This window comes from Salvelinus fontinalis, chromosome 2, assembly GCF_029448725.1.
Source record: "Salvelinus fontinalis isolate EN_2023a chromosome 2, ASM2944872v1, whole genome shotgun sequence".
Taxonomy (NCBI): Eukaryota; Metazoa; Chordata; class Actinopteri; order Salmoniformes; family Salmonidae; genus Salvelinus; species Salvelinus fontinalis.
The window spans coordinates 25,348,092-25,636,449 of NC_074666.1; the positions used below are offsets into that span (position 1 = coordinate 25,348,092).

Consider the following 288,358-nt stretch of genomic DNA (forward strand, 5'->3'; position numbering starts at 1 on the left):
ATTTCCTGAATATAGAAATGACAGTTTTTGTTTTCAACATTCATCACAGGTAACTTAAACTCTATTTTTATTCAAACAGTTGAGAGTATTTGTCACCTAAGCAGACTCTTCAGTATCATTGTCACTTCAGAGCTGTGTGTGTGTATGTATTATATTAAGTTAAAATAAAAGTGTTCATTGTTCATTCAGTATTGTTGCAATTGTCATTATTACAAAAATGTGTGTGTGTGTGTGTATGATATATATATATATATATATATATATATATATATATAGAAAACATATAGAAAACATTTTTTTAAATAAATCGTCCGATTAATTGGTATCGGCTTTTTTGTCCTCAAATAATCGGTATCGGCATCGGCGTTGAAAAATCATAATCGGTCGACCTCTACTCTGAACGGCATCTCACTCATCATTATTCATTCCTGATTTTTCTTAATCATGACATTATCAGGATTAATTCAGGAGTCTTTAGAAACATCTTTTCTACCCAATTAGAAAGAAAATTAATTCAGTCATCATTTTCCATTCAATTCTATTGGGCAAAACATAAGAGTCACAATCTTGATGTATTCCTTGCGTGCAAGAAGTATATGAGACCAAACACTAAACTTCTGACTACGTTGTTACACTATAAGGGAATGTGTCCAAGTACTTACAGTACATGTATGACTTCTTCACATGGGGGACTAGATACATAAAGTGCTTTCATTTCTAAACGGTAAAACAGATATGTATGAAAATAACCTCAAATAAAAGGTGAGATTCTGCCTCACATGAAACCTTTGATCACAAATCCAAAATGCTGGACACGTAAAATTGTATCTTCACTGTCCAAATGCATACGGACTGGAGTGCAGCTAAAATAGTAAATAGTGTAAGCATATGTTGGAAAACTCCTACTATGGAAAAGCAGTATTGATCATAACACAGCCCAGGTGAGGCTGTCCCACCTAAAGGGAAGAGGAAAGGGTTACAGTGATGCACTGTTGTTGATGGCCAGTGAAGTGGTCATCGATTGACCCACCTTATAGAGGTTCCATGATGCATTTCGATTCCCTTGAAGACAACACTAACTGCACGCACACGCTCATACACAGACTCGCACATCACCATGCCTCATAATTTTTGCATCTCCTTTTATCTACATGCAGGGTCCTATCAACCAGCAACAACACAGTGATACCTCTGATAGCCATGTGTGTCTCTTCCTGCAGCTACATTGATCTGAAAATCTGCTATCCCATCTTGTTCATTGACGTGCTTGGATGAGGAGTGGTGAAAGAGCAAGAGAAAGGAAGATAGTAATTACACAGCCATATGTAATTGCATGCATTGAGTGTACAAGAAGGGATGAGGGTGACTGTGGTTAGCAATGCTTCTGCAGGTGTGTTCTCACTATAGAGGACTGTAATTGAGACCATGACTTGTGGTAAACATGCCTTTCTGTTATCCTTCAGGCTCTCCGTCTCAACTCTTGTTACTGAGGTGAAAAACCTTGCACACCCCAGAGATAGCTGGGAACGTACACCATCATTCTCCACCCCCTCCCTCGCCTTAATATCCCTACACTTCCCCCCTAGTCTCTGAAGTCAGCTCCCTCTATCCCATCCCCTGCTCTCTCCTCGCTGCTCTATGACGCTGAGCTGACATAGTCGTGTGCTGAAGCTGTCATTTCTCTCCTCGGAAAACGTTTTTTTTTGTCAGCTGCTGCTTCCAGAGCTGCCTGCCTGTGTGTGAGGATTAGAGCCGTCTCTTTTACTTTTCTCCTCTCCTCTCTCCACGCCTGACATTCCTCCACATGTCTCAACCATTGGCTTCATATCTCAATCTCTCTCTTTCCACTGCTCACTTTACTGCTACACTTTACTCTTACCTCTCTCTTTTCACTCTCTCTCCACCCCCTGTGCTCATGCCTCTGGACTGCTGGGTTTTCCGCTCCTCCACAGTCAGTTGTGTTCATAGTACGAGTGCATGCTGCATGGAGGTTTCCTGTTAGTAAACACCAGTAGAAAGAGCAGGCTTTCACCACCATTACCACCATCAGCACCACTACTATAATCATCAGCATAACAGCACCGGTAACTCCAGCGTTACCCGCAGCTGTTTCAGCCTTCACTGTGTGTGTGTGAGAGAGAGAGAGAGAATAGTGAGGGAGAGGGAGAGGGAGAGATCCATACTGCGCGACTCTGCTCAGCCAGCTTTGTCCTCCAGCTGTCCTGTGCAGCGCTGCTGCTGTGTCTGAGAGGATTCCCTGAGAAAGGACTTCAGTACGCTTCTGGAGCTCTCTAAGGATGTGACTGTGGATACAACAACTCAGTCTGCAAGGAGACACTGTCTCCCCATCGCACGATGGACTTATGACTGAGACAGACCCAAGATTAACAGACAGGTGATAACTAAGGACAGAGAAAAACATACACCTTTTATCAACATCAACTTGGGGATACCATGAATGCGTCTGCAGAGGCACCTAGGAACTGGAACTGATGTGGATGGGACTGAGGGTGTAGTGGACAGAGTGGCGTCGTCCCACTCACATCTCACATGCTGCCCTCCCTGTGATTGATGAGACTGCTGAGTGGAGACCTACCGTCCCACAGTGGAACCAGTGTATGTGTGAGGAGCACGGGTGCCAGACTTAGCCCTGAGATGTCACCCTTGACCAGGTGTGGATGTGGATGTGTGTCTGTGTGTGAAATGGCTCTGCTCCTCTTCCTGCTCCTGGGAGGACCAGGGGTCAGCCTGCAGGGTAGAGCGCCAGGCAGACACAAGAACAAGGGAGGTAAGTCACACAGACTCTGTGGGATTATAGAGTTCATCATGGACTCTTCGATCTGTTTACCTGTGTGTAAGGCATACTGTTTCTGTCGCAGGCAGTGATGTTTTGAGGATTGCTGAACTTTGCTGTGAGTTTGTGGTGGTGGTGAATGTCAGTCAACTGGGCACAGTGGGTATTTTCTCAGTCTCATGGATTAGGATATGATCTCAGGCATTATTGTTCAATATGAATACGACTCAGTGGGCTGTGTGTAGTGGATCACACCTCTCTCACACTAGTGTGTGTTTGTTTTGTGAGATAGTTGGTAAACAGGAGGTCACTGAGAACATTTGGAGAGGTGATGTGGGAAAGCTACGATTTGGTCTATCTTGTCCATGGTTCTGATCATAGTTTGGACTGCTACTTTGAACAAAGTTCAAGGATGGGTATGCATGTGTTTGTGAATGATTTCAGTCTATACTTGAGCTCATTTGATTTCGTAGTGAATACTACAGTGGCTTTGCTTGATCTTCTGTATGGTGCGTACAGTGGACTCCATCTTTTTCAGTTCCTGCTGTGTGTGTGGCCATAGCTTCCATGATGCTGTTAACATATGGAGGACAGGGGTCTGGCCTGGCAGAAAGGACTCAGTGGGTAACAGCCCATGTGCCTGTGCCATACTGTGATAGGGACCATGCAGAACAGATGCATGAATGAGAGGCCACACACCTCCCAGCTAACCCCCAGGGCACTGCCTGGTCTGGAGTCATCTTCCCCAGGGCCACCCCTATCGCCCCCGGTGTGGCCCTGCTGATATAGCTTTGGACTGCCTACTTACTGCTGTGTCCCCATGGGTAGGCTGAGCAAGGGTGGCATTGACCCATCCTACCCAGCACCCCAGCTCACTCACCCTCCCTCGCCCCCTCCCAGTCCCTAATCCTGTTTGTCGGATTAACTCTCCTCTCTTATCTTACCATTGAAGCTTCGGGGGGGGTGGGGGGTGGGGGGGTGGGGGGTGGGGGGGTGGGGGCTTGGACGTGGGGCTTGGATGGCCCCCCGGTGCCGGTGCCGGGCAGCCACGCAGCCCAGCGCAGCGCCTGCCTTCAAAGGACCAGCGGTGGAATTCTAATCCGCTTAACCAGATTTCCTTTCCCCTTCCTCTCTTTCCTCCCTCTCTTCTCCATGTCCCCTTCGTCTTCCGCCTTCTCCTTCTACACTCACCCTGTACTCAACCCTCTTCTGATTGGAGATGAGTGTGTGATCATTATTTAGTTGACATTGTCATCCAGGGTGACTTACAAAGTGTTTGTGTAAACTACAGTGTAGCTAGCATACAGGTAAATATGTTTAGATGTCTCCAGAGAGAACAGCAATTATAATGATTGCCATGAGCACATGGTAATACTCTCTAATGTACTCTCAGATTTTTAAACACTGAGAAAAGATACCCTCCAACTGCCAGGAGAACCAGGCCAAGTTGAGCAGAAGTCGAAACCTCAGAGCTGTGCACTTCACTATAACAGTTCTCCCTTTCTTCCACCTGCTCCTGCTATAGAGAGAGAGGAGTCCTCTCTACCTCAGCTCTCATGGCAGTTTGGGTTGAGGTTCGGTAGAGGCAGAGGAGCAGAGTAAATGAGGAAGAACCAGGGGAGAATGGTAGGAATGTAAAGGAGGCTATTAATGTGGCTCCCCTGCCCTCCCTGCCTGCCATAGAGAATGCTAATGTCAGTCAGGTGGTGTGTGCTGGAGATAGCGCAGCTACGCACCGGAAGAAGCCTGGTTTCAGCTAACAGCATATCTCCTTCTGCTCCTCTTCCCTCCCCAGAGCAAAAATCACTGAGGGGGAACCACAGAGAGGGAGAGGAAGAGAGGGGGAGAGAGAGAGAGAGAGAAAAGGGGGGAGGGGGGGGCAATAAAGGAAGAGTTGGGATGTGGGAACAACAACACTAGATGATGACGATACCTGTAACAACATAAACATGAAATAAGATAGTTTGAATCATAACTTGCTTCTCTACCCAAGAGGTTTGCAAAAATCATTCAAATAAATGGGAGATTTTTGCATGAAACTTGTTGTGTTTGCGAGCGATTTCGGTGTCCTAAGTATCCACATAATGCATAGCTAGCGTATAATGCATAGTTAAGTGTTTGTTTTTGTTTTCTCTGTGCAATCTCTACAGCACTGAGATTTTGATCTGACATAAAAGCAGTTAAAGGGGCAATCAGCAGTTGCTACTTCCATTGATTCATGAAGAATATAACTTATAAATGCCTCATGAGCTTAGTTCAACTGTCTACACAATTAGAATCCAAAATATACACGTTTTACTCCAATGTTTGTCAAAAAGTAAATGTTAACAAACACTATATACTGTAGCCTCAAAACATATTATAGATCTGTCTATGAATTTGAGAGTGGTTACATTTCTCCTGCCCCATCTCTTAGCTTTTTACTGAAACAGGTGTGGGGAGGATGCTTTGTTATTGTTTCTACTGCTGATTGTCGCTTTAAGACCTGGGAATTAATTTCCAGAGAACAAAACAATCAGGGCTATCTCATTCCACATCTATTATTATAGTTTAGAAATGCAAAGCTAACTTGGTTTTATTATATTAAATGTAATGTAAAATATCTGTGGTCTTTGAATAATAATTTTGATTGTGTGGCATGAAATGTGTATTCCATATCCCTGAGCAGGATGTGGTATCAAGGCGGTGGAATCTAACCCTACTGTATCTCTGTCCATATCTTTATCTTCACCACTCTCAGAGCTAGAGACCAGGAGTCTAGCCTGCAAGGCAGCATTACATCCATGCTTGCCAATAGTAGGAGAGGGCCAAACAAAAACTCTCCTGATCTCCAGCTCTGATGTTTTGAAATCATAAGTAATTCTACTAATACAGTACATTTATAGACCTCCTGCCAACATCGGAGATGAAATAGTAGATCATCTCATTTAGTGTTCACCTTGTTGACCTTCCAGATGTGTAGATGTTCTGATTCAGTTCCTTGCTCTGGGCTACAGTAGCATAATGTTGTAACACCACGCCAAGCTCCATCTTTGCTGTACTCCTTTAGGGCCCTCGTGATAGGAGTCGTTGCCATGAGTTACGAGCCAATCTGACCCAGGTGTGTTGACCTGACACTCTCCTCAGGAGAGCCTAATGGCCAGCAGAGTCCAGTTAACATGGTGGGATTGACAAGTTAGCCATTCTGACCTCCTCAACCCCATCCTCTCCATCTACATCTTTCCATCCCTCCTTTTAATTCTTCTCCTCATTGTGCCTCTAATTCTTGCCTTCCATTGGTCTTTGCTTGTTACTTGTCCTTCCTCCCCCTCCTCCCTCTCTCCAACACTTTGTAATGAGGGTGGACAGATCTCAGATCTGTGGAAGTGACAGTTAGAGACTGCTGGGTGTGTACAGTGGACATTACTGCCCACGATCTATGCCTCCATGTCCATCCTGTCCTCGGTGGCCCCCACTGACCTCACTAAACAAATAGTCCCAGTGGCTGGCTAGCTGCTCAGAGGCATGCTCTCTGTGTAATTTTTGTCAAACTGTAGAGGCAGCATGGCTGATGGCCTTTATTGCTCACACTGATGTGACAGTGGCAGGACATAATTCCGACATGACATCAAAACAAAACTGTTTGTGTGTGCATGTATATCCTGTTTTGCGTCCCGTTTTTCTGCCCAAGCTGCTGAAAAAGGGAATCATTTTGAGAAGATATGACACATGCTCCTCAAATTTCATTAATCACTGTAAAGAAATACAACATGACATGCTGACAGGGTGCCAGCACCAACAGGGGCTGCTTCTGTTGAAGGCTGTAGTTTTGCCCATCTGGCATTGTCCATGTTCTAGAGTAGAGTGAATCTCTAGCTCGTATCTATTTTCCCTTGTGTCACCCATTTCCGCTCATTCCTGTTGCGCACATCTGCCGTTATTCATATCACTCTATTCATTATCAATTATTGATTCTATGATTAGTCAACAAACGGATATCCTACCCAACCAGTTATGACTTGAATGACACATAGTAAACCGTCATGGTCAACCCAATTGAAGAGGTTGCCATAACTTTAACACCAGACATATTTTACTTCAGCATCTGAGGGTAAATAACGAAGATGAAGGTGTCTATTTGTTCCATGCAGGGTTGCATTGTGGCCAAAGTCAGGGTGACCTTGACCATCCTAATGGAGGACCTCTCAATGAGGGACTAACGCTCACAGGTCCGCTACATGTTGTCAGGTTACATTTGTCTGCGACTCTCCTCAACTACAACCTTATCATGTTGCATCGCCCTGTTTATTGTCTGCTTCATCATACTCAGATCTGCCGTGCACACAGGCTGCTATCTCTGAATGTGTAATGGCTGGGGCTGGTTTTCTCTTCAGAACTTATGCACGGAATGTCAATGAGCCCCGGACCGCTCCTAGGATGGCCCCAGTAGTATCTATCCCATGCTCTTCTATCCAACTGTGAAAGGAAAGCAGGCTCCAGGTCAGCCAATCAGGTCTCTACACACTCTTCCCTAGTAACACACTGAGGGTTTAGGGGTTAACCACTGGAATTTATTTACACTTGTATGTTGATACACAGCATAGGGGGGGAATTACTCACTCGGGTTTGGCTTGACACAGTCTGAAGCTCTGCCTTGAGGAGATGATTCACCTACGAGCCACTGATGTGATGATACGATAGATAACTTCACCTTCACTGATATGATTAGGATGTTTTTATTTGGCCACATTGAAGCACCCCAGAATCACTCAGCAGATTATGCTAAATCATTCAACAAACATTTGGGTAGAGCGCTCCCAGCCTTAGAGCCTGTGACAGTGTATTACCAAATCCAAAACAAAGAGCATTTTTCATGTTGTGAGGATGGAACAAACACTGTATCGTAATCAGCTCATTCAAAATTAAGCATTACTGAGCTGAACCATTCGTCAAGCGAAATGAGCTTCACAGGGTGCCTTAGAAAACATTCAGCGGAGATACAAAAGAATTAAGCTAATTCTGAATTTGCAAGCATAAGCTTTTCTGTTTCTCTTATCTTTTGAAGTGTACATTGTCTGCCATTCTGACTTCGACATGCCAATGCAGGGAGAATGTGAAGGGAAGCCGGAGAGACAGTGTGACTCGGTGTGTGCACCATTTGTTTTTCTATTAACTTATATATTTATATGTTCTGTTAAAACAGTGAACAGCAAACTCCATAGCTAACATACAGTCATATTTGTAGGCCAAAGAATCTTGAGGGTAAGACTGACTACCGTAGAATAAAACGTGTCGGAAGTGTCAGACGTTTTTGTGCCTTATTTGGCTAAAAACATCAAAACTATTCACTGTGGAAACAAAATCCATTTGTTCCTGCCTAACACATTTTAATGGTTAATGAATAAGTATTTTTATTCCAAAATGAGCCATGGACAAAAATATATTTGCTTGTTACTTTGAAAATGTATTTGGATTAAATTTATATCATCATAATTAGTCACATCATTGTCATATTTTGCTTCAACATCAATGTTGCCATGCCGTTATCAATCTGAGACAAAGTTACTCAAAGTGTACTAGTTCATGACCCTTGTGTTGCTCTTGAGAAGCTAGCTAGTCAAATGTTTGAGAATCATTTTCATCTTCTCATACACTAGCTTTTTATTTTCTCCTTGTGTGTCATCTGACTACCTGTCATCATACAGTATTAACATTACAGTATTGCTCCTGGGTGGGTGATCGGCCTAAGGCACTGCATCTCCGTGCAATAGGCTTCACTACATTCACTGGTTCGAATCCAGGCTCTATCACTTCCGGCTGTGATTGGGAGTCCCATAGGATGGCGCACAATTGGCCCAGCGTAGTCCAGAGTATGCCTTCATTGTAAATAAGAATTTGATCTTAACTGACTTGCCTAGGTAAATAGGGGTTAAATTGAAAATAATAATAATATCCATATTCATGATCAATAAATCAAATCAGCCGGTGTCACAAAGTGCTATACAGAAACCCAGCCTTAAACACCAAACAGCAAACAATGCAGATGTAAAAGCAGGGTGCCTAGGAAAAACTCCCTAGAAAGGCAGGAACCTAGGAAGAAACCTAGAGGGGAACCAGGCTCTGAGGGGTGGCCAGTTCTCTTCTGGCTGTGCTGGGTGGAGAATTTAACCGTACGTGGCCAAGATGTTCAAACGTTCATAGATGACCAGCATGGTCAAATAATAATAGTCACAGTGGTTGCAGAGGGTGCACTAGGTCAGCACCTCGGGAGTAAAAGTCAGTTGGCTATTCATAGCTAAGCATTCAGAGTTCGAGACAGCAGGCACGGTAGAGAGAGAGAGTTGAAAACAGCAGGTCCGGGACAAGGTAGCACATCTGGTGAACAGGTCAGGGTTCCATAGCCGCAGGCAGAACAGTTGAAACTGGAGCAGCAGCACGACTAGGTGGACTGGGGACAGCAAGGAGTAACCAGGCAAGGTAGTCTTGAGGCATGGTCCCACGGCTCAGGTCCTCCGGGAGGAGATTGAGAGAGAGATAATCAGAGGGAGCATACTTCACACAGGACACAGGATAAGACAGGAGAATTACACCAGATATAACAGACTGACCCTAGCCCCTGACTCAAACTATTGCAGCATTGCTACTGGAGGCTGAGACAGGAGGAGTCGGGAGACACTGTGGCCCTGTGCGATTATACCCCCGGACAGAGCCAACCAGGCAGGATATGATAATGTGAATAGAATGGTATCTGCTCATCCTCTCCCTGCTATGTACAATGTTGTGGTCTAGCGGTCTGGTGGTCTCCTGTTTGAAATGCTAAGCAGTGTGTTGTGATCCCATATCAGCCTGTCACCATCATGGAGACTAGAGGCAGCCCACTGGCAAAGGTTGTCACTTCCTTTTCCAACTAAATTAGTTAATTAGGTATACACTGTCCAGCTAGTAGAGAGAGTTCACCAGTAATCTGAACCCTGTCTTGAATATCGGCAACGTCCTCCTAATTATCACTACCATTGTACAGTACTCAAGACAAACAGCAGACTCCATAAAGCAGAGCAGAGGGATCTGGTTGCCTGGCAGGCTCTCTGCTCAGCACAGGGGTAATCTCAATGCATGCTGTTGCATTCATCATAAAATATTCATCTTCAAATACAATTACCTATTTAACGTTACACAGTCTTCGCTGAGGCAAGCAACTGTATTAGACTGCTCATTTTCTCTCTTCACCCTGTCTACTCAAGGTGAGTCGTGGATTGGATAAAAGGGTCACATGTTGTTCCCCCTTACCCAACCATTCCCCACTCACATACAGTGCATTACATTTACATTTACATTTAAGTCATTTAGCAGACGCTCTTATCCAGAGCGACTTACAAATTGGTGCATTTGCCTTATGACATCCAGTGGAACAGCCACTTTACAACAGTGCATCTAAATCTAAAAGGGGTGAAATAATTCAGACCCCTTGACTTTTTCCACAGTTTGTTACATTACAGCCTAATTCGGAAAAAAAGGTTTCCCTAATCAATCTACACACAATACCCCAAAATGACAAATTAAAAATTGATTTTTAGGTATTTTTGCCAATATAAAAAAAAAGGAATGATCACATTATTGGGTATTACGCTACAAGCTTGGAACACCTATATTTGAGTAGTTCCTCCCATTCTTCTCTAAAGATCCTCTCAAGCTCTGTCAGGTTGGATGGGGAGCAACGCTGCACAGTTATTTTAAGGGCTCTCCAGATATGTTAGATCGGGTTCAAGTGCGGGCTCTGGCTGGGCTACTCAAGGACATTGAGCAACTCCTGCATTGTCTTGGCTGTGTGATTAGGGTCTTTGTCCTGTTGGAAGGTGAACCGTCGCCCCAGTCTGAGGTCCTGAGAGCTCTGGAGTAGGTTTACATCATGGTTCTCTCTGTACTTTGCACCGTACATCTTTCCCTTGATCCTAACTAGTCTCCCAGTCCCTGCAGCTAAAAATCATATCCACAGCATGATGCTGCCACCACCATGCTTCACCGTAGGGATGGTGGTTCCTCCAGATGTTACGCTTGGCATTCAGGCCAAAGAGTTAAATCTTGGTTTCCTCAGAACAGAGAATCTTGTTTCTCATGGTCTGAGAATCATTAGGTGCCTTTTGGCAAACTCCAAGGGGGCTGTCATGTGGCTTTTTGTGAGGAGTGGCTTCCGTCTGGCCACTCGACCATAAAGGCCTGATTGGTGGAGTGCTGCAGAGATGATTGTCCTTCTGGAAGGTTCTCCCATCTCTACAAAGGAACTCCGGAGCTCTGTCAGAGTGATTATCGGGTTCTTGGTCACCTCCCTGACTAAGGCCCTTCTCCCTCGATTGCTCAGTTGGCCAGCTCTAGGAAGAGTCTTGGTGGTTTCAAACTTCTTCCATTTAAGAATGATGGAGGCCACTGTGTTCTTGGGGACCTTCAATGATGCAGAATTTTTGTGTTCCCTTCCCCAGATCTGTGCCTCAACACAAGCCTGTCTCGGCGCACTACGGACAATACCTTTGACCTCATGGCTTGGTTTTTGCTCTGACATGCACTGTCAACTGTGTGACCTAATATAGACAGGCATGTGCCTTTCCAAATCATGTCAAATCAATTGCATATACCACAGGTGGACTCCGATCATGTTATAGAAACATCTCAATGATGATCAATGGAAACAGGATGCACCTGAGCTCAATTTCGAGTCTCATAGGATAGGGTCTTCTAATTGACTAAAATGTAAAATATCCACAACCTAGAGTTACGTAGACTATAATGTACTGCACTGTACTGAACTTTACTCTACTGTACTGCACTCTACTGTGCTATACTTTGATGTCCAAAACTGTGAAACATAGACATCTATGATTGGTCTATTTGGTCTTATTTGGGGGCAGAGCCTATACATAATATTTTTTGCTTTGTCATTATGGGATATTGCGTGTAGTTTGATGAGGAAAATGTTATCAATTTTAGAATATGGCTGTAACGTAACAAAATGTGGAAAAACCCACAGGGTCTGAATACTTTCCGACTGCAAAAATTCTGCATGCACATTTTATGTATTTTAACCTTTATTTAACTAGGCAAGTCAATTAGGAACAAATTCTTATTTACAATGATGGCCTACCCCAGCCAAACCCTCCCCTAACCTGGACAACACTGGGCCAGTTGTGCGTCTCCCTATGGGACTCCCAATCAAGGCCAGTTGTGATACAGCCCGGGATCAAACCCAAGTCTGTAGTGACACCTCTAGCACTGCGATGCAGTGCCTTAGAACGCTGCGCCATTCAGGATCCAAACATTCGCATCACCATGAATACACTGTGAAGGATGATGAATAGTTGAGAACTTTGTGTGCGTGCAAGCATGCTCATGTGTGTGAACATCCAGCTAATCACATAATATACAGTCAGAAAGTGAATGCGCTTCACCTGAAATACATTCATGATATGCAACAGCCTGTTGCATCCTTTCCACTCTCGAATGGAGGAGCCATAATCTTTGATTTGTAGTCCATTTTCTCCCAGGCTAGTCAGGCCAGAGATAAAGCCTGGAAGAGAGGCAAACAAAATCAAAGTAGAGCTCAGTAGAGTGCATTACAGTAGACTAGAGTTCAGTACAGTGCAGTACATTATAGTCTACGCAACTCTAGGTTTGATCTACTTTGTACAGTTTAGTAATTTAGCAGACCTTCTTATCCAGAGCCACTTCAAGTTAGTGCATTCATCTTAATTAACATAGCTAGGTGGGACAATCACATCATTCATCTTAACATAGCTGGGTGGGACAATCACATCATTCATCTTAACATAGCTGGGTGGGACAATCACATCATTCATCTTAACATAGCTGGGTTGGACAATCACATCATTCATCTTAACATAGCTAGGTGGGACAACCACATCATTCATCTTAACATAGGTAGGTGGGACAACCACATCATTCATCTTAACATAGCTGGGTGGGACAATCACATCATTCATCTTAACATAGCTGGGTGGGACAATCACATCATTCATCTTAACATAGCTAGGTGGGACAACCACATCATTCATCTTAACATAGCTAGGTGGGACAACCACATATCACAGGCATAGTAAGTACACTTTTCCTCAAAAAGGTAAGAGGGCCAAGGTGGGTTGAGGTGCAGGGTTTGAACATAGCTTGAAGGTATGGAAGAGCAGTTCCTCTTGCTGCTCCTTAGGCAAATACCATGGTCTTGTAGTGAATGTGAGCTTCGGCTGGAAGCCAGTGAAGTGTGCTGAGGAGCGAGATGACATGAGAGAACTTGGGAAGGTTGAAAACCATGCCGGCTGTAGCGAATCACTGCTTTGACATTTGCATAGAAAGAAATGGTGTTGTCCATGGTCACGCCAAGGTTCTTTGCATTCTGGGGGGGCGACACTGTGGAGTTGTCAACCATGATTGAGAGGTCTTTGGGCTGGCAGGCCTTCCCCGGGAGGAAGAGCAGCTCTGTCTTGTCGAGGTTGAGTTTGAGGTGGTGGGCCGACATCCAAGCTGAGATATCTGCCAGGTACGCAGAGATGCATGTTGCCACCTGGGTGTCAGAAGGGTGTAAGAAGAAAAGTAATTGAGTGTCATCCGCATAGCAATGAAACTTTAGGAGAGACCATGTGAGGATATGATGGAGCCGAGTGACTTGGTCTGTAGGGAGAAGATGATGAGGGCCTAGAACCAAGGCCTGTAGTGAGAGTACATGATGCAGACACAGATCCTCTCCACATCACCTGGTAGGCGCAGCCTGCTAGGTAGGATGCAATCCAAGAGTGTGCAGAGCCTGAGACGCCCAGCACTGAGAGGGTGGGGAGCAGGATCCGATGGTTCACGTTGTCAAAGGCAGGGAATAGATCTAGGAGGCTGAGAACAGAGGAGAGAGTCACTTTTGGCAGTGCGGAAGCCTCTGTGACACAGAGAAGAGCAGTCTCGGTTGAGTGACCCATCTTGAAGCCTGATTGGTTAGGGTCAAGACGATCGTTCTGAAAGAGATAATCAGAGATGGCGCACTAATGTGTTTTGGAAAGAAAAGAAAGGGATACAGGTCTAACGTTTTTGACGTCAGATGAGTTGAGTGTTGGTTTCTTGAGGAGGGGAGTGACTCGGGTAATTTGAAGTCAGAGGGGACGCAGCCAGTGGTCAGAGATGATTGATGAGAGAAGTGAAGAAGTGAGGAATAGGAGAAGGTCTCCATACATGGTCTGGGCATGGGGTCGAGGAGGGCATAGGGTCGAGTGGGCAGGTTGTCGGGCGGCCAGACCTTACTAGTTTGACATTATGGTGAAAGAAAGTGGCTTTAGCATCCTATACAGAGGAATATAAAATAGAGAGGAGGGAGTGAACGGATCATAGGTCTTCCGGAAGTTTAGTTGTCCCACATTTTTGCTCAGCTGCCCACAGCCCTGTAAGCTCGCAATGAGCCACTTAGCCACGGAGCAGGAGGGGAGGGCCGAGCAAGCCGAGAGGAAAGGGGACAGTGCGAGTCCTAGGATGTGGAAAGGGAGGAGAGTAGCGTTGAAGAGGCAGAGACAAGAGGGAGAAGGATTTAGCAGAAGGGAGAGATGATAGGACAGAAGAGGAGAGAGACTAGGGTTGGAGGAAAGGGGAAAAAAAAGGGGGGGGGGGGGGTGCTGATCAGAGACCTGGGGTCTCACTTATAAAACTGTGCAGAGGATTCATGTCAAAAGGTGGCGTAGGGACGAAACAGAAAGTGCATACGCACAAAAATATTCTGATTTCTAACAGTGCGCACGCACGTCCCACGCCAGTTTCCCTTTATAAATCACAATCAACTCGAAATTTGGTGCATGTGAGCGAGTGTCACTTTTAACGCACATAGTTCCCTATAGGTAGTCAGTGAATCGCCCTTAAATAATATTAACCTGTCTAGGATGAGGGTGCCGCTAGCGGCACTCCCCCCCCACCCCCACTGAAAAACCAGTGCCGCGAAATTCAATTTTTTTTTTTTTTTTTTAAATATTTAACTTTCACACATTAAAGTCCAATACAGCTAATGAAAGACACAGATCTTGTGAATCTAGCCAACATGTCCGATTTTTAAAATGTTTTACAGGGAAGACACAATATGTAAAGATGTACATCTATTACCTAAAAACACATTAGCATAATCCACCATCTTTTATTTGTCCACCAACACCAGTAGCTATCACAAATTTGGCTAAACTAAGATATTTATAGCCCCTAACCAAGAAAAAAACTCATCAGATGACAGTCTGATAACATATTTATGGTATGGGATAGGTTTTGTTAGAAAAAAGTGCATATTTCAGGTAGATGGCATAGGTTACAATTGCACCCACCGTCACAAATGGACTAGAAAAACTACATAGAGCAACGTGTTTACCTACTTACTAATCATCAAACATTTCGTAAAAATACACAGCATACACTAATCGAAAGACACAGATCCTGTGAATACAGAAAATATTTCAGATTTTCTAAGTGTCTTACAGCGAAAACACAATAAATCGTTATATTAGCATAGCACATAGCACATAGCAGCCCAGCATTGATTCTAGCCAAAGTGAGCGATAACGTCAACATCGCCAAAATATATAAATTTTTTCACTAACCTTCTCAGAATTCTTCAGATGACACTCCTGTAACATCATATTACACAATCCATATAGAGTTTGATCGAAAATGTTTATATTTAGCCACCAAAATCATGGTTAGACAATGTGAAATGTAGCCCAGCTGGTGAGAAAACGTCCGTGCGCCATATTAGACAGTGATCTACTCGTATACATAAATACTCATAAACGTGACTAAAAAATATAGGGTGGACAGGGATTGATAGACAATTTAATTCTTAATACAATCGCGGAATTACATTTTTTAAATTATCCTTACTTTTCAATACAGTTTGCGCCAAGCGAAGCTACGTCAAAAAACATGGCGTCCTAAGCCACTAACATTTTTCGACAGAAACACGATTTATCATAATAAAAATGTCCTACTTTGAGCTGTTCTTCCATCAGTATCTTGGGCAAAGGATCCTTTCTTGGGTCTAATCGTCTTTTGGTGGAAAGCTGTCCTCTTGCCATGTGGAAATGCCAACTGCGTTCGGGATGAACTGGAAGCGTGCCCAGCAATTCACAGCGTTTCAGAAATAAATGTCCCAAAATCGCACTAAACGGATATAAATTGCTATAAAACGCTTTAAATTAACTACCTTATGATGTTTTTAACTCCTATAACGAGTCTTAACATGACCGGAGAAAGATTACTCCCAACACTAATGCTTGGAACAGGTGCGGGTCGGTGTCCTCCAGGCGCATGACGCAGCTCCAAAAGAGTGACTAGCTACAGGGTTTTTTAATTTATAGTGCCTGTGAACGCGCAATCGACCCCATTCAAATCGTCATCACGTAAAGGCATCCAGGGGAAGACGTAAGCAGTGTCCGTATACTCATAGGAATATCATTGGCTTTAAAACTGACTCCAGAACAGTGGCCAAAATTTCTGAAATCTGACTCCATGTCAGGGAAATTGCTGTAGAATGGGTTCTGTTCCACTTAGAGACAAATGTTCAACTCCTATAGAAACTATAGACTGTTTTCTATCCAATAATAATAATAATATGCATATTGTACGATCAAGAATTTTGTAGGAAGCCGTTTCAAAAATTACATGATTAGCATAAATAGTGACAACAGCGCCCCCAGCCTCAACAGGTTAATGTGTGAAAGTTAAATATTTAAAAATATATATATTTTGAATTTCGCGCCCTGCACTTGAGCTGGCTGTTGTCATATTGTGGCTGGCCTCGGGCTTGCAGCCCAAAGAAGTTAACCTGTCTAGGATCAGCGTGGCGCTAGCGGCACACCCCCCCCCCCCACTGAAAAACCAGTGCCGCGAAATTCAAAAAAAATATTTTTTTAAAATATTTAACTTTCACACATTAAAGTCCAATACAGCTAATGAAAGACACAGATCTTGTGAATCCAGTCAACATGTCCGATTTTTAAAATGTTTTACAGGGAAGACACAATATGTAAAGATGTACATCTATTACCTAAAAACACATTAGCATAATCCACCATCTTTTATTTGTCCACCAACACCAGTAGCCATCACCAATTCGGCTAAACTAAGATATTTATAGCCCCTAACCAACAAAAAAACTCATTAGATGACAGTCTGATAACATATTTATGGTATGGGATAGGTTTTGTTAGAAAAAAGTGCATATTTCAGGTAGATGGCATAGGTTACAATTGCACCCACCGTCACAAATGGAATAGAAAAACTACTTAGAGCAACGTGTTTACCTACTTACTAATCATCAAACATTTCGTAAAAATACACAGCATACACGAATCGAAAGACACAGATCCTGTGAATACAGACAATATTTCAGATTTTCTAAGTGTCTTACAGCGAAAACACAATAAATCGTTATATTAGCATAGCACATAGCACATAGCAGCCCAGCATTGATTCTAGCCAAAGTGAGCGATAAAAGTCAACATCGCCAAAAGATATTAATTTTTTCACTAACCTTCTCAGAATTCTTCAGATGACACTCCTGTAACATCACATTACAACATGCATATACAGTTTGATCGAAAATGTTTATATTTAGCCACCAAAATCATGGTTAGACAATGTGAAATGTAGACAAGCTGGTCAGAAAATGTCCTTGCGCCACTTAGACAGTGATCTACTCTTATACATAAATACTCATAAACGTGACTAAAAAATATAGGGTGGACAGGGATTGATAGACAATTTAATTCTTAATACAATTGCGGAATTACATTTTTTAATTTATCCTTACTTTTCAATACAGTTTGCGCCAAGCGAAGCTACGTCAAAAAACATGGCGTCCTAAGCCACTAAAATGTTTCGACAGAAACACGATTTATCATAATAAAAATGTCCTACCTTGAGCTGTTCTTCCATCAGTATCTTGGGCAAAGGATCCTTTCTTGGGAGGAATCGTCTTTTGGTGGAAAGCTGTCCTCTTGCCATGTGGAAATGCCAACTGCGTTCGGGATGAACTGAAAGCGTGCCCACCTATTCACAGCGTTAAAGAAATAAATGTCCCAAAATCGCACTAAACGGATATAAATTGCTATAAAACGCTTTAAATTAACTACCTTATGATGTTTTTAACTCCTATAACGAGTGAAAAGATGACCGGAGAAATATAACAGGCTAAACTAACGCTTGGAACAGGAGAGGGTCGGTGTCCTCCACGCGCGTGACGCACCAAGAAAAGACTTGCTAGCTACAGGGTTTTTTGATTTATAGGGCCTGTGAACGCGCAATCGACCCCATTGGAATCATCATCACGTAAAGGCATCCAGGGGAAGACGTAAGAAGTGTCCGTACAGTCATAGCAATATCAGTGCCCTTTTAACTGACTTCAGAACAGTGGCCAACATTTCTGAAATCTGAATCCATGTCAGGGAAATTGCTGTAGAATGGGCTCTGTTCCACTTAGAGACAAAATTTCAACTCCTATAGAAACTATAGACTGTTTTCTATCCAATAATAATAATAATATGCATATTGTACGATCAGGGATTTTGTGGGAAGCCGTTTCAAAAATTACCCAATTAGCATAAATAGTCTAAACAGCGCCCCCATCCCCAACAGGTTAAAGTAGATGGCCCTAGCTAGCAAAAAGACAGTACTAGACAACAGATGAAGACAAAAATTATACTAATCACTCCTGGAGATATCAGGATTCCTCTACAGCAGTGGTTCCCAAACGTTCTATAGTCCAATAACCCTTCAAACATTGAACCTCCAGCTGTGTACCCCCTCTAGCACCAGGGTCAATGCACTCTCAAATGTTGTTTTCTGCCATCATTGTAAGCCTGCCAAACACACACTATACAATACATTTTTTAAACATAAGAATGAGTGTGAGTTCTTGTCACAACCCAGCTCGTGGGAAGTGACTAAGAGCTCTTAAAGGACCAAAACACAAATAATAATATAATAATAATCAATCATTTTGCTCTTTATTTAGCCATCTTACATATAAAAATGTATTTATTAATCGAAAATTGGGAATAACTCACCACAGGTTAAAACTTCTTAGGGCTGTAATCCCGTTAACGGGATCGATATGACAACAGCCACTGAAAGTGCAGGACGCCAAATTCAAACAACAGAAATCTCATAATTAAAATTCCTCAAGCATACAAGTATTTCACACCATTTTAAAGATACACTTCTTGTTAATCCCACCACAGTTTTCGATTTCAAAAAGGCTTTACAGCGAAAGCACCACAAAAGATTATGTTAGGTCACCACAAAATCACAGAAACACACAATTTTTCCAGCCAAAGACAGGAGTCACGAAAAGCAGAAATATAGATAAAATGAATCACTAACCTTTGCTGATCTTCATCAGATGACACTAATAGCACTTCATGTTACAAAATACATATATGTTTTGTTCGATGAAGTTCATATTTATATCCAAAAACCTCAGTTTACATTGGCGCCATGTTCAGAAATGCCTCCAAAATATCCGGAGAAATTGCCGAGAGCCACATCAAATAACAAAAATACTCATCATAAACTTTGATGAAAGATACTTGTTTTACATAGAATTAAAGATACACTTGTTCTTAACTTCTCTGATCTACGGATACCGAATACGGTTTCACTTTCCTAAATAACCGCTGAATTGCAGGGAGCCAAATTCAAAAAATATTCCTACAAATATTTATAATCATGCAATCACAAGTGAAATATACCAAAACACAGCTTAGGTTGTTGTTAAAAGCTTATTTGAAAATATATATAGAAAATATATATTTAAGAATTTATCAACTCTACAAGCAACACTAGACTCTATTATTATGGTGGGAGATTTTAATACGGTCTTAAATACCTCTATGGATCGGAAAGGAAATCACACTACAAACTATTACCCTCAGGCACTTAAGGAAATCATGAATGTCATGGATATATTGGAATTAGTGGATATATGGAGACTTAAATACCCTGACCTAGTGAGATATACATGGTGGAGGCTTAATCAAGCTAGTGGTCTTGACTACTTTCTTATGCCATTTTCTCTGGCACCAAAAGTTTAAAAAGTGTTGATAGGGGACAGAATGCGGTCGGATCATCACATAATTGGCATATATTTTACTCTTACAAAATTTCCACGCGGGAAAGCCTACTAGATGATAAATTGTTTAGAACTAGGACAGAAGAATTTATAACTGACTTTTTCAGACATAACATAGACATAACATAACAGCAGATTTTGTATTGTATGGGACACTTTTAAGTGTGCCTTTAGAGGCCATGCAATACAGTACTTACTGTATCTATAAAACAAAAGCAATTTAGATCAACAGAGTCCATATTAATCTAACGAGTCACCCTCCCGGATCCGGGATCATCCTATCAAAAAAGCTGACTAGCATAGCCTAGCCTAACGCGACAGGGATATCATATAATATAATTTCATGAAATCACAAGTCCAATACAGCAAATGAAAGATAAACATCGTGTGAATCCAGCCATCATTTCCGATTTTTTTAAATGTTTTACAGCGAAAACACAATATATATTTATATTAGCTCACCACAATAGCCAAACACACAACGCCATGTTTTCACCATGTTTTCACCGCCAACATAGCTTTCACAAAACCTACAAATAGAGATAAAATTTATCACTAACCTTTGAACAACTTCATCAGATGACAGTCTTATAACATCATGTTATACAATACATTTATGTTTTGTTCGAAAATGTGCATATTTAGAGCTACAAATCCTGTTTTTACATTGTGAATACGTAGCCATGATGCACCAAATTGTTCGGAGAAATTTTGGACAGTCACGTAATCTAACCAAAAAACTCATCATAAACTTTACAAAAAAATACATGTTGTACAGCAAATGAAAGATACACTGGTTAATGCAACCGCTGTGTTAGATTTTAAAAAATAACTTTATTACAACGTACAGCATGCAATATTGTGAGACAGCACCCAACAATTATCCGCCTTGTTGGAGCCAACATAAACCACAAAAATACGAAATAACATCATAAATATTTTCTTACTTTTGATGATCTTCAATCAGAATGTAGTGCAAGGAGTCCTAGTTCCAGAATAAATTGTTGTTTTGTTTTAAATATCAATTTCTTCTGTCGAATTAGCAACTTTGGCTAGCCATGTGGAGCGCACATGTCCAAGAAATGTTAGCGCATGGAACGAAAAATTCCAAAAGTCCCAATAAATGTTGAATAAACTGGTCAAACTCGGTTGAAAATCCAACTTTATGATGTTTTTCTCATATGTATCCAATAAAATCCGAGCCGGAGCATTTCGTCGTGTATACCTAACGCATTTCAGAAGACAATGTGAGGTTCCCTGGTGCGCAGTTGAATACTGCCAAAAGAGCGGACCTGTCACTCCAAAAGCTCTCATTCGGTCTCACATCAAGCTAGACACCCCATTCAACATCCTACTGCCTGTTGACATCCAGTGGAAGGCGTATGAAGTGCATACAGATCCATAAATATAAGCCAGTTGAATAGGCAGGCCCTGACACAGAGCCCCATTTTCAGAATTTTCAATTCCTGTTTGGAAGTTTGCTGCCAAATGAGTTCTGTTTTACTCACAGATATAAGTCAAACAGTTTTAGAAACTTCAGAGGGTTTTCTATCCAATAGTAATAATAATATGCATATTGTATGATCTAGCACAGAGTACGAGGCCGTTTAATTTGGGCACGTTTTTTCCCCAAAGTGAAAATAGCGCCCCCTATTAAGAAGAAGTTTTAATAAAGGAAATTGAAGGACTAACAGTACAGTTAGATAGCAATAAAAACGGTACCATAGAGGCACAGAATAAGTTAGAGGAAAAACAAAAATAAATGGAGGAACTTATTCAAGAAAGATCCAGTGTAATATATTATAAAAATAAAGCGAACTGGATGGAATATGGGGAACAATGCAGCAAATTATTTTTCAATCTTCAATATAGAAATGCTACCAAAAAAAACGTATTAAAACTTGTTACAAATGATGGAGTCACGCATGATTCACCAAATTATATTTTGAAAGAGGAAGTAAAGTACTTTAAGAATATGTTTTCATTTCAGGCTCCTCCATCTCCACTAACAAACTAATTGTATGGATTTGTTCCTAATAATAATGTAAAATTAACATCTGTACAGAAAGACCCATGTGAATGCCAAATTACAGAGGTGGAACTGCTTGATGCAATTGGGGCCTTTAAGGATGGGAAAACTCCAGGGCTGGATGGCATACCAGTGGAAGTATACAAAACCTTTTTTGATATACTCAAAGGACCATTATTAGCTTGTTTTAACCCCTCCTATATAAATGGTAGATTATCAGACACGCAGGAAGAAGGTCTGATATCATTATTACTGAAACAGGACCCAAGTGGTATATATAAAGATCCAGTCCATTAAAAAAATTGGAGACCTCTTACACTTCAGTGTTGTGATGCAAAAATCCTAGCATAATGCTTGGCGCATAGAATTAAAAATGTATTGTCAGATATTATTTATCATAATCAGACAGGTTTTTCACATGGACGATACATTGGAGATAATATAAGACAAGTACTGGAAACAATAGAATACTATGAAATATCGGGGACACCAGGCCTGGTTTTCATAGCTGATTTTGAAAAGGCTTTTGATAAAGTACGACTGGAGTTTATATATAAATGCCTAGAATATTTCAATTTTGGGGAATCTCTTGGGTTGAAATTATGTATAGTAATCCTAGGTGTAAAATACTAAATAATGGCTACATATCAGAAAGTTTTAAACTATCTAGAGGAGTAAAACAACGTTGTCCACTATCGGCATATCTATTTATTAATGCCATCGAAATGTTAGCCGTTAAGATTAGATCAAACAATAATATTAAGGGATTAGAAATCCGTGGCTTAAAAACTAAGGTGTCATTGTACGCTGATGATTCATGTTTTCTTTTAAAACCACAATGAGAGTCTCTCCACGGCCTCATAGAGGATCTAGATACTTTTGCTATCCTCTCTGGATTAAAACCAAATTATGATAAATGTACCATATTACATATTGGAACACTAAAAAATTCACATTTTACATTACCATGTAGTTTACCAATTAAATGTGATGTGGACATACTCGGTATACAAATCCCAAAAGAAAGAAATGGTTTCACCCCAATAAATGTTTATAGAAAGTTAGCAAAATAGATAAAATCTTGCTACCATGGAAAGGAAAATACCTGTCTATTTGTGGAAAAATCACCCTGATTAACTCTTTAGTCATATCACAGTTTAACTATTTGCTTATGGTTTTGCCTACACCTAGTGACCTCCTTTTTAAATTATACGAACAAAAAAAATTCAATTTTATTTGGAACGGCAAGCCAGATAAAATTAAAAGGGCCTATTTATATAACGAATATAAATTCGGGGGGCAGAAATGATTAAATATTAAAGCATTAGACCTCTCACTAAAGGAATCAGTCATACAAAAGTTATACTTATATCCAAACTTGTTCTCTAGTAAATTGGTACGAATGCCTCATCCTATGTCCAAGAATGGCCTTTTTCCCTTTATTCAGATTACACCTGTTCACTTTCGTTTGTTTGAAAAGGAAATAATCTCCAAAATATATGTATTTTTTAAACAAGCCTTAGAAAGTTGGTTGCAATTTCAGTTTAATCCACCTGAAAGGACGGAACAAATAGTACAACAAATATTGTGGTTAAATTCAAACATACTAATTGATAAAAAAAACTGTATTTATCAAAGAAATGTTTAAAAAAGGTATAATTTTAATGAATGATATCATAAATAGGCCTGGTGGAGTTATGTCACACATGCATCTAACACAGACATATGGAAATGTCTGCTCTACCCAAAATTACAACCAGATAATTGCAGCATTACCACAAAAATGGAAAAGGCAAGTCGAAGGCGAAAAAAGTAAGGAACTTGTATGTTGGCCCTGTATTAAAGAACATAAATAGTTAAAGAAACGTGTGATAAATAAAAACATATACCAATTTCATTTAAGGACCAAAGAACTGACAGCTGTGCCATATGAATTGCAAAATAGTTGGGACGAGATTTTCGATGTACCCATTCCATGGCACATGGTTTATGAATTGATACGCAAAACAATGCCGGATTCATAGCTTCTAATTTTTCAAGTTAAATTACTATACAAAATTCTTGCAACTAATAAAATGTTATATATATGGGGGATACAATCTTCCCAGCTCTGCAGATAATGCTGTGAGAAGGCAGTCATTAGATAATTTATTTTGGTATTGTCCATATGTAGCTCGTTTTTGGTCACAGGTCCAGGAATGGCTGAAGAATTGCAACATTTCCCTAGAACTAACGCTACAGATAGCAATGGGTGATTTGAAAAGCCATAGTCAATCAATCAATAATATAATAATTATTTTAGCAAAAATATTTATTTTTAATTTACAATCTGTAGAAGCTATGAGAATAGGAAGGTTCAATTCTTGTGTGAAGCATCACAGCACAGTTGAAAAATATATGGCAAAGAGAAATCTGAAATGGATGATGTTGAGAGATAGATGGAAGGGGTTGAATGGAGCTGAAGGGTGGGACTAATAGCAAGATAAACAATGTAAAACATACGGGATCTGTAAAATATATATATGTTTGGAACTTTTGTGAAATAGCACAGTTACAAATAGAAATCAAACTGGATGGACATCAGAAATAGAGGAAGGACTAAGAACAAACAAGAGAGAACTATTGTAAAGTAGACTGTGTCTGTAAAATGTGTATAAGATGTATAACTTGACGGTAAAAGCAGAAGTGTTTATTAGTTTACTCAAATTGGGGGATCGGTGGTAGGGTTTGCGGGGAATAATATTAAAGGTATATTCTTTAAAAAAGTATGTCTATATAGGTATGTGTATGTATATATGTCTATATGTATGCATGCGTGTATGGATATATATTTACCCAAAAAATATAGGGTATTGGAAATGGTGCAGACAATTACATTGATGGAAGCAACATTCTTTCCACAATATTAAGCTGAATCACCCCTTAAAAAATACAAAATAAAATAAAACTGTCGGGGTCAAAACATATTGATGCAGTAGTAGCTTAGATGGGGAGAAATCTGTCAATAATAAAGTGATGCTCTGCCTTCTTACCAACACTATCAACAAGGCAGGTCCTACAGGCCCTAGTTTTGTCGCACCTTGACTACTGTTCAGTCGTGTGGTCAGGTGCCACACAAAAGGACTTAGGAAAATTGCAATTGGCTCAGAACAGGGCAGCTTGGCTGGCCCTTGGATGTACACAGAGAGCTAATATTAATAATATGCATGTCAATCTCTCCTGGCTGAAGGTGGAGGTGATTAAAATATAACCAATTGACCAAAGGTGAAACAGAGGAGCATTGATATGATATTAGTATCCTTCAGGTACAGTCCTGTCTATGTGGGGCCAGCATCTCACACCCCTTCGAAGATCTACTGTACAACAGAGCGACACACTGTTGGGTTCAACCTGGATTTGAGAGTGCATGTGATGAACATGAGACCTTTTGACTATGAGATCATCCACACCAGAGACATGTCTGTTCACTGCCATCATCCTTCATCACGAACGATTGAGAAGGAAAATATACCTTCGGAGAGAAAAACAAATCATTAACCGATAACTTAACATTTTACATTAACACTTTATGATTTGGGAATCAACAGTTGACATTTTTTATTACTGCAAAATTAAGAGAGACAGATAAATATTGTACAAATATAAATAAAGAAAAAACACACTCACTGGGGAGATGGTGTTGGATGGGGATGGATCGGTGAGGAGGGGTGTGTGACACATTCATTTAAAAAGGGGGGCATAACAAGTGGGAGGTGGGAGTCAAGGAAAGTTAAGTTTTAATAATATAAAAAAGGAATTTGAGAGAAGGATGACTTGAGAAAAAAAATGAAACAAAAAGAGGGGGAGTCTGAGTAATGTGCAGGAATTTGGTGAGTTGAGGGGGGATTCTCAGAGGCCACTCTAAGAAGCTTCATGCAGAATGTGCAGAATTCAGCTTTATATCAGGGAAAGATTAAGAAGCCAATAAGTCACTGAATATGTTGGTGATAAAGTAAAAACTTACTCTGCAGGGCGGGTGGAGCTGACTCACACTTCCCACTCAATCCCTGAGTTCTACCAAACACACACGCATGCATGCACAAGTGCGAGCACACAGACGCACAGCATAGATTAAAGAAGAAAAAAAAGCGACCACAACAAACAAATGTATGTGTGACACAAATGTACCACCACCAGCGGCCACTCAGTTCTTCCCAGTTACAGCCGGAGAATGTCTCTATATCTCCACCCCAGGCCAGGCTCAGCACACCAGCCAGTCACAGCCGGAGAACGTCTCTATATCTCCACCCCAGGCCAGGCTCAGCACACCAGCCAGTCACAGCCGGAGAACGTCTCTCTAACTCCACCCCAGGCCAGGCTCAGCACACCAGCCAGTCACAGCCGGAGAACGTCTCTCTATCTCCACCCCAGGCCAGGCTCAGCACACCAGCCAGTCACAGCCGGAGAACGTCTCTCTAACTCCACCCCAGGCCAGGCTCAGCACACCAGCCAGTCACAGCCGGAGAACGTCTCTCTAACTCCACCCCAGGCCAGGCTCAGCACACCAGCCAGTCACAGCCGGAGAACGTCTCTCTATCTCCACCCCAGGCCAGGCTCAGCACACCAGCCAGTCACAGCCGGAGAACGTCTCTCTAACTCCACCCCAGGCCAGGCTCAGCACACCAGCCAGTCACAGCCGGAGAACGTCTCTCTAACTCCACCCCAGGCCAGGCTCAGCACACCAGCCAGTCACAGCCGGAGAATGTCTCTCTATCTCCACCCCAGGCCAGGCTCAGCACACCAGCTAGTTAACAGCCTTTTTTCACATGGCCAATAATGTATTGTTAAGAAATGTAGCACAATTTTGCAGAGGGTAGCTGGGTTGGGATTTTAATCCTCTACCCTGTACTAGAGTACATCCTGAGAGGGGACCCATTAATATCCTTACACTGGAGGAAATATGATTATTCCTTCACAGTAAAACAGTTTGCAAAACGTGGCATTTCGTCCTGCTTGTTTTGGAGTATGTGGGTCAGCCTATGAAAATGTGTTTAATGAGATCGTTATTGAAGAAAGCCAATAGCTTATTAGTGTGAAGATGATAGTTCGGTCAAAAAAATACATATTTGAATCAGTAATGGCCAGAGCACGCAGGATCCCTTACCGGCGAACAATGAATTGAAAACTCGAATGAGTCATAATTCTACAAGCCTCTCGTTCACATGTCTTTCATAATAAGGGGCTTATTGGAGCTGTCATTTATTATTGAGACTTGTAAACACATGCTTTAAACAATGTACAATTGTTGATTGCTAGGCATACAAATAAGCAGTGGTGTACTTTGAAGTACTACTTAAATAGTTTTTTGGGGGTATCTCTACTTTACTTTAATATTTATATTTTTGACAACTTTTACTTTTACTTCACTACATTCCTAAAGAAAATAATTTATGTTTTACTCCATACATATTCCTTATGCCCAAAAGTACTAGCAGGACAGGAAAATGGTCCAATTTATGCACTTATCAAGAGAACAACCCTGGCATCTCTACGGCCTCTGATTTGAAGGACTCACTAAACACAAATGCTTTGTTTGTAATTGATGTAATTGAGTGTTGGAGTATGCCCCTGGCTATCTGTAAAAAAATATATATTTTTAAATGGTGCCATCTGGTTTTCTTAATATAAGGAATTTGAAATGATTTATAGTTTTTCTTTTACTTTTGATACTTAAGCATATTTTAGAATTACATTTACTTTTGATATTTAAGTATATTTAAAATCAAATACTTTTAGACTTTTTCTCAAGTATTATTTTACTGGATGACTTTCAGTTTTACTTGAGTTATTTTCTATTAAGCTATCTTTACTTTTACTCAAGTATGATATTTGGGTACTTTTTCCACCACTGCAAATAAGATTATTTGTTGATACATTTTAACCAAGTCTAGCTGTGTATGTTGTGGCCCAACCGGACTAAATTGTGAATGACTCTTGGCGGAATGCATTGCTAAACTGCCGTGAGGGTGATAAGCACAGTGTCGTTCGCGAACTGCAGCCCCTAAAAAATGTGTTCTCGAATTCGAGTTTGTTGAAAAGAGGCTGTGTATATATGTTTTGGTTCTACAAAGCTGTATCCATCACAACATTCAATAATTAGTTCATTCATTCACATTCATTCTTGCACCATACAATCAAACAAATCAAACATGTATGTATCTATTTCCCTGTCTGCATATGAAAGATAGTTGGTGGTCGGGGCAAGTCTCTGGTGCTGCTAAACCAGAGGAGCGTGTATTAATCCTGCTGGACTCATTTTGGCCACCCTCTTGCAGGTCAAATGAATGACTAAAATGAAACAAGTCGCTCGGAAAAACGAATCATGGCTCTCGACTCAGTCAAAAAATCTGCACATCACTGGTAGATAGTGTCCTTGACTGTAGGCAACACATATTTCCATGTCCTTAAACTTGTTTGAAAAACCGTAACCATTTGTATTATTTTAATGAATCTTACTTTTGATTCCAAAAATGTTAAATAGCCTATTTTGCAGGAAGTAGAAGAGGAACCGACAAACTGAAATATAGAGGTTAGCGTGTGGTCTCTCCCTTTTTATGAGGAATCATGCCATGCTGCAGGATATGACATACAAACAAATGTTCTCTCCCTCTCATCAGAGCCCGATTACATGCCCCAGGATATAACATATGAAGTAGAGCACTTCGCTCGCAATTAAATGTCATGAGCAATAACTCTGTGGAGAGTGAGTGACCGATGGAATGCCTTCACAGCATAATCACTGTCTGACGCTCGTACCCTCCAATGTCACTCCTCCTCTCCATCTCTCCAGACAGTCCAGTCTTACCATGTCTCTCTCTCTCTTCCTCTCCAAACAGTCCAGTCTTACAATATGTCTCTCTTCCTCTTTATCTCTCCAGACAGTCCAGTCTTACTATCTGTCTCTCTTCCTCTCTATCTCTCCAGACAGTCCAGTCTTACTATCTGTCTCTCTTCCTCTCTCTCTCTCCAGACAGTCCAGTCTTACTATCTGTCTCTCTTCCTCTCTATCTCTCCAGACAGTCCAGTCTTACTATCTGTCTCTCTTCCTCTCTCTCTCTCCAGACAGTCCAGTCTTACTATCTGTCTCTCTTCCTCTCTATCTCTCCAGACAGTCCAGTCTTACTATCTGTCTCTCTTCCTCTCTATCTCTTCAGACAGTCCAGTCTTACTATCTGTCTCTCTTCCTCTCTATCTCTCCAGACAGTCCAGTCTTACTATCTGTCTCTCTTCCTCTCTCTCTCTCCAGACAGTCCAGTCTTACTATCTGTCTCTCTTCCTCTCTCTCTCTCCAGACAGTCCAGTCTTACTATCTGTCTCTCTTCCTCTCTATCTCTCCAGACAGTCCAGTCTTACTATCTGTCTCTCTTCCTCTCTATCTCTCCAGACAGTCCAGTCTTACTATCTGTCTCTCTTCCTTTCTATCTCTCCAGACAGTCCAGTCGTACTATCTGTCTCTCTTCCTCTCTATCTCTCCAGACAGTCCAGTCTTACTATCTGTCTCTCTTCCTCTCTATCTCTCCAGACAGTCCAGTCTTACTATCTGTCTCTCTTCCTCTCTATCTCTCCAGACAGTCCAGTCTTACTATCTGTCTCTCTTCCTCTCTATCTCTCCAGACAGTCCAGTCTTACTATCTGTCTCTCTTCCTGTCTCTCTCTCCAGACAGTACAGTCTTACTATCTGTCTCTCTTCCTCTCTATCTCTCCAGACAGTCCAGTCTTACTAGCTGTCTCTCTATCTCTCTATCTCTCCAGACAGTCCAGTCTTACTATCTGTCTCTCTATCTCTCTATCTCTCCAGACAGTCCAGTCTTACTATCTTTCTCTCTTCCTCTCTATCTCTCCAGACAGTCCAGTCTTACTATCTGTCTCTCTATCTCTCTATCTCTCCAGACAGTCCAGTCTTACTATCTGTCTCTCTATCTCTCCAGACAGTCCAGTCTTACTATCTGTCTCTCTATCTCTCTATCTCTCCAGACAGTCCAGTCTTACTATCTGTCTCTCTATCTCTCTATCTCTCCAGACAGTCCAGTCTTACTATCTGTCTCTCTATCTCTCTATCTCTCCAGACAGTCCAGTCTTACTATATGTCTCTCTTCCTGTCTATCTCTCCAGACAGTCCAGTCTTACTATCTGTCTCTCTTCCTCTCTATCTCTCCAGACAGTACAGTCTTACTATCTGTCTCTCTATCTCTCTATCTCTCCAGACAGTCCAGTCTTACTATCTGTCTCTCTATCTCTCTATCTCTCCAGACAGTCCAGTCTTACTATCTGTCTCTCTATCTCTCTATCTCTCCAGACAGTCCAGTCTTACTATCTGTCTCTCTATCTCTCTATCTCTCCAGACAGTCCAGTCTTACTATCTGTCTCTCTATCTCTCTATCTCTCCAGACAGTCCAGTCTTACTATCTGTCTCTCTATCTCTCTATCTCTCCAGACAGTCCAGTCTTACTATCTGTCTCTCTATCTCTCTATCTCTCCAGACAGTCCAGTCTTACTATCTGTCTCTCTATCTCTCTATCTCTCCAGACAGTCCAGTCTTACTATCTGTCTCTCTATCTCTCTATCTCTCCAGACAGTCCAGTCTTACTATCTGTCTCTCTATCTCTCTGACAGTCCAGTCTTACTATCTGTCTCTCTATCTCTCTATCTCTCCAGACAGTTCAGTCTTACTATCTGTCTCTCTATCTCTCTATCTCTCCAGACAGTCCAGTCTTACTATCTGTCTCTCTATCTCTCTATCTCTCCAGACAGTACAGTCTTACTATCTGTCTCTCTATCTCTCTATCTCTCCAGACAGTCCAGTCTTACTATCTGTCTCTCTTCCTGTCTATCTCTCCAGACAGTCCAGTCTTACTATCTGTCTCTCTTCCTCTCTATCTCTCCAGACAGTACAGTCTTACTATCTGTCTCTCTATCTCTCTATCTCTCCAGACAGTCCAGTCTTACTATCTGTCTCTCTTCCTCTCTATCTCTCCAGACAGTCCAGTCTTACTATCTGTCTCTCTTCCTCTCTATCTCTCCAGACAGTACAGTCTTACTATCTGTCTCTCTATCTCTCTATCTCTCCAGACAGTCCAGTCTTACTATCTGTCTCTCTATCTCTCTATCTCTCCAGACAGTCCAGTCTTACTATCTGTCTCTCTATCTCTCTATCTCTCCAGACAGTCCAGTCTTACTATCTGTCTCTCTATCTCTCTATCTCTCCAGACAGTCCAGTCTTACTATCTGTCTCTCTATCTCTCTATCTCTCCAGACAGTCCAGTCTTACTATCTGTCTCTCTATCTCTCTATCTCTCCAGACAGTCCAGTCTTACTATCTGTCTCTCTATCTCTCTATCTCTCCAGACAGTCCAGTCTTACTATCTGTCTCTCTATCTCTCTATCTCTCCAGACAGTCCAGTCTTACTATCTGTCTCTCTATCTCTCTATCTCTCCAGACAGTCCAGTCTTACTATCTGTCTCTCTATCTCTCCAGACAGTCCAGTCTTACTATCTGTCTCTCTATCTCTCTATCTCTCCAGACAGTCCAGTCTTACTATCTGTCTCTCTATCTCTCCAGACAGTCCAGTCTTACTATCTGTCTCTCTATCTCTCCAGACAGTCCAGTCTCACTATCTGTCTCTCTATCTCTCTATCTCTCCAGACAGTCCAGTCTTACTATCTGTCTCTCTATCTCTCCAGATGGTCTTAATACTTTTATCCTTTCTGCAAGCAGAAGGCAACTCCCAGAAAACAATATTTGCCCTCCCCAGACATCCTCAAGTCTCTCTTTCACTTTCTCGTTAACACTTCTATTCATATCATGGCTACAAATATTTCCCCACTCCTCACCAAATGTTGTTTAGTTGCTCCATCATCCCATGTTCAGCAGTAATGATCCATAAAGAAAACCTTGGTTGAGAAGTGGAGAGACAGTGCTGATTCACTGTATGTGTTTGGATGCACTGGTTTGAGAGGGACATTCCAATAATACTAGTGCATCATTGTCTTTATGAGGTCCAGACCAAAAGCACTAATTGGAAAGTTAAGGATCAGTTTCAGTGATCTAATGCTCTCTATGAAACTTCATGTCTTGTGAACCAGTACATGGTTGTACTGTACTGAGCCAGTGGGCCCTGTCCTGCTCACTGGGGTGTAGAGGGATACTGTTGTCACAGCCTGTATTACTTAATGCTGTAACAAAAACATGGTATTTTCCCTAAGCATTGACATTTCATCACAGTGTACACCTCCCTAAGCTAACTTCGGTATTAAAACATATTTTAATTAATAATAACATCTTGTTATGAAAATTATAAACTCCTAGTAGTTATTATATATTAACAAACAAGTGCTGATTTATTTAGCTGTATCTTAAGGCGAAATGTTGAAATGAAAGGCCACAGTGCATAACCAACTGTACTGCATTCATTTGATGTATTATAGACTCTGCATCTTTCGCCACAAGCCATGCTCTCACTGCTCTTTGTATACCCCATTATACTAAATTTCACATTTTCCAATTCGTTTTTGGAGATCAGATTAAGTTTAATCAGTAACGTATTGCTTATTATTGTATTCCACTGTACCAGGGTATTTGAAATGCCCCCCAAACTGTATTTGACGTGTGTGTGTACATACCTAAACACAGTATTATAGTATGTGAACAGTATTTATATTACGTTGGCTTATCAATAGCATCTCTCTTGTAACTGTTTATTGTCTCAGTGCTTACCCATTTGCACATCTCTAACCATTGCAAAGTGAAACATTCTAGTCTTGTTTTATCTTTGTGCCTGAGTAGCTTAGGACTATAGACTGATAAATGGCAGTACAGATGTTCTGCTCAGCATTGGCAAAGCCTTATGTGCAGAACTGACTTTGATGTGAATTATTTTATTTTGATTTTGCTGAATGGAATATTTTTGAGTTTACATTTCTTTGGATTCCTTTTTTAGAGCACATACCAGAGCTTTGATCCATAAACTGATGATTTGAAGGATCAAACAGAATATGCCACTGCAATGTGTCACATTAAAGATTCATCAGCCTCATGAACTGAGGTTCTCTAGACCTCATGTTGAAAGACTATGCCATTTAATATATATATTCCCTCTTCTCATTGAGTTCAATTTATACTGAGTCTGTTTTACCTAGCTGATATGAAATAGCATCTTTTTGGAAGAGACAAGGGACACATGAGGCTGCTTAAGAATGCATGCATGCACGCACCACACTGTCACGCCCTGGCCTTAGTATTATTGGTTTTCTTTATTATTTTAGTTAGGTCAGGGTGTGACATGGGGAATGTTTTTGTTTTGTTGGTTTTGGGTGTTGTTTATGGTAAAGGGGTTGTGTATAGTATATGGGTTTGTGTGGAGTACAGGTTTCTAGTATTGTCTATGTATGTTTAGTTGTCTAGGAGAGTCTATGGTTACCTGAATGAGTTCCCAATTAGAGACAGCTGATTTCGGTTGTCTCTGATTGGGAGCCTTATTTAGGGTAGCCATAGGCTCTCATTGGTTGTGGGTAATTGTCTATGTAGAACGTTTGTAGCCTGTCTGTCTATGCACAACGTTTGTAGCTTCACGGTAGTTTTGTTAAAGTGTTTCGTGTCGTGTTCATCTTCGTGTTAAAATAAAAGAAGATGGCATATTTTCCAACTGCTGCATTTTGGTCCGTTAATCCGCCACACGATCGTGACAGAATTACCCACCCTAGGACCAAGCGGCATGACCAGCGGCAACAGGAGCAATACAAGGATTTATGGACATGGGAGGAAATTTTAGACCGGGAGGTACCAGGAGAATATAACCGCCCCAAAGCTGAGCTGGAGGCAGCGAAAGCAGAGAGGCGGCGATATGAGGAGCTAGCTCGGAGGCAGGAAAAGGAACCTACAAAGGATCTGGGTTACACTACGTGGGAGGAGATCGACAGGTGGGCGATCAACCCAGGGAGAGTGCCGGAGCCCGCCTGGGATTCTCTGGCGCAGTGCGAGGAGGGATACCGGCGAATGGAGGCAGCACGACGAAGCGGTAGGAAGCCTGTGGGAAAACCCAAAAAATTTCTTTGGGGGGGGCTTAAAGGGAGAGTGGCGAAGTCAGGTAGGAAACCTGCGCCTACTCCCTGTAATTACCGTGGAGAGCGAGAGTACGGGCAGACACCGTGTTACGCAGTAGAGCGCACGGTGTCTCCTGTACGTGTGCATAGCCCGGTGCGGGTTATTCCACCTCCCCGCACTGGCAGGGCTAGATTGAGTATTGAGCCGGATGTCATGAAGCCGGCCCTACATATCTGGCCACCAGTGCGTCTCCTCGGGCCGGTTTACATGGCACCAGCCTTACGCATGGTGTCCCCGGTTCGCCTACATAGCCCGGTGCGGGTTATTCCACCTCCCCGCACTGGTCGGGCAACGGGGAGCATTCAACCAGGTAAGGTTGGTCAGGCTCAATGCTCAAGGGGGCCAATACGCCTGCACGGTCCGGTATTTCTGGCGCCACCTCCCCGCCCCAGTTCAGTGCCACCAGTGCCTACACCACGTAACAGGCTTCCAGTGTGTCTCCAGAGCCCTGTTCCTCCTCCACGCACTCGTCCTATGGTGCGTGTCTCCAGCCCGGTATCACCAATTCCGGCACCACGCACTAAGCCTTTTGTGCGTCTCCAGAGTCCTGTGCATCCTGTTGCTGCTCCCCGCATTAGCCCTGAGATGCGTGTCCCCAGTCCGGTACCACCAGTTCCGGCCCCACGCACTAGGCCTAATGTGCGTCCCCAGGGTCCAGTATGCCCTGTTCCTGCTCCCCGCACTAGCCCTGAGATGCGTGTCCCCAGCCCGGTGCCACCAGTCCCGGCACCACGCACCAGGCCTACAGTGCGCCTCAGCCGGCAGGAGTCTGCCGTCTGCACAGCGATGACTGAACTGCTCGTCTCCCCAGCGCCATCTGAGCCATCCGTCTCCCCAGCGCCATCTGAGCCATCCGTCTCCCCAGCGCCATCTGAGCCATCCGTCTGCAATGAGCCTGCAAAGCCGCCCGTCTGCCATGAGCCTGCAAAGCCGCCCGTCTGCCATGAGCCCACTGAGCCGTCCGCCAGACAGGAGCCGCTAGAGCCGCCAGCCAGACAGGAGCCGCTAGAGCCGTCCGTCAGACAGGATCTGCCAGAGCCGCCAACCAGACAGGATCTGCCAGAGCCGCCAACCAGACAGGATCTGCCAGATCAGTCAGCCAGCCATGAGCAGCCAGATCCGTCAGCTAGCCATGAGCAGCCAGATCCGTCAGCTAGCCATGAGCAGCCAGATCCGTCAGCCAGCCATGAGCAGCCAGATCCGTCAGCTAGCCATGAGCAGCCAGATCCGTCAGCTAGCCATGAGCAGCCAGATCCGTCAGCTAGCCATGAGCAGCCAGATCCGTCAGCTAGCCATGAGCAGCCAGATCCGTCAGCTAGCCATGAGCAGCCAGATCCGTCAGCCAGCCATGGGCCATCCCTCAGTCCGGAGCTGCAGTCCCTCAGTCCGGAGCTGCAGTCCCTCAGTCCGGAGCTGCCATTCTTCAGTCCGGAGCTGCCCCTTATCCTGGTGCTGCCCCTTACCCTGGTGCTGCCCCTTACCCTGGTGCTGCCCCTTACCCTGGTACTGCCCCTGACCCTGGTACTGTCCCTGACCCTAGTACTGCCCCTGACCCTGGTACTGCCTCTTACCCTGGTACTGCCCCTTAGTCCGGAACTGCCCCTGAATGCAATGGGGTTAAGGTGGAGGGGGGTCGTTTGGAGGAAGCCTAGGAGGTGTTTAGGTACTGTGGTGACGTGGGGACCGCGACCAGAGCCGGAGCCGCCACCGTGGATGGAAGCCCACCCAGACCCTCCCCTAGACTGTGTATGGTGCGCCCGGAGTTCGCGCCTCAAGGGGGGGGTTATGTCACGCCCTGGCCTTAGTATTATTGGTTTTCTTTATTATTTTAGTTAGGTCAGGGTGTGACATGGGGAATGTTTTTGTTTTGTTGGTTTTGGGTGTTGTTTATGGTAAAGGGGTTGTGTATAGTATATGGGTTTGTGTGGAGTACAGGTTTCTAGTATTGTCTATGTATGTTTAGTTGTCTAGGAGAGTCTATGGTTACCTGAATGAGTTCCCAATTAGAGACAGCTGATTTCGGTTGTCTCTGATTGGGAGCCTTATTTAGGGTAGCCATAGGCTCTCATTGGTTGTGGGTAATTGTCTATGTAGAACGTTTGTAGCCTGTCTGTCTATGCACAACGTTTGTAGCTTCACGGTAGTTTTGTTAAAGTGTTTCGTGTCGTGTTCATCTTCGTGTTAAAATAAAAGAAGATGGCATATTTTCCAACTGCTGCATTTTGGTCCGTTAATCCGCCACACGATCGTGACACACACACACAAACATAGACACAGAAGTGCCATAACACAAGTCTGTTCAATGAGTGAAAGGGAGACAATGATCTTATGAGAAACAGCTGTTCACCATTTTACACCCCACTCTCTTCCTTGCATCATGTACCGCTACATTGAACAAATAGTTGCATCGTGGTCAGACTCTGCTCAATTTGGTACAGCAGGCCATCTGGCTCTTGTAGCTGTTAAACTGAAAACATGTTCTATGTGCCTCACTACTCTGTGCCTGTTTCCTCAGTGAAATGTGCTGTCTGTTCAGGGCCTTTTAAAGTGGCAGTGGGGCGGCTGCCATCATTGATGCAGTGGTGACAGTTTGACAGAGTCATCGGGGGAGTGGAACACCCCCATATGTAATTAGTGCGGCCTTCCAGATACGTGACTGTTAAACGAGGAGAGCAGCCACCTCACCCACACACCTTAACTACAGCACAGTGCAAACAGGGCTCACAGAGAGATCACTCCCAGAAAACTGTTGATGGAGAGAAGGAGGAAGAGGAAGAAGCAGAGAGAGGGAGAAAGAGAGGGCAAGAACATCACAGTTGTAAACTGTGAGTTGTGTGTGGGTCCTGTGTTCATACACTATTTATGACCTGAATACCAATGAAGACAACCTCCCTTATCTAATGCTATTTACTAAATTGATACAGATACGTATATCTCCCAACCAGAAACCATGGATTACAGGCAACATCCGCGTTGAGTTAAAGGCTAGAGCTGGAGCAGGAGCTGGAGACTAGAGCTGGAGCAGGAGCAGGGCTGGAGCAGGAGCAGGGCTGGAGCAGGAGACTAATCTGGATGCTTTTAAGAAATCCCACTATGCCCTCAGACAAACCATCAAACAAGCAACGCGTCAATACATATTAAGACTGAATCCTACTACACCGGCTCTGACGCTTGTCGGATGTTACAGGGCTTGAAAACTATTACGGACTACAAAGGGAAACCCAGACGCGAGCTGCCCAGTGACGCTAGCCTACCAGACGAGCTAAATTACTTTTATGCTCGCTTCAAGGCAAGCAACACTGAAGCATGCACGAGAGCAACAGCTGCTCTGGATGACTGTGTGATAATGCTCTCGGTAACCAATGTGAACAAAAACTTTAAACAGGTCAACATTCACAAAGCCGCTGGGCCAGACGGATTACCAGGAAGTGTACTCAAAGCATTTGCGGACCAACTGTCTAGTGTCTTCACTGACATTTTCAACCTCTCCCTGACCAAGTCTGTAAATATCTACATGTTTCATTCCAGACCACCATAGTCCCTGTGCCCAAGGAAGCGAAGGTAAGCTGCCCCGTAGCACTCACATCGGTAGCCATGAAGTGCTTTCAAAGGCTGGTCATGGCGCACATCAACAGCATCCTCCCGGACACCCTAGATCCTCTCCAATTCGCAAACTTACCCAACAGATCCACAAATGACGCAATCTAAATCGCACTCCACACTGCCCTTTCCCACCTGGACAAAAGGAACACCTTTGTGAGAATGCTGCTCATTGACTACAGCTCAGCATTCAACAACATAGTGTCCACAAAGCTCATCACTAAGCTAAGGACTCTGGAACCACCTCCTTCTGCAACTGGATCCTGGACCTCCTGACGGGCCGCCCCCAGGTGGTAAGACAACACGTCTGCCACGCTGATCCATAACACTTGGGCCCCTCAGGGGTGTATACTTAGTCCCTTCCTGTACTTCCTGTTCACCCATGACTGCGTGGCCAAACACGACTCCAACACCATCATTAAGTTTACTGACAACACAACAGTGGTAGGAAGTCAGAGAACTGGCAGTGTGGTGTCAGGACAACAGCCTCTCCCTCAATGTGAGCAAGACAAAGGAGCTGATTGTGGACTACAGGAAAAGGCGGGCCGAACAGGCCCCCATAAACATCGACGGGGTTGTAGTGGAGCGGGTCGAGAGTTTCAAGTTCCTTGGTGTCCACATCAACAACGAATTATCAGGGTCTAAACATACCAAGACAGTCATAAAGACGGCACAACGAAACCTTTTCCCCCTCAGGAGACTGAAAAAATTTGCATGGGTCCCCAGATCTTCAAAAGGTTTTACAGCTGCACCATCGAGAGCATCCTGACCGGTTGCATCATCGCCTGGTATGGCAACTGCTCGGCATCTGACCATAAGGCGCAACAGAGGGTAGTGCGTACGGCCCAGTACATCACTGGAGCCAAGCTTCTTGCCATCCAGGACTTGCCATCTAGGACCCCCCCCCCTTCACCCCTACCTACATGTACAAATTACCTCAACTAACTTGTACCCCCGCACACTGACTCAGTACCGGTACCCTCTGTATATGGCCTCGTTATTGTTATTCTTATTGTGTTGATTTTTATTATTATCTTTTGCTTTAGTCTATTTGTTAAATATTTTCTTAACTCTTCTTGAACTGCACTGTTGTTTAAGGGCTTGTAAATAAGCATTTCACAGTTAGGTCTACGCTTGTTGTATTCGGCGCATGTGACAAATAAAGTTAACTTTTGATTTGATTTTGACGGCCTACTGTATATTATCTGTAAAATCCACAAACAGAAGCAATTAATCTCCAAAAAACAATAAGACAACAAGTCTTCAAACAATTCTCCCTTTTCTTCACTCCATATCAGTGTCCTCCTTCCATCCCTCTCTCCAAACATCTCAGTCAAACTTACTCTTGGATGTAAGAAGACATGTGTCATGGGAATAAGAGATGAAGAAATGCAGGCTTTGATGTGTGTTTTCACTGCTTCCCTGCCAGTGTCTTCCTCTCCCTGACTCCCCAGCGGTCCTCCTCTGGCGTCTAGCCCCACTGAGGATCAGCTTACAAATTGGAATCAGGACAAACAACACGAAGCCTTACACTCACAATGTGTAAGCGGCATTATCATGCAAATATATTCAAATGCAGCCAGCGAACCTAAAACTATAAGTAGATGAGCTGTGGTTGATCATCATTATGCAAGATAATATTTATTTGAATTCCGGTGTGTTCACTGTGGCGAGAGATGCAGAAAAGTAAGTCTGTCCCTAAACAACAAACAGTGGACGGCAGGAAAGCTATCCTCTTGTCTATTAAACACTCACTGTGCATGGGCCAAATCTGATATCACTCATCTGAATTACTCTATAGAGAGAGAGTGTGGGGGAAAGTGGATATGGGAAACAGAGAGAGAGATGAACAGAGAGGAAGAGATAGAGGAGTGAGGGTGAGAATGATAGAGGGAGAGCTAGAAAGGTAGTGGTGAGAATGCTACCTATCTGGCTGGATTGATAGAGATAGGGAAGAAGTGGCGGTGGAGGCAGGGGATTGGAGGGCCTAGCTCATCAGTGGGACTGTGATGGTGATTTAGGATGGCAGAGGGGGAGATAAAGCTAGGTGAATAATTAATAGGAGATGTAACATTGATCTAACTGGATGTGAGGGAAGAGGTTCAATCAGGGGCTTCATCATGTCTAGAGAGGATAAATGGCATTCCTCACTGCACTCCCCGTTGTGTGTGTGTGTTTGTGTGAGTGTGTGTGAGTGTGTGTGTGTGTGTGTGTGTGTGTGTGTGTGTGTGTGTGTGTGTGTGTGTGTGTGTGTGTGTGTGTGTGTGTGTGTGTGTGTGTGTGTGTGTGTGTGTGTGTGTGTGTGTGTGTGTGTGTGTGTGTGCATGTTTGTGGTACATGAACCATGGCCCTGAGCACCCGATCGATGGCTTCTTGTCGGGTCATTAGAGACTTTTCAACCAGTGCCGGTGAGAGCCTGCTGACTAACGACTCTTCACAGAGACTAACTCCACCACAGAGGATTACCTCTCCCTGTTGTACAGACACTGTCTTATATTTTCTCTGTAATCATTTCCAACAAGCTCAATAATGCATGGTCTCACTTCTATGATTTTCCAAATAGAGAGAATGTATGTGAGAGAGAGAGAAAGAGAATGAGAGGAAAGCTTTTACTTCTCTAGCACAGTGGTGACCCTTTCGAATGAAAGACAGATACACATAATGAATCAATCCGCAGTTTTAGTGTGGCCAATCACAATTACTCCAATGCAAGCAATTAACAGATTCAGAATACTCTGTGTACAGTACATTTTTAGAAAATGGTTTTACTGGTGTATCTGCTGATCTTCCTTTACAAATGGAAAACAATAATCTGTTCAATGCCTGTATTCAGCCCTTCATTTGTGAATGTGAATGTCTGTCCTTTTGATATACAGTATGTGTGAAAGACTGAAAGATCCTCTTTCACGTGTGACTGGCCATATTGGCTCTTTAGGATTAACATACTACCCAGATGTATAGATTGATAAGTATATCATGCATTTCAAGATCAAGAGAGTTTTTGAGACACGAGTGATGGGTGATCAACAGAGGGCACACTACATAAGAGGTCATGTGTATTAGATATCCAACAGAACCATTTTTCAGATCAAGACTACTATAAGTTGCTCTGGATAAGAATCTGCTAAATGAAAATAACAATAAGTGACATTGGTGTGGATGTTTTAATTAAAAGTTGTATTATTTAATCACAGTTTTGAGATACGGGCAATAAGTACAGGCTGGCATTGATTTAGGTGAAGAAGTGGGTTGTGTGTGGTCTCTGGGTGCTGGTGCAGGAATTGACTGATTATCTATTCATTATGGATGTCCCTCAGGTAAAGCATGTGTGTGAGAGTCACGGCTGAATTTACTTTGTTGACAGCAAAACACAATACAGTAGTCCTCAAAAGAATCATATCAAACATTATTGGACACTGCAGGCCATGTGTTGCTGTTTGCCCCATCTCCTCCACTTCCTTCCCTCAAGACTCTCTCGTCACTCTTATCCTCACCTCTGCTGTCACACACATTCTGACACAGGCACACTCACATTAGCTCACAGTACGTTTCTCAGTGTGTCTCTCTCTCTCACCCAAGGGGTCTAGGATTCGCTCTTCAATTTGTTACGCGTTTAGGAGGAATTATAGGATTTTCTGCAAACGGACGTGGAAGAGGATGGCAGAAAATATAAGCATTAACTTGGAAAATAAACTGTATATTTTCCTCACACTGCAGTCTCAGCACTACTGTGCTTGTGTTTTTCCATTACATTCTCCAGTCTGTCTCCACAATTTTAGGTTACTTAGCATGTAAGCAGCAGTGTTTCCATGAAGACACACTTTCATGAGTTAAAGACGGTGAAAGTGGTTCCTACAATTAATATGTTTGTATTGTTTGGCCTTATTGGCCTTTTTATACCAAACTACACCTCAGGTTTACCAGTGTTCACATCCCTGTGTGTCTTAAACGGTTCTGAGACATTTATTCCTCACAGAGCTCACTGTAGAAGACAAGGTCTGTCATGCTCAACATAATCTGCTACAATCCAACAGCTCACCCTACACAAATATTTTGCTCAGCAGCCAGTTATAATCCCTGTTGAGATGCATGTGAAATGTTTTATTTGACATAATTACAGGACCTATTTACTAAGCAGATAATACAAGGAGCGAGAGAGGTGGATGGGGTGTGTGGAGGGAAGAGGCTAATAAGGCGTGTTCAAAGAGAGGCCAGGGTTCTTTGACACCTCTCACAGATCACATCTTTAGCTTTCAGGCTAAGTGCTGTAGACACGGCCTGCTTTGCATATTGATCATTAGCCAGCCTGAGCTAGGAATAAGGCAGACAGAGATGAGGCTGACATGTGAGCTGGATGGGTAGTTATTTCAGTAAACAAACACAGGCAGTATACTAAGTCTATGTTTTCAAATGTCAAGTCATACTCCCACGCAATGATGGCCACATACACTGAGTTCAATTTTAGGGTTGGGGTGTCACTGAAAGTAGTGTTTTTCATCTTTCCTCTGCTCAGGGAAGTGAACACGTTGGGCAGACACGGAGCACAGAACATAGAGCACAGTTTGCTGTTATCATTGTTTGTATCTGTCTGGAAGATCAGGTTCTGTACAGATAGTGCAGGTCCTAAGGCAGACATACTGTACGCACAGTCCCCATAGTTCAGAGCAGAGCATACTCACCAACAACAATGAATAGTAGTGACACACACTCAAGTCAGCATCTCCCTATTTCTTAGAGATATATATTTTGGTTGACATAAAAACATGTATGAAACGATGGAACAAGGTTATGCAGCAGGAGTGGGAGATCAGCACCTTGGACAGCTCCAGGCAGGACTGCTGAATTCACTGCCTATTAGGCAACGTAACACAAATATCAACGCAACCATCAAAAACATCACAAATGTGGATAATTACATTAGGCAGTGTCAAAGCACATCAAACAAACTGTATTTCAATCCCTTTATCTCCCCCCTTCAGTCAAGTCCTTCTCTGTAGCTGTCATTCTAGGTAATCGTAGAGAAGTTTTCACAGGGTATGTCAGCAGTCTAGAGCATGGAGTCCACACCCCGGGGCCCTTTGCATATTAAGGTTCATTTAAACTGATTAGGATAAGAAGTGGGGGTGTTTAGGACGTTCTGCAGTGAAGGGTGTGTTTAGCGTGCGTTGTTTTAATGTCAGGAGGCACAGGTCACGTGACGCCGATCTTTTGATAGCATTTACAGTACATATCCTGTAGGTCATAATGACTGATTGGAGAGTCCAATTGACAGTGGCTCCTAGTGGCTCCTACCAAGGCCTCCCTGGTGGAAGCAGGTCCATGCAGGTGACCCCTGAGCCTTATACTATGTACCTGGCTTGAGGAGTTAGTGAGGTAACTTTGGTCAACTCTGAGTCAAACTCACAATAACCAATACCACAAAAGTAACTCACCTTTTAGCTATGTAAATTTATATGGCAAGAAATTCTTCAGAACTAACATGCTCCTGGGCAGGTTAACTCGGGGCGAACTATTTATACTGAATGAAGTGTCTGAGCCGCGAGTTGAGGACCAATGAAATAAGATTTCCAACCTCTTGCAAAGATTGCATCATCATGCCCTTCATCCCCTTATTAATCAAATGTTTTTGTGCGTGTTATAAAACAATACTTTTTAAATACCTATCACATTACACATTTAGTAATGAAAGAATGCATTTGAAACTTCACGCACAGTAAAACTTTTGTACTACTTAATAACATTTTAACTATTGAACTGGGGAAAAGGTGCTTGTGCATTTATAAAGCAGACCAAAGATGGCATTAACGATAAGTAATAAAGAAGCCGCTTCTAAAAGCCTATTTCACACCATAGCCTGCTGAATTTGCAAGATAACTTTTCTTTCATTTTGATTTTTGCACAAATGAAAATGTGACACTGACTCTCCCATGAATTGATGTTTCAGCATTGTCTCAATTAAGAGTTTGGCGTTCGACTGGTCATATGCGACATGCATGCGCAGTTACAAGCCTGCGTGCGTTCAAACAGTGGTGTAAAGTACTTAAGTAAAAATACTTTAAATTACTACTTAATTCCATTTTGGGGGGTTTCTGTACATTACTTTACTATTTTTGACAACTTTTACTTTTACTCCACTACAATCCTAAAGAAAATTATATACTTTTTTACTCCAAACATTTTCCCTGACACCCAAAAGTACCCATTGCATTTTGACAGGAAAATGGTCCAATTCACACACTTATCAAGAGAACATCCCTGGTGATCCCTCCTGCTGCTGATCTGGCAGACTCACTAAACACAAACACTTTGTTTGTAAATTATGTCTGAGTGTTTCCCTTTTACTTGAGTCCTTTTCTATGAAGGTATCTGTACTTTTACTCAAGTATGACAATTGAGTACTTTTTCCACCGCTGCGATTAGAGGCACCTGAAGGCGGACGAGCAAAATCCACTGTCGTAGTATGGATGAAACCGGAGCTGGAATGTGAAGCTAACTAAAGCTAGCTAGCTTTAGAAAACGCTGAGTAGATCTAGCTTGCATCATAGTATACCCCTCAGGTGGCCCCGTAATGGCTGATCAGGTGGATAGTGTGAGAGTGTGTGCAGTCGATTTGGAGACCCTAATCTATTTCTGTAGTCAAGTGGAGGAGGAAATATGACAGATGCTCTTTTGCTTGGTGAGAATGGAAGTAGGTGACCTCGTACATATCACGTACCCTGGTACGGTTTGTGAGAGACAGAAATCTTGCTTGTTTGTAGGTGACCAAATACTTATTTTCCACCATAATTTGCAAATAAAATCATTAAAAATCCTACAATGTGATTTTCTGGAGAAAAAAATTCTCATTTTGTCTGTCATAGTTGAAGTGTACCTATGATGAAAATTACAGGCCTCTCTCATCTTTTAAAGTGGGAGAACTTGCACAATTTGTGGCTGACTAAATACTTTTTTGCCCCACTGTATATTTAGTATAGTTTTATATAAAAATGATAACTTTTTCAATGTTTTACCATTTTTATTTGATGAAATCCTCTGAGGAGCCTCCACTGGTGCACACACTACTGGGCTGTACTTTACTTTCAAACCAACTTAAGTTACCACTCTGAATAACCATTTAATCATCCCATTAGAACCTGGTTCTGGAGCCAACAACCATACAAAATGATTATAAAACTATATGACAACTTGCCATTCATGATGCAGGTACTAATCAGTCATTGTCAAGTCATTAACATTAGAAGAAAAACAGTGTTTAATATAAAGTAAGGCAGTGAAGGAGAGTTATTTATTCATTAGGAACAACAAGTGTTTATCAGTTTGCATGAATTGCCTCCCATCACTTCTAATAGGAGATCTCCCAGACAGAGCATATGATTGACACATGTTGTTAATTACAGTGTTCCGTTTACTGACTGTTATTCTCTTACTATTCAAAACTCATTAACTTCAGTCTGGCTCTCTGGCAATCATTTCTCTGTGACTGACAGTGATGGGAAAAGTACTCAATTGTCATACTTGAGTAAAAGTAAAGATATCTTCATAGAAAATGATTCAAGTAAAAGTGAAAGTCAACCAATAAAATACTACTTGAGTAAAAGTCTAAAAGTATCTATTATTAAATGAACTTAAGTACATTGGCGGAAAGATTACTTAATTGTCAGTAAAAGTACAAAGTAAAAGCTATACATCAAACTCCTTATATTAAGCATAACAGATGGCACAATTTGGGGCCAATTTAACAATTTATTTTAATTTCGGACAGGCAAAGACACAATCAGACAATTTACAAACTCAGTATTTTTGTTTAGTGAGTATGCCAGATCAGAGACGTTATACTAATAGGTGGGTGAATTGGATCATATTACTGTCCTGTCTGAGCTTTCGAAATGTAATAAGAACTTTTGGGTGTCAGGGAAAAAGTATGAAAAACATTCATACTTTATTTGAATAGTCCAGATTTTCCACCTGTAAATGCTCTACAGATCAAATCAAATCAAATGTTATTTGTACAGCGAAATGTTTACTTACAAGTCCTTAACCAACAATGCAGTTTTTAGAAAATAAATATCTGATAAGTAAAAAATAGATAAGTAAAAAATAAGAAATTAAAGTAATAAATAATTAAAGAGCAGCAGTAAAATAACAATAGCAAGGCTATATAAGGGGGGGGTACCGGTACAGAGTCAATGTGTGAGGGCACTGGTTAGTAGAGGTAATTTAGGTAATATATATATGTGGGTAGAGTTGTAAAAGTCACTTATGCATAGATAATAACAGGTAGTCTGGGTAGCATTTGATTAGATGTTCAGTAGTCTTATGGCTTGGGGGTAGATGCTGTTTAGAAGCCTCTTGGACCTAGACTTGGCACTCCGGTACCGTTTTTGGTATTTTGTATTTTATTAGGATCCCATTAGCTGTTGCAAAAGCAGCAGCTACTCTTCCTGGGGTCCACACAAAACATGAAACATAATACAGAATGACATAATACAGAACATAATTAGACAAGAACAGCTCAAAGACAGAACTACATACATTTTTAAAAAGGCACACATAGCCTACATATCAATGCATACACACAAACTATCTAGGTCAAATACACATAAACTATCTAGGTCAAATACACACAAACTATCTAGGTCAAATACACACAAACTATCTAGGTCAAATACACACAAACTATCTAGGTCCAATACACACAAACTATCTAGGTCAAATACACACAAACTATCTAGGTCCAATACACACAAACTATCTAGGTCAAATACACACAAACTATCTAGGTCAAATACACACAAACTATCTAGGTCAAATACACACAAACTATCTAGGTCCAATACACACAAACTATCTAGGTCAAATACACACAAACTATCTAGGTCAAATACACACAAACTATCTAGGTCAAATACACACAAACTATCTAGGTCAAATACACACAAACTATCTAGGTCAAATACACACAAACTATCTAGGTCCAATACATACAAACTATCTAGGTCAAATACACACAAACTATCTAGGTCCAATACACACAAACTATCTAGGTCAAATCAGGGAGAGCCGCTGTTGCTTTATCTGTTTTTTGAAACCAGGTTTGCTGTTTATTTGAGCAATATGAGAAGAAAGAAAGTTACTATACATTTTCTTGAATTTGTTCTGGATTTGGGGACTATGAAAATACCCCTTGTGGCATGTCTGGTGGGATAAGTGTGTGTCAGAGCTGTTTGTAAGTTTGTAAAACAATTTGGGATTTTCAACAAATGAATGTTTCTTATAAAAATCGGAAGTGATGCAGTCAGTCTCTCCTCAACTCTTAGCCAAGAGAGACTAACATGCATAGTATTAATATCAGCCCTCTGATTACAATTAAGAGCAAAATGTGCCGCTCTGTTCTGGGCCAGCTGCAGCTTAAAACCTCTACCGACCCCCCCTCCCGGATCCGGGATCATCCTCATCAAAAAAGCTGACTAGCATAGCCTAGCCTAACGCCACAGGGATATCATATAATATAATTTCATGAAATTACAAGTCCAATACAGCAAATGAAAGATAAACATCTTGTGAATCCAGCCATCATTTACGATTTTTAAAATGTGTTACAGCGAAAACACAATATATATTTATGTTAGCTCACCACAATAGCCAAACACACAACGCCATTTTTTCACCGCAAACATAGCTTTCACAAAACCCACAAATAGAGATAAATTTAATCACTAACCTTTGAACAACTTCATCAGATGACAGTCTTATAACATCATGTTATACAATACATTTATGTTTTGTTCAAAAATGTGCATATTTATAGGTATAAATCGTAGTTTTACATTGCAGCCATCATCACAAATAGCACCAAAACAGCCAGAATAATTACAGAGAGCAACGTGAAATACATAAATACTCATCATAAAACATTTATGAAAAATACATGTTGTACAGCAAATGAAAGATAAACATCTTGTGAATCCAGCCAATATTTACCATTTTTTTAAGTGTTTTACAGTGAAAACACAACATATATTTATGTTAGCTCACCACAATATCCAAAAACACAACGCCATTTTTCCACCGCAAAGGTAGCTTTCACAAAACCCACAAATAGAGATAAAATGTATCACTAACCTTTGAACAACTTCATCAGATGACAGTCTTATAACATCATGTTATACAATACATTTATATTTTGTTCGAAAATGTGCATATTTAGAGCTACAAATCCTGGTTTTACATTGTGAATACAGCGCCAAAATGCACCAAATTGTCCGGAGAAATTTTGGACAGTCACGTAATCTAACCAAAAAACTCATCATAAACTTTGCTAAAAAATACATTGTACAGCAAATGAAAGATACACTGGTTCTTAATGCAACCGCTGTGTTAGATTTAAAAAAATTACTTTAGTACAAAGTACAGCATGCAATAATTTGAGACAGCGCCCAGCCATTCTCCGCCATGTTGGAGCCAACATATTCCACAAAAATACGAAATAACATCATAAATATTCTCTTACCTTTGATGATCTTCCATCATAATATAGTGCAAGGAGTCCTAGTTCCACAATAAATCGTTGTTTTGTTTTAGAATGCCCATTTCTTCTGTCGAATTAGCATCTTTGACTAGCATGGTGGAGCGCACATGTCCATGAACTCTTGACGCAATTCCCAAAGTCACAATTCCAAAAGTCACAATAAACGTCGAATAAACTGGTCAAACTCAGTTGAAAATCCATCTTTATGATGTTTTTCTCATATGTATCCAATAACATCCAAGACGGAGCATTTCGTTGTGTCTACCTAACGCACTTCAGAAAAGAATATGGTGACCTCTAGTGCGCAGCCAAATACTGCCAATATGGCGGACCTGTCACTCCAAAAGCTCTCATTCGGTCTCACATCAAGCTAGACACCCCATTCAACATTCTACTGCCTGTTGACATCTAGTGGAAGGCGTATGAAGTGCATACAGATCCATAAATATAAGGCAATTGAATAGGCAAGGCCTTACACAGACACCCATTTTCAGAATTTTCACTTCCTGTTTGGAAGTTTGCTGCCAAATGAGTTCTGTTTTACTCACAGATATAATTCAAACAGTTTTAGAAACTTCAGAGTGTTTTCTATCCAATAGTAATAATAATATGCATATCGTATGATCTAGAACAGAGTACGAGGCCGTTTAATTTGGGCACGATTTTTTCCCAAAGTGAAAACAGCGCCCACTATTAAGAAGAAGTTTTAACTAGGTCTTTCCTTGCAGCACTGGACCACACGGCGGGACAATAATCAAGTTTAGACAAAACTAGAGCCTTGCCATGTGGTAGCAGAGAACAGTCTATGAATAGGATGAATAGAGTATTTGACCATTTTTACGGCCTTCCTCTGACACCGCCTGGTATAGAGGTCCTGGATGGCAGGAAGCTTGGCCTCAGTGATGTGCTGGGCCGTACGCACTACCCTCTGTAGTGCTTTGCTGCCGGAAGCTGAACAGTTGCCATTCCCTGCAGTGATGTTACCAGTCAGGATATTCTCTATGGTGCAGCTGTAGAATCTTTTGAGGATCTGAGAACCCATGCCAAATATTTTTCTTCTCCTGAGGGGGAATAGGTTTGCAGTGCCCTCTCACGACTGTCTTAGTGTGCTTGGACTTTGGAGGTGTTTAGTCCCAGGGTCCTTGAATTAGTGATGAGCTTAGAGGGTACTATGGTGTTGAACGCTGAGCTGTAGTCAATGAACAGCATTCTCACATAGGTGTTCCTTTTGACCAGGTGTGAAAGGGCAGCGTGAAGTGCAATAGTGAATGCATCATCTGTGGATCTGTTGGGGAGGTATGCAAATTGTAGTGCGTCTAGGGTTTCTGGGATAATGGTGTTGATGTGAGCCATGACCAGTCTTTCAAAGCAGTTCATGACTCCTGGCGTGAGTGCTACGGGTTGGAATTCATTTAGGTAGGTTACCTTAGTGTTCTTGAGAACAGGGACTATTGTGGTCTGCTTGAAAGATGTTGGTTTTACAGACTCAGACAGGGAGAGGTTGAAAAAATCAGTGAAGACACTTGCCGATTGGTCAGCGCTTGCTCGGAGTACATGTCCTGGTAATCCGTCTGGTCCTGTGGCCTTGTGAATGTTGTTTAAAGGTCTTACTCACATTGGCTGTGCAGAGTGTGATCACACAGTCGTCCAGAACAGCTGGTGCTCTCATACATGTTTCAGTGTTACTTTCCTCGAAGTGAGCATAGAAGTAATTTAGCTCGTATGGTAGGCTCGTGTCACTGGGCAGCTCTCAGCTCTGCTTCCCTTTGTAGTCTGTAGTAGTTTGCAAGCCCTGCCACATCTGACGAGTGTCGGAGCCGGTGTAGCCCGATTCGATCTTAGTACTGTATTGACTTTGCCTGTTTGATGGTTCGTCGGAGGGCATATCGGCATTACTTATAAGCTTCCGGGTTAGAGTCCCGCTCTTTGAAAGCAGCAGCTCTACTCTTTAGCTCAGTGTGGATGTTGCCTGTAATCCATGGCTTCTGGTTGGGGTATGTACGTACAGTCACGGAACATATTTCAGTCTGTGCTAGCAAAACAGTACTTTACCTCAGGCAAGCAAAGCCTTGAGACCTCCTTAGATATCGTGCACCAGCTGTTGTTTACAAATATACATAAGCAACTACTTACGGTTCGGTTTAGAAGAAGTGTAAGAGTTAAGGTTAGGGCTAGGGCTAGGGTTAAGTTTAGGGTTAGGATAAGGGTTAAGGTTAAGGTTAGGGTTAGGGTTAGTAGATAGTTAGTTGAAATGTTTCTGATGTAGATAGTCTGTAGAGAATCTACTATCCAAATAAAGTGTTACCACAAAAAGTAGTACTTCAAATTATTTTTACTTTAATCCTGTTTGGACCCCAGGAAGAGTAGCTGCTGCCAGATTCTCTTGAAGAATGCTGGAAAGTTCTGACCATCTTAGTACATTGAATCAACATCCATTTGAAATACAGATATTACAGTAGGTCTGACTGGCTGTCATGGAGCCTATTTCGAAATCGGTGCAGACAATGTTTCTCCTATGGATGTGACACTATAGAGATCCGTTAAGATGCCTGTCACATTGAATATATTATGGGAAATGACACACACCGAGGTATGATGTGAAGGGAGAATGGGGCTACTGATGCACGATGCTCATCACTTCCCAAATCCACTGTAGTAAAGTCTGTTTGCATGGTCCACCCAGTCTTGAGCTGAACAGTGGTAGAGCATAGTCACAGCAGGTTCTACCTATGTTCATTTTTTCATTATCTTTCACATTATATCACACACACATGAAACTAACATCAGGTCTTGTCCTCTCATCTTTCATATTGACACAAATTCTCTATTTTGACTCACATGGTTTCACATGAACACACATACAGTACACACAAAATCGCTCTCACACAGCACACACACACATAATATGAACACACACACACACTTGCTCGCGCGCGCAAACACACACAAGTTATTCGTGCTTGACTGCTCTGTCAGCTTTTGACAGGCTATATGGGATTTACTGGCTTTGGTCTGTGCTTCTCTTCCTCTCATTCCCTCTCTCCCCTTCTCCCAGTAACAGCGCCGTCAGCCCTCTCCTCTTCCGCCTGCCATCCCCTTTCCTAATCCCGCTCTCTGTCAAGACTGTGATGGAGCTGCATAGCATGTTGGGATTATTGCCATCATTTGTGAGTGTTATCATCACAGGAAAGGCCAGATGACAGTGAAGGGGGAAAGTGAGACCCCGAATGGGGCCTGTGATTGGGTGAGCTACAGGGAGGCATCTATGTTTGAGACATATACTGATGACTGATGGTTGTGATGGACGCTCTCTTGAAATATTATATAAAATTATATTTGGCTATTGTGCCATAGGTCCTATAACATGCATTTGTATGCGTCACTGTGAGCATCAACCAAGGTTCACTCCACAGTACAGGCATTTTGTTTCTTGTATTGATTGAATCTTCAGTTGAAAGAGGGGGAAGCACCGGGGGTGTAGAAAGAAAAGGAGAGAAAGACGTCAAACTCTAAGTGTCAACATTAGAGGTCAACCTCCTATGAATCAGCCAGGGTCACTTCCCACTTTCCACCTCACTGAGCAGCTTCACGTCGATGCCTGCCTATTAGGACAGACTTCTGTGAAACTAGATTACCAACCTGTTTGGAGATTGACCAATCTGGATGAGATTAGATATCAGATACATTTAGGATTCAAATCAATATAATTTGACCCTATAAAGAAAATACAATGACTCAAAGACACTGAACTGCAAATTGGTGGTGCATTAGTGGTAATGTTAGAATTGTATAAAACTGTAGCAGTAGGCAGTATTTCTGCAAAACAGAGCTTATTCATTCTGGTTCAAAATAGCCCCAACTACCACACACTAAGCACTGAGACTGAGTTTTTGACTGCGGGGTATATTTCCTTGTCATAAGCGAAAGAGTTATTAAACCCCTCCAGATTTCAGTCTGATGAAAAAAAGCCTCTACAGAATCAAGTCACTCTTCCTCTGTAAGCTCCTTAAAACCCCTCCAACAGCTAAGCTTTGCCTTATTAGCATTAGTAGCTTTGTAGATTCAACAGACCCGCTCCCTTCTCCCTCCTATTTTCCACCATCTTCATCCCGCTCTGCTCTCCTCTGCTCTTTCCCTGTGGTGGTGTGCAAACGTTGATCTCTTTGCCAACCAGACCCCCACCACCCCTACGCTCCTCCCTCCCTCTAGTCCCGCGGGTGACATGTTCAAACCAGTACACTCTGGTTATGAAACAGTTGATGTTATCGTTTATTTGCCCAGCAGGTGCCCTCCTCGTAAACAGCTTGCTGCACACACCCTTCACATTCACTCACCTAATCGGCTTCTGAAGCTGAAAGTGTTTAAAAGGCGTGTTAAGTTAAGCACCTAACACACATTAAATGCATTGCCTGTGGGTACAATATATTGTACAGTACCACTCAAGCAGGAATTCCTATCTGCATCTCTCATAAACTAGGTTTCCATCCAATTGGCAACAGATTTTCATGCGAATATTCTAAAATCTGCATAAAAACAATATGTGCATTTTCCCACCAGAGATGCGTTTCCACCAAATTGACTTGTTGTGGATTAAAGGCTGTGTTCATCTGGCCTGTTGTGACATTTTTTATCCGACATATACTTTACTCGCATAAAGGTTTGGATGGAAACCTGGTTACGGTCAGTCTTTTTACCAGTTTTCCATAGGTTTCCTCCATGGGTGCTGTGCTAATCTCACGTGGGCAGACTATGTAAGCATAAATGATACCGCAGTTCTGTCTTTATACTTTATACAGTTCTGTCTTTATACTATGGGCACCGATATCTAATGAGCTCCAATAGTTCCAGTGCTTGGGTTTTTCGTCGCTGTTTTTTTGGACAAATCACAATTCCGCAGGTGTTAGCATCTTTCGAATTTCAGAAGCAGAGGGAACGTTCGGCCCGTAGACTTACCCGTAACTTGCAAAGAAAAAGGGTGGAGCTCCTCGTTCCGGTTCCGCTCCTCATTCTAGCGTCTCTTCATGTCTTCTCTTAACACGTTTGGAAACTAATCGAGCAGTTGACCAATTGTGCAACACTTTAGTTCTGGGTTAACCAAGATTAGTGCTATGGCAACAGATGATGGATGGGTATTACTTAATAGAAAAGAGGTCATGATACTTTTTTTTGTGGATGAGAGCGGAAACCTGGGTGTCATTCTTGTTCTACGGAGCAATCGCCTTTGAAATCATATGTGCTTATTTATCCAACGGTGGAGAGGCAATTATACATCATTTTATTCCTGAGACTGCATGTTCTCCCATATTGTAATATGTAGGTATGCAGCAGGCAGGCACCACTCTCCCTGGGATGAATGCAAATGTATTTGATTGATTCCTCAATCAAATAGTATGCTGTCTGCCATGAGTCTATGTTCCACATGAACAGCCTGCCTTTTACTTGTTCTCTCTGTTACCTCCAACAACAACAACAATCACATAAGATGGACAAGTGTTTAGAACCTGCTAGACATAATAAAGGCACTTGTCAGTTTCCCTCTCATGCCCCACGTGGCAGGTACGTGCACAGATAGGAGTCGACCTGTGCCCAGCACATCCCCTTTGCATTCCCACTCACCAAGTGCCATTTTGGGTGGTGGTATAATTATTATATTATGCATAAAGTTTTGTTGCTGTTGTTCTGAACCCATTGCCTGCAGAATTCTCACACACCAGGTTGCACCTTTTTCCCAGTCTGCCCTGTACTGAGATTGCGCACTCCCGGTATCCAAACATGCATGGCTTGAGATGCGGTCACCGGTGGAGAGTGTGTAGCTAGCTGCCTAGTTTAAATATCACCAGTATTGCCACAGCAGCATAACATTAGATAATTAACACTTGGTGAGACTTGATTTACATCATCATCAATAATTGGTCTGGTTGGCTGATATGCGTAGCAGAAGGACAGAGCGTAGCGGCTGTGCTACAGTGATGCTATCTGTCCAACTCCTTGCCCCAACCTGGGCTCAAACCCGGGAACCTCTGAACACAACAACAACTGTCTCCCACGAAGCATCGTGAGCTATCGCTCTACAAATCTGTGGCCTTGCAAGGCAAGGGGAACAACTATTTCAAGGTCTCAGAGTGAGTGACGCCCCCGATTGAAACGCTACTAGCATACACCACTACCTAGCTAGCCATTTCACACCTGTTACATATCAACGACCCTCGCTCCCACCCAACGCCATCCCTTCCTCAGTCTGCAGCAGCAACACATGTAAGTCTGGAGTAGATTCTAGCTAACCACCATATATTAAAATATCCACACAATCCACTAGCCATCCAGCCATATATTTATGAGTTAGAATATTCTGAATATTATATAAAGTTATTATTTAAGAGCATTTAAGATAAATCACAATCAGTAAAACATTTGAGCTAGCTAACTAGCAGATTTTCAAACACCATCCTCTTTTCCCGATGTCAATCATGTCTTTAGGAGGCACTGTAACTAGCTTGCTTACAATTTTGTGATGAGTGAGTGTTGCAGAAATAAATTGGCCTATGCAACAAAAACAACAAAAAGTATTGCTACAGAGGCAGTTGCATGTTATGAATTTTGAGATATGAATTATGAAAGTTGGTTTCTTTTCAAGCGGGGGGCTTTTTTCAGTTGGAGCACCTGCCCCTTAAAAGGTCTGGTCACGACCCTGCCCACGGGTAATAGTGCCAGGGATTTTAGACACAATGTACACAACATTTTATGGAAATGCTCTGTTTGCTTTGAGACACAAGTATTGGTTTTATTTAAAGGCTTTAAGGCTTAACAAAAATTCAGCAGAAAGGACCAGACTTGAATTTAACACTTAACTAGTTGCCTTGAACGCAGCTCCCTAACTCAACAAGCACCAGATGCTAACCATTGCCAATCAGCCTCAACTATTATTTGCAACACTTAACTAGTTGCCTTGAACGTAACTCCTCAAACAAGCTCCAGCTGCTACTAACTGCTAATCAGCCTCCATACTTGTTTTCACCCTCCTTAACCACTACTACCACCCTACTTATACCTGACCAAACAGTGATTCCTCTTCTCTGTTTTGTGTCACATCCCTCCTCCCCTTCACCGTCTTCTTTCTCCTTTTACTTAAGTGTCTTAAAGGTTATTCTGTGGGAGATTGCCATCACCACAGCAGCCTAATTACCTTGGGCTGACGGTTATGTCTACCTGAGAGTCCAAGCCAAATTCTACAGTCAACATCTTTAGATCCTTCATCTGCAGCCCTTGGCTTCATTCGATCCATTCTCATTTCCCCACTGAATCCTCATTCTCACAATTCCATTTCCTCAATAAATATTCGAATCCCATTTCATATATGTTCCTTAAACTTGTGAGTTAATTTATTAGATAGTGTAGACATTGTAATGTTTGAGATTGGAGAAGCATACATTATCATAAATGTCATGCAGACCTAACTCATCCATATCCACAGTTCCAGTGGCCATTACATGGTTAATGACAATGATGTCCTTTAGGAGAGCTAAACATTCTCTATATACATGCATATGGCATGTTGTATATATTTTTGTATTTGTGGTGTACATATCAAAGTTAATCTGTAGGGGGCAGCAGTACAGTATACTAAAGCAAAGACAGACTGTTGTTGCTGAGGGTCAGTCTGCAGAGTTGAGACAAGCATAGCAGAGAGATTTAGTGTGTGTGAGAGGGACATCTTAAACTCATCCTCAGGATTAACCAACCATCCAAACCGATGACTATACATTGAGTTAGGATGCCCTTAAACAGTACTACTGCTACCAGGTTCTGGTACTCTTACACCAGGGACATCATCCCTGTCCTTTAAGGCTGACGATGAATGTCCATTGACCAAAATTGCAAGCACATTCACCAAAGGTTTCAGGACAGGAACACAAAACAGTAGGCTTTTGTTGGATGCTCTTCATTCATGTGATTGCCCTTATAATGACCTCAAGCTACTTTCTAATAGTTTTTCTCAACAGATGTAATGAGCATTTGTTTTGCATCCTGGTGAGAAGCTTTACTCTGAGTAAGGATGGAAATTGCAATCGGAAAAAGGAGATGAAGACAAAATTGATTAAAGCTCTCAAAACATAAAAGTGCATAACAGCAAAGCTTATAGTAGTGGCCGGGGGTGATGGTAAAGATAACCGATAATGCTAATGAGCAGTGAGAGGTGTTTGTTTAGTGTTTGGAATGGGGAAGGGAGGCAGAGGGCTGGAGATTTTTGTTTTTCTGCACGCCAGCATGTTCTCTGAGTCTCTGCGGCCAGTTTGCTGTGTATGTGTTTGTTCTAATTCACTTCTTCCAGCCGGAGCATTGGAACCGGAGCATTGGCACAATTCTAGGAATGGCTAACAGGATTAAGAGGCAAGTGGCACATCCCTCCCTCACACCCCGACTACCCACCGGAGACACGGGAAAGAGGCCATTTCTATGGAAATGTGATGTTTACACGCATGGGAGAAGTCTATTATATACCATTTTGAGCACGTAAAAAGGACAGCAGACTTTTGGTTTTCTCTCTCGTCTGATTCCTCTCAGCCTCTCACACTTTTTTTCCCTCCCAATCTTTTTTCCTTTCCTCATTTAGAGGAAAAACAAATTGTGTAAATGTCCTTGCGCTTGATTACCCAGCAACCCCTCCTCTACTCGGCTCCAGCTCACAGTGTATCCAGAGAGCCATCTCACCTGCTTCATCTCCAAAAGCACCTCTTCCAGAGGGCGACCCGGGCCTTTTTCACCTTTAATGCATTTAAATGGCCATGCTGTTGGGATTAAGTTCCTCTCTCTGCACTTCAGTGGGGCGTATCTGGGGCTCAGTGGTGGAAGTGGCGGATGGAACCTCATTACAGGGTTTGGAGGGGTCTGTGCTGTCTGTGGCTGCTGGTACCAGGGAAAAAAAGCACACTACTCAAATATCAGGGAGAAAAGAGCCCTACACTTGAGAGAAGACATCTTGTGAGCTCTCAACGATGATCTTGAGAGCCCTCAATATGTTACATAAAACATGTCCTAAGAGGAATGGTACATTTGGGGTGAAAGCCAATGTCATTTCCCAGAGGTAGAATATATTTTTAAAAGCAAACATAGTAGTAATAGTGATAATAGTACCAGTCACATTAAGACCACTAGAAATAGTGACTTTAAGCATGCCGTCTAGGCTATAGTTCATACAAAAATCTGCTAGAGTCAACCTGTGCTGACGGAGGCCAGGCTTTAATATGTTGTGTGACTGTTGAGAGACATTGTCAGACAGACCCTGCAGGGCTGGAGAGTAGCGATGCACTCTATTTACCCATTGATCCTGAAATGAGTTCATGATGCTGTAGTCCAGGGAAATTGATCAATCTGAGACAACGAGAGAGTCACATGACCTCCCCACAGGCACAGGAAGGGAGTCGAAGGTCATAGCTCATCTCCTTGACAACAGAAATGCAGTTTTTCTCTTCGGGCTCAGTCTATTGGACATCTTCCCGGCATCGACTGTGCAGTTTAGACACTGCATTTATGAATTCTCAAGTCAATAACGGTAACAACAGTCAGAGTTATGTGACTAATGGAAACGTTAGCTCCATTGAGGTGTATGTACTGACAGGAATAACAGGGTTGGGTTTAAAGGGCTGCATGACAGATAGTAATCGGAGGATTTCAATGAAACTAATTGTGGTCCACATTTCCAGGATATGGTTCCCAATGCCCCAAGAAATAAACAAATCCAATAGAGACTTTCCATTGGATCCTACAGTAATTATTATGGAGCTAAAATGTGTTTTTCTTGTCTATTGCACACAGATCGTGAAGCTATTTTTAATGTTGTGCGGCTTGCAGAAGAGAACATCTTTACTTCAGACCTGTGCACTGTTACTTGGATGTTTGAAGGGGACAGATTGTGTTCCATGCAGACAGTGAGTCAGGGCCCTCAGGCAACTGGAGGCCCATGTTGCCACACTTTTCTAATAAGATCTTAAAGACACTGTTTAACTACTTCAAAAAAATTGCAGGTGAGGTAAAACCTTGAAAAAGGCACATTTCTAATATATAGCCTACAATGTAGCCTACCATTATTATAGACCGTGATATCTGAGTTCAAATACATTTTTAGCTAAAGAAATGATTAGATTACACAGAAAAAATGTATTATGGACAAGACTGAGGATCTCTCCTCACTGCCTATTCTTCATACAGTGAAGAATTACCATCTTCAGAGAATGTTTTTTAGAACTTATCAGCAAATAATTGTTGTCTGGAGCTCAAAAAGCAATAATAGCAGTATGCAAATCAGGGTGCCAAATGAACAGCTCTTCCACAGAGATCCGGTTCACCAAAATTACAGTGGGGCAAAAAAGTATTTAGTCAGCCACCAATTGTGCAAGTTCTCCCACTTAAAAAGATCAGAGAGGCCTGTAATTTTCATCATAGGTACACTTCAACTATGACAGACAAAATGAGAAAAAAAAATCCAGAAAATCACATTGTATGATTTTTTATGAATTTATTTGCAAATTATGGTGGAAAATAAGTATTTGGACACCAGAAACAAAATTGTAGACCTGCACCAGGCTGGGAAGACTGAATCTGCAATAGGTAAGCAGCTTGGTTTGAAGAAATCAACTGTGGGAGCAATTATTAGGAAATGGAAGACATACAAGACCACTGATAATCTCCCTCGATCTGGGGCCCCACGCAAGATCTCACCCCGTGGGGTCAAAATGATCACAAGAACGGTGAGCAAAAATCCCAGAACCACACGGGGGGACCTAGTGAATGACCTGCAGAGAGCTGGGACCAAAGTAACAAAGCCTACCATCAGTAACACACTACGCCGCCAGGGACTCAAATCCTGCAGTGCCAGACGTATCCCCCTGCTTAAGCCAGTACATGTCCAGGCCCGTCTGAAGTTTGCTAGAGAGCATTTGGATGATCCAGAAGAAGATTGTCATAGTTGAAGTGTACCTATGATGAAAATTACAGGCCTCTCTGATCTTTTTAAGTGGGAGAACTTGCACAATTGGTGGCTGACTAAATACTTTTTTGTCCCACTGTATCTGTTTAAAAAGAGCTGTTCGTTCCCGAAACAACCCATCACTAGTTAGAACATGAAATAGAAAATGAGATAACTCTACAGACTGAACCTCAACATGAAGTCTGTTAGTTCTGGGTCCATGCCCAGTGTTTATAACAGGCTTCTAAACTGTGAGACAGAGGTTTGTCACTGGGCACAGAAACCATTGCCTCTCATCCCCATCGTTGGCATGCACGGTCAGGACAGGTGTCCACTCTCACTAGGCTGGCCTTGTGTGTGTGTGTGTTTGTGGCCTGTGCCTGGCCCTGACCACTCTGTCACTAACACCATCTGTTCCCCCTGATGGACAAACACAGGGACAAACACAGGGATGAGAGCGTAATGGTGCAGACAAAGAGGCCCACGACCTTGACACTGTTCAATGTGTGATCGAGAGAGAGAGATAGATACATGATAGTCAGTGCTGCTGGGTGTGACTTGGGTTAGTGAGAGTAGAGCACTCTCTCACGTTGTCTGGCAACACGTCTGTCTCTGTGATGGAAGTAGGATAAGAGGTGGAGTCTGCTGAGCCTGTGACTGAAGTAGGAATATATTTGGGTTTGGTGGAACTTTGAAAGAAACAGTTCACCCTTTTCTACCCCGCAAGATCACTTCTCTGTCCTTCTGTCCTGCTCCCCCTGCATGGGCATTCTCTCCAAGCCTCAGTCTGAGCATAAAGCATCTGTTTTTATTGGTTTACTCAGAGCTCCTCCCACCTCTACGAGCAGTGTGGCTCTGTGTGCGCTGGCCCCGAGCGAAGTGTCACCACCACTGGCCCTGTCACCAAGTTAATTATGGCCTCATTACTTCAGCTCCATGCTCTGTGGAAGAAATCAAGTAGGAGGAATGGTTTCATTTTCCCCCTTTTCCTTTTAGGTGTACTAAATTAGCTGTTCCTTATAATAATATATGGTTCAGAAAATGGCCAATACATCAAACACATTAGCATGTTTGACAAATTATATGATGATTTATTGATATAGCCTGTATAAAAGCCTGATAGGAAAACATAATGCTTAAGATGATCTACAATGCATTAAATTGATTGATGTGATTTTGTGTTTGGTCTCTGAGGCTGCTGTGCACTGGGCAGGGTGTTGATAATGTGCAGTGTGGCCATCAGAGAAACACTGTTGAGGGCTGGTCATCAGCATGTCCATACGATACACTGTGTGTGGGTGGTTTAGGTACTCATGCATGTCTTTATGGCTGATTAGTTCATAATTTGGGTCTCTCAATTAGATGTGAAAAGGCTGTTGGTAATAATGACACTTTACACAGGGTTCATGTGTAGGCTGAAGACCAAATGGGCCGCTGAGAGCCAGATAAATGCTTTAACGTAAAGCCCGGGTCACATCAAAAGGACCCTTTGAAGTGGATCAGCATAATTTGGTATAAAGTGATAGATTAAAGTGTATAGATTTCTGTGTGTGTGTGCCTGTTTGTGTGTTTGTGTGTGTGTGTGTTTGCGTGTGCGTGTGTGTGTTTGTTTGTATGAGGAATGAAGCAAAGCTTGTCTACAGGGGCAGCATATGCCTTGACCTCTGCTCTGTTTGTGTAATAAGTTTCTGTAGACTGTGATCACTGCAGTGTCAGCCTCCGACTTGTTAGTCTATTCACACTGTGAATTGATCTATACATATACTGCTGGCTATCATGGACTAAGATATGATCTAGAAACAAATAGATTAGTGTTCCCCAAGTTTTCTGAGCAAAAACATACTTTTCGTTGTTGGATATAAAATACTATAAAATCTGTTCTCAAGTATTCCCACGCATAAACAGAGATTTGCCAATGTAATCAAGTTTTGAAATGATTCTGTTTTTGTCAAATACTATCTGCCTTGGGATTCTTGCTGTCAATTTGTGGTGTACAAATGATTTATAACTACTGTATTTTCCGGCCCCTCGACCATCTGCTCAAGTAAAAATTGTCCCACTGCTGAATGTAATTGGGAACCCCTAAAATAGACTAATATACTCAAATAAAATAAAGAGCGTACATGATCCTATTACGAGTACTCGAGATAGCAGTATTGTCACGTTCTGACCTTTATTTTCTTTATTTTTGTCTTTATTTAGTATGGTCAAGGCGTGAGTTGGGGTGGGTAGTTTATGTGTCTTTTTCTATGTTGGGGTTTTGAGTTCGGCCTGGTATGATTCTCAATCAGTGGCAGCTGTCAATCGTTGTCCCTGATTGAGAATCATACTTATGTAGCCTGAGTTTCACTTTTGAGTTGTGGGTGTTTGTTGCCGTGTCAGTGTTTGTTCTCCACACGGTACTGTTTCGTTCGTTTGTTCACTTCGTTTGTTGTTTTGTATTTTGTAGTGTTCTGTTTGTTGGATTAGCATTAAAATTCATCATCATGAACACTCACCACGCTGCGCCTTGGTCCTCCTCTCTTTCACCCGAAGACGAGCATTACAGAAACACCCACCACAAAAGGACCAAGCAGCATGGTAACGGGCAGCAGCAGCGATCGCAGGACTCCTGGACCTGGGAGGAGATTCTGGATGGAAAAGGACCCTGGGTACAGGCTGGGGAATATCGCCGCCCCAAAGCAGAGCTGGAGGCAGCGAAAGTTGAGCTGCGGCGATATGAGGAGGCAGCAAGGCAGCGCGACAGGTACGAGAGGCAGCCCCAATTTATTTTTGGGGGGGGGGGGGGGGGGGGGGGGGCACACGGGGTGTGTGGCTAAGTCAGGTAGCAGACCTGAGCTCACTCCTCGTGCTTATTATAAGCAGCGCGTTACTGGTCAGGCACCGTGTTATGCGGTTAAGCGCCGGTGTCGTCCTTCACTCCGGTGCTGCCGAAATCTCCTATCCATTCGGGAACTATGGCTAGGGTCCCCGGTCGGAGGTCGGCGGTGAGGATCGCCGCTCGTAAGAGGCCACGGGGGCGGTTGAGGCGGACAAAAACTATGGTAAAGTGGGGTCCACGTCCCGCGCCAGAGCCGCCACCGCGGACAGACGCCCACCCAGACCCTCCCCTATAGGTTCAGGTTTTACGGCCGGAGTCCGCACCTTTGGGGGGGGGGGGGGTACTGTCACGTTCTGACCTTTATTTTCTTTATTTTTGTCTTTATTTAGTATGGTCAGGGCGTGAGTTGGGGTGGGTAGTCTGTGTCTTTTTCTATGTTGGGGTTTTGAGTTCGGCCTGGTATGATTCTCAATCAGTGGCAGCTGTCAATCATTGTCCCTGATTGAGAATCATACCTAGCCTGAGTTTCACTTTTGAGTTGTGGGTGTTTGTTGCCGTGTCAGTGTTTGTTCGCCACACGGTACTGTTTCGTTTGTTTGTTCACTTCGTTTGTTGTTTTGTATTTTGTAGTGTTCTGTTTGTTGGATTAGCATTAAAATTCATCATCATGAACACTTACCGCGCTGCGCCTTGGTCCTCCTCTCTTTCACCCGAAGACAAGCGTTACAAGTATGGGCATCTTCGGAAAAGGGCTTGGACTAGAATGATGGCTGAAGTTTCTGATACTGGCCTGGCACCATATGACTGGCACACCACTGGTGTTTTAGCTGTCTCTGGATTCAAAAGGGGAAACAAATATATTTTCAGTTGTTGCAGATGTCAAATAAGGGAAATAAAATGTTCTATTGAATGGGTGTGTTACGCAAGGTGACTGTCACACCCTGATCTGTTTCACCTGTCTTTGTGATTCTCTCCACCCCCCTCCAGGTGTCCCCCATCTTCCCCAGTATTCCCTGTGTATTTATACCTTTGTTCTCTGTTTCTGTTGCCAGTTCGTCTTGTTTGTCAACCAGTGTTTTTGTTCTCAGCTTCTGCTTTTCCCTATCTCACTTTTTCTCACTCTCCTGGTTTTGACCCTTGCCTGTCCTGACTCTGAACCCGCCTGCCTGACCTCTCTGCCTGCCCCTGGCCCTGAGCCTGCCTGCCGACCTGAACCTTTGCCCCACCTCTGGATTTTTGACCTCTGCCTACCCTGACCCTGAGCTTGACTGCCGTCCGGTATCAATGCCTCACCTCTGGTTTACTGACCCAACCTCTGGTTTACTGTCTATTATCTGCCCCTGCTGGATTATTAAACCCTTGTTACTTTGACGTGTCTGCATCTGGGTCTTACATTAATACCTGATAGTGCCAATGAATAGCCAGCGGCCTTGTTCTGTAGTGTGAATTCAGATGTGGTTTCCATGGCCACAATATGGAAGAACAGCAATACAACGCAAAACCTCTCTCAATAAACGTAACATTTTCATCTATAGTGACATTTAATATCGGTTAGCACAGCTTGCTCCATCATCATTTGTGATTTCATTGTGTCATTATCAACAATTCTAATTTGATCCACAATTCTGAATGCCCTGAGTAAAAAGCTATTTAATTTCACTCTCTGGATCAATAGCTCCTAATGCAGCATGTCTCACTTTCATTTCATGGCAATGAATTGCATTCATAATCTTATTGACAGTATTGACCGGTATTGACTAGGCTTGGAGGGCTGGCAACACATGCAGTGAACTACAACTAAATGCCATTTCGTTAGAGCTGTAGTACAGACCTTTTAAATAGCCTGTTTCGCCATGTTATGAAAATGGAAGGGATGATTGAAAAGGAGATGCTTTCTCTTTACAATCAATTGAAATGCATCTTTGCCTCATGTTTGAACTTGACATAGATTATTTAGAGATCACGGTATTTGTATAGTCTGAGGCCAGAGTGACTATAGCGTGACTGTAGTGCGCCATTTTCCCTAGAAGGAAATACTCTCACATTGCTAAAGACAGTCGGACATTCACTATTAAAATGTGTACTTTACACCCCACACTGTAAACATGTTGTTGAGTGTTTTGCAGTGTTTGTTGCCGCTAATGTCTAGTTTTCTAGTTGATTATTATTTTGTAAAAGCCAATTGCAAATGCTTGAGGACTAATGTCCGAGCAGGCCACTATTTGGCAGGAAACGTCAGCCATATCCCTTATAGGATTACAATCATGTTGTAGCCATATCCCTTATAGGATTACAATCATGCTGTGGCCATATCCCTTATAGGGATTACAATCATGTTGTAGCCATATCCCTTATAGGATTACAATCATGCTGTGGCCATATCCCTTATAGGGATTACAATCATGTTGTAGCCATATCCCTTATAGGATTACAATCATGTTGTAGCCATATCCCTTATAGGATTACAATCATGCTGTGGCCATATCCCTTATAGGGATTACAATCATGTTGTAGCCATATCCCTTATAGGATTACAATCATGTTGTAGCCATATCCCTTATAGGATTACAATCAAGCTGTGGCCATATCCCTTATAGGGATTACAATCATGTTGTAGCCATATCCCTTATAGGATTACAATCATGTTGTAGCCATATCCCTTTTAGGATTACAATCATGTTGTAGCCATATCCCTTATAGGATTACAATCATGCTGTGGCCATATCCCTTATAGGGATTACAATCATGTTGTAGCCATATCCCTTATAGGATTACAATCATGCTGTGGCCATATCCCTTATAGGGATTACAATCATGTTGTAGCCATATCCCTTATAGGGATTACAATCATGTTGTAGCCATATCCCTTATAGGATTACAATCATGCTGTGGCCATATCCCTTATAGGATTACAATCACGTTGTAGCCATATCCCTTATAGGGATTACAATCATGTTGTAGCCATATCCCTTATAGGATTACAATCATGTTGTAGCCATATCCCTTATAGGATTACAATCATGCTGTGGCCATATCCCTTATAGGGTTTACAATCATGTTGTTTCGATATGTTCCCTGCCTTTTGAGTGAGAAGATTATTATTATTATCACAGTATTTAAGAAAAGTGTTTATTTAATAACTGTAGCATTGCCTTGTTCTCCGGGGGTTTGTGCGTATGCGCCCAGGAGAGTGCTAGACAGAAGCTTATACTATACTAAATAAAACAAATTATTTGAACAACACTGTGCAGAAAGTGGGATTTCACATAAAATCATTTTCAGTGTGCCTCCACCATGATTCACCCCATACCTTAGGGTCCCTGAATGTTCTATAGTTTCAAACTCTAGCTGCTAAGCTACCAGTCAGGTGAAACAACTTGTTTAAAAAATGGAATTACATTTGTAAGTACGGCGTCCAGTAGAGGTCGATGTTTAAAAGCAGCTTGGAATCAAAGAAAGCACTGGAATCATGGTGAAATCAGTGGGATCTGCATTTTGCACCACACACTTTGAAAAGGCATGTGATCAAACAAAGCTTGGATGTCATTGATGATGTGCTTCTGATAAAGTGATACAAGCATTGGCACAGTGCTTTGAAGTAAACTGCTTAATTGCTGTACATTACTGTAACAGTACATTACTGTATCCACACAGCATTGTGTGATTGGCAACGGGCAACTTTTACAAACAACTCTGAGTGATCTGATTGAGAGACATCAAGGTCTGAAGTGAACCAACCAAACAACGTTTACAACATTTATATGATTTACAAAATTAATTATACAGAATATTACACTGTAATGGAAAACTGATTCATATGGTACATTTTTACATTTATCAACAATAAATTATAGTGAATTATAGTGTAAATTAGACTGTATATTATGGTGCATTGTTGAAAAATGTTGTATTTTTTTACCCTCTTTTTCTCCCCAATTTCATAATATTCAATTGGTAGTTGCAATCTTGTCTGATTCCTGCAACTCCCCAATGGGCTCTGGAGAGAGTCATGCGTCCTCCGAAACATGACCTGCCAAGCCCACTGCTTCTTAACACACTGCGCGCTTTAACCGGGAGCCAGCTGCACCTATGTGTCGGAGGAAACACCATCCAACTGACAACCAAAGTCAGCTTACAGGCACCAGTTGACTGTAAATTACCGGAAAAATTATGGTAAAAAAGCTTACAGTAACAGTATTGGATACCATAAAATACGGTAACTAAACAGGAAACTGGCTGCCTGTAGTAACAGGAAATGTTTTACATTCTGAAAACGTCTGAAATGCTACTTAAATAAATCCTACAACTGTGATATGTGGTTGTCTCACCTACATATCTGAGGATGAATAGACTAATTGTAAGTCATTCTGGATAAGAGCTTCTGCAAAAGTACTAAAATGTAAATGTGAAAATGTACAGTGTAGGCTACTGTTCACCTCCATTGGCCGTGAGACACGATAGCCTATGAGCTATACCGTTTGACAAAATCATGAACCATCATTTTTTGTGTGTTTGTGTGAGGGCTGTACATATGTGAATGCCTGTGCCGATTTCATTAAGATGTCAGGTTCATGAACTATTCTGTTATGTATTATTGAGTGAGAGACCATTACATTTCCAATGAGAGCTTATTTGGCGAACAACTATCTTCAGTGTTCCTCAATGGAACTAGTGTTGTGTGGGTGTGGGTGTGAGTAGGCCTATGCACCTCAAAACATTCAATTCATGAAACTTTTATAAACTACATGTTTTCTTTCTGCCAAAGTGTCTTTCAGATACAGAGTGCCAATAATGGCAGGGGAGATGTAAAGGCATCATCTAGAAGACAAGGCCACAGAGGTGCGCATCAGAGGTAGAGAAAGGAAAGTGTGGGATGGGAACAGGGTCACTTTCTCCCATCAGAAGCAATCACAGACGGTATGGTTTATTTTCACTTCATGATAGCACTTATCCCATCATCTGCAGAGACCACCTATTCCTGTGAGTGCTTTGCACTCAGCCCTCTCATATTATAAAAAATCAAATAAAATGTTAGTTGTCACATGCGCCAAATACAACAATGCAGAGTTAAAAAGTACAAACATTTTGCAAATTTAAAAAAGAAAAAGTAACAAAAAAGAAAAGATCTATAACGAAACTATAACTGAACAAAAATATAAACACAACATAGAAAGTATTGGTGCCATGCCATGTTTCATGAGCTGCAATTAAAGATCCCAGAAATGTTCCATATGCACAAAAAGCTTATTTCTCTCAATTTTTGTGCACACATGTGTTACATCCCTGTTAGTGAGCATTTTATCATTTGTCAAGATAATCCATCCACATGACAGGTGTGGCATATCAAGAAGCTGATTAAACAGCATAATCATTACACAGGTGCACCTTGTGCTGTGGACAATAAAAGGCTACTCTAAAATGTGCAGTTTGGTCACACAACACAATGCCACAAATGTCTCAAATTTTAAAGGAGCGTGCAATTGGATTGATGACTTCAGGATAGTCCACCAGAGCTGTTGCCAGGGAACAGAATGTTAATTTCTCTACCATAAGCCGCCTCCAATGTCGTTTTTGAGAATTTGACAATACTTCCAATCGGCCTCACAACCGCAGACCACGTGTCATCATACCAGCACAGGACCTCCACATCCGGCTTCTTCACCTGCTGGATCGTCAGAGGAGGGGAGTGGGGGGGGGGGGGGGGGGGGCTGTCTGTAATAAAGCATATTTTTATAAGCACTGTATAATGTATAATGTATAATAATAGTGAAGACATCAAAACAATGAAACAAAACACATGGAATCATGTAGTAACCAAAAAAGTGTTTGTGCATACCGCCCAAACAGATCCACAGATGACGCAATCTCTATTGCACTCCACACTGCCCTTTCCCACCTGGACAAAAGGAACACTTATGTGAGAATGCTATTCATTGACTACAGCTCAGCGTTCAACACCATAGTACCCTCAAAGCTCATCACTAAGCAAAGGATCCTGGAACTAAACACCTCCCTCTGCAACTAGATCCTGGACTTCCTGACGGGCCGCCCCCAGGTGGTGAGGGTAGGTAGCAACGCATATGCCACGCTGATCCTCAACACTGCAGCTCTCCATGGGTGCGTGCTCAGTGCCGTCCTGTACTCTCTGTTCACCCACGACTGCATGGCCAAGCAAAACTCCAACACCATCATTAAGTTAAGAGATGACACAACAGTGGTAGGCATGATCATCGACAATGACGAGACAGCTTATAGGGAGGAGGTCAGAGACCTGGCCGGGTGGTGCCAGAATAACAACCTTTCCCTCAACGTAACCAAGACTAAGGAGATGATTGTGGACTACAGGAAAAGGAGGACCGAGCACTCCCCCCATTAACATCGACGGGGCTGTAGTGGAGCAGGTTGAGAGCTTCAAGTTCCTTGTTGTCCACATCAACAACAAACTAAAATGGTCCAAACACACCAAGACAGTCGTGAAGAGGGCACGACAAAGCCTATACCCCCTCAGGAAACTAAAAAGATTTGGCATGGGTCCTGAGATCCTCAAAAGGTTCTACAGCTGTGTCATGACGTTGGCCTGTGGGTAAGGTTTATGACCCCCTATAAATACCTTTCTCCCCTCTCTTTCTCTTGTCTCTACTGAAGTACTCTTGAATAGCCTATGTTAAACATAGATAGTCTGGGAACATCAAACGGTGGGTGGGAAAGGAACCATATTTCGGTAATCCAACAAGTGGAAAATATGCATTGGTACTTAATGAATATGATCTCAGTTCGGTTGTCATCTGAGACATTATGACTGATGACAGGATGACATAAACTGTATCTGGGAAAGTCTACACATTATAGTTATCAGATTCACATGGAATTGTTGTGCAATTTAAATGCAATTTAAATGAAACTATTTGTGATAAGATTAAATGTAATTTTAGCTTCCACATGAGAGAATTGGGTTTTCATAAGATTAGAGCTCTGCTCAATCAGTGGCCCGCCCCTGTGAATATACATGGGTTATAAACTATGAAACACACCCTTCTCTTCCTCCACTATATAAGCCCTTGACGAAAATGGAACCTTCTGTTCCGGGTACATTAGGACGACGGTCCGATGTCAGAAGGATTCAGATAATAACTACAGAACGAAGCCAACCTCAGCGTGAGCTTTGCTTGCAAATGGCATGAACTTTAAACTCTTATTCGCTACAGAAGTGATACCTCCTAGCCGTTGAGTTAGCAGCGGCCGCTGTAAACGTGGGCTAGGAAAGGACGGACAGAGTATTCCATCTACCACACAACGACGACACTACAACGTATCCCGTTCACCACCAGAGACACTCTTCAAAGGACAAAGGACTCTGTTGGGCAACACGGCCTTCCATCTACCGCCAACCTATTGAAGCGCAGCTCAGAGTAAATATTTATTGCATTTTCCTTTTCCAAATGGGCGGTAACTTAGAATGCATAAGATTCTGTATTTACGATAGAGTAGCTGCCTACGGCCGGATAGAGACATAGCATCTCCCTTTGTTCTTCAGTCTTCCAGCTCTTTCACTCAAACCCAAACCCCTTTTCTTTGTCTAACCAGCTGTCATATCTGTTCCGTCCGCTAGGGACGTTTTCCTTTATGACATAATTTGTAATCAAGGTATGATTCATTCTGTGTATATGTAATTCTGTGTGATTAGTTAGGTATTTAGTAAATAAATAATTGAACCCAATTTTGTATTGCTGACTCAACTTGTTAGCCAGGGTCCGTGAAGATAACCAAGAATTTACAACTTTCAGATGAGACTGAAATAAGGTGATGATTAATATTGACTGCTATTACTTTATAGAATAGCATGTCATATCACTTAATCCGGCATAGCCAAAGACACGACAGCTGCAACATTGAGAGCATCCTTACTGGTTGCATCACTGCCTGGTACGGCAGTTGCTTGGCCTCTGACAGTAAGGCACTACAGAGGGTAGTGCGTACGGCCCAGTACATCACTGGGGCTAAGCTGCTTGCCATCCAGGAACTCTACACCAGGCGGAGTCAGAGGAAGTCCCTAAAAATTTTCAAAGACCCCAGCCACCCCAGTAATAGACTGTTCTCTCTACTATCACATGGCAAGCGGTACCGGAGTGCAAAGTCTAGGACAAAAATGCTTCTCAACAGTTTTTACCCCAAAGCCATAAGACTCCTGAACAGGTAATCAAATGGCCCCCAGACTATTTGCATTGTGTGCCCCCCCCCCCCATCCCCTCTATTTTTATGCTGCTGCTACTCTCTGTTTATCATATATGCAGTCACTTTAACTATACATTCATGTACATACTACCTCAATCAGCCTGACTAACCGTTGTCTGTATGTAGCCTCGCTACATTTATAGCCTCGCTACTGTATATAGCCTGTCTTTTTACTTTTGTTGTATTTCTTTACTTATCTATTGTTCACCTAATACCTTTTTTGCATTATTGGTTAGAGCCTGTAAGTAAGCATTTCACTGTAAGGTCTACACCTGTTGTATTCGGCGCACGTGACAAATAAACTTTGGTTTGATTTGATTTACCTATGGTGGTCTGCTTGAAACATGTAGGTATTACAGACTGGGTCAGGTAGAGGTTGAAAATGTCAGTTAAGATACTTGCCCAGCAGGTCAGCGTATGCTCTGAGTACGCATCCTGATAGTTTGCTGGCCCTGCAGCCTTGTGAATGTTAACCTGTTTAAAAGTCTTGTTCCCATCAGCTACGGAGAGCGCTGGTGCATGGTTCAGTGTTGCATGGTTCAGTGTTGCTTGCCTCGAGGCGGGCATAGAAGGCATTTAGCTCATCTGGGGGGCTTGCGTGACTGATGTGGTAAACTCCTCAATGTCATCAGATGAATCCTGGAACATATTCCAGTCTGTGCTAGCGAAACAGTACTGTAGCTCAGCATCCGCTTCATCGGACCACTTCCAAATTGAGCACGCCACTGGTACTTCCTGTTTGAGTTTTTGCTTGTAAACAGGAATTATGGTCAGATTTGAGTTAAGGTCAGATTAGCCAAATGGAGGGTGAGGGAGCTTTGTATGCATCTCTGTGTGTGGAGTAAAGCTGATCTACAGTTTTTTAGTTGCACAGGTGATCATTTAGTTTGCCTGGTCGACTGAACTAACATTTTCTGTGACTTTTTGGTTAATCACAACCAAAAATCTACCTGTAGAATGGCAATCTATGATGAACCACCTCACTTTACACCTACCATCATACATTTTGTCACGTTCCTGACCTGTTTTCTGTTGTTTTGTATGTGTTTAGTTGGTCAGGACGTGAGCTGGGTGGGAATTCTATGTTGTGTGTCTAGTTTGTCTGTTTCTATGTCAGCCTAGTGTGGGTTCTCAATCAGAGACAGATGGTAGTCGTTGTCTCTGATTGAGACTCATATATAGGAGGCTTGTTTTGTGTTGGGATTTTGTGGGTGTTTGTTTCCTGTCTCTGTGTTTGTTCTGCACCAGATAGGACTGTCTCGGTTTTCACGGTTTGTTGTTTTGTATTGTTGTAAGTGTTCACTGTTTACCGTCAAATTAAACGTGAACAAATTAAATGTTGAACACTAACCGCGCTGCACTTTGGTCCTCTCCTTCACCCCTGGAAGAAAACCTTTACAGAAACACCCACCAACAAGGGACCAAGCAGCGTGGCTACGGGCAGCGACAGCAGGAGCAGAGAAAGGAGGAATGGACATGGGAAGACGTTTTGGACGGCAAGGGTTGCTACACATGGGAGGAGATCCTGGCTGGAAGGGATCGCCTCCCATGGGAGCAGCTGGAGGCAGTTAGGAGAGCAGAAGCATCCGGAGAGAGGAACCGGAGTTATGAAGGTACGCGGCTAGCACGGAAACCCGAGAGGCTCACCCAAAAATTTCTTGGGGGGGGGGGGGGGGGGGCTAAAGGGGAGTGTGGCGAAGCCGGGTTGGATACCTGAGCCAACTCCCCGGGCTTACCGTGGAGTGAGAGGGCGTCGTACTGGTCAGACACCGTGTTATGCGGTAAAGCGCACGGTGTCCCCAGTACGCGTGCTTAGCCCAGTGCGGGCTATTCCACCTTGCCGCACTGGGAGGGCTAGGTTGGGCATCGAGCTGGATGTCATGAAGCCGGCCCAACGTATCTGGCCTCCAGTACGTCTCCTCGGGCCGGCGTACATGGCACCAGCCTTACAGGTGGTGTCCCCGGTTCGCCTGCATAGCCCAGTGCGGGTTGTTCCACCTCGCCGCACTGGCAGGGCTATGGGGACCATTCAACCTGGTAAGGTTGGAGAGGCTCGGTGCTCAAGAGCGCGTGTCCTCCTTCACGGTCCGGTATATCCGGCGCCACCTTCCCGCCCCAGCCCAGTACCACCAGTGCCTACACCACGCACCAGGCTTCCAGTGCATCGCCAGAGCCCTGTTCCTCCTCCCCGCACTCGCCCTGAGGTGCGTGCCCTCAGCCCGGTACCTCCAGTTCCGGCACCACGCATCAGGCCTATAGTGCGTCTCAGCCGGCCAGAGTCTGCCGTCTGCCCAGCGGTGCCTGAACTGCCCGTCTGCCCAACGCCGTCTGAACTGTCCGTCTGCCTAGCGCCGTCTGAACTATTCGTCTGCCCAGCGCCGTCTGAGCCGTCCGTCTGCCCAGCGCCGTCTGAGCCGTCCGTCTGCCCAGCGCCGTCTGAGCCGTCCGTCTGCCCAGCGCCGTCTGAGCCGTCCGTCTGCCCAGCGCCGTCTGAGCCGTCCGTCTGCCCAGCGCCGTCTGAGCCGTCCGTCTGCCCAGCGCCGTCTGAGCCGTCCGTCTGCCCAGCGCCGTCTGAGCCGTCCGTCTGCCCAGCGCCGTCTGAGCCGTCCGTCTGCCCAGCGCCGTCTGAGCCGTCCGTCTGCCCAGCGCCGTCTGAGCCGTCCGTCTGCCCAGCGCCGTCTGAGCCGTCCGTCTGCCCAGCGCCGTCTGAGCCGTCCGTCTGCCCAGCGCCGTCTGAGCCGTCCGTCTGCCCAGCGCCGTTAGAGCCGTCCGTCTGCCCAGCGCCGTTAGAGCCGCCCGTCTGTCCCGAGCCATTAGAGCCGTCCGTCAGTCAAGAGCCGCTAGAGCCGTCCGTCAATCAGGAGCCGCCAGAGCCGCCAGCCAGTCAGGAGCCGCCAGAGCCGCCAGCCAGTCAGGAGCCGCCAGAGACGCCAGCCAGTCAGGAGCTGCCAGACGCCAGCCAGTCAGGAGCTGCCAGACGCCAGCCAGTCAGGAGCTGCCAGAGCTGCCCTACAGTCATGAGCTGCCAGAGCTGCCCTACAGTCATGAGCTGCCCTACAGTCATGAGCTGCCCTACAGTCATGAGCTGCCCTTCAGTCATGAGCTGCCCTTCAGTCATGAGCTGCCCTTCAGTCGTGAGCTGCCCTTCAGTCGTGAGCTGCCCTTCAGTCGTGAGCTGCCCTTCAGTCGTGAGCTGCCCTCCAGTCGTGAGCTGCCCTCCAGTCGTGAGCTGCCCTCCAGTCGTGAGCTGCCCTCCAGTCGTGAGCTACCCTCCAGTCGTGAGCTACCCTCCAGTCATGAGCTGCCCTCCAGTCATGAGCTGCCCTCCAGTCCGGAGCTGCCACTCAGTCCGGAGTTGTCCCTCTGTCCTGGGCTACCTCTCTGTCCTGGGCTACCTCTCTGTCCTGAGCTACCTCTTTGTCCTGAACTACCTCTCTGTCCTGAGTTGTCTCCTCTATTGTAGAGGGGAGTTGGTGAAGGTTCCTGGACCATGGTCGGGGGCGAGGGTCGCCACTCAAGGGACGCTAAGGAGGTGGACAAAGACAATGGTGGAGTGGTGCCCTCGTCCACCGCCGGAGCCGCCACCGCGGACAGATGCCCACCCAGACCCTCCCCTTGAGTTTTAGGGGTGCGCCCGGAGTTCGCACCTTGAGGGGGGGGGGGGGTTCTGTCACGTTCCTGACCTGTTTTCTGTTGTTTTGTATGTGTTTAGTTGGTCAGGACGTGAGCTGGGTGGGAATTCTATGTTGTTTGTCTGTTTCTATGTCAGCCTAGCGTGGGTTCTCAATCAGAGACAGATGGTAGTCGTTGTCTCTGATTGAGACTCATATATAGGAGGCTTGTTTTGTGTTGGGATTTTGTGGGTGTTTGTTTCCTGTCTCTGTGTTTGTTCTGCACGAGATAGGACTGTCTCGGTTTTCACGGTTTGTTGTTTTGTATTGTTGTAAGTGTTCACTGTTTACCGTCAAATTAAACATGTTGAACACTAACCGCGCTGCACTTTGGTCCTCTCCTTCACCCCTGGAAGAAAACCTTTACACATTTACATTTTTCTCAACAGGGAAAAACACACACACACATTTCTCCACCACCTGGATTTCTCCTGACACCGTAGATCAGGGGTAGGCAACTAGATCAGCCGCGGAACGATTTTTGTGGGAGTGGATAGTCAAAGGGCTGGAACATAATTATAATAATTTGCAGGCTGCAAATTGACAATAACTAAACACAAAAAGAGATCGTGTTTTAAAAGAACAATAATTTCATACATTGAGACACGATCACAAATGTCTCTTTTTTTATTTGTGGGAACACTTGGGAAAAGATTTCCTGAATTAAACAAATGTTTTGCTGATTTTACAGTCTTTTTAAATGTTTTATTTATTTTTTACTAAAAACTTTGGGGGGCCCAAATATTACTCGTGGCCCGGTTTTGGCCAGCGGTCCGCCTGCTGCTGACCCCTGCTAAAGATGATACCTCCCTTTATAGTAAAGTGATTAACCAAAAAGTGACAGTACATTTCAATTCAGTTCACTGGGCTAACTAAATTATCATCAGTAGATAAGCATTATTGAATGTGCTTGTTGGGGGGAGTATTTCTGTCAATAGCTCATTGAGTGCCCAGTTCATCAAGAATAAAGCCCAGGGTTTTCATTCCTCTTATTCATGTGGATTGAATCGACTGCTGGCAGTAGACAGTATGTGCCATCGGCTATTAGCAGTCAAGTTGTCATTGATATTCACTGAGATAATTGCCATATAGGAACAAACCACTTTGCAGTCACATTCTGTCTATGCCAGATGATATCTATGAGATAACCATGTCGTTGATAGAGGACGCAACTTGATTGAACTTTGATGTATACTGTATTCTATTCTACTGTATTTTTTATCAATGCCAATGCTACTGTATTCTATTCTACTGTATGTTTTATCAATGCCACTCAGACATTGCTCGATCTAATATTTATATATTTCTTAATTCCATTGTTTTACTTTTAGATGTGTGTATTGTGAATTGTTAGCTACTACTGCACTGTTGGAGCTAGGAACACAAGCATTTCGCTACACCCGCAATAACATCTCCTAAATATGTGTATTTGACCAATACAATTTAATTTGATGTTCAGCCTACTCCATATGTTATAACGCGCACAGAGCAGTGCCATTGAATTAATTGCCTTGATTTGCAAATCAAATGCATAGCAATTTAAACCCCAAATCCAAACAACATTTCTATGCGCAAGATATATTGACATAGCTTAATGTGGTTATGTGATTTGTATGTGGTTTCCACAGCGCTCTGTAGCTATGTCGACAGTTCAGATCTAGGACTTGTTTTCCCCTCTAATCTATCCCAAACTGACTTCAGAACAACGCATAGGGGCAACCTCTAGCTAACACATTTTGAGATGGTTTGGTGGAAGTCTGCGTATTCGCGTTTTGTAGCCCACTGCTACTGTAGCCTACCAATGTACAGTTAGTTCCACGAGGAAGGGGGCTGTAACTGTGCAGCTATTCACCTCGGTCTGAAACCACCACCACAGTCCATCACCGTTGTCTCACAACAGTCCCGCCTGTAGGTTACTGAACTGCGCGTATTCTTCCGGAGTGATATTTTCAAAATGATGGTCATTCAGACCATTTATATTCGATATTGTAGCCCATGGGCATCGTTTTCGACGATTTTAGATAGAAGGAGCATTGCATGAAATAGGCTCTGGGAGCCGGTCGGGGTGATGCTATGAGGCGAGCACATCGTCGCTCTTTGGTTAGTGTCTGGTGATGAGACACCTCCAAATGTTGTATGGAGAAGTAGGCTACCCATCGGGTGCGCTCTTGGTGAGAAAACATGAAGTCGTATCGTGAATGATTTCGTGGTCCATTAAAATATAACTTAAATCATTTCAACAGTTTATGTGCTCAGAACCGACTACAGTCGCACAATAAGCAAGGTAAAGAAGTCTATCTGACGAGTTTTGCGCTAATATACCGTGGACGGTTACTATGCCAGAATGGGTCTACTACGGTTTTTATTTTTCTATGGACTATTGCACACCCAAGTCAACGGTAAGTCCTGGAACCTTTAATTTAATTTGGTCACCACAATGAAGTTTGTAATAAAAACATAGCTTTTCCCTGTTTTTCGTTTTACATGTACACATAGTCTAAGTGTTGGTACCCCACCTAAAACATCGAACAACCCCGCGGTTGATTAGAGCACCTGCAGTAGCAACTGTATTTTGCCTGACTTGTTCTGTTTATTCCTCATTTCAAAACGTTGCAAAAAGCAGGTGAAAAAGGGGTGCACACATGTGGTTTCTCTTTGCGCAATTAATGTGTCTCAACATGCAGGGGTCAATCCTTTCAACTTGGCTTTGTTGCACCAGACTATTTTATGAGCAATGGATTGTCAATGTGTTTTTTATCGATTGAATTCGTTGAAATTGTATTAACTATCATACAAATGAATAATGTATTGCTTATTTAGGGGTTCCTGATTAATTTCATTGTTAATTAATACATTTTCCTAATATATGTAAGTCTATCATTAGGGAGGATTTGAAAGGTTTAATTGTGCCCTTGGCTGATAAATGAATGCACCATTTATTCGGTTTCAATTTAATGACATTCAGCACTGTATTGTGTCAATTACCCATAGGTGACTCACATATTTAATAGGCAGCAGCTTTCACTTTCATTGTCATATTTCTGTTGTTAATAATAAGTTGTCACCCCCTTCTTTATATTTCATAGACACCATTGATGTCCTAGTAAAGTTTTGCAGTCTTAAAGGAAAAATCCACTTAAAACTATATTTTGGTATTTTTTTCATTAGTCCACTGTTAATCAAGTCCCAAAATGTTTTGCATGTCAGCAGTCAAGTTTTTAAGATATTGGATTTTCAAGAAGCATAGTGCCACTTGCCACATCATCATGATGAGTCCTAAGTCTTGAAACTTGACTGCTGACATAGAAACCATTTTGGGACTGTGTCAACAGCGGACTGAAAAAAATAGCAAAATATAGTTTTGAGTAGATTTTCCATTTAAGAATTTAGAGGGACATCAATAGTGTCCAAGAAATGTAAAGAAGGGGGAAAAAGTTGATGGATCTATACAGTTGAACCCCGAACATCAGAAGGCTTGTGTTAGACCCAGATGATTTGGGTTCTGAGATGCAGCTGGTGGAACTTAGATTCTTTGTCTGAAAAGTCCCCAAAAAATGTCATGGAGACTATTATGCTGAATTATCTTATAGTCCAGTGGCTTGTTTCAATCTGTTATATATGGACGCTGTGTCCACTGGTCACAGGACATACTGTACGTACTGTCTGTCCCTTGAGCACCATCACTGGTGAGGACACAGCACTCATAACGGTTGAGCTCCCTGTCTTGGTCGATATGGGCTTTCCAGGCCAATGCCACTGTGTTGTCCCCCACTGGACATGCAGCTGTTTTTGATGACCATGTCCACATTGAAAGCATTGATTCTGTGAGAGAGGGGGTTGGTTCCATCGCCTATGGCTGTTGACTACCATATACACAGTGGTGCCCCACTCCATTGCTTATATTCTACCACATTTACATTTTAGTCATTTAGCAGACTCTCTTATCCAGAGCGACTTACAGGAGCAAATATGGTTAAGTGCCTTGCTCAAGGGCACATCAACATATTTTTCACCAAGTCGGCTCGGGGATTTGAACCAGCGACCTTTCAGTTACTGGCCCAACACTCTTATTAAACTCCTGTACATCTACAATTGGGTAGCAGGTGTTATACTGTGTGCTAGTATTAGATTGTGTTTTAGTAGCAGTATCTGTCTCTCTCTGTCTTTCACTTTCTTTCACACTCGCCTCTCTCTTCATCGATTTTTTTGCTTTATAAGTTTGTCAAGTTGGCTTTGAGGTTGTTTTCTGCCTGTGCATGTGTGTTATTGTTGTGTATGAAAGAGGGTGACATGGAGAGTTTTTGGCAAAAGGCCATTTGACTGTCTGTGGGTGATTAAATGGCAAGGTCTTGGCAGCGCTGTGTTATTGAAAGTAAGCTTGAGATTAAACAGACACATTATGAGACATCCGCCATGTAACAGAAAAAGACACATTATCATCCTCTGCTGTGATGGGAGAGTCCAAGATGGTCAAAATCATTAGTCTATATTCAGTCAAATCCTGATAACTGCACATTGGGTGAAGTGCAAACTCTGTATGTGCACAGTGCAGTTCATCAATCAGCAAATCAAATACATTCATTGTACATACACTTTAAAAGTATAATTGTTATTCCACTGTAATTTCAAGGGACATTATAATTTGTCAATACAGCGTGTTGATAATATCAGTGGTAGGTGATGGTATCACCTTAACTATTCTGCCTGACTGGGTTCCCTCAGTACACTTCCCTTTATGAATATTCCAGCCAACAGCTATGTTCAGTAGGAGAGGGATGTCAGCTGTAATGGATGTGACAGTTGATATGGTCAAAGTTAAAGTGCAGAGGGAGATGCTGTTTTCATATGTTTTTGTTTAGCCAGAGTACAGCTAAATCCCAGTCAAGCGTAGCCATGACATTTCTGCTGTCGCCTGGGCGTACAGTTTTACCTCAGAGAGAGCAAGATAAGGTAGAGAGTAATGAGTTTGGAAAGACCATAGCTGCTCTATGGGGAAACCTTATCTCAGAAAGTTCAGGTTGTCGGAAGACCTTTAAGACTAGTTTATTCAGGGGTAAAAACCACTGCTCATATGCAGGGCCGTAGTAGAGTAAGCCCTGGGTGGCTGTAATGAGCATTAGTCTGTTTCAGTTTCTGTACTGCTCTCAGGACTTGGGTGAAACTGAGTGCATGAATTGCGTGGGCAGTTCCATGAACAGGCTCACTGAAGGGACTAATGAAATGAGAAGCTTTTTGGAGTGCGGAGATCTTTGGTTATGTATGAATTTATAACTGTGGTTGTAGTTGAATGGATCCAGCCAGCCCCCATTAGGGCCATTAAACACTAGGTGGGGGTGGGTGTGGGGAATGGAGTGAGAGTGAGAGTAAGTCAGACGGACAGGGAGTCGGCACACTTGAGTGGGCTGGGTATTGGTAATCATCTGAGAGTAGCGTTTTGGAGTGTGGCATGCAAGTGGCTGGCAGCTTCGCTCAGGTTAGCAATCCACCTGTTGGACTAGGTAGAGTCTGATGGATTTGAGAAGGTGGAAATATACTTATTTTGTGTATTTTTAGCAGATTTCCCATCAGAGAGCTGTGCAGACTTGAAAGAGCAACAGTTGCAGAAAACTAAACCCATTACTAAAACATATTTCTGTCATGGCTCAGCTAGTCTCGTCATCCAACTGAACACTATAGCTCTCTCCCAGGTTACTCTGTTTAGTGCTAACTCCCATCCTTACACAGAAAAACAGAGTAGTGTTTGTCATATCCCATTTGTCTTGGTATGAGTAATGATAGAATCATGTTGTGTTGTGATGCCTCGCTGCGTCACCGACACAGACAAGGGGAGAAGAGGAGGGTTGTGGTACTAGGTAGAGCTGGAGGCAGTGTGGGAGCAAGCGTTTGGTAATGACATCAAACACTTGCTGCTTCCTCTCCTTCCCACATCATGGTTGGGTTGCTTTTCCTCCACTTCCAGCTGACACACGACATGAGGAATGTGTTCCTGTTGACTTGTTCACGGTGACATCAAACCCTGGGTGAGGGACAGAGAAACAGACTCCTCATTCACACTGAATGCAAAAGTCTGCATCTGTCAAGGAGGAACAGAAGACACACATGTTGATTATGCTTTTCTATATCCCTAATGGGCACAGTGCCTATCTGAAGACACGCTTAGAAATAGAAACCAACATTCAACATTTTTTTGCTACACACACTAACCAATAACAACCAACTCTCTCACCCACTCACCACCCAGCAGCATCTAAGAGGAACAGAGCACTTGACGGAATGCGTAAATAATAACTCTCTGGTTTCTGTCTGTCAGTGTGGATATTGCGGCTCGTTTTTGTGTGGTGCCATGGTGTGTGTGCTGCCTGTCAGGGCCTGGCACTCATTTATAGGCTTTCTCTCAGACTTTCTCCCTGTATATTTTACACAGCAATCCGGACTTACCGATATTGTCAGTTGGTATTACTGAACATATCTTATGTTGGCATATGTGTAGCTAATCATTTCTCCAATCTTCTCCTCCCAGGATCTCGTCTGCGTCAGGATGACTCCCCTCCACGGATCGTGGAGCACCCCTCTGACCTCATCGTGTCCAAGGGGGAGCCGGCCACCCTCAACTGCAAGGCGGAGGGGCGTCCCGCCCCCACGGTGGAGTGGTACAAGGACGGGGAGCGGGTGGAGACAGACCGGGACAACCCGCGTTCCCACCGCATGCTGCTGCCCAGCGGCTCCCTCTTCTTCCTGCGCATCGTCCACGGCCGACGCAGCAAGCCAGACGACGGCAGCTACGTGTGTGTGGCCCGTAACTACCTGGGGGAGGCAGTGAGCAGAAACGCATCGTTAGAAGTAGCATGTAAGTCCCACCCACAATTCTTTATGTTATGAATGAATGCCATGAAATTGGAAAGATAGAGTGCCCCATTGGACGAGCTGTGTTGCCTATGTGTATGTGTTTTAATGATGCTGTTATTGTAAACTCGATGATATGACCATTTAAAGGATAGTAGTAGCACATATTTTTTGGATGGTAATATTGCAGTCATAAATTATAGTTATGAAGAAGTATAATTATAGAGAATAATTGCAGAGAATACTATTGTGTTGAAAAAAGGCGTGTGTGTGTGTGTGTGTGTGTGTGTGTGTGTGTGTGTGTGTGTGTGTGTGTGTGTGTGTGTGTGTGTGTGTGTGTGTGTGTGTGTGTGTGTGTGTGTGTGTGTGTTTATAGACCTATATAGTGGTCCCTATAGGTCTTAACGGTGTGACTGCAGCTTGATCTATTGATTGCCATTACTGGGGATCCTAAGAGGATAAATGAAAAAAAAATCATGAAAAATGGATGTAGTCTCTAGATTGTTCTTTGATTTCTGTTTGACGTCGTGCACTCTCTCTGCCCCTCACTGGGAAGTTAATGTGGCCTCTGGGAGGGGAGGGCTTTTCGTTAAATGAGGTGTTACAGGACTATAGCTAAAAATTAGGACACAGAGGTCTGGACCTCTTTTTTTAAATTAATACAAACATTTATATATATATATATATATATATATATATATATATATATATATATATATATATATATATATATATACAGTACCAATCAAAAGTTTGGACACACCTACTCATTCAAGGATTTTTCTTTATTTTGACTATTTTCTACATTGTAGAATAATAGTGAAGACATTAAAACTACGAAATAACTCATATGGAATTATGTAGTAACCCAAAGTACCCACCCTTTGCCTTGATGACAGCCTTGCATTCTCTCAACCAGCTTCATGACGTAGTCACCTGGAATGCTTTTCCAAAAGTCTTGAAGGAGTTCCCACATATGCTGAGCACTTGTTGGCTGTTTTTCCTTCACTCTGCAGTCCAAATCATCCCAAAACATCTCAATTGGGTTGAGGTCAGGTGATTGTGGAGGCCAGGTCATCTGATGCAGCACTACATCACTCTCTTTCTTTGTAAATTAGCCCTTACACAGCCTGTAGGTGTCTTGGGGCATTGTCCTGAAAAAATAAATTATAGTCCCACTAAGCGCAAACCAGACAGGATGGCGTATTGCTGCAGAATGCTGTAGTAGCCATGCTGGTAAGTGTGCCTTGAATTCTTAATAAATCACAGATAGTGTCACCAGCAAAGCACCACCACACCTCCTCCTCCATGCTTCACCACACATGCGGAGATCATCCGTTCACTTACTTGGCGTCTGACAAAGACACGGCGGTTGGAACCCGGTGTCCTTTAGTAGTTCTTTGCAGCAATTCAACCATGAAGGCATGATTCATGCAGTCTCCTCTGAACAGTTGATGTTGAGATGTGTCTGTTACTTGAATTCTCTGAGGTGCAATCTGAGGTGCAGTTAATTGCTGATTTATGAGGCTGGTAACTCTAATGAACTTATCTTCTGCATTAGAGGTAACTCTGGGTCTTCCTTTCCTGTGGCGGTCCTCTTGAGAGCCAGTTTCATCATAGCGTTTGATGGTTTTTGCGACTGCACTTGAAGAAACTTTCAAAGTTCTTCAAATGTTTTGAATTGACTGACCTTCATGTCTTCAAGTAATGATGGACTATCATTTCTCTTTGCTTATTTGAGCTGTTCTTGCCATAATATGGACTTAGGGCTAGTGCTGTCTGCTGTATACCACCCCTACCTTGTCACAACACAACTGATTGGCTCAAACTCATTAAGGAAAGCAATTCCACAAATTAACTTTTAACAAGGCACACCTGTTAATTGAAATACATTCCAGGTGACTACCTCATGAAGCTGGTTGAGAGAATGCCAAGAGTGTGCAAAGCTATCATCAAGGCAAAGGGGGATTTGTTTAACACTTTTTTGTTTACTACATGATTCCATTTGTGTTAATTCATAGTTTTGATGTCTTCAATTTTATTCTACGAAGTAGAAAATTGTAAAAATTAAGAAAGACCCTGGAATGAGTAAGTGTTTCCAAACTTTTGACTGGTACTGTATATATATATTTTTAGGAACTCATTTGTGGTCTCCACTTAGTGTTGAGAGTTAGAATAGTGGAATACACAAGTTGCATGTCAGAGAAAAAAATACCAAGGGGCCTCGAGCTGGGTTGCGTTTAAATCCACTGCATCCGCAAATGTTGGCCTTTCACATCTACGATGGAAGGTGGCAAAGCTACAGCAGTGTTTGTCAGACCATGAGACATCTCGAAAATCGGTCTTCTCACGAAAATGTCTTTAGCGTCCGAACGGTTTGGCCTTCACATTAATATGACCCCTCTATGGATAAGATGAGACTCTCACGATGGTGTTCTCTAATTTGCTCTACAACCCCCATCAACTCCCGTAAAAATGGCACTATGGTTATTGTGAGTAGCCTAATTTATCTTCCTCTAACTCCGCCTTCTACTGAGTTCATACAAACTGTCATCTCCTACCATTCTGATAGATTGGAGACTGTTAGAAAACGTGGTTGTAACGTTCATAATTTGGTTGTTATTCCATTGGTTCCCATAATGTAGATGCTCAGGTGTGGCCCACACTCATTAAATGTGTTGCTTTTAAATGTTAGAGCAATCACTAGTAAAACCTTTCTTGTGAATGACCTCATTAGTGAGGGCAACGTTGATTGCACGTTTCTCACTAAAGCATTGGCTGTCTTCAGACTGTAGTGCCGCTCTTATTGAAGCCTCTCCCAACAAAATTAAAAAGGGTGGGGGGACAACCTTTATTTTTACTAATGCTCTCAGCTGTAAGGACATTTCATTTGGCAACTTTGGGTCTTTTGAGCATTATGCAATAATGTTTAAGTCAGCCACCAGTGCTGACCATAACCCTGTATAGGCCACCAAAGCACAGCCCCACTTTCTTTACTTAATTCTCTGAACTATTGTCTATTGTCCTTGAGAACTATGATAAAATCATTGTGTTGGTCGATTTTAATATTCATTTTGACAAAGAGACTGCCTCCAAGGCCATTGAATTTATGAATCTTTTTAGCTCAATGGACTTCATCCAACATGTTACTGGGTTCACCCATAACCGCGGCCATACTCTCAACCTGGTCATTACCAAGGGGCTTTCTATTGATGTATCCACTATTGTTGACACTGCTTTATCTGATCACCACTGTGTATTTTTACTACCGTGTTGCTCATAGCACAGGGTAATACTGAACGCATTATTAAAAAACATTACCTTACTTCTGAAGTTGCTACAGATTTTATTGAGTGTATGAACAGGAATGTGACCAAAATAGCTTTTTACCAACTGAGGAACATTGCCAAGTTGGGGTCGTTTCTTTCTCAGGCTGATACAGAGAGACTCCTCCATGCTTTTATTACAAGCAGGCTTGACTACTGTAGTGCTCTCCTGTCTGGTCTACCTAAGAAAGTCATTGGTCAACTGCAAAACATACAGAATGCTGCAGCACGGATAATGACCAAGACGAGACGGAGAGCACACTGGTTTTAAGGTCTCTGCACTGGCTGCCTGTGAGTTTAGAATAGATTTTAAGATTATTCTATTGTTTTTTAAATCTATCTACAATTGTGCACCCCAATACATATCAGACATGCTTTTGAGTTATTACATTTTTACATTTTAGTCATTTAGCAGACGCTCTTATCCAGAGCGACTTACAGTAGAGTGCATACATTTTATTACATTTTTTTACATACTGAGACAAGGATATCCCTACCGGCCAAACCCTCCCTAACCCGGACGACGCTATGCCAATTGTGCGTCGCCCCACGGACCTCCCGGTTGCAGCCGGCTGCGACAGAGCCTGGGGGCGAACCCAGCCCAGCCTGGGTGCGAACCCAGAGACTCTGGTGGCGCAGCCCTAGACCACTGCGCCACCCGGGAGTTATGTACCCAGTAGGTCCCTAATGTCCTCTAGCATACTGGCCTTTTAACTATCCCAAAGCCTAGGACCAAGAGGCATGGAGAGGCAGAACCTGAGGGAGGCCGAAACTGTGGACATATTTAAACTGCGGACATATATCGTAAAACACACCTTTTTAGCTTTGCTTTTGCTTAGGGTGCTTTTTTGGTCTTTCTGTTTTTATTGTTATTCTTTTGTTTGTTTTGTTCGTTTTGTAGTAAATATTTCTGTTTTTATTTGCATTGTTTTTTATATTTTCTTTCCTGTGAAGCGCATTGCATTCATGTCTGAAATGGGCTATATAGATCATCAGAGCTTTCTAATGTATCTCAAAACATGCTTCCTTTTGATAAAATGTTTGACTATGTTTGAATATGTATTAATCTGTTATTAAATGCATGTATATGGGCTAATAGCAGTACGGACAAATTCAATGTTTATTCAAAATGTTTTTTTAGATTTTTTATACCTACAGGGGTCCTAAAATGCAAAGTCATACCACTTAATTATTCTTGGTTTGACCATCTTAAAACAATTCCATATGTTAGCTTAGTAGTAGTCTCACGTTACCATACCTTCAAAATCACGTCACTGTCACGCCTCCCTTGGAGGTCTGGAGAATTTTCTATTGCAAAAACGTTTTGAATGGTCCGCTGGCTCCCAGTTGCAAGAATTTGATATGATGTTACATTTCAAGAAGCCTTCCCGCCACATGCCCGTTGGTGCTATGTGTTCTGTTCGTCACTGTTTTCAAACCAGGAAGGACAAATTTTACAGAGAATTGTTCTGTATGCTAGTTAGCAACATAGCAGAAAATGGAGCAAAACCTGGAGGAATTTAAAATAAGATTTTGTCAGAAGTGTGCTCTACACACAAAATCGACATAGATCTACATACTGTATTTTGATGGGGTTTTAATCTGCAATTTCCCAGCCATCCTCACCATAGACTGTAAAAATAACCATCATGCACTGTTGCACCTACGACACTAATCTAGTGAGCACTATTGGAGCTCCGCACAATCAAGGCATTTTATTGGTTTGATGTATAGTGAGGCGTCACTGATTTAAACTGGGTCTCCACCCCTATTTAGCAATTTTTTTGCCATGAACTTCCCCAGGCTTACCCGTATTAAGGAAGCCTGGTTTTGGACGAGGCCAGCCTTGGGCCCTTAGACTCATGGGCAGGGCTCTCCAACCCTGTTCCTGGAGAGCTCCCCTTCTATAGGTTTTCACTCCAAACTCAGTTGTAACTAACCTGATTCAGCTTATCATCAAGCTAATTATTAGAATCAAGTGCGCTAGATTAGGGTTGGAGTGAGAAGCTACAGGATGGTAGCTGTCCAGGAACAGGGTTGGAGTGAGAAGCTACAGGATGGTAGCTGTCCAGGAACAGGGTTGGAGTGAGAAGCTACAGGATGGTAGCTGTCCAGGAACAGGGTTGGAGTGAGAAGCTACAGGATGGTAGCTGTCCAGGAACAGGGTTGGAGAGCCTTGCTCTAGGGGGATAAAATACGCATTTCTTTGCTGCTGATCATCGTTGCAGAGGACATGTATGTGTAGCCCATGTACTGTATCTGATGTTTCCAGACAGCATCAGATACATGGGCTACATGTAGTAAAACAGAAGGGCACAGTTTCACTCGCTCTGATACTTTCTCCGGTGAGATAGTTTCAGCCACTTGCGATTGAAGGAACATTGGCGGGTGCACAGTACGCTGTTCGGATGCTGGAATTATTTTTGATGATCGATCGAAGGTAACCTAATTTTTGCTGTGATTTGTTTGACAATCAGATGGAAACATCATGACTGGTTGTGTTCATGGCACATTAAACGTTCATATATTTTTACAGTTAAGTTACATCTTTACTATAAAATTCATTAAAAAAACACTGGTCTCATCCTGTGGCCTCCAAATCACTCATCTACAGTAAATGTGTAGCAATCATGGCCAAATTATCGACTGGGAATGCAGGGCACATGCCCAGGGGCCCTAACTTCCAGGGGGCCCCTAATGATTTTGTTAGTCACTCTCGCTCTGATATCATATTAAAATGTCATAAGTCATGGCAAAAAAAGTAGAATTGCAGGAAATTAGCTGTAAAACTGCACAACAAAATAAATCTGTAAAGAATACTTATTTGTTTACCTTTTGTTAATAAAATATTTTTTCTTCTAACAGATCCCTCTGTATGTATTAAATTATTATTAATCCCGGTGCTGAGTTAATGTAAGTTAATGTGTAGCGGCTAATGATCGCTAATAGGCTATGTGTTTGTAGATCGACTGCGGTGAATGAACCTACAGCAGCCAATGTCATAATGGCTGGGGTCATTTTAGCTTTTAGTAAATGAGCTTCAACTTTCTTAAAAGGTATTGGATGGGGGGGGGGGGGGGGGGGGGGTGAATATTCACTGGACTATTCACATCTCCAATATGTGCTAAACTGAACTGGTTCCTTGCCAATGCACAAACATTCTGCACACTCACAGCAGACAACTGAGAAACAATGCACAAAATGTGAATGGTCTGTGAATGTAAATGAGCTAAACACATACTGTAGCTACATAAATATCCACATTCGTTCCCATACTACACTGGTGGTTTGCAGTGTGTTAAGGGAAAGTATGACCTGATGACGTTGTGTACACTTTCCTCCCTGGGGTGAGAGGAGAGGTGAGGAGAGGGGGGGGTCCCTCCCTTTTTTACTGCCTTAAATCTGTCATCAGACATCTGCCTTGCTGTCTGTCGGTGCCCTGGGGTCAGTGATGAAGCATTGTTAGTATGGTTGGTATGGTTATGACACATGCTGATCTTTACACGGGTGGAACTGTGTTTGGCGTGAGCCAGCATGTGAGACTGAAGGAGCACCCGGGAGGACACCCCTCTCACTCAAACCCAACAGCTGCTGCATGAAGACAAAACCTAAAACCTCTGTGTGTCTTTGTGCATCCCATCCCCTCGCTCCCCGCTTTCTCCTTCCTAACTATTTTTCCCCTATCACATGGGGGATCCTAATAAATATTAATTAGCTCCGTTTTCCGCTTCTATCCTTTATCCCTCCATACTCTTCTCCTCCTCCTCCTGCTATTTCCTCTGCCTGGTTTGTAATCAATACTGCCCTGCTGTCCTGTGAAAGGATTATGGGTGAAGAGCCGCAGGATATCTGAGACACACACATCAGTTCTCCAGCTAGACAGCTGTGAGTGTGAGAGTGTGTGGTGGGAGGGAAGAGTGTGTGAGTAGGAGGGAGATGTGCTGGCTTGTATTGTTTTAGTTTTTTATGGGATGCCATGGGATGATGAGATATGAAAACAATTACATGTTGCAGATTAAATACACCTCTAAATGGTACATACTCGAAATATACAAAAGTATGTGTATAAAATCGAGCAGACAGCCATGCAATCTCCATAGACAAACATTGGCAGTAGAATGGGCTTATTGAAGAACTCAGTTACTTTCAATGTGGCACCGTCATAGGATGCCACCTTTCCAACAAGTCAGTTTGTCAAATGTATGCCCTGCTAGAGCTGCCCCGGTCAACTGTATGTGCTGTTATTGTGAAGTGGAAATATCTAGGAGCAACAACAGCTCAGCTGTGAAGTAGTAGGCCACACAAGCTCCCAGAACGGGACCGCTGAGTGCTGAAGCGCATAGAGGGTAAAAATCATCTGTCCTCGGTTGCAACACTCACTTCCGAATTTCAAACTGGTGAAGCTCCCTGCCATTCTACTCTGGAGCAGTGGAAACGCGTTCTCTGGAGTGATGAATCACTCTTCACCATCTGGCAGTACACATCTGGGTTTGTCGGTTGCCAGTGTAACAGTTTTAACTTTAGACCGTCCCCTCACCCCGACCTGGGCACGAACCAGGGACCCTCTGCGCACATCAACAACAGTCACCCACGAAGCATCGTTACCCATCGCTCCACAAAAGCCACGGCCCTTGCAGAGCAAGGGGAACCACTACTTCAAGGTCTCAAAGCGAGTGACGTCACCGTTTGAAAGGCTATTAGCGCGCACCACCGCTAACTAGCTAGCCATTTCACATCAGTTACACCAGGAGAACGCTACCTGCCCGAATGCATAGTGCCAATCTATAAAGTTTGGTAGAGGAAAAACAATGGTCTGGGGCTGTTTTTCATGGTTTGGGCTAGGCCCCTTAGTTCCAGTGAAGGGAAATCTTAAACGCTACAGCATATAATGACATTCTAGACGATTCTGTGCTTCCAACTTTGTGGCAACAGTTTGGGAAAGGCCCTTTCCTGTTTGAGCATGACAATGCCCCCTGCGCACAAAGCGAGGTCCATACAGAAATGTTTTGTTGAGATCAGTGTGGAAGAACCTGACTGGCCTGCACAGAGCCCTGACCTCAACCCCATCCAACATCTTTGGGATGAATTGGAACGCCGACTGCGAGCCAGGGCTAATTGCCCAACATCAGTGCCCAACCTCACTATTACTCCTGTGGCTGAATGGAAGCAAATCCCTGCAGTAATATCTAGTAGAAAGCCGACCCGGAAGTGTGGAGGCTGTTATAGCAGCAAAGAATGGACCAACTCCATATTAATGCCCATTATTTTTTAATGAGATGTTCGACGAGCAGGTGTCCACATACTTCCGATTATGTAGTGTATTTTAAATTATTCTGGGTTAGTGTGTGGTAAGATAACAGGATAGCTATGGGATTTCATCTAACTGTGTTAGAGACAGCAAAAGCGGAGGACTTCACCTTGGCCTGGCCTTTTCAAAATTCTGGCTCTAGTTCTGATATTGTTTTTGACACCCCCTTTCAAGCCCCTGAACCTTAGCCCTGACCTTAACCCCACCCTCTTTTAAAAATGCAGATACATTAGTCCCATTAGACCTCAATGTTAGCCTTCGTTCTGGTTTTAAAAAATCCACCCAGATACCTTCCTGGCTTGCTCATAGTGAGAAAGCTCAAATTTAGATGCTAATCAGATAGTTATCTCGATGACGACTGCCTCCATGTCTTAACACAGGAAATGATAGCAGGTGCTGAGTGGGAATGTTGTCTTTGGGTGTGAAACAGACTAATGAGGAGATGTCTCCCACTCAATGGCTGTCTCTAAGACATCTTTTTGGGGGCTCTCACGCATAACATTTTTAGTTAATGTGAATATAGATTACATTTTATTTAGACTTTTTGAGTAGTTGACTAAAGAGCAGAATTACGATGAAGTGTTAATTCCTGGTATGCCTAAGAAACAGCTTTAGTAACATTGTGCCTTCGAGGGCAGGTGGATCAGGTCTGAGGAGCACACAGTGTGTTTCTGACACTGTGACAAAGTGTGTTTCTAACGCGGTTACACAGTGCGGGCACAGTGTCGGCAGGCTTCTGCTATTTTGTCAGCATAGCCAGGGATTATTTTAATAACAATCATCACTTGCTGTCAATGTTAGCAACACCCAGCCAGCCGTCCTCCCACCTCCCAGCCGCCCCACTGACCTCTCCAACACTGCAGCTGAACGCTATTTCAGTTATAGCATTATAGCACCCACAAACACCCCTCTGACCCCCCCGCCCCCCTGCAGACGGCTTTAATGGGAATGACTGGCTGCTGATGGGGTTAGGAGTAGCTATAATGACTGACAGAATCACATTAATGATGATGTGTTGCGAGAGGAGGGGTGAGGTGCGGTGGGGTGGGGTGGGGTGGGGAGGGGAGGGGTGAGGTGCGGTGGGGTGGGGTGGGGTGGGGAGGGGTGAGGTGCGGTGGGGTGGGGTGGGGTGGGGAGGGGTGAGGTGCGGTGGGGTGGGGTGGGGTGGGGTGGGGTGAGGTGGGGTGGGGTGGGGTGGGGAGGGGTGGGGGAGCCGAGGGCGAATGCGAGGGTGTTGATTTGTATAAATAATTCACAAACAACCCCCCCCCCCCCCACCCACTCACCACCTCACCTCTCTGTCTGTACACCCCTCTGGCTTTTAGAAGAGTAGCCAGACAGACAGACAATCGTCAGTCAATAAGTCCTCATCGTCAGAGACAGATAGCCAGACAGACAGACTAACAGACGGTTAGGATAAACGCCTGGAGTAGTCAGATGTTTTGGCTTGCACACAATGTACAGTATTGCATATTGTGATGGTGTGTGTGGACTTAGTAGTCAGTGAGGATGTGGTTGATATGGCAGACATTGCGGTGTTTGAAGTCACTGATCATGTAGTGCTGTATTAGATTGTGGTGAGATGGTGCTGAGTTAGTGGTTTGTTCAATATTTCTTCAACACATTTGTGGTAAGTGTCATTGTGAGATTATGATTGTGGTTAGACCGTGGTAGAGCTGCTGAGTGGAATGTATGAATGGGTATTTGGCACCCAGCCAGCTCTCATTAATCATAGGTCCCGCTTTCTCACACTGACAGCTCCCAACCTGCTGCCTTCCAGCCTTCCCAGCCCCATGCCATGCCTCCCTGAGTGTCCTGGGAAGGTGTGGGGACAGGGTGGCTTGAGCGTGGAGAAAGGCTGCCGACAGTCAGCAGACACCCCTCTCATGTACTAATCCTCCTCCACCTCCCATTTGTCAAACCTGTGTAAAGCCTGTGTTGAGAAATGAGATCATAGGTGAGTGAACTTGGCTGGGCCACCATGCACTTTCTGACAGTTTCAAATGTCATGGTACCTAGTTGTCCATGGCAATGTTGTCATTATGTGGGCTAGCCACCCACTAAAGAGCTAGGGTATAAAACCACTTAGCACAGTTTACTAGACTAGAAAGAAGTGAGTTTAGGTATCTTAAGAAATGAGGTGCATAGTGTATCTTCTTTTCATTATGGTGTACTATATCTTTGACATGAGAAGCAACATCTCCAGCACAGTACAAAAGAAAAGATAATGATGCGTAAGAGTAAGTTTACTTAGCATAAAGCTCCTAAGAGAGGAAGAGGTGTGTGAGTAGGAGATGGTGGAACTCTAGTTTAAGGGGACCATCCTCCTCAGGGAATTTCATGAAAAAATGTAAGTAGTGAAATATTTAAAAATGTTTCCTTTTTTAGATACACTGAAAATATAAATGCAACATGTAAAGTGATGGTCGCATGTTTCATGATCTGAAATAAAGTGTGTGGCCTGCTGGAGGTCATTTTGCAGGGCTCTGGCAGTGCACCTCCTTGCACAAAGGCGGAGGTAGCGGTCCTGCTGCTGGGTTGTTGCCCTCCTACGGCCTCCTCCACGTCTCCTGATGTACGGGCCTGTCTCCTGGTAGCGCCTCCATGCTCTGGACACTACGCTGACAGACACAGCAAACCTTTTTGCCACAGCTCGCATTGATGTGCCATCCTGGATGAGCTGCACTACCTGAGCCACGTGTGGGTTGTAGACTCCGTCTCATGCTACCACTAGAGTGAAAGCACCGCCAGCATTCAAAAGTGACCAAAACATCAGCCAGGAAGCATAGGAACTGAGAAGTGGTGTGTGGTAACCACCTGCAGAACCATTCCTTTTTTGGGGGTGTCTTACTAATTGCCTATAATTTCCACCTTTTGTCTATTCCATTTGCACAACAGCATGTGAAATTTATTGTCAATCAGTGTTGCTTCCTAAGTGGACAGTTTGATTTCACAGAAGTGTGATTGACTTGGAGTTACATTGTGTTGTTTAAGTGTTCCCTTTATTTTTTTGAGCAGTGTATTTAACATACATGTAAAAATAAAAAAAAGATCATTGGACTCACGTGGACTCAATTACTTGTGTCATTACCTTCCCTATATCTGTCTGTTCCCAAGCTCTGTTCCCTGCTTCGGGATTAATTATTTCATGTCCGTGTTGTCCCCGTGTTTCCGGCGCTGTTCCTGTCTTGTTTCCTTGTCTGTTCCCGAATAAATGTCTGACTCCCCATATCTGCTTCTCCTGGCCGGCGTTGGGCCTTACAACTAACCAGATAGCCACAGCTAAACTCAGCAAAAAAAGAAACGTCCTCTCACTGTAAACTGCGTTTACTTTCAGCAAACTTAACATGTGTAAATATTTGTATGAACATAACAAGATTCAACAACTGAGACATAAACTGAACAAGTTCCACAGACATGTGACTAATAGAAAAATAATAATGTGTTCCTGAACAAAGGTCCTCACCCTCCGATCCAACAGGTCCCAGACGTGCTAAATGGGATTGCGATCCGGGCTCTTCACTGGCCATGGCAGAACACTGACATTCCTGTCTTGCAGGAAATCACGCACAGAACGAGCAGTATGGCTGGTGGCATTGTCATGCTGGAGGGTCATGTCAGGATGAGCCTGCAGGAAGGGTACCACATGAGGGAGGAGGATATTTTCCCTGTAACGAGATAGAGATTGCTTGCAATGACAACAAGCTCAGTCCGATGATGCTGTGACACACCACCCCAGACCATGACGTACCCTCCACCTCCAAATCGATCCTGCTCCAGTGTACAGGCCTCTGTGTAATGCTCATTCATTCGACGATAAGCGCGAATCCGACCATCACCCCTGGTGAGACAAAACCGCGAATCGTCAGTGAAGAGCACTTTTTGCCAGTCCTGTCTGGTCCAGCGACGGTGGGTTGGTGCCCATAGGCAATGTTGTTGCCGGTGATGTCTGGTTAACAACAGGCCTACAAGCCCTAGGTCCAGCCTCTCTCACCCTGTTGCAGACAATCTGAGCACCGATGGAGGGATTGTGCATTTCTGGTGTAACTCGGGCAGTTGTTGTTGCCATCCTGTACCTGTCCCGTAGGTGTGATGTTCGGATGTACCGATCCTGTGCAGGTGTTGCTACACGTGGTCTGCCACTGCGAGGACGATCAGCTGTCCATCATGTCTCCCTGTAGCGCTGTCTTAGGCGTCTCACAGTACTGGCATTGCAATTTATTTCCCTGGCCACATCTGCAGTCCTCATGCCTCCTTGCAGCATGCCTAAGGCACGTTCACGCAGATGAGCAGGGACCCTGGGCATCTTTCTTTTGGTGTTTTTCAGAGTCAGTAGAAAGGCCTCTTTAGTGTCCTGAGTTTTCATATTTGGATTTTTACGAATTATCTTTGAACGACAGGTTCCTGAAAAGGGGCGTTTCTTTTTTTGCTGAGTTTAGACTAACTACAGTGGTTAGCTTGGAGGAAGTGTTTAGTGTTGTGTGCATTGCCTCTGTACACCTTGCTAGCTACCATCCCAAAGCCTACATTGCATATGAAGTGTGACTGGCTAATTCATGGATGGATGTATTTTTTTTAACTAGGGAAGTCAGTTAAGATCAAATTCATTTTTACAATGACGGCCTACCCTGGTCCCATTGTGCACCACCCTATTGGACTCCCAATCACGGCCGGATGTGATGCAGCCTGGATTTGAACCAGGTACTCTTGCACAGAGATGCAGTGCCTTAAACTGCTGTGCCACTTGGGATTCCCACTGCTCTCTGATTGGCTCAAAGGCAAGTTGTTGATAAGTATCTATCAGCAGTGAGATTCTCAATGTGTTTCATGCTTAAGAGTGTCTGCTAAATGACAAAAATATAAATGATGAATTAGTGTTAATGGGATGGGTAGGCTCTATTCTGTACAGTCAACACATTGAGATTAGAATATCTGTGAAGCAACAATCAAGCATCAATCTGTGTAAGTGATTGTAAGATTGTGTGTTCTGTGTGGGTGTACTTGTTTGGTGGAACAGAGGCAGAGGTGGCTAGGGCACGTCGCTGGAACTAATTTCTCCATATTTATCTTGGCCAGAGAGAATGAGCTAAGGGGCTAGCATCTGGTGCTAACTGGACCATGCTAACTCCTTAGATGTGCATTACTTGTTCAAGTAAGTTGGCTAAAGCCTAGCATCTGGTGTTAGTTGGACCGTGCAAACCCCTTTATCAGCTCTGCTGCACTTTCTTACAGTTGGTTAGCATAAGGCTGGCTGCGTCTGGTGTGAACTAGCATGCTAACTTGCGGTGTTGTGTATTGTCTTTGTCCACTCCTTTAACATCACTAAATGGGCTCTAGTTTACACTATAAATCACCCACTCTATGATTTGGAATAAGTGTCAGTGGTAGTTCATCATCTACATAAAAGGAAATAAGCAAAAAAAGACAATGAAGAAAAGGAAGCCATGTTTTTATTCCCTGTTTCCCTTTCCTCTCCTGTCTTAAAGTATCTCTACCCTGTGAGAATGTGAACCTTTCTCCACCACCCCACCCTCTCACTTCACAGAAAATGTAGGATACAGTATATCAGTTAGTGACATGTGCATGGTGTTGATCAATCAATTAATCACATTTATTTATAAAGCCCTTTTTACATCAGCAGATGTCACAAAGTGCTATACAGAAACCCGAACAGCAAGCAATGCAGATGTAGAAGCACAGTGGCTAGGAAAAACTCCCTAGAAAGGCAAGAACCTAGGAAGAAACCTAGAGAGGAACCTGTTTCTGAGGTGGGGCCAGTCCTCTTCTGGCTGTACCGGGTGGAGATTGTAAGAGTACATGGCCATTAAGGCCAGATTGTTCTTCAAGATGTTCAAACGTTCATAGATGACCAGCAGGGTCAAATAATAATCACAGTGGTTGTAGAGGGTGCAACAGGACAGTACCTCAGGAGTAAATATCAATTGGCTTTTCATAGCCGAGCATACTGTAGCTGCTGTTCGGAGCAAATTGCGACTGCGTTCTCTGAGAAGGCCTGATTAATGACGTGAGGCTGACTGCACCGCTGCCTTAGTGCCTCAGCCATATATCACTTGACTAATGTTCTTAGAGGAGCATCCCTATGCCACTCTCCCTCTGTGAGTCCTGCAGTAGTGCAGTGCTGCCGTCACTGTAACCCTTGGTCTGTAATATAAAAGAGCAGTCCAGTTGGGTGACTAACCCAGGGCAGACTATGACTGTAGTCCCTCTTCAATCTCTATTACTTAGTAGTATGTATTATTCAGTTAGCTATTGACATTACATGTATCTAGGTGAAAACATAATCATATTACAGAGAGAACAGGATATCTTTAATCAAGCAGCTATAGGCATCCAAAGAGGAGGCAAGGTACCGGTATAAAATCCAGATGAGGAGACATGGTGGGAGTGCTGGTCATAAAGGCCACCTCTTGTTGACTTGGTGTGTTTAAAGAGACTGAGAGTCAGACATGTGTTGGTCTGCAAAGTCAATCAGAGCTTCATTAAAGGCTTAAATGAGTTTGTATGGATTTAATAGGTAACCTGCCCACCTGGGCTGTATTGAGCCGATTCAACAGGGCCCTTGGCCCTCGGCTCTGGTCCACAGGGAAATTAAAGGCTTTGCAAAGAGGCAAAGTTAATAGCTGGGGTTAATAGTTTCTATTTGGTCTTAGTCCAGACTGGTGATTAGTTAATCAAAGACATGGTCATCTATTGTGACACTATGCACAACATGCACAAACACAAACACATGTAGAACCGTTTATGTACTCTGTTATGTACTGTACGGCTGTTTTGTCCATGTGTGTATTTGTGTCTACACATTAATATGTTTTGTCCTTGTGATTATATACACGGTGCATTCGGAAGTATTCAGACCCCTTGACTTTTTCCACATTTTGTTACGTTACAGCCTTATTCCAAAATTGATTAAATTGTTTCAATCTACAAACAATACCCCATAATGACAAAGCAAAAATCAAATGAAATATAACATTTACATAAGTATTCAGACACTTTACTCAGTACTTTGTTGAAGCACCTTTGGCAGCAATTACAGCCTAGAATCTTTGTGGGTATGATGCGACAAGCTTGGCAAACCTGTATTTGGGGAGTTTCTCCCATTCTTCTCTGCAGATCTTCTCAAGCTCTGTCAGGTTGGATGGGGAGCATCGCTGCACAGCTATTTTCATGTCACTCCAGAGATGTTCAATCGTGTTCAAGTCCGGGCTATGGCTGGGCCACTCAAGGACATTCAGAGACTTGTCACGAAGCCACTCCTGCATTGTCTTGGCTGTGTGCTTGGGTCTTGGTTCACTCCAGACCTGACTGCCCTCGAACAGCACAAAAACATCCTGTGGTGTACTGCACTAGCTTCGAATAGTCCCAACAATATGCAACTTTTCAGGGAAGTCAGGAACCAATGCACACAGAAAGTTAGATAAAGCTAGCCTTTGCTTTCCTAATAGAAATTTACATCCTGCAGCTCTAACTCCAAAAAGTTCTGGGACACTGTAAATTCCATGGAGAATAAGAGCATCTCCTCCCAGCTGCCCACTGCACTGAGGCTAAGAAACACTGTCACCACCGATAAATCTACGATAATCGAGAATTTCAATAAGCATTTCTCTACGGCTGGCCATGCTTTCCTCCTGGCTACCCCAACCTCGGCCAACAGCTCCGCACCCCCTGCAGCTACTTGCCGAAGCCTCCCCAGCTTCTCCTTCACCCAAATACAGACAGCAGATGTTCTGAAAGAGCTGCAAAACCTGGACCCGTACAAATCAGCTGGGCTAGACAATCTCTAAAATTATCCGCCGCAATTGTTGCAACCCCTATTACTAGTCTGTTCAACCTCTCTTTCGTATCGTCCGAGATTCCTAAAGATTGGAAATCTGCCACGGTCATCTCCCTCTTCAAAGGGGGTGACACTGTAGACCCAAACTGTTACAGACCTATATCCATCCTGCCCTGTCTTTCCAAAGTCTTCGAAAGCCAAGTTAACAAACAGTTCACTGACCATTTCGAATCCCACCGTACCTTCTCCGCTGTGCAATACGGTTTCCGAGCTGGTCAAGGGTGCACCTCAGCCACACTCAAGGTACTAAACAATATCAAAACCGCCATCGATAAAAAGTACTGTGCAGCCCTCTTAATCGACCTGGCCAAAGCCTTCGACTCTGTCAATCATCGTATTCTTATCGGCAGACCCAACAGCCTTGGTTTCTGAAATGACTGCCTCGCCTGGTTCACCTACTACTTCTCAGATATAGTTCAGTGTGTAAAATTTGAGGGCCTGTTGTCCAGACCTCTGGCAGTCTCTCTGTATATATCAATGATGTCGCTCTTGCTGCGGGTGATTCCTTGATCCACCTCTACGCAGACGACACCATTCTGTATACATCTGGCCCTTCTTTGGACACTGTGTTAGCAAACCTCCAAACAAGCTTCAATGCCATACAACACTCCTTCCGTGGCCTCCAACTGCTCTTAAACGCTAGTAAAACTAAATGCATGCTCTTCAACCGATCGCTGCCCGCACCCACCCGCCCGACTAGCATCACTACTCTGGACGGTTCTGACAACTACAAATGCCTCGGTGTCTGGCTAGACTGTAAACTCTCCTTCCAGACTCATATTATGCATCTCCAATCCAAAATTAAATCTTGAATCGGCTTCCTATTTCGCAACAAAGCCTTTTTTACTCACGCTGCCAAACTACCCTCATAAAACTGACTATCCTACCGATCCTCGACTTCGGCGATGTCATTTCCAAAATAGCCTCCAACAATCTACTCAGCAAACAGGATGCAGTCTATCACAGTGCCATCCGTTTTGTCACCAAAGCCCCATATATCACCCACCACTGCGACCTGTATGCTCTCGTCGGCTGGCCCTCGCTACATATTCGTCGCCAGACCCACTGGCTCCAGGTCATCTATAAGTCTTTGCTAGGTAAAGCTCTGCCTTATCTCAGCTCACTGGTCACCATAACAACACTCACCCATAGCATACGCTCCAGCTGGTATATCTCACTGTTCATCCCCAAAGCCAACACCTACTTTGGCTGCCTTTCCTTACAGTTCTCAGCTTCCAACGACTGGAACAAATGTCAAAAATTGCTGAAGTAATATCTCCCTCACTATCTTTAAGCATCAGTTATCTGAGCAGCTCACAGATCGCTGCAGCTGTACACAGCCCATCTGTAAATAGCCCATCCAACTACCTACCTCATCCCCATATTGTTTTTATTTGCTTTTTTTTGCTCTTTTGCACACCAGTATTTCTACTTGCACATCATAATCTGCACATCTATCATTCCAGTGTTAATTTGCTAAATTGTAATTACTTCGCTACTATGGCCTATTTGTTGCTTTACCTCCTTACTCCATTTGCGCACACTGCATATAGATTGTTCTATTGTTATTGACTGTACTTTTGTTTATCCCATGTGTAACTCAGTGTTGTTGTTTTTTGTCGCACTGCTTTGCTTTATCTTGGCCAGGTCGCAGTTGTAAATGAGAACTTGTTCTCAACTGGCCTACCTGGTTAAATAAAGGTGAAATAAAAAAAATGACGCAACGCTAGGCATTCCTTTCAAGGAGTTCAATCTTGGTTTCATCAGACCAGAGAATGTTGTTTCTCATGGTCCGAGAGTCCTTTAAGTGCCTTCTGGCAAGCTCCAAGTGGGCTGTCATGTCTCTTTTACTGAGTAGTGGCTTTCATCTGGCCACTCTACAATTAAGGCCTGATTGGTGGAGTGCTGCAGAGATACATGTCCTTCTGGAATGTTCTCCCATCTCCATAGAGGAACTCTGGAGCTCTTTCAGAGTGACCACAGGGTTCTTGGTCACCTCCCTAACCAAGGCCCTTCTCCCCCTATGGACAATTCCTTTGACCTCAGGGCTTGGTTTTTGCTCTGACATGCACTGTCAACTGTTCGACCTTACAGTATATAGACATGTTTGTGTCTTTCCAAATCATGTCCAATCAATTGACATTATGGACTCCAATCAAGTTGTACAAACATCTCAAGGATGATCAACCAGGTGAAGCATACCATTACTGTACTTTAGTAGTATGCTTCACCTGGTGAAGCTGGTTGATACAATGTCAAGAGTGTGCAAAGCTGTCATCAAGGCAAAGGGCCGGCTATTTTGAAGAATCTCAAATATAAAATATATATTTGGATTTGTTTAACACTTTTTTGTTTACTACATGATTCCATATGTGTTATTTCATAGTGTTGATGTCTTCACTATTATTCTACAATGTAGAAAATAGTAAAATAAAATAAAAACCTTGAATGAGTAGGTGTGTCCAAACTTTTGACTGGTACCATATATACATATATTGTATTTATTTATTTATTTACAATATCATGAAAACACAATGTCAAACTGGACGGAGACTTTCAGGATCCATGTAAGACCATCATAAACAAACATGTCCTTTCATGACATAATGCCCTTAATGTACAGTGCTTTGCAAAAGTATTCATCCCCTTGGCGTTTTTCCTATTTTCTTGCATGACAACCTGTAATTTAAATAGATTTTATTTGGATTTAATGTAATGGACATACACAAAATAGTCCAAATTGTGTAAGTGAAATGAAAAGATAACTTGTTTCAAAAAATGCCAAAAAAAATTAAACGTGGTGCGTGCGTATGTATTCAACCTTTGCAATGAAACCCCTAAATACGATCTGGTGCAACCAATTACTTTCAGAAGTCAAATAATTTGTTAAATAAAGTCCACATGATCTGTCACCTGATCTCAGTATATATTAGAGGTCGACCGATTATGATTTTTCAATGCCGATACCGATAATTGGAGGACCAAAAAAAGCCGATACCGGTCAATCAGCCGATTTTTATATAAATATTTGTCACGTTCCTGACCTGTTTTCTGTTGTTTTTGTAGGTGTTTAGTTGGTCAGGGCGTGAGTTGGGGTGGGCATTCTATGTTATGTATTTCTATGTTGGGTTAAATGTGTTGCCTGATATGGTTCTCAATTAGAGGCAGGTGTTTGACATTTCCTCTGATTGAGAACCATATTAAGGTAGGCTGTTCTCACTGTTTGTTTGTGGGTGATTGTTCCTGTGTCTGTGTCTGTTGCACCACACGGGACTGTTTCGTTTGTTCGTTCGTTTGGCTAGTCTTTCCTGTTCGTGCGTTCTTCGTGTCTATATGTAAGTTCTCAAGTTCAGGTCTGTCTACGTCGTTTGTTGTCTTGTAGTTTGTGTAAGAGTTTTCGTGTTTCGTCTTTCTTTAATAAATTCATTATGTCTACATTCAACGCTGCATTTTGGTCCGACCCCTACTCCTCCTCCTCATCTGAGGAGGAGGCATTAGACAGCCGTTACAATATTTGTAATAATGACAATTACAACAATACTGAATGAACACTGATTTTAACTAAATATAATACATCAATACAATCAACTGAGTCTCAATTAAATAATGCAAAAACAAGATTTTGGAAAATAAATTTAAAGTGCAATATGTGCCTTGTAAAAAGCTAACGTTTAAGTCCCTTGCTCAGAACATATGAAAGCTGGTGGTTCCTTTTAACCTGTCTAGGATCAGCGTGGCGCTAGCGGCACACCCCCCCCCCCCCCACTGAAAAACCAGTGCCGCGAAATTCAAAAAAAATATATTTTTAAAATATTTAACTTTCACACATTAAAGTCCAATACAGCTAATGAAAGACACAGATCTTGTGAATCCAGTCAACATTTCCGATTTTTAAAATGTTTTACAGGGAAGACACAATATGTAAAGATGTACATCTATTACCTAAAAACACATTAGCATAATCCACCATCTTTTATTTGTCCACCAACACCAGTAGCCATCACCAATTCGGCTAAACTAAGATATTTATAGCCCCTAACCAACAAAAAAACTCATTAGATGACAGTCTGATAACATATTTATGGTATGGGATAGGTTTTGTTAGAAAAAAGTGCATATTTCAGGTAGACTTCATAGTTTACAATTGCACCCACCATCACAAATGGACTAGAATAATTACAATGAGCAACGTGTTTACCTAACTACTAATCATCAAACATTTCGTAAAAATACACAGCATACACGAATCGAAAGACACAGATCCTGTGAATACAGACAATATTTCAGATTTTCTAAGTGTCTTACAGCGAAAACACAATAAATCGTTATATTAGCTTAGCACATAGCAATTAGCAGCCCAGCATTGATTCTAGCCAAAGTGAGCGATAAAAGTCAACATCGCCAAAAGATATTAATTTTTTCACTAACCTTCTCAGAATTCTTCCGATGACACTCCTGTAACATCACATTACAACATGCATATACAGTTTGATCGAAAATGTTTATATTTAGCCACCAAAATCATGGTTAGACAATGTGAAATGTAACTCAGCTGGTCAGAATTTGTCCTTGCGCCACTTAGACAGTGATCTACTCTTATACATAAATACTCATAAACGTGACTAAAAAATATAGGGTGGACAGGGATTGATAGACAATTTAATTCTTAATACAATTGCGTTATTACATTTTTTTATTTATCCTTACTTTTCAATACAGTTTGCGCCAAGCGAAGCTACGTCAAAAAACATGGCGTCCTAAGCCACTAAAATGTTTCGACAGAAACACGATTTATCATAATAAAAATGTCCTACCTTGAGCTGTTCTTCCATCAGTATCTTGGGCAAAGGATCCTTTCTTGGGAGAAATCGTCTTTTGGTGGAAAGCTGTCCTCTTGCCATGTGGAAATGTCAACTGCGTTCGGGATGAACTGAAAAGCGTGCCCAACTTTTCACATCGTTGCAAAAATAAATGTCCCAAAATCGCACTAAACGGATATAAATTGCTATAAAACGCTTTAAATTAACTACTTTATGATGTTTGTAACTCCTATAACGAGTGAAAAGATGACCGGAGAAATATAACAGGCTAAACTAACGCTTGGAACAGGAGAGGGTCGGTGTCTTCCACGCGCGTTACGCAGCAAGAAAAGACTTGCTAGCTAAAGGTTTTTTTCATTTGTAGGGCCTGTGAACGAGCAATCGACCCCGTTGGAATCGTCATCACGTAAAGGCATCCAGGGGAAGACGTAAGAAGTGTCCGTATAGTCATAGCAACGACAGTGCCCTTTTAACTGACTTCAGAAAAGTGGCCAACATTTCTCAAATCTGACTCCATGTCAGGGAAATTGCTGTAGAATGGGCTCTGTTCCACTTAGAGACAAAATTTCAACTCCTATAGAAACTATAGACTGTTTTCTATCCAATAATAATAATAATATGCATATTGTACGATCAAGGATTTTGTGGGAAGCCGTTTAAAAAATTAGCCACATTAGCATAAATAGTCTAAACAGCGCCCCCATCCCCAACAGGTTAATTAACATGAGTCTTCAATATTCCCAGGTAAGAAGTTTTAGGTTGTAGTTATTATAGGACTATTTCTCTCTTGTACCATTGTATTTCATATACCTATGACTATTGGATGTTCTAATAGGTATTATAGTATTGCCAGCCTAATCTCGGGAGTTGATATGCTTGAAGTCATAAACAGTGCAATGCTTGAAGCACAGCGAAGAGCTGCTGGCAAATGCAGGAAAGTGCTGTTTGATTGAATGCTTACGAGCCTGCTGCTGCCTACCACCGCTCAGTCAGACTGCTCTATCAAATCATAGACTTAATTATAATATAATAACACACAGAAATAAAAGCCTTAGGTCATTAGTATGGTCAAATCTGGAAACTATAATTTCGAAAACAAAGCGTTTATTCTTTCAGTGAAATACGGAACCGTTCCGTATTTTATCTAACGGGTGGCATCCCTAAGTCTAAATATTGCTGTTACATTGCACAACCTTCAATGTTATGTCATAATTATGTACAATTCTGGCAAATTAATTATGATCTGTTTTGGGAAGAAATGGTCTTCACACAGTTCGCAACGAGCCAGGCGGCCCAAACTGCTGCATATACCCTGACTCTGCACAGAACGCAAGAGAAGTGACACAATTTCCCTAGTTAAAATAAATTCATGTTGGCAGGCAATATTAACTAAATATGTGTGTGTATTGATTTTAAGAAAGGCATTGATGTTTATGGTTAGGTACACAATGGTGCAACAACAGTGCTTTTTTCGCGAATGCGCTTGTTAAATCACCCGTTTTGCGAAGTAGGCTGTGATTCAATGATAAATTAACAGGCACCGCATTGATTATTGATTGTTTTTTATAAGATAAGTTTAATGCTAGCTAGCACCTTACCTTGGCTCCTTGCTGCACTCGCATAACAGGTAGTCAGCCTGCCACGCATTCTCTTCGGGGAGTGCAATGTAATCGGCCATGATCATTGTCCAAAAATTGAGATTACTGATTGTTATGAAAACTTGAAATCGGCCCTAATTAATCGTCCATTCCGATTAATCGGTCAACCTCTAGTATGTATACTCCTGTTCTGTAAGACCAGAGAGTCTGCAAGACCACTAAGCAGGGGGCACCACCAAGCAAGCTACACCATGAAGACCCAGGAGCTCTCCCAACAGGTCAGGGACAAAGTTGTGGAGAAGTACAGATCAGGGTTGGGTTATAAAAAAATATCCAAAACTTTAACATCCCACGGAGCACCATTAAATCCATTATAAAAAAAATGGAAAGAATATGGCATCACAACAAACCTGCCAAGAGAGGGCCGCCCACCAAAACTCAGACCAGGCAAGGAGGGCATTAATCAGAGGCAACAAAGAGACCAAAGATAATCCTGAAGGAGCTGCATCGCTCCACAGCAGAGATTGGAGTATCTGTCCATAGGACCATTTTAAGCCGTACACTCCACACAGCTGGGCTTTATGGAAGAATGGCAAGATAAAAAGCCACTGCTTATTAAAGAAAAAAATAAGCAAACACGTTTGGTTTTTGCCAACAGGCATGTGGGAGACTCTCCAAACATATGCAAGAAGGTACTCGGGGGGATGAGAGCTTTTTTGGCCTTCAAGGAAAACGCTATGTCTAGCGCAAACCCATCACCTCTCATCACCTCGAGAACACCATCCCCACAGTGAAGCATGGTGGTGGCAGCATCATGCTGTGGGGATGTTTTTCATCAGCAGGGAATGGGAAACTGGTCAGAATTGAACAAATGATGGATGACGCTAAATACAGGAAAATCTTGAGGGAAACCTGTTTCAGTCTTCCAAAGATTTGAGACTGGGACAGAGGTTCACCTTCCAGCAGGACAATGACCCTAAGCATACTGTTAATGCAACACTCGAATGGTTTAAGGAGAAACATTTAAATGTCTTGGAATGGCCTAGTCAAGGCCCAGACCTCAATCGAGTTGAGAATCTGTGGTATGACTGTACACCAGCAGAACCCGTCCAACTTGAAGGAGCTGGAGCAGTTTTGCCTTGAGGAATGGGAAAAAATCCAAGTGGCTAGATATGGCAAGCTTATAGAGACATACCACAAGAGACCAGCAGCTGTAATTGCTGCAAAAGGTGGCTCTACAAAGTATTGACTTTGGGGGGGTGAAAAGTTATGCATGTTCAAGTTTTCCGTTTTTTTGTCTTATTTCTTGTTTGTTTCACAAGAAAAAATATTTTGCATCTACAAAGTGGTAGACATGTTGTGAAAAACAAATTATACAACCCCCCCCCAAAATCTATTTTAATTCCAGGCTGAAAGGCAACAAATAATAAAAAGCCACTGTAGTTCCCCTCTCTCCCATCTTCCCCTCAACTCCACCCCCAGTACCCTCCAGCCTGACTGGTTGAGGGTGAGAGATGAGATATGAGAGAGAGGAGCATCTGCACTGTCAGCCAGTGGCTCCATAGTGACTGTATTATTCATGTGCCCTACCCTACAAACCTCTGTTATCTAGTGCAACCTACCTTCCATTCTGACTGCTGAGTGTCACACCCAGTACTGTACTGTTCAGTGCTTCCTGTTGTCTAACCTAGTCATTCAGCTCCTCCCATTCACAGAGAGGAGAGAAAGACCCAGTGCTTCGCTAGGACAGCATTAGGTGACATCAGACTTCTACAGTGCATCCCCTTCACGGAGTAAAAAGTGAGGAACATCCACGAGTTTTATTAATTCATGAAATCCACTGCTTATACAGTACAGTAGTAGTATGTTAGTGGAGGCTCCTCAGAGGAGGAAGGGGAGGACCATCCTCCTCAGTGAATTTCATAAAAATAAAGTTTTTAAAACATTGAAAAATCATTTTTAGATAAAACTATACTACATGTCACCAAATAATTGATTAAAATACACTGTTTTGCAATGAAGGTCTACAGTAGCCTGTAGGGTAGCACAATTTTGTAGCCGAAGGACAGCTCTTCTTGGTACATTGATTTCAATACAAAACGTAGGAAGCTCATGGTTCTCACCCTCTTCCATAGACTTACACAGTAATTATGACAACTTCCGGAGGACATCCTCCAACCTGTCAGAGCTCTTGCAGAATGAAATGACGTGCTGTCCACCCAATCAAAGGATCAGAGAATGAATCTAGTACTGAAAGCATAAGCTACATATAGCTAGCACTGCAGTGAACAACATGTGGTGAGTAGTTGACTCAAAGAGAGAGAAAGACAATAGTTGAACAGTTTTTAACAAATGAATGTCTTTAAAACTGAAAAAGAAGCAAGAGAGCGAGATGATGTAATTTCTTTTCACTTTCAGTTTCGCTTACTTAGTTAGCAAATGCAGCTGGCTAGGTCAGTTACTCAAACACCCCGCTCAAACAAAGGGATGCTATGTTAGCTAGCTGGCTTTGACTATCCAACACAACACTGGAACTCTTCCAAGTCAAGGTAAGCTTTTGGTTTTATTAATTTATTGCCACAGGGGCCCGTCGGTGTAACTGCTAACTGACTATACACTGTAACGTTACTGTATGATTGTAGCGGGTTTACTAACGCATTAGTTCTATTAGCTAAGTTGACTATGACATTACTTTAGCTAATATGGGGACAACGATGTAGGCTGTGTGTAGCGGTTATGACATGGTTGGCTTGTAAAGGTTTTTTTGGCCTGGTCACATACAGCTGATGTGTTGTTCATCACAAATGAAGGGAAAAGGTGAGAGGAGGAGAGTACATAGAGGCGAGAAGGAATACAACGTGGCTGCTATGAAAGTGAACTGTGTTTATGCAGGATCGGGGCTATATTCATTCCTCTGATTCTGTTGACAAATGTTTCTTAAACGGAAGCAAATGAAATGGGGATTAAAATACCTGAATTTGTCCAATAGAAACTCTCATTTGCAACTGTTGAACTACTGATTACACCCTAGATCAGCTAGATGCAGACAAAGGTTTGCAAGGTGGTATTGAATGTGTCACTGTCTGTCCATGTGTCACTGTCTGTCAGCTCAGTTTTTTCTCTCAACCTGTGTGCACCTACGTTGTAAACTTTCATTCATAGGCTAGATTGTAGCAAACTCATTATGAGTATAGGGAGTATTCGGTTATCATGTAGTAGCCTTAACCTATCAATGTTACATTGAACTGGGTGAATCGAAAATGAATGACAGTCATCCAGCATGCTGTAATAGAAAAAAGGCCATGCTCATGAAAAAAAAATTGTCCTCCCTCATCATAAACGGCACTGACCGCCCCTGTCATATGTCATATCTTCTATATCTCCTCTGCACTTTTACTCTCATCCATCCATCTGTTTTCACTCTCTCTTTTCCATGGTAGGTTATTTTATAATGCAGGTCCATGTGTAAAAGCAGAGAGAACAGCTTGATGTGGGCTACCACAGCCTCTTGTACCTGTCAGTCTCAATCCCAGCCCTCTGTGCTGCTCCCTAATGTGTGTCAATTCACTCTCCTCCGCTATACAGGACATAATTGGGACTGTGACAGCAAACAACATTCCATTCACATCTCTTGATTAGCATGTTAGTATCCTTCTATTACGGTTTACAGGCCATGCTGCCTGCGTCTCCCCAGGGGCTAGCCATGGAGGCGTGCTGCAGATGGGTGGAGCGGGTGGCAGGATTAGAGCCAGTTGGGCAAGTGTTAGCCCGGGGAACACTCTGGCACCCAGACAGATCCCACATCCTCCAATGAATCTTTCTTCACTCAAGGCCCTCACCTTCTTGTTCCATAGCTACCTCTTCATTTGGTCTCACCTCACTATCCCACAATCCTGCATTCATTCAATACCTTTGTGCTCACACACATCTCTACATACTCTGCCGTGCACTATCACCCCTCTCTGCTCCTACATACCATTGCATAATGCAGGTTAGCGTTTCGGAGGCAGCTCTACACAGCTAACCTTAACTGTAACCACATTGCTAACCCTATTGCCTAACTCTAACCGTAAGACAAAAAAACATGCATTTTTTCAATATAGCCAATTTAGACTTTGCAGTGGGCCTATCTAAGTGGAAATCACTCAGTTCTGCCTCCAGGACAAGCCTCATGACAATAAACGTCAGCCTGCTTGCATAACCTCTCTCCTCACTCCCCACCACTATATAACCTTCATGGCCCGCATGACCTTCCAGTTTCTTCCTCTTTCCCACCCTCCTACTGCCCCCCTTAGCACCGTGCCAGCCTGCCAGGGTCCAGCCCAGAAAGGGAGGGCACTGTGGACAAAGTGCACTGAGAGCCAATCTGCAATCCTGGGCCTACAGCCCTCCAGCCCCGCCTAACAGGGGACAGGGGAACCCATGGAACTCAGATCTAAACAGCACAGTGAGGGCCAGTGAGTCACTAGGCTGCACCCCATGGTTGGCCAACATTATACAGTACCCTCATTAAGTTGGTCATGGCTAGATGTGATACATGTCAATTTGACGTCTAAAGTTGCATGTTTGGGGAGAATGTTTTATTTTGATCTAACCCTAACCTTTTCCTAACCTTAAAACAATTATCCTAACCTGCTGCATACATTTTCCTAACCTGCTATGAAATGTCACTTCTGACCGTAGCTGTACATGATCTTGTTAAGACCAACTAATCCCTTTGTATCATCTCTACTGGCATTAACTAAAGACCACAGCTTTATCTCATAAGACAAAATAAGGTCAAATGGCTTAAATTTCATGGCAGGCCAGGTGTTGGCCATTTTGTTATTTAGGGTGCAGCACTGCGTCACCTTCCAAACCAGAAGGTGGACAGATTGATAATGCTCTGATGGTTAGCGGGATAGATGTTAGTTGGGGGTCATGCTCTGCTGGGTATTGTGCACTTGGCCGTCCCTGCATATGTTGTGTGTGTGGGGACTAGGACGGGGGACTGGGGGTAAACAGGACCTGATATACAGGACATGAACGTGGGGAAGAATGGACTGTGTCCCTGAGCAGATGTGTTCATGGAGTGCAGTGGTCTCTGTGCATTTGTCATCTGGGCTTTAATCTGGTCAGTCAAGGGCATTCTGGTATCAGAGGAGGAGGGGGGGATGGATCCCAGCTGTCTGTTCCCTCTGGAGGAACCCCTTCTGAACTTACACACACACACACACACATTCAACCCCAGTACCACTCCAAACACACACACACAAACTCTCACAGCCTGACGCACACAACATAGTTGTCAGATATCTGGCCTACTCTCTACTCTTGATTCAACAAGTGGAGATTATACAAGGATGTTATTTTCCCTTTCTGTGATTGACTTTCTATATTGTACCCCTCCCCCCCCCCCCCCTCTCTCTCTCTCTGCCTCTCTCTCTACCACCCTCCTCCCCTCCCCAGGGCCTCTGGCTGTCATCCCACAAGTCATGTTCTCCTGACTACATGATGCGTGCATATCTCTTGTGTTTTCTTAATGCTAACTCACACCGACGTTTGCACGGCATTGTGGGATGCTGCTCTCGGTCAAAATACACCATGGGATGTAATAATGATGAGGATGATGATGATGAGGAACCTAAGGGGAATGCTTCTATTTTTTCCTCTGCTTTTTTTCTTAATATTATTCAGTACATGGGGATGGATGGAAGACGAGCGGTGTTACAGAGCCCGAATGATACAGAGCTGCATATTTTATAACTTTATACTTTATACTGCTCATCATCATCACCATTTCTCCCATTTCTCACTTTACTAAGCACCACAGAGAGTGTTTGGTTCATCTATGATTCATTTTCAATGGAGTCTCTCCATCCCCACTGGTGTTGATGTTTTCTGAAGAAGTGCTAAAGTCTGATATGTGATTTCGAAAACTGCACTCATTTGTCAGGAAGCAGCTCTGCAATGATTCAAGTCTCTCCTCTGTAACTCTTTCATGTTTGTAGATGAAACATTTAACTCTTCATGTTATGGCTCTGATGAAAAAGAAAGAGTGCAATACTGTAATTCTGATATAGAGATGGCTTCTAATGTAGTGGCCTGCTTGCAATTGCATCGACTAGTGTGTGTATTGTAGTGAGAGAGCGCGAGTGAGTGTGTGTACATTGGTGCTTCTGTGTATGTATGAGAGATAAATGGGGCGAGCAATGCAGACAGACAGGGAGAGAGTTAGGGCATGGTCAGTGGGCTACCCCCTGGAGAGGAGGCTTGAGTGGTAGGGGTCATGACAGCGTTTTGGCCCTGCAGCGGCGCTTCTCCGTGGGGAAAATGTTTGTCTGAGGGGCCTGTCTGTCTGTTTGTGGGGCTCTGGGGCTGTGGGGCTGTAGCCCGGTGGACAGAGTCTGTTATGGAAGATTTCCCTACGGCCTTGGATACAGTATAATTACACTCCCAAAGCCAACAGGGTCTGTCTCCTACACTCTCTCACATTAGACAAGCATGGAGGCTCAGACCCTCACCACTTTTCCCCAGACCTCTCAGCCCTCTGCCATGTTCCTCAGCTCTTTGTGTCAGAGCCTAGTGGTAGAGTGTGGATACAGTAGGGCTCATAGACTCCTAGTCACAGCATGGTAGTGTAGAGAAATCTCAGTCATGGAGGTTATGGCTAAACTTGGCCTGTCTGTGTCCGCACCGGTTGGATCATTCACATTTCCCACATGCATCAGGTCATTCACTGACACGTCTAGAGTAGTGCACTCTTAGCATTGCCCTCAACTACTGTACAATGAGCATAAAGGTTTGCTGATCTGTTTTTCATGATTCATTAAAATGACCCTCATGATAGAATTTATTCACCAATGTTTAATTTCACTGTGGCTTGGTAGAGGTAGAGAAACAAATTGATGCAGTCATGACTGTGGTTTGTTTGGAAGGTTTGTGTTGTATGTATCACATGAGAGGAAAGAGTCACTTAATAAATGGTTGGTCCCTAGGGTTGAGGAGAGAGAGGTGTAAGAAGTCGTTGGGGAGAATCTCTGTCTGAGTGGGAACAGGGCAAATTCACTTGAGACCAATTATTCCCAGGCAAGCTGTTACAACCCACAGTGTCAGTGTGTCTCCTCTATTCCACGTGATGGAAGAGTGTGACATAAATTACTGTGGAAAATAAAAGGAAGAGGGAAAGATGGATGGAAGAAATATGAAAGAGTGAATGTAGTGCTAACATTTGCTCTATGACCATAATAATATACACATACACACACACAATCCATAGTCAGGCACATCTGAATGTTTTAATTAGACTGAGGGAAAGGAAAGCGCTAAGGCAGAACCGTTTGAGCGCTATCCTTCTGTGTTTGCTCAATTAAACTCTGATTGCAGCTAATTGCTTACACTGAGAGAGTGTAAAATGAGAGTATATGAGGTGGGTTGGTCTGGGTTTGCCTTCCTGCCTACATGGCCGTCTCCATTTCACATGATCCGCCCGCGAAGGAAACCAAATATTTAATGATGGAGGTTGTAATTGCTTCCTCTCTGTCTCGCTCACTGTCTCTCTTCGTCCTCTTTTGTCTGGCTTTCATAAGCATAGGCAGGTGCACACTTATACACATACAGAAAACATCTGAAAGTATTCATACCCCTTGACTTATTTCACATTTTGATGTGTTACAGTGTGAATTCAAAACAAATTACGTTGTTTTGTTTTTCTCAGCCATCTACACACAATTCCCCATAATGATGAAGTGAAAACATGTTTTTAGACATGTTTTTAGACATTTTCAAATTTATTGAAAATTAAATACAGAAATATCTCATTTAAATAAGTATTCACACCCCTGAGTAAATACATGTTAGAATCACCTTTCATAGTGATTACAGCTGTGAGTCTTTCTGGATAAGTCTGTAAGAGCGCGGCACCCCTTGATTGTACAATATTTGCACATTCTTTTTTTAAATTGTTAAAGCTCTGTCAAGTTTTTTGTTGATCATTGCTAGACAGTTGTTTACAAGTGAAGCTTTGGATTTTCAAGCCGATTTAAGTCAAATCTGTAACTAGGCCACTCAGGGCAATTCAATGTAGTCTTGTTAAGCAACTCCAGTGTATATTTGGGTTTTAGTTGATTGTCCTGCTGAAAGGTGAATTTGTAAAAAAACTACCTAGTTCTTGCCATTGACAAGCATATACATACCATGATGCAGGCACCACCATGCTTGAAAATATGAAGAGTGGTACACAGTGTGTGTTGGCGGCAGGTAGCCTTGCAGTTAAGAGCGTTGGGCCAGTAACCGAAAGGTTGCTGGTTTGAATCCCCGAGCCGAATAGGTGAAAAATCTGGCAATGTGCCCTTGAGCAAGGCACATAATCCTAATTGCTCCTGTAAGTCGCTCTGGATAAGAGTGTCTGCTAAATGACACAAATGTAAAAAATGTAAATGTGTTCGATTTGCCTCAAACATAACGCTTTGTATTCAGGTAAGGTTAGGAATATTTTTATTCAGTACAGGCTTCCTTCTTTTCACTCTTGTCATTTAGGTTAGTATTGTCGTGTAATCCAATGTTGTTGATCCATCCTCTTATCACCACCATTAAACTCTGTTTTAAAGTCACTTTTGGCCTCATGGTGAAATCCTTGAGTGGTTTCTTTCCTCTCCGGCAACTGAGTTAGGAAGGACGCCTGTATCTTTGTAGTGACTGGGTGTATTGATACCCCATCCAAAGTGTAATTAATAACTTCACCATGCTCAAAGGGATATTTAATGTCTGCTTTTTTTTACCAATTGGTGCCCTTTGTGAGGCATTGGAAAACCTTCCTGGTCTTTGTGGTTGAATTTGTGATTGAAATGCACTGCTCGACTGAGGCACCTTACAGATAATGGTGTGTGTGGGGAACAAAGATGAGGTAGTCATTCAAAAATCATGTTAAACATTATTTTAGAATTGTCCATGCAACTTATTATGTGACTTGTTAAAGCACAGTTTTACTCCTGTAGGCTTGCCATAACAAAGGGGTTGCATACTCAAGACATTTCAGCTTTCCATTTTTTATTAATTTGAAAACATTTCTAAAAACATAATTCCACTTTGACATTATGGGGTATTGTGTGTAGGCCAGTGATACACCATCTCAATGTAATCCATTTTAAATTCAGGCTGTAACACAGCAAAATGTGAAAGAGTTCTAGGGGTATGAATACTTTCTGAAGGCACTGTAGCCTACTCCTCTGATTAACACACACACACACACACACACACACACTTCTGTGAGATATGTTTTATATTTCCATGTTGCAGTCTGTAAATGTGCTCAGTCTTTGTCATTATACATACACATAAATGTAGTTGACTGACTGCTGTAGAGCTAATAATGGTAATGTATCTGTGAAATGCTAACTCTAAAGAACCACATTTGGAATACTTAATTAATCTTAATGGCTTTTGGAATAAGTCAGCCAAACAAATTGTGTGTTTTTCATAAATTACGTATGTCTGCACCACAGCACACACATCCAAAATCTTGAACTTCCTTACAGAGAGAGAGCCACACACACAGACACATTTCCCCTCCTCCCCTGTAATAAATAAATGCATTTCCTCTGTCTGCTCCTCAGAGCTCCCTCTCACTCTCTCCGTTTCCCCCTCATCCATCTCTTTCATTCCCTTTCTCTATTCCTCTATCTCCCTCTCTCTCTTTTTCTCTTTCTACTGCACAAGGAGAAGGGAGTGTTACGGACCATGCCAAAAGTAACTCATTTATTTGATGGGAGGCCATTTGAATTTGCATCAGGAATTTTTGGGAGATGCTGCAGTGTGTGTGTGTGTGTGTGTGTGTGTGTGTGTGTGTGTGTGTGTGTGTGTGTGTGTGTGTGTGTGTGTGTGTGTGTGTGTGTGTGTGTGTGTGTGTGTGTGTGTGTGTGTGTGTGTGTGTGTGTGTGTGTGTGTGTGTGTGTGTGTGTAATGGCTGCCACAGCATCCTTATCACTTCTCCACACACCTGCTTCCCTCTGAGAGAGCGTCTCCCCTCTCGTCATGCCTCCCCATCAAAGACTGATCCAGTCTAGGCTCTAGCTCCATAACATCCCTGGATGAGCTCCTTGGTCCCTGCAGAACAGTACGCCTGCCTGGCTGGCTCTCCCTTACTGGTCCTGGGTGTGTGTGTTCTCCAGGCAGAAGGACACTCTGGCTTCGGCCTGTACCTTTGAGGCAGTGCCCGCCCTGGACTGGTGCTTCTGGGAAACAAGCAGGCAGGGGTGGCTGGCTCAGCTGCCATATGCTGTGTGATTCTGGGAAGCAGTATTATGGCTTATGGAATAAGACTGCAGAGCTTCTGAAAGTACACAGCCTGAGGCCAGTGGTTTTGGAGAAGCTAAAGCCAGTAGGATATGGAAAGACTTCTTGTGTGTCTGTGTGGTGGTGTGTGGTGAGGAGAAATGTTAGCTCAGTCATATACATCATCAAATGGGGGGAATCTCAAACTATGGGTACAGAGGAAAGCACTTTGTGCTCAAAGCACGATCACACCGCTGCTTCAGAGGTCAATTGGAGGTAATGAGAGGTAGTGAGAGGGAGGGAGGGAGGGCGGTAGTGAAAAGGAGGGGAAAGGAGGGATGCAGGGAGGGGAGAGGGAGGGTACAAGAGAGGTCTGGACCTCCGTTACCCCTGAAACACACACAAACACACATGCACTTTACATATTTATGCGCTGTGCTTAGAAAACATGCATATACAGTATATGCTCTCTTTGTTTCTCTCTTTCACGTTCTCTCACTCTCTCTCTGAACTGCATACTTATTAGTTATTCAGTAGATGCATCATCAGTCTGTACCGTATAGTACTTCTTTGTGGGAAATTATACAGCGGGTGGGTCTAATCCTGGATGCTGATTGGTTAAAACCGCATTCCAGCCTGTGTCTATTCCACAAGTTACCACCAGCTAAATCTATGATGTTGAATGTACTCTGTTCCATCAGACTGCACAATCCACTGTCTCATCAGCTCAGTCAGGCAATGTATATACTAGATCTACAGTACACTGTAAAAAGCATCTACATTATCTCCCATTTCTATTAGGCTAGCATTTGTCTGTCTCTGCGACATTTGCAACATTGTTTCAATATTTGATCTCCAGCTGCCCTATGTAATGAACGTGTTGAGAGTAGGACGAGACATACAGGCTGGCAGATTTTATCAGCCAGTCGAAATCATGAATCAGCATAATTGTTATGGACATATGCAAAGACATGTCAATAGAAAAACACGAAAGGCAGCTAGTTTGCTGTCATTCCAGCTTCAGTTTGAAGTGATTGTGTTTGTGCTCTTCTGAACAGTGGCCTGGTGAGAGACCAAATGTTTTATGCCAGGCGAAATCGCACATCATTAGCGTGTTACTGATGTATGAAAAAGAACACTAGAACACGGCTTAAACAAACGCAAATACAGCTACTTTGTTGTTATTCTGGCTGCACTGTTTGACATGAATGTGTTAGCCAAAGTTGACTAGCTAGCAAGCAAGAGATAAGAACATTCCCAGCCATCATGGCAATGGAACATTTAGAATGAACGACTGGGTTGCGTACATAGATGTAGAAAACAAATACTTAATGACTGAGTCGCGTCTCTGACATTCAAATCGATAGTTGCTTGGGTAGCAACCCTAGATATGTGTTGGGACTAAATGTCATGGAAGGATGAAATAGTATGAATAAATTCATCAAAATAACATGTTTAATGAAAATATGTCAATCATTATTTGAATATGTTGGTAACCCGTTGTATAAAAGTGATAATGCCCTTGAATCCGGTGTTTGGAGGATATGTTGGCACGGTTTGCCGGCCCTTCGACTTCTTCTCTGGCTTAACAACACCCGTACCAATATATTCTCCAAACGCCGGCTTCTCTGGCATTATCACTTAACTATTGCATGTCTATTAAACCTATAGAGCTTCAGTTGTGAACCGACACAGTGGTTCCAGTCTATCTCTATATCTCTCTCTCTCTCTCTCTCTCTTTTACAGCCAACCAATTAACACCATCATCCTTCTACCTGTGCCTTTGCCATCAGATAAAGTAGCACACCCCCTTTCCTCCTCCTCCTCATCTCCCTCTCTCTCCCTCTCTTCACGTGGACGTGCAGACAGCTGTGCACAGTTTTAATTGACAGGATCACTCGTGCTCTACGAAGTGAACATCTCTGCATTTATAATTAAGCAAGGCTGGGGTTGAAGTGCAGGAGGGGAGAAGGATGGATGAATCCATCCCCCTCTTTTCTCTCTCCCTCTCCTCACTGTTTCTGCTAGGTGGGGAGACAGCATGAGGTGAAGGTGGGCATTTACTGTATCTATTTATATTGTATGTAAGGTCATCCTGATGTATTGTGGGTCTCTGTGTTGTTTACAACATTCAGTTTGGAGTCTTGGGCAGAAATGCAATAATTTCAGCATTTCTTATTTGTGTCTCCAGTTTGGTACACTCTTAGAAAACAGGATTCAAAAATGTTGTTTGGCTGTCCCCATAGAAGAACCCTTGTTGGTTCAATCAATCAATCAATCAAATGAATTTATAAGCCCTTCTTACATCAGCTGATGTCACAAATTGCTGTACAGAAACCCAGCCTAATACCCCAAACAGCAAGCAATGCACGTGTAGAAGCACGGTGGCTAGGAAAAACTCCCTAGAAAAAACACCACTAGAGGGATCACTTCAACCACCAACTTACCATCCTGAGACAAGGCCGAGTATAGCCCACAAAGATCTCCGCCACGGCACGACCCAAGAGGGGGGGGGGGGGGGGCAACCCGGACAGGAAGATCGCGTCAGTGACTCAACCCACTCAAGTGATGCACCCCAACTAGGGACGGCATGGAAGAGCACCAGTAAGCCAGTGACTTAGCCCCTGTAATAGGGTTAGAGGCAGAGAATCTCACTGGAGAGAGGGGAACCGGCCAGGCAGAGATGGTTGGTTCCAGGTAGAACCCTTTTTGGGTTCCATGTAGAAACCTCTGTGGAATGGGTTCTACATGGAACCAAAAAGGGTTCTTCAAAGGGTTCTCCTATGGGTTCTAGATAGCATTTTTCTTTCATACTCGGAATATCAATGTGTCTATTCTGAATGTAAATGTCTACTCTGAATGTCAATGTGTCTACTCTGAATGTAAGTCTGTCTACTCTGAATGTCAATGTGTCTACTCTGAATGTCAATGTGTCTACTCTGAATGTCAATGTGTCTACTCTGAATGTCAATGTGTCTACTCTGAATGTAAGTCTGTCTACTCTGAATGTCAATGTGTCTACTCTGAATGTCAATGTGTCTACTCTGAATGTCAATGTGTCTACTCTGAATGTCAATGTGTCTACTCTGAATGTAAGTCTGTCTACTCTGAATGTCAATGTGTCTACTCTGAATGTCAATGTGTCTACTCTGAATGTCAATGTGTCTACTCTGAATGTCAATGTGTCTACTCTGAATGTCAATGTGTCTACTCTGAATGTCAATGTGTCTACTCTGAGTGTCAATGTGTCTACTCTGAATGTAAGTCTGTCTACTCTGAATGTCAACGTGTCTACTCTGAATGTCAATGTGTCTACTCTGAATGTCAATGAGTCTACTTTTTCGTCTGATACCCTAGCTTACATGGCAATGGACAACTTTGCATTGCCCGTACACCCATAGTCCCACCCACAACCATAGAGCTCCATGCAGTCTGCGTGAGTTTGCAGTGGTGGATTATGAGTGCCGCCCCCTCTCTCCCTCCCTCTCCATGGTCTCTCCAGAGACCTGCAGCATTAATAACAGTAAGTGGATAATGTCCTAGCTCATATGAGCATTCGGATGGAGGCGTATCTGCGGCTTAGCTCCAGCCATCCAGTCACAGTGGGGGCAGGGGAGATGGGGAATTCTACTGTGTGTGGTGTGTGAGTGTGTGCAGTCCTGCACTGCTTCATCGTCTTCCCTCTTCTAACTCAGTGTCCTAGAGCTGTAGTTCAGAGCAGCCCATTTCCGTCCTCCCACTGTCTCTGTGCGGTCAATCTATGGCCAGGCCAGGTGATGCAGAGGACATCAGAATCGGCAGCACCGACATCGTCAAGACAGTCACATTGATTATAATCATTATAATCACGTCGGGTTTGTCTCCAGGCATGACATGCCCCACCACTGTCTTCCTAATAGGAACAGATTAGTGGAGGGGTGAAGAGGTGATGTACACATCCATACAATGTCACTGTCTGTTCTAATGGAGACATTGACAAGATAACTCAGTCTGTACTATGCACAGTGCTATTTTAAAGCAATTTTAGATGAATAAGAAATATAGCTAGTGTACTGTATGTAATATTAAGTGTTAAGTAGTGTACTTCCCTTGGACAGCATGCTAATGAAGATCCATGCAAGGCATTATTCATGTCCTGCATAGACATGTTTTAACTAGGACTAGAACCATTAAAACCTAGAGTCTAAGCCTAAAATGGTTTTACCAAGGATCATTTAGCTATTTGATTTTGAATTTTAGGACCCCTTTAAATATAAATATATATATATATACAGTTGAAGTCGGAAGTTTACATACACTTAGGTTGGAGTCATTAAAACTCGTTTTTTCAACCACTCCTGTAACGGGTGACGCTCTCCTCATCCTCGGACGAGGTGAGGAGAGAAGGATCCTCAGACCAAAACGCAGCTTCAGGGAAATAAGCCATCTTTATTAAACAACGATAAAGATGGAAACACGAAACGAAACAAACACTTGCAAAACTACAAAATAACAAAACGACGTTGACGAGACCTGAACATAAACTTACATAACTAAACATAAACTTACGTACAGGTAACAGACGACATCGAAACGAAACAAACAAACAAACGCTACAGTCCTATGTGGTACGAACATAACATACGGACACAGGAGACAATCACCCACAAACAAACAGTGAGAATGCCCTACCTAAATATGACTCTTAATTAGAGGCAAACGCAAACCACCTGCCTCTAATCAAGAGCCATACCAGGCAAACCGAAACCAACATAGAAACAGATAACATAGAATGCCCACCCAACCTCACGTCCTGACCAACTAACACACAAAAACTAACATAAATAGGTCAGGAACGTGACAACTCCACACATTTCCTGTTAACAAACTATAGTTTTGGCAAGTCGGTTAGGACATCTACTTTGTGCATGACACATTTTTCCAACAATTGTTTACAGACAGATTATTTCACTTATAATTCACTGTAGTTTACATACAGACTGTGCCTTTAAACAGCTTGGGAAATTCCAGAAAATTATGCAATGGCTTTAGAAGCTTCTGATAGGCTAATTGACATAATTTGAGTCAATTGGAGGTGTACCTGTGGATGTATTTCAAGGCCTACATTCAAACCCAGTGCCTCTTTGCTTGACATCATGGAAAAATCTAAAGAAATCAGCCAAGACCTCAGAAAAACAATTGTAGACCTCCTCAAGTCTGGTTCATCCTTGGGAGAAATTTCCAAACGCCTGAAGGCACCACATTCATCTGTACAAACAATAGTACGCAAGGAAGGAGACGCATTCTGTCTCCTAGAGATGAACGTACTTTGGTGTGAAAAGTGCAAATCAATCCCAGAACAACAGCAAAGGACCTTGTGAATATACTGGAGGAAACAGGTACAAAAGTATCTATATCCACAGTACAATGAGTCCTATATCGACATAACCTGAAAGGCTGCTCAGCAAGGAAGAAACCACTGCTCCAAAACCGCCATAAAAAAGCCAGACTATGGTTTGCAACTGCACATTGGGACAAAGATTGTACTTTTTGGAGAAATGTCCTCTGGTCTGAAGGAAAAGAAACGGAACTATTTGGCCATAATGACCATCGTTATGTTTGGAGGAAAAGGGGGAGGCTTGCAAGCCAAAGATCACCATCCCAACCGTGAAGCACAGGGGTGGCAGCAGTGAAGCACGGGGGTGGCAACATCATGTTGTGGGGGTGCTTTGCTGCAGGAGGGACAGGTGCACTTCACAAAATAGATGGCATCATGAGGCAGGAAAATTATGTGGATGTATTGAAGCAACATCTCAAGACATCATTCAGGAAGTTAAAGCTTGGTCGCAAATGGTCTTCCAAATGGACAGTGACCCCAAGCATACTTCCAAAGTTGTGGCAAAATGGCTTAAGGACAACAAAGTCAAGGTATCGGAGTGCCATCACAAAGCCCTGACCTCAATCCTATAGAAATTTTGTGGGCGGAACTGAAAAAGTGTGTGCGAGCAAGGAGGCATACAAACCTGACTCAGTTACACCAGCTCTGTCAGGAGGAATGGGCCAAAATTCAGCAAACTTGTTGTGGGAAGCTTGTTGAAGTCTCCCCAAAACGTTTGACCCAAGTTAAACAATTTAAAGGCAATGCTACCAAATACTAATTGAGTGTATTTAAACTTCTGACCCACTGGGAATGTGATGAAAGAAATAAAAGTTGAAATCAATCATTCTCTCTACTCTTATTCTGACATTTCACATTCTTAAAATAAAGTGGTGATCCTAACTGACCTAAGACAGGGAATGTTTACTAGGATTAAATGTCAGGAATTGTGAAAAACTGAGTTTAAATGTATTTGGCCAAAGTGTATGTAAACTTCCGACTTTAAAAAAAAAACTTTTTTATGAAACATTGAATTTGCCCTTACTGCTATTAACCCATAGAAATGCATTGAAAAACAGATTCATACATGGAAAAACAGATAATCAAAAAATAAATCAATAGGAAGTTTGTTTTGAAGTGTCTGTCATATATCTGGTGAATACTGTACACTCAGGTGAATGACATGGGTGGGAATGGTAACTTTTCTCCTTGCTGTCTCCGTTTCCATGTTACACTTTCTACCTCTACCTCTCCCTCTTATCCGCTATGCCTCCATCACTCTATTTCTCACATTCTCTCTCTCTATCTATCTGTCCCTCTTCCCATTTCTCTCTTCCTCCCTCCAATCTCTCAAGATGGCCCCCTCTCTCAGAGAGTGTTGACACCATATGTACAGTTCCAGTGTCGGCTCAGAGACCAGCTGGGCTGAGAGTGCCAGTGGTTCCGTTACTGAAAATGGCTCTACCGTATGTGCCTGTGTGTGCGTGTGTGTGAATGTTTTCTACGGGAAAGAGGCATGTGATGGTACTGGTGGTCTCAGTGGGTGAGGGCTTACAGAGCGGCCCACAGTGAGTCACATCGTTGATCGCGCCAAACCCAACCAGCAGCGCTCAACTGCACAACCACGGAGCCCTAATGACACAGCAGCCAGACTGAACAGCTTGACCAGCCTGAACGCTCTTCTCTCCACATCACACACCCCTCAACGCCTCCCTGTCTCTCATGCTATCTCTCTCCCTCTATCTCTCTGTCTTTCTCAGTCTCTCACATTCTCCCTCTTTCTTTCTCATACATAATTAGTCTTTCAATTGACTTACTTAGCAGAGATGGGCAAACATGGCTAATCACTAATTACTCCCCTGAAACAAAGATGTAATGTTTTACATAGTCGATGGTGGAATGTGTTGTTTTCTAACCGCTGGAGGAGAAATGTTTTGTTGCAATAATGTAGCATTGGTTTAATGACTGATTATTGGTGTAAATGTGGGGGTGTCCAAGCTAATGTAATAATGAACGTCCTGAAGGAGCTATGGCCACATGCTGAGCTCTGTAAATGAAACATGTGTTATGAGACAATTCATTACTACAACCCTTTCTCTTGATCAATTAAATTATAATAGAACAGTGGGAGGACAACTTCCGTTGGGCTGGTGTCAGTTGTAACAACCTAACTACAACATGTTGCCATGGAAAATAAGTGTCCAGTGGCCGAAGGAGAGAAACAAAGCTGAGATGTTTTTGTTGACACCCCCGAGGAAGTGTGTCTGTCTAGATGTAGTGATTCCTATTTTTTCCTTTACAAACTGACTGTTGATTGCCATTCTTTGACACAAAATGTCTGCCATTCATCAGCCGGGTTGTTGGAATTCATAGAGCTCTAAGGTATGTCAGATAGATGGGATCTTCCTCATTAAAATCCTACCCTATCCTCATGAATCCAACTCTCCCAGGGTCGTACATTCACTTTCCCTCCCAGCCGTTCACTAAGTGAGCAGACACAGAATGTATAGATGACCTAGAGGAGCAGAGGCCGGTATCTCCTCCGGCCCAGGTTGGGGTGAAAGAGAGAACATCCTCTGCCCTCTTCCCATTTCTCCTATTCCTCTTTTGATCTCAGGCAGATCAATGAATTCCCCCTGTCTGTTACACTCTCATGTAGTGAAGAGCCATGTGAAGGGTTGAACTGAGGTCAGGGAGAGGAGGAGAAAGGTAAATGTTGGTGTGTAGATCAGTACATTGGGACTAATGCGATGAAGCAGAATAAATTAATGTTAAAGGACATTACAGCTGTATTGAGCTTTAAACTGTAAAAGAGTAAAAGCACATTGGATATAGAATGTCTGACATAATGCTCATTTGGAAGTTATTTTTCCTGCTTCTAATTTCATTCTGTCCTTTATTCATCTGAGCCAAACAGTATGGCCTATAGAGGGACATTCCCAGAAACAGTGTATTATTATGTGTGTTCTTAAACAAAAGACAAGAGAAATCCCTTTTCAAACAAGGGCTTTCTGTGGATTATATTTTAGATTTATAGATTATATTATCATAGCTTCATCCAGATTATCGGATACATGATGTTCAAGTACATTTTTGAAGGATGATATTTGCAAGGAGAACCATGTGCTTTGTTGTGTTTACACACGGTAAGCCAGAGTATATGAGCATTTCGGACAGAAAATTGTGTCAAAGAGACAACCGACATGTACAGTACGTGTCCGTGACAGTTTCTGCTTTCGATGGTGGGGTCATTAGTTTGTAACCAAAATCGTTGGGATGCTACAGACGTTTTTGTGAGAGGGGTTTTCTGGTTGTCTCCTGCTCTGACAAACACCGCTCTGCCACCTTCCACCAGAAATGCGGGAGGCTGACCGGCGGATGCAGTGGATGGAGACACAGCCCATGCAAGAAAACATTTATTTTTATCTTTATCTCAGCATTGTTGGAAAAGGACTGTAAGTAAGCATTTTACTGTTAGTCTACATCTGTTGTTTATGATGCATGTGACAAATAACATTTGATTTGAAAACAGATATCTCAATTTAAACAGATGGATTTTGATGAGGATTGTTTTATTATGCCAACTAGATTGACACGTGGGCGCATCAATCGACTCAGTCGGTCATGATGACATTGCGATGGAACAAATACGGTGCCTTCGGAAAGTATTCAGAACCCTTGACTCTTTCCAAATTTTGTTACGTTTTAGCCTTTTTCTAAAATGTATTAAATAAATAATATCTCAGCAATCTACACACAATACCCCATATTGACAAAGCTAAAATACATTTTTAGACATTTTTGCTAATATATATATATATTTTTTTAGAAAAACCTTATTTACATAAGTAGTCAGACCCTTTGCTATGAGACTCGAAATTGAACTCAGGTGCATCCTGTTCCCATTGATCATCCTTGAGATGTTTCTACAACTCGATTGGAGTCCACCTGTTGTAAATTCTATTGATTGGACATGATTTGGAAAGGCCCTACACCTGTCTATATAAAGTCCAACAGTGGAACTGTCCATAGAGCTCCGAGACAGGATTGTGTCGAGGGACAGATCTGGGGAAGGGTACCAACAGATTTCTAAAGAATTGAAGATCCCCAAGAACACAGTGGTTTCCCTCATTCTTAAATGGAAGAAGTTTGGAACCACCAAGACTCTTCCTAGAGCTGGCCGCCCGATCAAACTGAGCAATCGGGGGAGAAGGGTCTTGGTCAGTCAGGTGACCGAGAACCCGATTGTCACCCTGACAGAGCTCTAGAGTTCCTCTGCGGAGATGGGAGAACCGCCTCTGCAGTATTCCACCAATCAGGCCTTTATGGTAGAGTGGCCAGACGAAAGCCACTCCTCAGTAAAAGGCACATGACAGTCCGCTTGGAGTTGCCAAAAGGCACCTAAAGAGTCTCAGACCATGAGAAACAAGATTCTCTGGTCTGATGAAACCAGATTGAAATCTTTGGCCTGATTGCCAAGCGTCACATCTGAAGGAAACCTGGCACCGTCCCTACGGTGAAGCCTGGTGGTGGCAGCATTGTGCTGTGGGGATGTTTTTCAGCGGCAGGGACTGGGAGACTAGTCAGGATCGAGGCAAAGATGAACGAAGCAAAGTAAAGAGAGATCCTTGATGAAAACCTGCTCCAGAGTGCTCAGTACCTTAGACTGGGGCAAAGGTTCACCTTCCAACAGGACAATGACCCAAAGCACACAGCCAAGACAATGCAGGAGTGGCTTCGGGACAAGTCTTTTAATGTCCTTGAGTGGCCTAGCCAGAGCCCGGACTTGAACCCGATCGATCGCCTCTGGAGAGACCTGAAAAAAAATGTGTAGCAACGCTCCCCATCCAACCTGACAGCTTGAGAGCATCTGCAGAGAAGAATGGGAGAAACTCCCCAAATCGAGGTGTGCGAAGCTTGTACCGTCATACCCAAGAAGACTCGAGGCTGTAGTCACTGCTAACGGTGCTTCAACAAAGTACTAAGTTAATTAAATTAACAAACAATTTCTAAAAACCTGTTCTTGCTTTGACACTATGGTGTATTGTGTATAGATTGATGAGGGGAAAAAATATTTTATCAATTTTAGAATAGGGCTGTAACGTAACAACATTTCTGAAGGCACTGTAGAAACCCATAAAAATAGTTGGATTGATCTCACCAAATGGCGTAGCCCAGCAAAGCATTGGAAATGACCCTGGTGTCTGATACGTTTTTCTGGGTTGCTGATGGGAGCTGAGGCTTGCAGTGCTATTCTAGTGAAGTTTGTGTGAGGTTTATAATTCCCCTGCTGTGTCGGATTAGGTTGTCTGCTGAGGACATCCAGAATGCAGCTGCCTGCCTGCTTGCCTGCTTGCTTGCCTGCCACAGCACTGCACATCTTTAAATGGGTTTACTAAGAGCCCCAGTCAGAGGAAATGTGTTTATATGACATACTATACTCAATCATGTGTTTATCTACACTGACAGCAATACTATTTATATACACTGACAGGCTGAAACTAAATTAGTGCTGTTGGTTAGGTAGTTCTGACTTGTTTACCTAGACCTACAGACATGTTTACCAAGACCTGAAATCCTCTGTGTCTTTTCGGACCTGGCATGCAGAACAAGCAGGCAAGCTCTATCTGTAAGAGTAACTCAAAATGTTTTCCAGAAAAAGTGCTAGCAAGTACTTAAGGCACCCCTGACATTACCAGTATCAAATAACCAAGATGCATAATGTATGAAATTGTCAGACCTTTCAAATCCAAAAAGACACACTCACTCGCACTCTCACACACAGAGAGACCAAAGCAATCATCTACAATGGGACAGTGTTGTCTGTGAGTGATTTTTTTTTTTTTTACAGTCTGTATCACCAAAAGTAGTCCCTGTAAGAGTATTTTGTGTTTCTGTCAATGAAACATTTTCTATGGTGGTCAGTCCGTGGGGGAGGCTGTGTATCCCAATGGGCAGCTGGAGGTCAGAAGAAGAACCCTATTCCTCAACCTTCTTTTTCCCCTCTCTTCTTCATTCCTAACTTATTAACTGTCCCTTGCTTTTTTCTCCTCTTCCTTCTCTTACATTTTTTCAGTTTTCCATTGTCAACTCCTGACTTACTTTTTTAATGGTGTTTGGTATATGTCGATTTCCTTAATGTTCCTTCATGTTGATTTCCAGTTCTCTGCTGCTAATGACTGGAACTAACTGCAAAAATCACTGAAGCTGGAGACTCATATCTCCCTCACTAGCTTTAAACACCAGCTGTCAGAGTAGCTCACAGATCACTGCACCTGTACATAACTCATCTGTAAAAAGCCCATCAAACTACCTCATCCCCATACTGTATTATTTATTTATCTTTCTCCTTTGCACCCCAGTATCTCTACTTGCACATTCATCTTCTGCACATCTACCATTCCAGTGTTTAATTGGTATATTGTAATTACTTCGCCACCATGACCTATTTATTGCCTTACCTCTCTTATCCTACCTCATTTGCACACACTGTATGTAGACTTTTTCTACTGTATTATTGACTGTATGTTTGTTTATTCCATGTGTAACTCTGTGTTGTTGTATGTGTCAAACTGCTATGCTTTATCTTTGCCAGGTCGCAGTTGCAAATGAGAACGTGTTCTCAACTAGCCTACCTGGTTAAATAAAATAAATAAAATAAAATGGTTTTACTTCCAGTGCTTGTTTAAATGTTATTGCATCACTCAAGAGGCATTGTTGATAGTGGTAATGGCAATCAACTAGCTGCACAGCTGGGTTTGTGGATGTTCTACTTTCAAAGCTGTTGTGAGAGAGAAACAAATGTGTGTGTATCGTGTATGTGTGTGCTTTATTTAGATTTTAATTCTCCCAGAATTGGTGAAAATGTTTTCTCTCCGCCAGTTTGTGTATCTAATTAACAAGCTGTCTCTGTGTTTGTGTGCCAACATGTTGCATCTTCAGAAAAGTGAATTTGGCATTGAGCATATTAGTAAGTGCCCTTGGGAAGTCAGTTGAAGCTGCTATTCTTGCTGAGGGTCAGCAGCAATTCCATGGTAACAGAGTGATGCTGAGACTCTCTTTTTAACATTAAAATGTATGCTAAGGAAAAACCATTGATTGCAAAGTTCAACAATCCATTCAAATATGCAAAAGTCTACTTCTAACAATTGCCACTTAAAATGTTACTAAAATACATTTACTTGAGGAAGAGTGCAGATTAGAAGTTTGATAACAGAATGACAGTAAAATCTCCATCAGTTTATTATGTGACCACGTTTTCCAAAAACTCTGTTAAATATCTGCTCTGTATTAAGATTCAAACATGTCTGCAGAAAGAATGGGGTGTCAGCTATGATATGACAACTTGAGTTTGAAAAACGATGAAGTTGATCAACACCCGATAACAGAATGGTGGTAACACAACTACATCATGTGTCCTTGAACTGTACTATACAGAAATGCATAAATATGGATGTCATTCTCTTTATGGTGATGTATCCTGCATAGGTACACAAAGGTAGAAACATTTCATATCCTTGTTAGGGCATTGTTCTACACACAGGCTATTATTCTAATGAGCTCCGCAGCCCCAAAACTACCATGTTTGATTGGTCCAGACCAGTGGTTCCCAAACTTTCTATAGTCCCATACCCCTTCAAACATTCAACTTCCAGCTGCGTACCCCCTCTAGCACCCGGGTCAGCGCACTCTCAAATGTTGTTTTTTGTCATCATTGTAAGCCTGCCACACACACACACTAATGTATTAAACATAAGAATGAGCGTGAGTTTTTGTCACAACCCGGCTCGTGGGAAGTGACAAAGAGCTCTCATAGGACCAGGGCACAAATAATAATATAATAATAATAAAGAATTTTGCTCTTTATTTAGCCATCTTACATATAAAACTGTATTTGTTCATTGAAAATTGTGAATGACTCACCACAGGTTACTGAGAAGGATGTGTTTGAAAGGATGCACATAACTCTGCAATGTTGGGTTGTATTGGAGAGAGTCTCAGTCTTAAATCATTTTCCACACACAGTTTGTGCCTGTATTTCGTTTTCATGCTAGTGAGGGCCGAGAATCTACTCTCACTTAGGTACGCGGTTGCAAAGGGCATCAGTGTCTTAACAGCACTATTTGCCAAGGCAGGATAATCTGAGCGTAGCCCAATCCAGAAATCTGGCACTGGCTTCTGATTAAATTAAATTTTCACAGAACCGCTTGTTGCAATTTTGAGGCTCTCTTGTTCAGATATTGTTAAGTGGACTAGAGGCAGGGCATGAAAGGGATAATGAATCCAGTTGTTTGTGTCATCTGTTTCGGTAAAGTACCTGCATAATTGCGCAACTAACTCACTCAGGTGCTTCGCTATATCACATTTGACATTGTCCGTAAGCTTGAGTTCATTTGCACACACAAAAATCATACAATGATGGAAAGACCTGTGTGTTGTCCCTAATGCATACAGAGAAGAGCTCCAGCTTCTTAAAACTTCTTGCGACTATAGGGGGTGCTGTTTCAAATTAGCATAATTGTCTCTACAGATGAAACGGCTTCCTACTCAATTTTTGATCGTACAATATGCATATTATTGTTATTATTGGATAGAAAACACTATCTAGTTTCTATAGCCGTTTGAATTATGTCTCTGAGTGGAACAGAACTCTTTCTACAGCGAAATCCATGACAGGTTTTGCGAAGGTCTGAGAGCGAAGCTCTGATCTCAGTTCAGTTTAAAGGGGTGTGTATATCCTATGGAACGACACGAACTGCACCCGCCTTCCCCTGGATGTCAGTAACCAATGAGAAGTGGAATGGGCTTCCTGCGTAGCTCTCAGAGGTTATAAAACACCAAGGAGTGAGGTACGCCATCTTTTCGACGTTGAACTTTACGCAGAGAGAGACCCCGGGATGCCATTTTCGAACGCTTAGTAATGAACTTTAGATATATCAGTCTGTAATTTAATTTGATATAGGTGTTAGAAACATCATAACGAAGCTATTTGAAACCGAGTTATATCAGATTATGCAAGTATATTGCTATTTTTCGGAATTTCCTCAGTATTGCGTAATGAGGATTTGGACACGTTAGCTAATGTTAGCAATTGTTAGCTATAGTTAGCTGCTATATCAGAAGTTGAATGCAACGTTTTACAACCAAGCAACGATTCTTTTGGACAAAAGTACCACTTGGCCAAGATTCCGATGGAAGCTCGTCGAAAAGTAAGAGCTATTTATGATGTTATTCCATTTTTATGTGGAAAAATGTAAACTCAATAACGGTAAATAGTGACGCCGTTATTGCGGCACTAGTCTGTCTGTAACGCACACTGTATGTCTAGTAACGTTAATTTTAAAAATCTAACTTAGCGGTTGCATTAATAACTAATGCATCTTTCATTTCATGGCCAACCTGTATTTTTTTTGTCAAGTTTATGAATAGTTTTCGATAAAAATAGTTGTATTATCATGATGCTGCCGGGCAGATTGCTTGAGTAGTTGGACAGTATTTCCATTGTGTAAGCACGATTTGTGCCGCTAAATATGCACATTTTCGATCAAACTGTATATGTATGTTGTAATGTGATGTTACAGGAGTGTCATCTGAAGAATTCTGAGAAGGTTAGTGAAAAAATTAATATATTTTGGCGATGTTTACGTTATCGCTCTCTTTGGCTAGAATCAATGCTCTGGTAACGTTTGCATATGTGGTATGCTAATATAATGATTTATTGTGTTTTCGCTGTAAGACACTTAGAAAATCTGAAATATTGTCTGTATTCACAGGATCTGTGTCTTTCGATTAGTGTATGCGGTGTATTTTTACGAAATGTTTGATGATTAGTAAGTAGGTAAACACGTTGCTCTATGTAGTTATTCTAGTCCATTTGTGACGGTGGGTGCAATTGTAACCTATGACATCTACCTGAAATATGCACATTTTTCTAACAAAACCTATCCTATACCATAAATATGTTATCAGACTGTCATCTGAGGAGGTTTTTTCTTGGTTAGTGGCTATCAATATCTTAGTTTAGCCGAATTGGTGATAGCTACTGGTGTTGAGAGAAAATGGTGGACAAGAAAAATTGTGATTTTTGCTAACGTGTTTAGCTAATAGATTTACATATTGTGTCTTCCCTGTAAAACATTTAAAAAATCTGAAATGGTGGCTTTATTCACAGGATCTGTATCTTTCATTAGGTGTCTTGGACTTGTGATTTAATGATATTTAGATGCTACTATTTAATTGTGACGCTATGCTAGCGATGCTAATCAGTGTGGGGGGGGTGGGGGGTGATCCCGGACCCGGGGTAGGTGCTCGGTAAAGGTTAATCATACCCTCAATTTTGTTCCGCACAATGAATATAGTTCGCTGAGAGTCCCTGTAATCGTATATTCACATCATTCAGGCGAGAAAAAACATCACGCAGATAGGACAGTCGTGAGAAACTCGTCATCATGCAAGCGGTAAGACAAGTGAAAATGATGGTAAGAAAAAAAACTTCATGCTCGTCTCTCAATTTAAAAATACGTGTCAATACTTTGCCCCTTGATAACCAGCGCACGTTTGTATCTGCCCATATCATTGCATAGTGCTGAAAATACATGAGTTCAGGGGCCTTGCTTTAACAAAGTGAACAATTTTCACTGTAGTGTCCAAAACGTATTTCAATCTGTCAGGAATTCCTTTGGCATCAACAGCCTCTCAGTGGATGCTGCAGTGTACCCAAGTGGCGTCGGGAGCAACCGCTTGCAAGCACGTTACCACTTCACAATGTCTCCCTGTCATGGCTTTTGTGTCATCAGTACAGATACCAACACATCTTGACCACCAAAGTCCATTTGATGTCACAAAGCTGTCCAGTACTTAAGAAATATACTCTCCTGTTGTCCTGGTTTCCAGTGATTTGCCGAAGAGAATGTTAATTGACCCCCCATAAACATAACGGACATATACACTTGAAGTCGGAAGTTTGCATACACCTTAGCCAAATACATTTATACTCAGTTTCACAATTCCTGACATTTAATCAAAGTAAAAATTCCATGTCTTTGGTCAGTTAGGATCATGACTTTATTTTAAGAATGTGTAATGTCAGAAAAGTAGTAGAGAGAATTATTTATTTAAGCTTTTATTTCTTTCTTCGCATTCCCAGTGGGTCAGAAGTTTAAATACATTCAATTAGTATTTGGTAGCATTGCGTTTAACTTGTTTAACTTGGGTCAAACGTTTTGGGTAGCCTTCCACAAGCTTCCCACAATAAGTTGTGTGAATGTTGGCCCATTCCTCCAGACAGAGCTGGTGTAACTGAGTAAGGTTTGTTGGCCTCCTTGCTCTCACACACTTTTTCAGTTCTGTCGACAAATGTTCTATAGGACTGAGTTCAGGGCTTTGTGATAGCCACTCCAATACCTGGACTTTGTTGTCCTTAAGCCATTTTTACTCAACTTTGGAAGTATGCTTGGGGTCATTGTCCATTTGGAAGACCCATTTGCGACCAATCTTTAACTACCTTAACTTCCTGATGTCTTGAGATGTTGCTTCAATACATCCACATAATTTTCCTGCCTCATTATGCCATCTGTCTCTCCTGCAGCAAGCACCCCCACAACATGATGTTAACACCCCCGTGCTTCATGGATGGGATGGTGTTCTTCGGCTTGCAAGCCTCCCTCTTTGTCCTTCAAACATAACGATGGTCATTTTTGCCAAACAGTTCTATTTTTGTTTCATCAGACCAGAGGACATTTCTCCAAAAAGTACGATCTTTGTTGTTGCAAACCGTAGTCTGGCTTTTTTATGGCGGTTTTGGAGCAGTGGTTTCTTCCTTGCTGAGCAGCCTTTCAGGATATGTCGATATATGACTAATTTTACTGTGAATATAGATACTTTTGTACCTGTTTCCTCTAGCATCTTCACAGGGTCCTTTGCTGTTGTTCTGGGATTGATTTGCACTTTTCGCACCAAAGTACGTTCATCTCTAGGAGACAGAACGCGTCTCCTTCCCGCAGTATGGCGGCTGCGTGGTCCCATGGTGTTTATACTTGCATACTATTGTTTGTACAGATGAACGTGGTACCATCAGGAGTTTGGAAATTGCTCCCAAGGATGAACCAGACTTGTGGAGGTCTACAATATTTTGTCTGAGGTCTTGGCTGATTTCTTTTGATTTTCTCATGATGTCAAGCAGGGACACTGAGTTTGAAGGTAGACCTTGAAATACATCCATAGGTACACCTCCAATTGACTCAAATGATGTAAATTAGCCTATCAGATGCTTCTAAAGCCATGATATTATTTTCTGGAATTTTCCAAGCTTTTCAACTTCTTATGGGCATGTGGGACAGTAACATCCCACCTGGCCAACATCCGGTGAAATTTCAGAGCGTGAAATTCAAACTACAGAATTATAAATATTTAACTTTCATAAAATCACAAGTGTAATACATCAAAATATAGCTTAACTTCTTGTTAATCCAGCCGCTGTGTCAGATTTAAAAAAGGCTTTACGGCGAAAGCACACCATGTGATTATCTGAGGACAGCTCCCCGCATACAAAAGCATGAAATACATATTTCAACCAGGCCGGTGTGCCACGAAAGTCAGAAATAGCGATATAATAAATGCCTTACCTTTGATGATCTTCTTCTGTAAGCACTCCAAAAGGTCCCAGATACATCACAAATGGTCCTTTTGTTCAATAATGTTCTTCTTTATATCCATAATTCAATTTAGCTGGCGCGCTTCAGTCAATAATCCACCCAGTTTCCCTCCATCAAAATGCATACAAAATGAATCCCAAACGTTACTAATAAACTCTTCCAAACAAGTCAAACAACATTTATAATCAAACCGTAGGTACCCTAATACGTAAATAAATCATAAAAATTAAGACGAAGAATTGTTATTGTCTTTACCGGAGAAAAATACCAAAGAACGCGCTCTTCCACACACTTGGAAACACTACAGCCAAAATGGGAGACACCTAGAAAAACTACAATTTCTGTCAAATTTTTCAAAAAACCAGCATGAAACTCTTTCTAAAGAATGTTGACATCTAGTGGAAGCCCTAGGAACTGCAATCTGTGAGGATATTGAATTATAATAAATAATACAGCCATTGAAAACAGTCATAGGCTGAATATTTTTTATTTTTTATTTATTTATATTGTTTTTTGGCAGTGTTACGAGGCTACTCAGGCGAAGAAAAAAAACTCACCCAAATGTAAAGCCCCTTTGGAAAATATAAATGGACTGTTTGAAAATGTGAAGACTTCATTTTATTTAAAAAAAAATATATATATACATATACATATATATTTTTAAATGTGAATAATTTGAATTAGTGTGGCAGGGTACACGCAATGGAGTACAGAATATCACAGCACAGCACAGCACATCACATAAACCATCAACTTTGTGAATATCATTAGTGTTTAATATGAGGGTTTCAGAATGGAATATCCTTTGATACATTTTTTTTACAACTTTTAGTTATTTTACTATGTCAATAATTATTTGTTGTTAATGTTTTGGCATCAATCTGGTAGCAGTTGTGAAAATAGTCAATAGTTGGAAGAGTTGCAGACCTACAATTTTTTTCACAGTTACTGAAAATTATATACAGAAATATCTCATTTACATAAGTATTTACACCACTGAGTCAATACTTTGTAGAAGCACCTCGGGCAGTGATTACAGCTGAGTCTTTCTGGGTAAGTCTCTAAGAGCTTTCAACAAAAGGATTGTGCAACATTTGTCGATTAATTATTTTCAAAATTCTTCAAGCTCTGTCAAATTGGTTCTTGATCTTTGCTAGACAACCATTTTCAGGTCTTGCCATGGATTCTCAAGTAGATTTAAGTCAAACCTGTAACTCGGCCACTTAGGAACATTCCCTGTCTTCTTGGTAAGCAACTCCAGTGTAGATTTGGCACTGTGTTTTAGGTTATTGTCCTGCTGGAAGCTGAAATCATCTCTCAGTGTCTGGTGGAAAGCAAACTGAACAAGATTTTTCCCTAGGATTTCACATGTGTGCTCATGGGTTCTTTTACATTAAATTCCTGGTGCAGACAGTGGGGCAGGGGTTATGGGATGTTAATATTTGCTGGTCTTTATATGATCAGGATAGGCTGTTAAGGAGCTTACTCTAAAGTTTAACTTCTCTGCGCTACGGATCCCTTTTACGGGATCATTTTCCTAAACAACCGCTGAATTGCAGGGCGCAAAATATTACTAAAAATATTTATAATCATCCAATCACAAGTGAAATATACCAAAACACTGGTTAGCTTGTTGTTAATCCACCTATTGTGTCAGATATTTAAAATATGCTTTACAGAGAAAGAAATCTAAGCTTTTGTGAGTGTATCAATCAATGCTAGAACAGCTAGCCCCAAATTAGCATGGTCACGAAAGTCAGAAAAGCAATAAAATGAATCGCTTACCTTTGATAATCTTCGGATGTTTGCACTCACGAGAGTCCCAGTTACACAATAAATGTTATTTTTGTTCAATAAACATTACTTTTATAAAAAAAAAAAACGCCATTTGGGTTGCGTGTTATGTTCAGAAAACCACAGCCTCGTTCCGGTCCTGAAACGCAGAAGAAAATTCCCAAATGTATCAGATTCAAAAATATTACTAAAAATATTTATAATCATGCAATCACAAGTGGAATATACCAAAACAGCTTAGCTTGTTGTTAATCCACCTATCATGTCAGATTTTGAAAATATGCTTTGCAGCGAAAGAAATCTAAGCTTTTGTGAGTGTATCAATCAATGCTAGAACAGTTAGCCTTATATTAGCTTGATTAGCTTGGTCACGAAAGTAAGAAAAGCAATAAAATTAATCGCTTACCTTTGATAATCTTCGGATGTTTGCACTCACGAGACTCCCAGTTACGCAACAATTTAAGCCCGAGGCCGGCCACAATATGACAACAGCCACTTCAAGTGCAGGGCGCAAAATTCAAAATATATTTTTTAGAAATATTTAACTTTCACACATTAACAAGTCCAATACAGCAAATGAAAGGTACACATCTTGTGAATCCAGCCAACATGTCCGATTTTTAAAATGTTTTACAGCGAAAACAGCACGTATATTTATGTTAGCTCACCACCAAATACAAAAAAGGACAGACATTTTTCACAGCACAGGTAGCATGCACAAAGCCAACCTAACTAACCAAGAACCAACAAAACTAACCAACAAACAACTTCATCAGATGACAGTTTTATAACATGTTATTCAATAAATCTATGTTTTGTTCGAATAATTTGCATATTTCAGGTATAAATCATAGTTTACATTGCAGCTACAATCAGAAATTGCACCGAAAGCAGACAGAATAATTACAGACACCAACGTCAAATACCTAAATACTCATCATAAAACATTTCTGAAAAATACATAGTGTACAGCAAATGAAAGACAGGCATCTTGTGATTCCAGCCAATATTTCCGATTTCTTAAGTGTTTTACAGCGAAAACACAATATAGCGTTATATTAGCTTACCACAATAGCCAGAAACACAAGCCATTTCCCAGTAGCAAAAGTTAGCGATCGTAACAAACCAGCAAAATATATATAATTTTTGACTAACCTTGATAAGCTTCATCAGATGACAGTCCTATAACATCAGGTTATACATACACTTATGTTTTGTTCGAAAATGTGCATATTTAGAGCTGAAATCAGTGGTTATACATTGTGCTAACGTAGCTACTTTTTCCCACAACGTCCGGATATTTTTCTGACACTTTTTCTGACACATATTCTGACCAAATAGCTATTCATAAAAATAACTAAAAAATACAAGTTGTATAGGAAATGATAGATACACTAGTTCTTAATGCAATCGCCGTGTTAGAATTCTAAAAATAACTTCATTTCGACATCCACTTTAGGTATAGCGAGATAGTACCCAAAAGCTTGGCGCCATCGACTAGCACAACATGTTCGACAGATATATGAAATAGCATCATAAAATGGGTCCTACTTTTGCTGATCTTTCATCAGAATGTTGTACAAGGGGTCCTTTGTCGGGAACAATCGTTGTTTGGATTTAGAACGGCCTTTTTCCCTCTCGATTTAGTAAGCACACTTGCCACGTGGCGCGAATCTCTCCATGTCAACAAACGAAAGAGAACGGAACACGGCAAAACTCCCGAAAAAATTTCAATAATCTGATTAACCTGTCTAGGATGAGGGTGCCGCTAGCGGCACTCCCCCCCCCACCCCCACTGAAAAACCAGTGCCGCGAAATTCAATTATTATTATTTTTTTTAATATTTAACTTTCACACATTAAACTGTATTGAAAAACATACTTTACGATGATATTGTCACATGTATCAAATAAAATCAAAGCCGGAGATATTAGTCGTCCATAACGGCAGCTTATCAGAAGGCAAATCCAGGTCCCTGCTCGCGCTCTCCAGAAAACAGGAAACTGGTGACATGTCATGCCAAGAGCTATAATTCGAGCCCAGATCAAGTTACAAACTCAATTTCTTCTCTCACTGCTTGTCGACATCTAGTGGAAGACGTATGAAGTGCATCTAAACGAATAAATATCAAGGACTTTAATAGGCAGCCCCTAGAAGAAAGCATCGATTTCAGATTTTCCACTTCCTGTCAGGAAGTTTGCTGCAAAAGGAGTTCTGTTTAACTCACAGATATAATTCAAACGGTTTTAGAAACTAGAGAGTGTTTCCTATCCAATAGTAATAATAATATGCATATTGTACGAGCAAGAATTGAGTACGAGGCCGTTTGAAATGGGCACCTTTTATCCGGCTACTCAATACTGCCCCTGCAGCCCAAACAGGTTAACATCCCCTCCCTCCCTGTCTGTCTGTGTGTCCCATTTGGCAGAGGCCATGTTCAGGTTATTAGGCCCTCGTTAACCAGGAATGGTTGTTGTTGTAATTAGAAGCACCACTGGGATGCTTCTCTCACCTCTGATGACATCACCGTCACTGGAGATGCAGGGGTTACCACAGTGATAACTACCTCAGCCAAGGTGAGTCCCAAACACATGCTCATCCACTGGAGGATATGGTGTGTTGTTTCTCCCCCCTTAAACCAGGAAAAGGAGTAGAGATCAAAAGTCTGTCATACTGTATTGTGCAGTGTTTTTATTTGTGCTAGCATCCATGTCCTTGTACTGTATGTGCCTGTCATTCATTCATTGCGTGCATCGCCATTTGACCTCCTCCTCCACGAATATGTCACATCAGTGTTGTCTTGATGCTTCTTCTTGTTCATCTCTCCAGGCAGAGGCAGGCATGTAGAGGCAGATGTAGGCAGAGGTAGACCGATGCAGAGAGAGGCAGAGGCAAAGGCAGCTTGGCTGTCACAGCATTCATTTTAAGATGATTTAAAGGATTATTACATTGCCCACAGGGAAAGAGCCATCCCTCACTTGTTTTATTTATCCTCTCTCTCTGTCTCTGCTGATGGTGAGATTTCTGTGATCAATCAGTTTATGTCAGTTATATCAGTTTTTGGACCAAAGCCTGGACACAGGCGAGGGTGAATGAAGATTTGGAAGGGTTTCACCTTGATGAAAATAAGATAAAACAGACAATGGAATAAAATGTGTCCGATGTCTTTATGTGGAGAGCATATGAATGAGCTATATCGATAAAGAACATGTGTGTGTGTGCCTGTGTGTGGGTCTCTGGATGTGGTCAGGTGTGTTTATAGGAGACAAGTGGTTCAGTGTCTGCTATGTTTTACGACTAGTATATCATCCACTGGCATGAATTTGCATTAACCCTTCTCTATCCATCTCCTCCTTTCACTAGCCCTGGCCAGTCAGATTACTGCAGAAATCAAATGAGTAATAAGTGAATGAATGGGCAGAAGCTAATCCATGGATCTGTCCAGGTTAGTCTGCATATTGACCAGCGTTCAGCTGGCCAGGCAGTGGGACGGTCAGGCATCCTACTGTTAGCTTCCTGTCAGCCATATGCTAGTGCTCTGACCAGCCATTGGTGTGTGTTGGCTGCCTGTCTTTCTGTCTCTGGGATGGCAAACAATCAGTGATTATGACAACTTCTGGAGGACGTCCTCCAACCTATCAGAGATCTTGCAGCATGAACTGACATGTCCGCCAAATCAAAGGATCAGAGAATTAATCTAGTGCTGAAAGCATAAACTACAGCTAGCTAGGACTGCAGTGCATAAAATGTGGTGAGTTGTTGACTCAAAGAGCGAGAAAGAGTATAGTTGGAAAAGTTTTGAGCAAAGAGAGAGCGAGCTAGCTCTATTTTGTTTCACTTTCACTTTCTTAGCTAGCAAATGCAGGTTGCTAGTTTAGCCTACTCAAACACCCAGCTCAAACAGAGAGGGATGCCATGTTAGCTAGATGGCTATGGCTACCCAACACTGGAACTCTTCCAAGTCAGTTTAAGCTTTTGGTTTTATTAATTTATTGCCACCGGGGCCAGCCGTTATAACTGCTAAACTGCTTGCTGACTGGACACTGTACTGCATGATTGTAGCAGGTGTATTAACGCTTTAGTTCTAGTAGCTATGTTCACTATGACGTTAGCTCATTTGGTGACAATGATGTAGGCTGTGTGTAGAGGTTAGTGGTTACAATATGAAGGTTTGGCCTGGAAAGGTGTTTTTGCCTGGTCCTATACAGCTGACGTGTTGTACACTGAAGTCCACAAGCGAAGGGAAAAGGTGAGAGGAGCACGCGTCGATGTGAGAAGGAATTAACGAGCAAAGTGATCATGCTGTTTGTATGTGGCTGCTATGAAAGTGAACTGTGTTTGTGTGTGATGAGGGGTGTATTCATTCTGACAATTCTGTTGAAAAACTTTTCTTAAATGGAAGAAAACATAAGGAAACAGGATAAACATACCTGAAATTGTCCAATAGAAACTCTCATTTGCAACTGTTGGATTAATGATTACACTCTAAATCAGCTAGATGCAGGCAAGAGTGTGCAAGGCGGTATTGAACGGCACGGACAAGCACTGCTACATATATTTCAGGATGTTCTGTATCCCTGGAAATAATCAGAATTCATGGAAACAATACAGTTTTGTAAAACATAGCTTGTCCCAAAAAAGCAGTCTCTTGGCACAACTTACCCCAGGTATGGAGTAAGCTGAATCATGGACAGGGTAAATTAAGCCACCTATAAATATCTGTACTGAATGAAATATTACCACTTCCCTTTTAAAACCATATCTTTCTTTATTCCCAAACACAATTCAACACAATTGCTTTTCAATCATTTTAAACATATTTTGTATATGTTTTAACCTTTATTTAACTAGGCAAGTCAGTGAAGAACAAATTCTTATTTCGAATGATGGCCTACACCGGCCAAACCCGGACGACACTGGGCCAATTGCGCGCCGCCCTTGGACTCCCAATCACAGCTGGTTTTGATGCAGCCTGGAATCGAACCAGGGTTTCTGTAGTTATGCCTCTAGTACTGAGATGCAGTGCCTTAGACTGCTGCTCCACTTAACAGGCTTAACACCTAACAAACACTTTGTACTTATTTTTACACTATTAACATAGGCCAGGTCCTGCTTTTACCTCATATCCCAGCAATAATGCCTTGCATCAACTTGGCATTGGTTCAACCATTAGCTGAACTTACCCCATGGCCATTGGCTCAACTTACCCAAAGGCAAAATGTTGACTATATTAGCCCAAACAGCTACAAGGATGCACTTTCATGCTATGTTTAGGACCTCATATTGAAGCTTATAGAGACACCAACTGATGTATAGAACAATGATCTACTTTAGTTTAGATACAACCATCATGAAACCGCTAACACAATACATTTATTTGACTTTTGGTTTCTTACTTCACAGACTCTTCCTAAATATTTTGTCAAATTATGAGTTATGTGTATGGTTTCCTAGAATCAAGGGAGGCTCAACTTACCCCTTTGGCTCAACTTACCCCACTCTCCCCTACAATGTTCTGTATGGCCTTGAAGGTCATCAACATGATACGGACCATACAGGCCATGACATTACAACTGTCAACAGAATTATGGTAGCTAGTGCAACATGGCAGGACTGTGCCAACTAAAAGACACTTTTGATAAACAGATCTGCTGAATGACGATGTTATTATTTCATATTAGGACTTGGGGTTACAGGAAAGAAAGTATTTAGACCCCTTCTTAGCATCCCCAGCTGAATGAATGGTCATTTCTCAAACTGATGGTTCATGAAAATTTAATGTGGTACCATTTCCATAAACACACCATAAGAGCTGATGGAGAAACAAACCAAAAATGCTTTACAATATATTCCACAAACAATACACTTTTACACAACTTTACATTAGCGTGCTTGATACATCAAAACCTTGAGAATACATACCAGAATTGTTGATTAGGTGCTAATAGCTTGCTAATGTGACGCAAGATTAAGTATTATTAGCCAGCACACAGTGGAGCTAGGATACATCTAATAACGTCATATTCCTAGCAGACCTCAGAACATCAATTACAACACAAATATATTTTTAGTACACGTTCAAAATTTTTTGAAAGATTTCTGAAACAAGACCAATATTGAAAGACGGTAAATACATTGTTCTCTTTCGAGCTAGGTGCTAACTTTGACGTTGTTTCTTGGGTGTTTGAACAACCTTAACAAAAAAGTTATTTTCCTTTTCGTCTTTCGCGCCCGTTTCCCTTTTACCCTTGGCGCATAAACCAGAGAAGGCAAAAAAACACCTGATTTCAAAATAAAAGTCACACTAAACTGTCAAATATACATTGAAAATATAAATCTCATACAAGAAAATAAAGTCCAAATAGGAAGCAGACATTGTGTTCGGACACTCGCTTTAGGGGTTAATTTACACTCCCATCAAATCCGGAGTGATTTGGAACAATGTGCATGGTATACACAAAGAACAAATTATTTCTGTACTTTAAATGACCTAAGACCAGAAATAGGGTATCAGAAAGGTATGGAATCATAACATAAACCATTTCAAGGTACAAGAGATCATGGCTAGATATAGTATGTAAAGAGATTTGGGGGGGCATCTATCTTAAAACTTCTTCAGGATTGATCAGTCCCCTTTGGGACAGTTGAGCTAACGTAAGCTAATGCGATTAGCATGAGGTTGTAAGTAACAAGAACATTTCTCAGGACATAGACATATCTGATATTGGCAGAAAGCTTCAATTCTTCTTAATCTAACTGCACTGTCCAAATTTGTAGTTGCTATTAGAGTGAAATAATACCATGCTACTGTTTGAGGAGAGTAAACAGTTTTGAACAAGAAAGTTATTAACCTGTTTGGGGTGCAAGCCCGACCTCGGACCAAAAATGACAACAGCTGCAGAGCGCGAAATTCAAAATCTATTTTTTAAAAATATTTAACTTTTACACATTAACAAGTCCAATACAGCATTTGAAAGATAAACATCTTGTCAATCCAGCCAACATGTCCGATTTTTTAAATGTTTTACAGAGAAAACACCACATATATTTATGTTAGCTCACCACCAAATACAAAAGTGGACAGACACGTATGAATTATGATTATGAAGTATGAATTATGATTGAAGTAGCATGCACAACCAACCGAAATAAACTAAAACCAACCTAAAGAGCCCAGAAAAAACGACCTCAGATGACAGTCATATAACATGTTACACAATAAATCTATGTTTTGTTCATAAAAAGTGCATATTTTAGCTATAAATCTGTTTTACATTGATGCTACCCAAAAATGCTAACACATAGCTAGAGTCTGAATCCAGCCGGGAGTAGCCAGAGAAAATACATACACCAACGTCGGCTACTAATTACACCTCATAAAACATTTCAGAAAAACATATGGTGGATAACTAATGAAAGACAGATATCTTGTGAATACAGACAACATTTCCGATTTTTGAAGTGTTTTACAGCGAAAACACAATATATCGTTATATTAGCTAACATCATAAGCTAGCATAAGGCAGCATTGATTCTAGTCAAGCGCTAGCCTAGCATAGTTAGCAGCGTTAGCATTCAACAGTTCGACATATATATGAAAAAGCATCCCAAATTGGGTCTTATCTTTCTTGGTACTCCATCAGAATGTTGTAACGGGGTCCAATGTCCAGTAGAGTCTTTAGTTGGGTTCCAGAACGAAGGATTCCCCTCTTTGGTTAGCTAGCACGGTAGCATTGCTGCGCCAGAAAGCGTTTCTTCAAAAAATTCTTCCGTCGTTTCACATCTAAAGTCCAGAATAAATTGCAATAATATAATTAAAGTATATTGAAAAAACAACCTTTAGGATGATTTTGTGACATGTAGCAAATAATATCGTAGTCAGGCATCATATTCAAAGTTACCTACCTTGTTCCAGAAGCCGAGATCAAATTATCCTTCGCGCCCGGATTTTTATTTTAACTGCGCATGTCTCACAAGAAGTTCTGTTATTCAGTCCAGGGACGAGATATTCGACCCCTTTCAATTCTCACTTCCGCATTACAGTCTAAGGTACGCCTCTGACGTGTCCCTATGGTCCTAAGTCAAATGGCCTTTTATAGAGAAGGTCTTAAAGAGACACATCGCATTTTGGGAAACTCAATTCGGCTGGGAAAATGGCTGTAAAAATATTTCTGTTCGACTTAGAGAAACAATTCAAACCTTTTTAGAAACTACAGACTGTTATCTATCCAACAGTAGTAAATATATGCATATTGGAAAATAAAAAGTTTCTTAGGAGGCCGTTTGAAAATGTGCACACATTTTCCAGTTTTTTCAATATTCAGCGTGCAGCCATAACAGGTTTAATAAACAAATTAGGCACATTTGGGCATTCTTTATACAAAATCTTGAACAGAAATGCAATGGTTCATTGGATCAGACTAAAACTTTGCACATACACTGCTGTCATCTAGTGGCCAAAATCTAAATTGCACATGGGCTGTAATAATACATGATGGCCTTTCTCTTGCATTTCAAAGACGTTGGTTGAAAAAAATACAAGAAAACGGTTGTTCTTTTCTTTGTATTATCTCTCACCAGATCTAATGTGTTATATTCTCCTACATTCCTTTCACATTTACACAAACTTCAAAGTGTTTCCTTTCAAATGTTACCAAAAAAATGCATATCCTTGCTTCAAGGCCTGAACTACAGGCAGTTAGATTTGCGTGTGTCATTTTAAGTGAAAATGGAAAGAAAAGGCGCCGAACCAGTCTCCAGTAACAAGACCAGCTTTTGAACTCGGCATTCAAAAACTGACAGCTTGGTGAGACGCTTGCCTGTCTTGTCTAACTTCCGATCACCAACACATATTTTGACTCTCCTTACTAGTCCATCTTTATCAACAGTAATCTCTGAAACTCTACCCAACCGCCACTCATTTCTAGGCAGGTCATCGTCTCTCATCATCACTATGTCATCGATTTGCAGGTTTCTTTTCGGGGTGAGCCAGTGCTGCCTGATGGCCAGCGCTGCCTGATGGTGAGTGTTTGGATCATTGAGGTTGTCATTGGTGAGTGGGCGATTGTTTACAATTGTCATTGCTTCGTAGAAGAAGGCTCATAGAGAATAATCATTGTCTACCAGAAGAGAGTGAGTGTGTGTGGAGCTAAGGATACCTCTCACTGTCCTGATCCATCGCACCCAGATGCCACACACGTGACTCGCATGGGGAGCATTCAAGCTGAAGTCACACTGTTTCTCAACGAGATAGGCAGTCAGCCTGTCCATGTTAACTTCCTTGAGTGGTGACAGTTCATTTTTGTCTCTCACAAAGTTGCTTCCTTGGTCACTTTTAATCTGACGAACTGCACCACGTATGGCTATGAAGCAGCGCAGACCATTAATGGTTCACCCCAGACTTGAGTTCCCTTGACCAGAACAAAAACATCCTGTGGCGTTCTGCATTAACATCAAATAGCCCCCGCGATATGCAACTTTTCAGGGAAGTCAGGAACCAATAAACACAGTCAGTTAGGAAAGCTAAGGCTAGCTTTTTAAAACAGAAATTTGCATCCTGTAGTACTAATTACAAAAAGTTTTGGGAAACTGTAAAGTCCATGGAGAATAAGAGCACCTCCTCCCAGCTGCCCACTGCACTGAGGCTAGGAAACACTGTCACCACCGATAAATCTACGATAATCGATCATTTAAATAAGCATTTTTTTCTACAGCTGGCCATGCTTTCCACCTGGCTACCCCTAACCCGGCCAACAGCTCAGCACCCCCTGCAGCAACTTCCTTAAGCCCCCCCCGCTTCTCCTTAACCAAAATCCAGACAGGTGATGTTCTGAAAGAGCTGCAAAATCTGGATCCCTACAATTCAGCTGGGCTAGACAATCTGGACCTTCTCTTCCTAAAATTATCCGTAGAAATTGTTGCAACCCCTATTACTAGCCTGTTCAACCTCTCTTTCGTATCGTATGAGATCCCCAAAGATTGGAAAGCTGCCGCGGTCATCCCCCTCTTCAAAGGGGGAGACACTCTCGACCCAAACTGTTGTAGACCTATATCCATCCTGCCCTGCTTTTCTAAAATCTTCGAAAGCTAAGTTAACGAACAGATCACTGACCATTTTGAATCCCACTGTACCTCCTCCACTATGCAATCTGGTTTCCAAGCTGGTCATGGGTGCACCCCAGCCACGCTCAAGGTCCTAAACGATATCATAACTGCCATCGATAAAAGACTGTACTGTGCAGCCATCTTCATCGACCTGGCCATGGATTTTGACTCTATCAATCACTGCATTCTTATTGGCAGACTCAATAGCCTTGGTTTCTCAAATGACTGCCTCGCCTGGTTCAACAACTACCTCCCAGATAGAGTTCAGTGTGTCAGGGCCTGTTATCCGGACCACTACTCTGGACGGTTCTGACTTACTTGTATGTCTGAAGAATTGTAATTATGAGATTTCTGTTGTTTTGAATTTGGCGCCCTGCACTTTCACTGGCTGAAGAAATTTGTCTTGTCACCAAAAGCACTCACAAACTTCTACAGATGCACAATCGAGAGCATCCTGTCGGGCTGTATCACCGCCTGGTACGGCAACTGCTCCGCCCACAACCGTAAGGCTCTCCAGAGGGTAGTGAGGTCTGCACAACGCATCACTGGGGGCAAACTACCTGCCCTCCAGGACACCTACACCACCCGATGTCACAGGAAGGCCATAAAGATCATTAAGGACAACAACCACCCGAGCCACTGCCTGTTCACCCCGCTATCATCCAGAAGGCGAGGTCAGTACAGGTGCATCAAAGCAGGGACCGAGAGATTGAAAAACAGCTTCTATCTCAAGGCCATCAGACTGTTACACAGCCACCACTAACATTGAGTGGCTCCTGCCAACATACTGACTCAACTCCAGCTCACTTTAATAATGGAAATTGATGGAAATTGATCAAAAATGTATCACTAGCCACTTTAAACAATGCCACTTAGTATAATGTTTACATACCCTACATTACTCATCTCATATGTATATGTATATACTGTACTCTATATAATCTACTGCATCTTGCCATCTTTATGTAATACATGTATCACTAGCCACTTTAAACTATGCCACTTTTATATTTACATACCCTACATTACTCATCTCATATGTATATACTGTACTCGATACCATATACTGCATCTTGCCTATGCCGTTCTGTACCATCACTCATTCATATATCTTTATGTACATATTCTTTATCCCTTTACACTTGTGTGTATAAGGTAGTAGTTGTGGAATTGTTAGGTGAGATTACTCGTTGGTTATTACTGCATTGTCGGAACTAGAAGCACAAGCATTTCGCTAGACTCGCATTAACATCTGCTAACCATGTGTATGTGACAAATACAATTTGATTTGATTTGATGATTTAATTTGAGTCTCATAGCAAAGGGTCTGAATAATTATGTAAATAAGGTATTCATGTTTTTATTTTTAATACATTTGCAACATTTTCTATAATCCTGTGTTTGCTTTGTCATAATGGAGTATTGTGTTTAGATTGATGAGAAAATTGTTTTATTTAATCCATTTTAGAATAAGGCTGGAACGTAACAAAATGTGGAAAAAGTCAAGAGGTCTGAATACTTTCCGAATGCACTGTGTACACTGTCCTCTGTCCTCCGAGGTTCACTTCACACAGCTCTGGTAATGACCTGCTATATCTGTATTTACTGTAACGGTTTTCTATTATGATTGCGGGCTCAGGATGATCCCCAAAAATACATTAACAGGCTGCTTTAACATGGTATTTTCTTTTTTACCCTTCAGGGAGAGATGGATAAAGAGATGGGGAGTGAGGGATTTAAACAGATAGTGTGGAAGAGATGGAGGGATGGATTGTGAAAGCGGTGGCAGAACATTTTTGAAAGAGGAGAGAGTGATGGTTGTGGGAGAGATTAGTGCTAAGGTTTGTGAATAAATAAACAAGATGGTTTTTCGGTGGAGTTATAGAGAGTCATGGAGGACAAGAGAATGCAGGCAGAACTACTGCTGCTGCCAGAAGAAACAGGGAACAGTGTGTGTGTGTGTGTGTGTGTGTGTGTGTGTGTGTGTGTGTGTGTGTGTGTGTGTGTGTGTGTGTGTGTGTGTGTGTGTGTGTGTGTGTGTGTGTGTGTGTGTGTGTGTGTGTGTGTGTGTGTGTGTGTGTGTGTGTGTGTGTAAGACAGAGACAGAAGACAGAAGACTGACAGAAGATGAGGGGTAAAAAATTAAACCTGATTCCTGGAAGTCTGCCACTGAAAGGCCTCTTGTGGGATGAGCGGTTATGTTTTAATCTTTCTCTGCTCTCCTTCCTCTCTCTTTCACCCTGCTTACTCTCAGCTCACTCTCACTGCCAGCACAGACAGCTGAATGGGAAGTAATGTTTGACACAGAGGCCCTTTGCAACATGTTAAAATAGAGCTCCCTGAGAGGAGTGTATGTGGTGTGTGTGTGTGTGTGTGTGTGTGTGTGTGTGTGTGTGTGTGTGTGTGTGTGTGTGTGTGTGTGTGTGTGTGTGTGTGTGTGCGTCTGTATATGCAGTGTGTAGGGGAGATGGAATGTCCTCCATCAGAGGAGACTCATTGTGATCACCCTCTGATGAGCTATCATCAGAAAGCTTTGACTGATTCCCCATACCTATCTGTCTATAAAACTGTCATCCGTAAAGAATTGATGCCATTTGCTGAGGTGGCATTGCAGTCATGCCTCTGATTGATAGTCCATCTTTATCTGCCCAGGTGCAATGTGTAGGGAGGAGGGACAGGAGATGGTTTAATGTGAGTGCCTATGCTCTCTGGGTGTTGGTAGACTCTGTCAGTGTGTGGGATACCAGTGACGATGTCCTCCACTGCTACCTTTGACCTCTAACTGTCCCCCAGACTGCTTCTCCGTCTACAGTCCTGATAAATCTATGGTAGGTTAGCACAGACCAGGGGGCATGTGCCCAAATGTGATTAACAGAGATTTGGTGTGAGTAATCCTAGAAGCTGCTTCCAGGGGCTCAGTAGCGCCTGTGGTAGGCAGAACACACCTGTTTCAACTTCCTGGCCGTCATCCCTTCCCCCTCCTCACCCATTTGGCTGGACTTGTTTTGATCCACGCTTGCCCCTGGCACAGAGGGTTGGTGGTGGTGACCTTATGAACAGCTGTTACTTCACCAACACTGGCTTTGGCCCGCGGGCTGCCTGTTGCTGACCCCTGCTTTACAATGAAATAACCAACAGGACGTGTATGTATGCACAAGTATGATAATGGATTGATACCATTGATTATTATATGAATGAGCTTTCTCTTTGTCCTGAATGTCAGTTGTTGGAAATTATGTCGTTTTCCTGTAGTCACATCCTCGCCCTGTTTACATTCCATAGCTCTAACTATATACAGTGGCTTGCCAAAGTATTCACCGCCCTTGGCATTTTTCCTATTTTGTTGCCTTACAACCTGGAATTAAAAAATATTTTTGTGGGATTTTTATCATTTGATTTACACAACATGCCTGCCACTTTGAAGATGCAAAATATTTTTTATTGTGAAACAAACATGAAATAAGACAAAAAAATGGAAAACTTGAGCGTGCATAACTATTCACCCCCCAAAGTCAATACTTTGTAGAGCCACCTTTTGCAGCAATTACAGCTGCAAGTCTCTTGGGGTATGTATGTCTCTATAAGCTTGGCACATCTAGCGCCTGGGATTTTTGCCCATTCCTCAAGGCAAAACTGCTCCAGCTCCTTCAAGTTGGATGGGTTCCTGCTGGTGTACAGCAAACTCTAAGTCATACCACAGATTCTCAATTGGATTTAGGTCTGGGCTTTGACTAGGCCATTCCAAGACATTTAAATGTTTACTTGAGTGTTGCTTTGGCAGTATGCTTAGGGTCATTGTCCTGCTGGAAGGTGATCCTCCGTCCCAGTCTCAAATCTCTGGAAGACTGAAACGGGTTTCCTTCAAGAATGTCCCTGTATTTAGCGTCATCCACCATTCCCTCAATTCTGACCAGTTTCCAAGTCCCTGCGGATGAAAAACATCTCCACAGCATGATGCCGCCACCACCATGCTTTACTGTGGGGATGGTGTACTCGGGTGGTCAATTTTAGTTTAATCTAACCAGAGTACCTTCTTCCATATGTTTGGGGAGTCTCCCACATGCCTTTTGGCCAACACCAAACGTGTTTGCTTATTTTTGTCTCTAAGCAATTTTTTTCTGGCCACTCTTCCGTAAAGCCCAGCTCTGTGGAGTGCACGTCTTTAGGTGGTCCTATGGACAGATACTCCAAAGTCCACTGTGGAGCTTTGCAGCTCCTTCAGGGTTATCTTTGGTCTCTTTGTTGCCTCTCTGATTAATGCCCTCCTTGCCTGGTCCATTAGTTTTGGTGGGTGGCCCTCTCTTGGCAGGTTTGTTGTGGTGCCATAGTCTTTCTATTTTTTTATAATTGATTTAGTGGTGCTCCGTGGGATGTTCAAAGTTTCGGATACTTTTTTATAACCCAACCCTGATCTGTACTTCTCCACAACTTTGTCCCTGACCTGTTTGGAGAGCTCCTTAGTCGTCATGGTGCCGCTTGCTTAGTGGTGTTGCAGACCTCGGGCCTTTCAGAACAGGTGTATATATATTGAGATCATGTGACCGGTCATGTGGCACTTAGATTGCACACAGGTGGACTTTATTGAACTAATTGTGTGACTTCTGAAGGTAATTGGTTGCACCAGATCTTTTTTAGGGGCTTCATAGAAAAGGTTTAATAAATATGCACACACCACTTTTCCGTTTTTAATTTTTTTGCATTTTTTGAAACAAGTAATACTTTTTCATTTCCCTTCACCAATTTGGATTGTTTTGTGTATGTCTATTACATGAAATCCAAATAAAAATCCATTTCAATTACAGGTTGTAATGCAACAAAATAAAAACGCCAAGGGGGGTGAATACTTTTGCAAGGCGCTGTACATGCTGTGTGCCATCTGCATGTGTCCAGCAGAAATAATGTAATCGTAGCCTTGCAGTAAACAAAGTTTAGAATATCCCTCCCCACTCCACTCTCTCAGTTAGCTAGGCAGCTCTCCTCTCCACTGATGTGTTTGAACATGCTGGATGGTTTCGAGGCACAGATGGTCCCAGGCATTTCACTGCTTCTCTCTGACATCACTTCTCTCAATTAAATCCCAGCAGAATTTGACCGATGAAGAGAAATGCTGAATTTAATGCATTCATCTGCCTGGTTGCTGTTTAATCATTTGTCTGTGAGAAGAGAGGAGAGAACAGCAGTTATTTTAGAGAAGAAAAATGGAAGCCTTTTTTTCTCTGAGATTCACATGCCTATTCCCCTCCCTCTCTCTGCTTCTCTCTGTCTCTCATTGTTTCTCTTACACACCTACTCTGAAAAGCTGTACAGTTAAATTGGTAATTAAACCTGGGTTTAGTGAGAAAACATGAACACATGTATGGTCATTATTTTGCATTATCTAGTTCTTTCCATTGTGGTTGAACAACCTTTTGCAACACTGCACTGTGTGATCTCACCGAAGTAAGACAAGTGCATTTAAGAAAGCCCACACTCCCCGGGCAATAGCTGCTTTAGTGAAACAAGGCAGATAAAAGGGCAGATTCAAATCCCTGACTCACACTCCCGCTGATGCATAACATTTTCACAATATTGCTGGAAGGTTTTATGATGCGAGCGATCGCTTTCCGGAATAAAACACAATTCTGTATCTCTCTCTCTCTTTCTCTCTCTCTCTCTCGCTCTCTCTATCTCTGTCTCTTTCTCTCCTTCCCTCTCTCTTTCCCTCTCCCTCTCTCCCACCCAAACCTACAATGTAATGTAGCAGAAGGCATTCTCTGTGTCCAGTCCTAGAAACACACCTGGCCTGTGGGCCAGTATGTCTGTTCAAGTATGACTGGGCAAGAGATGACATTAGAACCCAGTGAATCACTCATTCACTAGAGAGCACCAAACACCAGACTAAAATCGAATTTTGCTACACCCGCAATAACATCTGCTAAACACTTGTGATCAATAACATTTGATTTGATTTGAATTGTACCAAATCAGGCCTGTTGAAACCTATATACCATACCATCAAAGCATCTCGTCAGTGCTACGGTGCACTCAGACACAGTAGGCTACAAACCAAAATATTCACAGTTCCAGCCCCAGATGCTGTTGTACAGTAGAAGGCAGCTCATCTAGCTTTAAGTGGGTGAGAGAGAGGCACAAGGGAGCAGTAGAGAAAGTAGGTTAGGTTAGGTTGAGAGCAGGAGAAGCGTGAGAGTCAGTGAATGCATAAAGAGACAGAAGGAACGTTAATCAATTATAGATGTGGAAGTGTGGTCTGTGGGAGCACTGATACTGTAATTGGGAGGACGGGAGAGAGAAAGCGAGGGATGGATGGAATAGGGGAGGGAGGAGAGCATCCTCACCCATCTACATCTTCAATTTACATTACATGACAAGAGGAGGAGATGCTAATGCTACATGACTGTAGTTAAGGTTTAACTAATGTTAAACCTTCATGGTGGCTGGCTGGCTTTAGCCAACATGCAACTAGAAGAAGGAGACGTTGGTACACGTGAGAGGAGTGTGTATATTCATGTGCCAATGGTAAAAGTTATGAAGGGAGAAGCACTCACTGTTACAGCCAAGACATGCCACCAGGCAGACATACACCTAAGGACTAGGATGCAATTGGGTGCGTCATGGGATTAAAGATCAGGGATTGGATGTGACCTGCTGATTGATGTTACTTCAAGTCATAACCTATAAAAATCACTGTGCATCCTTTCCCCCTTGCTCCTCAAGCTTCACTTGCTTATACAATTGTATAAACAATTCAAATAGATCATTTGTTTGCCGCCAGCCACATCCTTTCTCTGAGGGGCTCTTGGACCATTGTCTGGCTGCTAAAAAGATCATGTTCTAATAGGTAATGTGCATCTGTTCTGGGCACATGGCCCTGGGGGACGCTGGGTAAATGCTCAATGTCTTCACTCTGAAGTTTCTCCCGACTGATTGCTGATTACTTTTTCAGGGCACAGACATGATACATTGTTTATTTATTCAAAATCCCCCAAATCCCCCATTGTGTGTCTGTTGTCTTTCTCTCTATATATCTCTGTCTCTCGCTCTTTTGAAAAAGGATAATATGCTCATCAGAAAATGTTTGTACGTGACCTAGGCAACTGTATTTGTGTATATTTGTGTGTGTGTGTGTTGGAGAGAGAGAGTGTGCAATCATGCATGTGTCTGGATCTGTGTGTGCATGTGTGTGCGTGTTTGAGAGAGAGAGAGAGAGTGTGTGATCGTGCGCACATGCGTGTGTGTGTATACAGTATGTTTACGTTGGAGAGAGATAGTGTTCCAGCGTACGTGTGTGTGTCTGAATCTGTGTGTGTGTGTGTGTGTGTGTGTTTGTCATGTGTGACAGAAATGGGACAGCCCTCTGACTGCTGTTGAGAAAGTGACTCGCCCCTGCAGGCTGTTCTCATCACATAGAATATTCAACAAACTCCAACTACTTTTTAGCAGACCTCTGTCAAGAGAGATCATATTATAAAACACCATTCCACAGCCAGCAACGCCAGCAGTAGTCCAAGTTGTTGGACAGCATTTAGATGGTAACTTGACAAGAAGTTAGTAAAAGCACTTGATTGCCAGAGTTGGCCTTCATGCAGTATGGCGTTTTAAGATTCATCATGCCATATTTGCATACCTGATTTAGGATATGTTGTGAGACCAAAGCCAGAAAAAGCAATAACCATCTTTTATTTAACATCTGCTCTCTTTTTAAATCAATATCTCTCTTTTAATTTCTCTGTTTCTGGTGTTTAGCAAAGCAGCCTTTCTGAAATAATGTAGATTGTCCTCCTCTAGGTACATTGACTTCAATACAAAACCTAGGAGGCTCATGGTTCTCACACCCTTCCATAGACTTACACAGTAATTATGACAACTTCTTGCAGCATGAACTGACATGTTGTCCACCTAATCGAAGAATCAGAGAATTAATCAAGTACAGAAAGCATAAACTACAGATAGTTAGCACTGCAGTGCATAAAATGTGGTTGAGTAGTTGAATCAAAGAGAGAGAAAGACAATAGTTGAACAGTTTTGAACAAGTTAATTTCTTCCAAAATTAAGGAGACGCAAGAGAGAGAGAGAGAGAGAGAGAGAGAGAGAGAGAGAGAGAGAGAGAGAGAGAGAGAGAGAGAGAGAGAGAGAGAGAGAGAGAGAGAGAGAGAGAGAGAGAGAGAGAGAGAGAGAGAGAGAGAGAGAGAGAGAGAGAGAGAGAGAGAGAGAGAGAGAGAGAGAGAGAGAGAGAGAGAGAGAGAGAGAGAGAGAGAGAGGAGAGAGAGAGAGAGAGAGAGAGAGAGAGAGAGAGAGAGAGAGAGAGAGAGAGAGAGAGAGAGAGAGAGAGAGAGAGAGAGAGAGAGAGTGAATTAGCGATACAAAATGGTGACATATGGACAACCCATTTTAAAACACTCTACAACACCGCTCATGAGAAGTTGAATGGATTAGACAATCAAATCCATTGGACTCCCCAGTTACTGACCAGGAGCTCTATAAGAAACTTCAGGCTCTCAAATTTTAAAAAGCATGCGGACCTGATGGCATCCTAAATGAGATGCTCAAACTCACTAGTGCAAAATTTCAATTGGCTATAATAAAACTGTTTAATTTGATCCTGAGTGTAGGTTATTTCCCTGACATCTGAAATCAAGGACTCATAACTCCAATCTTTAAGAACATAGACAAATTTGACCCTAACATTTACAGAGGCATTTGTGTGAACAGTAACCTGGGGAAGGTTTTCTGTAGTATTATAAATGTAAGAGTTCTAAACTTCCTTAATAAGCACAATGTCTTGAGTAAAAGCCAAATTGGATTCATACCAAAACATTGCACGACTGATCATATTTACACCCTACACACCCTGATAGATAAACATTTCCACCAAAATAATACCAAAATATACGCCTGCTTTATCGACTTACAAAAAGCATTTGATTCTATTTGGCATACAGGACAGTTCTACAAAGTTTTTGCAAGTGGTGTAGGGGGTAAAACATATATACATTTAATCAATGTATACTGGCAATATGTGCAGCATTAAAATTGGCAGGAAAATAACAGAATTCTTTAACCAGGGGCAGGGCCTTCGCCAGGGTTGCAATCTGAGCCCTTCACTCTTGGATATTTACATCAATGAATTGGCCGCTATTCTAGAAAAATCCACAGCCCCTGGTGTTAGTCTCCACAATTCAGAGGTTAAATGCCTTCTCTTCACAGATGACCTATGCCTGCTGTCTCCCACAGCACATGGCCTACAGCAGACCCTGAACCTGCTAGAGCAGTACTGCCAGACTGTTCACAAACCTGTTCTACTAACACACTGAAGCCTCAGGACCAGAACATCCAATCTATCAGAATAAAACAAATTACAACACAATCAAAACAAAACTACTTTGCTTATTGGGAAACACAAGCACAAGCACAAAGAAAAATGCAGTGCTATCTGGCCCTAAATCGACAATACACCGTGGCTAACTCGTTGACCATGGTTACTGATCAAAACCTTAGAAAAACCTTGACAAAGTACAGGCTCAGTGACCACAGCCTTGCCATTGAGAAGGGTGGACACAGGAAAACCTGGCTCCCTGAAGAGGAAAGGCTGTGCAACCACTGCACCACAGCAGAACCTGAGACAGAGCTGCATTTCCTGACAAAATGTCAAAAATATAAAACAATTAGATAGTGTCATTTCTGCAACTTTTTCAAGATTTCAAAGACCTCTCTGATGAGAGTAGGCTACCCGTCCTGTTGGGGGAGACACAGAGAGCTGTGGGTTGGCAGTGCACTACATCGCTGCCTGTCATAAGATGAGGGACAGACTAATCAACCTGCACATTTCCTCTACTGTATACTTATTGTTATTGTTCAATGTATGGTTATTTTGACCCTTGGTTATTGTTGTTACTGTTGTCCCGCTGACAATTTTGATTCTTATTGTCATAATATTGTAAATATCTAAAGTAAGCTATGGCAATATGTACATTGTTATGTCATGCCAATAAAGCAAATTGAATTGAATTGAATTGAGAGAGCGAGAGAGAGAGAGAGCATTACCTATATTAGGTTGAATTTTTTTAAACTTTCACTTTCACTTAGCCTGTGAATGTAGCTAGCTAGCTAGTTACGCCTACACAAACATCCAGCTCAATCAGAGAGGGATGCTATGAAGCAAGAGAGCGAGCGATCTAGCTATACTTCGTTGTATTTTTTTCACTTTCACTTACTTAGCTAGCAAACACCCAGCTCAAACAGAGAGGGATGCCATGTTAGCTAGCTGGCAATAGTTATCCAACACTTGAACTCTTTCAAGTCAAGGTTTGCTTTTGGTTTTATAAATGTATTGCCACTGGGGCCCGATATTACAACTGCTAAACTGCTTTCTGACTGTACACTGAACTGCATGATTATATCGGGTTTACTAATGCGTTAGTTTTAGTATGTTGACTATGAGGTGAAAACGATGTAGGCTGTGTGTAGTGGTTAGCAGTTATAATTTGAAGGTTTAGCTTGGCAAGTTTTTTTTGCCTGGTCACAGATAGGTGATGTGTTGTGCACTGAAGTCCACAAGTGAAGGGGAAAGGTGAGAGGAGGAGAGTTCATAGTTGCAAGAAGGAATTATATTTACAATGATATGAAATGTGAACTGTGTTTGCGTGTGATCAGGGGTGTACCTGATACCTGAATTTGTCCAATAGAAACTCTAATTTGCAATTGTTGGACTACAGATTTCAGCCTAGATCAGCTAGATGCAGACAAGAGTGTGCAAGGCAGTATTGAATGTGTCACTGTCTGTCACTTTGTTTACTAAAAATTCACTTAGCAACCTCATGATGGGTAAAGGGAAATTAGAGTATGATGTAGTAACCTAAACCTATCAATGTTACATTGAGCTGGGTGAATAGAATATGAATAGCAGTCATCCAATATGCTGTACTATAAATAAGGCCATGCTCATTAAAAAAATGATCATCCTCCCTCATCTTAAACAGCACCGACTGCCACTGATTGAAGCCCATTTCAGAATCATTCTATATCCTGACAGGATAAATGCAGACAGCCAACTCTGAACGGCTGTTTGGAATAATTGAGTGATACCCAATCAGACAGCGGTAGACAGCGGTGGGCCCCTATTTCTGAAATAATTACACCCTGACAACACACTATGCACGGCTTCTACTGCAGGGAGGGGCCTTGACTTTCAATGTCTTCAAATCAGAACACACACCAGCGTGATTGGCCATGAACAGAGGGCATCTGTGAGGGCATCTCATTGTGTTGGGTTGCTACCCTCTCAGAGGTGTGCATTATTGCATCTAAATTCACTTATTGCTGATCAAAATGTGTGCTCTCCCACCATTGTGAGTTTTCTTTTTGTCATCACTGTTGGGAAACAAATACAGCTGGAATGTGGGCATATGTGGCTTATACAGCTTGTGAGTTGTGTTGTATCCACTTTCCATATGGAATATCTCGCTCAACGCTTTTTGGAGGTGCCATGTTTGATGTGGCACAGCAGGAGTGACTGGGGTGAGAGGAAGAGGAGGAAGAAGGGCTTGTCTGAGTGAGGAGAGGAGAGATGTGTGACAGTGACAGAACCATAGAGATCCTATTAAATTGCTAAGTAAGTAAGTAAAAAATACAAAAAATAAATATAATTCCTAATTCTATGGGCAGAACCCACTCAGCCATATAGCTCTATAGACCTGGCTAGGCCTGTGTGACTGAGACACCCATGAGCTCGTCTTCCACAGCTGACTGTGATTGACAGTGCAGCCTCTGGGCTCTGGCAGAGTTCCTGTTTGACTAGAGATCTGCTCTGGGCTCTGGCTCTCCTCCAGTTATTCGCACCACAATATACTCTATCTGCCGTACCTGGACTCTATTACTGACAGACAGAATGGATCTAATTTCTACACCGTACTGTATTTACTTGTCATTTTACAGTGTGCAGTCCATGGATTTGTTTGGTTTATCCTCAAAGTAGAAGAACTGTGGATTATGTCCACAAATGTTGTGGGATGAACCAACTAAAAACCTTGCTTAGAAAGACCCTTACCCCCCCCCCCCCCCCCCTCTCTCTCTCTATTTCTCCCAGTGTTGCGTGATGACTTCAGACAGAACCCCCAGGACTTGGTGGTGGCAGTGGAGGAACCTGCCACCCTGGAGTGCCAGCCTCCTCGTGGGCACCCTGAACCTACCACCTTCTGGAGGAAAGACAAGGCCCGTCTGGACCTCAAAGATGACAGGATCACTGTGAGTACTACGTCCCGAGGACCCGGTCCATTGTGTCTGCTCTCATTATGGATAGCTAAAATATACAGATTAAATGACCCCCCATCCCAGATTGTCTGATGTAGACTTTGTTGAGCCATCTCTGTTGTCTGACTGTCAGATTCGTGGAGGGAAGTTGACCATCTCCAAAACCAGGAAGAGTGATGCAGGGATGTACGTGTGTGTGGCCACCAACATGGTGGGGGAGAGAGACAGTGAGACGGCTCAGCTCTCTGTGTTCGGTAAGGACAGATACTGGACAGACACTTCTCTCTGTGCTTACCTGTAATGGCTGCAGTGGCTACATGCTATATGTTTATGTTTTAAAACCTTGCTTAGAAAGCTTATAGACTACTGTCTTGTCTGTCTATGTGTTTCGTGGTTTTCCAGAGAGACCCACTTTTGTGCGTCGGCCGGTGAACCAGGTGGTCCTGGTGGAGGAGAGTGTGGAGCTCAGGTGTCAGGTGCAGGGAGACCCACCTCCCTCTCTACGCTGGAGAAAGGATAATGTGGATATACCCCGCGGCAGGTGAGGAGAGAAAGTGTGTGTGTGCATATGTTTGTGCATGTGCGTATGCAGAACATCCCTGGTCATCCCTACTGCCTCTGATCTGGCAGACTCACTAAACATAAATGCTTAGTTTGTAAATGATGTCTGAGTGTTGGATTGAGCCCCTGGCTATCCATAAATAAATAAATAAAAACTGGAAAATGTGGCCGTCTGCCTTGCTCAATATAAGGAATTTGAAATTATTTCTACTTGTACTTTTACTTTTGATACTTATGTATATTTTAGCAATTACATGTACTTTTGATACTTAAGGATATTTAAAACCAAATACTTTTAGACTTTTACTCAAGTAGTATTTTACTGGGTGACTTTCACTTTTACTTGAGTCATTTTCTATGAAGGTATCTTTACTTTGACTCAAGTATGAACATTGGGTTCTTTTTCCACCCCTGTGCGTATGTGTGCGTGTACAGGCTTGTGAGTGTGTGTGTGCCTATGTGCCCTAAGTGGCTGTGTGTGCGTTCTTGTCTTTTATGATTCCTGTTGTGGCCATGGTTGAAACGTGTTGATATATGGATTGTGAGGCAGGACTAATGAGTCCCAGGCTGAAGCTGGAGCAGGTAAACACCTGACATGTTACTACAGCGTTGCTTTGATCACGGCGCCTAACATTGTTTTTCAAAGCCCACGGAGTCCTGTTCTTAAGCCCAGATTAAATGTAATATGCTACTTAACATACGCATGCTACCCTGAGGTACAGATTAGATTTGGTATGTCTTCATGCTCTTGTGTATGTTGTCTGTGAGTGTGAGTGCATTAGTATAGCATATATTGCCATTTACCTGTGCATGACTGTATGTACAATATATACACCACAACCAAAAAGATGTGGACACCTGCTTGTCGAACTTCTCTTTCCAAAATCATGGGCATTAACATGGACTTGGTCCTCCCTTTTCTGCTATAACAGACTCCACTCTTCTGGGAAGGTTTTCCATTAGATGTTGGAACATTGTTGAGGGGACTTGGTTTCATTCAGCCACAAGAGTGAGGTTGGGCACTGATGTTGGACGATTATTATTGCCTGGCCCGCAGTTGGCATTCAAATTCATCCCAAAGGTGTTCGGGGGTGAGGTCAGGGATCTGTGCAGGCCAGTCAAGTTCTTACACACTACTCTTGACAAAAATTTCTGTATGGACCTCGCTTTGTGCAAGGGGGCATTGTCATTCTGAAACAGGAAAGGGTCTTCCCCAAACTGTTGCTACAAAGTTGAAAGCACAGGATCGTCTAGAATGTAATTGTATGCAGTAGCGTTAATTTTTCCCCTCAATGGAACTAAGAGGCCTAGCCATAACCATGAAAAACAGCCCCAGACCATTACTACTCCTCCACCAAACTTTGACAGTTGGCACTATGCATTCAGACAGGTAGCGTTCTCCTGGCATCCGACAAACCCAGATTCGCACATCGGACTGCCAGATGGTGAAGCGTGATTCATCACTCCAGAAAACGTCTTTCCACTGCTCCAGATTTCAATGGCGGCGAACTTTACACCACTCCAGACGATGCTTGGCATTGCGCATGGTGATCTTAGGCTTGTGTGCGGCTGCTCGGCCATGGAAATCCATTTCATGAAGCTCCCGGCGATCAGTTCTTGTGCTGACGTTGCTTCCAGAGGCAGTTTGGAACTCGGTAGTGAGTATGGGAACCGAAGACAGACAATCTTTACGCTGTAAGTGCTTCAGCACTCGGCGGTCCCGTTCTGTGAGCTTGTGTGTCCTACCACTTTGCGTCTGAGCTGTTGTTGCTCCTAGACAATTCCACTTCACACTAACAGCACTTACAGTTGACCGGAGCAAGCCTAGCAGGGCAGAAATTTGATGAAGTGACTTAGTGGAAAGGTAGCATCCTATGACGGTACTACAGTCGTGGCCAAAAGTTTTGAGAATGTCACAAATATACATTTTCACAAAGTCTGCTGCCTCAGTTTGTATGATGGCAATTTGCATATACTCCAGAATGTTATGAAGAGTGATCAGATGAATTGCAATTAATTAAGTCCATCTTTGCCATGCAAATGTACTGAATCCCCCAAAAAACATTTCCACCGCATTTCAGCCCTGCAACAAAAGGACCAGCTGACACCATGTCAGTGATTCTCTCGTTAACACAGGTGTGAGTGTTTACGAGGCCAAGGCTGGAGATCACTCTGTCATGCTGATTGAGTTTGAATAACAGACTGGAAGCTTCAAAAGGAGGGTGGTGCTTGGAATCACTGTTCTTCCTCTGTCAACCTTGGTTACCTGCAAGGAAAGAAGTGCCGTCATTATTGCTTTAGACAAAAAAGGCTTCACATGCAAGGATATTGCTGCCAGTAAGATTGCACCTAAATCAACCATTTATCAGATCATCAAGAACTTCAAGGAGAGCGGTTCAATTATTATGAAGAAGGCTTCAGAGCGCCCAAGAAAGTCCAGCAAGCACCAGGACCTTCTCCTAAAGTTGATTCAGCTGCGGGATCGGGGCACCACCAGTACAGAGCTTGCTCAGGAATGGCAGCAGGCAGGTGTGAGTGCATCTGCACGCACAGTGAGGCGAAGACGTTTGGAGGATGGCCTGGTGTCAAGAAGGGCAGTAAAGAAGCCACTTCTCTCCAGGAAAAACATCAGGGAGAGACTGATAATCTGCAACAGGTACAGAGATTGAACTGCTGAGGAATGGTGTATAGTCATTTTCTCTGATGAATCACCTTTCCGATTGTTTGGGGCATCCGGAAAAAGGCTTGTCCTGAGAAGACAAGGTGAGCGCTACCATCAGTCCTGTGTCATGCCAAAAGTAAATCATCCTGAGACCATTCATGTGTGGGGTTGCTTCTCAGCCAAGGGAGTGGGCTCACTCACAATTTTTCCTGAGAACACAGCCATGAATAAAGAATGGTACCAACACATCCTCCGAGAGCAACGTCTCCCAACCATCCAGGAACAGTTTGGTGACGAACAATGCCTTTCCAGCATGATGTAGCAACTTGCCATAAGGCAAAAGTGATAACTAAGTGGCTCAGGGAACAAAACATCGATATTTTGGGTCCATGGCCAGGAAACTCCCCAGACCTTAATCTCATTGTGAATTTGTAGTCAATCCTCAAGAGACGGGTAGACAAACAAAAACCCACAAATTCTGACAAACTCCAAGCATTGATTATGCAAGAATGGGCTGTCATCAGTCAAGACGTGGCCCAGAAGTTAATTGACAGCATGCCAGGGTGGATTGCAGAGGTCTTGAAAAAGAATGGTCAATACTGCAAATATTGACTCTTTGCATCAACTTCATGTAATTGTCAATAAAAGCCTTTGACACTTATGGAATGCTTGTAATTATAATTCAGTATTCCATAGTAACATCTGACAAAAATATCTAAAGACAATGAAGCAGCAAACAAGGTGAAAATGTATATTTGTGTCATTCTCAAAACTTTTGGCCACGACTGTACATTGAAAGTCACTGAGCTCTTCAGTAAGCCCATTCTACTGCCAATGTTTGTGTATGCATGGTTGTGTGGTCAATTGTATACACCTGTCAGCAACATTGTGGCTGAAATAGCCGAATGAAATAGCCAAATCCACTAATTTGAGGGGGGGTCCACATACTTTTGTATACATAGTGTATGATGCACGCAATTCAATTTCTTTACTCTACTTCCTCCTTTTTGTCTGTGTTTCTGTATGTATATTTTAGTATTCAAGCTCTTGATTTTCGATGATATACAGTGCATTCGGAAATGACCATAATGACCAAGTTTTTACAGTTATTAAAAATTATAAACAGAAATACCTGATTCACATAAGTATTCAGCCCCCTTGCTATGAGACACGAAATTGAGTGCAGGTGCGTCCTGTTTCCATTGATCATCCTTGAGACGTTTCTACAACTTGCTTAGAGTCCACATGTGGTACATTCAATTGACTGGACAGGATTTGGAAAGGCACACACCTCTCTATACAAGGTCCCACAGTTGACAGTGCATGTCAGAGCAAAAACCAAGCCATAAGGTCGAAGGAATTGTCTGTAGAGCTCTGAGACAGGGTTGTGTCGAGGCACAGATCTGGGGAAGGGTACCAAAACATTTCTGGAGCGTTGAAGGTCCCCAAGAACACAGTGGTCTCCCTTATTCTTGAATGGAAGAAGTTTGAGCTGGCCGGGAGCTGGCCACCCGGCTAACTTTGAAAATGAAGGAGACAGGCCTTGGTCAGGGAGTCAACCAAGAACCCGATGGTCACTCTGACAGAGGTCAAGAGTTCCTATGTGGAGAATGGAGAACCTTCCTGAAGGACAACCATCCCTGCAGCACTCCACCAATCAGGCCTTTATGTTGGAGTGGCCAGACAGAAGCCACTCCTCAGTAAACAGGCACATGACAGCCCGCTTGCAGTATGCCGAAAGGCACCTAAAGGACTCTCAGACTATGAGAAACAAGCTTCTCTGGTCTGATGAAACCAAGATTGAACTCTTTGGCCTCAATGCCAAGTGTCACATCAGGAGGAAACCTGGAACCATCCCTACGGTGAAGCATGGTCCTGGAAGCATCAGGCTGTGGGGATGCTTTTCAGCGGCAGTGACTGGGAGACTAGTTAGGATAGAGGAAAAGATGAACGGAGCAAAGTAAAGAGAGATCATTGATGAAAATCTGCTCCAGAGTGCTCAGGACCTCAGACTGGGGCGAATATTCACCTTCCAACAGGACAACGACCCTAAGCACACAGCCAAGACCATGCAGGAGTGACAACTTTATGAATTTCCTTGAGTGGCCCAGCCAGAGCCTGGACTCAAACCCGATCTAACATCTCTGGAGAGACCTGAAAATAGCTGTGCAGCAACGCTCAGCTTCTAACCTGACAGAGCTTGAGAGGATCCGCAAAGACGATTGGGAGAAACTCCCCAAATATAGGTGTGCCGAGCTTGTAGAATCATACCCAAGAGGACTAAAGGCTGTAATCGCTGCCAAAGGTGCTTCAACAAAGTACTGAGTGAAGTGTCTGAATACTTATGTAAATGTGACATTGCATTTTTTACAAACATTTTTTACTTTTTCATTATGGGGTGTTGTGTGTAGATTGTTAAGGGGAAAAAACAATTTAATCCATTTTAGAATAAGGCTGTAACGTAACAAAATGTGTTAAAAGTCAAGGGGTTTGAATTCTTTCCGAATGCACTTCAGAAAGTATTCACATCACTTGACTTATTAAATAAATAATGTTACAGCCTGAATTCGAAACCCCATAATGTCAAAGTGGAATAATGTTTTTAGACATTTTTACAAGTTCATTAAAAATGAAAAGCTGAAATGTCTTGAGTCTGTAAGTATTCAATTCCTTTGTTATGGCAAGCCAAAATAAGATCAGGAGTAAAAAATGTGCTTAACAAGTCAATTAATACGTTTCATGGACTCACAGTCGAGCAATGAATTTCAAACAGAGATTCAACCACAAAGACCAGGGAGGTTTTCCAATGCCTCGCAAAAAAGGGGACCTATTGGAGGAAAGGTTAAAAAAAGCAAACATTGAATATCCCTGTGAGCAGCGTGAACATATGAATTACTCTTTGGATGGTGTATCAATACACCCAGTCACTAGAATTATACAGGCGTCCTTGCTAACTCAATTGCTTGATTGGAAGGATACCTCTCAGGGATTTCAAAATGATTCCAATGGTGGTTGTAAAACAGTTACAGAGTTTAATGGCTGTGATAGTAGAAAACTAAGGATGGATTAACAGCGTTGTAGTTACTCCACAAAACTAACCTAAATGACAGAGTGAAAATAAGGAAGACTTTACAGAATAAAAATATTCCAAAACATGCATCCTTTTTACAATAAGGCACTAAAGTAAATCTGCCACAAATGTGGCAAATAAATGAACTTTATGTCCTGAATACAAAGCATTATGTTTGGGTCAAATCCAACACAACATATCACTGAGTACCATTCTTCACATTTTCAAGCATACTGTAGTGGTGGCTGCATCATGTTATGGGTATGCTTGTAATTGTTAAGGACTGGTGAGTTTTTCAGGATAAAAATTAACGGAATGGAGCTAACCTTTCTGAACCACCCATCCCGGATCCGGGATAATTGTCATCAGCAACGCTGAATAGCATAGCGTAGCATAGCGCCACAGGTAAATAATATTACCAGAAAATATTCATATTCATGAAATCACAAGTGCAATATTGCAAAACACAGCTTAGCCTTTTGTTAATCCATCTGTCGTCTGTGTAAGTTTATCGATCGCTCAACAAAACAATAATTACACTTAGCATCAGGTAACTTGGTCACGAAAATCAGAAAAGCAATCAAATTAATCGTTTACCTTTGATGATCTTCGGATGTTTTTACTCACGAGACTCCCAGTTAGACAACAAATGTTCCTTTTGTTCCATAAAGATATTTTTATATCCAAATACCTCCGTTAGTTTGGTGCGTAATGCCCAGGAATCCACCGGAAAGAGCGGTCACGACAACGCAGACAAAAATTCCAAATTATATACATAATGTCCACAGAAACATGTCAAACGTTTTTTATAATCCATCCTCAGGGTGTTTTTCAAATATCTATTCGATAATATATCAACCGGGACAGTTGGCTTTTCACTAGGACCGGTAGTAACAATGGCTGCCTTTCTCTTTTGCGCACAACTCACTCTGAGAGCCCCCACCTATCCACTTACGCAATGTGGTCGTTCACGCTCATTCTTCAAAATAAAAGCCTGAAACTATGTCTAAAGGCTGTTGACACCTTAGGGAAGCCACAGAAAAAGGAGTCTGGTTGATATCCCTTTAAATGGGCAATAGGGATGCATAGTAACAGAGAGGTTTCAAAAACAGGGGCACTTCCTGATTGGATTTTCCTCAGGTTTTAGCCTGCAATATCAGTTCTGTTTAACTCACAGACAAAATTTTGACAGTTTTGGAAACTTCAGAGTGTTTTCCATCGTAAGAAATAGGCAGTTTTAAATGGGTACGTTTTTTTAGCAAAAAACGAAAATACTGCCCCCTAACCTTAAGAAGTTCTAAGCACAGGTTACATCCTAGATGAAAACCTGATGAAAACCTGGTTCAGTGTGCTTTCCACCAGACACTGGTAGATTAATTCACCTTTCAGCAGAACAATAACCTGAAACACAAGGCCTATTGCACACTGGAGTTGCTTACCAAGACAACATTGAATGTTCCTGAGGAGCCTAGTTACAGTTTTGACTTAAATCAACTTGAAAACCTATGGCAAGACTTAAAAATGGCTGTCTAGTAATGATCAACAACCCAAATTGACAGAGCTTGAATCATTTAAAAAAGAATAATGGGCAAATATTGTACTATCTAGGAGTGTAAAGCTCTTAGTGACTCACAGTAATCACTGCCAAAGGTGATGTATTGACTCAGGATTGTGAATACTTATGTAAATTAGATATTTCTATAACACATCAAAATGTAGAATACATCAAGGGGTATGAATTATTTCTGAAGGCATTCTACCCGTTCTAGCTAGACTCATAGAAATAGTCATTTTATTTATATAACTACTCTACACAAGACCTAAGCTCTAGCAATACCATATATTTAGGCCACTATTATGTATCATTATCTAATTGAAGTGCAATCAGGACAACTGTCCAGAGCAATAATCCATTTACACAACTGGCTTTGGACATGCAGGGTAGTCTGAGGTTAGAGTCCTTAGCCTGGTGTCACAGCAGGAGGACTACGCTGCCAATGGAGTCAATATGTGGTTAGGTCCACAGCATAAAACAACATTTACCATAACTCTTTGTCCCTCCCAGCAGCCGGCTTTACTCTGTTGGCCTGGCTTGTTTCACAGTAACTGAAAACCCTTTCACAGTTCGCCAATGTCAAATTCCATATAACGTCTTTGACCCTATTGGGATCTGTATGAGAGGAAATATATGTTTCAGTCCATGATATAATTGAAGTGTGTATTTCTAAAGGAAGTGCCCTGAAGTAGTAGTGGTGTGGGAGAGAATTAAGATAGTGTTGGCTTCAGTCTGTGTGTTCAGCATGACCATGTGTCCGAGACGGGAAGTGGCCGTGAGGAACATTCTCTCAGACTGGGGTAGAATTGAGTAGTGTCTGTCTGGCTGTACTTCCGTCTGGTTGTCTCTCTGTCTACTCCCTGCTCACTCCTTTCTCCATCCTTCCCCCTGATTCCAGAAACATGCCCTACTTTCAGACCTGCCATTCTCTCTTTCTCTTTCTCTCTCTCCTTCCTTCCTTCCCGCCCTCTCTTTCCCCATCCCTCCCAGACCAGCCCTCCAGGGATGTGTGTATGTGGGTCAGAGACGTGACGTGACTGGAGTCTTCACAAGTTTCAGACAGATATACCAACTGTCCGAACGGACAGAAAGCTCTATCGATATTCTCCCCCTCACTTTTCTCACCTCTTGTATCTGTGGCCCCACCCCACTCATTCTGTTTCAGTGCTCTGCTCGTCTCACATGTCCAGACGTTATGGAAGACTGGACAGAATACCGTCTGCTGGTCTGTCTGCTTCAGAGACCAGAGGAGGCCCCTTAGAGGGGAGAGTCCAGCTCCATAATGTTCCATGCTCTGTAGCCATGTCAAACCCTCTGCCCTTGAGTGATGGACTGTTAGACCTGCTTTGTTAGGACTGGTGTTTCTCTGAGTGATGGACTGTTAGTCCTGCTTTGTTAGGACTGGTGTTTCTCTGAGTGATGGACTGTTAGTCCTGCTCTGTTAGGACAGGTGTTTCTCTGAGTGATGGACTGTTAGTCCTGCTCTGTTAGGACAGGTGTTTCTCTGAGTGATGGACTGTTAGTCCTGCTCTGTTAGGACAGGTGTTTCTCTGAGTGATAAACTGTTAGCCCTGCTCTGTTAGAACTGGTGTTTCTCTGTGTGATGGACTGTTAGTCCTGCTCTGTTAGGACTGGTGTTTCTCTGAGTGATGGACTGTTAGACCTGCTCTGTTAGGACAGGTGTTTCTCTGAGTGATGGACTGTTAGACCTGCTCTGTTAGGACTGGTGTTTCTCTGAGTGATGGACTGTTAGTCCTGTTCTGTTAGGATAGGTGTTTCTCTGAGTGACAAACTGTTAGTCCTGCTCTGTTAGGACTGGTGTTTCTCTGTGTGATGGACTGTTAGTCCTGCTCTGTTAGGACTGGTGTTTCTCTAAGTGATGAACTGTTAGCCATGCTCTGTTAGGACTGGTGTTTCTCTAAGTGATGAACTGTTAGCCCTGCTCTGGCTGCCTTAATCGACTTCCGCCTCATCGGCTCCCGGGGAGCAGTTGTTGTGGGGGTAAACTGCCTTGCTTAAGGGCAGAAGGGAAGATTTTTCCACCTTGCCGGCTCTGGGATTAGACAGCCTTTCTCTTTCTTTCTTTCTTTCTTTCTTTCTTTCTTTCTTTCTTTCTTTCTTTCTTTCACTCACTCACTCACTCACTCACTCACTCACTCACTCACTCACTCACTCACTCACTCATACACACATACACACATAGCACACCCACTCACACACACCCCACAGTGGGTGCCTCTTCTTCATAAATATTGAAATAGAGGAACAGTCAGGGTTCCAGCTGAAAGCACCTTTCATTTTACCTTGCCTTTCAGCCCTGCACAATTGACCCCCCCCCTTCTCCTCCTCCTCCTCCTCTGTAGCAGAATGTAGTCTCTCTGCAGTGGGGAGTTTTAAAGTGTCTCAGAAAACCTTGCTTTATTTTTCAAAACAACCTTATCTCCACAGCCTATTATTTTATGTAAGCTTTACTCTAAAATGTCCCAGAGGTGGACTGCTTTTCTTACTGAATTGTACATAAGCATACGGCTACATTTTTAAGTGTAATTGTTATTTATACAGAACATAGCCCCTTTTTCCAACCGTATCATATCAGCCGTTTAGTAAAACAGCCATGGCATGCAAGCCAGCAGAGGTGTGAGACTGACTACTGCAAGCTTGACTTGTTTAATGTCAACGTCTCCTCTCCTCCTTCCTCAGATATGACATCCGTTATGAGAAGGAGGATTTCCTCCTGAGGATCAAGAAGGCATCAGCTGGCGACCAGGGCACCTTCACCTGTGTGGCTGAGAACCGTGTGGGCAAAGTGGAGGTCTCGGCTACCCTCACCATCAGGGGTGAGTATATGCTACTGTAGGAGACAGACAAACAACAGTCCTGTTCCTGGAGCTGTGGTAATAGTCCCAGCAGGGTGAGTCTGTGCGAGTGTTATTGCCCCCCTGATGTGAGCCTGGAGCTGGGCTCAGTCCCTCTCTCTCCCAGGGCCCAGACTGAATGATTACACCAGGACCTCCAGCCTCCACAGAAAGATGAGCAACTTAACCAGAACCAATTGTGCTACACACCCTGCATCCCTCTCTCCACTGGGATGCTAATATAACTGGTGCAGTGAGACTCTGGTGGGGTATTTTAAGGGTATTTGAGTTGAAGAGGGTAAGGGCAGGCGAAACTCAGCGTTCTGATTTTGCCTTTGTTTGTTTGTACATAAGCACACAGTGCGTCAGTGGTGATGCTATGATGTTTCCACATCTGTGAACATTGTATTACTATAAAACCCTTCCAACCCAAGATTATGCCAGGTTTATTTCCTTTACCTAAGCCCCATGCCATCACCTGCCATGGTGACTGAGCCCCACTCTCCTCATCCGTACCTGCTGGACTTTTGTACCCAACACCATATGTCATTCATTTCTGATTTTCATTTATTTTTCTTTCCCTCTCCTCTCCTCCTCTCCTCCTCTCCTCCTCTCCTCTTGGTCTTGTGTTTTGTCCTTACCCATCCACACCATTGTTCTTTCACCAGCTCGCCCTGTTGGTAAGTAAGACCTGATCCCATTGTGCATGTATTACTCTCTCTCTCTCTCTCTCTCTCTCTCTCTCTCTCTCTCTCTCTCTCTCTCTCTCTCTCTCTCTCTCTCTCTCTCTCTCTCTCTCTCTCTCTCTCTCTCTCTCTCTCTCTCTCTCTCTCTCTCTCTCTCTCTCTCTCTCTCTCTCTCTCTCTCTCTCTCTCTCTGTCACACAACAATACACACATGCACACACACACACACGCAAAGGCACATGCTTTAAAGGGCTCAGTAAATGTCCCTACACTAGCATACATACACACCCATAAACACAAAACACACATTCACACCTGATTATTTAACATACAGTACTAATACATGCACATTTAGTTCCTTAGTTTGAACCACCCAACCCTGCCCTCCTTTTAGTTGTGTGTTGTAAAGTTAGTTGAAAACCCTTTGTTTCTCCAACAGTATCAAGACATAGTAGTTGATATGCAGTAGTTCTGATGTAGAGACTAGAAGGGGAGAATGTTTGTTAAAGCAGTCGTGCTCATGAGTTGGTCACATTCATGCAGGTTTGCGGCCAACTGGATCTATGGCTTCTGTGGTCTGTTACCTGTAGTAATGGCTCTTAAGAGAGACTACTAGACAATCACCTGTTGCATGTTCCCTGCAGCCTGTAGCTTGTAGCTGAAACCTGTAGCGCTCTTTGCTTAGTTTGTGTACATGAACATAATTTTCTCTAAATGTGTTCCTGCTGTGCTGTGGTGACAGTTTCACATCTCTGACCTTTGACCTTCAGAGGCTCCCTTGTTTGTGGTGCGACCCCGGGACCAGATCGTGGCTGAAGGGCGCACAGCCACCTTCCCCTGTGAGACCAAGGGCAACCCCCAACCCACTGTGTTTTGGCAACGAGAGGGCAGCCAGGTAAGAAACACTTGTTTGAATAACGTGTGTTTAATGTCTGTGTGCTTTTATACATGAGAGTTCCCCTTAGTGTGTTGGCCTCCTCCAATGCACATAAACAAAAAAAAAATCTCCTTGTTTACCTAATTGAGACATGAAGGTTGGGTCCTGATTCGACAGTGGATAGAGCCGTGGAACGAGAGAGGGCACTCCGAATTCCCGAGCACGGTGACAGTTACATAATGAAGTGGTTATCAATCATCAGTCCACTCTGCAGGGCTCTGACCAGCAATTTATTTCACAAGAAATTACATTAATTTGCTGCATTAGTTGTTAGGCATAATGGGATCAGGCTAATGTCCTTCCCTTCCCCTCCGTTTGTCTGCTCTCATGTAGCGGAATGGGAAAAAAATCGAATTGAAGCGAAAGAGGTAGAGACTTCAAGGCTATGTGTGGGCGGCCGTGAGGACTCACTTAACTTCAAGACCCGTAGTGCAGGGCATCATCACTGGCAGGGCTGACTGGGTCTCACCCACAGTGTAAATTACCGACCACTCCGAGCAGATAGAGGACCACAAACCCTTACTACTGAATTACACACACATTTCTAGGACAAGTGAGTGAATATGAGGACTAAGGACATAACATCCTAGTCAGTAATGAACACACACTGAGAATGGAAATTGAGTAAAAGAGAGCAAGGTTTCAGATGATTGGTTTGACCTGTTGTTGCTTTTTAGTTAATGCAGCCTGATCTTGCCTTGCACATGTACGGTGATTGGGACTATACTGTTATATAACATTGTATTGCCAAGGTTGTCACTGACAGCAATTATGACTCATAACTGCACAGTACAGTTATGACTTACTATTTACTCATACTATCAACGGCAACATTTAGGCCTACATTGAATCTCGCCATGTTTTCTATGGAGCACAGGACAAAACACCATGCTGTTTTTCATAATGAATCTATGTTACCTCACCAGGATCTGCTGTTCCCCAGCCAGCCAGCGCAGGGAGACAGCCGTGTGTCAGTGGCAGTGAGTGGAGAGCTGACCATCTCCTCCGTACAGCGCTCTGATGCAGGCTACTACACCTGCCAGGCCCTCACTGTGGCCGGCAGCATCCTGGCCAAGGCTCAGCTAGAGGTGGCAGACGGTGAGAGCATATAGAGCATGCCATGCACAAACACACGCGCACACACACACACACACACACACACACACACACACACACACTGGTACATGTGGTCATATCAATGCGCACCTGCAGAGCTATCCTTGCCAACAGAATTGTGCGCCTTGCCTGAGAACAATGCACAACTAAGTGCAAGCACACACACTTGCTTGACCACATGCACTGAAGGTGCATTAAATGCATCAGAGGCTGACTGTTTAATGCTTGGCACTTGTCTTGGCTGAGATGTGCTGAAAGGTGTAAGAGCTAATCGGTCAAATGCCTTCATCCATTTCATTAGCACGTCACTGTGGGAAGTTGCACCAGAGAGAGGCCATGAAAGGCCTGCAAAGAGAGAAACTGTTCAAATGAAAACTCTCTCCCTGATGGAGAGTCACATGTACACCTCTCTCCTCCTCTCAAAGAGCATCATTATCTTAAGTGCTGAGCTAGTGCCAGTTAGGAGCTGTTTACGCCTCTCTCGCTCTCTCTTTCCCTCTCTCGCTCTCTATCTCTGTCTCCATCGCTCTCTCTCTTTCTCACTCATTTCCTGGATTCCTCTCAAACACATTATTGAATTAACATCTGCTAAAGGATTTTTTGGAAAGAGAACATACTTTGCCATGCGAGTTGGAAAATATGTAAATAGTGTTGCTGTATACAGTACAGGGGATTGAAGGAATGATCAAGTGGTTGAGTGTGAAAAATGCAACAAGAGCTCACGGTTTTACCAATTTCACTTCAGATTCAGACACAAATTTTGAAGATGCTCCAAAGGTCAAATTTTGAAGTGTTTTTGACGCCCTGGGTTGCTCCTAATGCTCAAATCAAGTAAATCAAATCAAATTGTATTTGTCACATCTGCCGAATACAACGGGTGTAGACTTAACAGTGAAATGCTTGCTTACGAGCCCAGTGATACAGAATTAAAAAATAATAGTAAAAATAAAAATAGTAAGACAAGAGGAATGAAATATACAAGAATGAAGCTATATACAGGGAGTACCAGTACCAGATCAATGTGCAGGGAGGGGAATGAGGTATTTGAGGTAGATATGTACATGAAGGCAGGGTAACGTGATTAGGCATCAGGATAGATAATAATAAGACTAAAATAAAGAACAGAGTAGCAACAGCATATGATGAGTATGTCAAATCAAATCAAATTGTATTTGTCACATGCGCTGAATACAACAAGATTAGACCTTACTTTGAAATGCTTACTTACAAGCCCTTAACCAACAATGCAGTTTTAAGAAAAACAAGAATTAAGAACAAATATTTACTAAATAAACTAAAGTAAAAAATGAAAGAGCAACAATAAAATAACAATAACGAGTTTATATACAGGGGGTACCGGTACTGAGTCAATGTGCGGGGGTACAGGTTAGTCGAGGTAATTGAGGTAATAAGTACATGTAGGTAGGGGTAAAGTGACTATGCATAGATAATAGATAATAAACAGCAAGTAGCAGCAGCATTAAAAAAAGGGGGGGAGGTCAATGCAAATAGTCCAGGTAGCCATTTAATTAGCTGTTTAGCAGTCTTATGGCTTGGAGGTAGAAGCTGTTCAGAAGCGTTTTGGACCTAGACTTGGCACTCCGGTACCGATTGCCATGTCGTAGCAGAGAGAACAGTCTATGACTAGGGTGGCTGGAGTCTTTGGACATTTTTAGGGCCTTCCTCTGACACCGCCTGGTATAGAAGTCCTGGATGGCAGGAAGCTTGGCCCCAGTGATGTACTGGGCCGTATGGGAGGCCGAGCAGTTGTCATACCAGATGGTGATGCAACCAGTCAGGAGGTTCTCGATGGTGCAGCTGTAGAACTTTTTGATGATCTGAGGACCCATGCCAAATCTTTTCAGTCTCCTGAGGGGGAATAGGTGTTGTCGTGCCCTCTTCACAACTATCTTGGTGTGTTTGGACCACGATAGTTTGTTGGTGATGTGGGCAGGAAGGAACTTGAAGCTCTCAACCTGCTCCAGTACAGCCCCGTCGATGAGAATGTGGGCGTGCTCTGCCCTCCTTTTCCTGTAGTCCACGATCATCTCCTTTGTCTTGATCACATTGTGGGAGAGGTTGTTGTGTGTTGTGTGTTTTTGTTGTGTCTGTATGCATTTGTGTGTTATGTGCGTATGTACAGTAGTGAATGTGTGTTGGTTTTGTGTGAGTGGGTCCGTATGGTATATGTGTGAGTGTGTATATAGTGTGTATATTTTGTCTTGTGAGTGTGCATAGAGTCAGTGCAAGACAGGGTCAGTGCAGAGGAACCATTAACTAACTATTTAGTAGTCTTACGTTTGCCTGATATAGAGGTGCTGGATTGCAGGGACCTCGGTACTGGGCTGTCCGTATCATCCTCTGTAGTGCTTTGCAGTCGAGGGTGGTGCATTTGCCATATCAAGCGGTGATGCAGCCAGTCAAGATGCTCTCGATGGTGCAGCTGTAGAACTTTTTGCTCAGCATAGTTCCGTTGTCCGTTGCTCCAAACTAGGGCTGTGTGGTCACAAAATTTCGTCACCCGGTGGTTGTCAAGCAAATAACTGTCAATCTCACGGTAATAAACACATTTAGCATCTCCTAGTTTCCACACATAGCCTACAAGCCACAGATGCAGACCTTTGGAACATCTACATTTTAAAAAGGCTAATAAATCCACGTAATATAGCCAACACATTCACAAGAAATCTATTATTTATTTTACACAGGTCTAAAGAAATATGATATAAAGAAAATGTAATTTATTTCAGAGGAGCAAATTAGCATACTCTCAGTTGTCCTTATGTTAGGTCCTAATCTGGCTCTGCCATGTGGCTGTGGGCTACACTAGTTCATTTAGCAGACAAGATTTGGTTAGAATTATGGGGCATTATTTTATATTGTTTTATAGTCTGAAGAATACAATTGAATTAAGCTGAATGAAATTGTCAGAGTCGTTTGTATAGGTGGCAGGGAAGTCAGGCGCAGGAGAGTCAAACGTAGTGTAAAATGGAGTCTTTTAATGACAGTCAAAATACCCGCTCCATAACACTAAATAATAAACAAACAAAACAAATATGGGTACGAAGACCCGTCGCGCACCTATACACATAAAAACAATCCTAACAAGAAACAATCTCTGACAAACACATGAGGGGAAACAGAGGGTTAAATACACAAGAGGATAATGGATGGGATTGAAAACAGGTGTGTGAGAAGACAAGAGAAAACCAATGGAAATTGAAAAATGGATCGATGATGGCTAGAATACCGGTGACGTCGACCGCCGAACACCGCCCGAACAAGGAGAGGCAACGACTTCTACCGAAGTCGTGACAGAAATAGAAAGGATATTTTCTCCAAACTGTTTGAGGGAGTGCGTGCATGTGTCTATTGCATGCGTGTTGAGCGGTAGCAAAGAAATAGGTACTCCTATATGTTTAATTTATAGTTATTAATGTAACTTTAGGCTGAATGACACAACTCTAATGATGATTTGAAAAAAGTCGCTTGAAAGGCATGAGCTCTGCTTTGTTTTTTGCGCAGGCTGTACACACTTCATCAGTCTCTCATTCACAAGTTGACAAGCACTTGATAATGCCTCTAATTTCACGACGGCATCCCCTTTGTGTGGCCATAATGCACCCTAAAAAAAGTAAATGACTTTTGCGGCCAGTTGTTGCCTTCTCCCTGAGTGCTAAGTGCCCCGAATCACTTCTCACTCACATGGCTCTCCATCACGTGATCGGTTCTTTCTCACAGGCTACAAGTCAAGACAGACACATCGGGGACGCAACTGCGTGCGTGCTTATCCAATTCCGAGGCGCATATTGAAGATATTGGAAGAACTGTCCACATTTACTTTTCGTCAGCCAACAAGATGAGTTGGCCTAACAAACAGCAAAAGCACTAGCCTATGTCAATCTACTATCCCCCAAAGTACAAAAGTTTACCTATTCTATTCTGTGCCAGAAATAAATATTCTAAACAGAGTCTGGTACAGTTGTGGGATGCAATAGATCCTAAATGAATGCAACCACTAGCATACTTTTTTTAATGCAATTGTCACACCCTGGCCATAGTTATCTTTTGTTTTCTTTATTATTTTAGTTAGGTCAGGGTGTGACATTTGGGATGTATGTGTTTAGTATTGCCTAGGGTTTTGTATGTTTATGGGGCAGTGTTCAGTCTAGGTGTATGTATGTCTATGGTTGCCTAGATTGGTTCTCAATTAGAGACAGCTGTCTATCGTTGTCTCTGATTGGGAACCATATTTAGGCAGCCATATTCATTAGGTAGTTCGTGGGTGATTGTCTATGTCTTTACGTTAGTTGCTTGTGTCTGCACTTTCGTTTTATAGCTTCACGGTCGTTTGTTGTTTTGTATAGTTTGTCAGTGTTCGTTTCGTTTTCGTCTTCAAAAAAAGAGAAGATGTATTGTTATCACGCTGCGCCTTGGTCCTCCTCTCTTCCACGTTACAACGATCGTGACAGCAATGTGGCTGACGCAACAGATCAGAACATTTAGCTTGACATCTCGTTAACTATTAGGCTATTTCTACACATTATAAGCGCAGCAATGCACACATGGCAGTAGGTGATAAGCGTGAATGTTCCATTAGTGGGAAAACACCATTATCAAAAGTGAGATTATGCATGTAATGCTTTGATTATAAAGGTGCATTTTTATGGTGAAAAGTATCTTCCCCAAACTTGAAACTCACGCGCTACTTATGTATGCCAGGTATGCTCTAAACTCATTGTAAAGTGGATTAATGTGTTTAATTTTAAGAAGTTATTTGGCCACTTTAGTTGTGATACAGTCTTATCAAAACATATAGGCCCAGTGGTGGAAAAAGTACCCAATTGTCATACTTGAGTAAAAGTAAAGATACCTCATTAGAAAATGACTAAAGTAAAAGTGAAAGTCAACCAGTAAAACACTGCTTGATTAAAAGTCTGAAAGTATTTGGTTTTAAATATACTTAAGTATCAAAAGCGAATGTAATTGCCAAAATATACTTTAGTATCAAAGTAAAAGTATAAATCATTTCACATTCCTTATATTAAGCAAACCAGAAGGCACTATTTTCTAGTTTTATATTCATTTACGGATAGCCAGGGGCACACTCCAACACTCAGACATAATTTACAAACCATGCATTTGTGTTTGGGAAGTCTGACAGATCAGAAATAAAAGGGATGAACAGGGATGTTCTCTTGATAAGTGTATGAATTGGACAATTTTTCTGTCCTGCTAAGCATTGTAAATGTAACGAGAACTTTTGGGTGTCAAGGAAAATGTATGGTGTAAAAAGTACATTATTTTCTTTAGGAATGTAGTGAAGTAAAAGTAAAAGTAGTCAAACATTTAAATAGTAAAGTAAAGTAGAGATACCCCAAAAAACTACGTCAGTAGTACTTTAAAGTATTTTTACACAAGTACTTTATACCACTGTATAGGCCTATAGGATAGGCTACATAAGGTGTGCAACTATGATTTGGAAAAGTGTCAAAAAAAGGCATTGTTTCTTGCCTTACGCTGGGCATCATTCACAAGTGATAATATGTAATTCACAAGTGATAGGCTAATATTGTCACCCATCAGACTATTCTTGATTTAATCTTGTCTTTACGCATACTAAATAATATATGTGTGAAATTTGTTTTGATTTAGAATGGACCATTATCATGCACCTGTCTCCAAACAGGGGAAGGGGAAAAAATACATGTCATCTATGCACTTAAATAGCGAATGGAGGACGCTTTTCCCGTGATTCATTTTCATGCCAGCCAGGTAGGCTATACTCTCGTTGTAAAGATAAGCAATGTGCTTAGTATTAGGAAAGTTGAGAAATAAATATAGTAGGCCTATAGAAAGCTGATTGGATCCTCTTTTTAATAGAGGCCGTCACTGTTTTCTCACGCAATTGCATCGCCTATAGATAGTAACATGAGCTCATGGGCTCTCATGAAGTGTTTGATTCAATTTTTGATGACATTTGCATTGATGTCAGCGTGATTGCAGGGGCAATAGAGTGCTGAGTACCAGGCAGTACCAGGCAGTTAGCAAGTTTGGTAGGCTACTAATGACCATCAGCAGCATCAGAGCTTGGAGAAGCCTAATTACCGTGACTAAACGGTGACGTGGAATTTGACTGCCTTCATGACTCGTGTCCGCCGGTGTGGAGGTAATATGGTCACTGAATCAGCCCTACTTCAAACCTCACATTTTTTAAATTAAGGGTTAAGGTTTTGGATAGAGTTAAAACATTAAAGCTCCAATGTGTAACTTTTTGGGCGACTTGACAAAATTCACTTAGTAATGTGAGTTATAGATATGTAATTCTCATTGCAAGCCTACCTGGCTAAGAAGCTGTAGATATGTTCTATGTGCACTATTTCTATGCTTCCTGTTTTAAAGTTACATTTTTGTAGCTTTTTCTTTCGGTTTTGTACACCAGCTTCAAGCATTTGAAAATACAATATTTTTGGTTATGGAACATATATTAACAACGGTTTAGATGGTACAATGATCACCTACACTATACTTGCTTGTTTGTCACATAAACTGAAATTAGGCAATTTCTGCGTAGTGCATCTTTAAGTTTAGGCATTCATTCCGAATGGTTACGTTAAGGGTTAAGGTAAAAATAATGTCAAAATTTGTCTCTACAACTGGAATTGAACACGGGACCTTCGGAACCCGGGAGAGGCTATACGGACATGCCTAGTGCCCAAATGTATTAGATATTTGGTGCAGCAAAAGTAGAGTGGAGATAAACAGATTCGGTTCAGTAAGTCATCCTATTGAGCCCTTCCCAGCTTGCTAGTTGATAGATGTTGCTAAAAAGAAGTTGCTTGCCTGCCAAAGTTGGAACTTGGGAGCGTGCTTAGAATAGTTTTTGTATGTAGTCGTTAATGCCGTAGTTGTAAGTTTTAGTTGAAAATCACTACAATAAATGTGCTTTAGCCTTCACCCTGGCCTGATGTTGGCTACACTATCTAGCTACTTCCCCTTCCTAACTGCGGCAAGCAGGATCGAAGGGACACTGTGCCCTGTGTTGTGGTGTTACCTGCATGCAGTGCAAACTCTCCCCATTGAGCAGTAGACTGTATCACTTTGACATCCACATGGTGACTAGTATCAAATACCAATATTACAAGTTAACTCTCGTGTAGGATGTTATCCTACTCTAAATAAAATCAAGTGGGATGGAATAAATTGCCCAATTTAGCTACCGCCAGTGACATGTTATGCTGCTACCTGGTGGGAGGCAACTGCTGGCCAGTGGGAAGCAGCACACGTCGGCAAGCACTAGCCTCTAAGCCCAACCATATTGCATTGCTCCAGGAGACCTGTTGCCCGGAGAAAAGATGCTAGCAAGCGCCTCAATAGAACACTGTTGCACTGGTCATTCGCAACTGCTTGTCATTATGTTAGCTAATTGGCATGCCACGGTGACATCCAGATGTCGACCGCAATACGACAAATTATTTCTCCCTCGACCATCGAAATAAACATCACTTTCTTTTACAAGTTTTAACTAGCGCCATACTGCTGTTGTTGCCAGCATAAACTAGTATGCTGGGAAGTTCTCATCAAGACCACTAACTGAACCGAATCCATTCATCCATTCATTCAAACTGGAACATGCTTACCACCCCAGCCATCCTACAATCGAAGCTTGATGCCCTCAATCTCACACAAATTATTAATGAACCTACCAGGTACCACCACAAAGCCGAAAACACGGGCACCCTCATAGATATCATAAGAAACAACTTGCCCTCTAAATACTCCTCTGCTGTTTTCAACCAAGATCTCAGCGATCACTGCCTCATTGCCTGCATCCGTAATGGGTCAGCGGTCAAACGACCTCCATTCATCACTGTCAAACCTGAAACACTGGAACACTAGAGCGAGCAGGCCTTTCTAATCGACCTGGCCGGGGTATCCTGGAAGGATATTGATCTCATCGCATCAGTAGAGGATGCCTGGTTATTTTTTTTAAGTGCCTTCCTCGCCATCTTAAATAAGCATGCCCCATTCAAGAAATTTAGAACCAGGAACAGATTTAGCCCTTGGTTCTCTCCAGACCTGACTGCCATTAACCAACACAAAAACATCCTATGGCGTTCTGCATTAGCATCGAACAGCCCCCATGATATGCAACTTTTCAGGGAAGCTAGAAACCAATATTCAAGCAGAAATTTGCTTCCTGCAACACAAACTCAAAAAATTTCTGGGACACTGTATAGTCCATGGAGAATAAGAACACTTCCTCCCAGCTGCCCACTGCACTTAGGATAGGAAACAATGTCACCACCAATAAATCCACTATAATTGAGAATTTCAATAAGCATTTTTCCATGGCTGGCCATGCTTTCCACCTGGCTACCCCTAACCCGGTCAACAGCAATGCACCCCCCACAGCAACTCGCCCAAGCCATCCCCATTTCTCCTTCTCCCAAATCCAGTCAGCTGATGTTCTGAAAGAGCTGCAAAATCTGGACCCCTACAAATAAGCCAGGCTAGACAATCTGGACCCTTTCTTTCTTAAATTATCTGCTGAAATTGTTGCAACCCCTATTACTAGACTGTTCAACCTCTTTCTTTCGTGAGAAAGAGTGTCTGAGATTCCCAAAGATTGGAAAGCAGCTGCGGTCATCCCCCTATTCAAAGGGGGGGGGGGGGGACAGACACTCATGACCCAAACTGCTACAGACCTATATCTATCCTACCCTGCCTTTCTAAGGTCTTCAAAAGCCAAGTCAACAAACAGATTACCGACCATTTCGAATCCCACCATACCTTCTCCGCTATGCAATCTGGGTTCAGAGCTGGTCATGGGTGCACCTCAGCCACTCTCAAGGTCCTTAACGATATCTTAACCGCCATCGATAAGAAACAATACTGTGGAGCCGTATTCATCGACCTGGCCAAGGCTTTCAACTCTGTCAATCACCACATCCTCATCGGCAGACTCGATAGCCTTGGTTTCTCAAATGATTGCCTCGCCTGGTTCACCAACTACTTCTCTGATAGAGTTCAGTGTGTCAAATCGGAGGGCCTGTTGTCCGGGCCTCTGGCAGTCTCTATGGGGGTGCCACAGGGTTCAATTCTTGGACCGACTCTCTTCTCTGTATACATCAATGATGTCGCTCTTGCTGCTGGTGAGTCTCTGATCCACCTCTATGCAGACGACACCATTCTGTATACTTCTGGCCCTTCTTTGGACACTGTGTTAACAACCCTCCAGACGAACTTCAATGCCATACAATTCTCCTTCCGTGGCCTACAATTGCTCTTAAATACAAGTAAAATTAAATGCATGCTCTTCAACCGATCGCTGCCTGCACCTGCCCGCCCGTCCAACACCACTACTCTGGACGGTTCTGACTTAGAATATGTGGACAACTACATTTACATTTACATTTACACATTTAAGTCATTTAGCAGACGCTCTTATCCAGAGCGACTTACAAGTACATACATTCATACTTTTTTGTACTACAAATACCTAGGTGTCTGGTTAGACTGTAAACTCTCCTTCCAGACTCACATCAAACATCTCCAATCCAAAGTTAAATCTAGAATTGGCTTCCTATTTCGCAACAAAGCATTATTCACTCATGCTGCCACATACCCTTGTAAAACTGACCATCCTACCGATCCTCAACTTCGGCGATGTCATTTACAAAATAGTCTCCAATACCCTACTCAATAAATTGGATGCAGTCTATTACAGTGCCATCCATTTTGTCACCAAAGCCCCATATACTACCAACCACCGCGACCTGTACGCACTCGTTGGCTGGCCCTCGCTTCATACTCGTTGCCAAACCGACTGGCTCCAGGTCATCTATAAGACCCTGCTAGGTAAAGTCCCCCTTATCTCAGCTCGCTGGTCACCATAGCAGCACCCACCTGTAGCACGTGCTCCAGCAGGTATATCTCTCTGGTCACCGCCAAAACCAATTCTTCCTTTGGCCGCCTCTCCTTCCAGTTCTCTGCTGCCAATGATTGGAACGAACTACAAAAATCTCTGAAACTGGAAACACTTATCTCCCTCACTAGCTTTAAGCACCAGCTATCAGAGCAGCTCACATAGCCCATCTATAATTTAGCACTTGTACATAGCCCATCTATAATTTAGCACTTGTACATAGCCCATCTATAATTTAGCCCAAACAACTAGCTCTCCCCCTACTGTACTTCTTTTTTTTGGGGGGGGTGGTCCTTTGCACCCCATTATTTCTATCTCTACTTTGCACATTCTTCCACTGCAAATCTACCATTCCAGTGTTTTACTTGCTATATTGTATTTACTTCGCCACCATGGCCTTTTTTTTCTTTTTTGCCTTTACCTCCCTTATCTCACCTCATTTGCTAACTTACTTATTTTTCTACTGTATTATTGACTGTATGTTTGTTTTACTCCCTGTGTAGCTCTGTGTTGTTGTATGTGTCGAACTGCTTTGCTTTATCTTGGCCAGGTCGCAATTGTAAATGAGAACTTGTTCTCAACTTGCCTACCTGGTTAAATAAAGCTGAAATAAAAAATTTAATAAATAGAAATCTACACTACACTCTCAGCTGCGTGACATACGTCATCAATTTGGGCACCGGGCGTATCCATATATACTCTCCCATTCCACCGCCGCTATCCACGCCTTAGCAAACCCAAGCCTACTTGATCGTAATAGCGATCTATTGGCCGCTTTCGAAGGCATTTACAGATGTCCTCAGGACATGGACAGGCGTACAATCTTGAGCGGTCTGGCTGGAAAAATTATGCAAGAAAGAAGTAATCTTTTGTTATAGCATCTGATTACAGTTAAGTCATATTTTTTGAGTCTAGCAATTGTTCAATATTAATCATACAATGCGGTGCTGACAATTATTACGTATACAGTGGCTATAGTATAAAGGTCTCGGCAGGAAAGTTAGCAGAGTAAAAGGATGTCTCACTCTATAAAGGCTGGTGTCTGATTGGTTTCTCTGCATTTCTGGTTTAGTGACTATGTCCTCTGAGTCTGAAGGAGCTGTGATAGAATTTTAGAGCTCTAGAACCTGGTGCAAATACTCTGTCTGAATTGAGACTAACAGCACTGATAAGCAGGGGAAGAAGAGACAATATTAAAAGATTGAACACCCCAGAAATGCAGTGGCTTGTTTCTTGTCTGAGGGAGGGAGCTGTGAGGTGCAGCAGTGAGTCAGAGGAGGAAGAGAAGGAGGAAGAGAAGGAAGGAGGGAGGGTGTGAATGTGTTATGAGGAAGGCAGGGTAATTAGCGCCGTAGGCGAGCCATCGTTATTCTACACCTTGTAAATAGAGCGCTATGGTGTGATGTGGTGCCATTAGCACACACTATCAGAAATCTGCAAACGACCCCCAAAACAGGTACCCCCTATCACAACAGATACATCAAGAAGACCTAGCGCCTCCAATGATAAATTCATGAACATTTATGGGGTCAAATTTGTAATTTAGTATAGCACTAAACTGTAATTCATAGTTTGTGTTTCAATGTTTTCATTGTGATTCCTTGTTTTTCTCCAGCCTCAAAGGACCGCCCCCCACCCATCATCCGGCAGGGCCCGTCCAACCAGACGCAGGCTGTTGGGGGTGTGGCCTTGCTGAGGTGCCAGGTGTCAGGGGACCCAGAGCCCACCGTTACCTGGCTGAAGGATGGCCTCAGTCTGCTGGGGAAGGACCTTCGCATGGCCCTGCTGGAGCCTGGCAGCCTGCAGATCCAAAGCACCAGGGTGGGTTCATAGGACTGATGCTGTACAAACACAATACACACAGTCACAGCAGCAAGCCTCCACACTCTGTTCACTCATGATTGATTTGGCCATGAGTCTGCCTGCCATAGTGACTCCATCTTTTCTCTCTCTGCTTCTCTACTTCCATTGCCTTCATTTCAATAAACTGCCCATTCTTTACAGTTTCTCTCTATTCTCAAAGGCAGGTTGTTAAGGTTTGTGTGTGTGTGTGTGTGTGCGTGCTTACGTGTGTTTATGCGCTTGCCTCACATTTTTTATTTTATTTTATCCATTATTTTATATTGCTTGTGAGAGAGAAGAGACAAATTCCCATCTGATATCAGTTGGATCTAATTCAAATGGACAAGTGCAGGCAGGTTGCCTTTAAAGATGAATAGAGGGTATTGATTTTTATAAGTCATTTAAAGCTGTCATTTAGAGCCATTCGCCTAGGCAGCATTTAGAGATGCTCTAACCCAAGGACAGTGATTGGGGGGATTGCAACCATGTAAGGGACAGATCGAAATTGACAAATAACAATACATGTAAAAACACATCCCTCCCTATCTTGTAGGCTTACCCAGTATCGAATCTCTGAATTTCATTCGACATTTTGGTGTTTTGTACCAGATGTCTCTTTCCATTCATCAAATTGAATCTGCACAGTTTGGATTGATTGATTGATTCAAAGTAAAAAATATACATACAGTGCATTCGGAAAGTATTAAGACACCTTCACTTGTTCCACATTTTGTTACGTTACAGCCTTATTCTAAAATTGCTTCAAGAGGGCCACCGTTGTTCCTGTTCCCAAGAAAGCTAAGGTAACTGAGCTAAACGACTACCGCCCCGTAGCACTCACTTCCGTCATCATGAAATGCTTTGAGAGACTAGTCAAGGACCATATCACCTCCACCCTACCGGACACCCTAGACCCACTCCAATTTGCTTACCGACCCAATAGGTCCACAGACGACGCAATCGCAACCACACTGCACACTGCCCTAACCCATCTGGACAAGAGGAATACCTATGTGAGAATGCTGTTCATCGACTACAGCTCAGCATTTAACACCATAGTACCCTCCAAACTCGTCATCAAGCTCGAGACCCTGGGTCTCGACCCCGCCCTGTGCAACTGGGTCCTGGACTTCCTGACGGGCCGCCCCCAGGTGGTGAGGGTAGGTAACAACATCTCCACCCCGCTGATCCTCAACACTGGGGCCCCACAAGAGTGCGTTCTGAGCCCTCTCCTGTACTCCCTGTTCACCCACGACTGCGTGGCCATGCACGCCTCCAACTCAATCATCAAGTTTGCGGATGACACTACAGTGGTAGGCTTGATTACCAACAACGACGAGACGCCTACAGGGAGGAGGTGAGGGCCCTCGGAGTGTGGTGTCAGGAAAATAACCTCACACTCAACGTCAACAAAACAAAGGAGATGATTGTGGACTTCAGGAAACAGCAGAGGGAGCACCCCCCTATCCACATCGACGGGTCAGTAGTGGAGAAGGTGGAAAGTTTTAAGTTCCTCGGTGTACACATCACGGACAAACTGAATTGGTCCACCCACACAGACAGCGTTGTGAAGAAGGCGCAGCAGCGCCTCTTCAACCTCAGGAGGCTGAAGAAATTCGGCTTGTCACCAAAAGCACTCACAAACTTCTACAGATGCACAATCGAGAGCATCCTGTCGGGCTGTATCACCGCCTGGTACGGCAACTGCTCCGCCCACAACCGTAAGGCTCTCCAGAGGGTAGTGAGGTCTGCAGAACGCATCACCGGGGGCAAACTACCTGCCCTCCAGGACACCTACACCACCCGATGTCACAGGAAGGCCATAAAGATCATCAAGGACAACAACCACCCAAGCCACTGCCTGTTCACCCCGCTATCATCCAGAAGGCGAGGTCAGTACAGGTGCATCAAAGCAGGGACCGAGAGACTGAAAAACAGCTTCTATCTCAAGGCCATCAGACTGTTAAACAGCCACCACTAACATTTAGCGGCCGCTGCCAACATACTGACTCAACTCCAGCCACTTTAAAAATGGGAATTGATGGAAATTATGTAAAAATGTACCACTAGCCACTTTAAACAATGCCACTTAATATAATGTTTACATACCCTACATTACCCATCTCATATGTATATGTATATACTGTACTCTATATCATCTACTGCATCTTGCCATCTTTATGTAATACATGTACCACTAGCCACTTTAAACTATGCCACTTTATGTTTACATACCCTACAGTACTCATCTCATATGTATATACCGTACTCTATACCATCTACTGCATCTTGCCTATGCCGTTCTGTACCATCACTCATTCATATATCTTTATGTACATATTCTTTATCCCTTTACACTTGCGTGTACAGTGATCCCTCGCCACTTCGCGGTTCACTTATCGCGGATTCGCTATTTCGCGGATTTTCATAATGCATATTTTTTTTTTTTTTGGTGCATTGTGCTCTGCATTCTGATTCGCTAAAAACTCACTCCCGCTTCTTGTATCAAAACATGCTACGAATTGTGCTATCATTTTGTCGTCTCGTGCAGTTATGTGTACGAACATCGCTTAGCAACCATGGTGCGAATGGCCACTGAACTTAAGCGAGTAGCTGAGGAATGGGACCCTTTGATGAGCCGTTCATTACAGTTCTCCAACGTAATCGATGGTGGCATGTCGGTGTACAAGGATCTTTTTGCAAAGAAGAAAAAAGAGCGACAACAGCTGCCTATCACTATGTTCTTCTCCCGAACAAACACACCTGCACCGCGGGCTTCAGAAGAAGAGAACACTGCAGAGCGCAGTCAGGATGCAGCGGCCCAGTCTGAAGAGCAGTGAAACGGCCTACACGTGAGTCACTGTATTTGTATACATGTAATAGTTGCTAATTGTAAAAAAAAAAAAAGTTTTCTATTTCGCGGATTTCACTTATCGCGGGTCATTTTCGGAACGTAACCCCCGCGATAAACGAGGGATTACTGTATAAGTTAGTAGTTGTGGAATTGTTAGGTTAGATTACTTGTTGTTATTACTGCATTGTCGGAACTAGAAGCACAAGCATTTCGCTACACTCGCATTAACATCTGCTAACCATGTGTATGTGACAAATAAAATTTGATTTGATTTGATTTGATTTGATTTGAAATTGATTAAATGTTTATTTTCCTCATCATTCTAAACACAATACCGTGCGATGACAAAGCGAAAACAGGTTTTTATACATTTTTGCAAATGTATTGAATTGAATAACAGAAATACCTTATTTACATAATTATTCAGAGCCTTTGCTATGAGACTTGAAATTGAGCGCAGGTGCATCCTGTTTCCATTGATCATCCTTGAGATGTTTCTACAACTTTATTGGAGTCCACCAGTGGGAAATTCAATCGATTGGACATGATTTGGAAAGGTACACACCTGTCTATATAAGGTCCCAGTTGACAGTGCATGTCAGAGCAAAAACCAAGCCATGAGGTCAAAGGACTTGTCCGTAGAGCCCCGAGACAGGATTGAGTCGAGGCACACATCTGGGGAAGGGTACCAAAACATTTCTGCTGCATTGAACCATTGGCCTTCATCATTGTTCAATGGAAGAAGTTTGGAACCACCAAGACTCTTCCTAGAGCTGGCCGCCCGGCTAAACTGACTAATCAGGGGAGAAGGGCCTTGGTCAGGGAGGTGAACAAGAACCCGATGGTCACTCTGACAGAGCTCTAGAGATCCTCTGTGGAAATGGGAGAACCTTCCAGAAGGACAACCATTTCTGCTGCACTCCACCAATCAGGCCTTTATTGTAGAGTGGCCAGATGGAAGCCACTCCTCATTAAAAGACACATGACAGCCCACTTGGAGTTTGCCTAAAGGACTCTCAGACTATGAGAAACAAGATTCTCTGGTCTGATGAAACCAAGATTGAACTATTTGACCTGAATGCCAAGCATCACGTCTGGAGTAAATCTGGCACCATCCCTTTGTTGAAACATGGTCGTGGCAGAATCATGCTGTGGGGATGTTTTTCAGTGGCAGGGACTGGGAGACTAGTCGGGATCAAGGAAAATATGAAGGGAACAATGTACTGAGAGATCCATAATAATAACCTGCTACAGAGCGCTCAGGACCTCAGACTGGGGAGAAAGTTCACATTTTAACAGGACAAAAACCCTAAGCACACAGACAAGACAACATAAGAGTGGCTTCGGGACAAGTCTCTGAATGTCTTTGAGGGCCCAGCCAGAGCCCGGACTTGATCCAGATCTAACATATCTGGAGAGCCCTGAAAATAGCTGTGCAGCGACCCTCCCCATCCAACCTGACAGAGCTTGAGCAGATCTGTAGAAGAATGGGAGAAACTCCTCAAATACAGGTGTGCCAAGCTTGTAGCGTCATACCCAAGAAGCCTCGAGGCTGTAATCGCTGCCAAAGGTGTTTCAACAAAGTACTGAGTAAGGAGTCTGAGTACTTATGTAAATGTGATATTTCATTTTTTTTATTTTTAACATATTTGCAAAACTTTATAAAAACTTGTTTTTGCTTTGTCATTATTGGGTATTGTATGTAGATTGATGAGAGAAAAAAATATTTCATACAAGGCTGTAACGTAATAAAATGTGGAAAACGTCAAGGGGTCTGAATACTTTCTGAAAACAGAAATCATTTTTAAAGTGACTGGGATTGCACAATAAAGTCAGGGACTTTGTGGTCACATTGTGGTCACTACATTTTCTGCAGCACATGTTGCAGAAATATAAGGACTGAATGCACGCCTAATTTACACTTCTCCATCTGGCTTTTGGGGGTCACCTTATTTTTTAACATGTATTGGATAACGGCTCAATCATTTGGGCTTTTTTGGGCTTGGGCTCATAACATTTATTAAATGCATGACTCATCAGCCTCAGGTAGCATCAGACTTGAATTTTCATGCCGATCAAAGCTCTAATCAAATCCAGACATACATGTATTAATATGCTTTAGAATGGCACTTCCGGTTTGGGCGGGAAATACCGGATAACCTGGGAGAAAAGTGGTTATTCTCGAGGTGGAACATTTTGTAAAATACCGGGAAATTATTCAAACCTAGTCTGTAGCTTATTTTTGAGATGTTTGGGGCTGCTGGTGAACCATGATGTGCAGGCATAATCAAAGTGACACTGGACTAGCACACTTGACAGAGTCTTTAGGGTGTCTATAGGTTTCCATCTAATTGGCAACAGATTTTCATGTGAAAATTCTAAAATATGCATCAAAACAATATGCATATTTCAGGGTTTCCTTTTGGAAAATGTGTCGCCTGACAATGTGACTGGGAAGATTTGAATTTACTAGACATGAGAAATTTACCGGACATCCATTTGCATTCAGATCCGACTTGGCGGCACCAGCGCCATCAGTAAATGAGGGTTATTGGCCAAATGAGCCACATTTACGTGACCCTAAAAACAACCTATATCAAATTACCTAATCATTATTCCTTATGTTTCGATGTGTAGCATATGCAACAACAAAAAATATTGTTTTTTAGGCTTCTTTCCTAAAAAAAATATTGTCCACCTCACAATTCAGCTGTCAGAGATTTGAGCACTAAATGCATTGCATGCATAGGCTTAGGTGTCCACTATATGATATTAACATTACAAAATATATAGAGCCTATATAAGGAAGAGAAGCATAGGCCTAGCCCCAGAGAGATAGAGACAGATATTACATTTACATTTAAGTCATTTAGCAGACGCTCTTATCCAGAGCGACTTACAAATTGGTGCATTCACCTTATGACATCCAGTGGAACAGCCACTTTACAATAGTGCATCTAAATCTTTTAGGGGGGGGGGGGGGGGGGCAGAAGGATTGCTTTATCCTATCCTAGGTATTCCTTGAAGAGGTGGGGTTTCAGGTGTCTCCGGAAGGTGGTGATGACTCCGCTGTCCTGGCGTCGTGAGGGAGTTTGTAGATATGCTTGTGACATGCTAACACACTGACATGCATTTCTTTATGTCAGATGGCTAGATAGTACAGATGTACAGAAGGAGGCTAATTTGTTATTTTTCAATCAGAATATCTGGTATAAGGATAAGCATTGTTTTATTAGATTATAGTAGTAACTCTGGTAGGCATGAAACATTCTTCCTCACCTCAAGTTCTACTGTTGGAGTCAGTTGGAGCGCCAGTGCACACTGCCTTCATATCATATGCTTGCAGTGGCTAAAGCTTAATATTAGCCACACCAAACCTTCACTAAAGTGTATTATTAAGGTAATGTCAAAAGTAATTTAAGCCATTGTTTATAGGGAAAATACGAGCAGGCTGTCACGTTCCTGACCTATTTATGTTAGTTGTTATGTGTGTTAGTTGGTCAGGACGTGAGGTTGGGTGGGCATTCTATGTTTTCTGTTTCTGTGTTGGTTTTGGGTTGCCTGGTATGGCTCTTAATTAGAGGCAGGTGTTTGGCGTTCCTCTAATTAAGAGTCATATTTAGGTAGGCGTTGTCACAGTGTTCGTTGTGGGTGATTGTCTCCTGTGTCTGTGTTATGTCTTACACCATACGGGATTGTTTCGGTTGTTCGTTTCGTTTCGTTTCGATGTCGTCTGTTTCCTGTACGTGAGTTTATGTTTAGTTATGTAAGTTTATGTTCAGGTTTCGTCAACGTCATTTTCTTGTTTTGTAGTTTTGAAAGTGTTTTGTTTTGTTTCGTGTTGCCATCGTATTTATAATAAAGATGGCTTATTTCCCTCATGCTGCGTTTTGGTCTGAAGATCCTTCTCTCCTCACCTTGTCCGAGGATGAGGAGAGAGACAGCCGTTACAGAATCACCCACCACGCTAAGACCAAGCGGCAAGGGAAAACTAAACGGAGTAAGGGACAGGAGAGAAAGGAGCAATGGACATGGGATGATGTATTGGACGGAAAGGGTTGCTACACTTGGGAGGAGATCCTGGCTGGTAGGGATCGCCTCCCATGGGAACAGGTGGAGGCACTGAGGAGAGCAGAGGCTACCGGGGAGAGGAACCGGAGCTATGAGGGAACGCGTCTGGCACGGAAGCCAAAAAAGCCCGTAAGTAATTCCCAAAAATTTCTTGGGGGGGGGCTAGGAGGTAGTGGGCCAAGGGCAGGTAGGAGACCTGCGCCCACTTCCCAGGCTTACCGTGGAGAGCGGGAGTACGGGCAGGCGCCGTGTTACGCAGTAGAGCGCACGGTGTCTCCTGTACGAGTGCATAGCCCAGTGCGGGTTATTCCACCTCCCCGCACTGGGAGGGCTAGATTGGGTATTGAGCCAGGTGTCATGAGGCCGGCTCAACGCGTCTGGTCTCCAGTGCGTCTCCTCGGGCGGCATACATGGCACCTGCCTTACGCATGGTTTCCCCGGTTCGCCTACATAGGCCGGTGCGGGTTATTCCACCTCCCCGCACTGGTCGGGCATTCAACCAGGTAAGGTTGGGCAGGCTCAATGCTCAAGAGTGCCAGTACGTCTCCACGGTCCGGTATTTCCGGCACCACCTCCCCGCCCCAGCCTAGTACCTACAGTGTCTACACTACGCACTAGGCTACCAGTGCGTATCCTAAGCCCTGTTCCTCCTCCACGCACTCTCCCTGTAGTGCGTGTATCTAGCCCGGTGCCTCCAGTTCCGGCCCCACGCACTAAGCTACCAGTGCGTCTCCAGAGCCCTGTACAAACTGTATCTTCTCCCCCTACTAATCCTGATGTGCTTGTCCTCAGCCCGGCGTCACCAGTGCCGGTACCACGCATCAGTTATAGAGTGGGCTTTGAGAATACAGTGTGCCCTGTCCCTGCTCCCCGCACTAGTAGGAAGGTGCTTATCCTTAGCCCGGTGCCTCCAGTTCCGGCACCACGCACCAGGTCTACAGTGCACCGTATCCGGCCAGAGCCATCCGTCTCCCCAGCGCCATCTGAGCCATCCGTCTCCCCAGCGCCGTCTGAGCCATCCGTCTGCCAGGAGCCTGCAAAGCCGCCCGTCTGCCATGAGCCTGCAAAGCCGCCCGTCTGCCATGAGCCTACAGAGCCATCCACCAGACAGGAGCCGCTAGAGCCGTCAGCCAGACAGGAGCCGCTAGAGCCGTCAGCCAGACAGGATCTGCCAGAGCCGCCAACCAGACAGGATCTGCCAGAGCCGCCAACCAGACAGGATCTGCCAGAGCCGCCAACCAGACAGGATCTGCCAGAGCCGCCAGCGAGCCATGAGCAGCGAGAGCCGTCAGAGAGCCATGAGCAGCCAGAGCCGTCAGAGAGCCATGAGCAGCCAGAGCCGTCAGAGAGCCATGAGCAGCCAGAGCCGTCAGAGAGCCATGAGCAGCCAGAGCCGTCAGAGAGCCATGAGCAGCCAGAGCCGTCAGAGCGCCATGAGCGTCGAGAGCCGTCAGCCTGCCATGAGCGTCGAGAGCCGTCAGCCTGCCATGAGCGTCGAGAGCCGTCAGCCTGCCATGAGCGTCGAGAGCCGTCAGCCTGCCATGAGCGTCGAGAGCCGTCAGCCTGCCATGAGCGTCGAGAGCCGTCAGCCTGCCATGAGCGTCGAGAGCCGTCAGCCTGCCATGAGCGTCGAGAGCCGTCAGCCTGCCATGAGCGTCGAGAGCCGTCAGCCAGCCATGAGCTGCCCTTCAGCCTGAAACGGCTAGATACCCAGAACTGCCCATCAGTCCAGAGCTGTCTCTCTGTCCGGAGCTGCCTTTCAGTCCGGAGTTGCCCCTCTATCCTGATCTCCCTCTCTATCTTGATCTACCTCTATAATCTTATCTATCCCTCTGTCTTGATTTATCTCTCTGTCCCGGTGCTGTCCTTATTAGTGATGTTATTAAGAGGATTTTGTGGGGGAAAAAAGAGGGTGGACATTCTTGGAGGGAGGAAGCTAGGATGGATTATGGTGGGGTGGGGACCTCGCCCGGAGCCTGAGCCACCACCGTGGTTAGATGCCCACCCAGACCCTCCCCTAGACTTTGTGCTGGTGCGTCCGGAGTTCGCACCTTGTGGGGGGGGTAATGTCACGTTCCTGACCTATTTATGTTAGTTGTTATGTGTGTTAGTTGGTCAGGACGTGAGGTTGGGTGGGCATTCTATGTTTTCTGTTTCTGTGTTGGTTTTGGGTTGCCTGGTATGGCTCTTAATTAGAGGCAGGTGTTTGGCGTTCCTCTAATTAAGAGTCATATTTAGGTAGGCGTTGTCACAGTGTTCGTTGTGGGTGATTGTCTCCTGTGTCTGTGTTATGTCTTACACCATACGGGATTGTTTCGGTTGTTCGTTTCGTTTCGTTTCGATGTCGTCTGTTTCCTGTACGTGAGTTTATGTTTAGTTATGTAAGTTTATGTTCAGGTTTCGTCAACGTCGTTTTCTTGTTTTGTAGTTTTGAAAGTGTTTTTGTTTTGTTTCGTGTTGCCATCGTATTTATAATAAAGATGGCTTATTTCCCTCATGCTGCGTTTTGGTCTGAAGATCCTTCTCTCCTCACCTCGTCCGAGGATGAGGAGAGAGACAGCCGTTACACAGGCAAACGCAGCATTAAAGTTGGAACTTAATTTGGTTTAAACCTTTACAGAAGTTTTGAACAGGCTATATTGCAGCAATTACCAACAAAGGCAAGTGCCTACCATACCCAACAAATGACAGAAAAAAGTATAATGTTATTTATTTTAAAACAGGCCTACTTATAACCTATCTAAGCACACAATTAAAAAGACAGATGTAATTGTAGCCAATGAAAATGTCTCAAAATATTTAAACAAAACAGGTTTTTCATATTTAAAGAACTGGTTTTGAATAATAAATAAGCTTACAAAAATAACAGTTATATACAGTAATAATAATACAGATAAAACAAATTACTATAAAGCTCCAAAATGCTGCATTCTTCAGATCTTAGTCCACAACAATATTAAAAAGTACATTAAATTCCCCTCATAAGCTTTTCACAATACTGTAGGCATAGCATACTCTTTTTCCTCTTTTGTTTTACTTCAATGAAAAAGGCCTCCATCTTCACAATCAACAGTAGCCAAGGCCAAGGCTCCTCTGTTGCTCTCTCTCTCCTCAACAGCAGGCGTACGTGAGCGCAAGGCGTGAGAGAATGGTGCTGACGATCGAATTCGGGGTATAGGCTATGATAGACAGCCTCTTCTGGACAATTTGGCCTTCTACAATTTAATTTATTGGCTTTGAATTTTTTTATCGCCCAAATGCAGGCAATTACCATATACATAACGGAAAACCTGGAGTATTTTCCAATCATAGTTGTGTTTCCATTAAATTGACTTGTTGCAGATAAAATCTGTGCGTAAATACATAGTGCACATACAAAAATATATTTTGGGTTTAAATTGCTATGTACCGAATAAAAAATACAAGGTAAAAGGGTTTCCAATGCATGTTCAACTCTAGGCCTGCTGAAGGTTTTGTCACAAAAATGTTGTGTAGGTATAGCGAATGTGCCCACCAGTATTGACACATGCGGTCTAGTCAACAGCTTGCAGATACAGTGCAGGTATAGCCTACTACATCATGATATTATTATGGACAAAGTGTGAGATTATTTTTATTTGTCAAACGGCAGCCAAGCATCGATCATCGTGTCAACAGAATAAGACCCTCAATATCTATTGAAAGGAGCATCAACCTTATCAATGTGCACTTTCACCACCCTGTGAAGTTCATCAGAACTTATTTCATCTGTAGCCTAATAAACTGTATTCTTTCCTATGATGTGTTGACATTTTTTATCAGACATGTAGGATACTTTACTCGCATAAACAATTTGGATGGAAACCTGGTTAATGTCGAGCTATTTTGAGGATGCTGGAATGATATTTTGGATGAACGTGCGCATGCCTACAGGAAACTTTTGAAGTAGCATAATCAGATGGCACATTGTGACTGGTTGTGTTTATATTAAAACAATTAAATTATAAATATTTAGGCTATATTGAAGCATTAGTTTCTAGGTGTGCAAGGAATAGCTGCATGGATTGGAGAGGAGGCCAGAGTGTGTTGACATTTCCTGAATAACTGGGCCTGCCGGGAGCATATGTGGCCACATTACTATAGGAAGGCTTTGAAATGATGATCTGCAACAGATTGCGCATTCAGTATCAGAAGTAAAAAATACAGCAAGACTGGCCTGCTACAGTGTGTTTCTAGACCTTATAAAGAGTAGACCCAAAACTGATCCAAATTGAATGAAACATTCAAATCACAGGGCTTTTGCGCCAATATTCAAATGACAATTTCACTGCAGCCTAGAGTAGGCTAGAATGTTGTACTCACTGGAAAACAATAATGCCATTTTCCATTGTATTGTGGTGTGGTAGGCTAGTCTAGGTAGGATCATTGCATTGTCCCTAAAAAACATCAATAGGGAAATTGTTTTAGCTGTGTGTCTCATGTCTTCACTGTTCTTTCATGCACAAGGAGGCATCTGGCCTCTCTGCTGCCTATCAGCTATTCCTATTTGTTCTTGTCGATTCATATAAAAAGTGTATGCAGCTTTGAATGTTTTAATGTGTGGTATGATTGCTACAAACGATCCACCTACCACTATTGTCACTATAAATGGTGGATAAAGGGCATACAAGACCGTTAGGTTTACTATACTGTGGTATAGTAAAAGTTAGCACATGGAATAGCGTACTGCATAAGGGGAGTACCAAAACACAGTGATATAGGGGAGGTTCACACAAGCAGGTAAGGAAATGTGGCTAGGATGGAAGAAACTTGCAAAAGAGCAATTGTAAAAAACACACAACCCTTCCCAAATCCCCCCAAAAAGTTTGACAACCCTCTCCTATTTTGGAGAGAGATATATAGAGAGAGAGAACAAGGGAGAGAGAGAGGGGGAACAAGGGAGAGAGAGAGAGAGAGAGGAACAAAGGAGAGAGAGTGAGCGGGAACAAGGAGAGCGAGAGAGAGAGTGTGTAAAGGAGCAGCCCCAGTATTAAAGAGGCCAGCGTTAAATAGATGATCATGTCCCTGTTTCACTGTGTCTGATCCGTACTAATGATGATAGGGCTGAGGATGTGGGAGGCTGACTAGTACTAAGCGATGTATTTTCTTTTTTAAATAACTTCAGCACTTACAGCATCTTCCCTGCTCTATCTTCTTGTTGTCACCCACTCCCTCTCTCCCTGGGTGCGAATCAGGCCAGTGGAGGTTAATTAATGCATTTTTTGTGTACTGCTGCCTGCCCTTTCAATAGCAGAGGTTGACAAAAGGGCTGTGAAGGCCAACTGGGATCAAGGTTGGACTGGAAAGACCAATGGAGCCACCAAGCATCACCAACAAACAATATTACTACTATCAAAATGGCACACTGGTTTTAATGAGCATACAGTGCCTTCACTGGCATAACGCAGTTTCTCTGGACTCCCCTGCAAGGTCTGGACCCCCCCTTAAATAAAATAAAACATTTAAGTATAGACTACTGATCACTCTCCATAGTGCTGATGTCTATGTGGCTGCATACCTATCGAACTGACGATAGGCTTTCTGTGATGCCAGGGCTTAGCTTAGCTTTAGCTAATAGATACATGTTTATTGGTAGGCCTATTTGGTCGTCATTTTCTCATATTAAGCCTAACATTTCACGAAGGTCTACATGGTGAGGGATTGTTTCATTATGCAGTGTACTATCTCAATCAATCAATCAAGTTTATTTTATATAGCCCTTCGTACATCAGCTAATATCTCGAAGTGCTGTACAGAGACCCAGCCTAAAACCCCAAACAGCTAGAATGCAGGTGAAGAAGCACGGTGGCTAGGAAAAACTCCCTAGAAAGGCCAAAACCTAGGAAGAAACCTAGAGAGGAACCAGGCTATGAGGGGTGGCCAGTCCTCTTCTGGCTGTGCCGGGTGGAGATTATAACAGAACTATGCCAAGATGTTCAAAAATGTTCATAAGTGACAAGCATGGTCAAATAATAATCATGGATAATTTTCAGTTGGCTTTTCATAGCCGATCATTAAGAGTTGAAAAACAACAGGTCTGGGACAGGTGGCGGTTCCATAATCGCAGGCAGAACAGCTGAAACCGGAACAGCAGCAAGGTCAGGCGGACTGGGGACAGCAAGGAGCCACCACGCCCGGCATTCCCGACGTATGGTCCCAGGGCTCAGGTCCTCCGAGAGAAAGAAAGAGAGAAGGAGAAAATTAGAGAGAGCCAAGATTTTCAAAATGTTCATAAATGACAAGCATGGTCAAATAATAATCAGGAATAAATCTGTTGGCTTTTCATAGCCGATCATGAAGAGTTGAAAACAGCAGGTCTGGGACAGGTAGGGGTTCCGTAACCGCAGGCAGAACAGTTGAAACTGGAATAGCAGCAAGGCCAGGTGGACTGGGGACAGCAGGGAGTCGTCATGCCCGGTAGTCCTGACGTATGGTCCTAGGGCTCAGGTTCTCAGAGAGAGAGAAAGAAAGAGAGAACGAGAGAATTAGAGAAAGCATACTTAAATTCACACAGGACACTGGATAAGACAGGAGAAGTACTCCAGGTATAACCAACTGACCCTAGCCCCCCGACACAAACTACTGCAGCATAAATACTGGAGGCTGAGACAGGAGCGGTCAGGAGACACTGTGGCCCCATCCGAAGATACCCCCGGACAGGGCCAAATAGGAAGGATATAACCCCACCCACTTTGCCAAAGCACAGCCCCCGCACCACTGGGGGGATATCTTCAACCACCAACTTATAATCCTGAGACAAGGCCGAGTATAGCCAACAAAGATCTCCACCACAGCACAAACCAAGGGGGGGCGCCAACCCAGACAGGAAGATCACGTCAGTAACTCAACCCACTCAAGTGACGCACCCCTCCCAGGGACGGCATGAAAGAGCACCAGTAAGCCAGTGACTCAGCCCCTGTAATAGGGTTAGAGGCAGAGAATCCCAGTGGAGAGAGGGGAACCGGCCAGGCAGAGACAGCAAGAGCGGGTTCGTTGCTCCAGAGCCTTTCCGTTCACCTTCACACTCCTGGGCCAGACTACACTCAATCATATGACCTACTGAAGAGATAAGTCTTCAGTAAAGACTTAAAGGTTGAGACCGAGTCTGCGTCTCTCACATGGGTAGGCAGACTGTTCCATAAAAATGGAGATCTATAGGAGAAAGCCCTGCCTCCCGCTGCCCTGCCTCCCGCTATAGCTATATACAGTATTTAGCTTCGATTTAGAAACGTGTTATAAAAATGACACATCAAATAGCCAAACAATGAGGAAAAAAGTAGTCGGTTGAGGATAAATTCAGCCACCATTTATTGTTGAACTCAGCGGCTTTTGTCTGGCTATTGGGCTGCAATATTCCTGGTAAATAAAATCAAATTAATATTAAATCCAACTTGAGAGACTCCCCTGGTCTTCTGAAGTTCTCCTTTTTGTGAGCTAATGTTTCCACCACTGCCTGTAGGCCCAGGTTGTGGAACCGACTGTTTTATATATTGAGTATTACCAACCTAGACAGTCTTTTCTGAGACATTGTGCTGCACACAATTTCAACTTAGTCTTGAATGACGCATGCCAAGATATAACATAGATAACGGACTGTTGATATTGCAACCACACAATTTAAGCGCTGGTTCACTAGTATGAAAGAAATCGCAAACTGCTTTTTTTGTTCAAGCCCCAAGAACTGTTGTCTGCTGAAGATGATAATCTGTTTGCATCTGTCAATTTATTGGTTGCCCAGTATTCAGACGAGCTGTCCCCAGAGCTTCCTATACAGTGATTCTCTTTCCGTAATGTGTTGATGCTGGCAATTAAGGAGAATGAGAGGATTAATTAGAGATGTTACAGAACTGCTGTATTTCAAGCACAACTCCGTTCTGCCCAGTTTCCCTGATGTTGCTAACGCAATCAAACTGTTTTTACCATTCCTGTAACTGTCGCTTCTGTGGAGAGATAATTTTCTAATTTAAAACATACTAATAACTACCTAAGAACCATTAGGCTCTCAGTCTGATATGTGCTTTTGAACAACTGAGTAAGCTCCACTCATTGCACTGGCGTCATCGTAGACTTGACCCCGGCATTTGTTCACTGATATTCCCTCATACCTATAATCAGTTTATTTTAAATGTTTCAGTCACATTCCTGAAGCCCAAAAAACAAACACTTAGCCTCCTAGCACACATGGAAAATAAAACGTTTTATGAATTACTTTTTAGAGGGTTAATGTCAAAATAATAAAAAATTATAATAAAAATATACATCAATGATAGGCGCATGGCCCCCCAGAGCTCATCGGCCCCTACCTTGCTGGGGTGTCCGGTACGCCAGTGAGTGCCTTCAGAAAGTATTCTCACCGATGGATTTTTTCCACATTTTGTTGTGTTTCAAGGTGGGATTAAAATGTATTTAATTGTAAAAAAAAAAAAAAAAAAAAAAAAAATGGCAATGATCTACACAAAATACTCTGTAATGTCAAATTGGAACAATAATTCTAACATTTGTAAAAAATTCATGAAACACATATCTTGATTACATAAGTATTCAACCTCCTGAGTCAATACATGTTAGAATCTCATTTGGCATTGATTACAGCTGTGAGTCTTTCTGGGTAAGTCTCTAAGAGCTTTGTACACCTGGATTGTACAATATTTTCACATTATTATTTTTTGAAATCTTCAAGCTCTGTCAGGTTGGTTGTTCCTTTTTCAAATCTTGCCATAGGTTTCAAGCCAATTTAAGTTAAAACTGTAACTTGGCCACTCAGGAACATTAATTGCCGTCTTGGTAAGCAACTCCAGTGTAGATTTGGCCTTATGTTTTAGGTTATTGTCCTGCTGAAACGTGAATTTGTCTCCTGGTGTCTGTTGGAAAGCAGACTGAACCAGGTTTTCCTCTAGGATTTAGCCTGTGCTGAGCTCTATTCAGTTTATTTCTATAAAACAAAAACTCCTTAGTCCAATGTTGACCCATCCTCAGTTTTCTCCTATCACAGCAATTAAACTCTGTAACTGTTTTAAAGTCACCATTGGCCGTATGGTGAAATCCCTGAGCGGTTTCCTTCCCCTCCGGCAGCTGAGTTACGAAGGCCCTCTGTGTCTTTATAGTGACTGGGTGTATTTTTACACCATTCAAAGTGTAATTAAAAAATAACTTCAGCATGCACAAAGGGATATTCAATGTCTGTTTTTTTACCCATCTACCAATAGGTGACCTTTTTGCGAGGCATTTGAAAACCTCCCTGATCTTTTTTGTTGAATCTGTGTTTGAAGTTCACTGCTCAACTGAGGGACCTTACAGATAATTGTATGTGTGGGGTAAAGAGATGAGGTAGTCATAAAAATAATAATGTTAAACACAAGGTCCATGCAACTTATTATGTGACTTGTTAAGCATTTTTTTACCCCTGAACTTATTTAGGCATGCTATAACAAAGGCGTGAATGCTTATTGACTCAAAACATTTCAGCATTTCATTTTGTATTTATTTGTAATTCAACTTTGGCATTATGGGGTATTGTGTGTAGGCCAATGACACACAATCTAAATTTGATCTATTTTAAATTCAGGAGGTAACATTACAAGGGGTGTGAATATTTTCTGAAGGCACTGTACTGTATATAAAAATGTTTGTCTTTCCAAACTGTTATTAATTGAGGAGTTGATTGATTTGTTCATCAGCTGAATGTTTGGTTGGTCAGTTGTATGATCAGTTTTAGGGTTGCATGTTTGGTTGTTTCTCTTTTGAGAAATAAATGGGAAGACAGTTGTTTCATTGTCAACTGTCTGGTCAGTGTATGTTCTGATGTGTTCCTCTGTCCTCCTCAGCTATCTGACTCTGGGCTGTACACCTGTGTGGCCACCAGCTCCAGTGGGGAGACCTCATGGAGTGCCTTCCTGGATGTCAGAGGTATAGTAACAATGTGTACATCTGATTCTACACTCTTAGAAAAACAGGTGCTATCTAGAACCGAAAATGGTTATTCGACTGTCCCCGTAGGAGAACACTTACAACCAGTTTGGGTTCCATGTAGAACCTTTTCCACAGATGGTTCTACGTGGAACCCAAAATAGTCCCTGATTGGCAGATGAGTGGCAACCCCGATTAGAAGCACCTGCTGCTATTCTGTTGTTCTTTACAAATGCTGTTTGGAATTAACGAAAAGTGTACCTACACACTGAAGAAGGCTCTAAAGCCAAAACGTCTGTGTACACTATCCCTGAGGTGGTAAAACATCAAACAATAAAGTAAGCTTTACAGTATGTAAAAGAAAATAGTGTGTGAACCCATTACACCTCTTTGTTTGTCTGAATTCAAAGGTTTTACGCACCAGCCAAGCTTTTGGGAGAGCACAATGGTTCTCTTTTGATTAACCAAAATAGTTCTACCTGGAACCAAAAAGGGTTCTACCTGAAACCAAAAAGGGTTCTACCTGAAACCAAAAGGGGTTCTCCGACCTATGGGGACAGCCAAGAACCCATTTGGAACCATTATTTCTTAGAGTGTACAGTACACACCATTGATTGAAGCCAATCAACCTGATGCGTTTGTTTCTCCTTCAATCTGCCATGTCCATTTTGATTCATTTTGAAGAACCTGTTCTCCTTTTCTCCATCTCAGAGTCCAGTGACCTCACAGACTCCATGTCCCACAATGCCAGTACCCTACCAGGGCCTCCCTCCAAGCCAGTGGTCACTGATGTCACCAAGAGCACAGTCTCGTTGTCTTGGGAACCTGGGACCGAGGAGGGTTCCCCAATCTCCTCCTATGTCATTGAGGCCTTTGGGTATGTCTGGGAACCTTGGCCCTAAGAGAAGCTGCAGTAAATTACCCCAAACTTTCAGAGCAATGATAGATGTATGCATGTATGTGGGCATAAGGTTCACTGGCCTGTTCAGGGCAAGCACATACATCCTAGGGCTTTGGCCTAATAGTCTGCATACAAGAATCATGTACAGTCCAACAAGGTTGTTCAGAGTTTTTTTGAGCCACTAAAAAGTGTTTAGGTTTCAGACTAGAGTTTCAGATGTCTTGATGTTGCCAGTTAAATTAGCTAAGTGAAAAACAATAGGACTGCCATAGCTACAGTATGGAATGTTATTTCCGTAAAAGCTTTTTTTTGCTTCACTAAATATCTTCCTCCTGTTTTCTCTGTGAGCAGTCAGCTGGTCAGCAACAGCTGGCAGACTGTGGCTGACCACGGGAAGACCACACAGTTCACGGTCAAGGACCTGCGACCCAACACGGTCTACCTGTTCATCATCAGAGCGGTCAATGCCCAGGGTCTCGGAGACCCCAGCCCCATGTCTGAGCCTGTCCGCACCCAAGGTACTGTACCAAACTAACCACTGTGTCTCAGTGTACCTCATGGCATTAGAACATTTTCATAAGGGTTTAATTGCAGTTGGCATCATCCTCTCTCTCTCTCTCTCTCTCTCTCTCTCTCTCTCTCTCTCTCTCTCTCTCTCCCACACATTCTCTCTTTCTCTGTCTGTCTGTCTGTCTCGCTCTCTCTCTCTCTCTTTCTTTCTTTCTTTCTTTCTTTCTCTCTCTCTCTCTCTCTCTCTCTCTCTCTCTCTCTCTCTCTCTCTCTCTCTCTCTCTCTCTCTCTCTCTCTCTCTCTCTCTCTCTCTCTCTCTCACTTTCTCTCTCTTTCTCGTTCTCTCTCTCAGACATCAGCCCTCCGGTGCAGGGTGTCGACCATCGACGTGTTCAGAAGGAGCTGGGTGATGTGGTGGTCAGCATGCATAACCCTGTGGTCATCAGCTCCACCTCTGTCCAGGTCACATGGGCTGTGAGTACTACTGATAGGAATCTATGCTGTCAATTGTTTTTATTGTTGCATATCGACAGAATTGCAGTTGACAGTTTGAGCATCTGTTGACCATCTGTAATGGGACGCAACAAACACACTCTAACTTAAGATTTAGACTTGCAGAGCCCAATTATTAATTTATGTATAGATGTCACAATGAGGAACTGGTATGAGTAGGTTTGGTATGAACAAGGATGCTTTGTATCTGTGCTGAGTTATTATTCTCACTGAATCAAACAGGCAGTATAGAACCTGAAGAGCTGAGTAGCGAGAGAGATGAGCCTTGTACAGCGGTAGGATCGTTCAAGAACAGAGCCAGTTCCAAGCCTTTGCTTATCTCCAAGCTTCATACACAGTTTGAGTTTAGTTTTTCACTCATATATGCTGTGTGTCACCCACTGTCTGTTCTCAGTTGGCACACACACATGCATAAACACACGCACGCATCTACGCGCTCTCCTCCTCTAACCGTTTCCCTTCGCATGTGGACTTCAGTGTACAACACATCAGTTGTCTGTGACCATGCAAAAAAAAACTTCCCAGGCCAAACCTTCATAACATAACCACTACACACAGCCTACATAGTTGTCACCATATTAGCTAATGTCATAGCTAGTCAACATACTCTAGCCATTAGAACTAACGCGTTAGTAAACCCGCTACAATCAAGCAGTAAATTAATAAAACCAAAATCTTACCTTAACTTGGAAGCGTTCCAGTGTTGGATAGCCATAGCCAGCTAGCTAACATAGCATCCCTCTGTGTTTGAGTACGCTAAACTAGCTACCTGCATTCGCTAGGTAAGTGAAGGTGAAAAAAAGTACAATGAAATATAGCTTTCGCACTCTCTCTCTCTCGCTCTCTCGCTTCTCCTTCCTTTTAGAAAAAAATGTATTTGTTCAAAACTGTTCCAACTATTCTCTTTCTCTCTCTTTGAGTCAAATACTCACCACATTTTATGCACTGCAGTCTTAGCTGTAGCTTATGCTTCCAGTACTAGATTCATTCTCTGATCATTTGATTGGGTGGACAACATAGGTTGGAGGACATCCTCTTGAAGTTGTCATAATTACTGTGTAAGTCAATGGAAGAGGATGAGAACCATGAGCCTCCTAGGTTTTGTATTGATGTCAATGTACCCAGAGGAGGATGGAAAATAGCTGTCCTCCGGCTACATCATGGTGCTACCCTGCAAAGTGCTGTTGAGGCTACTGTAGACTTTCATTGCAAAACAGTGTGTTTTAATAAATTATTTGGTGACGTGAATGTATTTAGTGTAGTTTTATCTAAAAAGGATCACTTTTGTAATGTTTTAAACATTTTATTTTTATACAATTCACTGAAGATGATGGTCCTCCCCTCCCTCCACTGAGGAGCCTCCACTGACATACATACACATGCACACACACGTACACCCATGCACTCCATATGCTTCAGCACTGTATGCAACGGTGCCTTGATGTCATTTTAACATTATTAGGTATCTGGTTCTCTTTGAGAAAGGGATTTGTAAAGTGCTGCATAGCACCATTGTTTTGTTTAGCAGATGGTACTGTCACGACTTCCGCCGAAGTCGGCCCCTCTCCTTGTTCCAGCGGTGTTAGGCGGTCGACGTCACCGGCTTTCTAGCTATCGCCGCTCCAATTTTAATTTATCCATTTGCTTTGTCTTGTTCCCTGCACACCTGGTTTTCATTCCCCAATCACACCTCATGTATTTATTCCTCTGTTCCCCCTCATGTCTTTGTGTGAGATTGTTTTGTGTTACGTGTCTATGTTGACTCGTTTTACTGATATGTGTTTATTCCGTGTTTTATTTCACGAGGTATGTTATTGTGTTTATACAATATTGTTGTGACTGTTTGCGCGTTTGCACTTTTGCATTGGCTGGAGGTTTTGACACAGTGGCGTCCGTCTGTTGGTTTCTCCTGCCAAAATAAAGTGTGCGCCTGTTCACAACTCTCTGCTCTCCTGCACCTGACTCCGCTCCCAGTACGCACACCGATGACAGGTACACCAGTTCATAACATGGCTTATTCAAGGGAACAATCCAAAATACCATTCAATTGAAATTACACTTTGAGATACAATCTACCATCTTCAGGTAGTGACATGATAATATTTCTAGTATGTAATTACATTGTAACACAGGCCAGATTAAGTCTCCGAATAAGCGTAGGTTTTTAATCTTCACAAATACTATTATTGTCAAGCAAAACCCTTCTCCTAACATACCCTAGCATACCTGTCCTATAAGACAAGGGAAAACTAAACAGAATGGGCTTGTTTATGATATTTACTCCCACTATGGCTGCATCTAGATGGATCAAGCAGTTCTATTACAGGTAAGGGAGGGAGGGGAAAGAGAGAGTGTGGGGCGGGCATTCATAAAGCTTTTAGATTCACGAATCATATCGTTAAATGAAATGCAAGCAGGCAACCGTAGAGGCAGAGCATCAGCAGCACGTTTCCATGATTTATTTGGACTGGGCTGACGGTAAACAGCTGCTTTATTTGCCCTGTAAAAGCTTTTGCTTGCTTCTGCCCCTGTTAACAAGCCATTACTGTGAGTTATGTTGCACACTCCATCCCCAGACCCCACCACTGCAACTTTCCCCTGCCATAGTAACACGATTTGTTTACAGAAAAGGATAACGTGTGGTTTTAATCCACTCTGTCAGGGTGTAAGAGCTTCGTAGCTCTCTGTTTTGCTGGTTTGGTTGGCATGTGGTGTATTTAAATATGCAGGAAGTAGTTACTATGAATCAAAGTTTATATAATTTAGCTAATGTTGAAGAATACATTTTTTTATATCATTATTGAAAAATCCCTTCAAAAATCTGCAATATACACGTCTGTCTCCTTTTCTCTCCTTCAGGTGGAGAAACCTTCGCAGTTTATCCAGGGCTATCGTGTTCTGTACAGGCAGACGTCAGGCCTGCCCTCCCCGGGGTCCTGGCAGGTGCAGGACGTGAAGGTCCCCTCAGAGAGAGACGTGGCTCTGTCTGGCCTGAAGAAGGGTGTTGTCTACGAGATAAAAGTCCGTCCGTACTTCAACGAATTCCAGGGAGCAGACAGTGAATCAATGACAGCACGCACCTTGGAGGAAGGTAAAGGACCTTTATTGACTCAATATGTGAAGTGATGCAACAGATATTGCCAACTCTGTAGGAGGTATTATTTTCACTGTCAGAAACTCCTGAAATTATTTTACATCAATGCTACTTGTTTGCTACATCAGGTAATGGCCACCTACTGTACCTAGAAGCTGATACAGAATGTCATTACACACACACACACACACACACACACACTCTCTGCAAACAGACACACTCAAGAGAAGGGGGGGTGGTGGGGGGGCTGTTTCCTGTGACACCAGCTCAACCCTCCTTCCTGCTTCTCTCCCTGCACCTCTCCCTGTCCCTCTCTCCCTGGACACCTGCTGTCACCTGCCATGCCCCTGTTGCATACAACATTCATGCTGTGACTTTTTGATTTTACCTCCCTCCCTCCACCCCTTCTCTTTCTTTCTTTCTCTCTCTGTCTCACCAACTCTCCCCCTTTCCATCATATACATGCATAAATGAAAAGTTACTTAAGTTAAATCAAACATTGATGTCAGTCAGAGATTTGAACAGAAGCTCAAGTTACACAGGTGTCTCAGGTTAAGATTCAGCCCTCTGTGAATGGTTGATTAATTGGGTTGCTTTTTATTCCTTGTGTACATTAACACAATTAGGCCCACACAGTAGCTGTTCTCCACGTCCCATGCTCTGGGAATGTTCAGTTTGTCCCTCTAGCCTTCATGTACATATCTACCTCAAATACCTCATTCCCCTAATGCATATTGATCTGGTACTGGTACTCCCTGTATATAGCTCCATTCTTGTGTATTTTATTTTATTCCTCTTGTGTTACTATTTTAAACTCTGCATCATTGGGAAGGGCTTGTAAGCAAGCATTTCACAGTTAAGTTTACACCAGCTGTATTCAGCGCATGTGAAAAATAAATCCCTAACTTTAATGTTAACCTTCACCCTAGCCTAGTTAACGTTAGCCACCTAGCTAACGTGTGTGTTAGCCACCTAGCCACCTAACTAACGTTAGCTACAACAAACTGCAATTCGTAACATATCATACAAATTGTAATTCTTAACATATCATACAAAATGAACGATGGACATCCACAAATTAATACATACCATACCAAACGTAATATATCATATGAGTGTCCTGGATTTTCATTTACTATGTTATGTCTACCCCTGAGTCCAGGTTGATCCAGTAGCTGATTCGCATGGTTCTTCCACAGACTGTATAATGCCATTACAAAACTTGTGGCTTCTCAATTGAGTTTAGTCCTGAGTTTTCCCATCCAACCAATCTGATTTGAATGAGTTGTACCTCGGAAATACAGAGATGGTAGTTCAAAGTATGAAGTTACTGTAGAGTGCTGACTGAATGAATAATAATGAGCCTCCAACACTATAGAAACAATAGGCCCATGTGTTAAGCGATCCCATAGCCATGCTGTTAGCCTGCAGGTGTCTGCTAGCTGTTTGAATCCCCATACAGCTTTTGAAAGTGAAGGGTCTGAGTGGTCTGTCTGCCCACACAGGGGATAAAGAGTGTTTTGTAGATCTCAAACGATTGGCCTTGGGGTTGCCATAGTGTCACTTAGCACATTACGTGAAACACCGCGGGTCATATTTCTGCCGGCGATACATCACAGAGCTAATGGACTTACTAGCATCTCCTTCATTACTGTACGCCAGAATGGAGTGCTTTCATTTAGCTCAGATATGCACATCTTTAGCGTCCAAGTGCTAGTGTGTGACTGCGTGTGTTGGCCGTGATCCATTAATATGAAATCCAATAGTATTGTGTAGCATTAGAGGTTCTAATTGGCTGTTCTATTAGATGGACTGTTATAGTTGATTCCCCTAAACCTATGAAGGCACCAAGAGACCTCTGCTACTTTGTTACTCTGTTGCAACTTTAAAAGAGAGGAAAAGGAATGAGATATTAGAAAAAGCAAGATTGAAGTATACTGTAAGGGATGGAGGTTGGAGAGAGGAAGAAAAAGAGAGAGAGAGTCTGGAAGCATGAAGTGTAGAGAGTGGTGTCTCTCCCAAGCAGCAAAGCACAATGCCGCTGCTTTAACACATGTTGGCTTTAACAAATGTTATTAAAGCAGTGGCATTGGGCTTTAATAAATGTTATTAAAGCAGTGGCATTGGGCTTTAACAAATGTTATTAAAGCAGTGGCATTGGGCTTTAATAAATGTTATTAAAGCAGTGGCATTGGGCTTTAACAAATGTTATTAAAGCAGTGGCATTGGGCTTTAACAAATGTTATTAAAGCAGTGGCATTGGGCTTTAACAAATGTTATTAAAGCAGTGGCACTGAGCTTTTCTGCTGCTACAGAGAAAGCCTGCCTCACTGAACTAGTTTCCTATAAATCAAGGATTAACTCTCTGTTGTGCTCAGGTAAACAGCAACGACAGGCAGCAGCAGCAGTTTTCTGTTGGAATGAGAATATCGGTATGTGGTAATATTTATGTTGATGTGTTTTGTTGTGCCTCCTCCCAATGCAGCACCCAGCGCTCCTCCTCAGCAGGTGACAGTGCTGACAGTAGGGAACCATAACAGCACCTCCATCAGTGTGTCCTGGGACCCCCCTCCCACAGAACACCAGAATGGCATCATCCAGGAGTACAAGGTAGGGAGCAGCAATCTGTATAGGATACAGTAGTCTTATTGACAATAAAGGCTCTGGCATACAGGTTCACTGTATTTTTATTGTGTAGAAATATTACAAGAAATGTTTACATTGCACTGTTGAGGAAGCTTGCTATTAAGCATTTTATTACACTGTTTACCTGTGCCAATACGCTTTGATTTGATTTGAAATTGGGTATCAACTGTCTCTCACCACAAATTCCTGTCCCTGTGTGTGTTAGATCTGGTGCCTGGCAAACGAGACCCATTTCCATGTGAATAAGACTGTGGATGCGGCCATCCGTTCGGTGGTGGTGGGGGGTCTTCAGGCGGGGGTGCAGTACCGTGTGGAGGTGGCGGCAGGCACCAGCTCGGGGGTGGGAGTGAAGAGCGAGCCCCAGCCTATTATCATAGGTAACACATAAACACACAGGGCACAAGGTCTGAGGCAACCCACATAATAGCAGGGAACCCTAACCTGATTCACAGGCAGGCGGTCTGGAGGAATGATTGATCAATTTATCACACTTGGGAAAAATACAATTGTGCATTGTCGGAGATCACATGTGTACGATTGAAACAAGGGGTTCAGTGAGTTCTGTAAGGCAGGCTACATACATAGTGATCTATCAGGAAATCAATAGCCTTTCATTTAGTGTAGTGTCCAGTAACAGTGTGTTGAGAGCTGTTAGCCATAATAATAATCCTCGATATCTGTGTGGCCGTCGCTAAAAATGGTAGACAGTGTTATTGGGGTGGGTTTATCATCCTATCACATCTTATCAAACAGCTGAGGGATGCGCTGAGTATATAGGCCTAAAATCAATAGCAGAACCAGGCCAGATGCTCTTCATCCGTGACTTTTGACTGATGTGTGGGGAAAATATCCTTAACGGCCAGAGACAGGCAAACAGAGGCCTGTGGACTAAGGCTTAATGACTGGGGCTGGGACTCCTGCTCACGCTGGAGACTGTGAATCTAATTTCACAGCACAGTAGCTGCAGCAGAAAATCAAACTGTCTGAGCTGCTCTGTCAATCTCCCGTCTCGGAGTTCAAATTGATGAGAGCACTGCTGAATTGATGAACACTCTGCCTACATATTGCAGTTTTTTTATGGTTTCGATGGTGTGTTTTTTATTTGATATTCTTTATCTATAGTGTTTCATGGTGTTGTATTGTTTTAAACCTAGAAAATAACTGTAACGTGATTGTACCTTTCGTACAGAGTTTATTGTTTTTAAATCATATAGTAGATTTTGATATTACCTATTGATAAACATTGATTTTAATCAATTTTGAAAGATGTTAGCTGTTGACTGGTTTAGGTCTAGTGGACAACATAGCACTATCCATCCACCAGATGCCATGCTGTCAATCCGATGGGTGTCCCCTGTCCCCTCCTGTCTGTCCCCAGGTGCAGAGCTGCGTGATGTGATGACGGGGGCGGAGGGCAACAACAGCATCTCAGACGTGGTGAAGCAGCCAGCCTTCATCGCTGGGCTGGGAGGGGCCTGCTGGATCGTCCTCATGGGCTTCAGCGCCTGGCTGTACTGTAGGAGGAAGAAGAGGAAGGGCCTCAGCAACTATGCAGGTCAGAACCACTATGTCGTGTCTTTGGCTATGCCAGATTAATTGCTATGACATGCTATTCTATAAAATAATTTCTCCGTAATTAATATTACCTGATTGAAGTAATCATGTAAATGTAATTAACTAGAGAGGGACACCACGAAATAATATTTATAGAGCTGTTATCTTTCGAATAAACTCTTAAAGATTTAGTAATATTTTACATCCATAGCAGTCACATTAATCGTCATTTTATTCAGTCTCATCTGAAAGTTGTAAATCCTTGGTTATCTGCAAGAATCCTGGCTAACAAGTTGAATCAGCAATACAAAATTGGGTTTAATTATTTATTTACTAAATACCTAACTAATCACACAGAATCACACATACACAATTAAATCATAACTTGATCACAAATTGCCGTCATAAAGGCAAATGTCCCTAGCGGGCGGAATAGATATGACACAAAGAAAAGGGGTGGGATTTTTGTGAAAGAGCGGTAGACTGGAACATAGGCAAGCTGTGCTATCGTAAATACAGTATCTTATGCATTCTGAATTACCGCCCATTTGAAAAAGGAAAATGCAATAAATATTTACTCTGAGCTGCGCTTCAGTAGGTTGGTGGTAGATGGAAGACCGTATCGCCAACCCGAGTCCTCTGTCCTTTGAAGAATGTCTCTGGTGGTCACTGGATATGTGGTAACGTCGTTGTGGAGTCTGACTGTCATTCCTAACCTACGTTTGTAGCAGCTGTTGCTAACTCAACGGCTAGGAGGTATCACTTCTGTAGTGAATACGGGTTCAAAGTTCATACCATTTACAACCAAAGTCCATGTTGATGTTGGCTTAGTTCTGTAGTTATTATCTGAACCATTCTGACATCGGATCGTCATCCTAGTGTCCCCGGAACAGGAAGTTATTTTTGTCAATGGCTTTTATAGTGGAGGGAGAGGGGTGTGTCTGAAAAGTTTGTAACCCATGTCTCTTCACAGGGGCGGGCCCCTGGTTGAGCAGAAGCCAAACTTATGAAAACCCAAATCTCTAATTTGGAAGCTAAAATTACATTTCATCTCTTCACAAATAATTTCATTTTCAAACATTTGAATTAAACAACAATTCCATGTGAATCCGATACCTCTGACGTTTAGACTTTCCACAGTAGAGTTTATGTCATTCTATCATTGATGAGAATGTGTCAGAGGGCAACCGAACTGACATAATATACCTTAAGTACCACCGCATATGTTCAGTTGGTCTGATTACCAGGATATAGTTCATTTCCCCCCAACTTCTGATGTTCCCAGAATCTCTATGTTAACCAATGGGTTTTCTTATGTCACATCAGTTATAGTAGGGAGAGGGAAAAAGGGGGAAAGAGGTATTTATGACTGTCATAAACCTACCCCCAGGCCAACGTCATGACAACTATATACTGTTACAGACACAGGCCTGAGTAATATCAACAGAGATCAGACACACTATATACTGTTACAGACACAGGCCTTAGCAATATCAACAGAGATCAGACACACTATATACTGTTACAGACACAGGCCTGAGCAATATCAACAGAGATCAGACACACTATATACTGTTACAGACACAGGCCTGAATAATATCAACAGAGATCAGACACACTATATACTGTTACAGACACAGGCCTTAGCAATATCAACAGAGATCAGACACACTATATACTGTTACTGTAAAGGCAGTCAATGTTGTTCTCCCCCTTAGACGAGAAGGAGCATGGATAGGACCAAGATGCGGATTGAGGGAAATAAGCCATCTTTTAATGGAAACAGCAAAACAATACACTACAAAACTACAAAACAACAAATGAGACTAACCTTCAACTGTCCTGTGAGGACACAGGAACAAACACCCACAAAACACCAGTGAAACCCTGGCTGCCTTTGTATGACTCTCAATTAGAGACAAACAATACACACCTGTCTCTAATTGAGAATCATACCAGGCCGAACACAAAACCCCACATAGAAATACAAACATAGACAAACCCACCCAACTCACGCCCTGACCAACTAAAATGAATACAAAACAAAGGAAAACAGGTCAGGAACGTGACAGAACCCCCCCCTTAAGGTGCGAACTCCGGGCGCACCAGCACAAAGTCTAGGGGAGGGTCTGGGTGGGCGTCTGTCCACGGTGGCGGCTCTGGCGGTGGACGAGGTCCCCACCCCACCATAATCAATCCCCGCTTCTTTATCCCCCTCCCAATGACCACCCTCCCACTAACCCCACCTAAATGAAGGGGCAGCACCGGGATAAGGGGCAGCACCGGGATAAGGGGCAGCACCGGGACAAGGGGCAGCACCGGGACAAGGGGCAGCACCGGGACAAGGGGCAGCACCGGGACAAGGGGCAGCACCGGGACAAGGGGCAGCACCGGGACAAGGGGCGGCACCGGGATAAGGGGCGGCACCGGGATAAGGGGCGGCACCGGGATAAGGGGCGGCAGGTCCTGGCTGAGGGACTCCGGCAGGTCCTGGCTGAGGGACTCCGGCAGGTCCGGGCTGAGTGGCAGCTCCGGACTGTAGGGCAGCTCCGGACTGTAGGGCAGCTCCGGACTGTACGGCAGCTCCGGACTGTAGGGCAGCTCCGGACTGTAGGGCAGCTCCGGACTGTCGGACGTCTCTGGCAGCTCCTGACTGGCGGGCGTCTCTGGCAGCTCCTGACTGGCGGGCGTCTCTGGCAGCTCCTGACTGGCGGGCGTCTCTGGCAGCTCCTGACTGGCGGGCGTCTCTGGCGGCTCCTGACTGGCGGGCGTCTCTGGCGGCTCCTGACTGGCGGGCGTCTCTGGCGGCTCCTGACTGGCGGGCGTCTCTGGCGGCTCCTGACTGGCGGGCGTCTCTGGCGGCTCCTGACTGGCGGGCGTCTCTGGCGGCTCCTGACTGGCGGGCGTCTCTGGCGGCTCCTGACTGGCGGGCGTCTCTGGCGGCTCCTGACTGACGGACGGCTCTAGCGGCTCCTGACTGACGGACGGCTCTACTGGCTCGGGACAGACGGGCGGCTCTAATGGCTCGTGGCAGACGGATGACTCAGATGGCGCTGGGCAGACAGATGGCTCAGACGGCGCTGGGCAGACAGATGGCTCAGACGGCGCTGGGCAGACAGATGGCTCAGACGGCGCTGGGCAGACAGATGGCTCAGACGGCGCTGGGCAGACAGATGGCTCAGACGGCGCTGGGCAGACAGATGGCTCAGACGGCGCTGGGCAGACAGATGGCTCAGACGGCGCTGGGCAGACAGATGGCTCAGACGGAGCTGGGCAGACGGGCCGTTCAGGCACCGCTGGGCAGACGGCAGACTCTGGCCGGCTGAGACGCACTATAGGCCTGGTGCGTGGTACCGGAACTGGAGGTACCGGGCTGAGGGAACGCACCTCAGGGCGAGTGCGGGGAACAGGAACAGGGCACACTGGACTCTCGTGGCGCACTCTAGGCCTGGTGCGTGGTACCGGAACTGGAGGTACCGGGCTGAGGGCACGCACCTCAGGGCGAGTGCGGGGAGAAGGAACAGTGCGTCCAGGGCTCTGGAGACGCACAGGAGGCTTGGTGCGTGGTGCCGGAACTGGAGGCACCGGGCTGGAGACACGCACCATAGGGAGAGTACGTGGAAGAGGAACAGGGCTCTGGAGATGCACTGGAAGCCTGGTGCGTGGTGTAGGCACTGGTGGTACTGAGCTGGGGTGGGAAGGTGGCGCCGGATATACCGGACCGTGAAGGAGGACACGTGCTCTTGAGCACCGAGCCTCCCCAACCTTACCAGGTTGAATGGACCCCGTAGCCCTGCCAGTGCGGCGAGGTGGAATAGCCCGCACTGGGCTATGCAGGCGAACCGGGGACACCACCTGTAAGGCTGGTGCCATGTACGCCGGCCCGAGGAGACGTACTGGAGGCCAGATACGTTGGGCCGGCTTCATGGCATCCGGCTCGATGCCCAACCTAGCCCTCCCAGTGCGGCAAGGTGGAATAGCCCGCACTGGGCTAAGCACGCGTACTGGGGACACCGTGCGCTTCACCGCATAACACGGTGTCTGACCAGTACGACGCCCTCTTACTCCACGGCAAGCCCGGGGAGTTGGCTCAGGTATCCAACCCGGCTTCGCCACACTCCCCTTTAGCCCCCCCCCAAGAAATTCTTGGGTGAGCCTCTCGGGCTTCCAGCCTCTCATACGTGCTGCCTCCTCAATCCACCGCTCCTGGGCTGTGGCTGCCTTCTTCACCTCCCGAGAGCGGCGATTCTCTCCAACCCTTCCCCAGGGTCCTTTTCCGTCCATGATCTCCCAAGACCATTCCTCCTGTGTCCAGTGCCTTAGTTCTTTTTCTCTCTCCTCAATCCGCTTGGTCCTGTTGTGGTGGGTGTTTCTGTAAAGGCAGTCAATGTTGTTCTCCCCCTTAGACGAGAAGGAGCATGGATAGGACCAAGATGCGGATTGAGGGAAATAAGCCATCTTTTAATGGAAACAGCAAAACAATACACTACAAAACTACAAAACAACAAATGAGACTAACCTTCAACTGTCCTGTGAGGACACAGGAACAAACACCCACAAAACACCAGTGAAACCCTGGCTGCCTTTGTATGACTCTCAATTAGAGACAAACAACACACACCTGTCTCTAATTGAGAATCATACCAGGCCGAACACAAAACCCCACATAGAAATACAAACATAGACAAACCCACCCAACTCACGCCCTGACCAACTAAAATGAATACAAAACAAAGGAAAACAGGTCAGGAACGTGACAGTTACAGACACAGGCCTGAGCAATATCAACGGAGATCAGACACGCTATATACTGTTACAGACACAGGCCTGAGTAATATCAACAGAGATCAGACACACTATATACTGTTACAGACACAGGCCTGAGTAATATCAACAGAGATCAGACACACTATATACTGTCACAGACACAGGCCTGAGCAATATCAACAGAGATCAGACACACTATGTACTGTTACAGACACAGGCCTGAGTAATATCAACAGAGATCAGACACACTATATACTGTTACAGACACAGGCCTGAGCAATATCAACAGAGATCAGACACACTATATACTGTTACAGACACAGGCCTGAGCAATATCAACAGAGATCAGACACACTATATACTGTTACAGACACAGGCCTGAGTAATATCAACAGAGATCAGACACACTATATACTGTTACAGACACAGGCCTGAGTAATATCAACAGAGATCAGACACACTATATACTGTTACAGACACAGTCCTGAGTAATATCAACAGAGATCAGACACACTATATACTGTTACAGACACAGGCCTGAGTAATATCAACAGAGATCAGACACACTATATACTGTTACAGACACAGGCCTGAGTAATATCAACAGAGATCAGACACACTATATACTGTTACAGACACAGGCCTGAGTAATATCAACAGAGATCAGACACACTATATACTGTTACAGACACAGGCCTGAGTAATATCAACAGAAATCAGACACACTATGTACTGTTACAGACACAGGCCTGAGTAATATCAACAGAGATCAGACACACTATATACTGTTACAGACACAGGCCTGAGTAATATCAACAGAGATCAGACACACTATATACTGTTACAGACACAGGCCTGAGCAATATCAACAGAGATCAGACACACTATATACTGTTACAGACACAGGCCTGAGTAATATCAACAGAGATCAGACACACTATATACTGTTACAGACACAGGCCTGAGTAATATCAACACAGATCAGACACACTATATACTGTTACAGACACAGGCCTGAGTAATATCAACAGAGATCAGACACACTATATACTGTTACAGACACAGGCCTGAGCAATATCAACAGAGATCAGACACACTATATACTGTTACAGACACAGGCCTGAGTAATATCAACAGAGATCAGACACACTATATACTGTTACAGACACAGGCCTGAGTAATATCAACACAGATCAGACACACTATATACTGTTACAGACACAGGCCTGAGTAATATCAACAGAGATCAGACACACTATATACTGTTACAGACACAGGCCTGAGTAATATCAACAGAGATCAGACACACTATGTACTGTTACAGACACAGGCCTGAGTAATATCAACAGAGATCAGACACACTATATACTGTTACAGACACAGGCCTGAGTAATATCAACAGAGATCAGACACACTATGTACTGTTACAGACACAGGCCTGAGTAATATCAACACAGATCAGACACACTATGTACTGTTACAGACACAGGCCTGAGTAATATCAACAGAGATCAGACACACTATGTACTGTTACAGACACAGGCCTGAGTAATATCAACACAGATCAGACACACTATATACTGTTACAGACACAGGCCTGAGCAATATCAACAGAGATCAGACACACTATATACTGTTACAGACACAGGCCTGAGTAATATCAACAGAGATCAGACACACTATGTACTGTTACAGACACAGGCCTGAGTAATATCAACAGAGATCAGACACACTATGCAAACACAGTGTAGACTAGCTTTCCCAACTGCCTTTAGAGGATGTGTCTAGTGTGAGTAAGTGGAATCCCAGAGATGAGAGACAGAGGTGTTTTGGCTCGATGGTATATCATTTAATGCAGAACAAAGGTAGAGATGTTCAGCTCAGACGGAAATAAGTCATATTTGCTTTAATCCATTGTGCACCTATATGCATCGGCTATAAACACAATCCCATCAAAACTGCACATTAAAACTCAAATACACTCATTTCAAATAAGTAATTCACATTCCCTTTCATTATGGAACCGTGACCCATGTTCACACATTAGCCGTAAATGCATTTTCCAGATTTAGTTATGCTTATTTTTCGATTGGCCTTCTGGGGGATGGGTGGGTAGCATGTAGCTCTGGACTATTCTCATTATAATGTGTATTGCTATCACCATGCTTCAGTGGCTGGTGTGGAAACCATGTTGATTACCTAATTCAATAGTGATTTACTTTATTCACCATCGCTGCTCCTCTGATCCCACCCCTCTCAGAGCAAATGTATCTTCAATATCCAGTTACATGTTTCTGTCTACTTTTTCCTGCCTGCTTTGTATTTCTCATCCAGCCAACCTCCATACTCTAGTTATTCTTGTGTCACATTTTTCCTGATCAAAATGTCACTACCATTGTCAAAAGGATGGTGTTTGCATATTTTTTATGTCTGTGGTTGTGTTCATGTTTGTTTATGCTGATGTCACATCGACTGTGTCGAGTGTCGACAGGCTTTTAACACACACACACACTCTCTGTCTTTTTGTTTTGCAGTTCAGTCCTTCACCTTTACCCGTGCAGGTATTGACCATTTGTCCTGTCTTGTCACCTAACTTTGGATATTGGGCTAGAATATATTTTGAGAATATATATGAGAAAAATATATAACAGCTTGAAACACATTCAATCTTAACAAAGAACTCTTCTGATTAAAATTCTTCCCTCTCTCTCTCTCTACTCCCTGCCATCTCTCTCTGGTTGGACCACAGTGACATTCCAACGAGACAGAGGCCTGATTGGAAATGGAAGGTGAGGACCACACCTCTAAAACCTTTCCATAATACAATCAAAATCCTTATTAAGTCACTCAACCCTCCCATCACTCAAACACATTGTCATGCCATGGGCTTTACAGTAACAAATAAACATTAGAAGTGATGGTACATCCCTTGTGGAACGACATAGATGTTAGTGTGATGATGGAACTTGATCAACCTTCATGGAGGGCACAAAGTCATTGGAATATGAATTCACTTCTTATATGTTCCAACGCTCCTCCACTTATTCATCCTGGTGCAACACGTGCGTTGATGTATCGATTGTGTGAGTCATCAATCACTCCCGTGAAATGATCAGAAACGATTAATGCATGCAGAGCAGGTTTTTTTATTGGCTCGTTCATCCTGTGCAGAGGTGCCGGTGGCGGCGTTTCCAGGGGGTGATGAATTTGCCTGTCGATAGACAGGCTACGGCGAGGCTCACGGCACGCCTCCAGAATGCAAGCATATGTAACGATGTACAGTGATAATGACCCAGGAGAGAGGGGCCGGAGAGGGGACAACCCAGTCCCATTGAACCCCAGGCATGCTTGCAGGCAGACAGATCAAATCAAAGTTTATTGGTCGCATCCACAGTTTTGCAGATGTTATCGCAGGTGTAGTGAAATTAATATTAATGCTTACAGACACTGGCAGTATAAGAATGTAGATCACCCCTGTCTTCTAGAGCTAGTCTAGTGTGGTCTGCCTTACAGAGCAGAGAGATACCTAGCTCTGAATATCATTGGCTGAATATCATTGGGCACTGATTCAGTGAGAATATGAAGAGAGCTCCCACAGCAGCTAGGGATCAGGGTTGTCCTCTCTCTCTCTGCTGTCTTGTGTTTTTTCTATTTCCTCTCTATTTCTCTACTTTGTCACACCTGAGCAGGCAGATCCAGTCCTGAGCTGAAACAAATATAGCAAAAAAATACACTAAAATAAACTGTGTTGTGTTGCCTGTGTCAACAAGTGTGTGTTTGAGAGAGTAATCGTACCCCTTGACTTTTTCCACATTTTGTCAGGTTACATACAGCCTTATTTTAAAATGTAAACAAATATGTTCCTCATCAATCTACACAGAATACTCCATAATGACAAAGCAAAAACATTTTTTTTTTAATATATATACAATTTATGAAAACAAAAAACTGAAATATCACATTTACATTAGTATTCAGACCCTTTACTTGGTTGAAGCACCTTTGGTAGCGATTACAGCCTTGAGTCTTCTTGGATATGACGCTACAAGCTTAGCACACCTATATTTGGGGAGTTTCTCCCATTCTTCTCTGCAGATCCTCTCATGCTCTGTCAGGTTGGATGGGGAGCCTTGCTGCACAGCTATTTTCAGGTCTCTCCAGAGATGTTTGATCGGGTTCAAGTCCGGGCTCTGGCTGGGCCACTGAAGGACATTCAGAGACTTGTCCCGATCGATCTGATGAAGGGTACCAAAACATTTCTGTAGCATTGAAGCTCCCCAAGAACACAGTGGCCTCCTTCAATCTTAAATGGAAGAACATTGGAACCACCGAGACTCTTCCTAGAGCTGGCAGCCTGGAAAAACTGAGCAATCGGCCAAGACCACGCAGGAGTGGCTTTGGGAGAAATCTCTGCATTCAGAGACTTGTCCCGAAGCCACTCCTGCGTTGTCTTGGCTGAGTGCTTAGGGTTGTTGTCCTGTTGGAAGGTGAACCTTCACCCCAGTCAGAGGTCTTGAGCACTCTGGAGCAGGCTTTCATCAAGGGTCTCTCTGTACTTTGCTCCCTTCATCTTTTCCTCGATCCTGACTAGTCTCACAGTCCCTGCCGCTAAAAAACATCCCCACAGCCTGATGCTGCCACCACCATGCTTCACCGTAGGGATGTGCCAGATTTTCTCCAGATGTGACGCTTGGCATTCAGGTCAAATAGTTTAATCTTGGTTTCATCAGACCAGAGAATCTTGTTTCTCATGGTCAGAGTCTTTAGGTGCCTTTTGACAAACTCCAAGCCTGGCTGTCATGTGCTTTTTACTGAGTAGTGGCTTCAGTCTGGCCACTTTACCATAATGGCCTGATTGGTGGAGTGCTGCAAGTATGGTTGTCCTTCTGGAAGTTTCTCCCATCTCCCCAGAGGAACTCTAGAGCTCTGTAAGAGTGACCATTGGGTTCTTGGTCACCTCCCTGACCAAGGCCCTTCTCCTCCAATTGCTCAGTTTGGCCGGGCGGCCAGCTCTAGTCTTGGTGGTTCCAAACTTCTTCCATTTAAGAATGATGGAGGCCACTGTGTTCTTGGGGACCTTCAATGCTGCAGAAATGTTTTGGTACCCTTCCCCAGATCTGTGCCTCGACACAATCCTGTCTCGGAGCTCTACGGACAAGTCCTTTGACCTCATGGCTTGGTTTTTGCTCTAACATGCACTGTCAACTGGGACCTAATATAGACAGGTGTGTACCTTTCCAAATCCTGTCCAATCAATTGAATTTACCACAGGTGGACTCCAATAAAGTTGTAGAAACATCTCAAGGATGATAAATGGAAACAGGTTGCACCCGTGCTCAATTTCGAGTCTCATAGCAAGGGGTCTGAATACTTATGTAAATAAGGTATTTCTGTTGTCATTATCATTATGGGGTATTGTGTTTAGATTGCTGAGGATTTTTATTTATTTAATACATTTTTGAAAAAAGCTCTGACGTAACAAAATATGGAAAAAGTCAAGGGGTCTGAATACTTTCCGAATTCACTGTATTTGTCTATGTGTGTGCGTGTGTGTGTGCACGCACACATGTGTGTGTGTATTATTCAATGTGTGTGTGTCTGTGTAAATTTGTGTGAACACGCCTGTGTGATTTTTATGGAAATTACGCCCATTCTTGTTTAAACACCTTTAAAGCCATCACAAGTCAGATGTGTACAATTCCCTGAGCACTTGGCAGGCTTGGCTCACAGGGAAATGCATTTGTGGACTACTGCATTAATTAACCAAATGCAAACAAAGGCATGTGAGGCATGTGACTGAAGCCTCTCTTTAAACCAACAGCTAGATAAGGTAATAGGGTAAAACACGGATATAAATTGTTCAAAATATAGATACAGTATCTTAATTTGATCACTCTGTTGTTGCTGAGAATTTTCTTGAGCTGCAGGAAATGCAGATGAGCTTCGTGAGTTACATAAATTCACTGAAAACCCACACAAACACATTATATTAACAGTATTCCACGTTTCATGTAGCCTCATTTTGACCAGCTAACCATCGACCATGGCAACCTAACCACTCATCAAGCGACACTGAAGGTTCAAATCCTGTTGCTGCAGGATTATTTTGCTGTGACAATACAGGTCAAATTTAGATCCTATATATGTTCCTTATTCAACTCTTAGTAACAAGATACAAGTATTTCTGTATTTATTTCAGACAATGGAGTGAAATTGCCAATTTCCTGTGCAATATGGGAGGGGTGGTTTCACCAAACCATCCTATGAGTGTTGCCGTGTGTGTTGCTATGGAGACACTACCCAACTTCCCCGGGCTGGCAGACTAACCGCCAGAAGGCCCTCCATGATTCTACATTTAAAATGGAAATTTCTGTAGTGCTGGGCTCTAAAACTGATTTAATGTCTGTGCATTTAGTCCTGGTCCGTTTCTCCAGGGGGTGTTAGGGGCGCTAAAGCCCAGCACTGATTTGTGGACTTGTCAGTTTTTTATGTCTCTCTGTTTGCTTGTTTATTGTTGCCTCTGCTCCAGGCTGCTCCAGAGGAGCAGATATGCTGAATGAGGTTCCACAGCAATTTGTTGTTGAAGCAGTCGGTATTACAACATGTGAGAAAATGAATAATATTGCTGGGATTCAGACAGCACCAGAGGTTTGTCTAATAACAATCTCACATTCCCTCCCCTCTTTCCCATTCTCTCTATGTATCCCTTCTTTCTCCCTCCCTCCCTCTCCTCTCTATATCTTTCTAAAAAACAGTCATCCTGGTCTGCTGAAAGCCGGTGACCCAGGATTCCCCTGGTTGGCTGACTCCTGGCCCTCCACCAACCTGCCAGCAAATGGGGGCTTGGGAGGTACCAAGGAACGAGGAAACTTTGGCAGAGGAGGTAAGAACACAGAGGTATCACCCCTCTCTCAAACAGGTTGAGAGAGGGCTGATCCAGACCCTCCCAGCTGACCACGGTGTCACTCTATGCCACGGCCACACCATGGCCCCACAGTGAGGCCAGAGGTCAAAGGTCATGTGCCCAGAGTGAGAGGATGTTAATACATGTATGAGCGGCATGCATTATTCAGTGTGGAGGGTATACTTCAGCAGGCACACTGACAGGCTGACACACACACTTTGGACTTTCAGTCTCTCTGGATCACGTTAACTCTCTCATCACTATTGGCTTAAAATAACTGACAAGAACTTGAGAGTGTGTATGTGTTTCTTCTGTCTGTCCATGATTGATTTAATACACTTTCATACTAGCTGTAGTAATAATAATAATATTAATAATTAAACCTGCAAGCAGCATTGCCAGGGTTCAAGCTAGGTCAATCAATCAAATGTATTTATAAAGCCCTTTTTACATCAGCAGATGTCACAAAGTGCTTAAACAGAAACCCAGCTTAAAACCCAAAGAGTAAGCATTGCAGATCTAGAAGCAAGGTGGCTAGGTAAAACTCCCTAGAAAAGCAGGAACCTATGAAGAAACCTAGAGAGGTGCCAGGCTCTGAGGGGTGGCCAGTCCTCTTCTGGCGGTGACCGGTGGAGATTACAAGAGTACATTACCATTAAGGCCAGATCGTTCTTCAAGTTGTTCAAACGTTCGTAGATGACCAACAGTGTCAAATAATAATCGCAGTGGTTATAGAGGGTGCAACAGGTCAGCACCTCAGGAGTAAATGTCAGTTGGCTTTTCATAGTGGAGAATTCAGAGGTCGAGACAGCAGGTGCGGTATAGCGAGAGACAGCGACCGAGAGGGACATACTGTTATTCATTTTTGATAAATGTTGAAGTGAGTTGAACAGTTGTTATAAGAGGCCAAAAGTGTTAGTAGTACGTGAAGAGGTGCATCGGGAGTATTGATAGTGTTTCACAATGAAACGTTTTACACACACACATAAATCCACAGTCAAACACACACAGATTAAGAGATATAAACATGTTCCTGCTATAGCTGGTAGGTAGCCTAGTGGTTAGAACGTTGGGCCAGTAACCGAAAGGTTGCTATATCAAATCCCCGAGCTGACAAGTAAAAATCTGTCGTTCTGCCCCTGAACAAGGCAGTTAACCCACTGTTCCCCGGTAGGCCGTCATTGTAATTAAGAATTTGCTCTTAACTGAGTTGGGTAGTTAAATAAAAATAGCTTGACTGTGTTGTTCTGAATGTGCTGACACAGGTTGAATCTTTGGAACATGTGTACCACGTTTTATTACAATAGGAATATCTGTGACTGATTTATGTGCCAGACCACGCACAATTAAATGCTTATTGGTCAGTAACGGCCATGTTGTTTTAAGTACTTGTCTGGAAAATTGTCAGGTTTTGGCCAGGACTGTTCTGGTTTTGGTCACTAGATGTCCCCATTGCACCTTTTTTGAACCTTTTGTTTTTTCCTTGCTCTAATTATTGTTTGCACCTGTATGTCGTTCCCTTGTTAGTATTTAAACCCTGTGTGTTCCTCAGTTCTTTGCTCAGTGTTTGTATGTTAGCACCCAGCCCCAGTCTTGTTCTGAACATATGATTCTCTTATTGGATTTTCCAGAGGTTCTCTGGTTTAGTTCTTGTGTATTTTTTTTAGTAGACTTCTGAGGTTTGTTTTTCCCTGCTGTTTTTACCACTTTGGAGTTTCTTTGTATTTTGGAGGATATCCATTTTGTGCTTCTTGGCTTTATGTTTGGACATTGTGGATTTAGATTCTTTGCCTGAAGATTTTGTTCTTTAATTAAACCACCATCTCTAGTACTGCTGTGTCTGCCTCATCTTCTGGGTTCTGACGATTATTAGTGACTGTTTCTCGCACCGGGTCCTGACAGAAACACTGAGCCATTATAATGAACCCAGAGGCAGCCAGTACCCAGGATTTTTGTTCCATCCTGTCCCACCACGAGGGGACTGTCCAACGCCACGAAGCTGCTCTGGTTCAGCAAGAGGCCTTAATGGCTGGACATTCTCAACTTCTGTCGGAGATGATGACTTCCATAAAGCAGATTTCTGATCAACTTTCCCCTGCAACCGCTTCTGCTCCAGTTCATCAGATTCTAGTGCCCGTGGCAGTTAACCTGTCTAGGATCAGCGTGGCGCTAGCGGCACCCCCCCCCCCCCCCCCACTGAAAAACCAGTGCCGCGAAATTCAAAAAAATTTTTTTTTTTAAATATTTAACTTTCACACATTAAAGTCCAATACAGCTAATGAAAGACACAGATCTTGTGAATCCAGTCAACATGTCCGATTTTTAAAATGTTTTACAGGGAAGACACAATATGTAAAGATGTACATCTATTACCTAAAAACACATTAGCATAATCCACCATCTTTTATTTGTCCACCAACACCAGTAGCCATCACCAATTCGGCTAAACTAAGATATTTATAGCCCCTAACCAACAAAAAAACTCATTAGATGACAGTCTGATAACATATTTATGGTATGGGATAGGTTTTGTTAGAAAAAAGTGCATATTTCAGGTAGATGGCATAGGTTACAATTGCACCCACCGTCACAAATGGAATAGAAAAACTACTTAGAGCAACGTGTTTACCTACTTACTAATCATCAAACATTTCGTAAAAATACACAGCATACACGAATCGAAAGACACAGATCCTGTGAATACAGACAATATTTCAGATTTTCTAAGTGTCTTACAGCGAAAACACAATAAATCGTTATATTAGCATAGCACATACCACATAGCAGCCCAGCATTGATTCTAGCCAAAGTGAGCGATAAAAGTCAACATCGCCAAAAGATATTAATTTTTTCACTAACCTTCTCAGAATTCTTCCGATGACACTCCTGTAACATCACATTACAACATGCATATACAGTTTGATCGCAAATGTTTATATTTAGCCACCAAAATCATGGTTAGACAATGTGAAATGTAGACAAGCTGGTCAGAAAATGTCCTTGCGCCACTTAGACAGTGATCTACTCTTATACATAAATACTCATAAACGTGACTAAAAAATATAGGGTGGACAGGGATTGATAGACAATTTAATTCTTAATACAATTGCGTTATTACATTTTTTAATTTATCCTTACTTTTCAATACAGTTTGCGCCAAGCGAAGCTACGTCAAAAAACATGGCGTCCTAAGCCACTAAAATGTTTCGACAGAAACACGATTTATCATAATAAAAATGTCCTACCTTGAGCTGTTCTTCCATCAGTATCTTGGGCAAAGGATCCTTTCTTGGGAGAAATCGTCTTTTGGTGGAAAGCTGTCCTCTTGCCATGTGGAAATGCCAACTGCGTTCGGGATGAACTGAAAAGCGTGCCCAACTATTCACATCGTTTCAAAAATAAATGTCCCAAAATCGCACTAAACGGATATAAATTGCTATAAAACGCTTTAAATTAACTACCTTATGATGTTTTTAACTCCCATAACGAGTAGAAACATGACCCGAGTAATATTACCCCCTTCACTAATGCTTGGAAAAGGTGCGGGCCGGTGTCCTCCAGGCGCATGACGCAGCTCCAAAAGAATGACTAGCTTCAGGGTTTTTTCATTTGTAGGGCCTGTGAACGCGCAATCGACCCCATTGGAATCGTCATCACGTAAAGGCATCCAGGGGAAGACGTAAGAAGTGTCCGTATAGTCATAGCAAAATCAGTGCCCTTTTAACTGACTTCAGAACAGTGGCCAACATTTCTGAAATCTGAATCCATGTCAGGGAAATTGCTGTAGAATGGGCTCTGTTCCACTTAGAGACAAAATTTCAACTCCTATGGAAACTATAGACTGTTTTCTATCCAATAATAATAATAATATGCATGTTGTACGATCAAGGATTTTGTGGGAAGCCGTTTAAAAAAGTACCCAATTAGCATAAATAGTCTAAACAGCGCCCCCATCCCCAACAGGTTAACCCCCTGGCTGAACCTCATCTGCCACCTCCCCAACGGTTCTCAGGTGATCCGAGTGTTTGTAAGGGGTTTTTCACCCAATGTTCTCTCTCCTTCGAGCTGCAACCCTCGTCGTTTCCCACCGACCGGTCCAAGATAGCATATATCATCACCCTGCTGTCGGAAAAAGCCCTAGCCTGGGCTACTGCTGTGTGGGATGCCCAAAGTCCCTGCTGTGCCAGCTACTCTACCTTTGCTGAAGAATTCAAGCGAGTGTTTCAAGGTCCTACCAGCGGTCCTGACTCAGCCAAACAGCTCCTGACTCTCCGCCACGGTCGGCACAGCGTGACGGACTATGCCATCCAGTTCCGCACGGTGGCAGCAGCGAGTGGCTGGAACGACGAGGCGCTCACAGTGTGCTTTTTGAAGGGTCTTTCCTACACCATCCAAGATGAACTGGCCACTCGGGAACCACTGGACAACCTCGAGTCCCTGATAAAGTTGGCGTCACGCATAGACCAGCGTCAGAGAGAGAGAGCTCAACCGTAGATCTCTCACCCTAGCTCTTATCGGTCCCAGCTCCGAGTCTCCACCTTTATCCTCGCTGTCTCCACCGGAACCCATGCAGGTTGGACGCAACTCCCAGGCTGAGAGAGACCGCCGGATGAGGGAGCGATGCTGTCTATATTGCGGCAAACCGGGCCATTTCCTCTCCACGTGTCCCGGGCTCCAGGGAAAACGCACTCTCTCGTGCAGGCCTGGGAGGACTGTAACGGGAAACATAACCTCCTCCCATCCGTCCAACTCCCGCCTGCTCATTCCAGTTACCCTTTCCTGGGACAACCACGAGCTTTCCCTTCAAGCCTTGGTAGACTCTGGAGCCGCAGGTAACTTCATGGATGGTGTCTGGGCGAAGGAGAATGGCGTTCCCTCTGAACCTCTAAGTGACCCCATAAGGGTTACTACGCTGGATGGAAGCCCTTTGGGATCTGGACTTGTCACTCGTGTCACTACCCCCTTGCGACTTTCAGTTTCCCAACACCAGGAAGTGATGAACTTTCATCTGACCTCGTGTTCCGAGTTCCCTCTCGTCCTTGGATACCCCTGGCTTCACAGCCATAACCCTCACATTGACTGGTCTGTGGGCACTATCAAGCAGTGGCGTCCTACGTGCCAAGCCACTTGTATCTTCCCAAGTTCCCTGAGTTCCCCTCCTGAGTCTCTAGAATCCATCGACCTGTTCCGAGTTCCCGAGTGTTACCATGACCTCAAACCGGTATTTAGCAAACAGAGGGCCACCAAACTACCACCCCATAGACCTTACGATTGCCCCATCGACCTGTTTCCGGGCACCTGCCCCCCCAGGGGTCGGATCTTTTCCCTATCTCCTCCCGAACGAGCTGCTATGGATACCTACATCAAGGACGCTCTGGCAGCAGGCCTCATGCGTCCATCCACCTCGCCGGCGGGAGCAGGGTTTTTCTTTGTGGCTAAAAAAGACGGGGGATTACGTCCTTGCATCGACTACCGGGGACTTAATGCCATAACCGTCCGTAACCGCTACCCGCTACCCCTTATGGCCACAGCCTTTGAGCTGCTCCAGGAAGCAGTGGTCTTCACTATGCTTGACCTGCGGAACGCATACCATCTTGTGCGGATCAAACCCGGTGACGAGTGGAAGACCGCTTTCAACACGCCTACTGGTCACTACGAATACTTGGTGATGCCCTTCGGCCTGACCAACGCCCCGGCTGTGTTCCAAGCGCTCATAAACAATGTGCTTAGGGATATGCTTAACATTTTCGTGTTTGTTTACTTGGATGACATCCTCATCTTTTCGAGCTCCCTTCAAGAACACACTAAGCATGTCAGACAAGTGCTCAAACGCCTCCTAGACAGCCATTTGTATGTTAAGCCGGAAAAGTGTGAATTCCATTCCTCTCGAGTACAATTCCTGGGATTTGTAGTGGAACCCGGTCGAGTCCAGATGGACCCCAAGAAGGTAGGGGCGGTAGCGGATTGGCCCACCCCCAAGTCCGTTAAGGAAGTTCAGCGTTTCCTGGGCTTCACTAACTTCTACCGCAAGTTCATCAAGAACTTCAGCTCGGTGGCAGCCCCTCTCTCAGCTTTAACCAAGGGTGGCAACACAAGGTTTCTGTGGGGAAGAGAAGCTGAGACGGCCTTCCAAGGACTCAAGCAGCGCATCCTCTCTGCTCCCATCCTGACACTACGGACGGCGGATGAACCTTTTGTGGTGGAGGTAGACGCATCAGAGGTTGGTGTTGGAGCTGTCCTGTCTCAGAGGGGTGAAGACAAGAGGCTTCATCCTTGCGCCTTCTTCTCTCACCGGCTTACCCCGGCCGAGAGGAATTACGATGTGGGGGATCGTGAACTCCTAGCGGTTAAGATGGCATTGAAGGAATGGAGACACTGGCTCGAGGGGGCTTCTCAACCGTTTCAAGTGCTTACAGACCACAAAAATCTGGAGTATATCCAGCAGGCGAAGCGGTTGAACTCCAGACAAGCTCGATGGTCTCTTTTCTTCAGCCGATTCCAGTTTATCCTCACCTATAGACCCGGGTCGAAGAATCTCAAACCGGATGCCTTGTCACGAGTCTACTCTCCTGCCATTCGAGAAGATACTGACATGACTGTTCTTCCTGCCGCTAAGATCGTGGCTCCAATCTCGTGGCAAGTTGAGGATACCGTGAGACAAGCTCAAGCCATCGAACCGGGTCCTAAAGGAGCTCCTGCCAATCGGTTGTTTGTTCCCAAGGCAGCAAGATCCCAAGTCCTTCTGTGGGGGCACTCCTCTCGCCTCACCCGGGCGTAGGTCGCACCTTGGAGTTCATTCAGCGTAAGTTCTGGTGGCCCACCATAAAAGAAGACGTTGCTACTTTCGTCAAGGCCTGTTCCGTGTGCTGCCAGGGCAAATCTTCTCACCTCCGCCCTCAAGGACTCCTTCATCCCTTATCTATTCCCCACCGACCCTGGTCCCATATCTCGTTGGACTTTATTACTGGCCTTCCTCCGTCCCATGGTAATACTACTATCCTAGTCATCATCGACAGGTTTTCTAAGGCGGCCAGGTTTGTTCCCTTGACCAAATTACCTTCTGCCAAGGAAACAGCTGAGTTGGTGATTAACCATGTGTTCCGAGTCTTTGGCATCCGGCAAGATATGGTTTCCGACAGAGGTCCCCAGTTCGCCTCAAGGTTTTGGAAGGCCTTCTGCCAACTCATAGGGGCCACGGCCAGTTTATCTTCAGGGTACCATCCGGAGTCCAACGGCCAAACTGAGAGGATGAATCAGGAGCTGGAAACCACCCTCAGATGTATGGTTTCCAACAACCCGTCCACATGGTCATCCTTCATTGTTTGGGCCGAGTACGCGCACAACACCTTGTGCTCCTCCTCCACTGGTATATCCCCGCACGAGTGTCAGTTTGGCTATGCTCCTCTATTGTTCCCGGACCAGGAGGCAGAAGTCAGAGTGCCTTCAGCCTCGAGGTTCATCAAACGCTGTCGGCTTACGTGGAAGAAGGCCCGTCTTAATCTTCTGCGTTCCTCACAGCAGTACCAACGACAAGCCAACAGACGTCGCCGTCCCGGTCCTACCCTGTACCCCGGCCAGAGAGTATGGCTCTCAACAAAAAACTTACCGCTACGGGTGGAGTCTCGCAAGCTGTCCCAGAGATTCATCGGTCCCTTTAAGATAACCAGGAGAGTCAATCCCGTTACTTTTCGCCTGCACTTACCCAGATCCCTTAAGATCAATCCCACATTTCACATTTCTTTATTAAAACCTGTTGTTTTTTCTCCCCTTATCCCGGCAGGCAGACCTCCCCCTCCGCCCCGTATCATCGGAGGCCAGTCGGCTTATACAGTCCACCGGATACTGGACTCCCGCCGGGTGCAGCGGTCCTGGCAGTATCTGGTGGACTGGGAAGGCTACGGTCCCGAGGAGCGCTCCTGGGTTCCTGCCAAGGACATACTGGACCCTGACCTCATTCGTCAGTTCAGGGCCCTCCACCCTGAGAAGGCTGGTAGGAACGTCAGGAGCCGTTCCTAGGAGGGGGATTCTGTCAGGTTTTGGCCAGGACTGTTCTGGTTTTGGTCACTAGATGTCCCCATTGCACCTTTTTTGAACCTTTTGTTTTTTCCTTGCTCTAATTATTGTTTGCACCTGTATGTCGTTCCCTTGTTAGTATTTAAACCCTGTGTGTTCCTCAGTTCTTTGCTCAGTGTTTGTATGTTAGCACCCAGCCCCAGCCCAAGCCTTGTTCTGAACATATGATTCTCTTATTGGATTTTCCAGAGGTTCTCTGGTTTAGTTCTTGTGTATTTTTTTGAGTAGTCTTTTGAGGTTTGTTTTTCCCTGCTGTTTTTACCACTTTGGAGTTTCTTTGTATTTTGGAGGATATCCATTTTGTGCTTCTTGGCTTTATGTTTGGACATTGTGGATTTAGATTCTTTGCCTGAAGATTTTGTTCTTTAATTAAACCACCATCTCTAGTACTGCTGTGTCTGCCTTATCTTCTGGGTTCTGACGATTATTAGTGACTGTTTCTCGCACCGGGTCCTGACAGAAAATATTGCGTTGTTAGAACTTTATCCATAAGCAGAATAATAATAACCAACGGCAGCAAATTCAATAGGTTTTCACCAGCTTCGTTAGCTTGATCTCCTAATAATAGATGTGGGCTTGTGGTGGTGAGTGTTTATGTCTGTGTACTTGTGTGTATGGCTGTTTGAGAAGGAGAGATGCTATGTGTGTATTGGTGCCATTTTCCTGTAGCTCATTTAACTCCCACCAGGCTGATGAGAGGCCTGGGGCTCCTGTGGGTAAAGCTGAAGGTCAGCCTTGTGTGACAGGCCCTTTCCCTGTGTCACAGCGTAGGGCCCCTACAAGGCATTGCATGACAACATGATAATTATTCTGCTAGCTAATCACTTTGATTCATCTCAGTTCATTTGATATCAGTTTAACTAATCCAGGGAGCCTAACACTGGAGCAGCAGGGAGTGATAATGTGTTACACACTGACCTTAAAGATTGGTAACTTTATCTCTCCATGAATCTCTGTCTGTTCCCTGCTGTCTCGCTCATCTCAGACGTGCTGCCCTCTGGAGCGGGTGAAAAGACAGGTACCATGCTGTCTGATGGTGCCATATACAGCAGTATAGACTTCACAGGCAAGGCGGGCTACAGCAGCCCAGCACGGGGCAGCCAGGCTACCCCCTATGCCACCACTCAGATCCTGCATTCCAACAGCTTCCATGAGCTGGCTGTGGACAGACCAGACCCTCGCTGGAAGGCTTCCCTTCGAGCCCAGCAGGAAATAGCCAACCTGGGCTACTCAATGACCGACGGACACCCCTGCAACGGTATGCCACAGCAACACTGGGGAAACACAGGGAGGGGATGGGCAGGGTAGGGCTGTGTGGTTTTGAATGTGTGAATGTGTGTGTGCCCCGAAGGAGCGTGCTCTAAAGCATAGCATCAGATCTCGCTAGGTTGTAGCATCGGCTGGATGGTCAGTCACAGAGTGAAGCTTAGCATTCATTAGATGCCTTTTTGGAATGACAATAGGACTAGTAGAGGAGGAGTAGAGAAAGAGAGATAAAGAAAGAACATTCGAGTCTAGAAACAATAGAAGAAAAGATTATTTTCAGTAGATTGATTGGAAAAGAGCAGAATGTTTAGTTGACATGTTAGCAGACGGTCTTATCCAGAGCGACTTACAGTACAGGAGCAATTAAGGGCACATTGACAGATTTTAGCCACTAGGCTACCTGCCACTTTGGAGAGAGAGAGAGAGAGAGAGAGACACACACACTGCGTGAAAACAAATTAAAGAGAGCGAGAGAAAGAGGGAGCGAGAGGGGGGCAGCAGAGAGAGGAGAATGTTATATTTACATTTTCATTGAAAATGGACCCTGAGGATATTGTTGTTAATCGCTCCTCTCTCCTCATGTCGATTTTTACTCCTCTCTCCTCATGTCGATTTTTACTCCTCTCTCCTCATGTCGATTTTTACTCCTCAGCCTCAGGAGTTTTTCTACCCTAGAAATGTCAGAGAATTAAGGCACATTTCTTTGGATTAATTTGATTAGCAGAGGCAGTGTTTTGACCCGTGGATATACAATTACCTTGGCTGTGCGGAGCGGAGGCGTATTGTTGAGAGGGTCTCAGGCTGTCTGTCTGTTGGTCGGACGTCCATTCTCTTATGTGCTCTGGGCTGTATGCTCAGCTGAATGCTGGTTACCTGAGAGAGATAATGAACGAAGAGGAAGAGAGAGAACAGACGGAGGGAGGAAGCCAGCCTGCATCCCCGGGCCCCAGGTCTCTACGCCTCTTTAAGAAATGTCAACATAGAGGAAAAGTCTTAGTGCTCCGTCAGCACACTGAGAGGAGAGAAATAATGAGAGCCAGGTGGGGGAGAAAGTGAGGGAGAAAGCCCAGGTGATGATGAAATAGCTTTCCAAGGAGCAGTGTGTGTGTATGTGTGTGTGTTTGAACCCAATGGGGAATAGTATCAGCTCATTAAAACCCACAGCTTGAGGGCTATAGGGATATCTCCGTATTGTGAGGCAGAGACCAGGCTGATAAGATAAACTATCAATCTCTGACTTCCCTTCCCTTTCTCTATCTGTCTTTTTTTCTCTCTCTCTCTTTCCTCCTCAGGTGGAAAGGGCAGCAAGAAAAAGAAGTCAAAGGGTGGGACAAAGACCTCCAAATCCAATGGGTCCTGTTGGGTCAACATGCCCCTGCCTCCCCCACCCATGCACCCTCTGCCAGGCACCGAGGTGGACCACTACCCCCCAGAGAACCATGGAGGAGGGTAAGATAATATTCTCTCTGTCTGGACACACGTATAAACATACACCTATACACATCATATCATGATGCTACACAGGAAGTGAAATAATGACAAGGAACACATGCAGCCTCTCTTGTCTATGGGATCTGAGGTATGTCTGTGAACCACTGAGAGGAAAGCAAACCCTCTCCTAATTGGCTGTAACCAGCGTGACTCTCTCTCTCTCCTTGAACTCTCCTATATCTCTTGCTGTGTGTGTGTACTCAAGGAGAGCGCTAAGCACAGATGAGCAGGAGGTTGCTACATGGAGTAGTAAGCTCCCTCTGCCGGTGCCTGTACTAGTCATACTGAGGAAACCTTCATTACTCTGCTTGGTATTACATGAAAAAGACACTGGTTTTGTCACAGGCATTTTTTGAAAGGATGGCAGTGGGAACACCTTGGGGTGTGCACACATATCTTGCAGCCCGTTTCAGACAGCTTTGGTTGGTTTAACCACCACTTATGACAAAACAGCATGTGGTTAGATCTTGTAATTTGATCTCACCATCCCATCCCTGCCAGTGGATTTGTAATTACAAACAGCAGCAAATGTGTGTAATTCCCTCTCTCCCTCTGCTGAGAGATAGAACATCAGATAACAATGTTTTTAATGGTCTGGCAAAATACAAACCAGTAGAAAAACAATTGTATTTGTCTGTGAGCTAAGCGTACAACACTGAGAGCAGGTCACTGTGCACTAGCAATAACAATTAGAATTCTAAACACCTTAAACACACATCCACAGAGAAGTGCAGGATACGGTTTTAGTTAAAATTACTCACATTGTAGTTCATGTTGCAGGTATGACAGCGACAGCTGGGCCCCGCCCCTTCCTGTTCAGACGTACCTCCACCAGGGATTGGAAAGCGATCTAGAGGAGGAGCGAGTGCCCACCCCGCCCCTCAGGGGAGTGGCTTCCTCCCCGGCAGCAGCTCCCTACAGCCAACCGTCATCCTCCTCCCTTAGCTCCACCCACCACGAGGAGATGCAGTCCATGCTGCAGGCCCACCTGGATGAGCTGACCAGAGCCTACCAGTACCAAGTGGCCAAACAGACGTGGTGAGCAGGAGAGAATTTACTGTGGATCTGTCAATGTCTTTATTAAAAAAATATATTATACCTCTTTACTTTCTACGTAGTCTTTTCTCGAGTCTGAGTCTGGTGAGAGATACTACTTTCTATGTAGTCTCTTCTCAAGTCTTAGTCTGCTGAGAGAGACTGCTTTCCATGTAGTATCTTCTCAAATCTGAGTTTGGCGAGAGAGACTACTTTCTTTCTAGTCTCTTCTCAAGTCTGAGTCTGGCGAGAGAGACTACTTTCTATGTATCAGTAGATCATGATATGATACAACAATTGTCTTTGCTACATGTTTTCAGTGTGATATGTATCCACTTTCCACTATGAAAAGAACCCAAAGTACTGTACTTTGTGTTCTTTTGAATTGCCACAGGTACTTGTTAGACTAAATTGCCTATGATATTTCAATCATGAGACATTTACCCTGCAATTTCTGATTTGTGCTGTGGATGAATGAGGTGTCATTCTCTCCAATTGATCTGGATGCTTTTGTATATCAATAGCCAGTTTTTTTGAGTGTTTCATATCAGTGTGGTATATAGGTATGTCATCCTATCCCCTGGTTTCATGTTTCCTGCAAAATATAAAAACAGCCCTTCATTGATTACACCTCATTGGGAAACTTGTTATGTCAGTAGGAAATAGCGTTGAGGTGGTAATGATGGGGTTTGGCCTAGCGTGCTGCTCTGACAACAGGAACAAGAACTGCTAATTACATGGGTGTCTCATCCATAGTGGGGCTAGGCGTGGGGCGAGGTGTGGGGCGAGGCGTGGGGCGAGGCTTCAGAGGGGACAGCTGTGGGGGAGATAACAGACATGTTACTGACAGCCCTGCCTACCCTGCCATTCTTCTCCCTTCACCCAGACAATTACCAGTTCATTGTGTTAGTGCGAGCACGAGCACCGCAGAATTAGCCAAAGTAATCGCCGCGCGCCGCACATGGAAAATAATTAATTCAATCTCCCACACAGGCACTCACTCAAACATGCTGAACGGGGCTCTAGTACTGCACTCTGGTATTTGGTTGTTCGTGGATTTGTGTTTTGGCCTTTACTTCCTGTTTGTTAGTGTCTTTCTCTACCTCTCTGTGTCCAGCCTCAGCGCCATAACATGTTCCCTCATGTTCTATACAGGCATATGAAGGGCAGCCAACACCCACCTATGGCCCCTGTCCCTCCGATGGGGTACGTGTCTAGCACGCTTGGGTCTGACCTGGGAAACAACATCCCGTGTGAGGAAGAGGAGGAGGATGAAGCCTACGGAGTGTCACATCAGCTCTGTGGCTTTGACTACACGGCCAGATGCAGCATGGACAACCATGAGGGCTCAGGTGAGACACACACACACACACACACACACACACACACACACACACACACACACACACACACACACACACACACATATACATACACTCAGATCATGCCCCACATTTCTTCACAGTGCAGACAGGTGCACACGTCTTTACATCGAGCAGGATGACAAAGATTTGGGAGCAGTGAGAAAAATTGGCAATAGCAATATGGTTTTATTCAGTCACCACTTACGGAGACTAAATGCCTTGCTCATTATGCAGTTTCGACTGACAGTTTTATTATTTCCAATTTTCTCAACCGTATCGTGTCATACTCAGAACCAATTGTCTGATTGTTTCATATTGTGATATTCAGACTCATTAATTTGAACAAGGAATTGGATGAAAGGGAAAGATGTATTGTAGTCTGGTGTGGACACATGAGTGAAATCCATCTCCATTAAATAAAGAAACGTTAGACTGGCTAGTTATTTGATTTCAGATGGAAGCAATCATTTCTCCACAATATCTAATTTAGGTTTTTTTGTTCAATCACTCAAAGCCATTTCAAGTTTATGACCATATTGTCTAAACACTTAGTCTTTTAGCCTCTCTAAAGCAAATGACTCGGAAGAGTGTCTAACATCAAAGCAATGAGGAGAGTGAGAGCACAAGGTGTGGGGACAGATCCAGAGGTCAAAAGTGTGATGTGTTTTTGTAGACCACTAGTCTGTGTTGTGGGGGAGAGTGAGACCATGGTTCAGTCCTAGTCATGGAGATCATGGAACGTATGGCGTGCTGGCTGAGACACGGGAAACTGTGCTAATATACTGTGGTGTGTCTGTGATAAAGTAGGTGATGTGCAGTAATCTGCTGTGTTGCCTCTATGGGGAGAATGCTATGCTAGATCAGCTTATCTCTACAATGGTCTCTCCGTTGTCTCCTCTCCCGCAAAGACCAGGCCAACACACACACACACAGAAAGTCCAATGCACTTAGGATGGGAACCAGGAATTATAACCACATCGTATCCTTTACCTTAAATTGTCAAGATGTGAACGTTTACCCATACTACCCACACAAACAGTCTTATCTAGGAAGGTTTCTTGCACTGATTTGTACCCCCTCTATCATCCTCTCCTCAGTTAATTTGATTTACAACATGTATTTTTTCATACTTGAGTTCATTTTAGTACTACACTGAATCATTTCTAGCATATAGTTTAGCAGTGCAAAGCTATGATAATGAGTCATTTCTTGCTAATCTAAACTGATTAACTATGTTGTGCGTCTCCCTAATTCTCTGTCCCTGTGTCCCTGTCCTTTCTCCTTCGCCCCCTGGAGGTAAAGGTTACTCCCAGCGGGGTCGACCAGTCAGCTCAGGCTCCACAGAGAGCAGTGCTCTGGGTACACAGAGCCTCGGTCACCAGAGGGCCACACACACTGGACGCAAACCCCAGGCAGAAACTGTTGGGACACTGCCCCGCCGGAGAGACTCCCCCACAGATGGTAAGACATGGGGTGAGGGGGCACAGAGGACAGACAGAGAGAGAGATGGGGAAGGTGGATGGGATCTCTCTTTGTTGAATGTGGTTTATAGCTAACTACATTGAGTGTACAAAACATTAAGAAAACCTTCCTAATATTGAGTTGCACAACCTCATTTTCTTTCAGAACAGACTCAATTTGTCGGGGCATGGACACTACAAGGTGTCGAAAGCGTTCAACAAGGATGCTGGCACATGTTAACTCCAATGCTTCCCACAGTTGTGTCAAGTTGACTGGATGTTCTTGGTGGTGGAACATTCTTGATACACACAGGAAACTGTTGAGCATGAAAAACCAGGCAGTGTTGCGGTTCTTGACGCAAACCGGTGCACCTGGAACCTACTACCATACCCTGTTCAAAGGCACTTAAATATTTTGTCTTGACCATTCACCCTCTAAATGGCACACATACACAATCCTTGTCTCAATTGTCTCAAGGCTTAAAAATCCTTCTTTAACTTCTTATGGCTGCAGGGGCAGTATTGAGTAGCTTGAATGAAAAGGTGCCCATTGTAAACGGCCAGCTCCTCAGTCTCAGTTGCTAATATATGCATATTATTATTAGTATTGGATAGAAAACACGCTAAAGTTTCTAAAACTGTTTGAATTATGTCTGTGAGTATAACAGAACTCATATGGCAGGCAAAAACCTGAGAAGTTCCACTTCCTGTTTTGATTTTTTTCTGGGGGTGCCATATTTTCAACCAAGCTCTCATTGAAAATACAGAGAGATATGGATGGGTTTTCACTTCCTACGGCTTCCACTAGATGTCAACAGTCAATATAACTAAGTCTGATGACTCTAATGTGAAGGGGGGTTGAAAGAGACAGAAATTAGTAATCACTGCCATGAGGTGCCCACGCATTTAACTGGCACATTCACGTGAGAGTGAGCTCCGTTCCATCTCTCAATTGAAGCCGATGTAATTCTCCGGTTGGAACGTTATTCAAGATGTATGTTAACAACATTCTAAAGATTGATTCAGTACATCGTTTGACATGTTTCTACTGACTGTAACGGACCGTTTGGACATTTCGTCACGTTATAGTGGTCGCGCTTTGAGACTTTGGTTAGGGCGTTTGGTAAACAATTTGAAAGTAGCTAATTTGACATAAATAACGGACAAATCAAGCATTTATTGTGGACCTGGGATTCCTAGGACTGCATTCTGATGAATTCATCAAAGGTAAGGAAACATTTATCATGTATTTTCTGGTTTCTGTTGAGTCCAACATGGTGGCTAATTTGGCTAATCATCTGAGCTCCGTCTCAGATTATTGCATGGTTTATATTTCCGTAAAAAAAAATTGAAATCTGACACAGCGGTTGCATTAAGGAGAGGTATATCTATAATTCTATGTATATTACTTGTATTATAATTTATATTTATGTTGAGTATTTCTGTTGAAACGATGTGGCTATTCAAAGTCACTTGATGTTTTTGCAACTAGTGAATCTAACGCCTCAATGTAAACTCAGATTTTTTTATATAAATATGAACTTAATCAAACAAAACATGCATGTATTGTATAACATGAAGTCCTATGAGTGTCATCTGATGAAAATAATCGAAGGTTAGTGATTAATTTTATCTCTATTCTGGTTTTTGTGAAAGCTATCTTTAGCTGGAAAAAATGGCTGTGGTTATTGTGGTTTTGTGGTGACCTAACATAATCGTTTGTAGTGCTTTCGCTGAAAAGCCTATTTGAAATCGGACACTTTGGTGGGATAAACAACAAGATTACCTTTAAAATGATATAAGACACATGAATGTCTGAGGAATTTTAATTATGAGATTTCTGTTTTTTGAATTTGGCGCCCTGCACTTCGACTGGCTGTTGTCATATCGATCCGGTTAACGGGACTGCAGCCATAAAAGGCTGTCTCCTCCCCTTCATCTACACTGATTGAAGTGGATTTATTAACCTGTTTGGCGTGCAAGCCCGACGTTGGTACACTTATGACAACAGCCAGCTCAAAGTGCAGGGCGCGAAATTCAAAATATATATTTTTTTAATATTTAACTTTCACACATTAACAAGTCCAAGACACCAGATGAAAGGTACACATCTTGTGAATCAAGCCAACATGTCCGATTTTTAAAATGTTTTACAGGGAAGACACAATATGTAAATCTATTAGCTAACTACGTTAGCAAAAGACACCACTATTTTTACTCCATCAGTTTTTTACTACATCAGTAGCTATCACAAATTCGACCAAATAAAGATATAAATAGCCACTAACCAAGAAACAACTTCATCAGATGACAGTCTGATAACATATTTATTGTATAGCATATGTTTTGTTAGAAAAATGTGCATATTTCAGGTATAAATCATAGTTTACATTGCAGCTACAGTCAGAAATTGCACCGAAAGCAGACAGAAAAATTACAGGCACAAACGCCAAATAACCAAATACTCATCATAAAACATTTCTGAAAAATACATAGTGTACAGCAATTGAAAGACAGGCATCTTGTGATTTCAGACAATATTTCCGATTTATCAAGTGTTTTACAGCGAAAACACAATATAGCGTTATATTAGCTTAGCACAATAGCAAACATAACAACAGCATTGATTCAAGGCAAAAATAGCTATAACGTATAAACCACCAGAATATATTAATTGTTTCACTAACATTCTCAGAATTCTTCAGATGACAGTCCTGTAACATCATATTACACAATGCATATAGAGTTTGTTCGAAAATGTGCATATTTAGCGGCACCAATCGTGCTTATACAATGAGAATAGTGTCCATAACGTCAAGCAATCTGTCCGGCGCCATCTTGTAAAGGCACCTATTCTTATCAAAAACTATTCATAAACTTGACTAAAAAAATACAGGTTGGACAGCAATTGAAAGACAAATTAGTTCTTAATGCAATCGCTGAATTACATTTTTTAAATTAACCTTACTGCGCAATACAGGCTGCGATAACGCAAGGCTACACTGCAGGAAATGGCGTCCTATGCATTTGACATTTTTCAAAAGAACAATGAATTATCAGCATAAATAGTTCTTACTTTTCGATCAACTCCCATCAGAATCTTGGGAAATGTGTCCTTTGTCCAAAAGAATAGTTGCTAGGTTGGAGAACGTCGTCTTCAACGTTGCAATTAGCAGTAAACAATAGCCATGTGGGCCAGAGATACCCAACTTCCTACAACGTCACGAAAATAAATAACCGAAAATCGCAATATACTGACAAACTGATATAATTCGGTTTAAAATAACAACATTACGATGTCTTCAACACCTATATCGAATAAAAACAGAGCCGGATATATCTAGGAGCTGAAACGGGAGCTTCTAAAATGACATGCCAAGACCCTCCCTGCGTCAGAGCGAAGAGTGGAAAGATGGGACACTTCGGTTCCAAGCAATTTATAACCTTTGGGAACTACGTAGAAACTCCATTTCAACTCTCCCTATTCGCTGACACCCAGTGGAAGGCGTATGCAGTGCATCTCAACCAATAGAGGACAGGCAAATTAATACACAGGTCTCAGAACAGCCAGCAAAATTCTGCATTCTGACATACACATAGGAAAATTGCTCTAAGTCCAGTTCTGTTTCACCCACAGATATAATTCAAACGGTTTTAGAAACTAGAGAGTGTTTTCTATCCAATAGTAATAATAATATGCATATTGTACGAGCAAGAATTGTGAACAAGGCCTTTTTGGAATGGGCACCTTTTATCTGGCTACTCAATACTGCCCCTTGAGCCCAAAGAGGTTAAGTGACATCAATAAGGGTTCATAGTTTTCACCTGGTCAATCTATGTTATAGAATGTTTTGTCCACTCAGTGAATATACCCATGCTGATCTCTGTGACATGTTCAACCGATTACAAAGGCCGCTGTGTATAACCCATCTTGGGAGCAGTATTAACCAGTGCCTTATGTCCTCCTCCCCTCATCAGTGGCCTCTCCTACCCCTGAGCCTGTCCACAGTGTGGGGGCAAGGCTGCATGGGTCATGGGCGTCTGGGGGCTCGGACCCACCAGAGGAGTGTATGGTCTCAACGCTGGAGCGGCAGCATATGGCCTCCTGGAGCGGCAGACCCTCTAACATGGCCACTCTGGGCAGGACACGCCACAGGGCTGCGGCTGGGGTGGGCACAGACCATCCACACAACATCCACCCGCCTCCCAACAGCACCGAGCATAGCTATGGAGAACGATGTATGTATTCAGGCTCTCCGTAGTCACACAATGGTATTGTTTCTGGTTGGTGTGAAGCAATTTTCTGTTGGTTATATGTGATATACTGTATTCACACGTTTGTCTGTCTGTGTGTCTTCATCTCTCAGAGTCTTTGTGAGTCGGACCCTCCAGTGCTGCCTGTCCCAGGACACCTTGTCTATAAGTGCAATGAGATTTCCCCTCTGCGAATGCTACAGGATGGAATATAAAGAGAAGGCTGGAAGATGAGAGAGAGAGAAAGAGGGAGCCAGAGAGAAACGCAGAGCTGTAAATGTGATGTACAGACACACATCTCAGTGTTCTTTTTACAGTGTTACTTTCATCCCTCCTTCCAAAAGAATATACTGTATATCACATGCCCCTCCTATTTCATGTCACATGATGTACAGAAACTCACTCCACATTAATGAAAAATAAAAATCCCTACAGTTAAGCTATTGACTCATGAAAGTGAAAGGACTTGCATTTCCTGTAAATAGGTTTTGTATTTTCAGTTTTTCAATTTTTTTCTTTGCTATGCAAGCCAAATTCTGACATTGAAGTTGTCTCGTTTACTTGTCATTTTACATTGTGAGTTGATGGACTGTGGTGCCACATGTGTTTTTCATAAATGCTCGAAATATTGCTTCATTTTGATGAAACTACTGTGTTGTTGTTTACTTTGCACAGAGCGTTTTGTGATGATAAGCACAAAGTCATCAGCTGAGGCTCAGAGAAGAATGATGAAGAGGAGTGTCTATAATATACCTTACATTTAAGAAATATAATATTTGACACAGTAAATGCTTTTCAGAGACAGATGTATTGAGAGATATAAGAAACACAAAGAAATTCAGAAATGAAAAAGACGCCCACATGTTATGATGTTTTGTTTTTCAATCTGCAGTGGTCCGTGGGGATGATGTGGCAGATGTGCAATGTTGCCCATACACAATATGCCCATGACAGTGAGACAGCAGTACTTGAAACTTTCCAAATAATGACAGTTCAGAATAATCAATACATTCAAACCATCTATGTGTAACATTTCAAATGGAACTGTTAATGCAGAGGACAATAGCTAGTTGTTGATAGGGAGGTGTTTGGCCCACAGAGCACCACTCAGGTGTGGTCAGGTGTGGACAGCTGTGTGCACAGATGGACTCTGTCAGTGTTACCCATGGGGATAGAGTGATAACACAGTGAGACAGGTCTTAAAATGAAGAGATATTGGCCTTTAGAAATCTAGCTAATCCCAGACTGGGTTTCCAGAGCTCTGAGTGACTAGCAAGCATGATTAACAACAATATGCAATTAGATTATAATAATAGACCCATCATAGATGTGATGGCCGTCTGTTTTAATCCTACTGGTGCAGTATAATGTGGCCCCTTTATCACCCTGGTAACAGATGAACGCTCATCAGGACGTATGGTTACCTAGGCATAGTGAGCCCCTTGCCAAGTGAGGATATCCTTAACACTGTAACCAGTCACGGAGGGCAGCTGGTTGCTAGTTTTTGCCTACGAGATTCACAATGAAGTGTTTTGATTCTCTTCTTTGTATGGTTCTTTTCTGGTTGTTCTTTGTATTGGCTCCACCCGGTCTGCCCTCAGGAATACACGTACAGTGTGGCCAATCCTATGATACAAATAAATGTGTATGTGGAATCAACCATGAGTCTCTGTGCTATGCATTTGAGTTGATGGTCCAAGATATTCTCCTCATATGATAAATGTTAATGCTGATTTTCTTAATACTGATTTTCCCATTAGGACATTATGTGCAAACACTTATAAGCTCCACATTAGCATAATGCACACACTTTTAACAGGATCAGAGATTAGTTACATATGAATAAGAACAATACTCGGTCTCCCTCTCTCAAGCGTCTCCGTGTTAAATCGGTCTTAGTCAGAGCTAATGGGAAAATTAAATCATTATTACTCCATTTTTATGCATCCATCCCTTCACTCTCTTTTTTCCTACACCAGAACACATTTACTCACTGGAGGAAATGTCAGAGTTATCCATTTACCAAGAAAACATTGAAGACAGCTCTAGCATCGGCGATTTGGGGACTTCGTGATACAACGAAAGATTACGACGATGATTCTCTCCTTCATTCCAGTTATTTTCCATCATCTTTATGGGATTTTGAAGATGCATGTGAATTCAGTGGTGATTACATTTCAGACATGTTTGTCGTTAGCAGTCTACGTACTGTAGCTCATTTACTGTATTCAAGAAATGCAATTGCATTGATTTATAGAGTTATGGTGGCTTTTCCTTGGGCATCCATGCCTTTCAACTCCATTTGTCATATCATATAATGTACACTCTACACCTAATGAATCACAACTGCTACATGAGATCACATTTCTACTACAACTATCCAAATCACTGTTGCATGCTGCATTGGCTCCAGCCTCTGTCACACACGGTACATTTCTCATCTTTCTGGACTAAGCCTGGCTGTTCCTACTGGCCAAACACAGAGGAACAGGACACAACTCTAATGACAGAAATGGAAGCTATAACGTATTCCACCCCGCATCTTTTCCTTAACATTTCTGTAATATTACCCTTCTTTACACCCATTGCAATAACGATTAACCATGTCAGCTTAGTCATCCATCATGTTTAACACCTTTCCTCTATTCAGTGTTGCCATTCCGTGTGTGGACAAAACCTTTGAAATGATTCTGTAGAGCCGTGGCCTTGGAGCTAGAACAGCTCATTAATGAGTCATGAAATTTGTCTAATTGCAAAGTTTGAACAGTAATCTTGTGTGATGTGATTACATGGGCCACAGGACAGCAGACGATGGAGGGAAGGAGAGGATGGAGGTCCCAGTCTAGAGCACCATTACCCTCAGGTGTAGGGGGTAGAGGCCCCAGTCTGCAGTACCATTATCCCTAGGTGGAGGGGGTGGAGGCCACAGTCTGCAGTACCATTACCACCAGGTGCAGGGGGTGGATGCCCCAGTCTGCAGTACCATTACCCCAGGTGGAGGGGGTGGAGGCCTGGGTCTGCAGTACCATTACCCCCAGGTGGAGGGGTGGAGGCCCCAGTCTGCAGTACCATTACCCCCAGGTGGAGGGGGTGCCAGTCTACAGCACCATTACCCCAGGTGGAGGGGGTCCCAGTCTACAGAACCAGTACCCCAGGTGGAGGGGGTAGAGGCCCCAGTCTACATCACCATTACCCCCAGGTGGAGGGGTGGAGGCCCCAGTCTGCAGCACCATTACCCTAGGTGGAAAGGGTCCCAGTCTACAGAACCATCACCCCAGGTGGAGGGGGTGGAGGCCCCAGTCTACAGCACCAATACCCCCAGGTGGAGGGGGTAGAGGCCCCAGACTACAGCACCATCACCCCCAGGTGGAGGGGGTGGAGGCCCCAGTCTACAGAACCATTACCTCCAGGTGGAGGGGGTGGAGGCCCCAGTCTACAGCACCAATACCCCCAGGTGGAGGGGTAGAGGCCCCAGACTACAGCACCATCACCCACAGGTGGAGGGGGTGGAGGCTCCAGTCTGCAGTACCATTACCCCCAGGTGGAGGGAGTGGAGGCCCCATTCTGCAGTACCATTACCGCAGGTGGAGGGGGTGGAGGTGCCAGTCTACAGCACCATTACCCCAGGTAGAGGGGGTGGAGGCCCCAGTCTGCAGTACCATTACCACCAGGTGGAGGGGGTGGAGGCCCCAGTCTGCAGTACCATTACCACCAGGTGGAGGGGGTGGAGGCCCCAGTCTACAGAACCATTACCTCCAGGTGGAGGGGTTGGAGGCCCCAGTCTACAGCACCATTACCCCAGGTTGGCCATGGTCTCGCATTGCCATACCTCCAAAGTCAAGCCATCATATTGTGTTGCAAAAATGTTTTGAATTGTCTACTGGCTCCCAGTGGCCAGATTTTGATTAGATGTTACATTTCAAGCAGTGGAGGCTCCTCAGAGGAGGAAGGGTAGAACCATCGTCCTCAGTAAATTTAATTTAAAAAAATAGTGAAACATTAAAAAACTTTTTAGATAAAGATATACTAAATATATTCACATCACCAAATCGTTTATTAAAACACACTGTTTTGCAATGAAGGTCTACAGTAGCCTCAACAGCACTCTGTACTGGTTGTAATGCAACAAAATAAGGAAAAACGCCAAGGGGGATGAATACTTTTGCTAGGCACTGTATGTGGCTGCTATGAACGTGAACTGTGTTTACGTGTGATCAGGGGTGTATTTATTCCGGCGATTCTGTTGAAAAATGTTTCTTAGACGGCTTTCGGTTGAGCGATGTAGAAAGAAGTCGCACGAGATCTCCTCCGACAACTTTTTGTAAATAATCCCACATTTTGCCTAAATTCATACTTCTCATGACCTCAAAAGTTGTTTTAATTACCCAGTAATAGAGTGTACCTAAGTTAGCATGAGCAAACCAGTCACACGCTCTGGATAATCGACAGACAAAACGTCACACTCCGCCAAATCAAATTGCATTGATAAAAGTTTGCTGTAGATTAGCTATGTTGTTCGAAACGTAGAGCACTTACTTTAAATATGCAGTGATCACTTTCGTTGTTGTCACTTAAAGTCGATGATGCACCAAAATACAGTGCTTGTAGTGGTTGAATTCCTTTATCTGGTGGCTGGTCATCTGTCGCTGGGGCTGGGTCCTTGAATAGGCCAGCCAGGTCATGTGATACAAGTTAGTATTCGAAGTCCCTTCATGTCTAAGGACGTCGGGAGGTGATGCAAAAACCAGCCGCTAGGGGAAAAAGTGAGTGCTGTTACCTTCAAATAGGTTTCGAATAAGCATCTGATTCCAAAGGGTGCAATTTCCAATCAAGCGATAGAAAGTTGTTTTTGATATTTTTGTTTTAAGCCTATCCTAAATATTGACCCTTACCTTAACCATTCAGAGTTCATGCCTAAACTTAACCTTAAACACTTTGAAAATTGATGTTTGAGAGGCACGGATGAACGTCTAAATCTGACCTGAGACTGTGAGAGCTGGTAGCAGCAGGCCTCCTCTCACCGGACTCTGTGCTTTCCTGAACAGAAACTATTATTGGTACTTCTGGGGGTAAAGACAGCCACGGAAAATCTTTTCGTTCTTAATCTTGCTCTTTCCCTCACAAACAGACAATTCTTTCCACGTCATTGGCACTTCTTTTAAATTTGAGTAGAATATTGCGACAGGGGCCACATACTGCTTTTAAAAACCCATCAGTCAGCGTGACAGGTCACATTATCTCTTCTAAAGCCATCATGTAGTCCGGTCGCAATAAAAAACGATTTACCTTGCAAAAGGTTATGTTTGTTCCTGTTATAGTTGTACGGTTCACCAGAAACATGGCATATATCAATATATTTTGATGGGGTTTTAATCTGCGATTTCTCGGCCATCCTCACGCTCTGATGTACCTACAACACTAATCTAGTGAGCACCTCCGCCCAAACAAGGCATTTGATTGGTTTGACGTGTTGCAAGGCGTCACTGATTTACATAGATTCTTTAGCTGATTTTGTGCCATGGACTTCAACAGGCTTGCCTGGTTCTTGACGAGGGTATGTAGACCCTAACCCCAGATGGATGGGTAGGTAAAGACTGGGGGTCCTCTGATCTTCAGCTCCCTCAGTGGCCAGTTTGTCTCTGTCTCCCACCGTCATTATTAGAGAGATTAAAGTAGATGTCACACGTCAAGATTTGATGGATGACCCTATGTGAGCCTATGTGACCGCTATGTGAACCTAAGGGGCTGCCTGTCAGGACATTCTTATGGTTAGGTGGGGGTCTTTGGGTAAGGGTCCAGTTGTCAGGTCAACCGGTAATGATTTATGACCCAAGCCTGATTTATGACCCTATGTAATGATTTATGACCCTATGTCCTGTTGTAGCAGGCATGCCCATATTTGGGCTTCCGGTCAGGACATCCTGGCCGGGGTGGGGGTCTTTGGGGTAAGTGTCAAGTTGTCAATGTCGTAAATCAGAAAAAGATCATGATTTATGACCCTATGTAGTGATTGATGCCCCAATGGTTTGTAGAAAGGGGGGCATGCCCATATTTGGGCTTCCGGTCAGGACATCCTGATCCTGGGCTTTTTGGGGTAAGTGACCAGGTGTCATGTCAAACTGTTCCTGGATGTCTAGTGTTGGGGGGTTGTTAATGAACATTTCAAAGAGGCTGGCTTTGCAGAAGCCTTATAAAGCCCCAGAACAATTCCTGTTTAAGACTGTACAAGATCTTAAGAATAACCATGGAATTTGGGATCGGTGGCAAAGCGGTGATGACTGTAACAACTGAAGCGGGTCCTCGGTTGGTCCATAGAGCACGGGCCAAGTATAAACCCGCAATATATGATGCTCCAAAAAAACGTTTTTTAAATGTGTATAGAAGCCAAATACCTCCATCAAATGCGCTGAAAGATCAAGTGTTGATGTCTAATGGACAGCTGTGGGGGTATCGGTTTGATTACGTGGCCTGTAGAGTGACCCTCTATACGGTCGCTGAAGGAGAAGAATATACAGACCAGACTGTAGGCTTGGACTATGGTGTTGAAGACTGGTCGGTTTTTCGCAAGGTTGTGTGTCCTGAACTGCGCCTTATCACCAAGGGGTATAGTGTGTTCACGGGCCACGAGACCCGTTGGGAAGGTACCCCTGACTCCTCAGGACGAATATTTCACAGGGTGAAAATACAAAGACAGAATGGACGTCCCTGCGGCTTGGAGTTCTATATCGGCACCCAGGAAATCCGAAACAAAAACCTTCGGGAGGGGGGCCATACTGGGGATACCAGACTGCGTCTGCTTATTCCTTTTAAAAGTTGGGATGTACTGGAATTGAACATGTTGCAGGCGTTGGATGATCTCTTTGTATAGAGCCAACAGAGGCAGAGCCTTGTGCATTTAAAGAAGTGCATAATATATACGAATCTTGAAGATTACGTTTCAAAAGAGCCTCAAGAAGATACAACTTCAGAAGAAAACTAAGTACGGGGAGTCTTTAACCACGCCCAGATACCCAAATGCTGGGGTTCTACAATAAAAGCAAAAGCAGCCGGTTCTTCATTTCATCATAGACCATGGATATCCCTACCTTCTACGAGGACTCCGCTACGTCATGGGGCCCCGAAACTAAGGACTCAATGCCTCGCAGCCCTACACTCTACTCACCCCTGGCAAGACCCGCGACACCCCCTACATGTACCCAGCCTGAGGATGTGTTTGATGGGGTGGTCAGTACTATTTTTGTGGATACCATCAAGGCCTCTGTAGCTACACTTTTAGACTTGGTGATTGGCGACTATATAAGAGAAAAATGCATCGGCTGTGAGATCAATCACCCCAGCCAGCGTCGTCATCCTTGCCTATACGACCCTCCGAGATACTACTTTTTCAATCATTTTGAGGAGCTGGTGAAAAGACTGTGGTCCCGCAGGTTTATACCATCGCTGGTCAGCGCCCTGGAGTCTATGGGTCTTGTGCCGTCTATCCCCAGAGTTTACGGGGTAACCGAGGCCTTCCTACATGAACTGAAGGAGGCAATTTTCATCCACGAGAAACTCAAAGAAATCCGACACACCCTGGTGACCGACAACAAATACCGGGAAGCTGTGGTGGCTGATGTGGTGCTTTTCTGGCTCAATAAATCCCAAGAGACCGAGTGACATTTTGTTATTTAGAGCTATGGGTAACTATGTGTCTACGATGTTGGAGCGAATACATACATTTTTTCTTTTGAGAGACCTTACAAATGTTATGCATCAGATTATTGAAAATAAAGTGAATAATGTATCGTTCTACACGACACACAATACCTGGGCTAATGTCGAGCGTTTGTTGAAAATGGAACAAATCATGAATCATGTACGACATACGGGTGGGAGTTTGCAATGGACACAAATGGTATCAAGAATTGTTGATGAGTCTGAAGAGCTAGAAGTAACTTTGGCTAAGATTTTGCATTATTTGTTTGAACCCCCATTTAATGTGAACGTGTATCATATTTGTTGTTTATATACTTATATATCCGACGTGTGTGTTTTAAAAATTCAGCGACACAAACCTGTAAATCTAAACCATATATACAGGGTGTTGCATGATGTGATTGTTGAGAAAACTGGGACTTGTATCTTGCAACAAATCCTGAATTGGTTGTATACGTAATACTTGGTGTTAAAAAAAATAAAAATTCTCAAACTGAAATGTTGTCGTTATTTGAAAGTGGCTCATTAACGTTATTGTCCCTCAGAGAGGCAAGAAGGATGGCTGAACAGCTGTTGAAAAACATTTATTATAATCCCGCTAACCCCGGGTCTTATGGTGGTAAAGAGCGTTTACAGAGAGCAATAGCCGAAGAAACAGGTAGCCTGTTAAGCGATGCTAAAGTGAGTGAGTGGTTATCAGAGCAGGATGCCTATACTCTCCATAAATCTGTAAGAAAACATTTTCCAAGAAATATAGTTTTTTCTACGCATCCCTTATCCCAATTTCAGGCGGATCTATGCGACATGCAGGCCCTTGCCGATAAAAATGATGGAAATCGCTACATGCTAACGGTTATAGATATTTTCTCTAAAGTAGCCTTTGTAAGGGTTTTAAAAAATAAGAGCGGGGCCGAGGTAACCCGGGCCTTTGACTCGATCTTGAAGGCAGGAGGAGCACCCAATAAAGTGCAGACTGATGGAGGAAAAGAATTCTTCAATAAAACATTTCAGAAGCTGATGAATAAGTATAACATAATACATTTTGCTACAGGCTCGGATTTGAAAGCTTCGGTTGTGGAACGCTTTAATAGGACTTTGAAGGAGCGGATGTGGAGATATTTTACAGCTCACAACACACACCGATATCTCGATATAGTTCAGGATTTAGTAACGGGGTACAATAACAATTATCATAAGAGTATAAGGATGAAACCGTCGGAGGTGTCTTCTGAAAACTCTTTTCAAGTCTTTAAAAATCTGTATGGTTTGTTCCCCGTTCGCCGTAAGAAAAAAATTAACTTTAAATTCAACGTGGGTGACTTGGTGCGTATATCTAAATTGAGGGGTGTTTTCGACAAAAAATACGAACAAGGTTTTAGCTCGGAGTTGTTTACCGTTACAGAATGTCTGCCACGCATACCCTCTGTCTACAAATTACAAGATTATGACGGGGAGCTTATAGAGGGATCTTTTTATGAAAAGGAATTACAGAAGGTCCAGTTGGGTAAAGACAAAGTCTTTCACGTGGAGGAGATTCTAGATCAGAAGAGAGAAAAGGGTAAAAAATGGTTGCTGGTCCGCTGGAAAAACTGGCCCCAAAAGTTCAACAGTTGGGTATTGGAGCATGATGTGGTGGAGGCAACGGGGATTAACTTAAACCCACAGTCCTGATAACTAGCTCCTCATTCTCGTGTACACAGGAGTGCATCATGGAACACAGCGGCTTCTACCTGACTCTCCCCAGTAATGCGTCTGCACATATATATCGTAATAATCAGAGTTCGAATTATACAACCAATTTTCCAAAGCCTATAGAGTTATCCGAGGCTTGGGAAGTAGGTCTCAGCGAGATTACATACCCCCATAGTTGGTATAATATCAAAGATAAGGACCGTGATTTTTATTGCAAAAAGTTATCGGAACCTGCGAAACTTATTAAGCTTAAAAAAGGTTTCTATAGAACCGTCGACAGGATCGTCTCAGAGTTGAATGAACACCTAACCCTAAACAAGATGGAAATATTCCTATTCTACAATCCAATCCATAAAAGGATACAAATCTCAGGGCCTGCTAACGGGGGTATAAAGACCAGCGGTAATTTATCCTACATGTTGGGGATGGGTCCCAATAAATGGACGTATGTGAAAGATAAATTATTCCCATTCCCTGCGGATATCCATGCAGGCTTTTACAACATATTTGTGTATACCGACATCATAACCTATCAAAGGGTCGGAGACACATGTGTGCCCCTCCTGAGAACAGTTCATATAGACGGAAAGGATGGGGACATCGTCACTGTCAATTATGACAAGCCGCACTACGTACCCGTCAGCAAGAAATATATTGAAAACATTCTGGTTGAGCTTAAAACGGATCAGAACGAAAACATTGAATTTACTTATGGTAAAACGATTGTAAAACTACACTTTAGACCCACCAAAACCTCTCTACATATATATTATTTGGTATTATATTTATAAACATAATACCAAATAAAAGGGTCATGGAGCACCCTCAGCTCGACCCCAACCGTTATGTTTCATACTATGTGGATCAAGTTGGTAATGGACTACCAGGATATCATGGAGCACCGACAATGTATGGTGCGGGGATAGGGGGTATATTTCGTAACCTCTTTAGGATGGTTTTACCGTTTATGAAGAGAGGCTTCAGCATAGCCAAACCACACTTAAAATCCGCGGCTAAAAATATAGTAAGTGAGGTTGTAGCAAATGCTATGACCCGCAGAGCGTCACCAGAGGTGGAGCATCAAGAAGGCTCGGGTCTTATGATATTGTCTCGAAGGCCAAAAAAGAGACCCCCAGGTTTAAGACGCAGGCCTGCACCTAAAAAGCGGAGGTTAACTGTTAAAAGAACCTCAGTAAGTCAAAGACGTGGTAAAGTGAGGAGGTCTGGACCAAAAAGAATACTAGGAAGTATTTTCTAAAAGAATAAGTGACATGGCTCTTTTACACCGAATGTCCTCTGAAGCTATAAAGACAGAACTCGATCTTTTCACGGCACCGTTAACGCAGCATTCAATAGACAGGTCCAGTTATGTGGAGATAGCCCCCCTCTCGGCTATTACAGATAACGGGCCTATCGAATTTTTCATACCAGGCCACGGTGACAACTATCTGGACCTCAACAACACCTTGGTGCATTTACGTCTAAAAGTGACCAAAAGAGATGGGTCTAATATTGCAGGCGATGCCAAAGTGAGTCTCATTAATTACCCCTTGGCCACCATCTTCTCCCAAGTGGATGTGACTTTGGGTGAACGCCTAATCAGTCAAAGCAGCGCCACATACCCATATAGAGCCATCATGGAGTGTTTGCTAAACTACTCCGAAGACACTCTCAAAACACAATTTAGCGCCGGGTTGTTTAGCAAGGATACTGCAGGAGTCTCTATGGAATCGACAGACCCTTCCACGGGGGCGGACAAAGGCCTAGCGGCACGCGCTCGCTACTGCGCCGAATCTCGAGAGTTTCATTTGCTAGGCCCTATACACTCTGACATTTTCTTTCAAGAACGGTTGCTCCTAAATTCTGTTGATTTAAGATTAAAATTAACCAGGGCCAAGGATGAGTTTTGCCTGATGTCTCCCCAAGACGGGGATTTTAGTTTGAAAGTGTTGGGGGCCACCCTTTTTATTAAAAAAGTGTCTGTATCTCCGGCAGTACGCCTGGGTCACTCACATGCTTTGATGAAAGGAAATGCCCTTTACCCTCTCCAAAGAATTACCATGAAAACCTTTAGCATACCTGTGGGCAGTAGAATCTGCAGTCAAGAAAACCTATTTCTAGGCCCTTTACCTAGATATGTGGTTATAGGTCTGGTTGATCACGCCTCTAATACGGGGAGTTTAGATAAAAAACCCTTTAATTTTCAACACTTCAATGCAGAGTATGTAGCTCTCTGTCAGGACGGACGTCAGGTTCCTGCTAAGGCTTTCCAACCCCAATTTAACAACAACATATCTGTGCGAGAATTTTACAATCTATTCCTGGCCACAGGGAGGCATCTAAAAGATCTCTCTTTGCCTATTGACAGAAATGATTTTGCAGAGGGTTACACTTTGTATGCTTTCAATTTATCACCTGATGATGACACCTCAGGAAATCTGTCTGTGATGTCCCAAGGTAACCTCAGGCTGGAAATGCGTTTCCGTACACCTTTAACCTGTACAGTTAGCATGATTGTTTACGCATGCTCTGATTCAATCTTGGAAGTGAATGCCCGAAGACAGGTCTTAGTGGATTATTATTAAGGACCTTTGAGCAAAGACATGAATACCCAAGAGTTGGAAGGGCTCATGAGCCGCTTGATTGGAAAACAATTTTGTGGAGTGATGGCTTGTGATGAATTACCTATTGAGATATGGCCTGAGAGGCCTGCAATGTTTATTGTCAATACCCATCCTAAACACATGCCTGGTGAACATTGGCTAGCTATGACATTAGAACAGGAAGGTGGAAGAAAAATCTCAACTTTTTTTGATTCCTATGGCTTTCCCCCCGGTTTTTCACATTTCCCTAAATCTATTAAAGATTTTTTGACCCTAAACGGTTCAAAGATCTACTACAGCATCAAACAAGTGCAAGATAACCTTTCCACTACATGCGGTCACCACTGTGTATTTTACCTGTGCCAAAGAGCCCGGGGAGTTTCTTTTGAAGATGTTATGTTTCTTTATAAGGATGATTTAAGAAGTAATGATAACTTTGTATCTTGTTTTGTTAGAAAACATCAAAAGTGTTCAAATGTGTGTCGTTTAAGAACACGTAATCAAGGCGTATGCTCACGTCATATGTTTCAAGAATGCCACAAATGTTAAATTGCTTATTTTTCAAATAAAACATTTTATTGAATTTAATCATAGTCATTCAAAAGTCATTTTCAAAAGTCTAACCACGCCGAGAGATCGGGATTAGGAAAAGGTCCTGAGACGTTCATGGGAGTAAATGAGTTAGCATCATCGCTTTCATAGGGGGGCGGTGTCGTTGGGGCATCTTTAGGGGTGCTGTATCTCGTTGAAGGCTTTTGTTTTAAAGCTTGAATCTGTTGACGAAGCTTATGGTTGGGTACACCCGAGAGGGGAATGTTCAGGATTGCCAGGGCCTTAAGAAACTGACGCCAGCCGGGAGGCCTTCGGTCATCAGCAACCTTGTGGGCAGCCGTGGTACTTTTAAGTAAGTCCACCATATGGGAACCCCTAACAACAGCGCCCTGAAGTATAAACTCTCCAGAATCGTTCCAAGCAGCTAATCCCTTTGAGTCTTTTATCTTGTTCATAATGTATTTAACATTCTTCCGGTTACGTAAAGGCACATGTGTCAGTAGGTCATGCATAACTTTATCTTCAAAAGGCATTTGAGCTTCACCAGACATAGGATCTTCACTAGGTAAGATCGCCGGTACAGGCCTTACCGGGGCCTGGCTATCGTTAGGTTCGACATCTGTTAAAGGGTCCGGTAGGGAAAGTGTTAAATGGTTGGTCTCTCTCTCCCCTTGCTTTACCAGAGTCAAATATCTTTGCATTAGGTTTGTGTATTTTTGGATCTTATCATAAGGGTTCAATCCTTTTCGGTTCAAAACATCCTTCATGGCCGTATCCAAATCATTTTCAGCTGTTTGTCTGATATTTTCAGGACCCTGCATTTGATTTTTAAGTCTATCCAACTCTTGTTGTGGCACCAAGTACATTTTAGTGGCCATCACACCGCGTGTTCAACCCCCACGTCTGGCCGCAATAAGGCTGGTGATGAAGGGCACAGCTATGCTGAGTAAAGGTATAAGAAAACCTCCAGACTGTTGTATACTATGTCTTTTCTTTTGAAGACTGGCCCTTTTATTGGCAAAGAGTTTGATCGCGGTCTTTTGTCTCTTTAATTTTTTCAATTGGTTCAGGGTGAGTGGAATGCGTCCTTTGAGAAGATTCAAAGCAATCTCACATAAGGCTAATATGAGATCTGAAGAACAACTACCCAAGATGGCCTTCCGTCCTTTAGCTGTAGACCCAACTAGCCTTGTCAAGAGGGGCAGGTTTCTTTTTAAACGCAGAGACATAGCGTTTACTTTTTAGGAAGGTATGCAGCAGGCCGCTCCCACGGAAACAGACCTGTACGTAGCCTAAGGTGTTCTGGAGTATTTGCTTTTAAATCCACGATTAAATACGAAAATGGCTCTTTGGTAGCGTCCTCATAGCTCTCCATAAAGTATGATTTCCTTCCAGGGTACATCTGCTGAGCTAGAGTGCTAATTTGCAGTTTGTCTCTAGGATTTTTAAACAATACCATGTAGTTGGCATTCAAGCTAATGGTACGGCTATTTTTACCTTGGTGAAACACATTCTGGACCAAGTAAAGCACGGACAGGTTTCTATGATGAGTATATTGGGTAAAAGCTCTTGCAATTTCTGGATGTTCGCTACCAGCAAATAGCATATCGTCCAAAACAAGCAGATTGTGTATATGTGGGGGGAGAAGTTGATCATCAGACAGAGAATCGGGTATTCCTTCAACAAACTTGATTTTTATTGTCTTCAATAATTCATCATACAGAGGTTGGTAACAGGAATAACACCATACAATATTGTCAGGCTTTTGAGATAACACATGTTCAGAATTCTCTAAAATACTTTTTACAAAAAAAGTTTTACCACTGTTTGATGGGCCTGCAATTAAGGCCGAAAAGGGCAGTTTTAAACGGGGGTCAAAATCCTCGACAGCCGTCATTATATCTTAAGCTTTAAGACACACTGGGGCTTGTAGCCTAAGTCAGTAGCCAAAGGGCAATGTGGTACCGTCAGGCAATAGCCGTCTCTTGTCATAGACTACCCTGAATCTTTTAGTGAGTGGGGCGTTTCTTAGATGGAACCCCTTTTTATCCCTCACTATTTTGTTGTAGGAGGTCAAAATCTCCAAGTCACTATTCTTGTCATTTACGAACCCGTCGACCAAGCGCGTGATTGATTCCAAGTTTACACGCGGGGCATTTTCGTAGTTTTGAGTCACGCCTTTGGCTTTCAACACCCCGTGATTGTCTTTAGTCCTAAAAGCATAGCTTTTGGGCCCACATGAGGACCATTCTGTGATATGGTCACCCTCGGCGAGTTCACTAGTTAACCTGTCTAGGATCAGCGTGGCGCTAGCGGCACACCCCCCCCCCCCCACTGAAAAACCAGTGCCGCGAAATTCAAAAAATATATATTTTTTAAATATTTAACTTTCACACATTAAAGTCCAATACAGCTAATGAAAGACACAGATCTTGTGAATCCAGTCAACATTTCCGATTTTTAAAATGTTTTACAGGGAAGACACAATATGTAAAGATGTACATCTATTACCTAAAAACACATTAGCATAATCCACCATCTTTTATTTGTCCACCAACACCAGTAGCCATCACCAATTCGGCTAAACTAAGATATTTATAGCCCCTAACCAACAAAAAAACTCATTAGATGACAGTCTGATAACATATTTATGGTATGGGATAGGTTTTGTTAGAAAAAAGTGCATATTTCAGGTAGACTTCATAGTTTACAATTGCACCCACCATCACAAATGGACTAGAATAATTACAATGAGCAACGTGTTTACCTAACTACTAATCATCAAACATTTCGTAAAAATACACAGCATACACGAATCGAAAGACACAGATCCTGTGAATACAGACAATATTTCAGATTTTCTAAGTGTCTTACAGCGAAAACACAATAAATCGTTATATTAGCTTAGCACATAGCAATTAGCAGCCCAGCATTGATTCTAGCCAAAGTGAGCGATAAAAGTCAACATCGCCAAAAGATATTAATTTTTTCACTAACCTTCTCAGAATTCTTCCGATGACACTCCTGTAACATCACATTACAACATGCATATACAGTTTGATCGAAAATGTTTATATTTAGCCCCCAAAATCATGGTTAGACAATGTGAAATGTAGCTCAGTTGGTCAGAAAATGTCCTTGCGCCACTTAGACAGTGATCTACTCTTATACATAAATACTCATAAACGTGACTAAAAAATACAGGGTGGACAGGGATTGATAGACAATTTAATTCTTAATACAATTGCGTTATTACATTTTTTAATTTATCCTTACTTTTCAATACAGTTTGCGCCAAGCGAAGCTACGTCAAAAAACATGGCGTCCTAAGCCACTAAAATGTTTCGACAGAAACACGATTTATCATAATAAAAATGTCCTACCTTGAGCTGTTCTTCCATCAGTATCTTGGGCAAAGGATCCTTTCTTGGGAGAAATCGTCTTTTGGTGGAAAGCTGTCCTCTTGCCATGTGGAAATGTCAACTGCGTTCGGGATGAACTGAAAAGCGTGCCCAACTTTTCACATCGTTGCAAAAATAAATGTCCCAAAATCGCACTAAACGGATATAAATTGCTATAAAACGCTTTAAATTAACTACCTTATGATGTTTTTAACTCCTATAACGAGTGAAAAGATGACCGGAGAAATATAACAGGCTAAACTAACGCTTGGAACAAGTGCGCGCCGGTGTCCTCTTGGCTCATGACGCAGCTCCCAAAGAATGACTAGCTTCAGGGTTTTTTCATTTGTAGGGCCTGTGAACGCGCAATCGACCCCGTTGGAATCGTCATCACGTAAAGGCATCCAGGGGAAGACGTAAGAAGTGTCCGTATAGTCATAGCAACGACAGTGCCCTTTTAAATGACTTCAGAACAGTGGCCAACATTTCTCAAATCTGACTCCATGTCAGGGAAATTGCTGTAGAATGGGCTCTGTTCCACTTAGAGACAAAATTTCAACTCCTATAGAAACTATAGACTGTTTTCTATCCAATAATAATAATAATATGCATATTGTACGATCAAGGATTTTGTGGGAAGCCGTTTAAAAAATTAGCCAAATTAGCATAAGTAGTCTAAACAGCGCCCCCATCCCCAACAGGTTAAACCTAGGGCTTTCGTTCTGTACATTGTGATCAAGACCTTCCCGCTCCAGATTTGATAGACATTTGTTCAGCTGTTCAAAAACATCGTATTGGGTTTCCTCTTCGAACAAGGGTGTTAAAGGATGGCTTAGAGGTGTAGGGGGTGCAGAATTAAACCTTGGGCTCTCGTTCATCTGGGTAATTAAAGATATGAGTGATTCGGGTATCTGTGATAACCTGTTTTCATCTGCAGACCCTGACTCATTCATACGTGTAATAATTTCAATGAGTTCGGAGGGAATCTGGGATAATAGGTTTTCATCTATAGCCCCTATGTCAATTAGCCCAGAATCATTCATATGGTTAATTATATCTTGGAGCTCTGTAGGGATTTCCGCTAAGAGGGTTTCAATTGTCTCGCTTAGGTCTATAGGGGGCGCCATTTCTCTACTTAAGGATGTGTGTGCTTGTGTTTTTTTACATATGTGTTTTTTAACGGAGGTATTTGCTTGTTTTAACCCTACTGTTGTTTAACATGCGGGGAAGCTCTCTACGCCAGAATGACACATCCTGATTGTATTGATGTTCGAATAGAATACCCATACGACGTTGAAGTAAAGCCTTTCGTGATTTTAAACCCTGTGTAAAAGCCTTGAAAAGCACGGCTTGGTCTATTTCACAAGAGGCTTTTGCCCCACCAGAATTGGCCGCTTCAATAAGGTTGGCCACTTCACAGAACATCAAATCGTCTACCTCAGAAATGTCATTTAAAACTTTGAAATCATCAGGCTTCGCTGTTCTGGTGACTGGGGTCTTTGGCGCCTCCTCGGGATCTAGATGTGTAGCTTCTTGGAGGTCTTTATAAGCCGGCGAGGAGTCTGCATTAAAAATAATACATACAGAAAAATAGGTTATTAACCCTAAAATATGTTTGATAAAAATGTAAAATACATTTCAGATATAAGCCTATATATTAACAATACATTAATTAAATACCTCGGCTTTTTTGAAGAGGGCTGTTCTGAAGAAGCTCTGAGAACTCGGGAACATGTCTTTGGGCAACCCTAATTATAGCATCTGCCTGGTCTGTAGCTTGTGAGCCTGAAATTTAAAAAAAAACAGCATTAGTCCATGTTTAAACATATTCAGGCATAAAAATAAAATATATATATATAAATGATAATTGATTCATACCTTGTCCTTGTAACGCTGTCTCGTGAATACCCTCCCAGTAGTATTGTTCGGGTGAAGCGGACCTGTGGATCTGGGCCCTGATTGTCCGTTGGTGTTTAATAGGGGGCGTCCAACGGTCCTGGGTCAGGGGAGTTGACAGGCCGTTTAAAGGCTCTGTTTGCGGCTTGTGTGTAAATACATCCTGGGAGTAGGGCACAATTGTCTCGTAGGCATATCCTTCACAGAAACCGTGTAGACTCCCTATGGCACCCGTTCTAGGATGTATTTCCGCTGTAAACACATAAAATAACTTTTAATATAAGATGCCGACACTTTTTGTTTTTAAGGTATAAATATTCTTACGGAATTCTTGAATCTTACTTACTACAATTCAGGGTCGGCGTTGGGATGTAAGCAATTTGTTCCGGAGACCCTACGGCCGGTTCGAGTTCAGTTATATCTCGGAGAATCTGAGTGAAGGTTTGAGAATCTAAAAAAAAACATTAGATAATATTAAAGCTCTAATCATTTTAGCTAATATTGACATTTTATACGTTAAGAATCCGGGCCCTAAGGCCTGTTTAATATTTCTATAACATACAACGTTTTCAAACAATTCCCAAGAACAAACAAATCTAATATATAGCATATGTAAATATTTATTTCCAGAACTAACCTTGAGAAATATCCATGAGGAGGGTTTTTACCAGATGATCTTTTTTAACGGGGTCCGTCCGATAACTATTCCTGGGGGAATGCTGTAGGGTAAATGCGCGAAAACGAAGCTAACAGGGGGGACCTGTTTTGCTTAGCTTTTGTAGCCGTATGACTCGCGTGGTGTCGTATTTTTTCGCGCTAAAACCGCATCAAAGTTATCTTTGAAGCCTAAGGCATGTGGTTCAAACACCCGCCATTTGGTTCAAACATAGGGTATTGGGTGGTGTCTAAACATTAGGTATCTTTTGATATTCTAAAATCTCCGGGGGCTAGCATCTAGATGCTAGGGGTGGGGAGGTCTCGACAGCGCTGGGCTGAATGACTTTTAGGCATCTGTTTTGCCAGATAGTGTAAACCTTGGTTTCAAACGACCCCCATGCATAGAGAGCCTTGAGCGCAGATGCAAGGGTATTTTTTTTAACAAACACCTCGCCCCCTTTTTCTGTTTTTGAAACACACACACACACACACACACAGGCACTACATCATACGCACGCCCATACGCGCGCACATTGCGCAAGTTTTTTTTCTCAGGGACAGACTGCGCTAAGAGTGAACAAACGCGAGAGTTCATAACGTGGTGAGATTCTGCTTTTAAAACCATTTATTTCATTCAAAATATTTAGTACATACATTTTATAGCGTTACATTCTTAAGGTATTTTACGAAGCCTTTCTTACAGATCCAGGGATCTGATGCAACCACCCCCCATTGTCAGTGTCCAGTTGGTCATCAAAATGCCGGGATCTCTTGCCAGGCTCATCAACACTTGGTAAGTTTTCACTCCAGGGGTACATCCTACGTCGGGCCTTTTGGTCCTGGCTATGTCTCAAGAAAAGCCGAGGCCAGCGCCTTAACTGTTCGCGATTTTTGAAGAGAATGTCCAGCTTATTCATAAGTGTTATGAAAATTGGATAATCCACCCATTTAAAACTAAACACAGGAATAAAAAAGTTGACATCTTTGCATGCTCTGGATGCTACTGGAGAATTGACAGACTTTGTAGCATTACCCGCATCATAAACTTGACAGGCTAAAATTGTCACTTTGTTGTCCGGGTTATAGTCCATTGAAGCAATTCTTAGAGCCTTGAGATCACTGCGTCCGAAGACCTGTTCTTCCAACGCATAGCCTGGCACAGCTGTGCCACTCAGGACCTGTTCAATTTTACAAAGAGCCAGCCTGATGTTTAGCCATTCTCTCATGCCCAGAGCAGGAGAAAAACTCCCAGGTTTTGCCTGATAAACGGGTTTGGGGCCACTGGCGTTGAAGATCTTTACCGTAGAATCCTCCGGCTGGAATATGTAAGACATATGGCCCTCACTCGTACCCAAAAATCCTTTAAAACATTCTGGAGCTTCACACAGAACTTCCTCAATGCTTTGTTCACTGGGTTCATGACAAGCCGAGCATAACATACCATAAATTGACATATGTGTCATTTTTGTTTAATATTCAGGGGGTTTATCTTGTACAATCTTAAACATGCATTGTTTTGGGGCTTTATAAGGCTTCTGCAAAGCCAGCCTCTTTGAAATGTTCATTAACAACCCCCAACACTAGACATCCAGGAACAGTTTGACATGACACCTGGTCACTTACCCCAAAAAGCCCAGGATGTCCTGACCGGAAGCCCAAATATGGGCATGCCCCCCTTCTACAAACCATTGGGGCATCAATCACTACATAGGGTCATAAATCATGATCTTTTTCTGATTTACGACATTGACAACTTGACACTTACCCCAAAGACCCCCACCCCGGCCAGGATGTCCTGACCGGAAGCCCAAATATGGGCATGCCTGCTACAACAGGACATAGGGTCATAAATCATTACATAGGGTCATAAATCAGGCTTGGGTCATAAATCATTACCGGTTGACCTGACAACTGGACCCTTACCCAAAGACCCCCACCTAACCATCAGAATGTCCTGACAGGCAGCCCCTTAGGTTCACATAGCGGTCACATAGGCTCACATAGGGTCATCCATCAAATCTTGACGTGTGACATCTACTTTAATCTCTCTATTATTAATCTCTCCCCCTGGAGTGGGCACTTCCATGCTGGCTCTGTGACACAGGCCATTTCACTCAATATGAAATATAGGGAATATATTAACATGAGTCAGTGTTGTGTGATACATTGTGCATTGTCACCATGCTTGAAATCATTGTGTACCATTACGCAATACAGATGAAAACCCCAGAACACAGTATGTTGTAGTTTAAATTCTTTCGTATAAAATCATTTATGAGACAGGATTTCTGTATGTCGGATACGTACTGTAGATGTGTGCTCTGATCAAGTGCTGTAGGCCTACTGGGGTGACAGCCTTCAATTTCACTCTTTCAGCCTCACTGGTATTCTCCAGCATTTTAAAAGCCTTGGTTTTAATTAAGGACAGCCCTTTGTGAACAGAGGGAGGCAAGAGTGCAATGAAAACATTCTGACATTTGAAATGAAAACAAGGAAACCTACAAGCACAACACAACACATACACATACAGGTAGCCTAGTGGTTAGAGGGGCGGCAGGTAGCTTAGTGGTTAGAGCGTTGGGCTCTAACCATTGAATCCCCGAGCTGACAAGGTAAAAATCTGTCGTTCTGCCCCTGAACAAGGCAGTTAACCCACTGCTCCCCGGTAGGGCGTCATTGTAAATAAGAATTTGTTCTTAACTGACTTGCCTAGGTAAATAAAGTTCAAATGTAAAACAAACACACACACACACACACACCTGTAGTATCTAAGAAACCATTTTGAATAGACATAAGGCAGTTGTCCAAGACAAAGGCCTTCTTTGCCATAGGATTTCAGAGTAACCAATAGCCCGTTATCTCTAAATGGAAGAATAACATTGAGAAAATAGGCAGCACAGACAGACATACAGTATCTTAAATTCAGATTTTTGCTTCTGTCTTTCAAAATAATAGATTTTTCTTGGCATTTTAGCTCATGAATGAACTCATTTCCTAGCCATTTCACGTACTGTAGAGTCAACTGTCACTACTCCAGCTGCCTGTCTGACTTCTGCTAAAGTTTATTTTTGGTAAATAACACAGCAGATGGCCTAGTTACCTGCTTTTATTTCAAAGCAGCTGCTATGTCTCTCTTTTAATCAATTAAAAAGTGACATGAAGACCACCATTAATCACTTATGAGCCCAAGGATAAACAGGCTGAGATAAATAAATCCACACACACGCACGCACGCATACACACACTCACACGTGCACAGTCGGCTGGTGAGGGGAGGACGAATCATAATAATGGCTGGAATGGAGTGAATGGAGTGGTATCAAATACATGCATGTGTTTGATTCCATTCAATAACTCCGTTCCAGCCATAACTATGAGTTCATCCTCCCCAATTAAGGTGCCACACACACACACACGTGCACACACACATACATGCATGCAAGAACACACAACACCACGCAGACACACAAACACATGCGCAGACACACACATAAATGCAAACACATAAATGCGTGGTGCACACACACACACACACACACACACACACACACACACACACACACACACACACACACACACACACACACACACAGACATCAAAAACACATGGTTTCTAAAACATGGTTTGCTTTGGCACCAGCGCTTTAGGACAGGTCTCTAACCATATGACCTGCTCCTAGTGCATTGTGAAGGTCAACTATGAGGTGTGATTCCCTGGGGCTGCATGGGCTATATGTGGATTTACGTTGACACTGCTTTCAATGTGGGACTGGAGGGTAATACAATGATATGTCAATGTCCTCATAGATTTGGGTACCATATGACCTCTCTGTCTGCCTACTTGTCTGTCTGCATCTCTGTCTGTCTGCCTGCCTGTCACAATGGCAGAGCTTGTAGAGTCATGTGCATTTAGATTTGTTAAATAGACTGCATAATGCTTGTATACCACGATGGATTGCATTTGGTTCATTGTCCTGGAGCAAATGCATAAGGTTTACATTTGCATACAATCTATAAACAACAAACAGCATGCAGAAATAGCATTATAATTGGATGGTAACATTTCTGTGATTGCTGACGTGTTCATTTCATGATATTTTAGTAGATTGAAATAACAGGGAGAAGAAATGTCTGTCCCCCCACTCCTCTCCTATTCCTAATGGTGAAATTAAGGTACAGAGGACTGTGAGTGGCTCCACACCACTGGCACCATTACTGGTAATAATTTAAACAGTAAGCGACAACTCGAGGGTTCTCTCTCCAGCTTGGTATTCGGGAGATTGTCACAAACCACTCCTGGAGTGACTTGTTCCACTGAAGCAGGAAATTAACACGAGCACATATATATGTATATGTATATATATATATATATATATATATATATATATATATATATAGAGAGAGAGAGAGAGAGAGAGAGAGAGAGAGAGAGAGAGAGAGAGAGAGAGAGAGAGAGAGAGAGAGAGAGAGAGAGAGAGAGAGAGAGAGAGAGAGAGAGAGAGAGAGAGAGAGAGAGAGAGAGAGAGAGAGAGAGAGAGAGGAATGTCAAAACTAAATAGAAGGATATGGAACAAAGAGTCATGAATATACCAATGTATTATATTGCTACTGACAGGATAGATCATCTACATTTTATCAACTGATTTTGGGAGTTGAATGGCTGTGTGTGAATGATCAAACAGAACATACAGTACATGAACAAAAGTGGGCACCTGCTCGTCGAACATCTCATTCCAAAATCATGGGCATTAATATGGAGTTGGTCGCCCTTTGCTGCTATAACAGCCTCCACTCTTATGGGAAGGCTTTCAACTAGATGTTGGAACATTGCTGCGGGGACTTGCTTCTTTTCAGCCACAAGAGCATTAGTGAGGTCGGCCACTGATGTTGGGCGATTAGGCCTCAGCGTTCCAATTCATCCCAAAGGTGTTTTATGGGGTTGAGGTCAGGGCTCTGTTCAAGCCAGTCAAGTTCTTCTTCAGCAATCTCGACAAACCATTTTTGTATGGACTTCGCTTTATGCATGGAGGCATTGTCATGCTGAAACAGGAAAGGGCCTTGCCCAAACTGTTGCCACAAAGTTGGAAGCACAGAATCATCTCTAGAATGTCATTGAAGCTGTAGCATTGGGGCAGGTAGCGTTCTCCTCAAATCCGCCAAACCCAGATTCATCCCTCGGACTGCTAGATGGTGAAGCATGATTCATCACTCCAGAGAACGTGTTTCCACTGCTCCAGAGTTCAAAGTTTAGCTAGCTTTACACCAATTCAGCCGACACTTGGCATTATGCATGGTGATCTTAGGCTTGTGTGCGCTTGCTCGGCATTGGAAACCCCTTTCGTGGACCACCCGACGAACAGATCTTGTGCTGACGTTGCTTCTAGTGGCAGTTTGGAACTTCCTAGTTAGTGTTGCAACTGAGGACTGCCGATTTTTACACGCTTCAGCACTCGGCAGTCCCGTTCTGTGAGCTTGTGTAGCACACCACTTCGCGGCTGAGCCGTTGTTGCTCCTAGTCGTTTCCACTTCACAATAACAGCACTTATAGTTGACCGGGGCAGCTCTAGCAGGGTACAAATTTGATAAACTGATTTGTTGGAAAGGTATGACATTGCGACCTAGCATCCTTTATCTTGGCCAGGTCACAGTTGTAAATGAGAACTTGTTCTCAACTGGCCTACCTGGTTAAATAAAGGTTAAATAAAAACAATACAAAAATTGACTGTGCCACGTTGATAGTCACTGAGCTCTACAGTAAGGCCATTCTACAGCCAATGTTTGTCTATGGAAATTGCATGGCTGTGTGCTCGATTTTATACACCTGTCGGGAATGGGTGTGGCTGAAATAGCCGAATCCACAAATTTGAAGGTATGTCCACAAACTTTTATATATATAGTGTATGTTACTCAAAAGGGGTAAACCAAAATGAAATAAGAAGTTCCAGAAACTCATACATGTAAAGTGACGGTTGCCTGCAAATGCCTCATTCTTGATGAGCGGGCATGGCCTGATTCCATGGAAACGATTTGGCATAGAAATTAAGGCAACAATTAAGAGCCATTTCATCTTCCTCTGGAGATTGAGGTAGGATTTGAAGAGAGAGGGAGCCTGCAGAGAGGGGCATTAAATCCCTCTTGTCAATGTTTAATTGACGCAGCATGGAGGAAAGGGATGAGGGGAAAGGATGGAAGGGGAAAAGAGGGGAGAGGATGGGGAAGGCAGGCAGTGTGTGTGGGTTAAATTGCATGAGCAGAATAGAGGAGGAAGTGACAGGGGATTACCCTCTCTCTTTTTTCTCTCTGTTTCTCCCTTCCCCCCACTGAGAAGTGCTGCTCTGCTGTGAGCTGGATTACAGACAACATTCGCACTGAGCTAAAGACAAGAGCTGACGCTTTTAAGGAGCGGGACTCTAACCCGGAAGCTTATAAGAAATCCCACTATGCCCTCCGACAAACCATCGAACAGGCAAAGTGTCAATATAGGACTAAGATCAAATTGTACTACACCGGCTCTGGCGCTCGTCGGGTGTGACAGGGCTTGGAAACCATTACAGACTACAAAGGGAAGCACAGTGACACTAGACTACGAGACGAGCTAAACTACTTCTATGCTAGCTTCGAGGCAAATAACACTGAAACACGCATGAGAGCACCAGCTGTTCCGGAAGACTGTGTGATCATGCTCTCCGCATCCTATGTGAGTAAGACCTTTAAACAGGTCAACATTCACAAGGCCGCAGGGCCAGACGGATTACCAGGACGTGTACTGCGAACATGCTCTGACCAACTGGCACGTGTCTTCACTGATTTTTTCAACCTCTCCCTGCCCGAGTCTGTAATACTAACAAGTTTTAAGCAGACCACCATAGTCCCTGTACCCAAGAACACTAAGGTAACCTGCCTAAATGACTACCGACCGGTAGCACTCACGTCTGTAGCCATGAAGTGCTTTGAAAGGTTGGTCATGGCTCACATCAACACCATTGTCCCAAAAACACTAGACCCACTCAAATTTGCATACCGCCCCAACAGATCCACAGATGATGCATCTCTATTGCGCTCCACACTGCCCTTTCCCACCTGGACAAAAGGAACACCTATGTGAGACTGCTATTCATTGACTACAGCTCAGCGTTCAACACCATAGTGCCCTCAAAGCTCATCACTAAGCTAAGAACCCTGGGACTAAACACCTCCCTCTACAACTGGATCCTGGACTTCCACCCCCAGGTGGTAAGGGTAGGTAACAACACATCCGCCACGCTGATCCTGGGGGCCCCTCAGGGGTTCGTGCTCAGTCCCCTCCTGTAATCCCTGTTCACTCATGACACCAAGTTTGATTTGATTTGAGTGCTGCAGCACTGGGGTAGACCTTCCTGCTGGAGCACCAGGGAGATAGATGGTGAGGAACACATACTGATGGAGGACTAAACACTTCAATCATGGCCCATTGTCTTTATTCTGTTAACTGTGGCAAATGAGAGGTTATTGATTTTAATATCTGACCAAATGGCATTCCAAACCCTGGCACTAGACTACCTGTGATCACCGAGAACTGAAACCCAGAGAGACAGAAAATCAAGCGGTATTCATCACATTAAAGATCACTACTGTCCACGTTTAAGCAGCGCTCTGCGTTAGTGGGCTCACCCTTTGAATTTGACTGTAAGTTGTTGAAGAGGTCTCTCCTCTCTATAAATGCAACCATGTGGTTCCATTGTAGTTTGAGGCCAATGGAAGCTAGGCAACAGTTCCAGTCTCTCAGGACTGCTCTAAAGACTCCCTTACAAGTAATGCCCCTCTCCCTGTTTAGCGGCATCTGAGGCTGTCCACACTAGGGCATAATGAAGATTGATAGACTCTGTTAATTTGCTGATGTTGACAGGAAAAGCGTGTCTCGACTCAGCTGTGATCCATCATCAAAGCCTGCACACTACTCTGATGGCCACAGGTGTGTGTGTTCTGTATGTGTGTGTACATGCTGCTTATGAATGTTGTACCCTTAAAGCCCCAGTGCAGTCAAAAACCTGATTTCCCTGTGTTTTATACACTCAGTGGCCAGTTTATTAGGTACACCCATCTAGTACCGGGTCAGCCCCCGCTTTGCCTCCATAACAGCCTGAATTCTTTGGGGCATGGGCACTTTGCTCAATTGTTATCAAGGGACCTAATGTGTGCCAGGACAACATTCCCTAAAACCGCCACCTGCCTGTACCATTGACACCAGTCAGGAAGGGGCCATGGAATGCATACCCAAATCCTGACTCTGCCATCAACATGACACAACAGGAATCAAGATTTGTCCGATTTTTTTTATTTTTATGTTCCACTCTTCAATTGTCCAGTGTTGGTGATCGCGTGCCCACTGGAGTGGAACCCGGTATGGTCGTCTGCTGCAATAGCTAATCCGTGACAAAGCCCAACAAGTTTCGCCTTCCAAAGATGGCATTCTGCACAACACTGTTGTACTGCGCCTTTATTTGCCTGTTTGTGGCCCGCCTGTTGGCTTGCACGATTCTTGCCATTCTCCTTCAACTTCTCACCAAGGAGCTGTTTTCACCCACAGGACTGCCACTGACTGGATATTTTTTTGTTTGTCACACCATTCTCAGTAAACCCCAAACACTCTTGTGCGTGAAAAGTCCAGAATGACGGCCATTTCTGAGATACTGGAACCAATGCGCCTGGCACCGATGATCATACCACTCTCAAGTCGCTTAGGTCACTCATTTTTGCTCATTCTAACGTTCAATCAGTAACTGAATGCCTCAATGCCTGTTTGCCTGCTTTATATAGCAAGCCGAGCCCACATGACTCACTGTCTGTAGGAGTGAACCATTTTCGTGAATGGGGTTGTGTATCTAATAAACTGTCCACTGAGTGTATATATTTACGTGTATATATTTATAAAACTGTTAAATTGGGGAAATGATGATAATGCCCTTTTAGAGTAAGAGCTGTTTGAAAAGGCTGCCTTAAGAACTAATTTGTCTTTCAATTGCTGTCCACCCTGTATTTTTTAGTCAAGTTTATGATTATTTATTCATTAGACTAGATCACTGTCCAAGATGGCGCCCGACATTTTCAGGCCAGTTTTGCTACTATTCTCATTGTATAACCACCTTTTTTTGTGGCTAAATATGCACATTTTCGAACAAACTCTATATGTATGTTGTAATATGATGTTACAGGAGTGTCATCGGAAGAATTCTGAGAAGGTTAGTGAAAAAATTAATACATTTTGGTGGTGATAATGCTATTGCTCTTTTTGCCTTGAATCAATGCTGGGGTAATGTTTGCCCATGTGGTATGCTAATATAACAATTTATTGTGTTTTCGCTGTAAGACACTTAGAAAATCTGAAATATTGTCTGGATTCACAGGATCTGTGTCTTTCAATTACTGTACGCTGTGTATTTTTAAGAAATGTTTTATGATTAGTAATTAGGTAATACACGTTGCTCTATGTATTTATTCTAGTCGAGTTGTGATGGTGGGTGCAATTGTAAACTATGATTTCTACCTGAAATATGCACATTTTTCGAACAAAACCTATCCTATACAATAAATATGTTATCAGACTGTCATCTGATGAGGTTTTTTCTTGGTTAGTGGCTATCAATATCTTTATTTGGCCGAATTGGTGATAGCTACTGGTGGAGAGAAAAAATGGTGGACAAAGAAAAATGGTGTCTTTTGCTAACGTGGTTAGCTAATAGATTTACATATTGTGTCTTCCCTGTAAAACATTTTACAAATCAGAAATGATTGCTGGATTCACAAGAAGTGGATCTTTCATCTGGTGTCTTGGACTTGTGATTGAATGATATTTAGATGCTAGTATTTACTTGTGACGCTATGCTAGCTATGCTATTCAGCTTTTTTACTGGTGGGGGTGGTGGGGGGTGCTCCCGGATCCGGGTTTCTGAGGCGGTAGAAGTTAAAGTTCTGCTTATCTTGCTGGGATGGAATCACTGGGCAGTAGATTAGTAAATAGACCAACAAGAGAGTTCCAAACCTCTCTGCAAATAACAGCCCGTTTTCAGTTTTACCCTCCCCACTCAGACCACTCCCAGATAGTCCAAGCAAAATTCCTGCTGAGAAATTGCTCTTTGCTAAGAAGCTATTTTGTTTCTTTTTGACAATTTTCATTTAAAACAATCCCAGTAAGTTACTTAATTATTACCCCAAAATTATTTGATACTGAGATTTAAAAAATCCCGGCTCCATTGGACCTTTAAACTGAGTTACTTCAATATCTTGATAAGTATGCAATATAGAATTTAAGTGGGGCCCACCAGATGAGTCGGTAAAAAACTGGCATAAGGCCTCTCCACTTTACTGTTACTGTAACTTAAAGCAGTAAATCTGAGTCATCCATTCCCACAGACAAGAGAATTGCGCAGGGGAAATATAGATGATTACCTAATTAATGGAAAGAGCAATCAGGATAGAGTATGACTCAATCAGCAGGTCCTACTGCGGGACCACAGGGAATTACATAGAGGAGGCAGATAGAGTGGGCTAGAAGCAGAGGAGGCGACAGTGTGGTCTTTCTGGGTTAATTGTGTCGACCCTTTATGGCACTGAATTAGCACTGTGGTGACTGGGGCTGTTGATGTTAATGTAGGTGGCTAGCCTTTACAGACAGCCCTGTACAGCTGCCGGGACACTGGTTTCATTCCACTCTGATGGAGAGAGGAGAGAGAAGCTCCAGCTAATATCAGCAACCTGTCCCATCTCTCATGGAATGCAATTGTGTAGTTCAATCAGTGATAGGACTTCCAGCAGCTCAGCCTCTGTCTCCTGCTCTGCTCTCGCTGATTATGCAGAGATGTACTTACAGTTAAACAATATGAACACATTAGAATCTTTCTGGAGGAATCTGTGTGTGGGTGGCTGATGGACAGGTTCTTTCTCTCCATCACAATCTTGCGCTCTGAGGAGGACAAAGAGAAGAATTTTGGCTGCCGCTCGTAGCTGTAGTTTTGACTGCTATCCACCCCCCCCACTACACATACACACATACATGGCACACACACAGAGCCACACCTGTGCTCGGCTTCAGAGCATCTCTTTCCCTTTGACAGCACACAGCTGCTCTGTTAATTAACCACAAGGGTTCATGAGTGAGGTTAATTAAGCAGCGGGTCATCACATTCCCATAAAGAACAGGCTTTTGGGTGCCTCACCTCTTCCTCTTCCATTTTCCTTCTTCACTTCAACCTTGTGTTAGGATGTATTGACTGATGAAATGCTAGAGAAGTAAGGTATTAACCTAACAAGTGAACAAAGATTGAACCACAAAAAAATTCCAAGTGGACACTGTCATTTGAAGACATTTTAATAATAAATAATGTGGTAAAAATGACAATATTTTTTTTCATCCCCGTTTATAACATACTCAGTAATGACATAACATGGCTGACATCATGAACATAGTTGCAATTCTTTAAGACATGTCAAACTCCAAACAAATGTCAGGTGTCCTCAGCGAAAAATGTTTTACACATTTTGTAGATGTACCAAAAAATGTACCCAAAGCTTGGCCTAGATGTAGCCATAAAGAACCTAAACCCAACATGCTGTTCCATCGCCAAGCAGCATGGTTTTCAAGTCCCAGTCTTTTGTCACCTGTTGTCCTCTTTCTGTAATAGAGTCCTTCTTTAGGGTAAGTATTAATGTCACTTTCCTCTGCCCTCTGTCTTGCTGGGAAACAATGGTGGATGTGTCACTGTGTACTGGTTGCTCATGGAGAAAACGCTATCCATCATCAGGCATGGAGAAATCCATTTTCCAGGATGTATCCATCAACGTTCCCTACTGATGGGGAGACTCCTACTAATGGGGCTTCCTCACCCTTCTCTATTGGTACAATGTATCCGTCAGCTTGTCTACTGTCTCTCTCACTTCCTCATAAGTGCAATTTTAGACATGAGAGTATAGTCCGATTAACACAGTAGTTTGTGTCATAATAAATCTCCAAATGAACACAGTGGTTTGAATTAAACCTAAACTAGACAGGGGAGTTGAGTTTCCATCCCAACCCCTAACAGAAACAGAATATTAAGACACATAACACTGGTCCAATCGTGTATATAGACAACGATTAACAAGATCATTTGTATCATTGTTCCTCTTGTATGACGGAAGGTCATAGATAACAATAGTTTAAAATAAAGTTAAGTGATTGTGCTTTTGAAACCAAAGTAGAACAAATAATGCACATTGACAAGACCAACATCAATAACAAAACAATAACAGTGCATTACAAAAATACATTAAAAACAAATGTAAAATTCCCATTGTAGCAATTTTTGTGGCAGTAAAATTAACAAACAATTTACAAGATGGATAGTGATGTCCAAATATTAATTACAGGGGCAACAGACATGTACCACATCAGGTGGTCCAAGACAAGGTATCTGTATACACTGACAACAGCCATCTAATGTGCATGTACTTTCATTGAGGCTGTGACTACTTTCATCGAGGCGAATGGAAGCCAGTTCTCTACCAACAAGTCAAGTAAACAATGATCTAATGGTGCTTCATACCAGTGAGTTAACACACTCAAATGCGATTGCACCTTTTTTCTCACTTTCTTTTTTCCTGGAAGATGGACATCGAATGAGAAATTGTAATAAGAAAAACAAATATTCAATATTGTTCTGTTTTTTTTGTTCTGTATGATATGAAAAGTAATTTACATAATAGTCACTGAATTGTGATGTCAGATCCCCTTTCCTTTTCTTCTCCCATGATCCTCAGCTCTCCAGAAGCTGTAGACTCAAGACACAAGTTTATAATATAACCTCTTGAATAATTGCCATAAAAAGAAGATCATAGACATACTAGATTTTCAACTCTTGGAAACTAGTAAATGGACACTTTTATGAGTATCTTGTTCTCACCTCTAGCTCCTCTTCCTGGGTCTGGAAGCCTGTGATGCTGGGCAGTGTGTCTGTGGGGTTCCTGCGGGCCCCATCTCTCCTCCGTCCTCCTGAGCCCCGGGAGGACATGGAGCTGGAGGAGCTCTGAGCCTGGCTCTGGCCCTGCACCGAGGGGAAGGAGGGCCTGCTGTACGGGGGGATGTCCTCAGAACCTGAGACAGAGAGAGATGGTGGTTGGTTAAACACATTCTACTTAGTTTGTGCTGGATAAACTCCATTGTGATGAATCATCTAGTTTTCAAGGGGATTTATTTTGACATGTAGGAACCACATACAAGCATAATGTTATAAAGCTTATATTTGTACTTTGTTCCAACACACAAACCACATTGGAAGTAAACTACATTGCAGTAAGTACCTGGTGGCTGATGGGCTTTGCTACTCCCCTTGCCTCCCTGTGGAGTCATGTTCTTGTCCTGGCCCTCCTGTCTCTCTACAGAGCCCTCTCTGGTCCTCTGGCCTCCTGCACTCCCTCTCCGGCCCCGACCCTCCCCAGAGCCAATCCTCGGGAGCGTGGCACCTCTCACCTCATAGCCACACCGCGACATGTGACTAGGGGACTTCAAGGGCATGCATGAGTCTGAGGAGAGAAGAACACAGACATGGAAATTGAAACTTTATTCACCAAGGCATATGTACTGTATAGCTAGAGAAGTCAATGTGAGAGCTGTTCCATGCAGTGACCCATGTCTCAGACCCAGTCCCTTACCGTCTGTGAAGTCGTTCCTCTTCTGGTGACCTTGGTGGCCAACCTGGGCCTGGTGCTGCTTGTGCCTCTTGGGCGGTCTCTTCTGCATCACTGCAGAGCTCATGTTGCTGTCTGTGGACAGTGGGCTGCTGGGACGCTGGTGCCTTCGCCCTGAGGTAACAGACACACAGTCAGTCCATGAAAGTTTATCTAAGAAGGTATATCTATGAATTTTATTTCTGATATTTTCCCCTGACCCAGTTTCCTGCCCCTCTCTCCTCCTCACCTGCTGGTCCTGTGTCCTCTGGGAACCTGGCCATGCGTAGGCCTGCTGTGTAGTCTCCAGTGTTGGCCACAGCCTGGGCGAAGTCTGCGTCTGTGAAGAAGGATCCGTCTGAGGAGCTGACTGCGCTGGAGCGTCCTGACGAGCCGTTGTCCTCCTCGGAGGCCGAGCCCCAGCCGTTAATCATGGAGCCCGTCACGGAGCTCTCCAGGTCCCCCGTGCTGGAGGCCGGCGTCTGCTCCAGCCCCCGGAGGTGTAGCCTGCGTGGGGAACGGGGGTGCTGGTGGTGGCGCAGTTGCTGGTGGGGCTGGTGGTTATTTTGGTGCTGGTGGTAGTGACTCTGTGCCATGTCTGCATCCGTCTCATCCCCTGCCTCTTCTTCATCCTCCTCCTCCTCCTCTTCCTCCTGGCCGTCAGTATCCAGTGCCAGGGGGCTGGAGATGTAGCCGTAGGTATGTGGGGGGGAGAGGGGGAGCGGGGAAGGAGGGGGGCTGGCCACGTGTTGTCTAAGAAGGGAAAAAGGGAAAGGATCAAAGCATTGATTAATACAAATGGCTGACGGTTGTAGCAGGGATGAGTGAGATGCAGTGTGAGTTGGGCTCATAGTTACCTGTGGTGGTCTGTTCCATTGTGTAGGCTGTTGTGCTGGTCTCCCTGGGGGGAGGGGGTGAGAGTTGCCATAGACTGGTGACTGCAGGACAGACCCTCAGGGGATGAAGCTGCCCCTCTGACAGGGGGGGTGGGACACCTATCCATCCCCTCCTCCGCCTCCTCTTCCTCCATCTCATCCGGATGCAGGTACATCCGCGAGGGAAGCATTGGGCATAGGGCATCTGGGTTAAAGCTTTTTTCCATGGGCAGGGTATATTCGTCACAGCTTTGGCTTGGTGGGGGCTTGGCAGAGGAAGGGTGTAGAGGTTCACCCCGGTTCACTGTGTTCGTTTTGGGCAGTTTGGGGGTGCGAATTCCCTTCTTATGACTTTGGCTCCCTGCAGAGGTAATCGAACAAACTCTTAGAACATACTGCAGAACAAATACTTATTTGTCCTATTGCTATGATCCGGGCAATCAGTGTCTCACCAGAGGTGCTGTTGCTGCCCCTGTCAGAGCTGTGATGGGAGCCTCCTGTGTGGTGTTCGTGGGCCTGGTTGTACGGGACGGTGCCTTGCAGAGGCCCATCTCCTCTATAGTGGTCTGAAGACACAGCAGATACAGAGAGAAAGAGACAGAGTTAAACAGATATGTAGACTACACATAGTAAAACAAATAAACACAAACAGAAGTAACTTCCCAAATACCCTCCCTCCCACCACTGCTACGCTATGTCCAATCCTCTCACCTTTATTGAGCCTGTTGCTCTGCTCCATGATGTTGTACTGCATATGTGCTTTCTGCAGCTGGGAGGGGGGCTGGTTCCAACAGCGTATATCAGGGGCCCCAGCCGCAGCCCCTGCAGCTCCAGCCTTGTTTAGGATGCTAGACTGGATGAGCTGGGTGGTGGCGTAGGGGGTGGGCTCGTAGGGGGTGGGCGGCCCTGCCCCTGGGCCCATGTAGCACAGGCTGGGGTTGTTGAAGGTCTTGAGCTCGTTGAGTTTGTTGGAGAGGTCCACGTCGCTGTACACGGCCTGTTCAGGCCCCTGTAGACCCCCCTGCTGGTTCTCCAACTGGCTGCCATAGTTGGCGATGCAGTCAGCTGAGGAAAGGAGACCACATGGGGTTAGGGTTAGAGACACTTTACCTATTCATTAACCCTTCACACAGGAAGTCACATAACACCATTAATTATCATGTTGAAGCCATGTTTAATTTCCATGATAACCCTCATTGCTTATTTGATTTGCATTATATCTCTATACTATAAGTTCCATTGCTGGGACCTAACCACTATCACCCCCAGAGGAGGTCTGTAGCTTTACCGGTACTGACCTGGGCGGCTGTAGGTGGTCATGTTGCTGTCGCTGGTGCCGTTTCCAGTGTTGCAGCAGTTGATGCTGCAGTCTTTGTGGTTGGCACAGGCGTTGGGCCAGGAGTCTGGCAGCCACGGCTGGTTCACACTCTCGCCCATGTTCAGCAGCCCGGGTCTGAACCAGAGGCATGAAACCAGAACCATTATCACACAGAACAAACAGGGTTTCAGTCAGGGAGGGGCATGGGAGTTTCTGTCCTCACTCATTTTTCAGACAGTGGGAGACCTCCCTCTGGTGGTTCAAGTAGGGAATACACTGCTGTTGCTTTTACCACTTCCCTCCTGCATTTCTGAACACCATCATAAGTGCCCTATATAGACAGTGGGGAAATCATATCCAGTCAAGTGTACACATAAAACCACACCCCTTACCTCCCAGCACTGCAGACAGACTCTCCTCCTCTCTGATAGTTCACTGATTTAAAGAAAGAGACCAAATGTGAGAAACACAAGAAAGCAACCTGCACGACAAATGAAAGAGAGAATCCAGATTGGTGTGACCTGTCTGTCACTCTGTACTCATACAGCTGTCCTTAGGTCAGTCTGACTCATCGCATCTGATAGACACATCCTGTCATGAGTCATACTTTGCACGGACGCGCACACACACACACACACACACACACACACACACACACACACACACACACACACACACACACACACACACACACACACACACACACACACACACACACACACACACACACACACACACACACACACACATCAACACACACCTGGGGCACTTGGCATTGAAAGGTGTACATGTAGAAAAACAAAATCAGTATCAGTGTTAAACATGATATATTGACCCTGAGGCACACCTCACAATGAATGATAACCCTTTATTTCAGACATATCCTGTTCAATGGAGGGTGAGTCATTTCAACCACATGATTAGATACACTTTACTACTTCTACGGTCACTGTGTAAAGGACAAGTGGGGACATGGGACTGTGGTTATGCTTTGTATGGCACTAACTGCCTCTCTACTTGTCACAAAGCACAGTGACTCAGCAGTACTCTAAACTGTCTTCACCACAACCACAGGACAGGCCAACTGGTGGCCATGTTGTGTGTCGTTGTCTATGCCTGGTCTAAGAGGGTGGGATAGGGATGGCCTAATGACCTCTTTAGGAGCTGTCTGCCCCCTGATTCACCTTATGTCAGAACACCCCTTTGTGTAGCCCTGAACGGACCTCCCTCCGTGAGATTTTGAATTGTATATCATTGGTTTGTGGATGTGAGGCCACCAAAGATAAACACTAGCTCCATTAGCTGTTTGTGTATTGGAACAGATTGTTTGTGAGTGCTGGGAGGAACTGAGGACATAGAGAGAGAACTGTGTTTGTGTACAGGCATCTCTGAATCATAGGGGCTTCAAGGTCAGTACCGTACCGGTAAATAACACATACATGTTTACAGCTGAACACATTCCTTCATACATACCTGTAGGAGTGAAGGTGAAAGATGGAACTGCAGGAACAAACCCAACCCGACCAGAGGAGGAGGGAATAAAAAGAAAAGGAGGTGGGAGAGAAAGAGAGAAGATGGTTCATTTATTGATTGCAAAATAGACATTTCATAAGCCTGTGAAAAAAGCCCCACAAAAACCGGCAGACATATTGACGCATGCACGCACACTCAAACACACACACACACAGTCAGATGAGGCTCCCTGTCCTTCATCAATCAGGAACATGTGGCCTTATGGGTAATGGAGGTCACCTGTGGTCAGACGGAAGGAGATAACAGAGATAGCAGAACACGTGTCATATTACCTGGGTGACAGGCTTGTCCCTACTCTAACTGTGCCTCACCGGGGAGAGGCGGCGGGCAGCGCCCTGGAAATGAACCCTAAATGTCAGCGTTTGAATGTCAGCGTATTCTGGGATGTGCCGGCTCATCGTCACTACCCTTTGAGGTCTTCGAGTCAGGGGAGAAGATTAGACCAAACCCGTTTTATTTCACATATGAGATGTTGTTATCATGCTCCTTACTTTGAGGATAAAAGCAGCTGACACTAGGCAAGTCACATTATGGGCTACTGGAGAAAAACACACCTTAATGTAAAAGCATTGGTTTCATGCATGTTAACATTAGAAGCCTCCTCCCTAGGTTTGTTTTATTCACTGCTTTAGCACACTCCGAAAACCCGGATGTCCTAGCCATGTCTGAATCCTGGCTTAGGAAGGCCACCAAAAATCCTGATATTTCCATCCCTAACAAGAACATTTTCCGACAAGATAGAACTGCCAAAGGAGTCGAAGTTGCAATCTACTGCAGAGATAGCCTGCGGAGTTCTGTAATACCTATCCAGGTCTGTGCCCAAACAATTCGAGCTTCTACTTTTAAAAATCCACCTTTCAGAAACAAGTCTCTCCCCGTTGCCGCTTGTTATAGACCCCCCCTCAGCCCCCAGCTGTGCCCTGGACACCATATGTGAATTGATCGCCCCCCATCTATCTTCAGAGCTAAACTGGGACATGCTTAACACCCCGGCCATCCTACAATCTAATCTAGATGCCCTCAATCTCACACACATTATTAAGGAACCTACCAGGTACAACCAAAATCAGTAACCATGGGCAACATCTTAGATATCATCCTGACCAACTTACCCTCTAAATACACATCTGCTGTCTTCAACCAGGATCTCAGCGATCACTGCATCATTGCCTGCATCCGTAATGGGTCCGCGGTCAAACGACCACCCCTCATCACTGTCAAACGCTCCTTAACCTGTTGAGGCTGGGGGCGCTGTTGTCACTATTTATGGTAATCGTGTAATTTTTGAAACGGCTTCCTACAAAATTCTTGATCGTACAATATGCATATTATTATTATTATTGGATAGAAAACAGTCTATAGTTTCTATAGGAGTTGAAATTTTGTCTCTAAGTGGAACAGAACCCATTCTACAGCAATTTCCCTGACATGGAGTCAGATTTCAGAAATTTTGTCCACTGTTCTGGAGTCAGTTTTAAAGCCAATGTTATTCCTATGAGTATACGGACACTGCTTACGTCTTCCCCTGGATGCCTTTACGTGATGACGATTTGAATGGGGTCGATTGCGCGTTCACAGGCACTACAAATTAAAAAACCCTGTAGCTAGTCACTCTTTTGGAGCTGCGTCATGCGCCTGGAGGACACCGACCCGCACCTGTTCCAAGCATTAGTGTTGGTAGTAATCTTTCTCCGGTCATGTTAAGACTCGTTATAGGAGTTAAAAACATCATAAGGTAGTTAATTTAAAGCGTTTTATAGCAATTTATATCCGTTTAGTGCGATTTTGGGACATTTATTTCTGAAACGCTGTGAATCGCTGGGCACGCTTCCAGTTCATCCCGAACGCAGTTGGCATTTCCACATGGCAAGAGGACAGCTTTCCACCAAAAGACGATTAGACCCAAGAAAGGATCCTTTGCCCAAGATACTGATGGAAGAACAGCTCAAAGTAGGACATTTTTATTATGATAAATCGTGTTTCTGTCGAAAAATGTTAGTGGCTTAGGACGCCATGTTTTTTGACGTAGCTTCGCTTGGCGCAAACTGTATTGAAAAGTAAGGATAATTTAAAAAATGTAATTCCGCGATTGTATTAAGAATTAAATTGTCTATCAATCGCTGTCCACCCTATATTTTTTAGTCACGTTTATGAGTATTTATGTATACGAGTAGATCACTGTCTAATATGGCGCACGGACATTTTCTCACCAGCTGGGCTACTTTCCCCATTGTCTAACCATGATTTTGGTGGCTAAATATGCACATTTTCGAACAAACTGTATATGCATGTTGTAATGTGATGTTACAGGGGTGTCATCTGAAGAATTCTGAGAAGGTTAGTGAAAAAAATAATATATTTTGGCGATGTTTACATTATCGCTCACTTTGGCTAGAATTAATGCTGGGGTAATGTTTGCACATGTGCTATGCTAATATAACGATTTATTGTGTTTTCGCTGTAAGACACTTAGAAAATCTGAAATATTGTCTGTATTCACAGGATCTGTGTCTTTCGATTAGTGTATGCTGTGTATTTTTACGAAATGTTTGATGATTAGTAAGTAGGTAAACACGTTGCTCTATGTAGTTATTCTAGTCCATTTGTGACGGTGGGTGCAATTGTAACCTATGCCATCTACCTGAAATATGCACATTTTTCTAACAAAACCTATCCCATACCATAAATATGTTATCAGACTGTCATCTGATGAGTTTTTTTCTTGGTTAGGGGCTATAAATATCTTAGTTTAGCCGAATTGGTGATAGCTACTGGTGTTGGTGGACAAATAAAAGATGGTGGATTATGCTAATGTGTTTTTAGGTAATAGATTTACATCTTTACATATTGTGTCTTCCCTGTAAAACATTTTAAAAATCGGACATGTTGGCTGGATTCACAAGATCTGTGTCTTTCATTAGCTGTATTGGACTTTAATGTGTGAAAGTTAAATATTTTTAAAAAATATTTTTTTTGAATTTCGCGGCTCTGCCTTTTCAGTGGGGGTGGGGGGGGAGTGCCGCTAGCGGCACCCTCATCCTAGACAGGTTAAAACACTTCAGCGAGCAGGCCTTTCTAATCGACCTGGCCCGGGTATTCTGTAAGGATATTGACCCCATCCTGTCAGTAGAGGATGCCTGGTTGCTCTTCAAAGGTGCTTTCCTCTCCATCTTAAAGCATAAGCATGCCCAATTAAAAAAATGTAGAACTAAGAACAGATATAGCCCTTGGTTCACCTCAGACTTGACTGCCCTTGATCAGCACAAAAACATCCTGTTGCATTCTGCATGAGCATCGAATAGCCCCCGCGATATGCAACATTTCAGGGAAGTCAGGAACCAATATACTCAGTCAGTTAGGAAAGCTAAGGCTATCTTTTTCAAACAGAAATTTGCATCCTGTAGCACTAATTCCCCCAAAATGAGGGACACTGTAAAGTCCATGGAGAATAATAGCACGTCCTCCCATTTGCCCACTGCACTGAGGCTAGGTAACATTGTCACCACCGATAAATCCACGATAATCAAGAATTTTAAAAAGCATTTCTCTACGGCTGGCCATGCTTTCCACCTAGCTACCCCTACCCCGGCCAACATCTCAGCACCCCCTGCAGCAACTTGCCACCCCTCCCCCCGCTTCTCCTTCACCTAAATCCAGACAGCTGATGTTCTGAAAGAAATGCGAAATCTGGATCCCTACAATTCATCCGGGCTAGACAATCTGGACACTCTTTCTAAAATGATCCGCCAATATTGTTGCAACCCCTATTACTAGCCTGTTTAACCTCTCTTTCGTATCGTCTGAGATCCCCAAAGATTGGAAAGCTGCCGCGGTCATCCCCCTCTTCAAAGGGGGAGACACTCTAGACCCAAACTGTTATAGACCTATATCCATCCTTCCCTGCCTTTCCAAAATCTTAGAAAGCCAAGTTAACAAACAGATCACCGACCATTTCGAATCCCACCGTACCTTCTCCGCTATGCAATCTGGTTTCCGAGCTGGTCATAGGTGCACCTCAGCCACGCTCAAGGTCCTAAACAATATCATAACCGCCATCGATAAAAGACAGTACTGTGCAGCTGTCTTCAACGACCTGGCCAGGGCTTTGACTCTATCCATCACCGCATTCTTATCGGCAGACTCAATAATCTTGGTTTCTCAAATAACTGCCTCGCTTGGTTCACCAACTACTTCTCAGATAGAGTTCAGTGTGTCAAATCGGAGGGCCTGTTGTCCGGATCTCTGGCGGTATCTATGGGTGTGCCACAGGGTTCAATTCTCAGGCCGACTCTTTTCTCTGTATATATCAATGATGTCGTTCTTGCTGCTGGTGATTCTTTGATCCACCTCTACGCAGACAACCCCATTCTGTAAACATCTGGCCCTTCTTTGGACACTGCTAACAAGCCTTCAAATGAGATCAACACCATACAACACTCCTTCCGTGGCCTCCAACTGCTTTTAAATGCTAGTAAAACTAATTCCATGCTCTTCAACTGATTGCTGCCCGCACCCTCCCGCCCGAATGGCATCACTACTCTGGACGGTTCTGACCTAGAATATGTGGACAACTACAAATACGTAGGTGTCTGGTTAGACTGTAAACTCTCCTTCCAGACTCACATTAAGCATCTCCAATCCAAAATTAAATCTAGAATCAGCTTCCTATTTCCCAACAAAGCCTCCTCACTCATGCCGCCAGACATACCCCCGTAAAACTGACTATCCTACCAATCCTTGACTTCGGCAATGTCATTTACAAAATGGCCCCCAACACTCTACTCAGCAAACTAGATGTAGTCTATCACAGTCCCATCCGTTTTATCACCAAAGCCCCATATATCACCCACCACTGCGACCTGTATGCTCTTGTTGGCTGGTCCTCACTACATATCCGTCGCCAAACCCACTGCCAAACCCACTGTACCTGTACACAGCCAATCTGTAAATAGCACACCCAACTACCTCATCCCCATATTATTACTTACCTTCTTGCTCTTTTGCACCCCATTATCTCTACTTGCACAACATCATCTGCACATATATCACTCCAGTATTAATGCTAAATTGTAATTATTTTTGCCTCTAGGGCCTATTTATTGCCTTACCTCCCTACTCTTTAACATTTGCACACACTACATCGATGTTTCTATTTTTCTTTTATTTGGTGTTACTGACTGTACGTTTGTTTATGTGTAACTCTGTGTTGGTGTTTTTGTCGTACTGCTTTGCTTTATCTTGGCCAGGTCGCAGTTGTAAATGAGAACTTGTTCTCAACTGGCCTACCTGGGTAAATAAAGGTGAAATAAAAATACATTAAAAGAATGTGATTGAAGTGAATAAATGCAATTACCCTGGTGACACAGAGGACAGTGTCCCGTCTCAAACTTGTGTGTCAGAGGACTTAGGTTGCTAGTGTTCAGCTGAATGATCATAACACTAACCTAATGTTCTCCCTCTATCCACCTCCCCACATCTAATTACTATCACCTTCCCAGTCTCTTCTCATCTCCCTCCAATCTCTACACAACAAAATATTAGCTGGGTGTGATCAACATTTGATACTCTACTTACTAATTAAATAATCATATTTTCCCAAACTCCTAAGCCTAACCCTAAACTTACAAAATGTCCCCAGTGGGTCAAAGTTTTGTTCGTTTACTTTTCTTGATCCCCACAATTATAGTTAAACATGTCCACTGATAAATACACCCAAGCCCACATCCACTATGGACCTTTGCGTATGCCGGCGTAGCTGCTGCTGAGGCCACTCCTCTTCTTGTGGTGGCGGTAGAGCCAAACACTGAACACCATGAGGACCACCCAGCAGGTAGCACCAATGCCCGCGATGAACGCCGGCTGTTTGACCACGTCTGAGATCTGAGACAATGTGTCCTGGTCCTCACGACTGTCCATCATCTGACCTGTAGAGTCTGGGGGAGGAAGAGGAGGAGAGGAGATTGACACGAAGGACATGTATATAGTAAACTCCATCATAGAAAATTGACGGGGAAGAATTGAGGTGGACCCTGAAGGACAAACATCAATCCTTCAAAACATTAAAGTTCAACTGATGGGCAGGAGTCTGAGATGGAAAACAACATCACAGAGAGGAGACAGGAGAGTCAGCTGAAAGGAGATATCTTTAAATACATCTGGTCACACAATCTGTCATGGAGAATGTTCTCATTCTCTGCTCATCACAGTGCTAGGCCAAGAGGTGAACTGGAGTGAATGGGCTTCATCATGTAACTCTAAAAGCTTTATATTGGTAATGTGAAAAGGCTGGAATGTACTAATATGATGGAGAGGTGGAAAATCGAGTTGAAAATGTCTGTGGTGTGTGTGCTTTTTGTCACATATAGTGAACCTGAGACTAGGGCAGGAGGCTGAATGCAAATTATTTAACTAAAGGCATTGTGAAATGACTCAGAGACATATTCATGTTGGGACTTTAGATAGACACCTGTACTTTACATTTGTCATGGTGAGAACTGACACAGTGTGCAAATCACACAGACCATCTATCACATGGCTATAACTGAAAAGACCGTAGACAGGTAGCGATTGAAATGGTGTTGACCTGAAGCTTGTGAGTCGACAGGCATAGATAATGGATTAACACTGTTAATTGACCTCTTCTTTTCTTGGTTCTGAGATAAGGTAACATTCTTAATGTATTTTTACATGCTCTAAACTTAGGGGAGACTCACCAAGTTGAAAGAAGGTGACATCGCTCTTGACCCCTGGGCCAGCACCGTTGCTAGCGGCGACCTCCACACTGTAGCGTATCCCTGGCACCAGGCTGGGGATTAGCACGGAGAAGGTGGAGCCATCTACTGTCCGGTTGACGTGGTAACGGCTCTCATTGCCCAGGCACCAGATCTGTAGAGGATAGGGTGAAAGAAGGAGTGTGATGGTGAGAGTCAGTGGATTTTTTTTCAGTAAATGCAAAAACTGTATTTGATGTGACATATCAACATTAGCCCATGACAGTGTCTCACATCAATGTGCTTAGTCCACCTCTGCTGAAGCAACTAAAAACACACGAACCCAAGGAAGTGAGAGGGAGGAAGTGGGAGGCTTGAGATTCTGCTCCATACCTCTCTCTGTTTGTTCCCCTCTTTCCTTCAGCAGAAAATCAAACTCTCTCTCCATCTTACCTTGTACTCCTGTACCATTCCGTTCTGTTCCTCCTCAGGAGGCGGTTGCCAAGCGACCAGGATGGCGGTCCCATTGGCATCACTCTTCGTCACGGTAACACCTCGGGGGGCTCCACTGGGAGCTGAGACGGGAACACACCATCAGACAGATGCACAGACATCATGATGACATCAAAGACCCCCACTCTCATTTGATCCTGTACATGTCAGAGCTCCGCTCAGCGTCTGCCATGTCTCTTACTGAACATTAAAGAACATTTAGTGACAATTCAGATCAGATGCAACTGCTTCACCTGCAGTAGTCAGATTATTCTCAATACAATAGGCGATGCAAAAGCTCTAAACAAGACTAATGTTACTGAACAGAATGATCATAAAGCGCTAATGAACAGCATGTGGAATAAATACAGATTGATATTCTAGAAGTTTTAAATTGTAAGGGTATGGAACTAGAGTGAATAGCCACAGGGCACAGATGTCAGTTCAGCGTATAGTTTGGATTTACATTTGGTTGAGTTGTCAACTAACGTGCATTCAATGTGAAATCAACAAAACATTTTACCATGTCATTGGATTTAGGTTCAAAGTTGGGTAAAAAAATATGAAATGCCCTTACGTTGATGACTGTTTACAAATATAATCTGTTTTCCAGGTTGATTCAACGTCCTCACATTTATTTTATTTGTTGAAATGATGTGGAAACAATGTTTATTCAACCAGTTTTTGCCCAGTGGGACAGTGGGGACTTTGTATGGATGTTGTGATAATTGTTAGTATTTGTAAGATGAGAAGAAGAAAAAAATGTGTATACACAATGTTATCTCTGACAAACTGGGGCACTGAACGTTCCACATATCTATCTATCTAGCCCAGCCCACTACATCTTCTTGCAATTATCTGCCTAAGGGTATGAAGTTTACAATTGGCTCATTCATCCCCCTCCTCTCCCCTGTAACTATTCCCCAGGTCGTTGCTGCAAATGAGAACGTGTTCTCAGTCAACTTACCTGGTAAAATAACGGTAAAATAAAAATAAATAAAAATGAAACCCACATGAAGCCACAGGTCGATGTAGCAAGTTTGTCACCAGTATAATACAGGAATTGACTGAGCTGATGTTGTGATGAATGGTACGTTGCTCGAGCTCTAGTAATGCCTGGAGGCTTTGTGTGCTGTGCCACGGTGTTGGTGGTGGTGGTGGTGCTAGTCACCTGATGAGAGCAATTCAAGTGTATCAGTAGCGCGTTGGCCTCAGGAGCTTAGTCATCGCCTAGTTAAAGATAATGAAAGCAGGCATGTCTGTTGTCTCGGGCTGGCTGGGGCTCTACGCATGAACTCAGAAAACAATTAGCAGCGCAATTTGTCTGCACAGCTGCTGCTACACACTCATCTATACAGAATACAGACACACATCAGCTTTAAACAATGTGAAACTCCCAAATCTCACCAATGTTGATTACTATGCAACAACCATACAGTAACACCCACACATCTCCGGAACAATTAGCACAATTTATTTGGATAGTACAGATTTTCCATCGGTAAAAGCTCTGTAGATAGTATCACCAACTATCTGTTGATAAGCAACTGCTTGCTAAGGTTACTATTAGGTTTAGAATAAGGGTTAGGGTAATGGTTAAGGTTAGGGTTAGGGTAAGGGTTAAGTTTAGGGTTAGGATAAGGGCAGTAGAGGCTTCTGAGGGGAGGACGGCTCAAAATAATGGGCGGAACAGAGTAAATGGAATGGCATCAAACACATGGAAACCATGGAAACCAAACTACCCTCTCTAACAGACGCCCTTGACCCATGATCGATGACCCCTGGCCTCAGCCTCTCACCTTCCTCAGGCGTTCTGGCCACCTTCACCTCGCTGTCCGCTCCCTGGAACTCATCAAAGAAGGGACGCACTTTGAACTCATAGGTAACTCCCTTCTTCAGCTGAGGCACCACAGCACCGTCCTCCCCAGGGTTCCGCACCTCGAACACGCCCCACTGCCCCCCCGGCTGGCCCAGCTCCGCAGACGCCCTGTACATCACCTTGTAACCCTGGATGTATGGAGACTGCTGCTCTACCTAGTGGCAGAAAGGGGAACAGGTTTTAGGGTTTCTTAGAAGGCATCTAAAACACAACATCATTTTATAAGCAAGGTTATGACCATGTGTTCTCACTTTGAACTTTGGAACACATTCTAACGCTAGAAAAAGGAACCCTACTGTAAAATAGTCTATTAAATTGCTATAACATTTTGGTTGCCATGGCCGCTGATATTTAATATTATAGTTCCAACCAAAACTATTTCATAGTAAGCCCTGGGATCTATGACACAAGTGTCAAAGAGCCATTACAACAGCAGGAAATGGTACAACGATCTCAGATGTTGGGCCAGTGTGTCACATGATGAAATAAAAAAACAATACACATTATAAAACCATAACTCTTCTGCTGCGTGTGTTGGGCTGTTAACCATATTATGAACATCCTCCAGGAGAAGTCTTTAGTTCTGTGCTATGTTGCCCCCCAAGCCCACGGGGAGTTCTTAGGTTACACCCCCTCTCATCTTCCAGAGCTCAGAGAAACCACAGCATGAGGTTATCACCAGCCACCAGTTTCCTGAGAGCCTGGGACTGGTTAGGACACTGCCAGGAGGGCACTGCTAACCAGCACACAAAGAAACATGGGCCTCAGAGTTAGGTGTCGTAGATATGGCTGAGGAAGCTAGGACTTCATAAGCACTTTATGAATGACTGGCCCCAATACTTTTTACTTGGCAATGGCCCATAACAAAGTGTTCTCACCTATTTTAAAGGGGATCATGTTAATTTGTACTGTCCAGTGGCCCTATTAATAATTTTTGGTCCAAGTATGCGGAAAGCTCAAAAACTCTCCAGGCAGCCAAGTTCCACAGACATTGGCCATGGGGAGCCTTCTCCCTGTCAGTCTGGCTTTGGGCCTGCTCAGCTAAACTATTTACATTCTGTCTCTGTTTAGTACTGTACCCCTGACATGTGCTCATTCATCACTGAGCCCCTTGGCCCTTCCTGGGGGAGAGAGGGAGAAAGGCCTCACAACATATACAAGTCCTCTTTCATAAACCAGGATCAAAACTCACTCTGTCAGCACAGGTGGTCTTGATTAGGCCATTGGTACACATCCTACCCACAGCTCCGCACAACTGGCTATACAGCACAGTCTATGCTCTATGTGTTCTGAAGTACATTATTTCTCAATCAATCAAATTATATTTGTATAGCCTATTGTGAATATCAGGCGGTCTTGATTAGGCCATCGGTCCACATCCTACCAGAGGTTGAAACAGGTTCAGGGAACAGATCCGAAAACTGTAAAATAACAATCATAACCGGGAACGAAAGTGATCTATACTGTTCTGGAACAGAACCGTTATTTTAAAATCATGGGAACTGGTTAATAACGTTATTTTACGTTTAGGGAATCTTTTTCTAGTCTCACAAAAAACACAACAAGGTGCCAATGCAAAAGCCTCACTCAGTCACTCAGAAACGTTTTCCAGTGTCTGCCTGCTAGCTGAAAATCTTTACGTGTGTGTACGTGTATAGGCTACATGCCCCTCCCCCTCCGAAGCACAGGCTACTGTAGCCTGTTGATGTTACCTTCTTGACGCTAGGGGTCAGATTATTATATATTTTTTTAAATAACGTTCCCAAGGTAAACGGACTATTTCTCAGGTCCAGATCGTAGAATATGCATATAATTTACAGATTAGGATAGAAAACGCTCCAAAGTTTCCAAAACTGTCAAAATATTGTCTGTGAGTATTACAAGACTGATTTTGCAGGCGAAAACCTGAGGAAATCTAACCCGGAAGTGATTTTTTTTTTTTATCTGTGTTTCATTTCCCGTCTTTCTTCCATTTAAACCATTTAAACCAGATTCCTTTTCCAATGGCTTCCTCAGGCTGTGACCAGGCTTTAGACATAGTTTCAGGCTTATATTTTGAAAAATTAGCAATATTTTTCAAAACTAGTCAGGTGTCCTTTGATTAGTTCCTGCGCGCGAGAGGGGTAGCTCTCCATTTTCTTTCTCTCTTTTATTGAATAGGTTACGGTTCGGTTGAAATATTATCGATTATGTATGTTAAAAACAACCTGAGGATTGATTATAAAAAACATTTGACATGTTTCCACGAACATTATCGATACTTTTTGGAATTTTCGTCGAACGGAACGAGGCTGTAGTTTTCTGAACATAACGCGCAACCCAAATGGCGGTTGTTTGTTATAAAAGTAATATTTATTGAACAAAAATAACATTTATTGTGTAACTGGGAGTCTCGTGAGTGCAAACATCCGAAGATTACCAAAGGTAAGCGATTAATTGTATTGCTTTTCTGACTATCATGACCATGCTAAATCCAAAAGCTTGGATTGCTTTCGCTGTAAAGCATATTTTCAAAATCTGACACGATAGGTGGATTAACAACAAGCTAAACTGTGTTTTGGTATATTTCACTTGTGATTGCATGATTATAAATATTTTTAGTAATATTTGGCGCCCTGCAATTCAGCGGTTGTTTAGGAAAATGATCCCGCTAAAGGGATCCGTAGCGCAGAGAGGTTAAAAGCGTGATTCAGAAATTAGGGAGAAAGATTTTTTATTAGAGAAGAATGGATTCACTTTTTCAATGCTACTTAAGGATACTTTAGTTATCATCTTTCACATTGTAATAAGTCCAAAAAGGTAAGACATGTAAAAAATATATTTTTATATTTCATAGGTTTAAAACTTCTTGTGAATAGGGGGGCGCTGTTTTCACTTGGAAAAAATCATGCCCAAATGAAACGGCCTCGTACTCTGTTCTAGATCATACAATATGCATATTATTATTACTATTGGATAGAAAACACTCTGAAGTTTCTAAAACTGTTTGAATTATATCTGTGAGTAAAACAGAACTCATTTGGCAGCAATGAAGGAAGGAAGTGAAAAATCTGAAAACGAGGCTCTGTGTCAGGGCCTGCCTATTCAACTGGCTTTTATTTATGGATCTGTATGCACTTCATACGCCTTCCACTAGATGTCAACAGGCAGTAGAAGGTTGAATGGGTTGTCTAGCTTGATGTGAGGCCGAATAAGAGCTTTTGGAGTGGCAGGTCCGGTCTTTTGTCAGTTTTCGACGGCGCGCAGGGGAACCTCACATTGTCTTCTGAAAAGCGTTCGGTATACACTACTTAATTGCTCTGGCTCTCATTTTATTGGATACATATGAGAATAACATCATAAAGTAGGATTTTCAACCGAGTTTGACCAGTTTATTCAACGTTTATTGGGAATTTTGGAATTTTTCGTTTCAAGCGCCAAGAGTTGATGGGCATGTTCGCGCAACAATGCTAGCCAAAGTTGCTAATTCGACAGAAGAAATGGACATTCTAAAACCAAACAACGATTTATTCTGGACCTAGGACTCCTTGCACAACATTCTGATGGAAGATCAGCAAAAGTAAGAGAATATTTATGATGTTACTTCGTATTTTTGTGGTAAATGTTGGCTCCAACAAGGCGGAGAATATGTGAGCGCTGTCTCACAATACTGCATGCTGTATGTTGTACTAAAGTTATTTTTTTTTAAATCTAACACAGCAGTTGCATTAAGAACCAGTGTATCTTTCATTTGCTGTACAACATGTATATTTTAGTAAAGTGTATGATGTTCTTTGGTTAGATTAGATGACTGTCCAAAATATCTCAGGACAATTTGGTGAATTGTTGCTATGTATTCACAATGTATAACCACGATTTGCAGCTCTAAATATGCCCATTTTCGAACAAAACATAAATGTATTGTATAACATGATGTTATAAGACTGTCATCTGATGAAGTTGTCCAAAGGTTAGTGATTAATTTTATCTATATTGCTGGGTTTTGTGAAAGCTATTTTGGCGGTGAATAAATGGCGTTGTGTGTTTGGCTATTGTGGTGAGCTAATATAAATATATATTGTGTTTTCGCTGTAAAACACTTAAAAAATCTGAAATTATGGCTGGATTCACAAGATGTTTATCTTTCATTTGCTGTATTTTTCATAAATGTTTTATGATGAGCATTTATATATTTCAAGTTGCTCTCTGTAATTATTCTGGCTGCTTTGGTGCTATTTGTGATGGTGGCTGCAATGTAAAACTACGATTTATACCTCAAATATGCACATTTTCGAACAAAACATAAATGTATTGTATAACATGATGTTATAAGACTGTCATCTGATGAAGTTGTTCAAGGTTAGTGATTAATTGTATCTCTATTTATGGGTTTTGTGAAAGCTACCTATGCGGTGGAAACATGGTGAAAACATGCCGTTGTGTGTTTGGCTATTGTGGTTAGCTAATATAAATACATATTGTGTTTTCGCTGTAAAACATCTAAAAAATCGGAAATGATGGCTGGATTCACAAGATGTTTATCTTTCATTTGCTGTATTGGACTTGTGATTTCATGAAATTATATTATATGATATCCCTGTCGCGTTAGGCTAGGCTATGCTAGTCAGCTTTTTTGATGAGGATGCTCCCGGATCCGGGATGGGTATCACTGAAAGGTTAAAAAGGAACAGAAAGGAACAACATAAACCATCACTTTTTTGGGATTGGAACCAGTTCAGAACTTGACTTTGCTGGTCGGAAAATTGGAATGGAATGAAAAAAATTATGGTTCTGTTCAGAATGAAACGATTGGAAAATAATTTAGGTTCCAACCCCTGCATCCTGCCCACAGCTCTACACAGCTGGTTATACAGCACATTCTATGCTCTATGTGTTCTGAAGTACATTATTTCTCAATCAATCAAATTAGCCTATTGTGAATATCAGTTATAGCCACGCAACAGAAAGGTTTAGGGCAGAGGTGGGCAAACTTTTTGGCTCAAGGGCCACATCGGGATTTTGAAATTCAATGGAGGGTCTCATTTTATGGGGGAACAAATGTTAAAATCAATTTGCGGGGGCCTCCTGAGTGGCGCAACAGTCTAAGGCACTGCATCGCTGTGCTTGAGGCATCACTACAGACCTGGGTTTGATCCCCGGCTGTGTCACATGGGCTGGGAAACCCATGAGGTGGCGTACAATTGGCCCAGCTTCGTCTGGGTTAGGAGACGGCTTGGCAGGCCGAGATTTCCTTGTCCCATCGCGCTCTAGCAACTCCTGTGGCGGGCCGGGCACATGCACGCTGACACAGTCGCCAGGTGTACGGTGTTTCCTCCGACACATTGGTGCGGCTGGTTAAGCGGGCATTGTGTCAAGAAGCAGTGCGGCTTGGCTGGGTCGTGTTTCAGAGGACGCACGGCTCTCGACCTTTCTCTCCCCAGTCCGTACGGGAG

General features: G+C 43.2%; 3 protein-coding genes across 7 annotated transcripts in view; 1 reads left to right on the plus strand and 2 right to left on the minus strand.

Annotated features, from left to right (window-relative positions):
• Positions 1-1,665: 1,665 nt before the first annotated feature.
• LOC129815255 (roundabout homolog 2-like) lies at positions 1,666-239,605 on the plus strand. 5 transcript variants are annotated; one of them, XM_055868890.1, is made up of 27 exons: positions 1,666-2,788; positions 80,420-80,746; positions 155,890-156,047; positions 156,187-156,307; positions 156,456-156,594; positions 166,602-166,738; positions 168,213-168,337; positions 169,306-169,477; positions 181,039-181,244; positions 198,033-198,114; positions 198,826-198,991; positions 199,367-199,533; positions 199,878-199,999; positions 202,898-203,129; positions 205,618-205,742; positions 205,984-206,155; positions 207,157-207,333; positions 214,634-214,660; positions 214,849-214,888; positions 218,855-218,982; positions 228,062-228,334; positions 229,635-229,791; positions 230,614-230,871; positions 232,024-232,220; positions 233,529-233,693; positions 237,671-237,931; positions 238,060-239,605. In XM_055868890.1, coding segments are annotated over exons 1-27 (4,353 nt in total). In that variant the 5' UTR covers positions 1,666-2,571; the 3' UTR covers positions 238,062-239,605. The 5 variants fall into 5 exon arrangements, with proteins under 5 accessions (XP_055724865.1, XP_055724874.1, XP_055724882.1 ...); XM_055868899.1 differs by having other exon boundaries at positions 233,535-233,693; XM_055868917.1 differs by lacking the exon at positions 1,666-2,788 and adding an exon at positions 75,572-76,298.
• Positions 239,606-254,139: 14,534 nt separating this feature from the next.
• Positions 254,140-256,887, minus strand: LOC129815278 (uncharacterized). The gene is made up of 5 exons (XM_055868951.1): positions 256,423-256,887; positions 256,132-256,236; positions 255,768-256,037; positions 255,570-255,674; positions 254,140-255,451 (listed from the first exon to the last, which is right to left on the minus strand). The coding sequence occupies exons 1-5, from the start codon at positions 256,436-256,438 to the stop codon at positions 255,066-255,068; spliced, it is 882 nt and encodes a 293-aa protein (XP_055724926.1). The 5' UTR covers positions 256,439-256,887; the 3' UTR covers positions 254,140-255,065.
• A 10,883-nt stretch (positions 256,888-267,770) lies between these two features.
• The window catches only part of LOC129815288 (roundabout homolog 1-like), a 270,600-nt gene continuing 250,012 nt past the window's right edge, over positions 267,771-288,358 (minus strand). The window contains exons 16-30 of the mRNA XM_055868963.1: positions 282,847-283,081; positions 281,009-281,130; positions 280,559-280,730; positions 279,581-279,778; positions 273,786-273,812; positions 272,705-272,747; positions 272,293-272,447; positions 271,706-272,059; positions 271,447-271,560; positions 270,977-271,355; positions 270,370-270,872; positions 270,105-270,254; positions 269,754-269,975; positions 269,357-269,547; positions 267,771-269,224 (exon numbers count right to left, since the gene is read on the minus strand). Coding sequence (XP_055724938.1) covers positions 269,210-269,224; positions 269,357-269,547; positions 269,754-269,975; positions 270,105-270,254; positions 270,370-270,872; positions 270,977-271,355; positions 271,447-271,560; positions 271,706-272,059; positions 272,293-272,447; positions 272,705-272,747; positions 273,786-273,812; positions 279,581-279,778; positions 280,559-280,730; positions 281,009-281,130; positions 282,847-283,081 — 2,880 coding nt within the window. The 3' untranslated portion in view covers positions 267,771-269,209. The remainder of the gene's footprint in view (positions 269,225-269,356; positions 269,548-269,753; positions 269,976-270,104; positions 270,255-270,369; positions 270,873-270,976; positions 271,356-271,446; positions 271,561-271,705; positions 272,060-272,292; positions 272,448-272,704; positions 272,748-273,785; positions 273,813-279,580; positions 279,779-280,558; positions 280,731-281,008; positions 281,131-282,846; positions 283,082-288,358) is intronic.

Excerpts from the sequence above, each read along its gene's own strand:
- LOC129815255 (XM_055868890.1), top strand. The coding sequence starts at position 2,572 with ATGAGACTGCTGAGTGGAGACCTACCGTCCCACAGTGGAACCAGTGTA. Across the intron at positions 214,661-214,848 it reads CTTCACCTTTACCCGTGCAG|TGACATTCCAACGAGACAGA; the intron begins GTATTGACCATT and ends GTTGGACCACAG. Across the intron at positions 228,335-229,634 it reads CGACGGACACCCCTGCAACG|GTGGAAAGGGCAGCAAGAAA; the intron begins GTATGCCACAGC and ends TTTCCTCCTCAG.
- LOC129815278 (XM_055868951.1), bottom strand. Across the intron at positions 256,038-256,131 it reads AACGCCGACCCTGAATTGTA|CGGAAATACATCCTAGAACG; the intron begins GTAAGTAAGATT and ends ATGTGTTTACAG. Across the intron at positions 255,675-255,767 it reads GACAGCGTTACAAGGACAAG|GCTCACAAGCTACAGACCAG; the intron begins GTATGAATCAAT and ends TTTAAATTTCAG.